Source organism: Cnephaeus nilssonii (assembly GCF_951640355.1).
Source record: "Cnephaeus nilssonii genome assembly, chromosome: 2".
Taxonomy (NCBI): Eukaryota; Metazoa; Chordata; class Mammalia; order Chiroptera; family Vespertilionidae; genus Cnephaeus; species Cnephaeus nilssonii.
In genome coordinates this window covers 111,854,428-112,142,785 of record NC_137073.1, presented here as the reverse complement: position 1 = coordinate 112,142,785, position 288,358 = coordinate 111,854,428, and the positions used below count along the sequence as shown (strand labels likewise).

Genomic DNA, 288,358 nt, shown 5'->3' with positions numbered 1-288,358 from the left:
CATTTAAAAGCTCAAAGCGTCTTTCTATGCCATGCATAAATTTGCCCTGAGCCCCTTCAAATTTGGCATAAATGCCACCTTCTCAGTGAAGTCTTTCTTGAACTTTCTAGATGAAATGGCACCTCTCTACCTCATCTACCAGCTTGGGAACTCTCTACCCTCCCTCCCTGTTTTATGTTCCTCCCTAAACTTATGATCTTCTGCCCTTGTACATGTTTTCCATACTCATTTGCTCGCTGTCTGTCTCCTTCCCCAGGAGAATGTGAGCTCCCTGAGGTCAGGAGTATTTTGAATTGTTCTCTGAGGTATTCCCAGCACCTGTAGGGGTGCTTGGCATATTGTAGTTACTCAGTAAGTATTAGTTGAATTTATGAATTATTTTTTATTTGTCTCATTAGCTCGTATGGGTTTGGGTATAATCTTTGACTTTCAAATGGACACAGCTTTATGATGTTTATGAAACAAGGTGTTGGGTAACCTCAGTGTGCTAAGTCTAAGCAAATTCCAAGCATTCGGAGAATATGCACTAAAAACAAGACTGACGATTGTAGACAGGTTTTTGGAGCATGACCTCGTAAGGTACGGAAAGTAGGTAAACTTGATCTCTAAGCTGTTTTTTTGGAAAAATATTTCCAGTGCCTCCCTCCCTCATTTTAGTTGCCCACATCCCCTTATTTGTAAAAACCACTTTATTTACTTTCTTTCAAATGCCCCATTTTCTAGCACATTCCAGTCCTCCAACCTGCTCTACCTCTTGTCTAGCTGGTCTTAGTCTTGGCCCTTTTTGTTCTTCTTTTCTTATAGATAGAGCTAGAAAGTCTCTTCCTCCTGCCCCCACAGTCTGGGCAGATGGGCAGCCATCATGACCTCACCCCCTTAGTAAACTCGGGAGGACTTATTTAAGAGCTGGAGTGACACCATGACCCTTAGAACCACTTCAGTGGGGAAGAACACAGGCCAAAGCGAGGTTTTCCTTAGATTCTTACTCAGTTCAACGCGCAGGACAGGTTTGAACAGGAGAAAGCAATAGAGGAAGGTGATCTCAGTAGATTAGGGAGCCCCGCCCTGTCTAGAATCATCTTCTATTCCTAAATTTACTTCTAATCAAACAGAAATTTGATGACCCAAATGCAGCTGGACAGGAAGCTGAAGTCAATCCAGAAAGCAGCTCTGTGTACCTCCCTGGTTCTCGTAGCTGTCCCGTCAGCATGCATCTCTGTCCCGGGAGCAGGGCACACTGCACCTCAGCCGGGCATCCCGAGAGTGAGAGGAAGCCTGGAGACGAGGCGCCGCCCCTCACTCTGTGGGTCTCCAGTGCCGCCCATCCCCACGTGAGCTCCCTGTTGGAGATGTGGCTGAGGTGACGTGTCCGAGTTGTGATTTCCTTTCTCTGTGTCTTTTTAAGATTTCCTTTTCTGTAGAGAAGCTCTTGTCTTAACTTAGAGCAATTCTTTATTTGATATAAATTTCTGTTGCCACTATCAACGCTGACGCGTCTAATTAGTTCACTTGGCTGACTGAACCCTTTGAGGAAATCACTTTTTGAACGCAAGCAGCCACCTGAGATAACACGTGTTGTCTTCCTTCTACACCCAAACGCAAACAATTATGAGACCCTCTTGCTGTGTGGGAGGGGGCTGCCTCTTGTGATCATTAAATTACAGCTCCTGGATTGTGTTCCCTTCGGTTAATGTTCATCCTAATTCGATGGACTAAATCGGATGTGATGCAGAAAATTCCTGTTTCTACCTACAGATACGGTTTAGCAATTGCTCTGTGACACCATTCCTTTTCCTTCCTGAACGTTTGTGGCGGGCAATGCACGCAGTTCCCTTTCTTACTGGCACTGAGTTGCTCCATATGAAGCGACCCGAACGTTTGATCAAGATCAATCTTATGAAAACACAACTCAGGGAACCGGTGTGATGCCCCTGCTTCGCTGGGAAGAAACTGACATGTAAGGGTGGGTGGCCTTCCTTAACTGCACACGTCACGTTAAGGGCAGAGTCTAAGACACAAAGAGCTGGAGAAAATAGGAGGGGCCGGTTCTCTAGTCTCAGGGGCGCCGTCGATCTCTCCCAGGACAAGCATCCGGGCCACTGCTGACCCATCCATCCATCCACCGGGGCGTGTTGTTAAGTAGGTAACCCGTCTGCAGCCCTGCCCTCCGGAAAAGGAAGGGTTGGGTTTCAGTGTTTCCAATCGCGTCACGCACACGGCTTTTTGTCGGCAACGTGGGAGGAGAGCCTCACCGCACGGCTGAACAAACCAAATGAAAAATTGAGATGATGTCAGTTAAGTAAAGTTGTCAAGTAGTAATTGGATTTTATAATTTAGGAAATCTTTTAACTTAAAAAGAAGTGTATACTCATAAAAGAGCAAAATCCGTGTCTAAGGCAAAGGGATACATACTCTTGTATTTTTTTTTTTACTAGGAAATTGCTTTCAAAATTACTTGATATTGAGAAGCCAAATCTTAAGAGTGTTTTCCTGCCCATGTTAATCAATGTGAGCATTTCAAACTGGATGAAAACAAAATACTTTCATTTTGAGTTTTTAAAAATAAATAGTTTATTAAATTAGTTTTTAAATTCAATATAAAATATGTTCTATTTTAAAACTTCTCTTCAGACTTTTTTCCATTCTCCAGTTGGTCCTAGTTATTAGATCATGAATGGTACATACATGTCTATGTATCTATGTATGTGATGTATATATATTCAATATCATATGTTATATTTTTAAACGTAAGTTAATTTTACATTATCCGTATATACACATAAACATACATATGAGCATATACACATTGAGAAAGAGAGAGAGAGAGAGAGAGAGAGAGAGAGAGAGAGAGAGAGGAGAACCCTTATAGGACAATCTCAGAGGCTACAAAAATGAATCTCAGCACAGTGTCCAATGCTCTCAGATAAAACGTAAGTGAAGTCAGTTTCAAGCTGTAATTGCTACACAATCAGACTTTATTACTACAAAAATCATTAAAAAGTAATGTATATTACATTCAGAATATTTCCACTTTTCCTTGTTGAACATTTGGGTTCTTAAAGACTTCATTTGCTGACTCCATTTCATTTCATTTCATTCAACAGCAGGTGTCTGGCTCCCTACTACTTAGGCCAATCCCCGGTATACACTGAGCGGCCAGATGACGATGATCTCTGAAGGCATAACAATCTGGCCGCTCAGTGTATATCCTATATAATAAAAGGCTAATATGCAAATCGTCCCCTCGACCAGGAGTTCAACCAGCAGGCAGGCCGGCCAACCGCCCATGTCCCCTCCCCCTGGCCAGGCTGGCCGGACCCCACCCATGCACGAATTCATGCACCAGGCCTCTAATATATATACATATATACACTGAGTGGCCAGATTATTATGCGTTCAGAGATCATAATAATCTGGCCACTCAGTGTATCTTACAACTAGCAAACTCATGACAACACAAAAGCATAGTGTCTGCTTTTATCATACCTATTCTGCACACCACGCGCATGCGCACGCGCGCGCGCGCACACACATACACACACACACCCTTCCTCAGGCACGCTCGCTCCGCTTGCTTCTTCCTTCGCTTTGCCCCCTGGCCCTGTCGGTCTCCTGGGGCTCAGCCCCGTGGGACACTTCATCTCCTGGCGCCTCCTGCCATGTCCCCGGATCTGCCAGCCCGGGCCACGCCCCACTCTCTCCCGCAGCTCACCGAGCCAGTGGGGGACCTGGGGGCGGCACTGCCAGCCGAGCCTTCAAGCTGCCCCCACGCAGCTGGCTGCCCTGAGTCCACTCTCAGCCTCCATCGGACACCTCAGTGGGAGGATGGGCACCCCCGGAGCCGGGGCTCCACGCCCTGCACGCTGAGCCCTCAGCTGAGATACAGCAAGAAGACCAGGAACATGGACCCCGGCTCTCTGGTCGCCAGGCGAGGTGCCTGTAAAAGGCGGGGCACCCCTCTGTGAGGACTGCACGGCGGGAAACCTCCGGGCCACCTGGTCAGAGGCCCGGCCTGCCGCTGCGGGCGGCTGGGCTGTCACTCTCAGGCAGCTCTTTGAACATCGTCTTTTCAACGCAAACCTCAGCGCAGAGAGTTCACAGCGGCTCTCCTGAAACCCACAATCGCCCACAGTGTGCGCCAAGGGGACCCAGGTTCACGGGCGAATGCTGGGACCTTCATGAGCCATTGAATGAAACTGGGCTGCGTACTGAATGGCATTTTTTCCCCCAGAAAAAGGAGTGAGCTGTGCCTGGTTGGGATTTCCCTGCCACCATGGTGCACAGATGTCACTTGACTATGGGTTTCATGAAGGGACTGTGTTTGCTCTTCACCAATGGTGGTCACATCCACCTTGGAAGCACACCGAGGGGAATGCAAAGCCATCGCGTCACAGCTCGAAGGCGGAAAGCCGCGTCTGTGTTAAGAAGGACAGGCAGGCCAGGGGCCTTGGCAGCAAATACACCCCCTGGCGACCTCAGCACCGAAACGGACAAGGAGCCACCCAGCTGGCGTTTGTGCTTCTCACGGGAAACATCAGAAGTCACAAGCAGAAACGAAGCCCTAAGTGTCCTCGCAGTCCCAGCTCCTGCTCACTGTGTCTAGAGGCGTAAAGAAAGGAGGAGATGAACGGTCGGTGATGAGCTGATTATTGGGAACCTGCTCATCGCACCATCGGGGCGCTTTGCGGCCTGATGCAGCTCCCTGGGCTCTGCGCTGCGGGGTGGTGTCACGGTGCTGGTGTCGCTGGTCTCCGAGTCCCGGTCTGAAGCCTGGACATGTAACGCAGGAGCCTCTCAAAGGTCAGTGGTTACCCAAGGGCCTCAGAAAAGCAGAGCTTATGAACTTTATTTTGTTCCAAGTGTCCGGATAATTTAAGTTCTTCTAATTCTGTCAGCTAAGAGACAATTAGTGTAGCAGCTTATTACTATGGCCAGTCGGGTTCGCCATATGCAATAAGGGCAATTATTCACATACTAGAGGCCCGGTGCACGAAATTCATGCAAGAGTAGGCTTTCCTTCCCCAGCTGTTGGCACTGGCTTCCCTCTGGCACCCGGGACCCGGGCTTCCCTCGCAGCCCCAGCTGCATTCTGAAGGTCGTCTGGAAGGACATCTGGCCTAATTAGCATATTACACTTTTATTATTATAGATGAAATAAATATTTATCTCATTTAAAATTTGAAATATTTTTAAAAGAAAAGTTATTGAACCCAACATACGTCCTTTCAAAGCCCGTTTGTTCTTGGAAGTTGAACTACACGGTTTGGTTTGCAATGTCGCAGCGAGGCACTCGATAAAGACGATGCAATCACTAAGTTAAACATGCTTGCCAGTGCGCAGGCACTCTGGAAAATGGTGATGAAGGGGGAAATGCACGTATTTTAGTGGATATTTATCATCAATCTTACGAGGCCCTATGTCCACTGAGAGAATTCTATGAAACTGAACATTTTGCCTTCGGGCACACACACATTTTGAAAATTTTAAGTGTCATATATGGAGGACAAACACATTGATTTGGATCCGTGTTTGCAGTGAGACTAAACAGGACACTGAGGATGAAGGTAATTCACATGGAAACACTTTAGATTATAAATACCGTCTCCAGTTTTAAAACATGCATAACGCACTCTCCCTGGGACCCTCGGGGGTCGCCTTCCCTGGCCGACCCTTTCCTCACCTCCGTTCCCCTAATCACAGTGGCGCAGGGGGAGAGGAGAGAGCCGACCCCTCACTCCACCCCGCGAAGATAGCGCTCAAATAAAATGCAAACGACAGCAGGGTGATCGGGTGGGGAAACTCTCCCCGTGGTAAGAATGATGTGCTTAACAGGAGCCCTGGCTCCTGTCCCTCTCCGTGGGGGGACTGGCTGTGCGGGACGTGAACGGGAAGCACGGGGACAAGGACGGGAATAGGGCCGTGGGAGCTGGACGCTCAGAGCCAGCGCAGGACCTTGGTGTCTGCAGTCACGTGGGACTGACACAGAATTAAAGAGCGACGAGTTTGGTGGCGGAAACCGAAACGCTATCCTCAGGTACCTCCGTGCTACGCAGGGCAGGGCAAAGGTGGTTTACAGCTGTGAGCATGCAAACCACAGAGCTCATTCTTCTATTATTTACTAGTCATCGTATTATTTCCGTGCAAGCAACTGTCAGCCTACTTTTGCCCGCCCTGCATTGTTCATGGACTGCTTTGTGCTCTCTGGGTCTCAGTTTCCTTCCCGCTAAAATGGGCATATCCGCCCTGACCGGTTTGGCTCAGCGGATAGAGCATCGGCCTGCGGACTGAAGGGTCCCAGGTTCGATTCCGGTCAAGGGCATGTACCTTGGTTGCAGGCACATCCCCAGTGGGGAGTGTGCAGGAGGCAGCTAATTGATATTTCTCTCTCATTGATGTTTCTAACTCTCTATCCCTCTCCCTTTCTCTCTGTAAAAAAATCAATAAAATATATATTTTTAAAAATAAAATAAAATGGACATATTCGTCCCACACCCCCCCGCCCCCCCCATTCCCAGGGCCTTCGGAAGATCCACCGAGACGATGGCCCGAAGGCCTGTGAATGCCAGGGCCCTGCAGGACAGCGGTGCTCCTAGAGCCGATGCCGCTTACCGGCCTGCTTCCGGCCAGGCCTGGCACCAAATGGCACCGCACTGAGGACCTGGAGGGCAGCCGCTGGCAAACGTTAGGGCCAAGGCCTGCTTTCAGCGCCCCCCCCCCCCCTCGGCCATTCTCGCTGGTCACGGGCTCTGGGCCGCTCAGGGAGCCTCCCACCTTCTCCCAGGCCCCCCTGAGCCCTGAGCAGGGAGCCCCTGCGCGGGTCCTGGGCGGGCAGAGCCAGCCTCCCCTCTCCCCGGTCTTCCGAAGCTCTTTGCTTCCATCTGTGCTCTTTGTAAATTCCTTCAGCCTGGCCACCTGCAAGCCCCGCTCTGGCATCTCCGACGGAACAGCAGCATAAAAGAGGGAAGACGAGCTCTCTCCCGAAGGGGACGACCCAAGAGAGTCGGTCACCCACGCCTGTGGGAGTGACATGCAGGAGACACTGAGCCCCCGACTCCTGGTCACAGAGGAGTGAGCAGGGAAACAGCGCCAGCGTCCATCAGTGGGAAAGTAGAGGCCGCCCTGCCAGAGACTCCAGGCCAAGCAGAACCCTCTTCCTGGTCTCTGGAAGGAGCCCTCACTCGTCCCCCTGCAAGCCCCGAACGGGGGATGGTGCCCTGGCTCTGTGGCCAGGAGGGCGGGGAGGTGGGGGAGGTTATCCGGAGGCACTGAGGAGCGAGCCCACACGGGTCGCTGAGCAGACAAGAACACTTGTTCCCGTGGCGTACCATCCACGGTCTGCTTTGAGCGGGTAGGGTCAGATCCCGGCTCAGCCAAGCCATGGTTTCCCCACCTGCAGGCCCAGCGACACTGGTCAGCAGGGAGCGCCGCCCTCCGCTCACAAAACGCTGGCTCTGTTCTCTGAGTGATGGGCACAGGCCTTGCCACCTGACTTGAGTGCATGGATAGGCTCTCGGGGCTCCTGGGGCAGTCTGAGCATGAAAAGCTGAGGGAGGAAACCTATGCCTCCCCTGCCTGCCTGTGCAGGTACTAAACACTGCCTCCAGGTGAGTCAGACATTGAGAAGCTGGAGTTGACATTCATGTAACCGTTATCAGAGCAGCCTTCTTGTTGACCCCTTTTGAATGGTTGGAGCTGCTGCTTTGGACAAAGGCTTTCAAACATAGACTCCTTTCCCCCGATCCATTAACATTTTTTTAAACTTTATCTTGATTGTTGAAAGTATTAAAATGTGCACCCGTCTCCCCCCATTGACCCCCTCCACTCCCCTACCCAGGCCTTCACCACGTTATTGTCTGTGTCCGTGGGTTAGGAGAAACCCCAGAGCGTACGCTAGCTTGGACACTGCATTTTACAGCTGGAGAAACTGAGGCCCACTGAGACTTTGTGTCTGACTTCAAAAAGTTAACACTGGGGTCCAGCCAGGGGCCCACCTCTCCCGAGTTTCTTGATGCTCAGCTCCTCCTCTCCCGTCCAGAGTGACCCTATTTCTAGGCAACGAGTGGTGGCACAAAGCTCTCAGTAATGAATGCAGCTCTCGCGAATTCAGACACGACGGAGCAGGACCACGTTCCCATCGGCAATACTTATGAAACAACAACAAATATTGTTTTGAAGGTAGAGAGGGCTAGAAATGTTTCCATGTTAAAGTTTAGCTGCAAATAGAAATAATTTGACATTTATTTTAGGGGTGACCCAAGTTTTATTTCACTTCTGGAAAATGTAAGCTCTTGTCAAATTTCCCTGTGTTTAAAAGTCTTTCTTTGAGAATGGCTTTGGGAGTTCAAGGCTGACCTGCCAGTTACGTCCATCTTCCTTGACGCGTTCATCAATGTTGACGTCAAGAGGACCTAGGGCAGCAGCTTCAGCTGATCCCCAACTCAGAAGGTGGTTTCCTTCTTGACGATTGGTTACCCAAGGGGCATGGCATCATAGGGGGAAGGTTGAGAGGCAATGCTCTTGTTGCCTTGGTAAGCTAGTTAGGATCTGTGTTCCTAGAACCCCATTCCTTCTGGGAAAAGGGATAAAAAGTGGTCACTCCAATTTATTGTCTTTGCTCTTACAGAGGATGAGCAAAACGATCTCTTCCCCTTCTTCTAAGTCCCTTTGTAGGCAGCAGACCCTTCTCAAGAAGCAAGATGGAGAAGACCATTGCCAAGCAGCAGCCGCAGTGGAAATAAAAGCTTGGGGAAGGTAATCACATACTCACAGGCCAACTGAATAGAATATTCCCCAAATTAGATCGTAGGGATTCATTTACAGAGGGTTTCCCACACCCTCTCTTTCCTCCTTCCCTGCATTAAAACCTCATTTTCACCCGCACCACAATTTTTTGACTATGACATCTCTACTATTTTGGAAGTGACATATTATAATGCATTAGTGGAGTAAAACCAAAAAAATCAAATTAAGTTAAATTGAAAAGCAAACAATATTCATTTTTACACATTTTCTAGAACTGAAGAATACATTTATCTTACATCTTTATTCTAAAGGCTGTTTATATCACCGTTAACAATATTTGTGATATATGGCTTAGGAGAGATGAGTATGTTTTCTTTAATTGCAGCTTCATTTTTTCCTGTAAAGATGATTTTGATAAGTGATCTTCTTTGAAAGTTGGGAACCTAGGGGAAGATTAATCTAGCCCAGTAGAGGAACTAAAGTGGCAAAAATTGATTAAGGCATTAAAATATCTACAGTATGTCTAGAAAATATGAGCTGTCTCTAAATGGTCCCAGTAAATCACAAACCAAACCGAAGGAAGCAGTTAAGAAGAGCTTCCCCGAGTAATAGAAAAGTTTTCAGGGTAAAGTATTTTGAAAGTGTCATTTTATTTTTATACACTGGGCAATAAGAGAGAAATATTTATACAGCTATAGCCTACTCTTTTCTCTCTAGCACTTCAGGGAAGAAAAATATCCCTAATGTACAGATAATATTTCTAATATAGATAAGCAGGTAGATATTCCATATACATATATAAAAACACACAAATACATTTTATATTACCTGTGGCCAATTATGTGATGTGATGGAAGAAATCCTTCAAAATCCACTACCCACATAGGTTGCCTCAGGAACCCCCATCCTTCCTGAAACTGCCCTAACTCTCTATTTCTTTTCCAGGATTTAAAATATTTTCTAAAATGTCCGATTGAAGAGTAATGTTACTCTGGAAGGAAGATCAATTAAAAGACTTTTTATGGATAGGCAAAGCAATTAGGATCCCTTTTTCTACTTGCATATGAATATGCTAGAATTAGTTTGATCTGATGCAAGAAGTAAATGACATTTGGTTTTGGAGGTGGGAAAGGTTTGCAACACATTTTTCCCCGTTAGGCAAACAGGCCGTGTGTGACCTCACAACGGCAGTCAGGGAGAAAGCAGGAAAGTCTTCAAAGTAGGTCAAAGCTGCCTAAAAATAGAACAAAAATCAGGATTTTCTCACTCAAACTGGGCTCACAGTGGCTCCTTCAAATCTCTTGATGTAACTCTGGTCCCGAATGATCTTCTCACGTGTTTCTCCCAGAATCAATCCTGACTGTCCTAGCTCTCCTTACCTCCAATGTCCCCCTCTTCTCTTCCCCTCTGAGCAGATCAGCTCCTTTCCTTTCCAAAGGAGAGTGAACCCCTCCTTTGCCCAAGGTCCCCTTGTCCTTCCCAAGGTTACACCTGACCACTCGGAGAGACGGCCTGCGAGTTCTCACCTCGCTCTTCCTCTTGGTCTCATGGTGAACTCCTCCCTCTTTCTCCACTGCCCTCAATACCATACTTAGGAAAAAGCATTTTAGTTCTTCTCTTTCTATCATTTCCTTTTTCTCGCTTCCTGCTCAACTTCTAAAATAGCCATCCCTAATGCCTTCACCTGTACCCAATTTATCCATTCTCACTCTGAACCCTCCTTCTCTGCTAGCCCAAGAAAGCTAAACAACATCTTTGATCCTGAGTCAACCTTATTGAGTGTTTAATAGTTAGCCTTTGTGTGTGTGAACTTAATTCTCAGAGTGAATATGCTAGAACCCTCCCTCTCCATTAAGTTGAACATTGACACTCCCAAGTCTAAACATTTAACTGGAACAGTGAACGAGCGCAGAGGCTTCGTCAGGCTGTCGGGCAGGAAGTCTTCCTCTAATACTATGAGCAACCTGCTATTACAGTGCAAAGAACTCAAAGCTTCTCAGAGAAGCGGCCCACTGACCACCTCTCGACAAATCTGGGGGATCCCGACATGCCCGGATGCTCTGTTTCTGCGGTTGGGGTAGAAGACCGGTCATCCCATCTCTTGACACAGCTGCCAGCTGCCAAGAAGCCAGAAACACCACGGTAGAGTAAGCAGACCATCATTTCTTTTTTAAAAATATATTTTTACTAGAGGCCCGGGGCATGAAATTCGTGCACTCGGGGGGAGGGGTTGTTCCTCAGCCCAGCCTGCGCCCTCTCGCAATCCGGGAGCCCTCAGAGGATGTCCAACTGACGGCTTAGGCCCGCTCCCCAGGGACCTTAGCTCGCCAGTCGGACATCCTTAGCACAGCCACAGAGGTGGGAGAGGCTTCCGCCACCGCCACTGCTCTCGCCAGCTATGAGCCTGGCTTCTGGCTGATTGGCGCTTCCCCTGTGGGAGCACACTGAGCACCAGGGGGCAGCTCCTGCATTGAGTGTCTGCCCCCAGGTGGTCAGTGCATGTCATAGAAAGCAGTGGAGAGGCCTTAGCATATCATTAGCCTATTATACTTTGATTGGTTGAACAGACAACCGGATGACTGGACACTTAGCATATTAGGCTTTTATTATATAGGATTGATTTCAGAGAGGAAGAGAGAGATAGAAATATCAATGATGAGAGAGAATCATGGATCAACTGCCTCCTGCACACCCCCTACTGGGGATCGAGTCCACAATCTGGGCATGTGCCCTGACCTGGAATCCAACCATGACCTCCTGGTTCATAGATCAATACTCAACCACTGAGCCACACCAGCCAGGCCACACTGCTGTTGCAGTGAGACTCAGCAGAAAATGAATTTAATGTTTTTTTTAAGTGATGTATTTTTTTAGTGCATCATAGAAAACATTAGTGAGAAGCCCTGGGGTTCAAGATTGCTTGCCACAACCATGGAGATTTAGAGCCATCAGCATTTCCAAGAGGGCATATGGAAACACAGTTATTTTCTGGATGACCGAGTGACTTGTTCTGCACATCCATAGCCATAGGACCATCCCTATGCTTTACAGATGAAAGAATCACCCTGGCTGAAATCGGGGAGCCACACAATATATTTTTTTGTATATGCCAAGAAAAAACACACAAAACTGTTGCTTCCTGAACTATTTACATTTTCTTCTGAGTGATGGACACCTGTTCCTGCAGTCCCATTTACTCTGTCTCCCCAGGAATCATTTGTTAAAATAGAAAGAATATAGAAACTAATCAGTTAACAAAAAAGAAATTCTTCAGGTCCCAAACCTCATGCACCAGGGCTCACTGGATTCAGTACCAAGGCTCGTTACCAACCTTCTCGCTCCCGGGCAGCTCGGGGCTCAGTCTACCCCACTGAGAGTGGGCAGCGGCGTCAGGCGTGGCTCACCTGCTAGTCACACTGAGAAAATGCCAGAGAACAATGCAGGGTGTTACTTTCACCCTCATCAACCTTTGTTTCTCTTTCTAAATCTACAGATCAGCCCAAATATTGATCAAATTTCCATGTTATTAATGTCCCTGGAACACTTTCGTCATCATGTCAGCATTGTAATTAAAATGTCTATCAATTGATCTGGGTGAGGCCGCACATCCCTGGGACCGGGTGAGGCCACGTGCCCCCGGGTCTGGGTGAGGCCACGCGCCCCCGGGTCTGGGTGAGGCCGCGTGCCCCTGCGTCCAGGTGAGGCCACGCGCCCCTGGGTCCGGGTGAGGCCACGCGCCCCGGGGCCTGGGTGATGCTGGGTCCCGGGTCCGGGTGAGGCTGCACACCCCTGAGTCCAGGTGAGGCCGCGCCCCTGGGTCCGGGCGATACCAAACCAGAGGGAGTCGGACCTGCATTACCACCATTTGTCCACCATCCAGAGCTGAAAAGTCAGTGCCAACATGTACACATAAGGAACTGGTGGACATTGAAATTGGGTCTCAAAAGAACTGTTGGTCCAGAAAGAAAATCACTACAGACTGATTCATTTGCCTGTCAGCATAACTATTATTGCTCGTCTCACATTCGGTTCTTATAAGTATATTTCTAGTAACACATGATCTCACTCATCTAGGGGAAATGATGAACAACATAGACTGATGAACAAGAACAGACCCAGAAACAAGGAGGCATGGATCAGACTGTCGGGCCTCAGAGGGAGGGTAGGGGAGGATGGGGGTAGGGGGGAGAGATCAACCAAAGGACTTGTGTGCATGCATACGAGCCTAACCAATGGTTAAGGACAACAGGGGGGTGGGGGCATCCGTGGGGAGGGGTGTGGGATGGGAATGGGGGGGATGAGGACAAATATGTGACACCTTAATCAATAATGAAATTTAAAAAAATAAATAAATAAATAAAATGTCTATCAATTGGTTACCGGTCCAGGCCAAATTCTCTCAAATTATCTAATCAGAATGTTCTTTAGCCTCCTTATTCTTGAACTTTCTGTAAACAGCTTAACAACATACAAGTATATTTGAATGATTAGAGACAAATGTTCCTATCATAAAATATAAAAATAAATATTCTCCTCTGCTCTGATAATAGCATAGTGAAATAATTTTTATGGTCTAACTCCCATAACTCAGATTTTTCCTTAAGAAGTTCGTTCACTTATTGGGTATTTATAGTCAAAAAGACATTTTCAATATCGATGACGCCAAAGTCACACTGGCTGTTGCTTCTTCCTCTGTGTCTCTTTAATCACCAGCATCCTCATTGTCATCCTCTGACTTCAGTTCGTTTGTCAGGAGAGCCTGTTTGTCAAGAACACGAGGTTGTTTTTGGTTTTGTCAACACATCCAGTGTAACTCACTCACCAAGCTGATCTATTACTAATTCGATTAAAATAGCCAAAGCAGCTGTTTTTTTAAGACCAATTAAGAGCATATATCTCATTTAAATATTGCCAAATTTAAAATCTGTTGTGTGATCAATTACCTTGTCTAAGTATATTTCTTAACTATCTTAGTGCTGAACGATGGAGAATCTAAAGTCCTAATAGAATATTCTGTAAAAATAGAAGAGTCTTTTATAAACGTCATCATTTCCAACCCCCCCTCCCCCTAATGGTCCTCGTTTTTCATACGGGAGCACAGGGTGCTCGCTCTTCCTTGGTTACCTGAGGTCATTCCACGGGGGATGTGGGAGGAAGTAGCAAAAGCTCCTCTGGTGCCATACTGTGAGTCAGCTGCCTTTATAAATAACCTAATTATTTTATTATACTTAATGGTTTAGTCATTGTTTCCTGCTGTGGGTTCTAATTTACATATCTTGACTTTTTTTAAAGAAGTATTTTCTATATTTCACCTCAAAGAGCTTTTAGATGAAGGGATATAACTAAATCACATATAAATTCTCTCTCTGGCTTCTTAAATACGTTCCAAGCCAATTCTAAAAAGTTTAGAGTTCCTTGAAAATAACTAAATACCCGATTAAGTAGACATTTCTAGAGCCAACGGGGGGGAAAATGCGTTTGTTTCCATAGATAAATCCCTTGTCTGCAGAAGAGACAAGCTGTCCATTAGCGGATACAAAACAAAGTCAAGTGGTGAGTTCTGATTTGCTTGATTAAAAAATGCATTCATTATTCTAATAGCATGATAGTATCTAATCTGACATTGTCATTAGGGTTTTGTGTGTGTGTTAGTATTGCCGCACACTGCCAGGAAAGTGCGTTTTGTTGAGGAGGAGGAACTTGGAGAAGCGCACATTCTGAAAACCACGCTTCTGAGGAGCTTTCGGGGCCCAGAGCCAAGCTGCCCGGGGCTCGCAGGGACCGAGCCCCCTTTCTTTCAAACGTGGTTTGTTTATTTTCAGAGCAGGTGTTTCATTACCACGGGGGTCTCGATCCCACCTCATCAGAGACAAACAAATCATCTGTCAGTTCCTGGGGAAAGGTAACTGTGGCTTCCCCCTCGCTCTAAAAGACCATCTGGTAACTGAGGAGAGAATGTCAAACGGGAGGCCTCCCACTTCTGTCAGCAAATAGGGTCTCAGAGGCAGGCAGAGGGGTGACCTCACAGGAAGTCCTGCTGCTCTACTGGGTGTCCCTCTACCTTTGTCTCTGGGACGGCCCAGAAGTGCGCTGTCAATGTCGCCATCTGTAGGGCATATCATGTGTCATCAAAACAACTGTTGGCACTGGCCGTGGGAGACGGATACTGACCTGGTGGCGAGGCCTTCTCATCTGGTGCTTCTGAGTTCGGCTGGGCTGGCCAGCATCTCATCAGCCACGCTGAATGGCCCACCGGCTGCTTTGCTTCCCCCTCCCTTCCCCTCCCCTCCCCAGTCCCATTGCCCCAACCCCGCTCCCTGTGGCATGAGACCTTCGCTCTATTTCTGTAAGAAATCATTTGGGTTTGGCCTCTCTCACAGCCAAAGGCTCTCGCTTCCGGGAATCTCTGCAAACAGCTAATTTTATTAAAAAGACATTAGGACAACATGCATGGGGAAAACTTAAGGAAGTCACTGATGAATGTTTTTATGATGTTCCATTGATCAAACGTATCCATTGTGTTCCATTGATCAGCTGAACTTATCAATTGATAAGATGAAAGATGTCTCATTTCCACACCCAAAGGGGATCAAAGCAGCCGCCAGGTTCAGACGGCATCGTCTTCCTTTCGTTTAGGTATGAGGAAGCCCTCTGGGGAGAGGCATTGACGGTTCTTTGGTTGGTTGTTGTTGTTCTTGTTGTTGCTGCTGCTGCTCTGGCCACTCAGCTGCCTCCCCAGTAAACAATCCTCGCACAGAGGTTGGGAAAACGCAACAAAGCTCTGAGAGTGAACTTGCCCACTGCCAGCGAGGGGTGCCGGTTGGTGAGGACCAGAAGACACAAAGCCATTGTCCACTTTGCCCTGCCTCCAGCAGTATGTTTAGCTTCCCACATATCTTTTTCATGTGATTTTCCCCCCGATGAAAAATATATGCTGAGAAGAAGAATGTCTGCAATTAACGAAAAGAAAGGGGCAGACGCCAGCCGGAGCTCCGTTGGGGGGGCCGCCAGGCCGGGGCCTGTGTGGAGAGCCGCCCTCCGAAGCAGCCCGGCCTCTCCCTGGGATGCAGGTGCTGCTCCTCTGCCTCGCCAACCGAACCTCCCGAAAATAGCAACTTGCTGCTTAATTGATTTATTTGTAATGAATCTGGCTCGGGGTAGAGACTCTTTGAAGCTGATTGATTACTGCAACGAGCTCAGGGTTTCATACCACAACAAGCCTTTTTGTACTAATAAACGGCGGGACGATAAAGCGCTGGGCCTAGCGCTTCCCTTCGCATTAGAGCGAGGATTTGCAACTTAAGTATGTGAGGGACGTAGTTTATGCGCTCCCGAGCAGCAGACATAATGAACTATTGCTTTTAATGGCAGATTATCCCTGTTTCTATTTCCTGGAGTGAAGACCTCGCAAATTGATGTATCTGTCCTCTGAGGCTTTCCGAGAGGCATTATGGCATTTTAAAATATTAATATGAGAGTACATTTAGCTGAAAGGAGCGAGGCTAGGAGTCTCCGGTGGCTGCAAGGAGGGTCACTAGAGACTGCTTGTCTCTCAAGGCAAATGATTTATTCTAAGTGTGTCATTAAGATACACTTTTGGGGAATTTATGATGGTGCTTTCTCACCAAGTGATACCTTTTCCATAAAAATTTAAGTATTTTATGCTATTTTCCCTCCCTCTCATCCCTTAAAAACCTGGTCAGTGTCACGGGCGGAGTGTAAGTGCCACCTCCTTCCCTGCCGCTGCGGGCCGGGCTGGACGCTGATGAACGAGGACTGGATGTCACATCTCGTTAGGACTCTGCAGGGCGGAAGCCACCCTGGGAGATCTGGAAGGACAGGCGCTACTCCTCGATGGGGAAAGATGGGGGGCGGGGGGGCCACATACATCCAGATTCAATGCACGAGTGGATGATAGAGACGGGAGAATGCTAATGAAACATGTAGACGCCAAGGAAACGGGTGAGGACACTTCTGTGGTGGCCCCCTCTCAGACACTGTCCCTGTGCCCTGCAAGTGCCTTCAAGCACCAGGTGACTCGGTGCCGGCCGCTGCTCAGAGTTAGGAAACCAGCGGCATCTAAGCCTGGACGGCGACAGCAAGGCCCACTCCGCCCTGCTCCCCGTTGGTCGCTATTCCCGGGGCTCAGAGACGCCAGGCCGGACCCTCACTCGCTGTTTTGACAAGTGACCTCCGTCCCCGCAGGGAGGCGCTGGGGCTGCGGGCTCTGTCCTGCGGCCACTCCTCCAGTCATTTTGTCCCGTTACTAAGGGACGGCAGCAGGCACGAGGCCCTTCCTGTGTGTGCCCGTGAGGGGCTGCCCACAGGTACTGCTCACTGCCGCCCTCGATTTGACTCCGAAGTTGCTTCGACATAAAGACACCCCCGTCCCCCACACTGTCCTGTCCCCAGGCCTCGTGGCCGGAGAGGCCGGCTCGGACACAGCCTCTGGGGCGTTTGTCTTTGTGGGGTCATGGCCCTTAATATTCAAACTTCTCTGTCGAAATTCCCAATTTGACGGAGAGACTAGATCCTAAAGGAGAACTCTTTTTTATATACAGCAATGAAAACTCCAACTTACAAACCCCTGATCCCCCCGCCCCCGACAGAAAATAAACCTTTTAGTTAATTCACTTAGGTGAGAACTCCATTGTCAATTGCAATAAAGCTAGTATCACATCCCAGAAGTCAGTGTTAAATTCCTTACAAGTGACTCTGCGAGGTACCCTGTGAGGGGACGATCATTTCACACCAGAACCCTCCCCACCAGGGAACCAGCCACAGCTGCACAGTCCCCCCCCCCCACCCCCCCCACCCCCAATCAGCGATGGTCCCTAAAGTGCTCTGCCTGGGCCTCTGAGCCGCCTCCAAACGCCGTGTTCAGAAGAGAGCTGGGAAGCTCCTGAGTGGGGAGATGTGAGTGCCCTGAGCGCTCTGGACCTGGGTCCCAGCTCACCTACAGACTGATGCCAGAGCGCAGAATGGACGCCTGGAAGTGACAGCCTATCTCTTCCTCTGCCAGCTAGTGGCCTATGTAGACCCTCCTTATTGGCTACACACCATTCTCATCAAGAAAATACAAAAAAAAAAGAAAGAAAGAAATGATTGAGGGATCCAATTGTATTAAATGGCAATAACGTATACTTTATACAGAATTAGGCTTTTTATTATATCATAAAGTTGTATTTTTAAAAATAATATTATTAATTGTTAGCTTACTCTGGATAGAATATTCAAATGATTTATAATTAAAATGTTGGTGAAGGCTAATATAATATTAGGAAAACAAAGATTTCTATTTCACGTCTAACCAGGGCACCCAACCATCAGCATGGTTTGCAAAGAGCTGTCAGCGCCTACTTCGCTAACCAAATGTCATTGCTCTCTGTCTAGACCAGGTTCACCTAATACTTTATTGATAAAACGTTTTGTATTCGTATCTTAATTCTCGTGTAGGAACCTGTGAGGCTCCGCAGACATTACCTCATTCAAATGCTCACAGTGGTCTACGAGGTAGAGAGGTGACAAGCATCACAAATGTTAAGGATGGTAATGATAGCGGTACTTATTTTGTGGCCTTTTCCCCATGAAGCTCAGAGGGTTTCTGTTACCTATGCTGCTTTTCCTCACAAAACCACAATGATGCAGGTTAAAAGCAGGAATGAGGGACCCTGAAGGAGGTGCGATTTTCTGAATAATGCGCTGCTCCCTAAAAATGATGGGGAGTTAGGAGACGCCTGAAGCCCATGCAATGGACACGTCCAGGCCTTCGTTGCATTTATTTTGATCATAAATATCTTTATGCATATATCCTTCATCCTCTGCTGGGAGCAATAATGATGCTCGTCACAACCCCTCCGTGGCTGAGTGAGGCTGCGCGCTGGGTGCCTGTGATTCTCTCAGCTCAGCACGTGGCTGTCCTCAAGTCGGAAGCCTCGGGCTGAGCACCTGCGAGGCCTCCTCTCGGGTTTTGCCCTGGAGGAGTCACTGAGCCTCGGTTTCCTCATGCAAAAGTGTGGAAACCATATTTGCCTTAGTTCCTAGCAGGGTTGTTTGGGGGACCAAACAAGATGATATTTGGGAAAGCCAGCTGAGAAGTATAAAGCACCTTTCAAATGAAAGTTAGGTGTGTCGATGTGTTATTATCCAACACAAGAGCGTCCTGCTTCTCCTGGCAATGAACCTGTAACACATCTCACTTTTATCACTCATATATTGCAGGATAGGATGAATTGAACCGACTGGTCTAAAATAAATTATAAGCCGTTTAAAATATTTTATATTCAGATATAATAATAGTAACCTATTATAGGACCTCAATAGGATATGACAAGAATCAACTGATACAAGGCACAACAAAGAAATCTGTATTTTGTAATTGCAGTTATTATATCAGTAGTAACTGCATTAAATTATTTGATTTATATTTTTCCCCAAACACTGTAAACATTTTTCCCCAGTGGAAAAAGTCGTATCAAAACTTGTCTGGTTTTGTATTGCATCCCTAACATTAACTTTGTCAAAGTTCACTAATAAGAAGGGCAAAGTTCAGGGAATTTGGGGAGGATTTGCTTGAATATTGCTCACTACTCCTCATTATGACAGAATATTAAAGTAAGATCAGCAAAAAGTGATTTGTTAACATTAGTGTTCTTTTACTTACTTAGGCAACTCCGTGAGAACCTAATGTAAATCAATTGTAACAACAAATAATGTAAATAAAAGTAATTTTCCTAATTTATTTTGTTCAAAATTTTTAAAAAGTAACTAAGTGGCCTATTTTGAAGTGGGATGAAATGTTCCTTTCCTTACAGTCTTCCATGTTTTCCTAATAAGATTCACATCACAGCTGGAAATCGATGATTGTGGTTCTGTGTTTCACATCAGAGGTAGGCTCTGAGAAACAATACTATAACAGAGTTCACTCTCCCATTTTTCTTATTTTTGCTGTAAGTGCAATAAGCCTTAAACTTGGATTTTTAAATAAAATACAACAGATCACTGGGTTGATGAATCATCTAATCTATTTTCCCACAGTTTCTTTTTGCAAAAGAAATAGTCTCTTAAGGGGTCGTTTTATTGGCCTTATGTCTTTCAGTGCTGTATAGAATTACTCTTTGTAAAAACCTAATAAAATGTCTAAATGTAAACAGTATATGCTTATAAGAAACTCTAAAGTAGTTTAAAATTATAAAGTTTTAAAACATTGTATTTCCTGATTTACTTTCAATCACTTAGACATCACTGGTTGCTTAATCATAATATTTTTTAATGTTTCAATGAACAATTGCTCCATCATTGTATAATTTATTAAATTGTCTATTTTCCCTGATGTTGGCAGATATTCTATCTATTATTAATTAGCAGATTCTATAGGAGTGTTTTAGAAGAAGTAAAGTAGAAGAATATCAAACTGAATCAAAGTGATAGTGTTACAATTGCAAAAACGATGAAATTTTTTTATCTTGACTTTCACATTAGAACAGTAATTTTTTTCAATGATAGCATTTGTGGAAAATTAACCATAAATACAATTACAGTGTTCTTTATAATGATTATGTACCTACTAAGCCAAACGTTGCCTGCCTGACTCTTACTGGGGGATATAGAAATTTCTTTGTTTACATTTGAAACCTAAATCTATTGCCTGTTCTCTTGACCAAGAATCTACATGATTCATACCCCTTTTAGAGAGTCACCTAAAAGTAAAACAAAAAAAGCAATTATAGTCATTATTAGTAAATGGGTTCTCATGAAATATACCTGAACTTCCTGGAATTAAATTGTTAAACAAGGATGATTTAAGGTAATTCCCAATCAAATGAGACAAATGGTGGGCTCAACTGATGAATTTCTTACCAGACTACCACACCTAATGGCTATTCTGGGTGCAAATCGGAGAAGGAACATTGGAGTAGTTTTTCTCATACTGGACAGAGAACTCAGATAAAAAAGGGTTAGTAGTTTCGGTTTAGCTCTGAGCCAGTTAAATTAATGTTATCCGAAAAAGAATCCTAGCCAAGACATTCTGTCATCTTAACTTTAAAAAGAACACCAAAGACAAATGTCCAAGGGGACAAAAATACCTTCTTCATTCATAAGAAAGGGATGGGGGTGGGGCAAAGCATCCACAGATCAAAGTGGAGCTGACATCCAGAGCTTATTAATAAATCTTATAACTTTGTACAGGGAAATATTTCTTCACAAGGACTCCAGACACTAATTCAAGAATCATTACATGATAGATAAGGACCCTTGGAAGTACCAGGTGGCCAGAGAATAAATATAGAAGGAAGGGTGACAATCCCTAAGTAATGTATTCATGAGCTACTCTAAAATACCCCTGACAAGGAAATCTGATGTTACTAATTCTCCCGCATCTACCCTTAGGCAAGTTGGCTTGAGAGCAACTGGAACTAGGTCACTGTTTGCTATTTATTTTAACAAATGGGTAGGAGTGCATTAGCATAGGACTAAGGATAAATATTGATTTGAAAACCTAGAGCATACAATAAAACAGCAACCTCTCTAACCCTTTTAAAGAAATTCAGTCATAAATAAAGTTCCTATCCACTATATTTTTTTTTTTCAGGAAAACAATTGATACATAATTCATCCATAAAGCATCCTCATCATTGTCTTTACTGATTGCTACCCAAACGTCCAGTCATATGACATTACAGCATGCAGCTGGTACTGCCCCCCTCCCCCACCCTTCTGCACCATACACCACAACCCTGTGTTATTTATGACACAATCTATAAGGGCAACTTTTAATAGTTGCACAAGAACTGAGTACTAAAAGACAAAGATGACAAATGTTATATGATTCTCACCATGATAAAAATAAAATCAGTAACTGTGCTTTTGGAATCGGGAAAAAATAACAGGAGCTATTCCAGGTCATGTGGTGTTCATGCGTCTCCTATTTTCCTGTACAGGAAAAAATAATCAAGCTGAGAATACCCATGCTCCATAATTACCAGATCTTTTGATTCATCTTTATTTAAGTGAGTGAAAGAAATCACAATGTTTTCTGTGACCACGCTGGGCACACATATGTGTACTGAAGTGCCCGAGGCACTTTCTGTGATGCCCTACTATGCGCCAGACATTAAGCGAGGTGCGGGAGACTTAAGATGAATACGATTGCTGCTCTGGAGGCATTTACAGTCTTGTTGCTGAGCATGACACTTAAACAAATATTTACACGGATGCTGTGTGATAGAAACCTAGTTGCCCGTCTTGACTCATTTCTTTCTCTTATAAGCCATATCCAGTTCATCAGCAAATCCTGTTAGCTCCAACTTCAAAACGTATCCAGCCACTTCTTGCCACGTTTATTCCCCGCGTCTTAGTCCAAGTCACTGCCGAGTCTTACCTGGACTGTTGTCATGGTTTCTGTCTTCGGTAAGGGCACGTGCAATACCACAGTGTAGGACCCCAATGGCAGGACCACTCAATGCAGCCTGAGCCCATTGCTTTTCTGCATCCCACTTGAACTTGGCAGCTTTTCCTTTCACCCAAGAAATGGATTGGAGCTATATATATGTAATTTCAGAGAGGAAAGATGAGAGAGAGAGAGAGAGAGAGAGAGAGAGAGAGAGAGAGAGAGAGAGAAATATCAATGATGAGAGAGAATCATTGATCGGCTACCTCCTGCACATCCCCTACTGGGGATCAAGCCCACAACCCGGGCATGTGCCCCCGACCAGGAATCAAACCGTGACCTTCTGGTTCATAAATCAACACTCAACAACTGAGCCACACCGGCTGGGCTTGCTCACTGTTTTTTTCCCCAGAGCCAGCCATAATGCCTTGGGAACAATAGGTACTCAATAGATATTTATTGAATAAAAATGCAATTAATTAATTAACATCAAGACAATAGAATTTCAGATGACTATGTTTGTCTTCATATTTTTCAGAATTGTTTCAAGCTGTTACAATGATCAAACAAAAACTTCCATTAGCATTTTAAAATATACATGCACATAATGTATACATATATGTGCATATATATTTCAGTTCAGACAGTTTTGTCTTCCTTATCAAGAAGAAGTTATCTTGAAGCAGAGGAGAAGGCCAAAAGATCATTTACTGATGTCTTTAAACACGGAATGCCCAAGAAATGTTGTTTGAGAAGCCACATACAGTCATACTCAATATTCTTCCGATGATGCAAGGAGATAGTGAAAGTAGATGTGCAGAATCTGATGTTTCAGAGAATGTGTTCTATTTTATCACAGAAAATGACATCAGTTATCTTCCTTTGCACTCAGGAATTTATCTCGTCTGTATTAGTGCTTCATAATACTCCACCCTCTCCACACCCCCACCTCCCACACGTAATGTTGATGCTGTCCGTTTCTTAGGGTCAAAATTTTATTACCAGGGACATTTTAATCATTTATGGCTGCATGTTGTTCACAACGGGCCTTAATGTTCCCTATAAAGCAGGGCATGTTAATAAGATTGCATTTCTTGGGAATACACATCTCAATGGGAGCTTTGGGTTGAGAATTTTATGATACAGTTATTTACATAATAAAAAGTTTGAAATGAGGAACAATAGTCAAGCCAATATGAAGAGTGTCAGCAATTTACCATTTTGAAGGAGTTCTTTTATAACGATATAAAAATAGCTGGGGGGAAAAGCAGTTATAAGATTATAAATAATCTTAGTACTCTGACCAGAAATAGAAACTGAATCATCATGAAATAACTTCAAAAACATTTTTAAAAGATTTCCAACCTTCCAGTCTCCCTATAAAGAGATCATTGGGAAATTATCTCATACAAAAATGATTTGAGTGTCAGCCCAAACCACATTCTGCATTATTTAAGCAATTTTATTTTGCATTACACATGCCCTTCACAGCTTCTCTCAAACTGACCTCAGCCCTGGGCTACAGCTTCTCTGAAATGCCAGGTCACCTAACAAGTAATCATTATGCTCAGTGCAATGAAAAACATTTTTGGAAAACCTCGGTGTCTTCGTTGTCCTATTCCAGTAAAGATAAGAGAAATCTATCACTCACCCTTAATCATCACCTTGAATCTTTCATTCATTGCTTTAGTCAAATTCTCCTTGGAGAGAAAATGATGAGTCCAAATTAATCCAGTCAAAATGAAGCACAACAATACTTATGAAAAGTTGGCTCTAAACTGTCACTTTGCAAATACAGAGGGACAACTGGCATTCTTGTTTAGCCTCAGAAATCTCACATTTATCCTTCTTGATCCCAGGTGGGAAAAGAATCCTGCTGTCCCACAAGTGACTCAGTTCCCTGCTGGAATTGGGCTTGAGTGTCCGATGATAAAAGTATATTCCCCTGCAGTTGTTTCTCTCTCTCCAGCACCTTCCCCCCCCCCCCCCCATTTACAGTGATAAAGGAACCCAGTCTATTTGCTCAAAAAGATACAACAATATGAAATATCCGATTTCACCTTGTCTTGCTTTTTAAAATTTTTTAAATCAAATTTTGCTTTGCTAATTATTCTATAGTGACACTGTTCAGGATCCAAAATGCATTGACCACAAGAGTCCTGGGTTTTGCTGTGTTTGGTACGTTATTTCCCTCAGCACGCATGCTCTGGTCGCCTAGCCTATGCTTACATACTAGACATACGACGAAGAAGAAGACATTGCCCTACCCTTAAGAAGCTCAACATCCAGTAGTAGAAATCGTGGTGTGGACAAATCATTAAAACATCACCTCCCAGTGCCTAGACAGAAAGGAGAGGAGGCCTAAGGGAGGTACTTGTCCCAGCACAGGAGGGCAGCAAGAGGGTAACACACGAAGGTGTCCTGAGGGACGGGACACTTGAGCCAAGGCTGCTAAGATGCTTAAGAAACAGTGCTGTGTGGGGGCGCACCAGTAACACCAGCGCGTTAGACACTTCCAGTAATGTAAAGATGAGAATGGGCTTGGGGAGATTGGTCAGCTTAGAGAGCTGAGACAGAACTCTGACTTTGAGACTTGAATTGGAATCAATGAGGGGAAACTGGTTTCTTTAGGGTACACCATTTAGAGCAAAATTGTATAGAGAGATGACCTAATCAATCGAATATGTGGAGGGGAATCCTTCCAATGACAAGAAATCGCTACTCACCATAAATTAGTGACATTTCATATCAACCCAAAATTGTGCACTATTTGCAATGCCACCTTCAAAATACTTTCAAAGATCACTCAAACGAACTTTTTTTTTTTTTTAAACTTAGGGTGTAGCCATTTAAAGTCGGGCCTTGCTGACTGGAGTGAAACAGAGAAAGAGAAAATTGAGCAGAATATTAAAGTGTTTCTTCAGAGATGATCAGAGAACCAGGAGAGCGTGAGACAGGCTAGTCCACGGAGCGGGAGCCATCAGATGTCCGTCATGTGAAAGCGGGGCGGGTGAACCCTCAGGAATATGTCAGTGGGGCTCACCGTGGACTGTCGGGGATGGATCCGAACACCAGCAGGTCTTTCCATTTAGCAGTTAGCAACGCGGCAGTCCTCCCCGCGCTGTGGTGAGGTGTGCAACTGCTGACTGGATGGGAAAGCAGGTGACATCATCCGTCACCATGACAACAAGGGGATCATTTCCAGTCATTGTGCGTGTCGCCTGAGAATTCTTTCCATGCGGGAGAGTCATCTCAGGAAGAGACGCAAAGGAGAAGACCGAATAATTCACGCAATGTGTTGCTTATGTGGCTGCAACACAATGTTTTACATGGAGTTTTGTTTTTGTTCCCAGAATTTTAAAAATAATGTGCATAATTCCAAGTAACATTTTTAGTTAATAAAAATGAAATAAAACTTAGTGAATAATAAATCAGTACGAGAGCTCGGAGGTCTGACACACGAACATGACAAGAGCCTTTCTTCAGACATCCCAGAAGAAGCTTTTTACATTTTTAACATTTGATTCATGTGAAACAGAGGAGCAATGACTGCTTTCAGTGGCATTAAACAGAATAAAAGTACTGGGTTTTTGTGTGTTTTGTTTTAAATGGCTACATACCAATGAAATCAAATTTAAACAAATTGTCTCTCTTTCTCTCCTGTCCTCTGCCTTTCCACACAGGTAGCTGTGGCTGGCCGTGGCTGGAGCACGCAGACCAGGTTGGTGTGATTTTTAACGCCAGGCCTTTCCCTCCCTGGCAGTATTGTTCATCTTCTCCCCTTTGAGGAATTTCACCCTGGCCTCGGATTTCAGCGCCAATGCACCCCATAGCTGGTTTCAACATCACACCTGATAACTTCTTCACACCCGGGCCTTCCCTGCTCCACTGTTCCCCACCCTGAGCTTTGGCTCTGCGCTCCTCTGGCAGCCCGCAGGCCGGAAGCCACTCGTGACAGCCTAGGCTCACTGGCCGATGCTGGAGATGACACTGCAGTCTGAGAGTGACGCCCCGTCCCGCTGCCACGCCTGCCCCTTCGCACACCCGCTCACCGTTCTCGGGCCTCTAGACTCCGGCCTTGTCTCCAGACTCTTCCCTCCTCACCCCCCTTCCCTGTCACTGCTCAGCTTCTGCCTCTGGCTGGTTCATGTGCTCATCTGCCTGGCCTGCTGGTCATCGTCACCCACTTCTCCTCCTCTCTCCTCTCTCACTGGAGACAAGAATGCTGTACCATCTCCTCCTTCCCCTGCAGCTGCCCTGTCAGCCCCGTGTTCCATGAATCTAACCCTGTCCTCCCTGCGCTTGTTATCTCGCCTCCCAGTGACACTGGAGCAAGCCAGGAAACGGCCAGTTGGCTCCACTACAAATTTATAATGTCTGGTCTCAGTTGGCCCCTCAGGACGGCTTGGAAATCCTTTGATCCACAATGAAGTCTCCAAATTCTTTCAATCTTCCTCCATTTTCCTCAAACCCTTAAGGCAAATGTGATATTAAAAACCTCTTTCAGGCCTTTCCTACAATATCAACAGGATTCACCCACGCCCCACTCCCACCCCCACCCCCACTGGTGAGGCTCCCATCTTCTTGATTCCTGAGACTCCGTTTGGGTGTGGCATCCACTATTGGTTTTTGTGTCTGTGTTCCATAACCCCAGGCAAGAACAACTGCCACTCCCTCTCCATCCCAATGGGGCCGCAGCTTATCTGCCTCCGGTTTCATGCTCTGTACTAGGGAAAGTGGCCAGATACAAATAATCTATGACAGGCGTCCTCAAACTACGGCCCGTGGGCCACATGTGGGTGTTTTTGCCGTTTTGTTTTTTTTACTTCAAAATAAGATATGTGCAGTGTGCATAGGAATTTGTTCATAGTTTTTTTTAGACTATAGTCCGGCCCTCCAACGGTCTGAGGGACAGTGAACTGGCTCCCTGTTTAAAAAGTTTGAGGACCCCTGATGAGAACAGCTAAAAAGGTGTATGTTGGATCAGTCCCCTAAGGGAAGTAGGTGAGAGAGTGGAAGGGGTTGCCTTAAGAGTTTGGAATTTATAGGGAAGGAATTATAAAGGATAAAATTAGGATATGGAAAATATTTTAAAAGACTTATTAGATTTGTGCTGAGTTAGGAAAAGAATAACAAAAGGATAAATCCACTAATTGGAGACAAATGGAAAGCACAATTCCTATTGTGTCTCATTTACTCACTGATTCGCCAAACGAACATTAAGCCAGGCATTAGGTAGGCCTTGTGGCTACAAAAGAACGGCCTTGATCCTGTCCTCAGATGGCTCCTGCCCTCTGCCCAGGACATGGTCCTCGGACTGGAAAGCGGAGGGGGAAGCTTGGCAAGAGGCACAGACCAGCACAGCAGAGGAATCCGAAGAGAACCCTGAGTTCAAGCTCTCCACTTCAACCTCTCAACCTCAGCACGTTCTAGGGGTGAGCTGGCAGAAGTGAATGGCACATCCCACTTACTAAGTTCTAAAATCAAAGATGGCAGGAGGGATGCTGGAAGTGGCAGCACGCATGAGCGAGACTTCAGCGCTTTTGTTCTTCACTGTGAGCTAAGAGGAGCCCAGGGTGCTGCGCAATTGACCCCAAAGCTAAGACAAGCCCATATCATCTAAACAGAAAGCCAACGGTCTCATCCACGCTGACTTGTGCAGACCATCCAGCATCCTAGCGTATTGCAATCCATCAGCCTGGCCTCAAACAGGGAACAGAGACAGAGGGAAAGAAAGCTCAGCGGAGGCCAAAGACTGAACAATGGTGAGCGGAGGGGTGGAGAAGAACAGTAAGGAAAGGATGCAGGGAAATGGTCAAGAGAATAGAAGGAGACAAGGAGAGCTTCATATCCTTGCGGGGGGCGGGGAGAGTAGGAAAGTTTTAAGATGCCCCCTATGGGCAGACAAATGGTTAAAGGGTGGCCTTCCAGGCAGACTCCACCCCGGGCCATTCTGCCTTGTGAGGAGGAAATGGTACCCCTTCTTTGGGCGGACACATCCCTAACGACTGAAGGAGCTGGAGCTCAGCCTCCCATTGCACCCGCGCCAGGAGTCTTTGCAAGGGAGCACGCTGCACCCCTGCCTGCGTGTCGTCAACTCTTAGGGAGGGAAAGGGCACCAGGCGCTGGGTGACGTTTCTTCCCACCCATTTCCACGTACAACTGCTTCCATGTGTAAATCAGTCCAGGCCTCCCCTGACCCCTCATTTGCACCTCAAGGGGCAGGGGTGGGGGAGAATCATCTGATTGGTGAGTTTAGAAGAAAAATTAGACATGCGCAGCTCAGCTACTTGAAGATCATATCCATTTGCCTGCAGACAGTGTATACAGCTGGGCCATGAGCAATAGGGCACCAAATTCCAGGAAGAGATGGAAACCAATGCTCTTGTTCTACTCTGAGCTGGGCAGTATTCACTGCAGGCACGATGCCGTAAGGTAGACCTCTAGGACTCACTCACCTGGCATAATTGAGACTGACTAGAACCACCCCATTTCCCCCCTTTCCCCTCCCCCCTGCCCTTGGCAGTCACTATGCGTTTGACTATTTTAGATTCCTCATATAATTGGGAGCAGGAGTATTTGTTCTTCTGTGTCTGTCTTATTTCACTTAGCAAATATCCTCCAGGTCCATCCGTGTTGTTGAAAATGGCAGGATTTCCTTCTTTTCTTAAAGGCTGAATAATATTCCATCGTATGAAAATACCACATTTTCTTTATTCATTCATCCGCCAATGGACATTAGGCTGTTTCGGGTGTTGGCTATTGCACACTTTAAGTATATGCTTTAATTTTTGTAACCCTGTGCTGGCTTTTCATCATCTTTTATATTCAGTATTTCCTGACCCAAGTCTCTTCAATGACATTAAAGAGGTCACACTTACTTACAGAAATGGAGAAAAGCTCTTTGAAGATTTGTTCAGGGAAGAGAGAGCAATATGTCATCAGAACATTCGCCCCCCCCCCCCCACACACACACACACAGCGAGGTGCCCATGCCACACAGCGAGGTGGCCATGCCACACAGCGAGGTGGCCATGCCACACAGCGAGGTGCCCATGCCACACCTGCGGGATCGCTGCACTGTGTCTCCCGGGGCAGCGAGGCCTCTCCTGGGGGTCATGCTCCGCCATCACTGTGAGGTGGAAACGGACGGGTGCAGAGAGCAGCTGAGAACACTGGGTGAGGCACCTCCGGTTCTTCCTTGCAGGCAACCTCGGTCTTTAAACGTGACACTTACAAAGGTCATGTGACATGGAGCTATCTGGGACCATCTTAATTTCAAATATCTTATTGTGTTTCTGCACCTGAAGTTCAAATAGATATAGATATAGATTAGATATAGATTAAATACAGAGATACAGATATCGATATAGACAGGCACAGATATATAGACATAGATTATATGCAGGTATAGATTAGGTATAAGATGTATAGATAGAGATAGAGATAGAGATAGAGATAGAGATAGAGATAGAGATAGAGATAGAGATAGAGATAGACACAGATATGGATCATATGCAGAAGTAAGAGGAGTAAAGGAAGGGAAAAAGATTCCTCTCCTTTCTGCAGTTTAAGGCTATCTGGAGTAGGCCTGGAATCAGAGGGGGGAGATTATTATGTCCATTCTCTCTTACAGCTCATGGTATTAAGGTGGAACTTCTCCGTGACCCTTGAGGAACCACGAGCAGGAGAAATCTCTTATTTATACACAATGAGCGCGAATGGCTCGGCAGTATATACATAGTTTCATTTTGACAGCAGAATAGCCTTTCAAGAATTCTGAAATATAAATAAAAAATCAAATAAAATTGATAAAGCTCCCATTAAATAATGTGTTGCCCCTGACGGTCTGGTGACAAATGGCTGAGCCCACGTGGAATGGCCCATGACACGGCACGTGCGTCTATCAGTGAGGGTGATGCCTGCTCTCCCGAGGCGGCTGCCCCTGTCCCGCCTCTCCACCCTCCTGCGTCTGCAGGACCCCGCCCAGCACCCGGCTGGCGGGTGGGATGAGCAGGACCACATCCTACTTAGCGGGACGCTTCCTCTGGCGATTTTCTTCTCCGCGGCTGATGTGCGTGTCAAATAAACTGTCAGAGCTCTTTCTCGTCCCATAAATCCCAGCTGGTTTTGGCTCCCCGAAAGGAAGGTGGAATAGATTGGCTTTTACTAATACACTCAGATCATGAAAATGGAAGTATGGCTATAAAGCCCTTTTATACGCTCCTCATGTTGAAGGATGTCATCCATAATATGGGGTTCTGTTCTTCCCAAATGAGGCCTCTATGCGGGAAGAAAAAATAGGATTTAAAGTGGAGAGAAAGGGAGTGGGTATTAGAGCCGGCTAACACATCGCTACTTCTGATGATGAAACACCCAAAGGATACAATATACTGTAACTTTACATTGTCTTCGTTCATTCTATAATCAGGGCTCATTTATGAGGGACCTACTGTGTGCTCCGAGCTGTGGGATCAGTGGAAGGCAGAGCAAATCCTATTTAATAAAGAGGTAATATGCAAATTGACCATCACACTCTCACATCACAAGATGGCCATCCCATGTCGTCACAAGATGGCCACCCCCACGTTGTCACAAGATGGCCACCCCAAGATGGCCGCCCCACATCATCACAAGATGGCCTCCCCCATGTTATCACAAGATGGCCTCCCCCACGTCGCCACAAGATGGCCCGACGTAGTCACAAGATAGCTGCCACAAGATGGCTGCCCCCACATAGTCATAAGATAGCCGCCACAAGATGGCCACCCCCACGTCATCACAAGATGGCCGTCCCCACATTGTCACAAGATGGCCAGTGGGGAGGGGCAGTTGGGGGCGACCAGGCCTGCAGGGGAGGGCAGTTGGGGGCAATCAGGCTGGCAGGGGAGCAGTTAGGTGTCAATCATGCTGACAGGGGAGCGGTTAAGCATCTATCAGGCCGGCAGGGGAGCGGTTAGGGGGTTATCAGGCTGGCAGGCAGAAGCAGTTAGGGGCAATCAGGCAGGCAGGCAGGCAGGCGAGTTGTTAGGAGCCAGCAGTCCCAGAATGTGAGGGGGATGTCTGACTGCCGGTTTAGGCCCGATCCCGCAGGGCCTAAACCAGCAGTCAGACATCCCTCGAGGGGTCCCAGATTGGAGAGGGTGCAGGCTGGGCTGAGGGACACCTTTCCCAGTGCACGAATTTCATGCACTGGGACTCTAGTATTCTATAGGAGACAAGGCTTTTATAGGAAAAAATCAGCAAAATAGTCAAAGGCCACGTAGAAGCAAATGTAAGATGGGCATCACTAACCAAACACCTGAGCAATAATATCAACAAGCACCTGAAAAGGTGGTTCTGTGGCTGGGTTACTCAGGAAACCCAAGGGCACATAGAGTCCAGCACATGGGCTTGGGACTCTCTGCAGCATCGGCCTCCCATGGGAACTGGTGAGAAAGGAAGGGTCCAGACCCCACCCCAGAGCTCAGGAGCTAGGAACACTGGACTGGAGCCCTGCCAGCTGAACCCCCCCGCCCCCCCTCCCCCCCCCCCCCCCCCCCCCCCCGCCTTCCAGGTGAGCCCTGGCCGCTGAGGCTGAGAACCCTGCAGAGAAAAGCGTCCTGTGAGCCACACTCACTCACTATGGTGACGCACCAGCAGGTCCGCGTGTAGGACATGTCCATGAAATGGGGCCTTCACCCAGTTATTCCCCAAACAGCCCTTTGTACCCAAGGCCGGTCATCTCAATCCTCTGCCCTGGAGCATCGCTAGGAGGAAAAACAGACTCAGCACAGTTTTTGGTTTTTTTCCCAACCACGAGTCCTAACCTGAGGGGCGCTGTTTCCTGCTGCCCAGGATGCTAGTCAGTGATGGGCGGGGACGTATACCGAGCCCACTATAGCTTTCGGCTTCTCTGGGAAAGATTTCAAGTCAGCCCACAATGTGTTTACTAAATTCACATGGGCTGTTTCAAATGTTACATTTAAATCTTGTGGGCGTTGACCTAAAAGGGGAGTCTCTCTCTCTCTCAAACCCACCTGCACTACACTTGGATTTCCTCTCTCGGCCTCAGAATATTATTTAAAACTCAAATTTGCTTCCTTTGTGGAATTTAGAAGCTTTATGCATGCTGGAGTGTGTGTGTGTGTGTGTGTGTGTGTGTGTGTGTGTGTGTGTGTGTATGTGTGTTTAATAAAGTTAGGCTATTACAACTTTATCTTTGGATCTGGGGTTGTTTTCAATTTACCTGAGCCATTTGGCAATCTGTGCTATGAAATAACAAAGAGTTTCTTATTTCTTTTATCTGGGTTCTTTGGATGTCCTGACTGTGTGATCTACCTTAAATTTAGGCTTCGGGTTCTCAATCAGGTACAACTTTTGCTCCCTGGGGACATGTGGCCATGTCTGGAAACATTTTTAGTGAGGACAGATGGGGAGTAGGGGAGTGTGTGGCATGGCATCCGGTGGGTGGAGACCAGGATGCTGCTAACATCCACAGTACACTGGGCAGCTGTGTGGAGGACAAGACACTCTGAATCAAAGAGAAAGCTGGCCTGGCCTATGTGGCTCAGTGGTTGAGCGTCGACCTATGAACCAGGAGGTCATGATTCAATTACGGTCAGGGCACATGCCTGGGGTTGCAAGCTCGATCCCCAGTAGGGGGAGTGCAGGAAGCAGCTGATCAATGATTCTCTCTCATCATTGATGTTTCTATCTGTATCTCCCTCTCCCTTCCTCTCTGAAATCAATTTTTAAAATATTTTTTAAAAAGAGAGAGAGAAAGCTGAATGACCCAAAAAGCATGTAGTCGGGCTGAGCAATGTGAGCGCTATTGAGTTTTTAGGGGTTCCTTATGAGACCGATGTTGATTTTCCCCTGATAAAATGGAAATCCTTTCTCATTTTTGAAAAAAAAATGGACGGACAGACTCATTACTGGACACTGGAAAGAGTTGGCAGTAAAGATTCTGGTCATAGAGCCACAGGGTCACAAAGCAGTCAAATCATAATCTTAGAGCTCCTCTAATCCGTCACCCCCACTACCACCTCTCTGTCGATTGAGAGCAAAGGTGAACTGTCCACTTAGATTCACCTGACTGCCTGGTGATGGGGTCATTCTGTCTCTCCTTCACCTCAGTGCTCCTCTCCCTCCCTCCCCAATTTCTATCTTCTCGCCCTTCAAGCCTTGTTATTTCTCCTCTGCGTTGCCTCCTCTGTTGTCTCCTTTGCCATTTCTTTGCTCTCTCCTGTCTCTCCCCTTTGCCCACATTCCAACGTATTCTCCACCTTCTTCTCAACATCTACATGTCTTAACTTTTAGTACCACGCACTTTTGTAGGTGGGCAGACATCTTGACTGGGTAATGTACAAGAATCCATCCTTTGTGTAAAGTAACACACTTGTAATACTCAGAAATTAAGATTATTTCACTCTGGTTCTCATTTTGAAAACAGATTGCTCTCTTGCTCCACGTAGGCTTCAATCCTGGACTTGGAACACAGGGAAAGAAAGCAAAGCCCAATCCTATATAATAAAAGACTAATATGCAAATTGACCAAACAGCGGAACAACCAGTGGAACAACCAGTCGCTATGACATGCACTGACCACCAGGGGACAGATGCTAAACGCAGGCAAGCTGATGGTGCCAGGCCGGCCAAGGCGGGTGCTAGCAGAGGGGGGGCATGAGGGGGCGGTCGCCCCACAGATCAGCCCTGATCACCTGCCAGGCCTAGGGACCCTACCCATGCACGAATTTCGTGCACCGGGCCTCTAGTGTTAAAATAACCTTGGATTCCCAGTTAGGAAAAAGTCAGGAGGTAACTGAGCGCTTCTCTCTGTGCTCCACTCATTCTAATCCCCAGGCCAAGAAAAAAACAAAAACTTTTAGATCCAAAGGACGTTAGCTTTCTGCTTGTTATTTGCCGGTCACAGTGAAGAGGAAGTTTGGGCGAGCCAGGAACCTACTGGTAACTATCACTTGAATACTCAACCAAGCAACTGGCTTCCATTTATCTGCCTGTCTGATTCCTTGATTATCATTAGTCGCAGCTGCATTCCTACTGGTTTTTACCTTTCCTGCTCGCTGTGCTGCATGCACATTTAGGATTCTGCAAAGCCAAACCCTGGTAAAGATCAATAACCCTTTAAATACAATGATGCCATGTTTCATGACATGTGCTGTATCTGCACTGGGTTGTGTGTTTGGACGCCCTACATTTTCCATTTTCCATCGCTGCACACCCTGCTACTCACAAGGACACAGCTTCGTCGAACCCGCCACTGGCTTGTATTTGCTCGGATCATGAAGATTTAATAATTTAACAATCGGTCACTCGAGTTCTGTTGTGTCATCCAATAATTACGGAATTTATGTCGTACCAGTGGCAAAACCGCCTCTGAATTCTAAATTCCACTTGGTGTCCGTTAGCGAATGCTCACGGCTCCCCTGCCTCGCCGTGCTCGCCGTGATGAAAATGAACCCACCTCTGTCTTTCCGGAAAGAAAACCAAGGGATCCCTGGCCGAGCCACTCCTACGCGGTGCTTTCCCCGCGACGTGGGAGCCAACCGGAGCCCAGGCGGAAGCCCAGGCCTTTGAAGTGCGGTGCTAATTTGATTAAGACGCGGTTACATCCTGTGATGATGCACTCTGCCTTCCGCATTTTAAATGGAAAGTGCAGAGTGGGTTCCATTTGTGTGAAAAGCACAGCCCAGTACAGGAGCAGCCCTGAAAGCATCTGTCATGACAGGCCCGGCGCCACAGGCAACACGCAGAAGGTTACGGTTTGCAGGTTAATGATCATGAGCATTGTATGGAAATACACGTTTTTACAACAATTAAGATGTCAATAAACATACCGCTGAGGTTCATTCAGCTGCACTTCAAAATATTTATTCTACCAGAAATTTAAAGGTAATTCTATAGACACCCTAATATAATTGTCTAAATGATGTGTGTCTGTCTCCCTAGGTGTATATAAGCAGTCCATAAATTCGTGGGGAACAATTGCCCAAGTCAATCCTAAGATACTTATGGAGGCAAAGGGTCAGAGATTACATTTCTACAAAGAGGTTCATGTTTCATGCTTATTACTGAAAGGAAACTTGGGCATTTCCGGGTTTGCTAGGAATGAGAGAGTTACTTTTGTGTGGGTCGTATTAAGATTCAGGGGCTCAGGGGGAGCTGGTGAGAGGAAGAGAAAGCACTCAGACTTGTGCAAAGCTCTTCATTTTTCCTCAGCCCGATTTTCATCTCTCCAGCACGGGAAAGCGTTGTAACACTGCGTTCTCAATACACACCTAGCGAGGCTGCTGCTGATCTTACAGATGCATACACATGTATCTCGGTAATATGGCCAAAGTTGATGATTATCTTATACCCCCGTATTTGAAGACACATGCTTAACTAGTTTTCCATTTGGAACTTACATTGTTATGGTTTCCCTTCCATGTCACTTTTTACAGTGACTCATAGTGGTTTACAATAGCTTACAGTGGCTTAAAATGGCTTAATCTCTTTTAAGTACTTTCATTCAGACTTTTTTCGGCTCCCATGCCAACCACACTGGACCCTGCACCACATCTATTGAATAAACCCTGTGGCAGTTGGTTAAAATTCATGACCTCGCTCTCTACGGAGCCAGATAATCCTAAGAAGCCGAGGAAAGCAGCCAGCACTTCCACGAGATCTCTGCAGAGCTGCTATCCAGTAATCACTGTCTGTCCACTTGCATTTCTCACCTAGAACCATGCAGAAGAGAGGAAATCAACTGCCACCTTTTTCTTAAACATAAAAGTAGTTGCTGGTACTTAACCCTAAAAACAACTAGAAGAAAACTTTCTCCCAGTGAACTTTCATCTTATTTGTAGTCTGCAGTCATCCGCAAAGTCATTTACTTTGAAGTGGAAGCTGAATCTTTTGTACAGACTCCACTGTAGACTATTTGAGGTGGAAATACAGTAGCAGCGTGGTGCAGTGAAGTTTATGGGGTGTCATTAGGTTTCTATGTCCACATCTCTTATTAATCAGTTCTGTGGCTTTGGGGAAAGATCATTTTCCTAGACTTCAGACTCATCATTTTAATGGCTACCCATCAAAATGTATTTTTTTAATGTTTTTTAAATATTTGTGACAACAAGAAATATATTTTTCATGCTGGCTAAGAACAAGCAAACATACACACACACACACACACACACACACACACACACACACACACACCCATATGCAACTAAAGCAAGATTTTCACAAAACAGGACTTACTCTTACAAATTGCATTGACTGCTGGTATTGTTAAATTCTGGCTACAACCCATTGGAATTGCTCTCGGTGCCTGGCAAACATTGGCCTGATGATAGGTAAAGCACAGCCCTCGCCAGCCTCCTCTCAGTGGGTATGTGAGCGCGCTGTTGCTCACGGACCTGATAATATACAGTAAGTCCCCACTAAGCGTCTGAGAGAGGTTCTTGGAAACTGCGACTTTAAGAGAAATTACAAAGAATCAAACCAATTGGGCCACAGGCTAATTGATGTAAACAAGAGTTAAGTTTATATAGCATATTTCTGGTCACAAAAACATCACCAAACTTTTCAATAAAGACCCAAAACATTTCTAACACTAAAATAAATGTGAGCTATGCATACATTTAAGAATGATTAATAAAACTAAACAAGAATGATTTCCCCACCCCCTTATTCCAGTTCAGGTCTCAGGTGCCCGAGCCCCCCGCAAGATGCCTGGCGGGAACCCACCCTGGACAGGACGCCCTTTCACTGAACACACACAGTCTCTCCCGCTGGGACAATGTAGACACGCCCATCCCCCTACAGTGCACACCTTTGGGGTGTGAGAGAGGACCAGAGGACCTGGAGAAAACCCACGCAGACACGGGAGAACATGCAAACTCGACACAGACAGGGCCCTGTGAAGTCAACCTTTTATTCTCATCAACGTTGTGATGACATGAAGTTGAGCATTATTCGAGGACCTGCTCTACTTGCTCCCTTTGCCATGAATGACTTTGCATGTAGCAATTCTTTTGGTTTGGGATGGGTTTTCTATTCTTCCATTTAGAGTGTATGTCTTAGCATTACAACTTCTTGGTCAAGACTGCCAACCCTTGGTCTCTATTCAATTGTATCATTTCTTTATAGAGCTTTGGTGGGCTGTATTGTGGGTTTTAAAGAATATTCCTTTTAAAATGTCAAAGGAAAAGCTGTTACAGATATTGATGTCATGGAAAAAAAATATTTCACGTAATAATCCACAGATAAATAAATTACCTACCTGGGTACCCTAAAGATTTAGTATTTGGCAACCACAGATCAATCTGAGTCTAATTTCATCATCACATTCTTCCCCCAAGAAAGACCAAATATAGCATATTTGTTCCAACTATTGACAATTCATCCATTCCAACTGCCGAGATTTGGCACAAGATTAGCCTATTATTCGATCCCCCCTACGCTCCAGAAAAAAACATAACTAATACTCTCAGTAAAGTAGAAGAAAGGGAGAAACTTTGAGTGTTGATGTGAAAGTGCAGAGATGGTTAAAGCAAACAAATGCAGGCATGGACCAGTCAACCCACCTAATTCATAAAGACACAGCTCTGCAGTGTTATATGTTCTTGACCTTGTCCCATCTATTTTGTTTAGATATACTGGGTCTAATCGATTAAATATCTTCATGTTCTCCTATTTGCCACCTCCTCTGTAAAACATGAAATATTTTCATGGTACAGCACCTTGCACATAATAGGTGTTCAATGATCATTTGTTATTTAGATTTGATCTATCACCTGAATGTTTTCTCAAACACGAATGACTTCACTTTAGCTCTGGCCAGACCATTTCCAAAATTTTCCCTGAACTAGTGAAAATCACCTTTAGACTGTTTATGAGAGCTTATCAATTTTCTGGATAGTATGGTGTAAAGAGGGAAAAAATGGATTCAAATAAAAATATCTATCACTTAATATTTCTGCAATTTTCTGCCCCTGCTCAGGCCACTCAAGCCACAGCTGCATCCTTTAACCGTAGCTTAAGTCTGTGAGTCTCCTACTTCACTGTAAATTAGCATTATAATTAAATCAGGGTGAGAGCCACAGCTGACCTAGACTTTGCCTGCCTGGAAGGCTGCTCTGTGCTTTTAGATTGCTGCTATCTGGTAGAAATACTCTGCAAGCTACATGTGCACTTTGGATTTTCTATAGTCTCGCTTTTAAAATCTAAAAAGTTACAGTTGAAATTAATTTTAACACTATGTTATTTACTCTGATATACCCAGAATATTACGATATTAGCAGGTAGTCCATGTAAAATTATTGAGTATTTTATATTCTTTTTTATACTAAGCCTTCTAAATGCACAGTACACAGCTCAGAGTGGACTGGCCACATTCTGAATGCTCAGTAATCATGCGTCATTCATGCCCCTCATTCTGGACAGTGCAGCTCTAGACCATTCTTCCTGGTGACTTTGGGCGTGAACCAAGGCTAACCTCCTCAGTCAGAGGTGACAGTTCAAATGTTCGAAGTTTAAACGCCAACTTTCGGTTAGTTCTTGAAAGACAGTGCGCCCTTGTCAACGCTAGGAGATTATGTCCTCTCCCTCACACACTCACGTCCTTTCCAAATTCCCTATTGATTACTTCCCCGGCATTAAAGAGGCAGGAAGCAGGAAGATCCTTTCATGGATGTGGTTGCCATCTTGACTGGTGTGGTTAGCACTAAACCCATTAGCATTAATACTCCCCCATAAGAAGCTTTGGATAAGTAGCTTTAAAATTCTGGATGATCAACAAAGAAATGGATTTTCTTGGAGGAGGATGAAATTGTTAGAAGAGAAGGCAGGAAGGAGGCAGAGCCGCTGAGTCACAGTACACAAAATTGATCCTGAAAAAAATACAGGGATCCAACCAAGGCTAATTGGAATAGTTGCCAGGTTTGGGGAAGCCCTGCCCTCCTATTGGCCTCATTTTCTTCCTCCCACCCTCCCTGCCTCTCTTAGACAAACTCAGGGTGTGAGCAGCCCTCAGGGCTTGCTGGGCTGTGTCTGAGCCAGGGGTAGCCAATGTGTCCAAGGTAATACTAACCTCAATTCTTAGCAGTCACGGAAATCAGTATGGATCCCACAGAGCTTCTCAAACTTCAGTGTACACATGAGTCACCTGGGAACACTTGGTAAAATGCAGATTCTGATGCTGGAGGTTTGGGGTGGGCCAGGAGACTCAATCTCCCAGAGGTTGCCTGTGCTATGGCGTAGCAGTGGCTGAATCTCCTCAAGAAGATGACCAGTTACAAAAACGACCTTGAAATATTGAAACCCAGGAAAGGTTGAAAGGACAGCAGGATGGAGGGGGACAGGTTGATACGACTTATTGGGACGATTCAGGGCTTAACAAACTAGTGACACCAATCACAGAAAGGGACTCGGTGAGGAAGAGAGGTTTACTTGGCAGGAGAGCAAGATGAGCTCTGATTTGACTGTGCCAGATTGGAAGTGCCCTCTGAGAGAAAATACCCTGAAGACTTCCCAATGTGAGAGATCGCATGGGAGATATCAGGTAGTGGAGATAAAGGAATCGATGGCCTAAATAACTCCATGGGAATGATGTAGAAACGTGGACAGTAGGAATAATTACAAACATGAGACAGAGCCCTCAAATCCTGTGTCCTTGTCTTCTACTGAGAGGTAAATTAACCCTGCCCATTGATTTCTCTACCTTTCCAAAAACTAAACATTAACGGATCCGATGATCATTTGGGGTTGGCCTCCTAGACCCCAGGACTGGAACACCTGGCCAATGTGGGCCCACACTGTCCACCCTGAGGAGGACTTTTTTGCTGAACCTGGAGTTTCCAGGGGCCTCCATTTTGCAACTAAACTCTCAGCCTTGTCATTCCCATTTTTCAGCTTGTAAATGTCCATGGCACCTTAAACCAGATGCCAGCATTCAGCAGGGCATTTTGCTTTTTGGTGAACGTAGCCACCAGGGTTTGTCAGTGCCCCAACTGGTAGAATTATTTCTATATTCATTCCTGTTTTTCACTTGACAGATACAAGTGCTTTGGACTGACATTCGTCATTCCCTTTTCTCTTGTCTTTCCGAGGTGGACGGGAAGATCTGTAGCCCACGAACCATCTTCAGTGGCGAGACATGAGATTTGGTAGATGCCAGCATGTCACCAAACTATTTCTTCTAACACGTCTAGCTGTGTTACTTCCATGTATTTTTTAGTGTCCATTATAGCACTTTTCCATGAAGATGCACCAGCAATAACCCAGGTCAGACTCGGGAACTGCTCGCTGCAGAAGGGAAGTAAAATACTTCTTTCCAGCCAGTCTGCATTGGTGGTGCCATTAATACAGCCGTGTAGTCATGGGAGTAAAGAGTGCGTAATAGGGTCAGATAGTGGTTAACATTTCAAATCATCCTCATTTTCAGTCATTATTGGTCCTCACTGTATTGACACTGTGCCCAGCAGCACACCGTGTGCGGAGGAAATCAATGCCTCCTGTGTATTTCTATTTAGTTTTATGCCCTAAAGAATATCTACGAGGCAGAATCATTTGTCCTTCAAAGAAAATAAAAATAATCGAGAGAAGGGCGTGTATAAATATTGAAAAATACAGAAAATTAATGCCAGTGAAACATCGTTAAGTGTCTGATTGCGGCCGATACTGAATTTCCGCCAATGACATAAAATTGCAGAAATGACACGGAGCACTCTGGGAGACGCGCCCTGTTAATCAAGTCTGTCCACGCATCTTCGTGGCCGAGAGCTAACACGTAAGGACTGACCTACATTTTACTGGAAAGCATTTTAAAAGCATTAAGCGCATGCTGTTTACTTAGTTGGTGCAATAAATATAAACATGCTTTGAGTTCACAGTAAATCTAAAGTACAGACCTTAAATAATTCCAGCATTTTAAATCAAATTGATGAATCACTAAAATACATTAGAAGAAACCATTTCAGCAAATTTTTGGTGAAAAGGGTCTTTTAGTCAAATTCAGTTCCTCCATTTCTACCCACTGCATGTGTAATTCATGAGCCTTTAAACGGCACGCGGTTATAGATAGCCACTGACATGGGTACTTCCCCTTAGCAGGCCTGAATAATCGGCGCGCTCCGGGCTTTTTCAATGTGAAAGCAATCATCGCTTTGAATTCATCTTGTGATGTCATTGCCTCTGAGCACTGACATCATAAATTTGAAGTCTATGAAAGCTGGGAAGGAATGTTAGCGAGGTGTCTCATTTTAAAGACATAACAATTAAATGATGCACAGCAAGAAGTATGTCCCGACCCATCTATTAATGAAATGCTCTTTACCAGTGTGATGGATCGTCGCTGTTTTTGTATGTCTGCGCAGGCAGAGGTTTTCATGAAAACGTGTTGGGCTTTGTGCTCGGAGTCAGAAAGAGCAGTATTCGGATACACATGGTGAGGATGTGTGCACCAGTGTAACTGAATGGATGTGAACAAACGTGTGGATAGGAGGGGGCTGCATTTGCAAACCAGGGAAGGGACTGCAAAGACACAAAAGTATTGGTCTGATGCGGGGCCGAAAGCTAAGCTCTCCTCCTCACAGGCGGACAGGGGCGGCAGTCTTTAATTATCATGCTCCAGTGACTTGAACTGGCGACCATGGGCTGTTACCCTTTTGCTCTTGGAAATGCTGTGTGTGTGTGTGTGTGTGTGTGTGTGTGTGTGTGTGTGTGTAACTTAGAAGCTGAGTATTTTCCTAGATGGGAATTTTACCCGTTAAATAGGGCCACCCATGTAGTCAGTGAGGATTCCTTGAGCGAATCTGTTTATTTCTGCTTTTGAAGAAGGGCAATAACCCGCCATTTGGAAGAGCAATATAATGGTCCCGTTTCCATTATCATCCGAGGTGTTTGGAGGACACGGCGTGGCTTGCTGACTTCTGCCCAGCCCACACGGCCCGAGGCGGGCTGGCTGGTACAGTGTTCCCTCCCCGGTCCGGTCCCTGTTAGCCATGCGGGGCCACCAGCCTGGTCTTATCCATGTTTCTGTATTGTATGTGTCACAGGAACGGGTATTGAGGGCGTTGGGATGGCATTTCTAAAAGAGGTTAAAGATATTCTTGCACGATGAGATGGTGAATTTCTAGCATGTCCTGCTATCCCATATTCCGAACATTTTAAGCAAATTGGGCCAATTGGCAAAAGCATGTAAACAACTGACCCGAAATAGCCCCAGGATTACAGCGCTTCCTCTGGGAAACGCACGGCTGCTCTGGAGCTCGCCCCGCGCACAGGCCTCCAGCGCCGCGCCTGCTCCAGAGCTGGTTCCCATCGCATGCCAGCTCGGCGTGGAAAGAGAGTCTCCCATCATCCAGAACCTTGTTCTTCCCCCCACCCCCACTCAGGACACACTTGGATTTTTCAACTTTTTGACATAAAATGTAAAAGCTGGTGGAACGAAACTGTTTAAAAAATGAACTGAGAAAGTCAACTCCCTCCGGCTGAAACTCACCCTGGAATCCTGGCGCTTGGAAAGCAAACCTAAGCTGATTAGAAGGTGTATTTTAAAGTCTCATTAAGGACAGAATTTTATTCATCCTGATTCAGTAGAATCCTATTCAAAATTCTTCCATCATTCTCCCTGATAAAGGTCCAAATCTCTCTCTCTCTCTCTCCACTTTCAGTCCTACCACCCTTATCTCCCATCACACCCACCACCCTAACTGTACCATCCCCAGATCTCCCTGCCAGAGCCTCTTCTGCTGCACTTACAGCTGCGACCCTTTCTCCCATTTCCAGTTCATAGTCACACTCCGCACTCAGGCCCTGCAGTGAGCGCCCACACTTTCTCCGCATTTCCAGTTCATAGTCACACTCCGCACTCAGTGAGCGCCCACACTTTCTCCCATTTCCAGTTTATAGTCACACTCCGCACTCAGTGAGCGCCCACACTTTCTCCACATTTCCAGTTCATAGTCACACTCCGCACTCAGGCCCTGCAGTGAGCGCCCACACTTTCTCCACATTTCCAGTTTATAGTCACACTCCACACTCAGTGAGCGCCCACACTTTCTCCGCATTTCCAGTTTATAGTCACACTCCGCACTCAGTGAGCGCCCACACTTTCTCCCATTTCCAGTTTATAGTCACACTCCGCACTCAGTGAGCGCCCACACTTTCTCCCATTTCCAGTTTATAGTCACACTCCGCACTCAGTGAGCGCCCACACTTTCTCCCATTTCCAGTTCATTGTCACACTCCGCACTCAGGCCCTGCAGTGAGCGCCCACACTTTCTCCACATTTCCAGTTCATAGTCACACTCCGCACTCAGTGAGCGCCCTCACTTTCTCCACATTTCCAGTTCATAGTCACACTCCGCACTCAGTGAGCACCCACACTTTCTCCCATTTCCAGTTCATAGTCACACTCCGCACTCAGTGAGCACCCACACTTTCTCCCATTTCCAGTTTATAGTCACACTCCGCACTCAGTGAGCACCCACACTTTCTCCACATTTCCAGTTCATAGTCACACTCCGCACTCAGTGAGCACCCACACTTTCTCCACATTTCCAGTTTATAGTCACACTCCGCACTCAGGCTCTGCAGTGAGCGCCCACACTTTCTCCACATTTCCAGTTCATAGTCACACTCCGCACTCAGTGAGTGCCCACACTTTCTCCACATTTCCAGTTTATAGTCACACTCCGCACTCAGTGAGCGCCCACACTTTCTCCACATTTCCAGTTTATAGTCACACTCCGCACTCAGCCTTTGCAGTGAGCGCCTGCTGTATCCGCCCACGACTGGTCCCGGCCAGGGTGCCAGGCATCGGACTCTGGACAGGCACTGGCATCCACCACTGCTCAGTGCCAGCACAGACACGGGTCCCCGGTCCCCACGTGTGTGCCCGCAGCGGCTGCTCCGGTCCTGAGGTCCCCATGGCGTGGCCCCCGCTGTGCTCTCAGCTCAGCAAGGTCGGCTGGGGCCCAGCCTCCCGCACGCACCTGAGGCCAGGCCTCTGCAGAACCCTGCGTGTCCTGGTGCATAAATCTCCTCCCCTCACCTTCCCTGCAGTCTCCTCTGGGATTTCTGCTCTATGCCCTCCCTCCCACCCCATCGGCACTGAAGACCTCCTTCTACTTCCACCTCTTCTCTATGTTCTCGTCCTCCCTTCCTCAGGCCTGAATTTTCGCATGTCTCAGAATAACCTGGAACGTTTATTACAATCCAGTTTCTAGACCTCGCCCTTAGAATGCTGGATTTAGTCGTTGTGGGATGGACTCTGAGCTTCTAACCAGTTCCCAGATGATGCTGTGGTGGCTACAGCTCACTGGCTGCAAAGGGAGGGGCTGCATTAAGCCTGGAGGCAGCTGGGTCTGAAATTTGGAAACAACCTCCTCTCTAAGCAGTGAAGGAAACTACTTTCTGAAGCCTCCAAGACAGCTCTTGATATGAGAGCTAGAAATTAGGGATGACAGGGACAAAGAACTTTTTTGCAAAAGTCCAAAAGTACACTCTCCCTTCCAGCAAGGCAAAGGGCCACCTGTGGCCGGACAAGCGGTGGCGTTTGGGCAGAAAGGAGGGCAAGAGGCAGAGCCGGGGAGCAGACAAAGGCGCAGGCAGCGAGGCGGGGCCAGGACAGTGAGCACAGGCACAGCTTCCAAAACCTCCCTGTGAATGGGAGGCGCGGTGGGCTGTTCTCTCTCTGTTTGTGGGGGCGGCTTGAAGAGGGAGACTAGCACTCTTTACGGCAATGACTAGCAGGACGGGTTCAGGGCACAGAAGAGCTTTAAAACAGATCCTTTAAATGCCCTGGAACGAAGGGGCATGCAAAGCCCGGGGCGGGAAGGGCCCTGGGAAGAGAAGGACACCTCACCCAGGGACCCAAGGGCGGTGAGTGTGTGTTGAGCGAGGAGTTGAACAGGTGGGTGCAGAGCGGCACACAGGGGGTCGGAGGGCGTTAGGCACCCCAGGATCTTGCAGAGCCATTCTGGAGAATGAGGAGAGACTGGCCACAGAAGCGGGGTGCTGGAAGGTCCGGTGCCATTCGTAAAGATTTTAGGGGTTCCCGTGTCTTTCCAGCTTCTAGTTGGTCTCAGATCTCTTCCCAGGCTTTCTTTTGTTTTGGCCACAGCCCCCTGGCCTTCCTTCTCTCCAGCCCGGGGGCACAGTAGCTTCCTGTTTCTCTGTCTCTGAGGTCACTTGCAGCTTCAGGTGAGTGTTACTTCTTGGTCCTCAAACGCCACCTTGCATGCCCTTGTTTGAATACTCAGACTGGCTTCTATTCTTTGGCTGGACCCTCTCTCATCCGGCCCTAAGACCTTGGGTTGTGAGATCCTCCGATGTGTGTGGACAACTGAAATAGCCCCTGAGGTATTGCCAACAAGGAGTGATGGGGGGGCAAAGGGACAAGGGCCGTGATGAATGGCGAGACACTGATTGCAGCCATAGATCTTGCATTTCCGGTCCAATTCAGGAAGGCCATGCCAACACTGTGTAAAACAAGAAAAAGACCCCGGGCACCAGGAAACCACACGAAATAAATTCTCCTCTGTGCCTCAGTGACTTAGAAATCAGGTCTACGCGTTTTCTCAAAACCCTGCAGGGGTTGTAATTGCTTAATACAATCACTACCTGACTTACAGAATTATGTTTACACTGACCAGGCTCTGGAACTTCTGACAGCAAAGGTTTTTCTCTGAGCTAAACTCCCTAATATCCTAGGACTTGTGAGTGATAGGGGGGAGCAGAGCTCATTTTTTCTCTCTCAGACTTTCCGCGGAACTGCAAGGTTAGGTGATTTATTTCTATCTGCCGGCACAGCCCTGATGCAGAATCGAGCCCAGTGCTTTGTTTGCTCAGAGCGGCAGGACCGTCGGGGGTAATGGTGGGTGCAGAAGTTTAAATGACAGCTCGAAGCCTCCTCGCCATTTCTCTTGGCTCCTGGGCAGCCCTTCGTCAGTCCTGCTGTGTGTGTGTGTGTGTGTGTTTGTGTGTGTGTGTGTGTGTACACGACTCCAGTTTCTCGCGCCAGGATGTTGAGTAATAAGCGAGATAAAGTGGTGTGTGTGAGACATGATGAGACCAGCACAATCGGCTGGGTTGTAGAGTATGAAATCAGTTCACACCGATAACATACATATATGCGTGTATGTGCATAAATGATAGCATACATTTTGAGGGAGAAGAAAAACTCAAAAGGATCCAAGAAAAATTCTTCACAAGATTGTTTCCAATAATAACAATGGAAAAATAAAAATGTCACTAGGTACTTAATACTCAGGGTTTGTTTGTTTTTTTAAGCTTTTTAACCTGATAAATAATGTAAAGGACAGGTGGTGATTCTACCTTCGCTGTGTCAAAGAATTAATATTTGCTTAAGTGGTTTCTGCATTTTTTGGAGAATGATGTGGTTATTAGGTAGGAAAGCCTGTCCCTACACAAAACCATCTTCCATGGAGAAGGTGAACAGTTATGCAGATGGTCCTGAGTCTCTCCGCTGCTTTGAATGGTACTGTGTACAAACATAGGTCCCATTGGCCAAAATACCAGGGGGTTCTTTTTAAGAAAGCTTCTAAGACAGTGGACACGTTAAACAGATCGTTCTGTGTTTCTTAAACCAGAGACATTTTGACAGTCGAAGAGTCATTTGTGGGTTTTGTATTTATTTTCTCCCATAATTCATTTCTTTTTTCCAAGATATTTATTTTTCCCACAAAAGCCCTTAGCAAGTACACCATGGTGAACTTGCTCTTTCGTTGTTAAGGTTCTTTTCTCCCTGTTTAAGGGGTAACTCATCTGCAGTAAAAGTGTAGCCCAAGGTGTAAATCCTTGGAGGTTACTGGGGTTCAGAGAGAAGCAGATGCCCAGGGGGGCAACCAGGTCCAGCGAATGCAAATCCTATTCCTAACGCCCTTTCCTAGAACACGAAAATGGTTGGTTTCTGGCTAATGGTCACGACAGAAAGGAACATTTAACAAAATACTGACCCGTTCCTTGATTGACTGTGTAAAAGTCTAAATTTAGAAGCTAGGGGCTACAATCTGATAGAAATCATTAGCAAATGCGTGCATATTTGCGAATCACAAATATGTTTGAATTTCCAGGGTCATTCCCACCTCGCCAGGGAACAAGGCTGATGCTATGTTTTTTAGCTACTTTTGTACAGATAAAGAGCAGAGATGCTTTTTACCAGGAGTTGTGAATGTTCTAGATGAACTGCCCCTGAGATCCAGCCAGGCTGGCTGCTGGCATAGCTAGGCAGACCCACCCTCACACCGCTCTCACACCTCCCTTGTCTATGCTCTTAGTGAACAGGGTCCTCTCAGGAGGTGTTTGGTAATCCTTCAATAAGTGCGCAATCACCTGCTTGGTTTGACTGTAGCCAGGAGGCCATGGGCAAGAACTAGTAAGCGTCCATAATTGAAATCTAAAGCTACACAAACATGCCTGAATGTATTTCAGACAAGCAAACAAGACAGGAGAGAGAAACCCCCAGGAGCAAACGAGCGCTCCACTCGGCAGCTGAGCCTGGTTAGCTGTAGGAAGGGTGGGCGCCCTCCTTGACCATCCTTGGCCATCCCAGTTCCTCCCTCTCCACCAGCATGGAGAGCCTGTCCCACGGAGAAAGTCAGACTCTACTACAAACGGCCAGCGTGCATCCCTTGAGATCGACAGGCTCTCTGTTCATCACCCTCCGGCCTCCTGCCCCGCCCATCATAAACAAAAGCAAAGGGGTTTGTACATAAGAAGAGCTGACAGTTTCCTGGACACCAGAGAGAGGGAGGACAAGGTGCAGAGACCCGGAGGCACATCGTAAGAGCCTTTGGAAGTGAGACAGCCCATAGATGCCCGCGGCAGAGGTCCCTGCCCAGGTCTGAGCTGAGTCCTGACTAAACAGCAGGCTAGGTGGTGCCCCAGGGGCAACATAGAGGTCAGAGGCTCCAAAAGAAATGAACAACTGGTGCCATGGTCCACGATCAGCAACACACAGGAGAGCAATGGGGTGAGAGAAGGTGGGTTTCAGGAAAGGGCCCTGAGACCCTGAGAGAGGAGGCAACCATACCAGCCACCCAAAGACAGGCTTACCCATACACAGTGCTGGGCCCTCAGAAACATTCGGAGAGAGAACATAATGTCTTCTCCAATAGTGTTGGTGTTCCCAAACCCTACTTGGCTGCATCAGATATATTTCTTTATCGTCCTCAAAAGCCAAGTCCAGACACTGTTGTGTCCACTCATCAAATCTTTCACCACTTCAGCTGTAGAAGAACAAGAAGAAATGAAATCTCTAATGGACACTTCTCTAGGCTCAGACTGTAGAGAGAGCCAAGCACGACAGGACCGTATCGTCAAGTGTAAGCCAAGCTGACACTTAAATGACGTTCAACGTCTTCTCAGGAGACCCTGTAGTGTGGCTCAGAGGTACTAATCCCTTCAAGGATTTTCCTATCAAGATACTGTGTTTATGTGACACATTTTCATTTCCAAGGAAACTTACAAAAATGTATTCACAATACTCTATCAAAATCTGGGTTGTTATTGTTCACTATGTAGATCAAAAAAAAATTATAAGAAGTAAAATATTCAACTCAGGCTATAAAACAAATAAAACAGATTAGTATATGACAGTCAAACTACCCACTCTCTGCACTCTCTTAAACTTTTCTACTAAGATTTCTCTACCTTATCTTGCCAGGTATCTTCAGAAATGCTGGAAGAAATGTTTTCTCCAATCTTTTAAAGAAAAAAGAAGGGAGAAAGGGAAAGGAGATAGGGGAAGGAAAAGAAAGGGAAAAAAATAGAAGGAAGAAACTACTAAACATTAAAATTCCATTTTCCCCTTCAGCACTTTCTTATGGTTACTTAGATAAATCATTTAAATATTTGCCATTCATAAAACCCTGAGTTTCATTTCCTGAAAAGATAGTCCTGTTGGCAGCGACTCAGAAATTTTAAAAAGAGTAAATGGCCTTAATTTTTACAAAGAAAATGCAATTCCTCTTTTATTCCAGGGACAGTCACGGGGGGAGTAAGGGCGAAGCCTGAAGGCCCTTCAGAGGCGCAGGAGCTCTGACTGCACCCCGCTTCCACGGTAAGTGTCACCAGTTACACCTGGGAGAGTTTACCTGAGTGGCAGCTCACTAACAATGTTCTATAAACATGATACTAACAACTAATTTATATTCTGTAATTTCCTTTTTGTAAGTTTGGTACAGTGTCCAATTCTTTATTTGACTCTTTTATGATTTTGGAGTCTTTTACTTACTTTTTGTTTTGAACCTTTAAACCTTCCATAGGCTTTTGAAAAGAGCCTAGGCCAGGGGTTCCCCACCTTTTTGTGGCCATGCCCCCTCTCAGCATCTCTAACATCCTGATGCGCCGCCCCCCCCCCCATGACATATAATTCTTATTATTCAAAAAGTGAGCTCCTATTCACGTGGAGGAAGCCTAAACGGCCATGAACTTGGCCTAAACAAGCTTCCAGAGAGCATGGCATCCACGAAAGAGGAAATAAAAGAATGAAAGGACAGTGGAAGTACTGAGGACGAAATCACTAAGAAATTGTTAAATAATAATAATAATATGAAGTGATATTTAAAAAATAGCAAATAAAGTTTCAAAACATATAATAAAGAACCAAAATGCATGAATATGTCACCACATATATATATTATTATTATTATTATTATTATTATTATTATTATTTACTTATTTATTTATAGACTGTACATGAGGCCCCTAGAACCATAAGAAAGGTAAAAAATTCACTGTGAATAACTCATTCTCAAATTGCCCCCCTTAAACATCAAATTGTGCCCCTCATTGGGAACCACTGGCCTACGCTGTGCCTGATGGCTCTCTCATCCCTGGAACCATTGTAACAATGAACAAAACAGGAAGCCCCAGCCATACACGAAGAATTTGTCAGCAGGTTATGTGTTGTCATTTCAAGGCCCTTTTACCCTAAAATATATTTCCTGTTGGTCTGCCACCATTAGTCATTCTGCTATTGGTGAAGATGAAAATATTTCTCCACTTTACCAGCCTCCATGGGCGTAAATAGATAGTAAATAAATAAATACCTGTTACCGACACTGCATTAACAAATTACTCCAAATTTTAGAGATTTAAACAATTGTAAACATTTATTCTCCAGTCTTTAAGGGTCAGAATTTTAGGAACAGCTGCACTGGCTGGTTCTGGCTTGAGTTTCTCTGAGGTGACAATCAGCAAACACATCAGCCAAGGTCAAGGTCATCTGAAGGGTGACTGGGGCTGAAGAACTAACTCTCCTGCAAGGTGGCTCCCCACATGTCTGGTGAGTTTCACTGGTTGTTGGGGAGACCTCAGTTCCCTGCACATGGACCTCTTTTTTCACAGGCTCTTGAGTGCCCTCAGAACATGGCAGCTGGCTGCCCCAGATAAGATGATCCGAGAGAGAGCAAGGCAGGTGTGAAAAGTTTCTTAGGACTAATCTTGGGGGTTACATACAGCTACCTCCACCATATTCTATTTGTTAAAAGTGAGTCACTGAATGTAACCAACAGCCCACAGTCAAGGGGGGAGGGAAAATAGTCTCCACATTTCGAAGAAATGATTTATGTACCCATTTTTAACTACCACACAGAATATGTAAGAATTCCAAAAGCATTGTCCTTAATGAAGACAATGTTGAAACTCAGATAAAGAGAGCCTAAGAGTTATCATTTATTTCTATGAGCAAACACAAATCTGTCTGTAGGGCCAGAGATTCCATTTAGAAAAGAACCACTCATTCTTAAATATGCACATATATTTTTAAGAATGGAAAGTTTTCCTTTTAAAATAACCCTAAGCTCAATTCTTTGGTGACCTTGGAATTACATTATTTTTCAATAATTTATATTCATTGATCAGCCGAACAGTTTGACACTTTATTTATGGGCTACCGTGATGGATCACATCTGTTCCCAAAGTAAAGTAAACAACTTCTCGGTTTGGATAATTAGAGTAAAAGCCTATAGCATTTGATTATATTTTCTTTTATGCTACAGGAATATTTCAACTTTGAGGGTATATTTTTAGCTTTTGTTAATTAAAAAAATTAGACACAAACCTCGAGTAGATCATGATATATGTCTTTAAAAACCTAAAACATAGTTGATAATAATAATTATATGAATTGCTATATACATATGTGTTAATGTTTTTAACTTTTTCCTAAAAAGCAGCAAAGATTTCTTCCTAATTGGTGATTGCGACAATGTCATATATGTACTATTTGTCTGAGGTGTGTGCATTCATGCATGCGTGTGTGTATATGGAAAGAGTGTCTGCATTCATGCATGTGTGTGTGTGTGTGTATATGGAAACAGAGTTAGTTCTCACCATCCATGCTTTGGATGTCATGTGAAATTTAACCCACTGGCCTCTTGCAGTTGAACTTCCAGCAAAGTGGCTGCATCAGCAAAGCACTGACAAATGCAAGTGGAACTCACAGTGTCCAGAGTTATATACTATGCACACAATGGAGTGCTTTGCAAACACATATGAGTGTGACCTAGCTTCTATGAGAACCATAACTTGTTAGCCTCTCAGTTACAAAGAAAGGAACTCACCTCCTATGTTCTTTGGTTAGTAATCATTCCCACCATGTCCTAATACTAAGGGCCACTCCTACCTATACGAGCTCTCCGGCCCCTCTGAGATTATTTAAGTGTACATAACTTAAGGCCAAATATTTTCTTCCCAAATATAACACCGAAACATCTTAATGTCTGGAATTGAAAATCAAAACAGTTTAGTTGGCCCAGCCAGTGTGGCTCAGTGGTTGAGTGCTGACTATGAACTAGTAGGTCATGGTTTGATTCCTGGTCAGGGCACATGTTTGGGTTGCAGGCTCGATCCCCAGCATCGGGTGTGCAGGAGGGAGCCAGTCAATGATTCTCTATCATCATTGATGTTTCTATCTCTCTCTCCCTCTCTGAAATCAATAAAAAAATATATTTAAAAAAAACACAACAGTTTAGTTGTAGGAAATTTCTATGCTCCTATTTTGCTCCTTTTTCTTCTCCTTCTAATCCATCCTATCTAATAAAGAGGGAATATGCTAATTGACCCTCACACCATCGCAAAGATGGTGGCACCCACAGCCAATAAGGAGGGAATATGCTAATTGACTGCCCCACCCTCAAAGATGGCGGCACCCACAGCCAATAAGGAGGGGATATGCTAATTAGCTGCCATGCCCTCAAAGATGGTGGCGCCCACAGCCACAAGATGGTGGTGCCCAGTCCCCTCAGCCCTGCCAGGGTGGTAGGTGTGCTGCAAGGCCGGGCCTGCCCCCCAGGCGGGCCCAGCCATTCCATGCACCTGCTCTGGAGTCCCCCAGTCCCCTCAGCCCCCCAGCCACTCAGGGCTGGCCCAAGGCTCAGGTAACCAGGGCTGGCCGAAGCTTGTGCTGCCAGCAGAGGCAGCAGCAGAAGTGTGATGGAACGTCGCCTTCCCCTGATTGCCGGGTCACCTCCCACCCCTGAGGGCTCCCGGACTGTGAGAGGGGCAGGCTGGGCTGAGGGATGCCCCCCTCCAGTGCATGAATTTTCATGCACCAGACCTCTAGTATCCAATAAATGGCTTGACTGTGGGGGAAGCACTTGATTGAGCTTCATGAGCCAGAACTGGATACTTTTTGCCTCAAAAATGCTTGTGAAATCATCTGTTATCTCCATCTGCATTCTTGTGCCAAGTGCCTGCAAGGACTCTTGGATATCAAGTGCCAGATAATCTTTTGAAATGTTAATAATTAAGAGATTATATATTTATACACATATGCACGATTACATATATTATATACAAGGAGATAAGAAAAGATCTCCTCGTCTTTAACATTATTTTTCATCTAAATCTGTCATTCCATGCTTCTTAACTGATCCGACACATTAAGCTACATTTTTTTCTGACTCAGGCAATTGAGACCAATGAGCCCTGCTTCATGAAGTACTGGGAGAGAGAGAGAGACGATGCCAGGTGATCCGTAAGCCAGCGGGGACTGCCCCCTCAGACAGCAATAGTTAACCCTTACTTGCTAAGGGCTGTGCTCTTCAGATCACCATGCATGGATGCAGCTGTGAATGGACTGTTGAGTACACGGGAAAACTCGGGTGCAAAGGGCAGCCTGGAGGGCTCCCGTGTCCTTAAAACAGCTCCTGCAGCAGGACTTTGCCCCGTCCTGTTGCCCACCTCCTCCAAGCTCCGCCCCGTTCGATGGCAATGGCCTACGTGTCAGCCCGCCCCGCGGAACTTGCAGAGGAGGCTTTGAGAGCACAGACCGTCTGGTTCACTGCTGAGCCAGGGGAGCCGGCGGTGTACGTCCTGGCCCAAGTCCAAAGGCCTGAGAGCCAAGAGCACCGATGTCCCCACTCAGCAGAAGGCAGAGGCGCCTTCCCCCACCCGCTTGTTCTATGTAGGCCCCAGCAGGTTGAAGGACACCCACCTGCATTGGTGACGGTGATCTTATGTACTCTCTCTAGCCATTCCAAATGTTCATCTCTCCTAAAAAATATCCTCACAGACACACCCAGAAACCATGCTTTACCAGCTCCCTGGGTGTCCCTTAGGAAGTCCAGTGGACACATAAAATTCACCGTCATAGATGCTAACTCATTAGTTAATAAATAAATGTTGGAGCCTGAGGGGCAGTGCTGGACAAAGGGTGGTAACCATGGCGGGCGAAGGGAGAAGGGAAGAAAAAGGGAGAAAGCGTTGCAGGTCGCCAGCAGCGCCTTGGCCTCCCAGAATAGATGGAACCTCAGGGAAGGCTCTGGGAATTCGGTAGCACAGTATGGCCACGCTCACCCCGCAGGTTCCAGGGAAGAAGCCTTTGCCTCTTCCAGCTTCCGGTGGCTGCTGGCCGTCCTTGCTGTGCCTTGTCTTGTACAGTGACCCTGCCCCTCATCCGAGGTTTCACTTTCTGCGGTTTCTGTTACCTTCGGTCAGTGGTGGTCCAAAAATAGCAAATGGAAAATTCCAGGGGAAAAAAGGGGTAGCTATAAATCGTGTGCCATTCAGGGTAGCCTGATGAAATCTCCCGCTGTCTGCTTTGTCCCACCTGGGGCACGAACCATCCCTCTTCCAGCAGCTCCACCCCCTGCATATGCTGTGCACCCATTGGTCCCTTAGGAGCCAAACTGGTTACCAGAGCCACATGGTTCCACGGTGCTGGTGTCCAGGGCACCTTATTCTACTTAACAGTGTCTCGTTCACCTCCCTTCATCCATCATGGAGGCGTTGTGTCATCTCACAGCATCACAAGAAGAAGGGCCGGTCCAGTCCAGTAAGATGGTTTGAGAGAGAGGCCACATTCCTGTCACTTTTATTACAGTAGATTGTTATAATTGTCCTATTTTATTATTAGTTACTAGAGGCCTGGCGTGGGTACAGTCCCTAGGCCTGGCCTGCGATCAGGGCCATCTTCCCCGGCTGTCCGCAGCCAGCCCTGCCCCCCATCGCCACCCACCCCCAGTACCCCATTTACCATCGGGGGATTGTAGCCTGACAGCCAGGGGAAAGGACCGAGAGGTCAGCCGTTCCCACCCGCTCACCAGCCCCGCCCCCGCCACTGGTCACCCTGTGTGTGTGGGGTGACTGGAGGGGCGGGGGGCCTTGTCCTGGCATTGCCCGCATCCCCCCACCACCCATCCTGGGTTCCCCATTCACCATCGGGCAATGAGAGCCTGCCGGCTGGGAAAAGGGACTGAGAGGTGGTCAGAGCGCCTCATAGTGATTGGTCGAGCAGTCGTTCTGGTCATTCTGCCGTTAGGGTCAATTTGCATAACATCCTTATATTATATAGGATTGCTGTTAATCTTTTACTGTGCCTAATTTGTAAACTGAACTTTACCGTAGGGTGGGGCAAACATAGGTATGCAGTTGTGAGCTTGGAAAACAGTTTATTCTTATATTATTATTTATTTATTGTATTATTTTCCATACGAACAGCTGTAGTTCTACTTTTGCCCCCTCCTATATAAAGGAAACCCATAGTATATGTGGAGTTTGGCACTACCCTCAGTTTGAGGCATCCGCTGGGGGCTAGGAAGGTACCCCCACAAATAACGAGGCTCTACTGTATCTGCATTGCTCCAATCCCACCTGTCTCAGTGACTCTGGCTCCACGTCTCCCTCTTCTTATAAGGACACAAGTCATTGGATTTAGGGCCCATCCTAATCCAGCATGACCTCATCTTAACTCAACTATATCTGCAAAGGCCCTAATTCCAAATAAAGTCACTCACACGTTGCAGGTGGGCATAAATTTTGGGAAGGGACACTAATCAACCAATATAAAAACTAACCTATGCTTATTGGTTGGCCCTCACCATTTATAAGCTTCCCTTTGGTAGCCTATAATGCCTGTATCACCAGAAAGGTGGAATGATGCACATTCAAGGCAGATGTAGACCCGAGGGCAGGCAAATCTTAGAGAAATGGCCTTTTACTTTCTATCAAATTACACCAGCAGAGACTGATGGACAACTAAACCTGATTTAAAAATTTTAAATTCAAAATAATTCATATTTCTCCAAATAAATGGCTACAAATGTTCATGGGATTTGTGCTGTAGAAAAGCTACGTGGTTTAACTGGGGAACACGGCAGCCCACAGAGGCCAGGGTCAAGCCCACGCTCCGCCACTTACATTGGGCAACTGACTCTCCATGCCTTGGTTTCCTCATCTGTCTTGTGAGGATAATAACAGAATCTCCTATCATTGGTGTAGGATTTAATGACTTGATAAATATGAAGTGCTTAGAAAAATGTCTGACGAACAAACAGCACTCTCTATAAGTTAATAAAGCTTATTAGAGCCCTAGCCAGTTTGCCTCAGTGGATAGAGCGTCAGCCTGCGGACCAAAGGGTCCCAGGTTCGATTCTGGTCAAGGGCATGTACCTTGGTTGCAGGCTCCGCCCTGGCCCAGGCCCTGGTCAGGGCTCATGCAGGAGGCAACCAATTGATGTGTCTCTCTCACATCGATGTTTCTGTCTTTCCCTCTCTCTTCCACTCTCCCTAAAAATCAGTGGGAAAATATCCCCGGGTGAGGATTAACAACAACAACAAAAGATTATTAGGAAACTTCAGGGGGAAACATTCATATTGAGATCACCATCACGATGATTAATACCTGTGTGTTGCTAAGTTCTTTTATAACAAACATTTTCTTAAACGACAGTTTCCTTGCTAATCATTAATTTGGAGAAAAGAAGAATTCACCATTATTATAGCAACAGCTAAGCCCGGAGTGCAATTTTAGATTGAGATGGTTCAACTTTTTTGGTTTCTATGGAGATTATCTACTGAATAGTTTACTTACTGCCCGTAGCTGTCAACGCATGCTGTTTAATTTATAAAGCTGATCTAAACCTCTATGGGGGAAAAAGCCACCAATATTTCTCCAAACTTACTGGGATTTATTTTCAGTGTCAGACGAGACATAATATTTATTATGATTCACCTCAGCTTGATGACATTTCATTTTTCTTGTTGAAGAAGATGTTCCAGAAAAAATAAAAAAAGCTTCCCAGCCTCCTCAGTCTTCTGGTTGCCTCGGAACAGATGAGGGGTCTGCTCTTTTTCAGGGTTTCAATAGCAAGAAGTGTTTATGTTTCAAGACGACGCCCCCACCGAATATTTACAAAATTTGTTGCGAGGTGTTGAACAATAAATCTCAAGTTTGAAATCTACATCAAATATAAGAGAAAAACCCATTTTAAAAAAAGTGTAAAACAAAAAGTCAGAAGTAAAAGGGTAAATATTTTAGAGGCTTATTTAAATTCTTAAGTGTCTTTCTTATAAATAACACATAAAACTTATTTTATCAAATGTTCTGTAGTCTTGTCATTCAGAATGTAAGACACCGAGTTATCTCAGGGATGAGGGACACAAGGCTTAGATTATTGGAACTTTAAAGATATCAGAGGGTTTAACACATCAATAATGCGTATGAAAATTTACCGTTTTGAAAAATAAATCAGATCTTATATTTTGGGCTTTTATAGAGGAACTCAGACCTGAAAATATTTTTTTTTACAAATAGTAGAATGAAAAACCGTACTCTTCATTCTAACACCTAAATGAAGGTTTGAGACGGGCTTAGAAAATATCCACTGAATATTCTAAAACAGTGATATTGAGTCAAATTTTCAATGTTAAATTTGTTGTATAGTGATCATGTAGTATAGGCATCGTTCTCTCATTTTAAACTCACATTTCTGGTAAAACTATACCCTACACACACACACACACACACACACACACACACACACACACACACAGCAATTTAAATAACTTAGACTACTATTTACTAAGTATTTTGCATTCTTAAACGTTATGGCTCTCAGATTATTCCAGGACTTCCATTTCTTTTGAACCAGGAAAATTAGTAGCTTTGCAGCAAATGCTTGTTGACACAATAAACTGATTAGCAGTACAGACTCTCTTAATTGCCAAATAAATAATAAATGGATGGGAGTGAGTTGACATAAATGGAAACCTCATAAAAATTTCACGTTATGTCATGTTTCACATTTGCTAAAAAGAGGGAGCGACAGAGAGGGGGAGGTTGGGGAGGAAAAAAACCTGAAGACAAAGAGGAAGGCTTGAAGCACATCTGTATGGAGCCCATTAAATAGCGTTTTATCTGTTTTACTTTTGTTTGTTCCCGTAGAACAAAACAGTAGATAAAGAAGGTAGTTTATCTGTAGCACTGTCATCCCAAACCGGCCCGATAAGGTGCCCTCCAAAAACTCCATCTCCAGGGAAATGGTAGATTCCGAGGCTGAGCCCAGCCAGGCCCTTCGGTCTTGGCTCACCCCCAGCAGTCCCTGGGAGGGGCTAGTGAATGACCACGCCATTTCAGCAGCAACTTGTACATAATTCATCCCCTAAACAATAGAGCCTGAAAAATTACACCCGCACCCTACCTTCGCTGGGAAGGAGTAAGTGAGGCGCCTATTGTGGGTATTCAGAGTTGTTCTCTAATTAAACATATTTCTCTCGGAAATACATTTATCACTTTCTCTGCACTGTTTGCTCATGCATCAACTCACTCAAACTCGCCCTGCCAGGGTCAAATCAGAGCAAAAGCGAAACTTAAGCACCAGCGGGGCGTTCTGAAACCAGACCGGGAGGCCTGGGCTTGCGGGGAGCAGGGAGAATTGGATGAGGCGCCAGAAGGAGTCGGTTCTGGGTCTTGTGCCTGTTGTGTTTCCAAACAACCCACCCACCCTGTGTGGCTGCGAGTAGCTCTCTCGCCCTCTCTGCGTCTCCCCGCTCTAAAGCAGAGTGTGCCCGGGGGACGTGCCCGTGTGCATTAGCCGAGTGAAGGCACTGCTGGGCGGGGGAGCAGTGGCCATTTGCGGAGACCAGGAGGCATGCACGTGGCTAAGGAGAGAGCTGTGCCCACGGACCAGAACACTGGGCCCAAATGGCCTGTGTTAAAAACAAGGCAGGCAGGACTTCGGGCACCCTTGATCTGCCACGACTCAGGGCTTTTATTATTCAGATCCATCTTTCCGGAAAAGCCCATCGCCCCAGGATGAAAAGCCGGCTTCTCCAGTGTGAGCAGCCCTTTTTCTGGGCGCTGCGAGGGTGCGGACGCGGCTCCTACATGCTGAGCAGTGAATCACAGGCCCCGACGCAGCAGTGACCTCATCCGAGCATCCCGCAACCTGCTGGCAGCCAGGACGCCTATCAAAACTCGGATTTCTTTGCAGAAGAGCCTGTCATTTCTCTAGTAGCTACATTCTGAGTGAGTGTTTTCTCTTCCCTGAGTTATGGTGGCCTTGTTCTAAGCAATCCGCTAAGAACTCAAATATTTAAACAAGAAATGGGACACATGGCGCTCCGCCTGCCAGGCTGGGCTGATTGTGGGAACCCTGCAGCTAGCAGCCCCTGGAAAATTTCGAACTTACTCACCGATGTGTATTTTTGGTTTACAAGTGCATGGCCAATCATGCAAACCAAACAAGGGAACTTACGTGCAAGTGTCACTTAAATAAATATGTTCAAGCTTGCCGTCCCTAGAGCAGCTATGGACAAAACTGTACGAAGAAATAGAGAATTCCTCTCAGTCACGATGCCCCACAAATTCGGAGCAATGGAGCGGCTTTCTGCCTCCTGGGAAGAGCTGAAATAGTGAAGTTTTCATCACAGTCTCAATTGGAAACTTGTGTTTCTACTTAGCGTGTACACTTAATTAGACCAACAAAGACAGACGAATTCGAGGGTGTCCCGAAGCAACTTGTATTGTATGTTTTCCATCTTTTCCTCTTTGAAATCTTAGGTTCGAATTTATTTTTTTAATATATTTTTATTGATTTCAGAGAGGAAGAGAGAGGGAGAGAGAGAAACATCAATGATGAGAGAGATAATTATTATTTTTTTTTTTTACAGAGAGGAAGGGAGAGGGATAGAAAGCTAGAAACATCAATGAGAGAGAAACATCGATCAGCTGCCTCCTGCACACCCCCCACTGGGGATATGCCCGCAACCAAGGCACATGCCCTTGACCGGAATCAAACCTGGGACCCTTCAGTCCACAGGCCGACGCTCTATCCACTGAGCCAAACCGGTTCTGGCGAGAGAGAGAGAGAGAGAGAGAGAGAGAGAGAGAGAGAGAGAGAGAGAATTATTGATCGGCTGCCTCCTGCACGCCCCACACTGGGGATTGGGCCTGCAACCCAGGCATGTGCCCTGACCGGGAATCGAACCGTGACCTCCTGGTTCAGAGATCGATACCCAACCACTGAGCCACACGGGCCAGGCTTATGTTGAATTTACATAGTCTGCTAATAATGAGCTAGCCAGAGGAGCACCTATTTGAATGAATACACAATCCAAGTTAGTGGATCCAATTCCAATAATGGCGTTTTACTATATATTATTTTCCTTGAACAACTCCTGGAAATGGATTAGGTTGTCAATGTAAAGCATTTGAAGTCTGCTAAACCTTCTAAGAGGTGCTCAGGTGGTCCCTCATCGCCTCGCACTTCGGGGCCAGGGTTCTGGTGAAGGACAGAGTCCATCCACCTCGTCAGCTGGATGTCACGTGAGGAAGGGAGGACACAGGGCCACGCCAGGGGGACACAGGGCCACGCCAGGGGGACACAGGGCCACGCCAGGGGGACACAGGGCCACGCCAGAGGGACACAGGGCTCTGGGCCAACTCAGCACAGCTAAGGTGTGGGCGCTGCCTCCACGTCTACAAACCCGCTTCCAGAATGGCTGGGTGCTAATCTCACACCCTAGGGTCTCCAGGCTCCACAGAACATGACACCTGCACCACCTTCCCGACCCCGAATACCGAGACACCCCTCTGCCATCGGCCCGCCCCTCCAGCGGCCTCCTCGGGCCCCTTTGCGCCGGGTTTTCTCTGTTAAAGCTCATCCAGTGAAAGGAGCGAATGGGTCCCTGCCAGGAAGCACACCATGGCTCTGCTGGACGATGCAGGGAAGAGAGTGGAGGGATGCAGGCGCCACGCGTCCTGGTGAGAATAGGCGACGGTCAAGGGCAGGACCGGTCCGTGTCCCGAGGTTTGTACCACCCACTGAGAATGGTCAGATGACACACATCGTGGCAATTTCGATCCACAGCTCTGATTTCTTGCCCTCCCTGGGGGTGGGGTGGGTTGTGTTTATATGTGTACACACACCTGATTGACTGTGCGCAGTGTGTGCGTGCATGCGTGTGTATGTGTGCGTGTGCGTGTTGACCAAGAGCTGGTTGCACTGAAGTTTTTAGTCAGTTATTTTACATCATGTACATCTAACCTCACTCGACCTTCCCCTACCTGCTCAGTCTGAAGAAGCGGATGAACGTCGCTGAGGAATTCTCTTGCTTTTTCTATGCGTAGTGCTAGCCAATCGAGGAAGTGTAGAAAGAAAAGTGACGCCCATGTTAGGGCTAAAGGTCTGTGTCCTCCCCAAGTCCATAGGTTGAAACCCTCCATCCCCCCAACATGATGGTATCTGGAGGCCGGCCCTTTGCGATGCCCTCAGGCCCAGGGGTAGAGCCCCATGAATGGATGAGCAGGCTGCTGAGACCTGAGGGCGTCCTGTGAACCAGGAAGAAGACTCTCGCCAGACACCAGGTCTGTGGCCACCTTGACCTGGGACGGCCTAGCCCCTGGAACTATGAGAAGTCAGTGTTTCTCATTCCCGTCACCCAGGTTATGGAATTCTGTCACGGCAGGTGGAAGTGACTAAGACAGAGGTTACTTTTCCTCTCGCTCCGTGACCCGAGAAATCTTCAGTGCTCCCCCAGTCTCTTCCTATTTTATGAAGACATATTTCAGTAAAAAGTTCAATTCTGAAAAGACTGATGACTTCAATAAGAACTCCAAACTTCCCCAGCGGACCATTATTCCTGTGTCCATGTTTACGAATGCAGCTGTCTACTAGGGGTATATTAGAAAAGAAAACACCCCATTTTCTTCTCAAATGTGATAGTGATTACAGGAGTGATTTCAGCACCCAACATGAAGACAAAAGGCCAAATGATTCTTTATGCAATTACTTAATTTTAGCAAAGGACCTAAAAGAAAAGGCCAATTATGAAAATAATTCAGAAAACATTTATTAAAAAATTAAAATTTCAAGGGAACCTAACGATGTAATTCTGCCCTCCTCTAACCTATTCTACTCAAAAAGATAGCTTTGATAAGCAGCAAGTATGTCTATGTAAAGAAAGAGGAAATACTACAAAATGTGACAGACAAGGTGTAATTTAAAAAAAAAAAAAAAGGTAACTGAGAAATAATTGGGGGAGTTCCTAGCAAAAGAATCAAGGCCCCAAAGAAAAAGATTTTAAAAATGTATCTTAACCAAATACAACCTAAAGATTCCATGTGCTCGCTTGGGCAGCCCACATACTAACACTGGAACAACACAGAGGAGATTCCCCTGTAGTTTGTAGGATAAAAATACAGGCTGCATACATGGCATTATTTCCTCTCCACCCCAGAGATGCTTAGGCATCCCTGACAGACAGAAGGCAGATGGGAAAAGAAAGTTCTGGAAACCACCACTTCTGTTGCAAATGGGCAGAGCACCCTCAGGGCGGCTCCTGCCTCAGAAAGGAGACAGAGGAGACTTGGGAAGAAGTGGTGCGCAGGCCCGCGGAACCGACGGCCCATAGACCGTGATGGGGCCTTAAGGCCAGAAGTTCCCAAGCCTTTGCTGCTCACACCGCTCCTGGAGGCTCCGCGGTCTTTCTCATCATGCCTTGGGCCAGAAGACATACTTAATAGTCTATTTATTAAGTAGTTAGGTACAAACAACTTACATAGTCATGTCTTAACAAGGTAATAGTCACTTGAAAGGGTAATATACATGATTGAAAGACAATATATTTCATGTCACTCTTAACCACAAATACTAATTCATAGGAGGTATGTATGTAAGGGGCATATACAACATCTCAAATCTTGGAATCGGATTGCACACTGTTATCCTTATTTCTTCTTCCACATTGAGTTTCAATTCAAGCTACCTGCTTCTTGTTACAGCAAACTCTAAAATCTTAGCTTCACCAAAAAATGGTCTTACCTAAAGGAATGTAGCATGATCTAACGTGAAAACGGGGACCTGCTCATCCTTCCACTGTCTGACAGATGGTGAATAACACTAGGTTCCTCTCAAAAGCTTAAAATATTCCGTGGTGCCCAGAGAGCCAGGCAGTCAAACCCTGCTCCCCTCCTCTTTCTGGCAAGAGGGGGCAGCAGGGACGCCTGTCACCAGTGGCTGAGGGTGCCTGAGGGGGAGAAGCAGGGCCACATCCTGGGGGCAGGTGCACCCCACCAGAGCCGGGATGTTCTGAGCTCAGAAGAGGGGTTACGCACACACTCCTCTTTGCAGCGTAGCCTGAGTCTCCCCTGCAAGCCATCAAAGCAGCACATGTGCACACACAGAGGAAGAGCCAGCTCCAAGGGCAGGCACAGATCCAAAAACCAGCCAACGTCTCAGCAAAGCCAACCCTAAAGTCGGGAGAATCGTCATCTGTGGCACAAAGATTTCTAGAACAAACAGTCCTCAGATGTATACGTAAGCCGTTTCCACTGGAGATAAGAGAGGCCACCACGTCGCTAGAACGAGCGCCCGCTGTTACAGAAAAGAACCAAATCAAAAGCTTGGAACCTGATTGGCAACGTGGAGCCAGAGAGAGAGGGGAGCAGCGAGCAGGAAATTTGAGCTGAATAGTTTTCCCCAAAAATAGACTCCATAAACATGAGCGAGAACACGATTGAATGTTCGTGTGCAGCATGTCTCACACAAGGCGTGCCGCCGAGGAGGTGGTCAGAAAGGCCAGTCTGCTCCTCCTTCCTTAGAGCTTTAAACTACGTGCTCTAACTTGAGATCTCTCTCTCTCTCTCTCTCTCTCTCTCTCTCTCTCTCTCTCATACACACACACCACAGACCTTTAAACTAAAGAAGAAGTCATCGTTGCCCCCTGTAACATGAAGAAATAGAGAAAGAACAACTTCGCAGGGGTCACTGCAGTCACCCAGGAAATCTTAGAGACAGAGCCTGCTCCGGGTCTTCAGGTTGCTGCCTTGTGGCAGTTTTCATCCTTTTACTCACATGAAAGCATCTGCAAAAATTGCACTCAGGATGGAAGAAAAATAACAATAAAACTGAAGGGCTTCTTCCATTTGAAAACATTTAGGAGCGCCAATTGTCACCACAGTCCAGACGTAATTAACATAAACAAATCGCCCGGATGGGATGATATCCACATATTTAAGAAAGCTTCAATGTGAAACTGCAAAGTTTTTTTATCACAATTTGTAATTTCTTATGCAAATCCGCACGGAGTTGCAGGTCTGATGGGTTGCCAGCACAAGATGCCATCCATAAAATGTATGTCGAGATAACAGAGAGTTTTGCTTCAATTCTCAGCAATTAGAGAAAATGTGGTAAAATGAGAAAAAAAAGTTAAGGAAAAGAACAAGCATCAGCTATTAGAGGAAAAGAAGCGTGGAATATATCAGAAGAAATCATGACTCACTAATAAGGACGTATTTTTAAGAGGGCTGGGGAGTGTGTGAAGAGGGGGACATTAGGAGATATAATTTAGGCAGATGCTTAAAGGAACTTCTGTAAGAGCATTTTAAAAGAAAACAGCTTAGTTACCAGGGATGAATAGAGCATTGGCTTAGATTCTAGAAACCAGATATATCTGAATTCATTCCTAGTTGAAAACTCAACAATTCCACAAGTCTTTGATCTTCACGTTTTCTCCCAGCTCCACTTTTCAGAGAAATGGGGAGAGTAAGTAAAACCATGAGCAGCGACGTGAAAAATGAGGTCACCAAGAGATCGATGATGGATTGTACCTTATTGAACTGTGTTTAAATAATTTGCAAAAAGAGTTGCACAAAGTGAAAGCACCAATCTCTGCATTTATATTAAAACCCTGAGCATAAACAACTTTAAGGAATTGTATTTAGGGAAAAATAACTTCAAATATATTTATAAGAGGAAGAATTCTAAGCTCTTAGCTACAAGAGAAGAAGAGGAAACAGGTGTCAATGTACCCCATCCCTTAAAAGTTTCAGCCACGGGACTTCTATGCTAAAAATGGTGGTGACGAATATATTTTTCAGTCATTAAGTGCCAGACATTGTGCTAAATGTTTGACATGCTTCATCTGCTTTAACCCGCTCACAGCCTTAGAAATGGGAATTATACTTTCACAAAATGTAGGTGCGTTCCTCTCCGAGCTAGTGAAGGTAGTGTAGAAAATTCTAACATAAAATGTTAAACAACGAACCACGTTTATAATCAAGAGATGGAAATGTTTTCTTTGGGGACAGCTAAATGAATTTGGTAGCTCCTTTCAGTGAAGAAAGATAAGGATTGCTAAAATGAGGAACTACGATTATAAAATAAAATCTAGGTGCTCACAGAACAGCAGAATGGAGCATCTGAAGAATATTCAATTCAATGGAATTAAAACATAAAACATACATGACTGCGGTAGGTATCCAACCTCACGATTTCAATATTTGGGAGCGACCAAAACTATCATTAATTTCAAGAATCATTTGGATGAATTCATTTTTGATAAAAGGTGGGGACATTTGTGATTTTTTGATTTGTCCATTTAGACAATCATTCTTAGTCCCTTCTAAGCTCTGGGCACTGGGAGATAGTGTCACATTTGCCGTCTGTTGAAAGTTGGGCGGATGGTCAGAGATGCCATTGTCACCAGGAGGGTCTAACTGGTCATTGCCCCCCAAAGCCCATTGCTGATCCTCAGTCTCGCATACGAGGAATCATACGTCTTAGCAAACCACAGTGACAGAGTCGAATCACTTGACCAAAGTCATTATGACCAACACTAAAACCACAGTGCCCATTCTCACACACATACTTGCCCACGTAATACGAGACCTAAATGTTCACATTGTCCTAACTCAGTGGATATTACAGCCATCAATTATACTCAGAAAGCTGCTTAGTAAACATAGAATCATGATGAAGGGCGTTGGGCTGGACTCTCCTTGGCCTGACTGGTGACTGGAGGAGGACAAGTCATCATTTGTGTCTATGGCTCTGGTCGTCAGTCCTTCAAGGACGTTGCAGTCTCACCTTTGTCGGCTCAGAAGACTTTCTGCCTCTTGGGCCTTGTCTCGGGTCCATCACATCATGGTTTGTAGCTCGTTATTCGGAGGGTAATCACTTGTTGCCTATTCCAAATTCTATTTATTAACTCGCTTCTGCTCACGCGATAAAGACAACATCCTGGAAGACCAAGAGGGCTTCCTATCATTCCTAAGAATGAGACTACAGCCCGGGCCAGCTGCAGCGTTGCTCTGCCGGGGTTTGTATTTTCATCCTAGATATCCGGGCAACGTGCGTTCAGTGACAAAGACAACAGTCCAGGAAGCCACCTTGGGCCCGCGGAGCAGCTGTGCTCTGAAGCCAGGTTGCTGCCTCCAGGCTCCATCCTGTTTCCTCAGGAGCAGGTTGCCCTGGGCAGCTCAGAGCATGCCTTCCCCGCCTGAGGGCCCCTAGCTACAGCCCTGAGCGTGGTGTAAAGAGACACCACACCCAAGAATAGACCCCTTTACACGTGACAAAGCAAATGGTCAAAGCAAAAATTACACGTGACTCCACCATACATCTCATCACTAGCTATTTCCTTTCGTGAATTTCAAATTGCGTAGAATCTGCTATTGCTGAGGGACAGAGTTCCTATCGCCTGTGGAGATGCCAATTGTCTGACGGGTGGGTGACGCGTGGTGAAGTTTCCGTGGCATCTTCTTCAGAGGCAGACAAATGGTCACGGGGTCCAGTGTGCCATCAGATGGCCAAGGGGAGTGTTGCCATGGAAGCCTGAAATTGACACCCAAGCAAACACTTGGCATCATAATTTTAAGAGTCTTCGCATCTAAAATTCACCTTGTGTGGGGAAACTATGTAAACTAAAGGCCTCCTGTTGAGGAAGGCACCACCAGCACCTACCCTCATTTTAAAAATGAAGTCTCACTGTGTGCATTTTTAAGTGTGCAATAATCATCTACACACTCCATGTCACTCAGCCTCACTGACTCATCATTTCATCCAGTGAAGAGGTCAACCAGTAGGCCAGCAAGGCCCAATAAGAAAGCGGAGCGTATTCAAGGCCAGAACACAGGTAGGCATCCTCGGGCCAGGAGAACGGCAGTCACTACCTACTACCTGCAATCCAGGAGCGAAACGATGTGTGGCTGTGTGTCTGGGCTGGGCAAGAAGCATCTTGCAATGCCTGGAGGTAGCGGCGGGGAGACTTTAGGCACCACACCCCCTCTGCAAACTCTGGCATTTTTGTCTCTAAATCCTAGGGAGGCCAAGGGCTCTCTGAGTCAGTCCAGAGCCTGCAGGGGGCCCTTGTAGCGCCCCAAAGAGGGCGGACCCTCTGCCGGTGGGGGTTCCTCTCCGTGTCTGTCCTTTGCACCATGGGCTGTGGATTCACCCGGGTGAGCAGGTCCCGAGTCCTGGGCTAAGCGCACAGGGGCTGATTCGGTGACCAGTGACCTGTCACATCTGTGCACCTGGAGCGGCAAGTGACAAAGGAAGTGACAAACGCCCTCACGCTCCTTCCCGCGGACCGGCGGCGGCGAGCGCAGCGCACCCGCGGAGGAGACGGAGCGTGAAGCGGGGCGGACTGGTGCTGAGGTTTGTTGTGATTTTTAAACCTCGTTTATTAGAAATAAAAGCGCGTGTGCGCACGTGCGGGGCGGGGAGGGGGGACGGGGTCCCCCAGCGCGAAGGGGCTGCCGGCAGACAATGTGCGCGGGAGAGCGCGCTCCCCAACTCCCCGGCCCTGGACGCAGACCCGCCGCGCCGCGCCCCGCCCCGGCAGGCGGCCTCCGTCCGGACGCAGGCGACCCGGTCCCCCCGCCCCCCCAATCCCCCCCCCCCCCAGAGGACGCCGGCGACCGCGCTGGGACCTCCCGGACGCCCAGGTGAGCCTCCCTCCGGAGGGGACCGCCACGCGCAGCCTGAGACCACCTTCCAGAGAGAATCCCTCCGTGCGCCCCGGGCCGGGGGCCGGCTCCCCGGGAGGCACCCCGCGGGGAACCTGGGGACCCTCCCTCCCCCCTCCTCCACCTCCTCTCCCCCCCCCCCTCCCGTGACTGCAGCGGCAACAGGCTGAGCCATGGATGGAGCCACAGAGCAGGCAGCATCGCGGCTGCTCTTAACGCGGGGTTCGGGGTTCAGGGCATCCAGCGTCCCAGGGATGTGACCTCCCCAGCTCCCCCAGACTCTCTCCCAAAGGCGCGTCCTCGGGACTGTGGGGAAACAGAGGAAGCGACTCCGGACGGAGAAAAGAACCCCGAGCTTCCCTTTCGCTGCTCGAGCACCATCCCTGTCGCCCCAGAACCTGGGCCTGCGCCCGCCCTGGGGGTCCCTTCAGGTCCCCAGGCTCTGACTGCGGGGTTCTCTCAGGCACTGGCGTCACCCCGGCTGTGTCCCTGGTCCCTGCGGGCGCTCACTGCCATGCCTCCTGATGCTCTCACTGATGTTACATCTTCTCCCCTCCCTTCACCCCCCCCCCCCCAACTGGCTTTTATTTCCACGCAGCATCTTTGGGGGACAAGGAGGAGGAACCTCGGTATCCCTGATAATCAGATCACCTGACTCCCACCCTCGGCAACATTCCTGCCTCCTAACCCTCACACATGTGTGTGCCCCTGCCCCCCCCCCCCAAAAAAAAAGGCCCTGGCTCCCCGCTCCCTGCCTTGAGCCCACTCCGGACCCAGGCGGGCCTTTTGTGAAGGCAGCCTCAGGCCTACACACCCAGGTTCTGGTTCGGGTTTGGGTTGGGGTTCGGGAGGACTGGCTGCTTTTGTTGGGGGGCTTTGTGTGTGTTTTGTGCTTGTTTTTCTTTTACCCCGCAGTAAAGGAAAACGCTCCCTCCCTGTGTTAAGAAAACTTATTCTTCCCCTCACCCTCCGGACAGGAGTTCCAGTCCTGACACCTCACCCTCCTCCCTCGGCTCCTCCCCTCCCGGCGATTAGTGTCCTGACCAGGGTTTGTCCTTGATCTTCTCCCCGGACCGCCTGCCTGGCCGCCCCTCCTCCCGGTCCCGCTCCTTTAATTTGTCTTGTGTGTTAGCGCTGGGTCAGCGGGCCTTTTGTGCGGCGTCCTGGGCCTGAGCGCCAGCGGTGTGCTTCTTTTGTTATTCTCTCCCCGAACACTGCAGAAATGAAACGCACATGCAGCTCTGTCGCCTCCGATTTTCAGATGTTTTTCACACGATGGGCTGCCCCAGCCCGAGGAAAGTGCAAAGTGAAAACAGATGCATTAAAAAAAAAACGTTTTTGAAAGGGGACGATCCTGGGACAGGGCCTGAGCCCTCAACGGAAGATAAGTAATAAATACACTATCAGATTTATAACGTGCGCCGAGCAGCCTTGATTAGCACGCAGGTGAGCTTCGGTGAGATTTTTATCAGTTCCATGTGTCTGGAGGACAGGGAGAAATCAATGTGGGGAGAGGTCTATAAATCAGCATTCATGTCAAGACAAATCAAAATAATGCCTCTATTATTTCAATCAATAAACCATTTTTTATTCCCAACATCTGATATCCACAGTGCGGGTCCATCTGTTTGTGGGTGGAATTGGCAGCTTCGCCTTACACCCACACACCCCTTCCCAAGATGTGTCAATAAGATGAAAGATGGAAAAGGAGGAACCGGTGGGTCCTCCTCGCTCTCTGAGCCCCATTCTAACCCGCGCGCCCTAAGTCCGCAGGGGAGCTCTGCATACGAGTGTGCGGGACAGGGGCCGGGGGCCAGGGGTTGGTGCAGGCGCTGGTTGGTAAGACAAACTGAAAGCCACAGCCGACCAGGACCCGGGCTGAGGAGAGCCTGCCCGACTCCCGGCTCCAGACCCTCCCGGAGAGGATCCTACCGGGGTCCTGGGCTGGCCGGGTGCCACGGCAGGGCCCCCTTCCCCCAACTCCACTGAACACCAAAACCTCTGCCCGAAGCTACCAAGATCCCGGCAGCAGGTGTAAGGCGGGCTGGCTGCTGGCACTAATTGGGGAGGTGCTGGAGGAAGAGGGGAGGAGGGCAGGAGGGAGGGAGGGAGGGAGGTGCAGAGAGAGGCAGAGAGCCGGCTGGCCGGGCAGGCTTTGTTAGTTTCAGGCAGGTTTCAAGCCTTGTTTCTCAACACGTCTTGCTGTTTGGGCTTCCCAGGCCGCCGGCTAGATGGGCCCACAGTTTTTGATGGAGAGGAAACTAGAGAAGCAAAGCGATGATTCATTTATGACTCAGCATCGCCAGTGCCCCGCGTGTTGGGGTCACGATAGCTTCCCTGGTTGTTCTGTTTGTTTCCTAATTTGCACACCCAGAAACCACATCTCCGCCACCCCTTGTTGCCTGGCGTCCCTCCTTCCCTGGCGCATCCGTCTGGCGCGCACGCATCTCGCTGACCAGCCTTCCTTCCCATCGGAATGGGGAGAGGGAGACGAGAGGCCCTCCAGGCGGAGCCCCAAAGGGCGTGGGAGCTGAAGGGTCTTTGTTTGGATTCAACAGCTGTCCGCCCGCCACGCCCTCCCGTCTTCCGAGAGCAAAGCGCGTTCTCCGGGTTTCATTTGGGCAAAGGAGGAAAAAAACAAACAGTAAAAAAAAAAAATGGGTATTTTTACAAGCAGATTCCACGATCATTGGAAACTTTGAGACGTTCACGGTGAATCTCTCAGGCGAAAGATCACCCCAACAACTGTTTCCAAACAAACCCACGCGAATGGAAAAGGCCTGTCGGTCATCGGCTGCTGGCGTATCTTTCACCCCGAAAATCCTGGGGCTTTCTCCCCCCGCCGCCCCCCTTTTCTCCCCGCTCAGCCCCAGGGCGGCGAACGCGGAAGGGGCAGAGGAGGGGAGAAGGGACAACTTAGGGGAGGGGAACCCCAGAGCCAGGGATTTCAAGGAAAGCGAAGTCAGCCCGAAAGGGGGAGGGGGGCGGGGGCGCTCTCGGTTCCTGTCTCTCTCTGAAGCGCCTCTCCTGCGGGTCAGCGCGCTCACGCTGACCTCGCTCCTGCGATTGGGACGCGGTGCTTTCAGACAAAGGATGCGGGTCCTCTGGCTTTTCCTGGGTCTTGAGCCCCAGCCTCCCTGTACCTGCGTCCTCCTCCTGGCCACAGGCACCCACACACCTGGCTCCAGAGCCTCCCTCCCCACCCCCAGCTGGTGCGCTCTCCTGGGCCGCCTACTGTCCAGGCGGGATTCTAGTCCATGATCTGGCTGCCTGGAGGGCTCGCTCCGATTTCCAGTCTCCTCTGCTCCTGCTCGGGTCCTGGATTCACAAGTCCACGAGGACCCTAAGGCTTCTCTCGCAGCCGCAGGGATGGGCACCTTCTGGGACCTCCTCAGTCCCGCTCAGCCCTCAGGGTGCCCACAGCGGCTGGGAAACACTGCCGGGGCCCTGCCCCTCGGAGATTTTCTATTTCTGAACCAGCCAGAACTCACCAAGGACCCGAGATGCAATGAAAGAGCGGGTTTTCTTGGAGAAAAATCATGGGGATGAGCATGAATGTGGGGTGCTCTCTTCGCTGTAGGTTTTGAACGGGGACAGAGCCGGATACCCAGCCCAGATGACCCAGTGGCCTGCGGCGCCGGCAGCGGCCCCATGGAGCGCCCAGGCCCGGGGAGGGTTGGCCGCCTGCTTCGTCCTGCCCCAAGGCCCTGGGTGACTTTCGGGAACCCGGGTCCACATTTTCAGGCCCCCAAGGCGACTCCTTCAGCCCCCAGAGTTCACTGCGTACCTGGTTTTCTACCAAGAAAGACCAGGATCTGGAGCTGCGTGCAGAGCGGAGTCTGCAGGGCCACGGGAGCTGAGCTGCTGGAGGCGGCGCTGCGGGGAGCAGTCAGTCGGGAGAGCAATTCTCAGACGTGGACACCGAGGCCCTGCCGGCTCGCAGGCGGCCCTGACCCGCGGCCCAGGAGCTCACAGGCACCGGTTTTGAGAAGCAAACCTGGTCCCCAAACCCTGGCCGCCCTCCTTGGGAAAGTACAGAGAGAAAGCTGCTTTGTCAAATTCCAACACTTTTCCTGTAAGCAACTTGGGAAAGCTCAACTATAAACCCCTCCCCAAATTAAGGACTTTTAGAGGTTTTTAAAAGGAAGAAAGACAAAGGGGAGATTATCTATCATCTATCATCTATCATCTATCTATCTATCTATCTATCTATCTATCTATCTATCTATCATCTATCATATCTACATCCTCGAATTGCCCCCGGCAGCAATTTCTGGAAAAGGGGGAGGGATGTGGTTGGATGGAGTTCTACTTGCTCTTGCTTTTATTTTAATTTATTTTGGTTTTAAACATTTTTCTCTGGGTTTCTTTGTTATTTTGAAGTGCATCGGAAAGACTCGACTTGGGGCTCCACTCTGAATAAAGCTTTTTTTTTTTTTTGGTTGTTGTTTCAAAATTTCAAACTGACAGAAGCGTTGGGTCATCAGTTTCCCTTCGCCTGCCCTGGTTGTAAATAATGGCTTTGAGATTAGCTAATTAAGGGGCATTAATCACTGATAGAAAGGGAATAAATCAAACCTTGTTCTAAATCTCAAACTTGCCCGCATAGATGTGCAGGCTACTCTATCTGGAGCAGATAGGTGCTGTTTGAATTACTGTTCTTCAGAGTAAACCAACTCCACTCCGCTTTTAAAAAATGAATATTGTATTTATACAGCCCGGTGGCTCGGTGCAAGTCAGTCTCCCTCCCGTTCTCAGTCCATTTCATAAACAAAGTGTAGAGACGACAGCTAATATGGGTTAGAAGAGCCAAATCTCCGCTTTTGCCTCGCATTATGCTTACCTTGTGGGGGGAGGGGGAGCCAGAAAAAGAGGAATAAACCCTAAGCGGATACAGAGGGATGGAGTGAAATAGGTTTGTGTGAGGCTTGTTTTCTCATCAGAATACGGTGTGTGTGGAAAGTCGTCAATGCCTGAGTGCTTCAGGTCTCATTTTCTAGATTGCACTTCCCGGAGCGCTCTGCACGAGACATTAAAAAACATGGGGGTCTGGTTTGTGAAAAAGAAAAGCGAGCATTCAGTGTGCATGCATGCACGTGTGTGTATGTGTGTGCGTGAGTGTGTATGTGAGTGTGTGTGTGAGAGAGTGAAAATGAGTGTGTGAGTGTGTGTGAGTGTGAATGTGTGTGTTTGTGTGAGTGAATGTGTGTGAGGGTGTGTGTGTGTGAATGTGTGTGTGAGTGTAAGAGAGTGTGAATGTGTGTGTGTGAGTGTGAATGTGAGTATGTGAATGTGTGTGTGAGTGTGTGTGAGTGTGTATGTGTGAGACTGTGTGTGTATGTGTGTGTATGTGTGAGTGTGTGTGTGTGAGAGTGAAAATGAGTGTGTGAGTGTGTGTGTGAGTGAATGTGTGTGTGAATGTGTGTGAGGGTGTGTGTGTGAATGTGTGTGTGAGTGTAAGAGTGTGAGTGTGTGAGTGTGTGAATGTGAGTATGTGAATGTGTGTGTGTGACTGTGTGAGTGTGTGTGTGTGTGAGTGTGTGTGTGTGTGAGTGCGTGAATGTATGTGAATGTGTGTGTGTGTGTGACTGTGTGAGTGTGTGTGTGAGTGTGTGAGTGTGTGTGTGAGTGTGTGTGTGAGTGTGTGAGTGTGTGTGTGTGTGTGTGTGTGTGTGTGTAGCATCAGGTTGGTCTCTGCACCACAGTTTGTGCCCAGTGATGCTCAGAGCCCTGCACAGGACTTGGGATCATTTCAACGCCGACAACAGAGGCTTTAAATAAGTCCCCGCCATAAACAGCAAGCCGGTCCCGGGAGCAAGTAAAAATTTATTCCTTTCACGTAAAGCCCTCCGACCCGTAAACACGCAGCAGCTAACCCCGCGCCGGGCAGGGATCTGCAGGCTCCGCTCCGTGCGCGGGAGCGCGGTGTGCGCCCCGGCCTCCGCGCGGCCACCCCCACCCGAACCCCGCCGCCCGCGGTGGCAAGTCAAGGCTTGTGTGGAGGTTCCCCACCCTCCCCTCCTCCTTGGGGCGCCTCTCCTTTTAGCAGCAGCTCTCAGCCAAAGGTTCGGCTCAGGGTTCGTGCCTGGGAAATGTGCGCCCTGGAGCACCGAGGAGGGTCCTTGGGGTGCGCTCGGGTCGCCGCCCCCACCTGCCGGGAGAGCGCCCCACCCGGGTGTGCACCCCAAGAGCGGCGGGCGGAAGGAAAGGCCGTCTCACAGCCCGAGTGTCCCCACACAGCGGGGTCTGCCCCCACCGGGAAATCGGGTGCCAACCCCGGAGGCAACAGCCTTCCACGGGCTCAGCGCGCGCCCCCCTCCTTCCTGGGGGGCTGCGTTTTTACTTTGGCTTTTAGGTCAGTAACGCCCAGGTGCCGGCGCCCCGCTTCCCGGACAGCGCCGGAGGGCTGCGCGGAGCCCCGATGAAGGGGGTGGGGGGGGGGGGGTTGGGGGGGCCGGGATGGGACGTTTGCATGGAGCTTTGTCTTCCTGCTTCCCGGGCGCCGAGGGTCAGGACGCTAATTTCGCAAGATTGATGTGGAGACCGCTCCCCATTGCTCACCGAGATTTATGGGAACCGTGAACCGCGCGCCGTCCAAAGCCGTAAACCCTCGCACCCCGCCGCCTGAGCCCGACTTGGTCCCCACGGGCAGGGAGTCCCTCCCGGTACAAAGGGGGGAAGACGGGGGGGGGGGGGGGGAGTGTGGGGTCAGAAGCGCAGAAAAGTCAGCCGCGGGGGGCTGTGGTGCAAAGGCACACGGAGTGGGAGCCGGGCCTGGCCCTCTCCCGGCTTCCAGCCCCGGAGCGCCGGCTCTGGATGCTGCCCGCGGCTGGGGCTCCAGGGGCTCAGGGGCAAACCCGGAGCCCGAGCGCCCCCTGGTGCCAGCGGAGGGGAGGAGACGCGGGCAGGCGCGCCTGGTGGGGCTCATGGTCCCCTTAGGTCTCCAGGCGCCAGGAAAAGGCTCTCACCTGCGGCTCATGTTGTGATCACCTGGGGAGTTTAATGTAGTCCAACCTGAAACACACACACACGCATGTACACACGCACGCCCAGATCTACGTGCAGGGATTCTGATAGTGAGCAAGTTAATTGGCTGAACACTTAACTTTTACATATATTTATGTTTAATTATTTTACATTTACGAATTCTACTTAGAAAGCAGGCGCCCGTTGTTCTCCCGAGGCTGCGTGGGAGATGTTATTTTCAAAGATATTTTTTCAGATGATTGGGAAATGTTGCTCTGAAACTTAATGCCCGATCGTATCTTAAATAAATGAGGCATTGTGAAGACGAGACGCTTCTTTCCTTCCTTCACGTAGCAGAGTAAACATGTGCGATGAGCACTTCAGTAGTGGTGAGAATAAAGGTAATATAAAAACATCATTGATTTAGACAAATACATAAATAAATAAAGTAAAAAAGAAAGGGAAATTGAAAAAAAAAAGAAGTTAAGGGGGAAAGGGGGGGACCTATGCAATACTTTCAACAATAAAAATTAAATAAACAAACAAACAGAAAACATCATTGTGAGAAGGGCTAGAGAGTATGTCCCCGTGTCCACGCCGCAGCAAGCTGCTGTCTCGCTGTGGGACAGTCTGTGCATCAAGGTCTCAATTTCCTCTTCTGCGAATGGACTCATCCCATTGGATGACTTTAAGGCACTTTCTAGACTTAGTGGGTTTATAAATCTAAGCACGGCTAGAAAGCAGCACAGGATGAAAAGCTGCAGAACTGTGTCACTGCTTGTCCTATTCCTTCTCCTAAAGGACAATTATTACTGTAGAGCCAGATTTCTGAAATGTGATCTTTTCTGTAATCACCGCATAGCTAGAAATGCTTGCATGGGACCCAAAAAATCACACACACACACACACACACACACACACACATATTTGAAATATATGAAGAATATTTCACTAGCAACACACTAAAATAAAATAAGTGGCATACACCGCATCACCCCATTCCCCCAATCTAAACCCCAATGCTACAATTCAGGGATGGTGTCTTGGAACGTTTTGCAATGATCCCCGCAAATAAGTGGCTCTGAAGGCGGGAACAAAGAGCTGAGGTTCTAGCCTCCGGCCGGGTGGCGAGCAGAGAGTGGTGGGCGCCCTTGGCAGTCGCGCTACAGAAAATCTTCGAAACCTTTTCTGGATTTCAGTTCTTAAAAGTCAGATCAGTGTCACTGAGGGAGAAACTCCAGCAGGGGAGGCAGCCGATGATTAGTCATGGCAGAAGGATGTGCCGGGAGGAAGCAATTAGAGATAAAGTATCTCAAAACCCCCCGAAATTGTAAACAGCCCCAGAACGAGAGGTTTTCGCTTCATCCCAACACAATGCTGCATTTAGATGATCTATAACTGCATAGATATGCATATTGCGGAGATCTTTTAAGTATCAACCATATAAAATGCAGATATTTTTCATCGTAAGAGATATTTCTCAAGGTCACCATAAGCACAAACATTTCAAAGACACACCATGGAAACCACTCACACCCCATACGTCATCCGAGAGAATGACAGCAACGTCAGAACTGCTTCCCGGGCTTGTGAAATTTCCCGAGTAAATAAGTACCAGCTTGATCGAGGGCCTTGCTTTGAAGTCTTGCTGCTATTTAAGATTTTCACAATATCCTTGGCAGCTTGGGTTTTTTTTAATGTTATTTTTTATGGTTACTGAAAAAAAAAATCTCATCCGTGCCCGGTTGGTGTGGTTCAGTGGCTGAGCCTCAACCTATGAACCAGGAGGTCACGGTTCCAATCCTGGTCAGGTCACATGCCTGGGCTGCTCGATCCCGAGTAGGAGGCATGCAGGAGGCAGCTGATCAACGATTCTCTCTCATCATTGATGTTTCTACCCTCACTCACTCTCCCTTCCTCTCTCTGAAATCAATAAAAGCATTTTTTAAAAACCTCATCTGTAACGTTTAAGCAAAATAACAAGTGTCCATGAAGAATTTGTTTTCATTTTTCGGTAATTATATGATCATCTAAGAGACATGAAGAAGAGAATGTGAGGGTGTGTGTGTGGATGTGTATAGTCTTAGTGTTAGCAGCACGCACGTTTCCGAGTGACCGTCCACTCCCTCTGAGAACTGTGCCTCCAGCTATAGACTTGTTTCATGGCGGAACCCGCTCAGTTACCCCTATCGCCATCTACCTCCCCACCACTGACAGGGAAGGGCTGGCTCTTCTTTCCAAGAATTCAGAGGGAAATCCAAGCCTCACACTCAGGAACAGGAAATCAAATCGAGATGGAAGTCTTCATGGCTGGGACACAGGGCTGTGGCCACCTTCACGCCATCTGCTCAGCCCTGGTGTTAGCATCCGCCTCGGCCATGCCATGCGAATCCCCCGGAGATGTTGTTCCATCTGAAGGCAGAACCATGAGGAAGGTACAACATGGAGGCAGTTGGTGAGAGAGACGTTTTAGAGTCATCCTTCAAAATGCCTCACACCTTTGGGCATGTTCCTGAAGAGAGGAGAGACGTCAAGTTATGACTTGACTTGATTTCCATGAGGCAAGCATCTGGATACGTTGTCTTATTGCATCCTCACACAGCCTGGTGCATCCACTTTACACTCAAGAAACGGTGACTCAGGAGATTTCATAACTTGGACGTCACATAGGTCTTCAAGGGTGGCGATGGCATATGGAACCCAGTGGGTATGGTGACGTAGCCTAACCTCCCTCTACTGGGTGCCTTCTTTCTGTTACTTTAAATATCTTGGGAAACACTCGCCTCCATCCCTTAGTCCTCCGTCTGATTGGACACCAACTAAAACAGATAGCATTCCAGCGGAGATGTGAATAGGTCAGGTGTGTTCTTCCGCCGAAACCGGTCTTCTAGGGCCCTCGCTGATTTCCCTGGGAACCTCGAAGCTGGTCCTGATGCTGGCACAGCTCTGACGTCTGCTTGTCAGAAGATCCCCTGTGCTGGGACAGCCACAGGTTGTACTTCGCTTCCTTCCGAACTAACCTCCCTCTCCACCACACGAATGCATCCTTTTCTTTGTAGTATTTCCATCCTTCCTAATTTTTGGATCCTTCAAGAAGACCCCGCAGTTCTGTGCTTCCTATTTTTTTTCTCAGGCCATTATCACAGTCTCAAGGAGCCCACCTGTATCAAGTACTGCTTGAATGTTTTCTTTGCTCATATCCTTTCTGTGACGGATATAAATGTCCTTCCGTTAATATTTCTTCTGAGCCGACACACAAATCGCCTTCCAACTGGCATATTTCCACGCAGGCCTGAATGATAATTTTTATAATAAATATTGCATGTCATGTCTTATTACAAAAATCTCTCTGCCGCATAAATGTCCATTTTGTAAGAGGATTAGTTGGGCTTTGCTGTGGGATACTTGTGTTTTCAGTAAGCCTTTTTAATCCTTTCATTTAGTCGGAAGGTGATTGAAATGACAGAAAAGCATTTACTGATAAACTTGGTTATCAGGATCACCCTTCCCAACAGATTTCTTTTTCACATCATGTGCTTTGCTTACAAGTCAGAACGAAATCACCTGAGTGCCTTCTCTATCTGCAGCCATCCAAGTAAGTTTTCCACTCCTCCAAGTCAGTTTCTCTTACAGTAGCCTTTGCTGCCACCTGCTGTTTGACCTGCGTTTTTGACAGCAGTGCCTGCTGTCTATCCTCCATGTGCTTTCGCTAACCTAAGGGGTAGGTGCAAAGAAAAAAGCCGATTCATGCTCCACCTTACACATGGCCACACTTTGAGATGCTCTTTGAACCATTTAACACTTACGTCAGTTGGTTTTTCTTTGTCACACCCTCTCTTCCAAATTGAGAGGATAATTGTTATAGTAATAGTGATAAGAATAATATAGAATAAGTATCAAAGTGTAGAATTACAGTGTGATATTAAAGTGTGAGATTAAAAAGTATTGAATGTAATATAAACAGGTTGACAAACACCCCTGAGTGGACTGTATGTAGAAAATGGATAAAGTGATCTGCTCCCCATATGTAAAACCAGATATGCAAGGCTCTTGGGACCCGCTGATAAGACACACTGAAGATGCCTATCTAGGCACATAAAAAGAGGAAGCACCAGAGGAAGAATTATCACTATTACTATAACAATAATAACAACAGACCCCCTATTTCTTCTTTTCTTTCAAGCACATCAGACTGGTCAGGAAATTGGTCTTTAAAATTTCTTGAGTATCTACTTGAGTATCTAGAATTAGAATCTGGGCCCACCATTTGTAATTATAACACTCATTAATTAGTAGCATTTCTTTAAAAATATATATTTTTTTAAATTATTATTATTGATTTCAGAGAGGAAAGGAGAGAGAGATAGAAACATCAATGATGAGAGAGAATCATTGATTGCCTGCCTCCTGCACACCCCCTACTGGGGATCGAGCCTGCAATCCAGGCATGTGCCCTTGACCGGAATCCAACCTGGGACCCTTCAGCCCCCAGGCCAACTCTCCATCCACTGAGCCAAACTGGCCAGGGCAATTGGTAGCATTTCTTTTGTCCCCTGGACACCAAGCTGCCTTGGTACACCGGGCTCTCACCATTTCGACGACAGATGTTGGGATGCAGCCACGTTCATTCCTTGCTGCCTCTTGCTCCCTTTGTGTTGCTCTAATACTCAGTAGGCTTGGTTCTCTAACGGTGGAGTTACAAAACGGGTTGATAATAGAGACTGAACACACGGGGTCCCCAGCTCCTCTGTGCTGGTGCTAGCTGGTTACCTGTATGGAATCTCCTTTGTCTTGTCCCTCTGCCCAGCCCCCAGGAGTTCATTCAGCAGAGAGGTCTCTGCCCAGCGTTGTGGGAGCAACTGCTCGCATTTTCAGTGCGCCTCCTAGAGACGAATAAAGCATTGGAGACAGACGTCGGTCGCACAGGCGGGGTGACCCCTGCTTAGGACACTTCACACGTCTAACTAAAAAAGAAGGCACCGTGGCCCTGGGCTCAAAATGTAGAGAACGGTCTCTTGCGTTCTTCTTCGCTCGCCATCCGTCGTCGTCGTCGATTCTGGCTGCCATACAAAGTCCACCCCCGGCTGGTTTACAAACAGCAGGCATTTGTTTCTCACGGCTCTGGAGGCTGAAGTTCAAGATCAAGGCATCCCTGGTTCGGGGTCCCGTGAGGACCAGCTTCTGGGCTCAGACAGCGGCTGTCTTTTTGTTGTAACCTCACCAAGCAGAAGGGTCAATGGAGCGCTCTGAAATCCTTAATGAAGGGCACTAATCTCACCCCCAAGGACTCCACCCTCCTGACCTAATCACCCCCAAGGCCCACCTCTCATGCTCTCATGCCCGTGGGGGTGAGGACTTGGGTCTATCGCACCATCCTTTCTCATCGAACTCAGCAGCGGCGGGAACATAGCAGTCCCTTCTGAGAACGCTGTGGCCGATGCATTCTTGTATAAATGCTCACTTTCTCCATGGAAGAATCTTTTTTTCTCAGATGCCATATTCAAGCTCATGTGAGTCACCCAACTTACCGAAGCATTTCAAAACCACCCGGTATCTTTTTTTTTTTTTTTTTGATTGCTTAATTTTGTAACTTTATTTTTTCATTTTATTTTCTTTATTGATTAAGGTATCACATATTTGTCCTCATCCCCCCATTCCCATCCCAATCCCCTCCCCACACATGCCCCCAACCCCCTGTTGTCCATGACCACTGGTTAGGCTTATATGCATGCATACAAGTCCTTTGGCTGATCTCTCCCCCTTCCCCCCACCCTCCCCTACCTTCCCTCTGAGGTTTGACAGTCTGATCGATGCTTCCCTGTCTCCGGGTCTGTTTTTGTTCATCAGTTTATGTTGTTCATTATTTCCCCTAGATGAGTGAGATCATGTGATACTAGAAATACACTTATAAGAACCGAAAATGGATTCCTGCAACAGAGAGGAATTGACAGGACTGCTCCAGCCATGAAGACAGAAGAGAAACAGTCCAGAGATGGAAGACGCTGACAACGCCTTGCCATGCTAGCAGTCAGCAGCTGTGCATCGCTGCAGGTTGCCCAGGACCAAACCAGAGAGGGTCGGACCTGCATTGCCACCATTTGTCCACCATTCAGAACTGAAATACCATTGCTGACATGTACACATAAGGAACTGTTCAACATTGAAATTGGGACTCAAAAGAACTGTTGGCCCAGAAAGAAACACTACAGACTGATGCATTTGCCTGTCACCATAACCATTAGTGCTTGTCTCATTTTCGGTTCTTATAAGTGTATTTCTACCACCCGGTATCCTTAACTGTTTCCTGGGACCAGGCTTCCAGAACCCTGGAGGGCAGACATCCAGCGGAGAGAAGCCCCCCACAAAGGCCACCCCCTTCCCAGCTCACCTTTGGCGGAGGCACCTCTGTGCGGACACGGAAAAACGTTTCCAAAGCACAAGGTACAGTTCTCTCTCACGCAAAAAACTCGGGATCTGATTTGCCTTTGAATTACTGCAGCCTTTCAAGCAGTGGTTTTGGCAACGCTTGGGGGTGATAACAGTCAAAAAGCTGTGAAAATGATCGAGTGGCCCGGGCCTTTGAAGTGCCTATTAAAGACCTTAAACCAACTTTCTATTTCTCCCTGCGTTTTCTCCAAAATGTGTATGCGTGGAAGTTTTCCAAATTGCTTCTCCTCCGAGCGCAAGGACCATCGTTTTTGTGTGGGAGGCAGGAAATTTACGGCCCTCCAGGTTCCTGGCCTCCATGTGGTTTTCTTCAGAGCTCACCCAAGTTACTCCTTTTCATCTTCTGCTAACAAATTAACAGAGTTGGTTTCCTTGATTTCCTTTTTGATACATTATATTGTGAGGGCGAGCCCTCCTTCCCTATAAATCTCCCTGTGACGCCAAGTTCAACAACAGGCTTATGAGTCTAACTCAGGGAGTTGGGAAGGAAGGGAGAGTAACGTTTTAATCACTTACCTGATGCTAGGCACTGACCCTTCATTTCATGGAGATGGGCTCAGGGCAAGCATGTGCTCATCTGATAAACTTTGATTAAGAATAGACTAAGAACTGGGCATTTTTCTTTTCCTCTTTTTTTTTGTTTTGTTTTGTTTGTTTGTTAATCTTCACTCAAGGATATTTTTCCATGGATTTTTAGGGAGAGTAGAACAGAAAGGGAAAGACAGAGAGAAACATCGATGTGAGAGAAACACATCGATTGGTTGCTTCCTGCATGAGCCCCAACCGGGGCCTGGGCAGGGGAGGAGCCTGCAACCGGGTACATGCCCTTCACTGGAATGGAACCTGGGAGTCTTCAGTCTGCAGGCCAACGCTCTCACCACTGAGCCACACCGGCCAGGGCCTGGGCGTTATTCTTGGGGCTGAGCTCAAACCATCAATTTATTCATGGCCTAGTAGGAAACAGGTCCAGGTAAAAGGTAAATATCAATGCAATGTCCAATGCTTCTTGAGAGACCGTTCTAACAACGTGACTGAGAACGTGGGCCCTGGGAGGCAGGTGGCTGGGTCTGATCGGGCTCTGCCGCTCGCCAGCCCTGTCCCCTGGTGCAGTTACTCCCCCCTGTGCCTCGGTGTCCCCATCTGTGAAGAGGGACTGAGAAGAGTCTCTTCTTCGGGGAGTCGTTGTGAGAAGGAGAGGAGTTGATACACATCAGTGCTCACGCGAGGGCCCAGGTCTGAGCATTGAGATTCCAACCCAGATGCCAGGTGCTTGACTGGCATGCTCCCCTCTGCCTATGGCTCTCCTTATCCGTGTTCTTGGTTCCCTGTGTCCATGTCACCCTGTGAAATCACTTTTCCTCTTGTCAGCTCGCTTGTTCATCGCCTCTTTTGCTCCAGCAGAGGGTACGAACTGCCAGAGCAGACACCGCCGCGATTCTGGTCCCTGCGGCCTCTCCAGGGCCTCGTGTAGGATGCGGCGCATCATTTGTTCTGCTGGAATCTGGGAGCTGGTGAAGGAGCTCGGGAGGGGGACCCGGGGGTCTCCCCGGGAGGGCGTGGCAGAGATGGTTGACCTGAGCAGACTGTCCCTGGTCAGGCACAGGAGGGCAGGGCAGTTCCGGGGGACAAGTGTGGTGCCCAGGGAGGAGGGCATGGCACCCTCACTGTGCCCGTTTGGGATGCATTTTAATGCCCGTTTCCCGCGATGAGAGAAAGAAGTGGAAGGAGAGCTACAGAAACGTGCCCGGAGGCCTGAGTCAGGCTCAGGCCAGGATGCATCATCCCTGCCCTCACCTGCAAACACTGTGGCAGGGGGACTGGCAGCCGGAAATGGAACCTCGTGCCTGGAGTTGTTCTCAGGGACCTGATTCACACGGGGATGCTGTGAGGCTGGCCTGCGCTGCAGGATCAGGGCCCAGGCCGCCCCCCTCCAGGTGAAGGGGCGTCTCCTTTGGGTCCACCTCACCCTCTTCGTACTGTAACTCCAGAGCGGCACCTTTCTTATCTTCCCTTTCAACAAGCAAACATCGATTTCCCTGACTCCTGTGGCCGGACATGCTCGGTCCTGTTGGAATTGGTAAGTTCCTCAGACGCCCGCACGACGGGCGGTTTCTATGTTGGTGTGTGTGTTTGTCCACAACATATGGGCTCCTGAATGATCATCCTTTCATCCAGCACAAGTACACCCACTACAACCGAGTAGGGCGACGGTATGCACATAGTGATTCATATTCGGAAAAGTATGTCTACAAACAAAATCGCCAGGGTCCTGAAACCTGCTAATTGCCATCTCCTTGGCTATGCAAAATAGTAAATGCACATAATTACTGGTAATTTCGCGTGACAGTCATTAATCTTGTCACAGAATAAACACGCTGAAATGGGAAGCTAAAACAATAATTTCAAAGACAAAAGAGAAGAGTAATCACACATCAACGAGAACAGAAATATCAAAGAACAAAGAGCATTTCGCATCTCCCCGCTCCCCAGGGCGCCGTTTCGGGTTGTGATTTATTTTAGGGGCACCGCGCCCCAGATGCCTTCACTCCACCACAGCCACGTGTCCCATAATTCTTTACGATCTGCACGCCGGTCTTCTCTGTACCCATCCGGGCTTCTCCCAGGGAACCTGAACTACGTACTGTGGGACAGCGACCTCCACGCGTCAGGAACGCGGTAAGTTCTCACCACACGGAACGTCCTCTACCAGAAACTTCTCTGGGCGAGCGGGCCCTAGAGCCTCAGCTGCTTCCTGAGCGCCTGCCCTGCCTGGGTGCACGCGTGTTCTCCAGGTGGACACCACGCTGTCGGCACCTTTGCTGCCCCTGCATCTGCTGTGCTTGCCCCTCTCTCCCTCCATGTTCGGCACCAGGTGCTTAGACGCTGTGGTAGATGATGAAAAAAGTACACCGGGTCCTCACCCTTTGGAGCCTCCCTGTGTACCAAGGACCAACGCTAAACTAGAATTACACAAGCAAGCATGGGATTACAGATTGGGTAAGGGCAACGAAGGGAGAATCCAGGGTATAAGGGAGAATGAGCCTACGCTGGGGCGAAAGGATGCCGAGGTGGAAAGAGTGACATTTCATTTGAGGCCGAAGGAAAAACATTCCAAGCCGAGGGAAACGCACGGGTCTGGGCTCTGGGTCAGACAGATGTTGATGCTATGGAATGTCTGTTTATTCCAATAATGATGGGGAGTGAGGGTGGTCCCTAGTGAGGTGCCTGGAGTGTTCTACTCCAACCCATGTTTAAAGTCCCTCTTCAAGTGCCAACCCATTCTACATGGGTCTTCTGCCTTGTTTAAAACAATTCTAAATGCAAAAGACAGCCCTGGCTGGTGTGGCTCAGTGGATAGAGCGTCAGCCTGCGGACTGAAGAGTCCCTGGTTTGATTCCAGTCAAGGGCTCATGCCCGGGTTGCAGGCTCGATCCCCCATGGGGGGCGTGCAGGAGGCAGCCGATCAATGATTCTCTCTCACCATTGATGTTTCTAGCCCTCGCTCTCCCTCTCCCTTCCTCTCTGAAATCAATAAAAATGTATATATTTTTAAAAATTGTTTAAAAAGTGCAAAAGATGGCCTTTATATCAGTTCGCTGTTTTTGACCATTTGTAATTACTTCCATCAGTCTGCAGAGTGCATGTTCTGTGCGCACAAGCACCATGGCTTTAAATCTTCTGTGTCCCAGTCTGAGGTCTACCACGTGGTTGAACAAATTGGGTCTTGGATTGACTTTTTTGCTTACATTTGCTTATATTTGTGTGTTTTTTAATCATACTAGTTCAGAACTATCTCTGGAAATGAAATAAAAAATAAAGCCTAATGTGTGAAAAATAAATGTAGTTTCTATATATGAGCTGTGAAACTGTATCATATATATGAGAAAACTAAAAATATCACCATGGAATAGAAAATCATCTTAGAAACTGGGCCAAAGAAGCTAACTCATTTCCAAGTGATCTCAGCAAACAACAGGCCCAGGTTTGTTGAGAGGCCTCGTGAGGTTTAGTATCTCGATGGTATAAAACAGAGCTTACACGAGAGCTAAAGAACTGCAGTGGTGTGCATGATGACCAGCTAATGCCTCTATCTTATTTCCTGTAAGAACCATTGGAACAGTTGGGCAAAAGCAGAGATGTTTCTTGCCTCTGGCTAAAATAAACCATGGGAATCTAGAGCTACATCATTTTTACCTGTGTTTGATTTAAACTCTGCTCTTTCCCTTGATAAAATAACAATGAAATCTCTTCAAAATATAATAACTGTTCACATTCTGAAGATGCAGAGTAACAAGAAGGCGGTCAGGAAAGAGCACTCAGAGCTGAAAGTTCAGGGCCAAGCAAGCTGAACAACCTATGCATGTGCTGAATTCTTTCCTCAGAGGAGATAAATTCAGCCCCATCATCATTGTCATAGTAATACGACGCCATTCACTGAGCAACGACTGTGTGCAGCACCTTTTATGAAACCCTAGCGTGACCGTCAAGAAGCAACACACACTGGTTCTGCTGTCAAAGGACTGACAGTCCTCTCGGTTGAAACAATGAAGCCCTGCAGAGCACACTGCCAGGACAGGCCCTTTACAGAGAACGCAACGTGAATAGCGCCTCCCGAGTGTTGCAATGTGGTGACCCTGGCTGGGACACAGTCTGAAAAGAGAAAGACAACTACTACATCGCGTATGCTAAGAGCCAAGAAATGCTGCGGAGGTGCATGGCCCACAGTTGAAACTCAATAACCACCCAGTGACTGCGCTGTGAAGCTGAATTGTCAAAGAGACATGTCATCATGAGCTGGTGAGGAGAGGAGAGTCCTCGAGAAAAATAGACTTCTATATTCTTCGGCCAGGCGCCCTTCGACCAACAATGTTGCCCTGAGGTATGTGACTAAGACTTGGGTACGGGAGCCTGTTGGCCAGAAAGCTGGGTCTCTCTTTGAACTCCTACCCAGGAACACTTTCTGCTATCATGTCCCCTTCTTCCTGAACCTCTTCCTTGAAATGAAGCACTTCCCCTGGTGTGTGAATATGGGGAGTCATTGATCCCAGAGTGGAGGTCAGTGCAGAGACGTTGAAATCAGGACATCCGACAGCTGACAGTTGCTAGAAATGAGCAGTGTCTGCAGAATACCTGTTTCCCAACAGCCCACTCCAGTCCCCACACTGACACGGCTTGTACATGCGTGTCCTTCCCCACAAGGAGGACCCGGCCTTCTGGGAAAGCAGGACCCCCCAGCAGAAGCCAGGGAGCAGGGAGTGTTCTCTCTGCAGGTGCCACACAAGCAAAATCTTGACCTTCTTTTCCCTGGATCGCCCAGAAGAGCCTCCACATCCACCACCAGACCTTGCTCTGAGCAGCTGCTGGCTGATTTTCTTTCCATTTTCTCCCTGGGCAGGCTGAGCCGTGGCTGCCCGCCAGCCAGCCAGAGAGACCAGCTTGCTGGGCACACGTGTTCCTGTTTTGCTTTGCTTGCATAAAGGCAACGGGGCTGTAGGTGCACTTCAACCATCGCCTTCATGCCTTAGCTGCTTTGACCTAAGTATTTCCCAAACTACACTAGCATGAGTCACGTGAGCTCCACATCGATTCCTTTACTGAACTAAATAGATTTGTTTCTATAGAAGTCTTAATTTTTATCTAATGTGCCATGAAAAATCAAGTCTTTGTTTACAGATATATAATTTTTAATCCAGTATTTATACATCAACAGCTTGAACTGTGGTTACCGTGGTCCCAATCATAGTGCTTATAATCAAGTCTTTTCTCTCTTTCTGATATTCTCTTTCCTTCAGGAAAGACCCCCACTTGAGTCAAGTTCATTCCACGATCTCATATTCCAGATGCCTTGGCTGGTGGACGTGTCATGTGGTGTCAGAGCTGAGAAGAGGCGGGCTCATTAATCAGGCACCATGTGCTATTCCCGCCCCAGCAAGCAGACTCAGTCCTCTGCCTGGGGACCATGCAGTGGTCAGTCACCCAGCTGCTCTGTCCAGCCTCGTCATCTCCTGGTTCTCACAGATTCTAGCATTGTGGCCACCAAGACAAAAAGCAAGAGAAAGGGATCAAAGTCCTCAAAATCACGTGTCCTGAAAGAAACACTCATGTGACCAGGACTTTTCCTCTAATTGACTTGGTATTAAAGACTATTTCCATCCAATACGTGACAACCAAATGCATATGGTTATAGGAAATCAGAAGTTGAATGTTGCTGTTGTTGTGATTGTGGTTCTTGCCGTTTGCTTTGGTCTCCATTCTTAATGTATAGTAACCTTGCCTTTTTATCTTAAGGCCATTTCTCTAATCCTCCATAAACCCATTATTTGTTTAAACCTCATCCTTAGAAAACAGTGACTTCAGAAACAATCATTGTTGCTCTACTCATATGTTCAACATGGTTTTGTTTCTTTGTTTTGTTTTGGTTTTTTAAAATATATTTTTATTGATTTCAGAGAGGAAGGGAGAGGGAGAGAGAGATAGAAACATCAATGATGAGAGGGAATCATTGATCGGCTGCCTCCTGCACACCCCACACTGGGGGTCAAGCCTGCAACCTGGGCATGTGCCCTGACAGGGAATCGAACTGTGACCTCCTGGTTCATAGGTCGACACTCAACCACTGAGCCACGCCAGCTGGGCTCAACATGTTTTTTACTCTAAGGCTGATGTTGACTCAATAATTTTGCAGGAATTATTTATCAGTTTCCTGCCAATTGATTTATACAGTAACTGGAATCATCTGGTATTTGGTTACACTTATCAAATTGCAAAGAAATATAATATGACATCGCTCATTTTCATCATCTTCATTTTATTTACAAAATATTTGTTAAACACTTTGATGTGTGTGATAATGTCAGGAGTAATATTTGCAAACATCTTACTGAATTGAGCTGATGACAATCAATATTTATTACATAAGATAATGTGAAATAGTATTTTCTGTAAAAGAATGGTAATGTCTTTTGAAATAGGTTCCTATAAACACTTTGTTTTTGTAATCTCATCTTGATGAAAGGAAATTTTCAAGCTAAGTATTTGCTATATCTTTCTCCTTGATGATAAAATGATACCTACAAAGGTGGATTTCAAACAAAAATAGAATTTAATTTTTCATCACAACTTCTCAGTGGTGTGTTTAATTGTAATTGCAAATCATCATGAAAAGACTTGGAAAATCATTTTCCTACAAAGAAGAGTTAAATAAAATGAATGTCAGTTGAAACTAATTTATTCACAGCCAACCCCCTTGGTCTTTCCTTTACATCTCTTTCTCCTGGAATTCCAGCTCCATGTTCCAAAGGAGCTGGTGTGAGGATGAGATTTACCCTGAATCTGAAAATCTCTTCTTCTTTTCCTTTATTTCACAGAGTAAAAAAAAATAAATGACAGTCTCTTGAATTCATGCTACTGAGGGGATAGATGGCTCATTCTCTCGTCTGTGAACTTCTTCAGGACATAAGGAAGGTAGATAACTATTTTTGGTCACATTCCTGATAGTGACATGCCTTAGTAGTAAAGAACATCTCGGATCTTTCCTGAGGATAAGATTGGAGAGTTAACAAGATGGAGCTATCAAAAGGACAGTCAGTACCTGTGGGGCTGACAAATGTTCACACCAGGAGGATATGTATGTGGAATCAGGTAGCTGTAGTTTCTAAGTTTCATGACTTTATACAAGACTAGAGGCCTGGTGCATGGATTCGTGCACCAGTGGGGTCCCTTGGCCTAGCCTGCGGGGATGGGGCCAAAACTGGCTTTCCGGCATCCCCCAAGGGGTCCCAGATTGTGAGAGGGTGGTTCTCAGGTGACACACTCCAGAATCGGGCTCCTTCCTCTCTGGTTCCGGGTACGTCACCCGAGAACCGCAGCTGCCAAGTCACGGCAGCTCGGCAGCTCCTGCGTTGAGTATCTGCCCCCTGGTGGTCAGTGTGCGTCATAGCTACTGGTCTGGACTGTCTGTTCCCTGGTGGTCATTGCGCGTCATAGCTACCGGTCTAACGGTTGGACGGTTGCTTAGGCTTTTATATATATAGATTGGCCATTTTAGATGTTTCCTGAAACTGACTAAATTCACATTTGTAATTTGCTAACCTCTCTTTTAATGTCCCTCTCACCACAATTGATAACTTTGCTGTGGAATAGACAGTGTTGCATTTATTATATTGTTTCCTGTGCTTGGGCTTACGGGGAAGTATTTCCTAGTCTTTTCTGTATGAGGTGGACAGTGAGACCAAGCTCTGATCAATGGGACGTGAGTGGAGGTGACCCATGCCATGTCCTTTGGCAGAGACCAGGGACGGCACCTTTTGAGAAGGCAACGCAATAAGATGGAAGAAAGCTGGCTTCCTTTGCTAACACATGGACAAAAGGTGTCACCAGAGTCACAACATACATGGCAATCTTGTGTGTGAGAAACAAACCTTATTAAAACCATTGCGTTTTTAAGATTTATATATGTTACCATGGCATAGGATATTCTATCCTGCCTAACATATTTGCCTTCTATTTTAATTTTTCATTGTTGGATAAATTTGACATGTAACATTGTATAAATTTAAGGTGCATATCATGTTACTTTTATAGAGTGACGTATTGGGATATGGCGGCCTACTTGCCTTCTCTGTTTAACGTCCTTATCCATGAACTTATGTTTTTATTCATAAGCTTAATGATTCACCTCCCCCAAGAGGTATTTGAATTTCAATCAGATATTCCTAAGAAGCAAAATAGCATCAAGCCCTAAAAAATAATCTCTAATAGTAAAAAATTCAGTACTATCACCAAGAGAAGAGAAACTCATTTATGAACAGATAACTTCTGAGACCTTCTTCAGCAATATCATTGACTCCGGTATTATCTAGGCCAGTGGTTCTCAACCTTCCTAATGCCGCGACCCTTTAATACAGTTCCTCATGTTGTGGTGACCCCCAACCATAAAATTATTTTCGTTGCTACTTCATAACTGTAATTTTGCTACTGTTAATGAATCATAATGTAAATATCTGTGTTTTCCGATGGTCTTAGGCTCTACAGCAGTGGTTCTCAACCTGTGGGTCACGACATTAGAAAATAATTTTATAGTTGGGGGTCACCACAACATGAGGAACTGTATTAAAGGGTTGCGGCATTAGGAAGGTTGAGAACCACTGATCTAGGCTGTCGTTTAAAAGTCATATTCGTTCTCCAAGTTTCTATAGTTGCTTTCTCCTAGTCATCAGAGTGCTATTTTAGCAGGGACCAATAGAAAAAGAAAGAATACCTTTTTTTCTTGTCTAAACATTTTTGACAGTTGTAATTCTATCAAAAGAAAGGATTATAAAATGATTTATTCTAACAGGTGCATGCGCCAAATAACTTAGCTTCTTAAAATAGTTCACATTGAAATCATTCAGATAATAGGCATTGTGTGAGTTCAGTAATATGCTCAGAATCCTTTTGTGCTTCTTTCTGCAACATACTAGAAGCCTGGTGCATGAATCCATGCACCAGTGGGGTCCTACAGCCTGGCCTGTGGGATCGGGCCAAAACCGGCTCTCTGACATCCCCAAAGGGGTCCCAGATTGCAAGAGGGTGCAGGCCAGGCCAAGGGACCCACTGATGCACAATCAGGGACAGGGAAGGATGCGAGAGGTTGGCCAGCCAGGGAGTACCATGGGAGGGCTCCAGGTTGTGTCCAGGCTGTCTCACTCAGTCCTGATTGGCAGGACCCCAACAGCAAGCTAACCTACCAGTTGGAGCATCTGCCCCCCCGGGTGGTCAGTGCATGTCATAGTGAGTGGTTGAGTGGCCTTAGCATATCATTAGCATATTATGCTTTGATTGGTTGAATGGATGACTGGACACTTAGCATATTAGGCTTTTATTGTACAGGATAAGTTCTTACAAACAACATTTCAGACCTCTAGTCACAGTTTTTGAGTTGTTTTTCCCACAGCTCTATCTATGTCAGCTGCATCCACAAATTCTCAGGACTGTTTATTTTGTCCTCGGGGACTATGAGAAGCCTTGATTGTGAAAAGGTGACAGTTTGGGAAGACTGGGTAGGTTTGGCATCAGACCTTGGCTTAAATATCATTTCTGTCATTCACTAGCCATATAAGTTTCATGGAGTTAATCCAAAGAGTGTCAATTGCCTCATGTGCTAAAACAAGAAGGAAAAAATAGCCTGCCCAAAGGATTAGTAGATTTATTTATAGGTACTCCCTATGAAGCCACTAGCTCAGTGCCTGGTAAATAATAGGAATGCAAAATATAAGAATCCACTGGAGAATTATCTTTCACTGATATAGAATCAATGAGAGAAATCTCTACCTAAAAAAAAAAAAAAAAAAGTCTTCTTCTAAATGCATTATGCTACTGGGTTTTTCATTTAAGTCTGTGGCCCATCTTGAATTAACTCTTGAGTATGGGGTGAGATAGTAATCAAGGTATTTTTTACCCACACAAGTAAGGATGGTAATGATTTCAGTCTGGGCTTACCAGCTTGTGTCTCACTATTTGTGCTTTGATACTAGATACACGAAGGCATATTACATTGACTTCAGAGTATCCGAAGGTAATGTTAAAAGATTTCAACAATTTTTTTTCACCAAGTTTAATTGTATTAGGAAAGTCCCTTCTTGAAAATGTTGTAAAAGAACCACATTTAAGCAAAATTGACGTCAGTGATGGTTTCCATGGAATTTGCATCAAATCCCCGCCCCAGTTTTTGGTATTCTATGCCTAAGCTTTTAGAGCCTTCCTCTCAAACAAGTGCCTGGGCGCTCTGGTCCTGTGTGGTCAGCTATGCAGATTAGTTCTCCACAGGCAGCTCCTACTCCGGGTATTTCACCCAGTGTGTCCCTTTCTCTCCTGGCCAGGTGACAGCAAACTTAGCTGATAACAAACAGAAGCAAATATATTCATGTTCCTTAACTCACTTAGCTAAGTAACCTCTAGATAAAAGAATTATGTCTTCTGGACATGATGTCAACTCAAAAATGGGAATTTAAAGATAGAAATTTCAGACCCCGTGTAAGTTGACGGAAAGAAAATGTGGGACAGCTAGCTCTGTGATGGTCCTAAAAACCCTCTTTGGGGATGGGGAGCCCATTATTTGGCTTTGCCACAGCCTGGTCCCGATGTTGTAATATGGAATCACCTCTACTTCTGCCTCTACACTCACCACACAAGGGACTTATTCTTGATTTGATCAGAATGACACCAGTGTGATTATACGTTACATCATTTGCCATCACTTTTCTAAAGGCCACAGCCCTGCAAAGTGAAATAGCTGTTGCTTTGACTGAGTTTATAGAGCTTAAAGTGAATTCGAGGATTGTTCATTATCTCCTGATTGCTTATTATGTGGTGAATGCGAATAAATAAAAAGTCAATCTGGGTAATTTTGTACCTGTGCCAAAAAAGGAATTTCCAAGGTTCATCAACTTCAAAACGTTTGTGTGATGCTCACATTTATTGTCTTGATTTCACTACATTGCTCATAACCCCACAAAGAGTTCGTGCTGGTAAAAGTCACTGAAATCCACAATTCAATGCAAACGCAAATATTTCAGCATTTATTATCCCCTTTGCTAAATTTCCAATTCCATCTTTAATTTTAGTTCACAAATCCTATATAATAAGAGGCTAATATGCAAATCGACCAAATGGCAGAACGACCGGTTGCTATGACGCACACAGACCACCTGGGGGCAGACACTCAATGCAGGAGCTGCCCCCTGGTGGTCAGTGCACTCCCACAGGGGGAGCACTGCTCAGACAGAAGCCAGGCTCACAGCTGGTGAGCGCAGCGGCCGTGGCGGTGGCGGGAGCCTCTCCGGTCTCCGTGGCAGCACTAAAGATGTCCGACTGCTGATTTAGGCCCACTCCCAAGTCAGTTGGACATCCCCTGAGGGCTCCTAGACTGCGAGAGGGTGCAGGCTGAGCTGAGGGATCCCCCTCAACCCCCCAGTGCACAAATTTCATGCACCGGGCCTCTAGTGATTTTTACAATTGAGTGACATTTTTGCTGAGAACATTTTCTTTATAAGCCTAAACTTTTCAAATTCTTTCTTTCCATGTATATTTCCTATTGCATATTTATTGCTCAAAAGACGAATCTAGCAGCCATGTCTCCTCAGCAGCCTCCTTCTCATTATGGAAGATTCGCACGATGCATCCCTGGTTTCACTCTTTCTGCCTCAGACACTCCATCTTGGGTATTGCTTCCTGCAGTGTTCTGAGGAAATTTCTCATCAATCAAATTCTGCCACTGACCCTCTGCCTAATGCTCACATCAAGGGAAGAACAGGACAAGAATAGCTGCTGCGGTGTTCTCAGTCGTTTGAATAAAACCCACTCTGACCTTCAAGTAGCAGCATCCATCTCTGGCAACCCCCACGTTCCTTCCTGCCTCCTCCTCTGATTGTATTCTGCCCACAGACCTTACTCTACACCCCGGGAATGCCACTGCTCTTGAATTTTACCACGTTCTTGCCACCAAGAAGGAAACTGACCTAGAAGCTGATCCATATGAGAATGTACTTTGGGCATTGTTACCCCCCAAGGAAAGAGAGGTGCACATTGTAAACTCTACTCCATTTTAAGGGCGATCCTTTGGAGCGGGGACTCCTAACCTCAGCGCCGAGTGGTGGGAATTTCCACCGGGAGCTCTCTGTGGGGGAGATGGGTATGGACTGAGGTGCAGGGGGAGGGAGTTTTTTTGTTTGTTTGTTTGTTTGTTTTGTGTGTTGTTGTTTTTTGAGCAGCCCTGAGATCCCCAGACATTCCACCTGTACAAAAAGTCACATTTAATGTCCACCAATTATGAATGAACACGGCTAGAATGTCACTGACCTGTTATCATATGAATAAATAATACTATTGGCTATATTCATATTGATGATAATAATGGCAGCTTACACTTACAGACTGCTTACTATGTATCACACACTGTTCTGAATGCTTTTGACACATTTTTTTTCTTTTATCTTCATAGCACCTCTCTGAATCAGATAATGTAATTATCCCCTTTTTAAAAATAAGGAAACTGAGGTACAAGGTGGTTAAGTAATTTGCATAAGGTCACACAGATAATACTGGAAGTGTTTTATTTACTGTTAGTGTCTACTTTATAGCGGCCCCAGAAGTGGTACTTTCCAACCAAGATAGAGACAGAAATATAAAAGGTATTTTTATCAGCTAGAGTATGAGAGGACCAGGAATCTTTCTATTTACTTTATTACCGCACCCCAGTGCCAAAAATAATGTCTGGAACAGAATGGTGTTTAAAAATGGTTTTGAATGGCCTTTTTAATTCACCAACCTAGCCCCAGAATGTAGAACAAGGCTGACACATGGTAAGTGCCCAGTAAGTATTTTTGAATGAGTGAATATCTTAAAATACCTATTGCATTGCCTTGTACTTAGTAACAACTTGATAAATATTTGTTGAATTACTACATATTTTAAAATTTTTCAAAAATAACTTTTTATTTTAGTTAATTAAATGATAATTATTTTCCTTTAAAATTGTACGGAATTTAACAAAAATTATTCCAAGTTGTTATCCTCTCTATTATTTTGATTTGTCTCCAAAATTAGATAGATAGTATTTCTTTTTCTGAATCAACCAACACCTTTAGAATATATTAATGAAATTATAGCTAAAAATGGTTGCATTAAAATCACTTGGAGATAGCAATATTATCATGTGATATTAAAAGAATAAAAAAGCTGCTTCAGTTGAAAAAAAAACCTGGAGGTTCTAAAATAAGATAAATGGGCTTTCTACCTAAAGAATGTCCCTGAAATAACAGCTGTTTATTCAGTCACATGAACTTCACCATTTCTAGCCTTCTATTGGCTACGATGGTATTTCGGACATGAATTTACAGCAGCTGATTTAAAGATATTCAATGAGAAAAACTGAGATTAAATTAATAAAATAAGTAACATATGTTTTCTTCCTTAATTACAAATCCTACTTATCCTGAGTAGTGAGTGCCTCAGGACATTCACGTTCTACTTCCTTGTATTTCTTACTAAAGGAATCATAGAAATGAAATAAACATCGGCTGGCTTTGTTCTTCCCTGTGCAAAACAAGAAGGTACAGTCTATCCCATTGCTGAAATGCCTTTCCTGGGAACATATTGCTCTAAACATTTACCAAACCAATCCATTCACTCTGCTGACAGAAATTTATTTGGAGATGATATATAGACAAAATACGCGTGAATTGGAGAATTCGGTGCCATCGCCGGATTTGGTTTAATCCCAGTGTTCCCAGTGTCTCATTTAAAAGCTTTTCTGCAGGGAAAAGAGCAAAGAAACCAAAGCATCCCATAGTCTAGGGAGAGAGGTGTCTTTTGGTGTGTTTTATATGCAACACTACGAACAGCAATGACCTAGAAAGAGGGAGCCCGTGTTCTAAAGTGCAAATGAAGAAAGAGCAAAAGGAGCCAGGTGAATTTCCCAAGGCAGACATTGTTTCAATCACACAGTTAGTCCCAGGTCATTGTTTAAAAACCCAAAGAACAATATAGAATTATGCACAGAAAAAATTAAAATTCTCCTTCTCAACCCGCTTCCCCACCCCCACCCCCGCCATCCCCACCTCTCCCATTCAACTTCCTTCTCCAACCTAACAATTGTATAGTTGGTCCTACAGCCTTCTAGAACTTTTTCTATGTATATATTTCATTCATTTCTTTTAGGTGATTTTATGCTATCTTATATGAAAGCTATTCCCAAACAATTCTTAAGCCAAAAAAGAAAATGTGTTGGCAGAACTCAGAAACCAAGTCAGCCAAATAACTCAGAAACTTCCATATTCTACTCATCACTTTTCAAAAGAAGGCAGCAGTAAAATATGAGCAAGATTACCTGACAGCATTAAATTGTCAAAAAGAACATTACTTTTTTTTCTACATAAACAAAATTCATCAGTATCTCCATGCTGAAGAATTGCATTGAGCAAGTTAATGTCACAAGAATTCATGTTAAGTACTCACGACTAGAACCACCACAGAGAGTGTGGTGTGGCCACCCCATTAGGACCCCTGACAGCTGGGGACATGATGAGTCAAAAAAGACCTACTGTTGTCACTGGCCAAGTGAAATAGACGTTATTAGATACGTATATGATCTAATAAAGAGAAGGCATTTCAGGTCGTCGGTACTGATTTTCAAAGTCAGATTGGTCTTGCAGATTGATAATGGACTTAGTACACAAGAGGATACAGGGACGGGCCATCCCCAGCCGTGATTTCATTCAGCAACGACATTTCTCTCTCCTCCAAATCTGTGTGTCTGTCCCACGTCCCAGACTGTCTTTTAATGTAAGAAATGGCACAGTTGGTGGGCGTGGCAATTCCCCACTTGAAGGTTACAGACAGAACCTTCTCTCACTAACTGTGTTCTAACATCCCAGATTATGTGCAAATAAATCCAAGCTTCCTTGGACAACACTTCGAGCACCGTGATTGGGGCTTGGATTTCCAAGATCCAATCATTTCTCTTCCTTGAGCTTTTGCCACGAACCAGGCTCTTTTATGTAGCTGTAACCACAGTCCTAAAAGCTGAATACTGTCTTAAAGCCACTTTAGAAAGGGTGAGACTGAGTCTTCCAGAGGTTGAATAACTTGAAAGCAAAACAACAATTAAGCAGAAAAGCTGAGACTCAAGACCACATCTTTCTAGTTCCAAAGGCCATTCTTTTACTGGGCTATTTTCCCAATACGTTAGTATAACATTCTGCGTCCAAAATTTCTCAACAAACTATTTGTAGATATGTATTTGAATTAAATTATTTCTAGATGACTCATTTGGAACATTGTATAGACTCCTTAGGACAAGTTTTTAATTTTAAAAGTGGAACTTAATAACACTCCAGGAAACCGAAATTCTCCTCCACTTCCTCTTCCCATTAGTATTCCACAAACTTCCTGATGCTTTTATTCACCTGCTCGTCCATTAGATGTTGAGCTCCTGGTGAGTAGCAAGCTCATCTTTTGGAGCCTGAATAATTATCACAGACGCTTCCATGTTGTTCAGAAAGTGGCTGCTATTAAAGGTGCTGCCTTATTCATTGATGAACCCATGTCACAGAACAACTCTCCCAACAAACATTACGCTCCGAATGAGCTCCTGTATTGCCTTACTTACTGCAAACCACATCCTGCAGTCATTTGTAATTCAAATTAAAGCCAGGGCACAAAAAAAGGAAAAAGGAAATAATAGCTCTAAGACTTGGGAGACTATGATGTTGAGTACAAACTTTCTGATTTTCCGTAGAACAAATAGTCACACTAAGTAATAAAAGCCCAGCAATCATGGATGTCTTAGGGTTCGCTCCTTAGCGGGTCTTTCCCTTGGTATTAAAATCTTTCCTATTTTTAAATGAACAAGAAAAACAAAACAAAACAAAACCCAAAAAGGCTCATTGACCTTCTTTTTTCTCAAGCTCCATCCTCTTTTGCACAAACTTTCCAAAATGCTGCCTGGATTACATTCCTGCTCCCTCCCCACCCTCCTCACTCCCCCAGCTCACTGTCAGAGCTCCAGAATGCCAGGGCTTCTTCACACTCAGGTGATGGGGCTTCCCGGCCTTCCTTCACATTGAGGGCCATTGCCTCCTTCAAAATTCTCTTTTCAAAAGACCCTCTCCTTGGCTGCCTTGACACCTGTAGTGTCCTGGCTGAATTTCCGAGGGCCTGCGTTTCTGGTTTCTGAGAGCCTCTTGGAAACACTGGCTCGCAGGAGCTAAGCCCGGAGGAGCTGGTAGCTGCCCAGGCCTCAGCCCCCTTCCCCAGGCAGACTCTCTCCGGGCACACCACCCTGCAGCTTCAGCTCAGCGCCCGCGGCTCTACACCCGGTCTCTCCCCCTGTGGTCTCTAAGGCTTCTCTTTCATACTTCTCACATCTGTTCACCCCGCTGCACTACTCAACCCTGGACTGCGCCTTCTTTTTCCAAAGCCACAACGTTGCCTTCCCAACGGGTTTCCACTCTCCCCGCTGCCCTCTCCACGCCCAGCCTCCAAAATGCAGCCGGGGTCATCTTTCCAAAAAGCAAATCTGATCATGCCGGTCATCCCGCCCTCTTCTGCGTCCTCCACACACACATTACAACCCGCCTGAGGCCTCACTGCTCTCGGCCCAGAGATCGGCATTCCCGGCCCCCTTACCTGGCCAGGCGCCTCTCAGTCCCGAGCAGCTGCAGCCAGCACAGTGCTCCCAGTTCCCAGGGCTCCATGCCCTCCACGCCAGGCCTCTGCGCAGGACATCCCTTCAGCAGCAGCTCTCCTTGCCAGCATCCTCTGGTGACCTCTGACTCCTGGGAGTGTTTCTTGACCTCTGCTGTATGCACATTACCATCAACACAGAGGCTGGACCAGCACCAACTTATGGCCTCTGAGTTCAGGGCCAGGGCTCTGAGTGCAGGCCAGCTGGGAGACTACTCGGGGCTGAGACCCAGGTGATGCGCCTGCCGGTGCACGTGGGCGCACACTCCCAGTCCCAGCTCATCCCGGTTGCCGGTAGAATTCACTTCCTTGTGGTTGGGGGGTGAGGTGTTCCTTTTCTTGTTGTTGTTATTGTTGTTGCCTGTCATCAATAAAAGAATGGATAAACAAATCACGGCATGTCCATCCAGCTGAATACAGCTCAGCAATACAGGCAGGGAACTCTTAGGACCCACAGCGCGTGCAACTCGAACTAGTTATTCTGAGTGAAAAATAGCCAGACCCCTCCCCCCCAAAAAAATGCATGCACACTGTATGGTTCCATGCATATAAATGTATGTAAACAATTAGAAGACGCATTCTCTCGCAGCAGAAAGCAGGTGGCATGGGGAGGAGTTACAGAAAGGCACAAGGAAACAGGAGGGATGGATGGGTTTGTACCACTCGTAAGCTCTAACCTCGTGCAGTGTATTGTGTGTTGATTATACCGCGATGAAGGGCGGGGGAGGGGAGGAGAACAGTAATGGCCTCAGGTGTCTCTTATTGGCCTCAGGTACTTTGCTTGCTCTCACCTGACCGTGATGGGGCCCGGGACTTCGCCTGACTGCTTGCTGGGTCTCAGCCCCTGAGACATGGACTTGGAGACCCCCAGGGGCCAGATGACCGGCCTCTGTATGCCATCCCAACCAGGGCACTGAGAAGCATGGAGCCTGAAGACGACGGGGAGAACGGATGCAAACGTTTGGAACCCGTCCTGGTACTCCCATCTCTACCAAAGGGAGCCTCCGTGCCGGCCTCCAAACCAAATGACACTTGGACCAACATAAAGTGTGCCGGGAAACGTTCCGCGAGACCCAGGTCAATGTGTCACATCTACTACGGAGCGACCAATAAATCCATTTCACCTAGGCCTGTGGTCGGCAAACTGCGGCTCGCGAGCCACATGCGGCTCTTTGGCCCCTGGAGTGTGACTCTTCCACCAAATACCACGGCCTGGGCGAGTCTATTTTGAAGAAGTGGCGTTAGAAGAGGTTTAAGTTTAAAAAATTTGGCTCTCCAAAGAAATGTCAATTGTTGTACTGTGGATATTTGGCTCTGTTGGCTAATGAGTTTGCCGACCACTGACCTAAGCTAAGGCTTTTCCAAGTATGTGCCCGGTAGATTAATCTTAACTGGAGTCAAAGTTATATATGTTCCGAGACCCCTAAGAAGAGCAGAAATAGAAAGGTTAAAATGTCACTGCAGCACTGAACTTGAACCTCAGTGTAGTTGGTTCAAGTCCCTGCCCCTCACCTTGCTCCCCACGTTACAGGTAAAACAGCACCCACATTCTGGCACATCTCCATGGAGCTTCCCTCAGCTGCTCTCTCGGTAGAGACGCGTTCATGTAATTCCCTGGGGTGCATGGAAGAGTTCCCTAATCACTACAACTGGTTAATTCCTGTGGGAGCCAGACGGGGCCTCCACGCATCCCAGCTAGACATGTGCAACTTCCCTCCGAACCTGGAGGAAACGGACCTACCTCCAGGCAGAAACGCGGGTTTCTGTCCACGGCACGAATGAAAGCACTTGAACGCCACAGCGTGGACACAATTAGCTAATGACCCAGCTCGGTCATTATCGGAAATTAGGGAAGTGGGGAAGAAAGAGCGTGCTCCGTGCCAGGCCACGTTTTCCCCTGAAAGCATCGCCCTGCGGTGATGGGCACCCCATGCTCGGGCAAGGCCGCTGGGCCTGGTGGGGGAAGGACGCGTGGCCTCCAGCTGGAGGGGACCCGCAGCAGGGCGGGGGCTGCGGGGGAAGCAGGACCACAGCGGGCGAGGGGCAGCATGCATCCTGATGGAAAGGCACAGAGAACACACTCCCCGAGGTGCCTGCCCTGTGCTCCCGGTGGCTGTTCATTGTGGAGAGAGGAGCGGGGAGAGGACTGTGTCTGTCGCATATTCTGAAGCGGCAGGGAGGTGTGAGGAAGGCTATTTTGGGAGAATGAAGGTCTGGTACTAAATCTTAGAGCAGCCGCTGCCGGAAAGACTGCCACCTTCCCGATTTAGTCTGTGACCTAGAAAACGGCGGCGCGGAGCCCTGAGCATCCTGAGGCGGGAGCCACCACGCTCGGACTTTTTAATCAGGATAATGGATTCTGCACGAGTCAGAGATGCCAAAGGGGGGAAACAAAGAAGCATTAACCTATGAAATGGATGGAATCAAAGAAGGCGTGGGCGTTGCGGGCTGGGAGGACCTTTACAGGTGACACAGCACAGCTTCCTCGCATGCAAACAGGACCAGCAAAGGCTCAGGGGAGTCCGCGCCTGCTGAAGAGCACGTAGCAGCCCGCCCGGCCTGGCTCCGTGGCTGAGCGTCAACCCTCGAACCAGGAGGTCACAGTGCAATTCCCCGTCAGGGCACGTGCCCAGGTTGCGGGCTCGATCCCCCGTCGGGGACGTGCAGGAGGCAGCCGATGGATGTTTCTCTCTCTCCCTTTCTCTCCCTTCCTCTCTCTGAAATCAATAAAAAGGTTTTTTTAAAAAAGTACGTAACAGAAAACCGTTACAATCATGAGTTTCTACAAATGATTTAAAAGTTTGGAACACAGGAGACTGTCAATAAATATTTGCTGAGTGAGTAAATAAGTGCTTTAGCCTTTTCAAAGTCTGCATGTTAATTGAGATTTTAAAAATACATAATGCCGTTGATGGACTGATTTCCTAACAGTCATTGTAGGTCGTATGGCCAAGATCAGGGCCTCGGCGTCTAAGGGCAGCCCCGCCACCTCTACGATCACAGGAAAATGTGCCCCCAGCACAAGGTTGTTCGGATCCAGCCCCGCTGTGCTCTCCTCATCCAGCGCGTGGGCCAGGCCCAACTCGGCATCTCTGCCCTCAGCGGCCCGGCCTCTGCCCTCCATCCTCACCCTCATCTCAGTCGGACCAGTGAACGGAGAGAGGCCAGAGCAGAGCTCACAAAACTGGGGCCTCAAGGCGAGCACGTCAGGTCCACACGCACAGAATGCGAAGAGGAAGGAGTGGGAAGGCTTTGGAGCACGTGGATGGACGTGCACTTGCAAGTGGATTGAGGAGTCTGGTTTCCCAAACAGGGGGCCGGGGGAGCCAGAAAAACACGGATGGTGCATCTTAAAGTTCTTAACCTGCTGCCGGAATGGCCTGGGAGCTCGTGGCTAGGACTGCTAGGCCTATGTAGCATACAAGGAGCGACTTCGGTCACAGAAACTTCCTGTCTCAGTTCCGGGGCTGGACGTCTGAACGGAGACTGCGAGGGAAGATCTGCTCCGGCCACTCTCTCTGGCTTGTAGACGGCCGCCTCCCTCTCTCTTCACATCATCTTCTCCCCACATGTGTCTGTCTCTGTGACCAAGGTTCCCCTTTTCATATAAGGACACCAGACATATTGGGTTAGGGCCCTCCCTAATGACCTCATGTAAACGCGATTGTATCTGCAAAGACCTTATCTCCAAATAAGGTTGAATTCTGAGGTTCAGTGGGGAGCGGTACAGGGTGGTTCCAACCTCTCATTTTGTGGGGAACATGGTTCAATCCATAGCACATGGATTACATAAAAAGTAAGATTTTGGCCCTGACCAGTTTGGCTCAGTGGATAGAGCGTGGGCCTGCGGACTGAAGGGTCCCAGGTTCGATTCCGGTCAAGGGCATGTACCTTGGTTGCAGGCACACCCCCAGTAGGGAGTGTGCAAGAGGCAGCTGATCGATGTTTCTCTATCATCGATGTTTCTAACTCTCTATTCCTCTCTGTAAAAAATCAATAAAATATATATTTTTAAAATATTTTGTTTTTACTTTTTTCAGCTGAAAGGTACAAGTGAAATTGTCAAATAGTTAGGAGGTAGCATCTTTCCTTTTGGAACTAGAAATTATGTTGTGTTCGTGGGTTGAGTAGGGAGGTTGTGGCTCTGGAAACTTGCTCGTCTTGAACTTGGCATTGGCTTTGTGTTGGTACTCAAGAAAGTAGCTTCCTGTGGTCCATGACGACGAATCTTCAGACAGACAATGGCCAGAGAGTCTGGTGGTGTTTTAATTTTCTGCTTGTTTCACCAGAGCTTGGATTTACAAAATGGCTAAGAGCATCTTTCTTCTGCTGTTAATACTTACACTTTGCATGTAAATGAGAGCACTTATTTTTTTTGTAATGGTGAGAATCTTGATCTGAAAAAAAAAAAGTGTTTTCCAGCATTTTACGGAGTGACTAGAACTTGAGAAAGTTGTCACATTTATTTGTTAAAATACTTGTGGAGAGTTAAAAATAGGGTAGCACAGTGGTTAAGAGGATGGCTTTGGAGTTTAAACATCTGGCATTTGCTAATTGTATGCCCTTGAATAATTATCCACCTCACTATACCACAGTTTACTGCTCAATACATTTGTGATAATAATACTAACCTCATATGCATACTGTGAGAATTAAGTTATACATGCTCACAAAATTCTCATAATAAATGCCTGGCTCCTTATAAGCTCTTCTTATTGAATAAGGGATGAGTGTTGGGAAGCTAAATTACTATGTAAGTCTGAGCCTAGTATTATATTAATCAAAAACTACTTGACTCAAAACTTGTGATGATATGCAAAAGGAAAATAAGATCTAGATCCTTTTCACTTCACATTTCTTTTCTAATTAGAATAATTTGCTCAGTCAACACACACATCATTGTCACCTAGACAGTCCATGTGAAGCCAGTCAATGGTGTTCACTTTTCAAGTAAAACTTCTCGCCCTATCCTCTCCTTCTCTGACTGGTCATTTTTATCACAAGCATAGCCATGCAGAAATCCTATATTGCCAGAAATTAGTTTTAGACGTGATTTTGTCCAACAATTTTATTTTACTGATGAGAAGATTGATGTCCAGAAAGGTTAACAGGTTTTCTTAATGTTTTATATTTAGTTCACAACTACCTTTTGGATTCCAACCCAACAGTCACTGAAGGGCAGTAACTCTTCAAAATAATCCGTGTTAGTGCTATCTTGAGCTCCATGGTGCTGAACTTCCAAATGTTCCTACTTACTTTTCTGCTGAGGGAGGTTTCATTCAACTTAACAATTAGAAATTAATTACAGCAGTAATTCCTGCTAGCATTTAAAACGTCTTCATATAGCCAACGTTTATAAATAGCTACTTTGTGGGCACATAAAAAGATATAAATTATTCTAGTCAATTGAAATTTAAAATTAAACCATTCTAACCTTGATTTGTTTAAAAAGTAAAGACACTCCTACAATGACAGTATAGCAAAATAAAATTAAGTTGATGCTGCAGCCCTTGGCTAAATTTATCTAATTGATTGACATGACAAAGTCACTAAAAGATAAAGAGACAAGAATGATTTTTAAGGTAATTGGGTCTGGCCACATCACCTCCTCTTGGAGAAGCCAAACCCACAATGCCTTGCATTATTTGTTTGTTTCTTCACTGATCAAGAGATTAAAAAGGAACTGATATGATTTCTATTGACAAGATTTCTAGAAACTCACATCTCTGTGTTCCCAAGGGTTCTGAGGATGATAGCTGGAAGAACTCCTCAAATGATAAAAATGTACGTGGTGATGCCCATCGGTCTTCTTGGGGAGCAGAAGGAGGCAGGCGAGAAGAGCCCGGTTCTCGTCCAAGACGTGGAGCGGCTAGTCGGTGGCATTCAGACACTCCCCCAGTGTTAGCGTGCAGAGGCAGGCATCAGCAGAGAAGTCACGGGACCCGAGTGACAGGGCAGGAGAGTTGGAGGAAGGGCCTCCGTGGAGGGACAGTGAGGTGCCAAGGACTCCGGGGACGTGTCACAGCACTGACTCTGGGCTCACAGCTGTGGCTGGGCACATGGGCCATGGGTTAAGCGAAACAACAAATAAAGCTTTTCGTTGAATTAAGAGAAACAACCTGCATTTGTAAACAAGAGCTCGAACGGGGGCAGAGCTTCACCCACCTATTGGTTTTGCGTTGCGTTGAGGGTTGGCCACGTGTCACGTTTACCTGCAGCTGTTCCTGGTGAGTGTGCAGCAGCCCCCAGAGCAGCACACCAGGCATGGAGGCTGGAGGGAGCCAGTAGCAGCTCTGATTTGTGGCGAACTGATGTGATGGGTAGGGAGGCAGGAGCCCCAGGAAGTGCCTTTTCCAGGTGAGGGTGGTAAGAGCAATAGTGAGACCGAAAAATGCCAAATGAAATGGCGATGCCAGGTGAGAGAATAACATTGGGGAAGCGTGCAGGCACCCCAGAATCTAAGGTGATGCTTTAGGCATCACCCTGCTCCTATAAGGTCCCTTTATTTATTTTTAATATATTTTTATTGATTTCAAAGAGGAAGAGAGAGGCAGAGAGAGAAACATCAATGATGAGAGAGAATCCTTGATCGGCTGCCTCCTGCATGCCTCACACTGGGGATCGAGCCCGAAACCCAGGCATGTGCCCTGTCCAGGAATCAAACCTGGGACCCTTCAGTCCGCAGGCCGACGCTCTGTCCACTGAGCCAAACATGCTAGGGCTGTAAGGGACCTTTAAAAGAAAGAATTATATTAAGATTCATCAATGTCCTCAAGAGAAATAGAGCATTATTAGATTGTCCAAATATGTCTGAGAGAGACAACAGAATGATACACTGATGATAAGAGCATATTGATGAAGGCTTACGGCAAAGGCCACGGAAGAGAGACTACGTGGCCACTTTGGAAGAGAACACCTTTCCGTATGCAGACAGAGCCCCCACATAAGTTCCCTGCACCCCGCAGAGCAGAGGCTCTGTAACCATCGCACTAGAGAAGCAGGTTGGACTGCGCAAAGCTGCTTCTTAAAATGCTCCCCGGCGTAGGAAGATTGATGGCTAGTCTAGTTTCAGACAGAGGGCCATTATTCAGGAATGCATATTTGATGAAATGGAGATTAAATTGATAATAATTAGAGACCTGTACTGGTTTTATAACAAAGAAACAGATTTGAGGTTAGGCATATTCAAGTAGAAAATAAAATGGTGACCCATTACAGGAAGTTCTTTTTCTGGGGTTTTGTGCCTTTGGAGATGTTCAGCCAAACGTCCTAATTCAGGTGTAAACTCGTGCTTTTCTTAAAATACACTTTGCTCTAGCCAAACTGAAGGTTTTCTCCTGGGATTACAATGGCAACGGTAGTGGAAACAGTCCGTCCAACCATTCCCTCCCCAGGGCAAGTGCCCTCGTTATTGATGGGCCTGGCCTGCTGCAAGGGTCTTCCCGCCTCTGGAAGGCAGGGGGCTCCGTGGCTGGCACCTCTCACCACGCAGCCCAGCCGAGGGTCCCTGATCAGTGTGATGTGGAGAAGGAAAATGCTCCTACAGAACAGCCAGCCCTGCTTCTACCGGTGGGCGAGAGGGATCTGCTACTCGCCGGCTGCAGGTGGAGAGTCCTAGTGCCCAGCCAGGGAGGGGTTACTCAGCACCCAGGCAGTGTCACAGGGGATTATGCTGGAAAGGGCGGCCAGCTCTGGGCAGACGCGGCCCATGGGCGCAGTCACCTGTCAGCATCGCCCACTTCCTCCTCCATCCAGCCCCCTTTTTAAAGGAAGGACGTAGTGCACTTCTCACATCCACCCCAAAGCCTTTCTTCCCGGGATTTATCTTTTGAAACACCGCAATGTGTTTTCACTTCCTAAAGCTTGCCATGCTATCACCTCGTGTTTGGGATAAAAGCTCCAATTTATTATCATGGCCTAAGAGGCCTCACGGTCCAGCCTCTGATCGTCTGTGGCCCCTTACTCCCGAGTTTGGTCACTGGGCCCTGGCCAGACGGTTCCTCACGCTTATTCCGGGCTCCGTGAGCCTTCCCTCCTCACGGACAGCGCCCCCACCCGTTCCCACCTGGCTAAGGCTTACCTTTGCACCCGGTCTACACCCCTTCCCGGGAGGGTGTCTTTCACTTACAAGTTCAGAGTAGATTCTGCTAACGTGTCCCCTGGTACACTCTCCGTGGCACTTAGGAAAATGGGGTGACACAGCCATTTACTGCCTCACTCTGTGGTAGGCTTCATGACAGCAGGAGGAGTATCTTCTTGGTCACTACTGCACCCCAAAACTCAGCATAGTGCCCAGCATATAATCACATAATCAATGCTCAAAAGTAGTTGTTGAAGTTAGGGTGCCCACGTTCCCTACCAAGTCCCACAAGGACAGAAATCATGTCAATATCCAAACATCCTCTCCCACCTCAGAACCAAGCTCCCTGGACCCCGTGTCCAACAGCTGCCTGAGCCATGCCCTGTCCCGAGAGGAGAGGGGAGACCTAGGCCAGACCCCAGCTGCTGTGTCCATGCCTCCTCCCAGCACGTGGACTCCCTGCGAGAAATGGACGCAGGGGTGTTTTGCAATCATTTCACAGATGTGTTGAGTTGGTGCTTTTTGTATTGTTTCATTCTTCTTTTGGAAAGAACTCCAGATGTGAAAACACCCACGTTTTTGGTAGATTGTATGTGCGTGCACGCGTGTGTGTGTGTGTGTGTGTATGTGTCTATATGTGTGTATGTGTGAGTGTATATGTGTGTATATATGTGTGTGTTTGTGTGTATGTATGTGTGAGTGTATATGTGTGTATGTGTGTGTGTGAGTGTATGTGTGTGTGTGTGTGTGTGTGTGTGTGTGTGTGTGTATCATCACGCTGTTTGTTAGGTCAGGTCAGGTCAACCAACTCTGATTTCAACCAGAAAGCGGAGCTCATGCTAGCTGTATTCTGAGGATGCAAAGCTTGGGAATTTTCAAGAACGTTCCAATTTCTTTTGAATCACTGTGATAGCCTGAGACGCAGGGGGATGGTAGCCCTGTGGTCATTGTCATAGGTTCGTGTGTGACATACGTCCCTCCTGAAGTCTGCCATGGAGACAGCGCTCCTTCCGGGATAGACTCGCGGGCGAGTCCAATGGAGCTGGAAGAGGAAGCGTCACTCAAGGGCCACTCCCAAGGGGACAGTCCTGATGTCATACGTGTAGTCCTGGAGGATCCGCGCTCCTAGAAGGGATGTGGCGAGGGGAGACACAGCGGGGGCATGCTGTTTCCATTCTGCCAGTTTTGGCTCTGGCTTCTCTGGTCAAACTGCAGGAAGTCAAAGTGCTCTAGGCTCTGCGTCATAAACCTGGGCTTGCCGCCACTGGCCCGCGGTGACCTTGGGCAAGATGAGCATCAGGTGCCTCCCGCGTAGCATGGGCATAGCAATCAGATGGTGGGTAAGAAGGCGTACTCTGGGACCACAGTGCACCAAAGCTCATGATCCCTGACGGTCACTGGGACCCTCTGAGGGGCATCATGGTGGAGATGAGGGCATTGACGCTCAGAACAAATACCAAGTACCACCTCTCAGATGCAAACCCCCATCTTCTAGACTCCCACATCCACACCCTTACCCACGAGGCAATCCCGCCTCCTTCTCGCTCAATACGCTGTTTAAAAATATCCATTCTTCTCCCACAGGAAGAATGTTTATTTCCCACGATACTCAGCATTCCAGGTAGTCGCAATGGTAGAAATTCAGTCACATTTATGAATATTCCCAGGAGAGTGCCTGGTACCTTGTGGCATTCTACATTTTCCTTCCTTCTCCTCCTCCTTTCTCCAGCGCCCTCCCTCCCTCCATCTACTACCTTAATGCACCGAGTTCTTAAACTGTCCTCACATGTGTGTGTTTCTATAAAATACATGAGCGCTGTGGCTCCAGGCCAGAGAGTAATTCAGAACAATCGGAGAGCGCTCATTCTACAGCACAGGGTGTGACCGCTCAAGTCATTGCTGAGCCACATCCCTTCACCCAGGCTGCTGCGTTAACGCACACAGTTACCCCTGGGAAAGGAGTCCTCTAGGCTTTAGAGCACAATGGAGCTGTTCCCAAGCCCACTTTGCCTCTTCCAAGGTTCTCCCGAGGCTGGTGCTAAAATAGCCCCTCATTCCATGCAGGACAGCCTTCACACCATGTCCGATTCACTTCGTTTCTCCCCGGAAAATGTTTTGTTCTGTATCCTTGTGTCTCGACTTTTTTTTTTTTTTATCCTTCTGACTCCTCTGCCAAGCTCGAATTTATGATCCCAGAGCCTTGCAGACAGAGCCTCTTGGAGACGCAGCTGAATTCCTCCTCCTGCCTTTTTCGCGGCACCCCACACTCCTCCATCCCCCCCTCTGTGGGGGCTCTCCCGCCCCGGGCAGAGCCCGGGAAGGTCTCCATCCAGGGGTCCTGGAAGTCTTCAGCGAACACACACCAGAGTTGCAGCAGCCGCTGAATTCCGTCTTCCCGGTGCTCACCCGCTGACGTCTCCCAGAGGCGAGTTTATAATAGCTTCGGGTCCCGCGGAGAGAGGAGACTCACTTCAGCACGCAGCCTTTTTATGTATTCCAGACTAAAGGCCTACTGTTCTGGAATCTGCCTTAAGAAATGGCCCACTTGCACTTCAGCCTGGAAGAGCGATGAGAACAAATGTTGATTTATAACGAGATACATACAGACAATCAATTCTAAGCACAGGGGAAAACAAAGTAAGTGAATCAGCTGCCGCAAAACATTTTTTGCCCACACCACTGAGGAACAAGTGACAGACATTCACGGCGCCAGAGAAATACAGTCGCCGACCCAGAAGCAGCACACGGATCGTTGTGCTCAGACGCCTCGTCTGACAAATGAGCAGAGGTCCTGGGGTCACTGACATCGCCAAATGCTTCACGGGCCAGGGGCAGGTGAACACCTGTGAGTAGGCACCTGCGCCTCACGCCTCTGTTTACTGGGGGACCATCGTGACCACCGTGCTGGAGAGAGGAGGCCTTTTCTCTCGGAATTCGGATACCACAATACCTACATGTTCCCCTTCTCTATTCGAGGCAGACCTGTCTCAGCTCACCCCACCCAGAAGGCTGGCACAGGGGCGCCGGGCTCTGGCTTCCTGTGTGGGCTGGGCAGGCCAGTCACCTCTTCAAGGGAGGAAGGATTGGGAGTGAAATCCATCCCATTTATTGTAAACCATGAAAATGCAGTTGTGTGATCTGCCACTAAAATGAGGCTTTCAGACTTTACATTTAAATTGCTGAATCACTGGGTGCTTACATATTGCCTTATATATGGGTGTCCCCAAAAATGTATACACACACTTTACATAATTATAACGGCGGTGTTTATGAAAGTACATTTCCTTTTCAAAATTGAGCTGTATACATTTCGGGGGGAACACCCTGTGTTTTGTATTTTCTGTGATGGCACAGACCATGCATTAAACGTTTTAAAACTTCCGCGGCGATCTTTACGTTGCCTTATACACAGTAACATCTACTGGCTATTAAGTTAAACTGGGAGCAAGGCGCTGATGTTTTCATTGCAGCTTCTAGATTAAATTGAATCTCCCACTGCACGCTGAAGGACATGAACACCAGGCTAGGTGCTGTCCTTTATTTGCTAGACTCTAGCAGCTAGAGAGTCTATTGCAGATTTCGAATGATCTTCATAAAATACTAAACCTCCAGCTTTCTACTAAATCTAAAGCAGTTTAGGTAAAATAGAAGACGAAGGCAGACTCAGTCAGATGAGCTTTGCCTTTTCATTCTTCAGACTGTGTTTCCTTAGAACAGCGAGGGAGAAGCGCGGTGCAGGAATAAGGGGGTGGCATTGCAAAGCGTTTGGAGGTCACGCACAGGAAGGTCGTACATGCCAGGGCAGCAGATGGGCTGGGGGGAGGAGCGGACAGGGTGGAAGGGGAGGAGGGATGGAAGGAGAACCCAGGAGTAAGACATGAAGATAAAGCTAGAACAGGAAGGCAATAACTCGTACCCATTCTAAGTCCAAATGCTTATTCGCATGGGAAAGTCTTGCAGGAATTTTATTTTGTGTCAGATCAGCAGCTGAGGCCATATTTCTTTCTTCCAAAAATACACCCATCGGTTCACTCACAGATCTTCCAACCATGCAAGCGAATGGTCGGGCGGTTTCACTTACTCGTGTAGGGGTTTATGCTGAAGTTGACTTCAGGCAGATAAGTTAGAGGCACCAGGACTTAAGTCAGATTCTCCAGTGACTTATGATGAATTCCTCCCCGTTGTTTCCAGCGCAGGACCTTGCAAAGTGGGTTGTGCATTTGAGAACTAAAACGAATGGAACGTGTCTCTCAGTGGGGCATATGTTTGATGATGAAGATTAGTACATTATGACTACTCCAAACTAACTCAAGAATGGATGGTTACCAGATAAGTTCACAAAAATGGGTTGAATGTACCTTAGCGCTGAAATGGCAGAGAACTGCTATTTCACTAAAGAACTGGTCCAGGGAAACCAAGGAACTCCCAAAAGACCCCAAAACTAACAGAGTAGGAGACCATGGCTTTCACCGAGGGATGCCATTAAGGTCATTAATAATTGCAGGAAATGACTAACGGTTCACAGTTTCTATGAAATAGCAAACGGTATAGAACCTGAACTGCATGGTGTAGTGTATCTTTCAAGGGTTTTTATGCTCCAAGTGAAAAATGGAGCGCTCATCATGGGAGAGGAACATACACTCAGAAATGTCATCAATTTATAGAGAACTGCATTGGAAAACACATCTTGAAAGTGACACGGCTATGATTGATGAGAAAAATCTCAAATTCATTGCAAGCAGTTTTTCATTAAAGATGTTTAAACCTCATGATTTTGTTTTTAACAAAAGTGCTGCTGTTTTTTAAAAGGTCTCAGAGAGGAGGTGTTTAAACAGCAACTTTCCAAATTCCAGAGAAGTTGGATTCAAACACTATTTTATCTGAAATTGAAATCAGCATACAATGTCTTGTTTTTGCCTCATTCCATGGAGAACCTAAGATAGTAGTAGGATCCTGCATTTCTTGATGTTTTAAATTATAAACATTTGCAAATACTAAAGTTTTTCAAAGTACAATTAAAACTATATAATGGGAATGAGAAAGCAAAACCTTCTTCTGAAAATGGCAGCTTTAGCTTATTTGAAATGATTTTTCTTAGCACATATATGATGTTTATTGACAAGAAAATTGGGGGGTGGGGGGAATTCTTGGGGTGGAAGACAAGCCAGAGCAAAAAATAGAGGCGCTCTCTCTGCCTATGAGAATAATTTCTTCAGGACATATTTCATACTGTAAATGCATATTTCTAGGCCATGTCCTGGTATTGGTATAGTTACAATACAGAAGAACCCATTCTCCGGATTGTAAAACAAAGCGCTCAGGCGATGAGTCAAAATCTTGCACTGTAGCTCTGTCCCTTGTGAGTGAACTCCCACCTGCTCTTCCTCCTCTCTGTGCCGCATTAAGTAACTTCTCAGTGGAGAAAATATCCTGTCTCAGGATTTATTGAGTTGCGGAAAGGAAATCTGAGAGCCCTAAGCGATGGCTCAGTTGGTTGGAGCATTGTCTGGTACACCGAAAGGTTGCGGGTTCGACCCAAGGTCAGGGCTCGTACTGGAAGGCAACCGATCCATGTCTCTCTCTCTCTCTCTCTCTCTCTCTCTCTCTCTCTCTCTCTCTCTCCCCCCTCCCTCCCTCCCTTCCACTTTCTCTAAAAATCAATGGGAAAAAATATCCTCTAATGAGAATTAACAACAACAACAACAAAAACTCCAATGGAGACAAGAAAGTTTCCTGACAGGTTCCTGGATTTTCTCATGTTCTATCAGATGAAGGTAAAATTGCTTCTCTGAAGCCCTGGCCCCATTAAAGAGAGTCCCCAAGGTCTGGTGTGAGATCTGGTTGGAGAGTGTTTTCCTATGTCAAACAGCACGGACCCCAGGAGAACAGAGGAAAATTCCCACTGCAGCCTCCTCCATCAGGGCCTGTGCACAGCGCCCATCTCAAATTCCTTCTAGATCATCTCGGCTCAGAAAGCATAGAACCAAACCACAGCCACGTCGTCTCGGTCGAGGTGGGCACACTGTCCAATGCGGGAGGCACTGCTCTTCCCCAAGTCCAGGGCCAAGGGCCTGAGGACGCATCTAGTCCCGCGGATTCCAAACATTTTGAGTGCAAAATCTCTTTTTTATCAAGTGACGTCTTTCCCCAGACTCTCTCTGTTAGATAGATGGTCTGGAAGTGGCTCTGTCTTGGTTGAAAAGGGAAGGAGAAGTCTACACCCCAGTCTCCCCATTTCCCATCAGGACCCTCGTCACAAGTCACACCCGGAAGCCCTGTGGAAGGACTTGAAGAGAGCGTCTCCTCTTTCATCTTACAGGCAAGGAGTGTCCACTTTCTGTCCTGCTCTCAGATTCCTTGCACTTCTCGGTTTCCTAGGACAGGCAAGCTTTCTATAATCCCAACAGGCAATTGCTGTGAGCGCTCTATTTCAGCCGGGGAGAAACTGGACTCTGACAGGGCACTGTGGTTTGCTGCAGCGTGTGATCATTTTTATGGGCTCCCCGCCAGGCATGTGAAACTCAATCATCAGCCTTAGTGTGACGTAGGAGGCTGTCAGAGAGGCCCTGTAGACTCTGAATGCTAACCCTTCTACCATTCGCTCTCTGCAAAAATGGGTGCCTCCTGAGCCACTTGTCACCATTCTCTTAATGGTTCCTTCTCCTGCTCCCCCATCCCAACTGTCAAAGCCGTGCACGGACACGTGCCCACATGGCAGCCTGGGGAGATGTCTGCAGGGCGACGGGTCATGAACAACTCAGGCCAGGAATGCCAGACTCATCCCTACACACACACACACACACACACACACACACACACACATCACATACACATATATACATACACATACAAACACACACATACATATACACACATATATACACACATACACACACAAACACATACACACAGACATACACAGGCATACACACACACACACACACACACACACACACACACACACACCAGACTTAGCCTCAAGAAGCTTTTGTTTTGTGTGAGGGATGCTTTCCAATAGTTCCCTTGGTTCAGAATACAACCACAATGCATTTTTAAATCAGAAATATATATATACTAGAGGCCCAGTGCATGATTGAATCATGCACGTGTAGGGTCCCCTACACGCTTTCGCTTTTCACGGTGGAGCTGGGTGCCTGTCCACTCGTGCACCAGGCCTTTCAGAAGCCTCCGGCTCGGCAGAGGCTTCTGAAAGGCCTGGTGCCGGAGCAGACAGGCACCCAGGTCCCCCACTTTTGTTTTTTTGTTTTTGTATTTGTTTTTGCTGTGAAAGAGCTCATTTATTGGGGTGGTGGACTCAGTGGATCCAAAGTGGAGAGCTGGTGAAGGGATCGGTGGCTTCCAGTTTCAAGCGCTGGTTCTCAGTCCTGCGGCACCTGTTTACGGATCGCTTCGGCGAGGCTGGGCCAGGTCAGGGCCGCACGCACTTTGGCATCCGGGCCAGGGATGCTCTCCAGGCCCCACAGGGTGAAGCGGCTGAAACTGGCGGAGGCACGAATAAAGCGGTCGAAGTCCCGCTCCAGCGCCTCCGGGGGTTCCACCAGCTCCTGCTCGTCCTTGTCGGACCCTGCTGAAAAGTCCTGCTTCCCCACCGACTGCTCTTCCATCACCATCACGTATCCCAGCAGGCCAGGCGGCACCGCCACCTCCTCGCCCCTCAGACTGCGGCCCCGAAATGACACTTGGAGTCCATCGGGACCCTGACGGATGGCCGGGGTGAAAAAGCGCCCCACAGGGGCGGCCGGTTAACCCGGACTTCACAGGGCAGGAGGTGCAGCGTGTGCGCAGAGTGACGGGCGTAGGTGGATGCGGTGCTTCTCCATGTCTTCCTCGTCGCTGCTCTCCATCCTCTGCCGGGTTTCCGTGGCTCGCTGACTGAGGCCAGAGCTCGCTCCCCCACTTTTGATGATCCGCGGCCGCTGAGGGGGTCTCCCCTGCTGTTGAGAGGCGCAGGGGGTGGGACCCCCTCAGCGGCCCGGATCTGGCCGTTGAGAGGCACAGGGGGTGGGAGTCCCGCCCCCTGTGCCTCTGAACAGCAGCGTAGCCCCGCTCAGTGGCAGCGGATCCGTGCCTCTCAATGGCCGGATAGGCCACCCTGAGTCCCGCCCCCCAGCCTCCGCCGCCCAATCGTGGGCGTAGCAGAGTGATGGTAATTTACATGGTACGCTATTATTAGATAGGATGTGTGTGTGTGTGTATACATATATACACATATATGTATGTATATGTATGTGTATATACAGTATATACACTGAGTGGCCAGATTATTATGTGTTCAGAGATCATAATAATCTGGCCACTCAGTGTGTGTGTGTGTGTATATATATATATACATATATGTATGTATATGTATGTGTATATACAGTATATACACTGAGTGGCCAGATTATTATGTGTTCAGAGATCATAATAATCTGGCCACTCAGTGTGTGTGTGTGTGTGTGTGTGTGTACATATATATGACATGCCACTGTATTAGAAATGCAACTTGTACATCTCTAGGTAAGAAAAAAATTAACTGTATATAACCATACACATTTCTCAACCTTTCTTTTTAAATGCACTGCAAATAATAAATTTTAAATATACTACAAAGAATATCTTGTTGTGGGAAATAAAAGAAAGACAGAAGGAAAGAGTAAGAGAAAGAAACCAAGAAAGAAAAGTAGGAGTGGGGAAAACTGCATAGATAGAAACTTCTTTAAATGCAAGCATTTCCTTCACTTCTACCCTCTGTCTTGGCAAGACCCGCACCAGCCATAAGAAAGTGAGTGCTTCTACAGTTGGAGGTTTATGAGCTACATCTTCATGATAACTTTTGAGGCCTCGAGCCTTCAGTGTCTGTTTCCACGATTTGAATGTTACTGCGACAGGTACAACATCGGCGTCTGCAGAACCTGACAGAAACACCAGCAGTGGAAGAAGGCAAGTGCGTGCAGAATAGAAGGTCCCCATACGAGGCCAGGGTCAGGCGAGCAGTGACACACAGCAGAATCCCGCTGGCATTTCGGGATTAGCGTAATGTGGAAAAACAGTGAGGCAAGCAGGGAAAAAAGAGGTTGGGTAAATGCGTCCTAGAGAAATACTAGCCTGGAAAATGTACATTACCCTTTTCATGTTCCTACACCGGAAATGCCTCGTGCGGTTTTACTGGAAACACTCGTGCGCATGTTTTAATGGGGGGCACTGGTCTGCCAGGTGAACAGCCCATCGGGGACCGAAGAAGAAGGCAGCAGCCACGGAGCTGAGGTGACCTCAGTGGAAGCTGCCACAGCACAGAGGTGAGAACGCGCTGCTCTGTCTCGGCTGCTCACTGAGCCCTGCAGAGGACCGCCCTCTCCCGGGGAGCCTGGAGCAAGGTCACCAGAGGGGCCTTCGAGCCTCAGAACTTGTCTTCGGATCCCAGCTCCGTGGTCCTAGCCCCGGTGGCCTTGGGCGAGCCTGGGAGCCGCCTCGTCACCTCTGGGAGCTGTGATGCTGGCCCAGGAGCAGAGATGAGGCCCAGGACGCGAGTCTTTTCTGAGATGCCCATCGCCATCTGGCGTCCTCTGGTTTGCACACACAGTCCCAGATTCCTATAGAACTCCGGCAGGGTCTCGGCCAAGGCATCGCGCATGAAACACTAGCTCTCCCCCTTCAGCTTTGCTCCAGAGAGGACTGACGGACGTCCTCTGACGACACACGGAGGCGCGACTGAGACCTGCTGTGGGCCCGTCTCTCTGTGCTTGCTGGTCTGCCTCCGCTTATACATTGCTTGGCCCTCCCTTGGCTGCTCAGGGCTCTTGTCTTTGCTAAACACTTCTTACCGCCTCTCCGCCCTCGAGGTCTGGGTGTGTGAGTGTGTGTCTGGGCCAGCACCTGCAATCTTTTTTATTTCCCAGGTATCCCGCATGAAGTTGCCATTTTGTCATGTAACTCTTTACATACATTTCTGCTCCCAGCTTGCTAATAACTCTTGGGCTTTGCTACCCATTTCTCTTGTGAACACGCACGTCAGTGCCCTGAGCTCCTCGCCCAGCCACAGACCTCCGTCCGCACCAGCATCGCCCGCTGGGCACGGAGTGCTCTTGCAGGCCCTAAGGCAATCCTGCCTGGCTTCCTGGCAGCAGCGGCCTCTGTGGAAAGCACGCCCGGGAAACGGGCCTGCAGTGCTGGTGCTTTCTGGCTTCGTGGGTGTAAGCATCCCTCCCAGCTCCGAGGGGCCAGCCCCGTCTTTCCATCTCACACTCCCCGCTACCTGGGCCTGCGGATAAAATAACGCTGAAATGTACAAAGTGCTGGAACGTTTGAGTTATTTTTAATCCACGTTGGGTTGTGAAGCCATAAAAATGCAGGCAGCGATGAGGCAACTCTCCATAAAACGGTGTTTTACTGCCTTGGCCCCAGCCTATGGGAGCCTTGATCTGAAACGACCGACTATGCCTGCAGCTCCCGGGAACCAACAAGCACACCGAGGTCACCCCCTCGGGGACAATCCCCCTTCTTACTGAGCAAAACAATAAAAACACAGCTCAGGACATCGCGCCAATGTGCCCCATGGCTTAAGGCAACGTCCAACCTCAGATCTGTAACAAGGGAGGCATTTCTTATGTCTTAGAACAGTGGTCGGCAAACTCATTAGTCAACAGAGCGGCAAACCGTGGCTCACGAGGCGCAGTTTGCCGACCACTGGCTTAAGGTGTGGAAAAAAGAGCGAGAAAACACTGGGGAGCTACTACTGCCATCATGTGTGTGTTCTCTAACACGGTGAGCGTGAGACATTTCAGACAACGACCGCTCCATCCCACCCGGCACCGCAGGAAAACAAACCAAACCCGGCGGCAGCCCTGCCCGCCAGCGTAGACCCCCCCCCCCCGCCCCCGTCCCTCTGGGGGAGTCAGCGGGGGTTAGAGGCGTCATGCAGGAGCAGTTGCCAGAGCGCCTACCTCCCGCTCCCGTCCCGGCCTCTAAGGAGTCCCCACCTGCGACAGCAGGAGGCCGATGGCAGCCAGACCCCCACCTCCCTCCAGGATGAGCGGAGACCCACCTCCATCCGGGATGGGCGGAGACCCACCTCCATCCAGGATGAGCGGAGACCCACCTCCTTCCGGGATGGGCGGAGACCCACCTCCATCGGGATGAGCGGAGACCCACCTCCATCCGGGATGAGCGGAGACCCACCTCCTTCCGGGATGGGCGGAGACCCACCTCCATCGGGATGAGCGGAGACCCACCTCCATCCGGGATGAGTGGAGACCCACCTCCTTCCAGCATAAGCGGAGACCCACCTCCATCCGGGATGAGCGGAGACCCACCTCCATCCGGGATGAGCGGAGACCCACCTCCTTCCAGCATAAGCGGAAACCCACCTCCATCCGGGATGAGCGGAGACCCACCTCCTTCCAGCATAAGCGGAGACCCACCCCCATGCAGGATGAGCGGAGACCCACCTCCATCCGGGATGAGCGGAGACCCACCTCCATCCGGGATGAGCGGAGACCCACCTCCTTCCGGGATGGGCGGAGACCCACCTCCATCGGGATGAGTGGAGACCCACCTCCTTCCAGCATAAGCGGAGACCCACCTCCATCCGGGATGAGCGGAGACCCACCTCCTTCCGGGATGGGCGGAGACCCACCTCCATCGGGATGAGCGGAGACCCACCTCCATCGGGATGAGCGGAGACCCACCTCCATCGGGATGAGCGGAGACCCACCTCCATCCGGGATGAGCGGAGACCCACCTCCTTCCGGGATGGGCGGAGACCCACCTCCATCGGGATGAGCGGAGACCCACCTCCATCCGGGATGAGTGGAGACCCACCTCCTTCCAGCATAAGCGGAGACCCACCTCCATCCGGGATGAGCGGAGACCCACCTCCTTCCGGGATGGGCGGAGACCCACCTCCATCGGGATGAGCGGAGACCCACCTCCATCCGGGATGAGTGGAGACCCACCTCCTTCCAGCATAAGCGGAGACCCACCTCCATCCGGGATGAGCGGAGACCCACCTCCATCCGGGATGAGCGGAGACCCACCTCCTTCCAGCATAAGCGGAAACCCACCTCCATCCGGGATGAGCGGAGACCCACCTCCTTCCAGCATAAGCGGAGACCCACCCCCATGCAGGATGAGCGGAGACCCACCTCCATCCGGGATGAGCGGAGACCCACCTCCATCCAGGATGAGTGGAGACCCACCTGCCCAGGTGCCGCCGAAGCTGCGAGGGGAACCTGGCCTTGAGCCCGCCTGCCGGCAGGGAGAGGACAGGCCAACATGTTCTGTGGATCCTCAAGGGCCCGGGACCTGCAGCCGCTTAAACCACAGCACACCCTCAAGGACAAGGTCGCCGCTGTTGCTCCCTGATGCTGGCGTAGCTCCTGAAGACGCTTTCTTCCCTGTGGGGGTTAGGGAGGCCCCGTGGAGAAGTTAGGAGTGGCCGGGAATCAGGAACCAGCTGCAGATCTCAGCCTGCAGGCTCCTGGTAAGTGTGAAATGCTGGGAGTGGGCAGCTGAGGAAGAGCCGCTGAGCAAACCCCGGGGAAAGGGCGCTGAAAGGATTCGGGAACGTGCCAGTGGCGTGGAGCATGTTTGTGGGGACAGCGAGGGGATGGCCGAGGTCTGTGTCTGAGCAGAATCGTGTATGACAGGGAACCAGCACATGTCAGGGCCCAGGGGGCGCGGTGACCTGCCCACAGGAGCGGGCACAGCCACCTGAGTCAGGCTTTGGATGTCTGCGGCACTGACCTCCCATGTCCACGTCGTGTGGGCCCTCGTGTGGTTCCCCTTGCTCCACCCAGGCCCCCATCATCCTCGCCGTCCTTGTTGGCCCAGGGATGTGTTCCGACTGGGCCTACAGGGGGCTCTTCAACACAGGACCAAATTCCCTGATGGCCCGGAGGAGGGACTCCGTGGAGGCCCAACTGGGAAGGCCAGTCCTCATTCATTCATTCACTTCTGTGCGGGTAACCAGCTCCCCCACTGAGGTATGTGGGAGACCTACCGGGCCAAGGCTCACAAGACGGGGTGATAACTCCAGGGCCCCAGCCACAGGCAGAGACATCAACATCAGCCCACAGCTAAGTGAGTGAGTGAGCCCCCAGACGTGTATCGGGTGCTGGCTGAGTAAAGACGTGGGACTGACCCAATGATAGTCCATAGGATTTTTCTTGGCTGCATAGCCACCTTTTTTCTAACTAACTTTCCTATTCTCTTAACACTCAATGAGCCGGTCCATTCAGATTGTTGATTCGATTGCTGCTTATTGAGTACCTGCTATATGCTGACCTTTGCAGAAATCCAAAGTATCAATAATCCCTCCCCGGCCCGCAGGCTCTACAAAACGTTAGGGAGACGGGACCGTCCTCAGGAGGCACTCCCAGCAGGTGGGCCTGGGAGGAGGCCCGGAGCCGGACCGGCCCTTAGAGCTGGATGGAGCTCAGGGCGGGGAGACGGGAGAAGGGGCATTAGGAAGGGGAGGCCGTTGGGGACCTCAGGAGCGTGAAGGCTCTCGGGTAAGCTGAAGGAGGTGAGAAGAGGAGGAGGGCTGGACTCAGGGTGTGGAAGGGAGACGGTGGGAGATGAGGTTGGGTGGATGAATCCCGGGACAAACCAGGCTGAGGCATCGGTGCCCAGCCCTGCTGTGCCAGCCCCATTCTGCACTTTCGGAGGAAACCAAGTGCTCAGGAATGAACGACAGGTTTTCTTTGGCAGCTGAGCCCACCGGCAGGCTCTGTGTGAAGAGAGGCCAGCTCGCAGCCTGGGCTGGATACTGAGCTCGCCGTGGGCCGTGTTCCCTGCCGGCCCTGTCGCCGCCGCAGCTGGCTGGCTTTGACCCCGGCCCTGTGCGGGCTGAGCGTGTCCCGGGGACACGGGGACACCGTGGTGACCTGGACTCCCAGACTGTGCTCTGCCGCTCACCTTCTGTGCGGGTCCGAAGAGGATGGCAGCTTGTCAACGGTGTCACCACCCAGCAGGGGCCACCTTCCCCCTCTCACCTCCCGGCTGACCTCTCTGAAACGTGTCCACACGTCTGGTCCGGCTTGGCGGACGGTTCTGGAAGGGGGTGTGGGTAAGAGTGAGGTGGCCATCAAGCCGAGGAAACGCTGATTTCTGCAGATCAATACAAAGAGAAACAGCGGGCAAACAAACATGCATTTTTCAACCTGAAAAGCTTGACGCCTTGAAATAACAGCCCAGAGCTACAGGGAAAAACCAAGTGAGCATTTAAAGGGACGTGAACGTTGTTTATCCAAAGCAGCCTGGGAGAGAAGTGGCTGAGAAATAAATCTGTCTGCGTGTTCTTGGGTGCAGCGGGCGCCCAGCCTATGCAGGAGGCCCCCTCTCGTCCCCCTTTCCTCTGCTCTGACCTGGGCCCTCCCCTCTGGGCTGCGGGAGGAATCAAAGGCCGAGTGCGGGCTGCCCTCTGGGGCCGCCTCCAGCAGCCCTGCCAGGTCGGGAAGGCGCCCCCATCCCCCCATCGTGTAAGAGGACTTGGGCTGCTGGCGACCCTCCCAGCCCTTTCTTCTTTTGCTTCAGAGAAAAGGTGATCACGGGGACACCCAGAGGAATAAAGCAGCTTCTCCCGCTCTGTCAAACGACATGTCTGTCAGTATCCTGGGCATTTCCTAACTGAAGCTGAAGCTGAAAGGGGAGGTTGGAGGTGGGGGGTGGGGGGTGGGAGGTGGGAGGAGGAGGAGGAGGAGGAGGAGGAGGAGGAGGAGGAGGCAGAGGAGGAAATAGAGGAGGAGGAAGAGGAGGAGGAGGAGGAGGAGGAGGAGGAGGAGGAGGCAGAGGAGGAAATGGAGGAGGAGGAAGAGGAGGAAGAGGAGGAGGAGGAAGAGGAGGAGGAGGAGGAGGGGGAGGAGGGGGAGGAGGGGGAGAAGGGGGAGGAGGGGGAGGAAGAGCCCAGGACTGCAGGCCACACAGCTCCAGGGGAAAGGAGAGTCTAAGGCTACCCCAGCCAACAACCACAGCAACGCTGACCAGGCCAGGCAAAGCCTGAGAAACAGGGTGAGCAATGTGTGGTGGAGGAAGCTGTAAGTTCAAGAGAAAACAGGAAACCATAGAGGACAACCAGGATTCCAGGGAGAAGTTCAATGTTTCCCTCTTTCCCAGAGGGATTCTAGCTGCCATTGGCACAAAGGTCACCATTTGCTGCAGTGAATTTGCAAAACAAGGTCTAGATATATTCCCCTCAGTCTACAGTTCAGTGCCCTCGGGGCGAAGGGCAGGAATCCCTTAAGGAAGTGTCACTAGCATATAATACTGCTCCTCCTGCAAAATTTTCAAACTGTGTTTCTTGGCTTTGTTTGTTTTTGTTCATCCTCACCCGAGGATAGTCTTCCATTGATTTTTAGAGAGAGTGGGAGGGAGGCGGAGAGACAGTGAGAGAGAGAAATTTTAATTGGCTGCCTTCCATACCCGCCCCAACCAGGGCCAGGGATCAAGCCTGCAACCGAGGTACATGCCCTTGACCAGAATCAAACCCGGGACCCTTCAGTCCGCAGGCCGATGCTCTACCCATTGAGTCAAACCAGCCAGGGCTCCAACTGTATTTCTTTATTTATTCACTCAAAAGTATTGGCTGCTAACTTACTCAGGGTGGCGGTGAATATGAAAAACAACAACACAAAAACAAGAGAAGCACAGCTTTCTGTGTTTGTTTATGGGGAGGAGCTTCCGGTCTAGAGGAGGCACGGAGGCAAGGGGGTGCTGTGACCTACAGCAGACGGTGGTGCCCAAGCTCACGGCTGGGAGATGGCGCGTGCGACGGGAAATAGAAGTTCTAGGAAGTGACTCTGTAACATGTGAATGCAGATGGGAACGTGCTCAGTTTCTTCACAGAGGACCCGCATGCCATGCTAGGATGTGTGGGCCACCGAGTGAGGAGAAACCACAGGGCCTTTGGAGGGAGACGCTGCCAGGTCTTCAAGGCCCCGTGCACCACCCTATTGCCTGCCTGCGATCGCAACTGCCTCTGCCTGTGCTCCCCTCGACTGTAGACTCTTCCAGGGCAAGATCCACTTCCTGAAGGCGACCCCTGAGCATGCAGAGACACCTGCCCCAGAAACCGGCGCATACCATGGGCTAAAACAAAGAGTGTTCTGAAGAGATAAAGGACAACATCCCAGCAGTCCACAGCAGCAGAGATACTTTGGAGACTTTCCCCCCGCCCCCCAACATTTTATTGGTGACAAAAGAGCTTAAAACAAATTGCCCCCAAATCGGAAGTGACATTGCCTTGGTACAGATGCTCCTTGATTTGGAAAACTCAGGAGTAACTGCTGCTCCAGGGTGAGCGAAAGCCCACAGCACAGAGGGAGGTAGGGCACTCCAAGGCAGGCACCGGGCAGGGGGAGGCCCACGGGATCACAGCAGAAGCCTGTCCAAGCACAATGCCTCTAGGTGGCCTCCCAAAGGCCCTACAGCAGTGGTTCTCAACCTTCCTAATGCCGCGACCCTTTAATACAGCTCCTCATGTTGTGGTGACCCTCAACCATAAAATTATTTTCGTTGCTACTTCATAACTGTTATTTTGCTACAGTTCATTTGTTAACGAATTCATTTGTTAATGAATCGTAATGTAAATATCTGTGTTTTCCGATGATCTTAGGCTCTCCAGCAGCAGTTCTCAACCTGTGGGTCGCAACCACTAGCAGGGTCACCTAAGACCATCAGAAAACACAGATATTTACATTATGATTCATATCAGTAGCAAAATTATAGTTATGACGTAGCAACGAAAATAATTTTATGGTTGGGGGTCACCACAACATGAGGAACTGTATTAAAGGGTCGCGGCATTAGGAAGGTTGAGAACCACTGCCCTACAGCAAGGGGATAAGAGATTTGACAGTTCTTGAAGATGGAGCGGACGTCGTGGGTAAGAGAGACGGTTTTCCACCTGGTGGCTCTGGGAATGGAGGGGACTGGAGCAGAGATAAGACAGCCAGTAGGCCATCGGCACTGCTAGTCCCGTGGCAAAGGCCCGGGCCCTCCTCCAAACCCTCGTTCTTGGAGTTATGCACGCTGAAGGTTTTCCTGATCCCTGTTAACAGATGCCAATCAGACAACAGTTTAAACCAGCCGGTACACAGAGAGGGACAAAAGTGGGTTCACCATTGTTCGTATGGAAAATAATGCAGTAATTAATAAATAACCGTACAAGAATAAACTTTGTTTCGTGTACCCACAACTGTAGGCCTACTTGTGCCTCGCCTTGTATTTATGAAATTTAATGTTTTACACATTTTAAAAACGTCTTTATATTGAAAAGTGAATCATGCATTTTTCAAATGTGTTTTCAATGTCTACATGCAGCTTCGTATCTTCCTCGCCTCGTGTCCAATGTATGACCCGTCTCCTTCACCCGCAACAAATTAAGGAAACTCCCATCATGAGGATGGAAAGTGATGAATCTATTATTCATTAAATTGTTATGTAGCTAAATGGCAACTCTGCCCCGTTATGTCCCCCAGGTCATCCTGGTTCGGTAACAGATGTAGAGAAGGTATGGAAGAGTGGGAGAGAGACCTCGGTCACTTTCAGACCGAAGTAGTTTGACTCTGTCATCTTTTTCAATTATACTAATAGAAATTTAAAATGCTATTAACACATTAAAGTCATGAAATTAAGCATAACATTATCAAAGAGGGATTATTGGTGTGGTAGGTAGAGTGTAATGTTCAGGAATGCATTAAAATGCATTCATCAGCATCATTATCATCATCACCATGGGCTCCAGCTCCATCACCTGCAGAAAAGGTGGGAACCCTTAGATCTTGGTATCATCTACCCTGTCACCCTTGAAGTTTATATTTTCATCTTCCCATTATTCATCTTGACTTTGGATCACGCAATACCTGGATGGGAAGGTCATTTTTTACACAAAAGAGCACCAAAAAAAGTGGTAACTAAGTCAGTGCTACAGGAGAAGGACAAAGTACTGCAGGAATCTGGAGCAGAAAAACATGGTTTATGGCCGGGTGCTCCAGAACATATTCATGTACTTGAGGGTACATGAGCTTAGCCTTGAATTATGGATAGATTTGTGATAGGCAGGCACTCAAGGAAAAAGATTCTGAGGCATAAATTGAAGAAAGCTCTGCTGCTCCTCCACTGCTATATATCAGAACCACAACACTGACTATGCTGTAAGCCTACTACTGTGAAGAAATATGGATCCCAGAAGTTAACCAGGAAATACATAAAGAATAGAAATGTTCCCAACTACACAGCCGCAAAAAGTAAGTTAGACGTCACAGACTAGTTAGTACGTGCAGTGAAATTCGGGTCCGTTACAATTTATGCCATGCTAGAAGGATGCAGGCTCTCAAGAGGTAATTTATTTCCCCATTGACTTGTAATTATAGGTGTACTTAGTTCCATCGCTGATTTATTTTTATTGGTAATGAATATTAGTACTTTAGCTTAAAGTATCATCTGCCATGTATGTCAAGTAGTTAATGCAAATGAACTCTTAAATATGCTGAGGAAGCTCATTATTTAAGGTAATTATTTAGCAAAGCAATGATCCTTTGGTTATGCAAATTACTGACATTAAATTATAAATGGGTAAGTATCCAGTTTTATGTTTCATTCTGGGCCCTCAAAATGACCTTTCCACCCAGGGATTGCTTGATCCAAAGTCAAGATGAATAATGGCAAGATGAAAATATAAACTTCAAGGGTGACAGGGTCGATGATACCAAGATCTAAGGGTTCCTGTATTTTCTGCAGGTGATGGAGCTGGAGCTGGAGCTGGAGCCCACGGTGATGATGATGATGATGATGATGATGATGATGATGATGGCTTTGGCTTGTTATATACCCCCTGCTGGACCCTTGTTTAGATTGATTGTCACTTTATTTCAAGACCACCTTCATCAGATAGACATTTATGGTTTACATATTTGTGTATTTACTAAGCACCAAACATTTATCAGGTACCGGAAGTCACCTGTGTCTGGCGGCTTGGAGGAGGGGTGATGAGGGAAAGCAGGCAAGTCAATCAGCCTTCTCATTGTCTGCACCTTGCGGTAGAGACAGTGTTGCCAGCCACTGCCTTCAGTCAGTCCTCGCGCCCCTGCATACCAACAGGAACAGAAGAACCTTGATTGATCTCCAAGAAAAGCCCAGAGGGAAGTCACTCTCATTGTACCAGGTTACCCTCTCATACACACTGGGTCTGCTTTCCTCATTTACTGCTTCGTCCTAAACCCTGTCTCCTCCACCTACTTCTTTCCTCAGGTCCCCATCCAGTCCCGCGTAACCTCGTCAGAATGACAAAAACCATTCTCTACCATTTCTTGCTTCTGCCAGTCTTGGAAATCCTCCTGAACAGAGCTGTCAGCATGTTCCCAGCCCCACTGTCACGTCACTCACCGAAGGCTGACAACCCCCATGGCCAAGCACAGTAAGTGCAGACTTAGCTCCTTGCAGGCTCTAAAATAAAACCACGCCAGCCTTGCAATGGTAGCTACTCAGTCCCCATCAGACCTGTCTCTTCATTGACTCTCCCACCAGCCTGCTGTCATTCTTGTATTTGCTGTGTGTGCTGCCACGCTGGGATTTTAGCGATAATAAACACGGCTTATTCGACAGGACAGAGATGAGACTCAGAGACCCTGACCTAGTGACCCTGACCCCCTTGGCAAGCCACTTAACTTATCATCTGTAAGAGACAAAGATATCCGCTAACACATTTCATAAAGTTATTTTGTCAGGAAAATGAGACAATCTACAGAAAGTACTTTCTAAATCAGGCGTCCTCAAACTACGGCCCGCGGGCCACATGCAGATGTTTTTTGCCATTTTGTTTTTTTACTTCAAAATAAGATATGTGCAGTGTGCATAGGAATTTGTTCATAGTTTGTTTTTTTTTAAACTATAGTCCGGCCCTAGAACGGTCTGAGGGACAGTGAACTGGCCCCTGTTTAAAAAGTTTGAGGACCCCTGTATTATGATGTGCTACACAAAGCAAATCCTATCTAATCAAAATCTTATCATACCTGAAATTCAAGAAGGCATCATTTTTAAACAATGTATTTGGCACCTTTGAAATTTCCGTTCTTCTTGGGTGAAGTTACAGGTCACTACTATTTGAGGTAATTAAACAGAGGAACCTGGAATTGGAGAGCAGACACAGAGGCCAAATGAATATTCCACAAATTCTCAGGGACTCTCGGCGTGGGCTTCCCACAAAACCAGCCTCTCTCTGCAGCTTTAGGTTAACCTGGGGCCTGGGCCCACACTCCCACCAGCACATTCCCTTGAGGAGGAACGGAGCCGTGTCCCAGGAGTGACAGGTGTAGACGTCAGTGAGGCTGAGCCACAAAGTCAAAAAGCTGTCATAAAAAATTTGGTCGAGGAATCAAAAACTAAAACTTCAAAAAATTAAGTGCATCATGTCCAGGGCGAAGGCAGATGGACAAGTGAATCGTTGGGACTTTGTTGCGAAAGGATTATGCAAAGTGGTGTCAATAGAAATGCATTTGTTTTCTTTTCCCAAAGAGATGGAAAGCTCCTTAAAGCCAAGGCAAAAGATGAATAATCTCTATGTAAGGAATAGGGTCCTTAGACTGACTAGACCTTTAACAAGCATTTGTGGAGTAACTGAAATCAAGTCTCACAAATAGGCATTTGCTACCTCTGGTTTCCTAGCTGGAAATGTAACAGAAGTAAAACATTATTTTATTTATGAGAATAAACTTAGCTCCCCATAAACATTCACTATTAATGTGTTCAGAGAGCTATATTTATTTATGGACCAAAGTCTTATTCAGTTAGTGAGATGTATTAAAAAATCATTCCCCGATTATTAACCAAGTCAGAAACGCTTAGGAAATGCAGGCGGGTTCCTTTGAAATGCTCCTTTTGGTATCATGCCAAGGCGTTTGTACACAGAGCACACAGACACAATACAAAAATCTTTCTTTTCGATCCTGTATTTCTTGACATAATCTGAAATTAAAGTGGTACTCACACGATCAATAAATCTATAGCAACTATTTGGAGAAAACTGGCAAAAATATATTTTTCTTTTATTCCCTCTTATTTTAAAGGTATTTTATAAGCAAACAGGGCAACCTCATTTTTAGAGTTTGTCGAGAACGTCAAGTATCTGGTCCCCAGAAGCAAGATTCATCCTGAGGAGGCTCTAAGCCTGCGCGAGTTTCCAAAGTAGTGCCCACATATACCGTGCGTGTTAAACAAATTCAGATTTATTGAAAGTAAACATTTACATAGGCTACAATGTTAGGACTATTACAAAGCTGGATAAAAGAGGCTTGGTAGCAATAGAAAGCAAGTGCAATAAAAAGTGAATAGAGAAAATATTTGGCCTTAGTGATCTCTTGGCAGTATTTACATTATGTACATATTGTTAAATATTTATAATAACTCTAAGGCACCAAAGGCTACAGAGCAGGTTGCAATACTATTTGTGCACAAAATTCAAGAAGTTTATTGTAAAGAAAGGCTATATAGTTAAAGAAACACAGGCATATCTTTGTGTTTACAGAAAGGAGTGGCTGCATATTTTAAAATCTCAAGTGATACATTAAATATTGGGCAGATTGAAGAAATTATTTTTAGAACATTAAATTATGTGGCCTATGTAAATAAGCGCTATTTTTTTTACTGACCCGCTGGTAAATGTGTAATGGAATCTATTCTTCAACACAGCTTCTTCACACTCGTGGGTATGTTTTGTCTAAAAACTACTTGAAATTCTTTTGACCTACAAAAAATGTATCCTAATATACCATGTTTACAAAATCCCCAAGAAAAATTAACTGGGTCATAATGTACATCAAATTGACATATAATGGACAAAAATTTAGCAGGCATTCAATGCCAAAAATACTCGAATGTTTCGTCTGCCATTCTGGCATAGGAATTGGGTATTTTAATCCTTCCACTATTTAGGGTGGGCAAATTTGTGGGTTTGGGTGAATGGACATAAAATTGGCCCATGTAGAAAACCAATCTTAAAGAGAACTAATTATTTTCAAATGTTGCAGCTTTAAATCCCTTCTCATAACTCATTGGGTGTTAACTATGTCATTCATCACCAGTGACTGAAATAGCTGTATTACTGTGCTGTCAAGGGGCAATCAACAATATCTCTGTCTAGTATGGTCTTGACTATTGAATAGTTTGATGGCTTCTGTTTGTAAAACTCCTTTTCTTTCTTATACTGGAAACTCAATTTACCTTGACAAAGAGTCTATCATTTGTCTTGAGGTAGTGTTATGATGAAGAATTCCGCGAGACAATAGAATAACATCGTAATATTTTAAAAATGTGCTTCAGGTGCCACCATGAAAGCCATCCATTTGGACGGTAAACAGTCCTCAGTTGAGTGACCCGTTAGAGAAAATCACTGCCTGATGAAGTCACCCAGACTTAACAAGGATGACAGCTTTTCGCCTTAAAACTTCCCGAAAGCCCACGCCCTAATGAAGTTGTGGTATTGTGGTATCAAGTCCTGCTAAGGTTCTTTCAATGACAATAGACTTGCATAGGAAAGGTTTCCTGTCTTTTAAGCAAAGGGGAGCCCAATGGAGGATTTCTTTTCTAAGCGCTTCCATGAGAAATATTCAGAGCATTAACAACAGCTTGGGTTGGTTTCTTACATCACATAGTATTTGACAGTAAGCCCTTAAGCTTACTATCTTATTATTGAAATTTTGTACTCCTATTCAAAATTTTAAATTTAAAAACCACCTTCAAGGCCAACATCTGAGATTTGCTGAGCAACGAAAATACAAACCATTTCAACGTAATGCAATCTAAGGCACCACTAGAGTACCTTACCATAGTGCGTTCTATAGTAATAATATATTATTGCTTTTTCTCTTCTCCAATGTTCAACTATTTTATTTTTTAATACAGTGAATGATAAAAGAAGACAAATTATTCATAGTGAAATGTTTACAAAATCAGTAATGGCAGAAAAAAAATAGAACGAATAAATGAGGTTCTTATTCCCTTACTCCGAGAACGAAAATAAATGACTGCCTTTGCTCAGTGGGTTCATATTAAGAAGTAATGGCTACACAATTAATCAACTATTACAAAGCAGCAGTGAACAGACTTCAAATAATCATAAAAATACAATACAATATCACGTTTGGAATCATCAAGTCAATGGATAGTATCTTAATGGAGTGACTGAATCAAGGCAAGACAACAACAATGTTCAAACATCCACCTTGTAAGGACCTGCGTGGACCTTGGAAGCATGGTGTTCATTTACTCATGGTATTTATTAAAATTAGATTCTTTAGAAATCAAGGTAGGCATCAGTATCCTGTAGCATACTGACACCAACATTTCAATGAAAAGACAGGCTCCACTTAGAAAATTTGCTTACAAAGGATCTGACAATTTTGGGGGGAAAAAAGAACTTAAAATGTGTCATTCTGCCTGCCAATAGCATTCCATTCCATTATCATTAGAAGTCACCCCATTTTGTCATCATAAAAGGTGCCTATTGTCTATAATATCATTAGCCATTAAAAAGGATCCAATACTTTCCTTGCTCTGAGAGGTGAACCTGCTTTCATTCTTAACTTGGCACAAGAGTCTACGATGCTAAGCTTTTCCTCCCCTCCCTAGTCTCCCAGTCCTTGAAGCTACGCTGGCACGTCAGATTCTAAGGCTACACACCTTCCAGGCCACTCCGCTGTGCAGTAAGCCCTTACTGGGTTAGGTCAGTGGCCTGCAATCATGCGTGGAGGCTCTGTAGAGTTTGGGGAGGTGCCCAGTGGTCCTAGTGGCCAAACAGTGGGGCTCCAGGATCTCGATTTCCAAATCCTGCTATTACATCTTCATATTTATGTCAGATATAAAATGTCCCATCAAAGTAATTCAGGGAAAAAAATAATCTTGTTGCTTAAAAACATCCTTTAAAACACAGTCCAAGGGACTTGGAAGACTTAAGCAAGGATTCCTCTGGCGCTCCCCAAGTCCTCCAGCATCTGCTCACGGGACTAAACAAGATGCCGCCCCTGGGCCCTCGAAGGCCAACATGATCCCTCAGGCTCACTCTGGGTTCAACACAGATCAAGGTCTTAAGCGGATGGGGTCACAAGGATTAATCTCCCAGCCACTTCAGGTCTCTGTTGGCAGAAATCAATTAGTTACAATAGAAGAAAACAAAAGATCCCTACACACTTCCACGGCACCCCGGAACGCTGTGGAGGGCCTCTTCTTTCTCATCTTCTATGCCCAAGGAAATAAACACACAAGTTGTAACGTTGGACTTGCAAATGACTACACGCGATTATTTTTTTTCTAAGTCAATTAGAATCAGATCTGAGCCTTGATTCAGGGTTTGAATAGAGTGGCAGACACGATCATTAAACTGCTCTCGTGAATGGCCTATTCCCAAGACATCGTGTGGGAAAGTGAGACACTGGCAATGACAACTTGTAACGACTGAGAACAATATTAGGACCCAAAGGAACAAGACATGCTGTTGGCAATCACATGACCAGGGACAGGAGGACGGGCGCTGGTGTTGTTGTTCCCTATAAACTGATTTTGTGTTCTTTTAATATAAAAGAAACTTCAAAGTTTATCTTCTTTCTCAATATGAAAAAAAAAATATGCAGAGGCATTAGATGAAAAAATATAAAAATGCTGGTGTGGTCTAAATAAATTTTAAAAATGTTCCATTGTAGGAAATAAAAAATAGATACTGTCTGTTATAATTCTGAGACCTTTTGTTGAATACATGTGATCATTTCCGTGGAGATTTAGTCCGCCAGAGGTGGCTAGATTTCCAAATTCAGACTTCTACATAATATTATTAACGAGTTGAATTTTAACCGAAGAAAACATTCTTTAAACAAATAGAGAAATTGTTAGCAAATACTGTCAGTGAATGAATAATGGTAAATTTGGCTCATATCTTGGTTTCTGTCCAGATTTACTGCTTACTGAATATTATTTCTTGTCACTGAATGAGCGTAGAATTGTGGAGCTACGCCACCTGTTGCCACCATACACATGTGCACAGTCACACATTCTGATGCATGAGTCTATAGATATGTATATTACAAACTTTTGGGCAAAGCATTGCATCTAAGACTAATTGTTTTCATATAAGGAAAAATAACAGGAGAATAGGAAACATCCCTCCTCAAAATAGTTGAATGTTCATACCACTAAGTATATATATACATATATATAGCACGTCAGAATGTGCAAACATCATTTTACTTATTGCAAAGTATCTTAGAGATTTAGACTTCATTATAAAACGTTCTCAATGCGATTTTGGTAACCTAAAGTGTCGGTATATAATACCAAACTTCCAATTAAAGAGTTTAATATAAAAATATCAGCACAAAACTGCTTTTTCAATCTGTTTATTGTGTGAGCAACCCAAACTTCAGTTTAAGTGCTGTTGTAAGTTTATTACTAGATTCCATAACCCTACAATTGGTAAATTTCATACCGTTTTAGGTATTTAATGAGATACTTAGAAATACTAAGAAAAAAATCAGTATTCAAAGGATTAATTTTGTTTATAATAACAATAAATTATTTCATCTTCTTCTTCAGTTCAAAACCCAGCTTTGAACCCGAGGAAGGCTTTCAGACCCCGTGAGCGAGACGGCGGTCCTTCAACCGGTAGCCGTCTGGTTGCCGATGACGCGCAGGATCTCCTTGTGGATGCCCCCTTCTTGCGTGTTGATATTGGCATCGCCCACCTGGCCGTCTTCATAGCTGCGGCACAAAGCAGAGACATGGCACGTGAACAAGGGGCAGCGCCCCAGGCACTCAGAGAGCACCTCCGACAGCTCAGAAAGGCCGCTTGCTGCCGAGACGGTAGCCCGGGGAAGCGACAGCGCAAGACAGCGACTTCTCTGCTGCATTCCGATCGCGCCTGTGCACCGCGCAGAGGAGCTGGCGCTACCCCACACCCGGTTATGCCTGGCCCTCGCCCTCGCCCTCGCCCTCGCCCTTCCTTCCTGGGAAAGTTTAACTTCCAATCCCCCACAAAGCCCGCCGGAGCTGCAGGGAGCGCTCTGAGCAGACAGGCCACAGCGGTTCATGAAGTCTGGGTCAAGTTCATGCTCCTTAGACCCTGGCTGCTCCCGCTGCGCTCACTTCCTCTCCAGCGACTCGAAGAAAGCGCCTCGCTTGCGGCCATGCCTCTCCCAGCCCACCTCGGCTTACTACCCCGGCGACCAGCGAGGCCTTCCCCTGACCACGGGCGGCTCCACGGGTCTGAGATAACGTGTCATGGATGCGGGTCTGAGATAACGTGTCATGGATGCGGGTCTGAGATAACGTGTCATGGATGCGGGTCTGAGATAACGTGTCATGGATGCGGGTCTGAGATAACGTCTCATGGATGCGGGTCTGAGATAACATCTCATGGATGCGGGTCTGAGATAACATCTCATGGATGCGGGTCTGAGATAACATCTCATGGATGCGGGTCTGAGATAACATCTTATGGATGTGGGTCTGTGATAACATCTCATGGATGCGGGTCTCAGATAACGTCTCATTGATGCGGGTCTCAGATAACGTTTTCATGGATGCGGGTCTCAGATAACATCTCATGGATGCGGGTCTGAGATAACGTCTCATGGATGCGGGTCTGAGATAACGTTCTCACTGATGTGCTCCTTTCCGTGAGAAGGTGTGTGTGTGTGTAGCCAAGCCACCGCAGTGACAACGCAAGCTGAAAGACAGCAATTATCAAGTCCTTTAGAAAGACATAATTACATCCTAGATGACAATTCATCTCCTCACATAAACTTACTTGGGCAATAAAAATTTCCCAAGAATGAATTTTTAAACATCCATGATAACATTCAGAGCAGAACAGGCAATGAATTAATTTCACTTCGTGGGAATGACTTCAAGACGGAAGCTTAGAGAAGCAGTAAGTGCTCCCAAACAGATATAACCAGGCAAGCCCGGGCTCGGAGAGTCATGTCTCTCCCTCGCCACACACGAATCCTGCCGAGAGAGCCAACACAGGGAAACGAAGCCGATGGCACAGCAATGGGAACCCAGGGCCCCTAACCCACCGCTCCAGCGCCCGGGGGACCCATCGGTGTCAGGCTCAAACTCCCACGCACTGACTCAAGGGTGCCTCCATCACTGCTATTCTTACCACACAAGGGTGTGCACACACGCACATGTAGGACTGTACATATACATGTAAATGCAGGACCCTCCATGCTGGAATACTACTGCAAGGGAAAGAATGGCGCACGTGGTACACAGCCAGTTATAAATACGTCCTCAGACCCAGCAGTGCGCCCCCTGTGAGGAACCAGAGACTGTGTAAAGTGAGAGGCTTTAGCGGTGTCGAGATCTAGTCAGGAGCTTTGTGGAAGAATAGGTAAAGATGCATATTTTACTGGGCAGAACGTTTGTCATCCTGGTTTTTGAGTAAATCCTGGCTCCCCATTGGCTGAGGGTCAGCGAAGCAGCCGTCAATCTGAGCCGAGGCTGGGGAGGTGACCTGCCCACCGGAGACGAGACGGTGCGGTTTGACCGAGCCAGCCTGGCCAGCGCCGCCAGGAGGCAGACGATGGAAAACAACAGAGAATGACGGAAAGGGAACAAACCAGCTATCAGGAAGCCACGGTCCTCTGAGAGAAGTGGGAAGAGAGGAAGGTCTGAGAACTGTTTTGGTCCTTCTTCTTCTTTCTTTTTAATATGTTTTTATTGGTTTTTAGAGAGAGGGAAAGGAGAGGAAAGTTCAGACATGTGATGACTGGTGGCACTAGGGCACTGACTTCAAGGGAGAGAGACAGAAACATCCATGGGAGAGAAATGCCAGCACTGATTGGCTGTCTCATGCACGCCCCCTACTGGGGATCGAGCCTGCAGCCTGGGCATGTGCCCTGACTGGGAATCAAACGTGACCTCCTGGTTCATAGGCCCACACTCAACCACTGAGCCAGGCCGACCAGGATGTTTTGGTCCTTGATGGCTTCCCAATTTCAAATACCAGCCCATTTGCATCTCTACTGTGAATTTCCTCATATGCACGCATGTTTGTTCTCGCTCCGTGGTATTTTGGGTATAGTCAACACACCTACTGTGTCCTCTCTACTTTGGACACAGTGTTGAAAAAGGTAGCCAGTCTCCACACGACCATCTGCACTCCCTCTAGAGGAAAGCTGACCTTTGGTTAAGATTTGTCTGTAATACAAAACAGTTCCTTTTCCCAACACCCACTGTAGTCGCTTGCCTAACCCTACACCTCTACTGACAGGCACCGACACCGGCTGCCCGTGGCCGCCTCGTTGATGGAGTCAGGAGATTTTATCTGCTATAAACGCTCCAGTCTGCAGCATGTGACGTTACTCTTTTTGTTTGTATTTTTAATTTTACTTTTCAGGTGACTTCAATATTATTTTCTATTGGTTTCAGGTGTGCAGCGTAGGGTTAGTCCAGTGGTCGGCAAACCGCGGCTCGCGAGCCACATGCGGCTCTTTGGCCCCTTGAGTGTGGCTCTTCCACAAAATACCACGGCCTGGCGAGTCTATTTTGAAGAAGTGGCGTTAGAAGAAGTTTAAGTTTAAAAAATTTGGCTCTCAAAAGGAATTTTAATCGTTGTACTGTTGATATTTGGCTCTGTGGACTAATGAGTTTGCTGACCACTGGGTTAGACAGGCATGTACTTTACAAAGTGACCCCCCCCCCCCCATATTTCCAGTGCCCGCCTGGCCCCATACACAGTGATTCTGACAGACGGGCTGTATTCCTGGTGCTGCACTTCCATCCCCGGAGAGCACAGGGGGAGGGAGAGCGAGAGCGAGAGCGAGAGCGAGGCTGAGATGGAAAGTGTTAAGAAAAAGGCCCATTTCCCCACTGCCAATGAAGCCTGAAGGACGCGCATCAGCTCAAGAGTAAACTGGCCCAAAGCAGTCAGTGTCTGAAACTCTGGAGCAGACCTGAGACTAAGGCGAAACCGACTGCCCCGCCGTGGTGGGCCGGCAGCGCGCAGACACGTGGCCATGGTGGCACAGGGCACCGCCTCGGCAGACGCGCACTCGGTGGCTCTTCGTTCGCGCTGCAGACAGATGCTGGGTTGTTCATGGGAAGCTCCTTCAAGGCCAGAAAGCAACAGGGTTTTAAAAAGAAACAGAACAAGATCTCAACAGGGAAAGGAGACACTGACCGGGGTTTTATGAAGAAGGAAAAATGTAAGTCCCTAAAAGGAAACAAAAGTGGCGTGTGTTCCCAGGAGTATAAAAAGATTACGAAAATTTTAATTGGAAAATCAACCAACTTGCTTCAAAAGCTATGGGAGAGAAAATAAGGCGACAGAGGGAACGTGGCTGTTGGGAACTCCCTGGGGGATGTGAGGAAATCTCAAGGATGGGGACTTTGGAATGTTCTGACAACCGTTATTGTCGATCCGGGGTCGCAGCTCTGTAGCAAGCCTAAGGCTGGCACAGGTAACTCGCCTCTGTCTCCCTAAATCTGGAACCCAGAAGCAAGAGCCCTGTTTTCCACCAGCAGCAGAAGGACACTCACTGTGGACGGACTGATGTCGCGCTCTCACCCAAGTCCCCACAAGAAACCCGATGTGTCCACCCTCTCCATTAAGTTACCACATCGGTCTTTGCTCATGACACCCATTCACTAGCATTCGGTGTTTCTGCACAAGACAACAGGAGAGGCCCAAGTAGGAACATAATTTGCATTTTACTAGGGGAGATAATGGAGTTATGCAAATGACTTTAGGACAAGGAGCCGGGGAGGTGCAAAGACAGGGCAAGCAAAATTAGGGGTGAAGACCAGTGCCTCGCCTGAGGGGGGCATCTGGAAAGGCCTATGGGGACGCCCGATGTAGAGGCCCCCTGGGAAGGCACACGGGCATTCCTTAATTATTGTCAGCTGAACCCAGTGGCATCGGCAAAGCCACGCCCTGGGAACACGCCTTGCCAAAAGGGCAAGGGTGTTGTCAGCTTGACCTTCATTTCAGCCCGTGGTGTGGGGAAGTGGTTTTGATATCTAAATCCAGCCTAGCACCAGGAATGCTCAGGGCCTACTCAAGAATGCAAATAATCTTCTTTTGTCTTGACCTTTTGGTGAAACTTCCTGGTATTTGGGCTATAAAATAAACTCACTGGATTGGCTCTGGGTCACTGTCCCTGTCTCTCCATCAGAAGAGGATGGTGGTCCCACCCGGTCCCAGCTTTTTCCTTCTATCTCTATGTCTTGTCTCTTTCTTTTATTTCTCAATCCCCAGCCACCCCTACTCAGGAACTGGACCTGCTCTCTAGCTGTGCTGGATGCGGAAAGAGAGAAATACCTACACCCATGTGGTCAAGACTTTGGAGACTAGCTGAAGGCAGGGCTGGTGGAGAAGGCCAATCACCTGGACTGACTGAGAGTGGACAGAGTCGTGGGAAGAACTCGAAGCTGTTGGACAGTAATTCTACTCCATCGGTCGTCTGTAGGGTAACTGAAGTGAGTCAGTGGGCTCCATGTTGCAGAAGGCCACGTTTGCTAAAAATTGGCAGCCTGCAAGGAATCATCGAAAGTCTGCTTTCGGAAAAGTAATCTATAATAATAAAAGCGTAATATGCTAATTAGGCCAGACAGCCAAACAACCTTCCGGACGCCCTTCCCGACGCCCTTCTGGATGAAGCTGGGGGCTGCGAGGGCCTCTAGTGTGATATGAACAGCATAATCTTATGTATATGCATAGAAATGTAGGCTACACACCAGAAGAATAACTGTGAGTGGGATGTTATGGGTGATTCTCTCCTCTTCTGCTTACTGTTGGCTTGGTTTCTGTACATTAAACAGGTATCTTAGGTGTGATAACGGTAATGTTTAATAAACCCGGCCTTGTACAAAACAGATTGGGAGCAGGGAGGAAATCCGAGCGCGGAGAATAACTGGTATTCCTCGGTGTGCTCCGGGGAGAGAATGGCATATCCATGGAAACCAAGGTACTGACGGGAGGAAACGGAAAAGATGAACTTGGGAGCGATGGCCACAGTGAGCAAATGCACAGACACGGAAGCCACAGCTCAGGTCCCAAGGCTCTGACCCGTGAAATCACTGCACAGATTGGGGAGCAGAGACAGCGGTCAGGGGGTTCAGCAATTATGGGCTCCACTTTGTACATGCTGAGTTTAAGGTGTTCGCAGACTTTCTGAGGGGGGATACTCAGCAAGCAGTTACAATGCGGGCATTTCATCCACTCCTCCACCTGCCAAGCACTGTGTGAGGCACACACACCAGGCCGACCTCCGGCAGTACAGAGGCATGAAGAAGACCACACGTCTAAGAAGAACCCACAGAGAACCGTGCCCAGGGCACTCCACAGTGACCGGAAGTGGCAGCAGCAGGGAGTGAGGGAAGCTTCCGGAAGGGGGCACGGCAGGCACTAGGATCTCAAGGAGGAGTGGGGACCAGCCCTGGCAGGTGGTGCTCTCCCGTGCTCCGACGGGAGGGGCCTGGAGCAAGGATCTTCTATCAGTGACAACAGTCAGATGGTCAAGAGAGAACAAGGAACAAGTGGAATGAGTGCCTTCCAGCAGAGACCTGCCTTGGGCTCACTTCGTCCTCACAGTAATCTCCAGGGGGAGGCTGCACACACACGGAGGCTGCACACACACGGAGGCTGCACACACACACACACACACACAGGCTGCACACACACACACGGAGGCTGCACACACACGGAGGCTGCACACACACACACACAGGCTGCACACACACACACGGAGGCTGCACACACACGGAGGCTGCACACACACACAGGCTGCACACACACACACACAGGCTGCACACACACACACGGAGGCTGCACACACACACAGGCTGTGCACACACACACGGAGGCTGCACACACACACACACACAGGCTGCACACACACACACGGAGGCTGCACACACACACACGGAGGCTGCACACACACACACACACACAGGCTGCACACACACACGGAGGCTGCACACACACACAGGCTGCACACACACACGGAGGCTGCACACACACACACACAGGCTGCACACACACACACGGAGACTGCGCACACACACACACACACACACACACACACACACACGGAGGCTGCAGGCCACACAGCACCGCCTCTCCCTGCAGCCTTCCCCGGAGACTGAGCCCTGTGACTCTGTCCACATGCTCCCTTGCCCTCTAGTTCGTAGGGTCTGACCACGGCACAGACACGGGCAGGAGGGGGAGTCCCTTAGTTCCAGCCCCACAGGGGCACCCTGGCTGCCTTCGTCCCTCCACCAAAGGCCACGGCCCCTGTCAAAGCTGCTGAGGCCTCTGGCGCCAGGGCCTGCTGCCCGCTTCCCGTCCTTGTCCCTGGACCTAGGGATGCATAACCGTCTGGTGACTCCTCTGGACGCACGGTGCCCCCGAACCCAGCACCTGAAGGAATCCGCTTGCAGGTGACAGACATGGTCTCACGTCTCAGGACCTGGCTCCTGCGGGAAGCCGGGCTGACAACGTGTGTTCCGCTGAGTACCTGAGGCGCTGCACTATACCTCCCGACAAAGCTCGAGGGGCCTGTGGCCGCTGTCACCCGCTAAGGACTGTGGCCTGGCACACATCGTCTGATCAGAAGCGGGCGCTTCCATAGTTCTCACTCCGCCTCGCCATCAACGAGGACATCTACAGACAGGCTATGTCTCGGGATGTGTAATCGATGAGTAACAGGCGTCACATGCACATGGGCTCCATAGCTACGTAACATGTGAAACTGCACTGTAAGAGACCCATCTCATGTCGCCTGCAGGAAAGCAGCGGCTCATGCCACCGGGTGCCAGCCTGCCGATGGGCGCGGAAGGCGTGCCACGCACCGGGCTGTGCTCCTGACGCTCTCGGTGCACCATTCTGACCGGCTTCTGAGGAGCAAGCCCGTGCCCCTTCCCAGCTGCCTTCTCAACGGCCACAGACACGTCCACAAGGCATGCTCTACCGTCCCGAGTCCTCTCTGGACCTGGACGGACCGGGGACGAGGAGAACGCGAGGGGGGGTGACAGTCAGCAGCTCAACCTCGCTCACTGTCTATTCGGGGTGAAAAAGAACGCCTCTGTATGTCAGCACAGCCCTTAGGAAAAACAACACCACCATGCCCCACGTGCCAACCTGTATTCCATGGAAGGTAAGCCAGCTTTTCATCATTTCCATTCCACCTTCTAATATTTGTCAATATATAAAAATAAAGAATGCATATGTCCGTATATGTGCCTGTATATATCTACACATGGCATCTGTGTATATGTGTATATATAGCCACATATACATACACACATGTATATACGCATACACATACATAAACACAGATAGATGGTTCAAAAGACGATATTTTTCTTCAATTCTCCCAAGTTAATAGCATTTAATATCAGTTTTCTTGCAGCTTATTAAAGTAAAACGAAAATACGAAGTTGATAGAAATGACGTGTGTTACACACTGGCAGCGGGAGCAGTCACTGCGGCCTCCCTCCCCGACGGAGGACAGTGACACAGGTGTGAGCCGTGACACTTACACGAAGAAGAACCGGGTGCAGACATGCTCGGTGTTCGGGACGACCCATATCTCCCCATGTCTGTGCAGGTCCGGCGAGGTGATCACTGTGGGCAGAAAGTCCCATTAAAGAAGGATTTAATCCAAGGCACCACATCCCGCCCCTCAGAAACCTAAACGCAAAAGTACATGCACAATTAACACCTGAAAGACAACTGACAATGTTACCATATTTTCCGGCGTATAAGACAACTTTTTAACCCAGGAAAATCTTCTATACGCCCAGTCGTCTTATACGCCGGAAAATACGGTAACAGTGTCAGTGACCGAGACATGTAAACAAGAGCTCCGAGATGCCGTTCAACACGACTGGCGTGACACAGGTGGGACGTGGCCGGGGCGCCTTCTGCAGGGCGCAGGTCCGGGCCGCCTCGGCTGTGCAGGCAGCGGCCAGGGTCCCAGAGAACCAGCACGGGGCCCAAACCCACAAAACCGCTCACGGCGGCGACCAAAGCTCCCAGCACAAGGGTGAATTCTCACCCAACGTCAGATTTTCAGTCAAGAACAGGGAAAAGTATATGAGCTTGCACACTGCCTGCAGTCACTCTTCTGTCCCAAGTTCAGAGCAGAAAGACAAGTTCAGTACAGGAACGGGAAGGCCCAGCGGATTAGCTTCTCCGTGCTCGGTCCATCTTTACCACGTTTCATAATATCACGCATTCAAAGGCCAACTAAAGGAGACGGGGGCACCCTCACAGGAGATGGGCAGTACTGGCCCAGGAGGCGGTAACCGCCATTCTGAGGCCTGCCGGGAGTAAAACAGCCCCGTCCGGATTCTGGCCAGCCCTGCTCCTTAGCTTTGACCTTTCCGACCTCTATGGTAGCCGTGTTCCCTCTGTGCCCTTAGACACGGCCCTGAGGAATAATGCTTTTGCTGCTCAGTTACGAGCATTCTGTTAATGCACTCCAATTCCTAAATACAGATACGACAGAGTGAATGCTATGAGGCTTGCAAGGACTACAACTTACCTTCACATAAGGCTATGCACTTTAGGTTACGGCTTTGCAGGAATTGGGATTGCTGTCCTTTTTTCTGTGCCTAAATTCCAAAAGAATTTAAAAATTAGAGTGAAAATGGGGCAGTCACTAAACTTGGTCATAATTAAAAAACAATAGTCACTAAGAAAGCTCCCAATTTTTTTTAAAAGGCCTCTCTAGACTAGCAGCAATGTCCTAGAACGCTTCCGAACAGCAGCTATATTTGCTATATCATTTAATACTGTACATAATCATTGTTAAAGCACTCTCCAAGTAAGTGAACAAAAAAATGCTAAATTACACTTCAATAGCCTCACAGCAGAGAATTCAAACTTATTTCTACTGGAAGCTGGAATCTCTACTCCCTGGGAATAAAATTAAAGGAGCATGAGCCTCTCAAACATTAAACTCAGTTTTTCCCAGTCACCTAACTATGCAGAACCCATGTTTATGGCATCACTCAGACACAGGGGTGTCAGATTTGCCTCGTATGGAAAATCGGGGGGGTTGTTTTTAGATATTACATTAGCTCTACTCTTTTAAAAAAAAAATTAGAGTCACATCATTCATCAGATGGATTTTAATTTGTCCAGAATGCTTGTTTTCTTTGAAACAAGGGTTTTGGCCTGAGTGGCAAGTCTCAGTGGTTGAGTGTCAACCTATGAACTGAAAGGTCATGGGTTCAATTTATAGTCAGGGCATATGCTCAGATTGAGGGCTTGATCCCCAGTGGGGGTGTACAGGAGGCAGCCAGTCAATGATTCTTTCTTGTCATTGATGTTTCTATCTCCCTCTCCCTTCCTCTCGCAAATCAATCTATATATATAAAACCCTAAGTGACTGGCCAGTAGCTATGATGCTCAATGACCACCAGGGGGCAGATGCTCAATGCACAGGCATGGAAACATGGAACAGACTGATGAATCTGAGAGGGAAAGGGGGGCGGGCAGGAAGAGATTAACCAAAGATCTTATATGCTACTAGAGGCCTGGTGCATGGATTCGTGCACCCGTGGGGTCCCTCGGCCTGACCTGCAGGGACTGGGCCAAAACCAGCTTCCTGACATCCCCCGAGCGGTCCCGGATTGCGAGAGGGTGCAGGCCAGGCTGAGGGACCCCATGGGTGCATGAATCCAGGCACCAGGCCTCTAGTAAAATTCTATTTTAAATAAAAGAAACAAGGGCTCTGTGTTTGCTCTCCTCTTTGCCTAGACGTTTCCTCCCACAGCCAAAAGCACATGCACGCCCCCTCCCCCTTCTCCCCCCCCCCCCCACAGACCTGTGGTCAAATAGACCTCAGCGCATCCCCCTGACCACCGCTGGCCATGCATCCTAGCTCCATCTCCCACACCTCACATTCGACAGCCCCTCCCCCGACTTTTCTCTGCAGTATTTACCATCTGCAGGCTGTCCACCTCAATGTATAGCTAGCTTACTTCTCTCCGCTCAGCAGAGCAGAGGCTGTGTCTATTTTTAATCCTCATTGTAGCCTAATGCCTTGGAGAGCCTCCAGCATCGCTGGAGGAGCTCGATACACACTTGCTGAGTATTTATTGAATAAAGGCATTTTGGTTATTACATTTCAGGGTGAGTTTCATTCCCTTGTGAGTAATGACCACTTAAAATAATTCTGCAGACTTAGAGAGCCCAAGCATTTCTGGGAACCCTGCCGGCTAACAGGGGGGGCGGGGTGTCCACTCATCGGGCGCGGCCAGGCAGGGTGCTAGACACCTGTGATGCGTTGCTGCTTTTACTGCTGGATGCCGGCTCATCCTTGGCGGACACCTTCTGCTTCTTGTTCATCCCTGAAAACATCAGCAAGACAATCATTTAGGAGCAACCCTGTACCACACAGCTCAAAACGCACTCCGTCTACACGGCCAAGTTCCACTGTAGCAAAGGTTTGGTTACGTGAGGCCGCTGGCGGGGACAGCGGCCCATGGGAGGAGCCGCCGCTGTGTCCCAGGGTGGGGGGTCAGGGGGTTCAGAGGTCCTGGTGGAGGTAGGAGGCAGACAGGTGCATGTTTTTCTTTGCATTAGAACAGGAACAGGAAATTCTCTTGCATACATTTGTGACAATAAGAAAATTTTTAAAATTTGGTTTTAAAGGCATTTAGACCGGTTCTTTCATTCTTACCATCTGGATAGTAGAAGGAGACGATAAGGGGTTGGAAATGTGAACAATATAAAAAATAGGTATAGCCCTGGCTGGTGTGGCTCAGTGTATAGAACATCGGGCTGGGGGACTGAAAGGTCCCGGGTTTGATCACTGGTCAGGGCACATGCCCGGCTGGCGGGCTCGATCCCCAGGAGGGGGCATGCAGGAGGCAGCCGATCAGTGGTTCTCTCCCATCATTGGTGTTTCTAGCTCTCTCTCCCTCTCCCTTCCTCTCTGAAATCAATAAGAAATATGTTTAAAAAGGAAAAGGCAACCCAAGGAAAAGATATATATATTTATACTACATATGTCCCATTCCATGAAGAATTTACTACTTCTCCTAATAAAGAAGAACTATGTGAGTCCTTTTGTCTATGACACCCAAAGTCTCAGCTTTGACTGCTGACTGTGAAACACTTCGGACATAACGGAAGGGGACTCCCGTCTGTGGCAGCTAGAGCTCATTTGAAACGTCATCCACTGCTCTACGCGAGGATGCGTGGTCGCGGGTGGTGGCTGCTGTTTCAGAAGCTTCGGGAGGAGGGCAAAGCCGTGGGCCAACTCCCACCGGGGCGGCTGCAACCCTCCGCAGGAGACTGTCTGCTCTCTACCCACACCCACACCCGCCCCCCTGCCCCCGCCGACGCCCAGCCCTCAAACCAGCGAGGAAGCCACTGCATCTCACCGTCGTGGTACTCACATTTTTCCTGATCAAAGACACCAAGAATTTGCTGACAGCTCTGGACCCCCTACCCAGACAAAGGAGCATCCTCACAGATTTTACATCCATTTGTACCCCCCGGTCCTTTCTCTGAGCCCCTCCAAGGGGCCTACACACCAGTTTAAGAAGCAGAAAATCCACGTCTTAGATGATTTGCTGTGTTTTTCTTATCTATAATGAGGCTGTTTTTATGTAAAGTGGCCTCACATTAGTTTTGATTGTGTCCTGCTTTAATAAGATGTAGAGTCGGGTTTCTGCTGATTTTAATTATTTCCTCCTCCGTGGAACTAGGTCATTGTATTGCCCATGCTACCTTAGCCTTCCTAATATTACTTATTTTCGTAGCTATTTTGGCACATTGTGCTTTCAAACTGCTGCAACAATATTTCTCAACCCAGGTGCGTCCCTGCCATGTGGCTTTGCCTCCGTGTCCGAATTCCCAACCCGGAGCACAGAGGGCCTGGGATGCTCTGACCAACAGCGCAGGCAGGAGGTGACGCCACCCGGCTGCGGAGGGCCCGCCTGGTGCTCCCAGGACAGGTGCTCTGCCCAAGGTGAACGCAAACCACTGAGCACCGCCTGCTGCCACTGAAAAGGCAGGAGCCAGGGCGAGGTAATGAGACCGGAGGCCTGGCCCACGCTCACCTGGCAACCACACCCTCCACATACCCTTTCCCCAAGGGGATCTTACCATCCAGGCACCCAGGACGCACTCCTGGGGCTGGTTAATGTAATCATATAAATACACACACACACACGAACACACATGCACACACGCACACATGAACGCACACAACACACACACATGCACATACACACGAATACAGAAGCAAAACCAACTATATGTGCAGGCATCCTACATAATAAAATGGTAATATGTAAATTACCATCACTCCGCTACGCCCACGATTGGGCCAGCAGGAGGCGCAGGGGGCGGGACTCAGGGTGGCCGGGGTAGCTGATTGGGCCAGCAGGACGCTGAGCTCGCAGCGCCAGTGGCTCAGCGTCTGTGCCATGGCTGCGCCGGAGGCTTTCGGAAGGCCTGGTGCACCGGCAGACAGCCAGCCAGCTCCCCCGCAATCAAAAGCCAAAGCGGGGGAGCTGGCCGGCTGTCTGCTCCGGCACAAGGCCTTTCGAAAGCCTCCGCCGCGCAGGAGGCTTTCCGAAGGCCTGGTGCACCGGCGGACAGCCAGCCCGCTGGTGCACCAGGTGCATGATTAAATCATGCACTGGGCCTCTAGTATGAACATAAGACGGGAAACACATCGAACACAGGTTGTAGAACAGGAGGAGAAAATTTCATTTGTTACTAATGACTTTATATTTAAACAGAATAAAACGTTGTTTTTGAAAATGACACTGGTCATTTAAAAATATTCCCAAAAAAAATTAAAAGAAAAAGAAGAAATTACTCCAAATGCCACCGTGTGAGGGGAGTCGTTGCTAACAATCTGCTGGCCCTTCCTTCCGTATTTTGAAATGACCACACTCCTCACAGCACGTGCTTTCAATCGGTTCTAAGACAGTCTCCCCCTCCCCCCAATTTCATCAAAATATTACCAACAAGTTGCCAACGAGTAGGAAGATTTTAAGGGCGTTTTTTTCTAACTCTACAATTTTCATACTGTTTAAAACTTCTCTACGGGATATGTAATAATCCAAAGAAGTTGGCATGCTATGGAATTATACTCAGGGATTGTGAAGTGATATGTATGACTACTTTTCAGTATTTAATTGTGGACAGAATACATATAGAAACAACTGATCCTAAATTAAAATTGATTTTGAAATTGACAAAACATATATAGCTTCTTGGACACGTAAGGGGATTCTTATGCATTCATCTTGAAATGTGCGCTTTGTTTTGCTTATGACATGGATGAAAAAAAAAAGCAATACAAATACGTCAAATCAACTTCAGTCACCTGTTAGAAAATCACGCCTGGCGTATACAACAATAAAGAAACACAAACCTGATCCGTGTTGAGGGCAGACGTGACATACAAGCTCACCTGAGTAACCAAATGATATGCTTGACATTGGACTTAGGTAGATCCCGCTGCCGTACATGGCGCCGTGGAGCTGCGGGGAGAGGGGGGGAGAAAGCGAGGGTTTCCAATGTTAATATTTTACAAAAGGGGGCCAGCGATCTCAGGGGGGAGCTGGCTGTGAGGAAGTGACAAAGCGCTTACTGCGAGGTCTAATGTGAAAACAGCAACACTGAGGTCCTTGTCCTTAACGTTCAAGGTCAGTGACACGTGGAAAGGGCCAGTCAGCCAGAGGAAACACCCCTTCCCACGGCAGCGGCAGAGGCCGCTTCCTGCGAGCACGTCGTGGGCTTTTGTGCTGGAGTCTACAATTCTGAGCACGATCCGGGCTGACACAGTGAGGATCTGGATACGAACCCACTTGCTCGTGAACCCGAAGGGCCCACTCAGATGAGCACTGCACACGGGGCTCCCACGTTCAGCCTGCACGCTTTCCAGTCGCCGAGTTTCACTCGCTGCAACGCTACCCTGGCCGGAGAGACGCCTCCGCACGAGGACATTCTCTCTCAGCGTCGGTACGTTCTCGGCCTTTGTACCCTCTTCGGTACGAACTGAATCTGTGAGCGTTACTGCAACTGGGTCATCTCAGCTGATCAGCGCGTGGGGTCCAGCGTGTGGGGTGCAGCGTGTGGGATCCAGTGTGTGGGGTCCAGCACATGAGGTCCAGCATGTGGGACCGGTGCTGGGGCGAGCCCCTCATTTCCTGAGCGCCCACATCCCCAGGCGGAAAGGGCCGTGGCCAGCGGGATGCTGGGCTGCAGGCCTGTGCCATGTGCTGCCACTCCAGTGCTGCCTGAGCTGGGCAGCAGGCCGAGACCACGCCAGCCCCCGTTTCTTCCCTCGTTCACCCCGAAGCAGCACTCAAAACACGTGTGTTCCACGGACAGAGGATGCCCGGAGGCTCTTCCTGGGGCGGGAGAGCTGTTTCTACCCACGTTCAAAGTGGTCTTCTCATGGGCGAGCCAACCTGTCCTGCTTCCGTTCCTCTGTGCGGACTACTTACGCCTCCTACAAATCCCATCGACTTAAAACATATCCAGATATTTTCTCTCTTTCCAAGTGAAACTTAAGCCCAGGGTTGCTCACCCAGCTCCAACCCTGAGGAATAAGGAGGGCGCACTCGGGGAGGCTCAGAGACTCACCTGCAGCCTCGTGTTAGATGCCACGACCAGGCCGTTCCTCAGGATCGAGTGCCAGTTCTCAATGTGGGAGCCGCTGGAATGGGGGGGGGGGCATAACCAGAAATCAATGATCTTTTAAAAACAATAAAAAACACAGTCACGGCGCCTCCTGAAAGCAGTGAGTTCCCAGGCTGAGTGTTATGTAGCTGGCTGCTCAGCCTTCAGAGTTAGCGTAGCCGGCTCCGCAGAGGCGCCCTCCCACCCAGGGCGGCAGGACCCCCCTTTACCCCCCACCAGCACTCACTGAAACGCGAAGGTGCTGCCGAAGAGCTTCTTGGCGGCTCTGAAGTTGGATTCTTTGGCTGGTGGGCTGCTGAGAAGCAGGAACTGGTGCGGAGTGTGCATGAACTTCAATTGCTGCCGGTGAAAGGGAGGACAAACGGGAACAGGCTCAATGCAACGTGTGATCGGGCTGCTGACAATTTCAAAGTTTACCGGTTTCAGAACTAGCTCGCTTCAAACCATCATGAATTTAGATTAATCACATTAACAAAGCCATTCGTTAAGAAACACAAAAACCCAACCCTGTATAAATATACGTCACGGAACTGCCGGTATGAAGGACAAGTCTTTAGGCCAGTGGTCTGCAAACTCATTAGTCAACAGAGCCAAATATCAACAGTACAACGATTGAAATTCCTTTGGAGAGCCAAATTTTTTAAACTTAAACTTCTTCTAACGCCACTTCTTCAAAATAGACTCGCCCAGGCCGTGGTATTTTGTGGAAGAGCCACACTCAAGGGGCCAAAGAGCCGCATGTGGCTCGCGAGCCGCAGTTTGCCGACCACGGCTTTAGGCGAATAGAAAATGGACCGGAGACCAACATGTCACCTATATTTAGATCTGCCTTCCTAAATACATTCCTTCTTAAGAATTTTAGTATTGAATTCCCTAAGTGTCGCTATTCAACTGGGGAAACAGTCTTGAGAGTTTGCTAGGCAAAAAAGAAAAGTTAGTTCAAGAGGTTTAAATAGCAAAAATGACCATCATCATGCTGTGTTTGCATATGTTTATAAAATTGGAAATTGCCTACATTCCAATATTGTTTCCTGCTTTGTTCAAAGAAAAGGTAAAGCAGAACCTTCGGGATAAGTTGCCTGACCACACTGTCTAGTGGCCGCCTTGCACCGAGGAATCCTCTCACACAGGAGTGCAAGAGAGGGAGAGCGAGAGTCCGGGAACCGCTGCTCTCGGGGGACGATGGGAGCCGAAAGCGGAGTCTATTAGCTTGTTCGCTCTTTTGTAAGCGGACTGGGCAGATCAGAGAGGTCCCCGGAGGCAGGATCTGCTCCGAGACAGAGAAGCAGAGCTGCGCCAGCGGGAGGCCGACAATGAGAACAGACACATGGCCTCTTTCTGGCCAGGCCCTCGATGGCAGTCTCCCTACCGCCTTTGGAATAACCATCTCACGCTGACTCTGCTCTGTTTAAAAATCCAGGGAGTCAGCCTGCCCCGGAACGTGGCATCTGGGAAAAGCTGGAAGGTGGTGCAGTATGGCAGCTTCACCCCGAAGCCCTGGCCTTGACCTGAGTCTAGTTTAATTCCCTGGCGAGGCTGCCACCCACCCACAGGGCCGTCCGCCCCGCCGTGCGCTCCTCCCGGGCCTGGGCACGTGTGAAAAAGCAACTTACCCTGTTGACTGGCAGTTTCACAATATGGGACCTATTACTTGAGATAACCCTGAAATTAATTAAAATAATCCGTCAGTCAAAAACATTGGCCAAATATATTTAAAGTCTTTATTCCTGAGTTGGCAAGGGATTGAAATGTACTTTTACTGTGACATAAAGTAAACTGAGTAATAATTTTATTTAATTGCACCATTTTGCTTTGCTTCCTGAAACAATTTGAAGAGCTTATATAACAAAATGGTATTTTAATCTGGGAAATAATACTTTGGTCATTATTTCTTCTATAAAGCTTAAGAAATAATTTTTAATAATCACAATCTCAAAAATTGACAAAATGAACACCCCTGAATATACTTTCAAATAACAATAATCTGAATATTACAAAGATCAGAAGTTGATCCATCCATCTGCTTCCTTTGCACCTCCCAACATTACCTAATTAAAAATGAGTTTTAATGAAGACCTTTTTTTTTTAAGTACCTGAGAATCCCTTTAGGCTGACATATACAATGGTTTACATACAAACTGTTATTCAGCATTAGACCCTGAAACTGAGAAAGTTAAATTCAGGTATCTGAAAGAATTGTTTCATGTACACAAAATAATAAGCAGGGGAAAAGGCAAAACATTTTGGTAATATTTTTTAACCTTGAAAGAAGATTGACAAGCTGTAGGAAAGGATCGCAAATAATCAGGCTGACTTCAGGGGGAAAAGAGATGAGGCAGCTGAGATCTGTATGTGAATATGACTAAAGCGAGAATTTTAAAAATGAAAACTATGCGTTATTTTACTGAACTCAGGATTTTAAAATATATTTTTATTGATTTCAGAGAGGAAGGCAGAGAGAGAGAGAGAGAGAGAGAGAGAGAGAGAGAGAGAGAGAGAGAGAAATCAATGAGGAGAGAGAATCATGGATCGGCTGCCTCCTGCACGCTCCCTACTGCGGATGGAGCCTGCAACCCGGGCATGTGCCCTGACTGGGAATCGAACCCGGGACCTCCCGGTTCATGGGTGGATGCTCAACCACTGAGCCACACCGGCCAGGCTGAACTCAGGATTTTAATAACAGATCATAAAACATTCAAAGAAGGGAGATTTCTAAACCTAATCTTTGTCCCCGTCTTATCAGACTAAGCTCAATGTGTCCTGTAAAATTCTGGCTAAGGGAAAGTGAAGCAATCAGAACCCCGGGGTATCCAGGGTCCTTTGCCTTCTCCCATTTTTCCATATTCTGTGAAAACTTTCTGGCTGGAGCACGGAGTAAACACTATTCGCACCCACCTCTCGGAGTCTGCGTTTGCATTACTGCATGGTAACTGTGGGGAAAGCCGCAGTCTGAGTTTCCCGAGATCTCGAACAGACACGTAGTACATGCACCCTTCCCCGGATGGTGAGTCGATACTATGGTCTTCATTGTAAAAATGAGAAACCAGCGGGCAAATGATCTGAATGGCATTGTGCAAGGTGGGTCGTCCACCCGCCTCCCCTCGTAGCCTGGCCTCCTTCCAGGGGCCCTGACCAGGCTCCTCCCCTGCTGCCCGCAAAGGAGGCGCTCGTCACAGGTGCGCGGTCCTTGTAGGGGAGCACATTGTACCCGCACACACTCAGACGTGTGGTCCCCAGTGAGGGAGTTTCACCACGTAGTCCCCAGTTAGCTAGAAAGTTAAATAAACCGAAAACCGTTCCAGCACGTCATCCAGTTCACTGCATTTTTTTACACTGCACACACTCTGCTGTCAACGTGGCTGTGCGTGCACTCGGCCAGACAGCCCGCTCCTCCCTCAGTGATGTGCGAGGTCTAACGACAGCGTGTCGGGGAGACTCATGGGGGCAGCCACAGCCTCGGAGGCCTGCGGAACGGAGCCCTGAAGGTTCTGTAACACAGGCTTCCCCGCCCTCCCCCCCCCCCCCCCCCCCCGCAGCCCCGAGCAGGTAGAAAAAGGGCGGTTTTCAGGAAGAGAATGAAAATGTGATACCATTGCAGCAGCGGGTGCGCCAGGGGGTCCTGCTTGTCCATCTGCTTCTTGATCTCCAGATACGGGGCCTGAAAAAGCCATTGCACGTCTTGAGCGTCCTTCATCACTCCCTTTCCTTTCCTTTGCGCAAAAGGAAACTCAGGTTGAACAGGCAGGTATGCTTCCATCCAGCGACGCTTGGAAGGTTGCGGGTGACATGGCAACGGCAACCATCACCCAAGGCACTCCCCTCCCCCCGCACTTACCCGCACATCCTGCTGAGACCTGAGCCTGGCTTCCCTGCACCCGGCCAGGTCCCTAAGGGTGACCCCAGGCCCTGCTGAGCCTTCGCTCAAGGCCACCCAAGGCTGCCACTCCACGAACGCCGTGTTGTACCACCCCACCCGGCCTAACTTTTCAGTAATTCTCCGCTTACCCTTCCTAAGTCCCCTAGCCCCGTAGTCCTATCTCTGTTTCCCCATAACCCTGGTCCCGGCCTGTCCTCTGTTAAAGTGTCAGCCCTCTGTCCCCTGGAGGTGAGCTGGCTCCTACCGCAGGCCTCCAGTGACATCTGTCCTGCTCCTTGAAGTCCCTCCCGGGCCGGTTCTCTGGGACAGTGACAGTTTTTTGCTAAAAACATGGAAGCAGAACTTGCCAATAGCCACGACTCTAGCTCAGATGTGAAGTAGCGACTTAGGTGTAGATCTTTGCATGAAAAAAAAAAAAAAAAAAAGCAAGATGTACCTAAGAAGAGCCCTTCTCTTAGGAGCATTTAACGGCATTTACCTGTCCCAGAACGAAGGGCGATCTGTCTGTGACACTGTAGGTCTACACAGAGGACAGTCCATGCTAGGAAATAGGCCAGTGTAACAGGATGTTTATGTGGAAAGGTTTGAAGACTGTGACCACGAAACCTGACAGTACCCCGATGAGGTGCCCGCCGAGAGAGGGTGCAGTTATGTTCACCGTCTTGACGGTGCAGGAGTGGAGGCATCAGACGATGAAGCGACTGCCCAAGGTCACGGGCCACATCACTGATGAGCAAGTTCTGCAAAGCGGGCCTCGGACTGGACCTCCTGGGCTGACTCAGCTGTCTCCACTGCTTCCACTGACACAGAATAAAGGACGCCGCTCCTGCCAGAGCTGACCCACAGCTGACCCACAGCTGACCTACAGCTGACCTACAGCTGACCTACAGCTGACCTAACAGCTAACCCACAGCTGACCCAGAGCTGACCCAGAGCTGACCCACAGCTGACCCACAGCTGACCCAGAGCTGACGCACAGCTGACCCAGAGCTGACCCAGAGCTGACCTACAGCTGACCCAGAGCTGACCTACAGCTGACCCACAGCTGACCTACAGCTGACCCACAGCTGACCCACAGCTGACCCACAGCTGACCCACAGCTGACCCACAGCTGACCCACAGCTAACCCACAGCTGACCCACAGCTGACCTACAGCTGACCCACAGCTGACCCACAGCTGACCCACAGCTGACCCACAGCTGACGCACAGCTGACCCACAGCTGACCCACAGCTGACCTACAGCTGACCTACAGCTGACCCACAGCTGACCCAGAGGTGACCCACAGCTGACCCACAGCTGACCCACAGCTGACCCACAGCTGACCCAGAGGTGACCTACAGCTGACCCACAGCTGACCCACAGCTGACCTACAGCTGACCCACAGCTGACCTACAGCTGACCCACAGCTGACCCAGAGCCAGGGGCGCGGGTATTTTTATATCTAAGAATGACCTGGGTCCGGGGTGGAGTATAAATATCCCGCACAGAGTCCCTGGTGACCAGAACTGCTACTTAGCTTTGGGTGGCATACTGCAATAGGTCCTCTTTCCCCGGGGTGGAAATGCATTCTATTTAACTTTCCTTGTACAGATATACTTGTCAGAAGAGAACCCACGTAATACAGAAAGGCGGGGGCAGGGAGAAGCAGCTGCCGGGTGCCGAACAAGCAGGTGGCGCGCCGTGGGAGTTCAAGGCTCTAGTTTGCCGACGCCCGGCATGGGCTGTTGGTGAATGGACGGAGGCACGTTTGGCTGCATGAATAAATAACTCTCCAGAGAACCCATAATCCAAGTTGCATTTTGAAGCACGTGTTCAGAGAGTACAGGCGATGGCGGGGGGGGGGGGGGGGGGGGCGGGGGGACGGAGTGGAGCAAAGCCCGTCTCCTCCCAGCCCTGGACTCCCTCCTGGAGAGAGGAAGTGGCCCAGGGAGCAATGCTCATCAGCCCACGGGCGTCTCTGGGTGTGCCAGCCTTGAACCTGAACCCATCACGTGTGTGGCTGTCCATCTGAGGTGATTCATCTCTGTTTAAAATGCTGGGTTTGAAACCTCTCTCCCAATCCTGGTCCGGGGACCGGGCGCACAGTCACGGGCATGCACTTTTCCCAGCGCCGGACACGTCAGCCTCTCACCCCGAGCCCCGGGCCTTGCTCACCAACCTTCCCACCAAAGCCTCTCTCCTGAAGGCCCAAATCAGCGCTCAGACCCACGGGGGTCTGCTGTCTCCCAGAGCTGTTTGGAGATTCCGTATCATGTCTAAAATACTTACGTGCAATTTAAATTTGGTAAAATATTTGTTGTTAACATCGACATGATGTTTTGAAATTATTCCCACCAATTAAAATTAACCGTCTAGGGCAGTGGTCGGCAAACTGCGGCTAGCGAGCCACACGCGGCTCTTTGGCCCCTTGAGTGTGGCTCTTCCACAAAATACCACGGCCTGGGTGAGTCTATTTTGAAGAAGTGGCGTTAGAAGAAGTTTAAGTTTAAAAAATTTGGCTCTCAAAAGAAATTTCAATCGTTGTACTGTTGATATTTGGCTCTGCTGACTGATGAGTTTGCCGACCACTGGTCTAGGGAGAGGGTGCCAGACTTAGCCCCTGAGATCCCGCCACGCCTCCACGCACTCCAACAGAGGCAGCACGCAACGCACGGGTGTGATTTAACTACAACACCACTTTAATGCTTTTATGATTTTAGTTATATTCCCATGTAACGGAAAAGTCTGTGTTGCACTGCGTGGCCGGCACGCTCAGACTTTTCAAATAAGATTTCACACCCGCAGAGCGGCACTGCCCACGCCCACAGGCGGCATACTTACCTGTGTCATTTCTCTGATAGACGTTATGCTGTCCAGTGCTTTCATCACTCGATCATAATTCTTCTTCTGTGGGAATGGAAGAAAAAAACAGTATTTTTGCAAGTCTGCACGTTACTGGAGAAACATACGATTTCTGAACATGAATTCTCCATAATGACCGTGTTGTGCGCCTAAAGGGAAGACTAAGAAGGTGGTCCAAGGACGCAGGATTTATAACCGAGTTGAGAGGGAAGGAAAGAAGAAAGCAACGCCAGGCCCCATGAAGCACATGAAACCGTGCCCAGCCCACAGGGGAGAAGCTGTAAATACGAAAAAGATACCGGGTTCCTGATTCTGCCTTTCAACTCTAAAAATTAAGGTCCGATGAATACATTAAGCATAGAATCCTTCTAGAATACAAAAACCCACTTGGAGTTTCACAATTTCATTTTGCTTTCATTTCCATTTGATTGGAAGATTGTTACCCAAAGGAGATGACTGACAGGTGTGTAAACACCACCATCCACTCCACTGATCATTCATCTGTGAGCATAATGCAAGTGTGTAATGCACGCTGCTTATGAGGACAGAAAATTTCCCCCCGGAATTTTTATATGGTCCTTGTTTCTAGAAAAATGCTTTCAATATGAATAGTAAGAGAAATTAAGGCAATTTTAGCTGTCATGCAATTTGAAATTTTTATTTCAGGAGGGTTCTGCCTCATATCCGTTAATATGTATAAAAGAGTTTTCTCAAGAAATGCCAGCAGTCGACAATATGAAATGAATTATCACTAACCTTCAGGTAACCGAGGTCATGGGGAGGGCAAGGGACTACACCGAGAACATAACAGGAAAGGGGACACTTGTCCTTTTTATACACGATTCTCATAAGGAGTTATATAAGTTAGAATCTCAAAAACGATGTAATGACATTAAAACAATCCTACTGACCATTATCACTGTTAACCAATGTTTGAGCAATATTTATTACAGCTATTCACCGGCCTTCCACGCGCATTTGGGATGTGTAAAGATCGAAATGTGGGAGAATTCAATGGGTTTCGTTCCATGAAGACGAAGCTCTGGAAGTGAAGTGAAGGGTGAAAGGACAGGGAAGCAGCAGGACATGGGAAAGACGGCAGCAAATCCCGTCAGCAGGAAAAGGATCGGAGTTCCGAGGCGGATAGAGTCCGTGCGCTCACGGGCCTGCTCGGGGAGGTGGCCATTTAGACAGAAAAGGAAAGCATAGGAGCCTACATTCTCAGCTGCTGAGGGAAGCGTGTGAGCAGTTGGGGGAGGGGGGGGAAGGGGCTACTCACCCTGGGGTTGAAGGCCAGCATCTGAGGGTCGTTGGGATCGACCACAGAAGGGTATGGCTCGAAAATGACAACTTTCCTGGGAGACTCCAGCGCAGACCTGCACATGGACACCAGCAGGTCCACCACCTTCAAACACACACAGAAGACGGTCACCACCCGCCCAGCCTGACCAAGCGCCGGGCCTGTTGCACCCCCTCACGGTAGCCGGTCAGGGAAAATTCAGGATTGCTATCGGCCCCTCAAATCCGCCTGTGAGACTAGACCAGTGGTTGGCAAACTGCGGCTCGCGAGCCACATGCGGCTCTTTGGCCCCTTGAGTTTTTAGCCAAGGCCAGCGTAGGAGGACCCTAATTAAGTTAATAACAATGTACCTACCTATATAGTTTAAGTTTAAAAAATGTGGCTCTCAAAAGAAATTTCCATCGTTGTACTGTTGATATTTGGCTCTGTGGACTAATGAGTTTGCCGACCACTGGCCTAGACCAAATTCAACCACAGCTGACCATTAATTTAAAGGAATACCTGTTGCTCCCAATTACTCACATCCTAATGCCCCCTTCAACAAGTATTAAGTATACTTATATAACTTTAAGTTGTGGATAATCTGCCACTCTATTCCTTGCCACTAGTGTATGTTGTTAAAATATTATAGGACTGCATAGTATGTTTTTGTATAGGGATGGCCTAGCCTCCCTTAATTAATTTTTCTTTTTCTATGACTTTCCCTTCTAGATTTATTAGTAATTTAGTTATGCTCCATAAATGAATAAAAATAAGAAGCCGATTGAAATTCTGATGGAATTGTGGGAAGTAATACATTTAGGCATCTTCATAGTTCATTTTTCCTCCCAGAAATAGGGACGGCTTCTCTACCTCCGAATGGTCTTTCTATCTGTTTTTCCATTTTTCTTCCTCTGCCATAAACCCTGGGACTGTGAAACCAAATGCTCTCTCTTTCTGACATGCTCTGCCCGTTCCCTTCTCGTCGAGTTTGAAAAATCAATAGCGTCCATTTCATGGCGCTACAAGCCCACAGGTAAGTTCCATGTAACGCCCGTGCCGGCTCCCATGTCAACGTCACCCCGTGGGGAAGGACCACACCGCGTCCCACACACCAGGAACAGGGCTGGCGCCTCCCTCGGCAGCTGCGAAAAGACAATCACGCTCGGGACAGACGGCAGCGTCTGTTGATGCCTAACGTGTGTCAGCGGTCGGTTTGCCTTCACAGTCAGCCATCAGAAATGTGGCCCAGAATAGCAGGGTGCAGATGACTAGTGAATGAGAACCAAGTTTTCAAGTCCAAGTCGGGAGTGACCGGTGTCCCCGGCCGGTACCTGAGCCCCCGTGGCGATCTCATCGGCCGCCTCGTTCATCACGCCCAGCGTCTGGAAGGCAAACACGCACAGCTCGCGCTCGCACACGGTGGGCTGCAAGGGAAGGAGGAGCAGTCACAACCTTCCGGCCCACCTCCGACTCCTAGAGGGATGGTGTCTCATTTAACACTGGGGAAGGGAAAGTCTTAGAATGCTGGAGAGAAAGGAGTCGCATCGCTTTACTTCATAAAAACATCTGTAGGGGAGTCACAATTGGTAAGTAACCATGGACTGATCTAGTCACAGACGGGATTAGGAAATCCGTGTCAGCAAGGCGTGGGCACCTGCACTGGGAAGGCTTGAGCAATAAACAAAAATATCCTTCAATTGAAAAGCCCATCTCTCCTGCTTCATACGCACTCGCACATCCTATCTACCATATTTTCTGGCGTATAAGAAGACTGGATGTATAGAAGATTTTCCTGGGTTAAAAAGTCGTCTTATACGCCAGAAAATACGGTAATAAAAGAGTAATATGCAAATTGACTGTCACTCCAACACACAAGATGGCTGGCAGGGGAGGGCAGTTAGGGGTGACCGGGCCTGCAGGGGAGTGCAGTTGGGAGCAACCAGGCTGGCAGGGGAGTGCAGTTGGGGCAACCAGGCTGGCAAGGGTTTCTGGCTGATGTTCCCAGGGGTGACTGGGCCAGCAGGGGAGGGAAGTTAGGGTGACCAGGCTGGCATGGGAGGGAAGTTAGGGGTGACGAGGTTAGCAGGGGAGGTCATTTGGGGGTGACCAGGCCTGCATGGGAGGACAGTTAGGGGCAGTTGAGAGCTACCAGGCTGGCAAGGGAGGGCAGTTAGGGGTGACAGAGCCAGCAGGGGAGGGCAGTTGGGAGCAATCAAGCCTGCAGGGGAGGACAGTTAAGGGCAACCAGGTTGGCAGGGGAGGGCAGTTAGGGGCAATCGGGCCGGCAGGGGAATAGCTAGGTGTCGATCAGGTTGGCAGGGGAGTGGTTAGGGGGTGATCAGGCTGGCAGGCAGAAGCAGTTAGGGGCAATCAGGCAGGCAGGCGAGCAGTTGCGATCAGGCCTAAACGGGCAGTCGAACATCCCTCGAGGGGTCCTAGGTTGGAGAGGGTGTAGGCTGGGCTGAAGGACCCCCCCCCCCCCGCACAAATTTCGTGCACCGGGCCTCTAGTAAGTTATAAAAAGAAGTAGACCCCTAAGATGGGGATGTACTAACAAGCACGGTGCACCCCACATCTGTGTAAAAGGAGTAAGAAGGAGAAGGCCACCTTCTCCTAAGTCAATGTCTTTGGAAGCAGCATGACTCTGCTCACTTGCTCCCCAGCTCTTGAATGTTTGGTTTTGTCGCAAAGATTTTCCACTTCCATAACCTCCCGAAGTCACAGCCCCGAGACATGCATTGTGCCATTGCTCTGAGGAGCTCTCATCCCTCAGATCGGACACAGCGTCGCTGTGTGATTTATCTTTCCTCCCGAGTCACAGCGCATTAGGCAGCCGATGAGGCCGAACGCGAGGCCATCCCCGTCGCCACTCGCTCGGCAGAAACGCATCTGTTAGTGCCGCTGCCCCTCTGCCGCGCATCTCAGGGGCCACTGGCCTCCGCTCATGGCGGGAAGGCCGCCCCATTCAGAACATCCTTTCTGCTCGGATTGGGCTCCTGTGATGGCTTTGTGGACAGGGAGCGTGACCAGTCACTAAGGTTCTGGCTGAATTTCCCCTAAAGTCTTAGGGCCTAAGAGATTTTTTTTTTAAATGATATATTTCCTTTGTCAGTCTTCAATGTGCAGTTTGATTCCATTTCAGAAACATTGATTTTAGAGAGAAAAAGTATGGGAGGGGGAGAGGAAGAGGGAGAGGGAGAGGGAGAGAGGGAGAAGGAGGGAGAGAGAGAGAGAGAGAGAGAGAGAGAGAGAGAGAGAGAGAGAGAGTTTGTTGTTCCACTTACTTATACATCCATTGGCTGATTCTTGTATGTGCCCTGACCTGGGATCAAACCCACAAACCCTGGCGTATCAGGATGGTGCTCTAACCAACGGAGCTACCCGGCCAGGGCTTAATATTACCTACCTTAGTGTTATGTTATTACAGTGCCTTCAAGCAATAAGGTCCCATAATCTAAACTGTCAACCTAGGGCCCGGGCCTCTCACCACTCTACATCACATTTGCAACTTCATTCTTGACTCACCGCTAAAATCTTTCTTGCTAGAAAAGCAACTAGAAGCACAGAACCCACAGCCTTCAATTCTCTGCATTTCTGGCTTTAGCAGCCATGCTGTGGGTTCTTCTCCCGTTCTGGAGGACAGACACATTCGGGGCGGGAGGGATTTACTGGACCTTGAGAGAGACAGGAATGCCACAGGGACCAAGACGCCTCCACAGTAAGACAGGATCAGGCGTGGGACCTCTCACCACCCGGTCATCCCGCTGTCTCAGACAACTAGCTTCTGAGTAGAGTTGAATTTCTACTCAATTTGGATGTAAAAAGCAATCACATTTGTGAACTACAAGACTCTTGGCATAATTTTTACTTAGTTTAGCCGGTATCTCAGACCTTGAAGTCTTAACTTTCGGACGTGGGGCAACAGGGAAGGTACAGAATGTGCTTTTTCATCCATTTTTCAAGTATTAAAGTCAGACCTCACACAAGAAGACCTGGCTGTCTCCTCTCGGGCGGTGAAATGGGACACACCCAGGTCTATCCCCAGGCGCCGTGTCTTAAAATTTTTCGTGGGAACGCCTTAACATAGGGCCACATTGTCACTGGCTATTAATTTCCCCCTGAAGGTAAGAACTTCGGGGACGAACTTTGTCTAAGGCCCACAATAAGGTTGGCTACACAAGAATATAGCGTCTTGGGTTTCTCAGCCGACTCGGCCTTAGCAGGACGGGACCTTCTTCTCAAGTGGAGAGCATGGACTCCCAGGGCGGATGGTCCCCTTAGAGCAGGTGATGGGGCGCGGGCACGTGGCCAGAGCCATGAGCGAGGTCAGTGCTCCCCGCAGGTGCTGCTGAGGGAACGGGAAGGACTCCAGTTGGTTCCACAACGTCAAGAACCAATGATCTGGTTTGGGTTTGGTTTTCTGATCAAGATCCAAACTTCGATGCCAATCTGGACAGTCGGGCATCTCTGAACAATCTTCCTGTTGTTAATGTGGGTTTAGAGCAGAAGTGCTACGTGGCTGAGTGCAAACCCAGGAGTGGTTTTTGTGAACTTCGTAAACGAGAGAGAAAACTGGAGCATTCTGGTGTTTCTAAGTAAGAGGTCTAGTTCCCCATCCAGTAGAAAGTGTGACCTGCTGGCCCAGACCTGAGCAAGGGGCCAGAACAGCACACGTAGATTACACTTTTAGGAATTTTGGAAAATAAGAGACTTTTGTCATATAATAAAAACAGGTTTGGAGAAAAGAGAAAATATGTAAGAAACAGGATAAATTTTGAAATAGAAATATCTAACAAATGTGACATTAGATCTATGAAAACCCAAGAATTTTATCTAATTTGTTGAATCTCCGATTGGGTTATAACTTGTTCTTGTATCTCTGGGATTTATTAGTTTGTAACATGTCATATGGGTTGAATACGTGGTCAATGAGTCAGTTTATTAATACTCCATAAGGAATTAGATTTTTACAAATTTCCATTAAAATTATAGTAAAACCACTGCAATAGATGTAATAACAATAGAGAAAATGAGTGAGCCTGAGTCAGGTGAAATTTCTAACAGAATCAAATGGCAGAGTTCTTCCTCTTTCATTCTCTTCTTCTGAAAATGAAATGTTTGGGGGTTTTTTGTTTGTTTTTTTTTTAATATATTTTTATTCATTTCAGAGAGGCAGGGAAAGGGAGAGAGAGAGAGAGAAACATCAATGATGAGAGAGAATCACTGATTGGCTGCCTCCTGCACGCCCCACACTGGGGATCGAACCTGCAACCCAGGCAATGTGCCCTGACTAGGAATCAAACCATGACCTCCTGGTTTCTAGGTCGATGCTCAACCACTGAGCCACACCGGCCGGGCACAAACATGAGATTTTTTTTAATTTTCATTTCGTGATCTGATTTCACATGTCACTTACCTTACTACTTAAGAAACCAAAGTAATTTTTCTGATTTCCTTAGATACCAGTCTGAACTACAGCAACATAAGACCAAGTGATAACTAGCTATGCTGGTGAAGATGTGGAGAGACTGGAACCATCATGCTCTGTTGGCAGGAATATGAAATGGTCAAAAATATTTGGTAGTTCCTCAAAAAATTAAACTGAGTTAACGTATGTCCCAATAATTCCATTAACCGATGATAGATAAACAAATGTCAAACATCCATATACTACATTATCTATATATTTAAAAGCCTAAGCGACTGGTAAGACCCAACGACTGGAATGACCGGAACGACCGGTCAACCAGTTACTATGATGCGCACTGACCACCAGGGGGCAGACGCTCAATGCAGGAGCTTCCCCCTGGTGATCAGTGCACTCCCACAGCCAACCTCCTGCAGCCCCTCCCCCAGGCCGGCCTCCCATGGCCCCTCCCCCCAGCCAGCCCAGCCCCGATGGGCCCTGATCACTGGCCAGGCCAAGGGACCCCACCTGTAAATGAATTCGTGCACCGGGCCTCTAGTCCCACCATAAAAGTAATAAAGTACAGGTACAAGCTACGTGGGTGAACCTTGAAAACATTACACTAAGTTAGAGAAGCCCCAAACAAAAGGCCACATAATGCAAGGTTCCATTGACATGAAAAACCCAGAACAGGCAAATTCTCGGAGACAGAAAACAGACGAGTGGTTGGCAGGGGGGGAAAGGAGGGGAGGGGAAACTGGGAGTGACCACTGAGCTACAGGGTTCCTTTATGGGTGGTGGGAATGTTCTGGAATGAGAGAGTGGTAATGGTTGTCCAACAGTGTGAATACTAGTATACTAAACACCAGTGAACTGTACACATTAACATAGTGAATCACATGTTATTCATTTCTTACCAAATTTAACCTCAATAAAAGAATTATAAACAAAGCTTGAAATTGGATAGTTCTCCCCAAAATGCACATCGATTCTCATTTCTACACTCCCTCCATCACCCCCTGAATGTGTCAGTGAGCTGCATTTTTTGAAATTTTATTGATTTTCTGCATGCTCCTATATACCTCTTCTAACTGCAATCAAGACCACCCTCTCCTCTCTATAGTCAGCATCTTCAATTCTGTGGCTTTGAAGCAACACTGTTTACAAGTTCTGTCTCCATATCCACCTCCATGTGCCTGACAGGCGACCTCTGAGAGACACACCGATACACGGGTGGGAAGAGAGGCGAAGGCACGGGCAGGAAATGCAATGAAATATGGTCCTGACATAACACGACGTGCTCTGACATGGATTCCTTCGGACACAGGGACGCCTTGGTCAAAATTATACCCCTTTCCCTGTTAAATAACCTACTCAGCAAGGAGTGTTTCCCGTCAGTGCAGTTTTCCACGATTTCGTTTCCTGCCTCCCCCTGTCCCTCCCGTTCCCACTCCGCCCTGGCCCCGGACACTGACCCTGAGCATGGGGCCGTTCAGGAAGACGTGGCGCTCGTCGCACACCACGCAGTGCTCGTTCAGCACGGGGATCCGCTGCTCCGCGAACTCGATCGTCTGCGGGGAGCCACGGAGAGGGAATGAGGGGGGCTGCCAGGGACGTGACGCCCACGGACAGCCGAAGCCGCTCTCCAGCGGGGGGGTGCGTGGCTCCTACCTGCACGAGGAAGCCGCGGTCTCGGATGGGAACGCATTTGGCACCATTTGGCTGTAAAAAGCAAAGGAGAAGAACACATCAACGTTTTAGAAGGGGGAGATAGATGTGCAAATCCTCGCCTTTTACTCGGTGCAGCCGTGAACGGAAGCAGATGTGACCTTTCTAAGAGCACCTGTCGCAGGAGCCGAGCCGCTGGTCCGACACGGAGATGGCGGAGTCCCTGTATGACAGGACACGTTCTGCCACGAACCTTGGTCTGAACTAAGTGAATATGCCTCCTTCCTGGTCTTCCGGTAAAAACGATGGGCGTCTTTACATCATTACACACACTGATGTCCTCTGTTACTCAGGCTCAAATGCCCCCGCCTCCTCACTGAGAGTATTTCCATCTTATTTTACCATCAGATTGTAAAATTCTACAGTTCAGACAGGCACTGAGAAGCGGACAGCACTGACCTATTACATTACCCTTCGGCTTCGCCATACAGGAGGCCACCCGACACCCTCTTGGACAGGATGCCTGAGGTTCTCTCTCCTAGCTGCAACTATGAGTTCCGATCTATGGAACTCTGACATTACGTCCCAAATGCCCTCGTCAGTTTTTGGTAAGAAATGGGCTTTAAGGGATGTCTACATAAAATTACCAATATGTTCCAACACATTTTCTTAACACAAACATCATCTTGTGGTAAAACGTACAGTTTAATTTTAGAAATAAATCTATACAAGAAGCACACCTTTCTAAAAACAAATCTCTTCTCGCTGCTGTTTCCGCTATGGCTAGGTGTTTCCACGTGAACAGCTGAGAGCTGAATACAGCTGTCCCAACACACACGCACTCCCCACAAGCAAACAAAACACTGATGGTAGCCACTATTTTAAGCAAATGAAATACATACGATATAGGTCTGTCTCTTTGCCTGAAACTCACTATAAGGCAGATCCCTCCAGAGGTAAATGTTGTGTAAGACTGACTCCCAGTAAACACCACCCAGAGTTAACTTTTAATATATTCATCTCCCCCGACTCCTGTGCCCTCCCCCCCCCCCAATAAAGCAGCTTCAGGATTAAGTGACCTCGGTTTACAGACACAAGAGCAGCTTCGGGTGAGGCAAGAGCTACGGCCACGAATGCCGCTCCTCGGACCAGCGATGGTGCTGGTGGCCCAGCTTTCCTCTCGGACATGACAGAAAGGACATCGCTCTGAAGGTCATTACTAGCTGAGCCTTGTCCTCCGCCACTTCGGTGAGAAAACTAGAGCTCAGCTCCGCCCACTTCACAAAACATCCCACTTCCAGCCTGGGTAGGAGGATGCTCTGGGAGCCCCACGGACAGGACACCCGACAGGCCCTCAGAAGTCTGGGTCAGAAATGGGCTTGAAGGGATGTCTACCTCAAACTACCAGTCTGTGCCAATACATCTTCTCAAGGCAAACAGAACCAACACGAACATCCCAGCACCAGGTGCAAGGGCCCGGTGTGCACAGCAACACTGACAAACCCAGGGGTTTTAAACAACAGCAGGATCGCGCCTCTCTCCTCTCCCAGCTCCCTGCCAACGCCCAGAGCCCTCCCTGCCGCCCCGATTAACCTTGACCTAGGCTGAGAGGTACGCACAGCGGGCTGGGAGGAGGGCGTGAGGATGCCCATGAGCCCTGAGGTGAGGGAGAGCCGCCGGCCCTCGCTGGGCTCCGGGCAGGGCTCGGTCCGGGCGGCCTTGGGGGCGCCGGCGGGGGCCTTGCCGAGCAGCCGGGGGGCCTTGAGGCCGTACAGCTCCTCCACGCGGAGGCTGCTGGGGTAGGACCTGCCGAGCAGCCGCTGGGCCTTCGGGCCGTGCTCGCAGCGCGGGTCCCCCGAGCAGGAGCGAGTCAAGAGCTTGTGGGGCTTGAGGGGGGCGCAGTCCTCCGGCTTGGGGGCGGCGGGGCAGGGCCGGGCCAGCAGTTTGTGCGACTTGAGGGTGCTCACGGCCTGCTCGGCCCGGGGGTCGCTGGACAGGGAGCGGCCGAAGGGCCGGTGCGCCTTGGGGGCGCCGTCCTCGGCCTTGGGGGCGCCGGCGCAAGTCCTCCGCAGCAGCTTGTGCGTCTTGGAGATCCCGTCCTGCTCGGCCTTCAGCTTGGCCTTGCTCTTCCCGCAGCCGGGGGGAGGGTAGCTGGGCGACCTTCAAAATGGAACCGCAGTGAGTGCGGGGCCCACCGGGCGATCTGACCCCGGAGGACCCTGGCCAGGCCCCGTCAGCTCAGCTGCACGACACACCCCACCTTATGTGCACACCACACAGCCCCCCACACCACACAGCCCCCCCCCCCCCCAAGCCACAGCTGACACCAGGAGCGTGTGGAAGGACCACAGGAACTGGGATGTATTTTCCCTGAAAAGCAAAAACAGGTTACCAGGACGTCCCTCTCCTACTCATCCCCCAGTCCCGGACGGAGCTAACGCGGGCAGAGGGAACTGTGATTACAAAGCAACGGATGCAATTTGAGTCCCTGTGAGAAAACAAACTCGGACGGGTATCTATGGGTCTGGTCCATTCTCGGAAGTGTCAAGAGGGAGAACAGAAAGGATGCTGGGAGCTGAGGGCCAGTGGAGCCAGCCGGCCCTTCGCCCGGGCAGGGCGCGGTACCCACCTGCGCAGGGTAGAAAACAAATGCAGGGGGGACTTCACCTTCCGCTCCGACAGCTTCTTGCCGTGCAGGCAGCTGGGCTTGTCTTTGCTTTGCTTCCACTGCTGCGTGACGAAGGTCTGCATGATCCTGTCAAACAAAGGGAGTCCGTCAGCACGGGCCGAGGCCCCCGACGGCGAGACCTGGGCATTCGTTCTGCAGAGAATCATTTGCCAAAGGGAAAGAGACGCGCAGTAGTGACTGGGGAGATGCCACGTTAGAGTCACACAGGATGTTTTGTATGTAGAAAGCAGCATCCAGAAATGTTTATGACTTTATGAATTATTATTAACTAGAGGCCCGGTGCATGAAAATTCATGCACTGGAGGAGGGGGGTCCCTCAGCCAGGCCTGCCCCCTCTCACAGTCCGGGAGCCCTCAGGGGAGGGAGGCGACCCGGCGATCAGGGTAAGGCGACGCCCCCATCACACCTCTGCTGCTGCCACTGCCAGCAGCATGGGCAGCTGGGCAGCCACCATCCGTGGCTTGCCTGCACCTCGGGCCGGCCCTGGGTGGCTGGGGGCTGGGGGGACTGGGGGACTCTGGATGTAGGTGCATGGCAAGGCTGAGCCCGACTGAGGACGGGCCTGGCCTTGCTGCGCACCTGCCGCCCCGGTGGGGCTGAGGGGACTGGGCACCGCCATCTTGTGGCTGTGGGCGCCGCCATCCTCGAGGGTATAACAGCCAATTAGCATATTCCCTCCTTATTGGCTGTGGGCGCCACCATCCTTGAGGGCATAACAGCCAATTAGCATATTCCCTCCTTATTGGCTGTGGGCGCCGCCATCTTTGAGGGTATAACAGTCAATTAGCATATTCCCTCCTTATTGGCTGTGGGTGCCGTCATCTTTGTGACGGCATGAGGGTTAATTAGCATATTCCCTCTTTATTAGATAGGATAAATTACTGTGATATAATTAAAGAATATAAGTGACAGAAGAACTGATAAAAGGAGGAGGATACTTAGAGATTTATAAAGACTACTAGAGGCCCGGTGCACGAGATCGTGCACAGGTGGGGTTCCTCGGCCTGGCTGGCTATCGGGGCTGATCAGGGCTAAGGGAGGTTGGCCAGCCAGTGGGAGGGACCACAGCAGGTTGGCCAGCCCTGGAAGGTTGGCTGTGGGAGTGCACTGACCACCAGGGGACAGCTCCTGCATTGAGCGTCTGCCCCCAGGTGGTCAATGTGCATCATAGCAACCCATCGACTGGTCGTTCTCGTCATTCGGTTCTAACAGTCGGATTGCGAGAGGGCGCAGGCCTGGTTGAGGAAATCTGAATCATTTTGTTGTTGCCAGGAAGCAGTTTGAAAAATCTTTTGTTAATAGTTACAATTATATTTATTCAGGTACAAGCAACATCAATTTCTTTTTACTTGATTTGCTCACGTAGTTTTCTTTATGGGAAGTAAAAAACGAAACCGTCGGGTCCTAAGCAATGAACCACGCCGGGTGAAACGGACTCCGGGAGGAATCTGAAATCAGCCCCTTGCACCTTCAGCACAGCTCACTTCACCTGTGAGCATGAGGGTTTCTTTAAAAACTCGAGTGACTATCACGAGGCGGGCGTTTGGTAGCCGATCTCAGCGTGTTTGAATCGGGCGCTCCTGCCCTGCCCCGCGGGAAAGGACTGCGCGCCGCGGGGGGCGTGGGCAGCACTGTTTCTGAGAAGGGGCCCGAGCGGCACCCTCTCTGCGCCCACCTCCCAGGGGGCAATGGGCCCTGCAGGGCTGACATTTACGCAGAAGGAACGTTGACAGGGAAACGTTACGTGCACAACAACTGGACACTTGGACTGCCTTTCAGGGCCACTCGGCCTTGCTCATCGTTCAGGTGGTTCGCAGGGACTGGCAGCACAGACGGCTGTGCAACGGGAAGTGGTGCCCCTGCTCGTTTATGATCGACAACACACTAGGAAGTGAACTATGACCCTCCAACAGAGATGTGTTCTCCTCAGTCCTCAGGACACCCGCACAAAGTGGCTATCACTGCCCGTGGCCACAGATAAGCTGAGGAACAACGTCTGCTGGTGAGCCTGGGTCAGGAGATGGCAGAGGGACCGTCCTGCATCATCAAACACGCACTGACATACGTGAGCGGATGATGCTCAGAAAGACAGGTGTGGCTCTTGGCACTAAGCCAATACCAATTTCCCACCATCCTTCAGCGCTTACCCAACTAACTCAGCTCCCCGGAACGGACAGCTCTCGGCCCCACGGCCCCACCCTGGCCTGCCAGGTAGCTGAGGTCCGCAGAGGCTGCCGCGTACGGGAGGAAGTGTTTGGGGTCTTTTCAGCTGTAGAGGTCGCGAGAAAAGAAGGTGTAAACCCGTGGCCAATGGTGCATAATTCCAATTCGTAGTAAATTCACCTTGGAGCTCAGGACAAGGGAAGATTTTCATTTTACACTTCATTTTGAAGGTTTTTTTATTCCAAGATCGCAACAAGATTTAAACCAAAGAACTTACATACTTATATGTATTGCCCATGGACACAGAAAATAGTGTGGTGAAGGCCTGGGTGAGGGGCGATGAGGGCTGGGCGGAGGAGGGCAAAAGGAAGGGATAGGGGACATCGGTAATGTTGTCAAAAATAAAAAATAAATAAATAAATGCAATAGCATTATTAGTCATCTGGGAGCAGCAGGAGGAGCCAGCGGTCCTAGCATCCTGCTCTGCCAACCTGATGCCCACTCAGCCCAGGCATCGCGGGGAGCTCCTCCCCCAGGCGCCACGTGGGAGAGCGCTTACTGAACACAAGGGGGCAACGATGAGCAGAGGAGAACTCGGCCCCCTGAACAGACATGGAGTTCTCATTCGCGGAAAACTCACTTTTTCAGCTGGTGTCCCAATCCGAATCGCTCTTTGGTGGAAATCTGAAAGACATCGACAGTGGGCACTGAAAAGAAAAAAACCAGTCACCACGTGAAGGGGAAAGTCCACCAGCCAGGAAACAGGGAAGTAAGATGTAAATCTGTGTGTGCGTGTGCATGTAAGAAATGCTAGATACATACATGTGTATACATTACAAAACATGTAATAGACACACATTTAGAAATAGGGTACACAGTGCTATCCATCTCTTTGATGCTTTCTATACAGACATCTTGAAGATCATCTTTGATCATTATGCTATATACTAAGGCATAATATGTGTATATATAAAAATGTGCAATGTGTATAATAATGAAGAATGATCTTCAAAAAAAACACATTAATTGTAAACAGCAATGTGTAGGACAGTAAACACTATTCTTTCAGTGGAAGAGAGAGGTACATACACCTTTTTATTATATCCTCACCCAAGAATATGTTTTTATTAATTTTTAGAGAGAGGGGAAAGGAGATAGAGATAAATAGAAAGAGAGAGAGAAAGAGAGAGAGAGAGAGATCAATGTGAAAGAGAAACATCAGTCGGTTTCCTCTTGTAAGCACCCCAACGGGATTGAACCCACACCCGAGGTATGCGCCCTGACCAGGAATTGAACCGGCCACCCTTTTTGGTGTATGGATGATGCACCAACCAACTGAGCCACCTGCCAGGGCTAGCCATACACCTTTTTCTGGAATAAAATAACGGAGCATGAGAGTAAGGCTCAGGCGACTTCTGTTCCCTGCAGGCCCTGTCATGGGTTTCATATTTCTACCAGATACACGCATTTCTGTCCGTTCATAACTGTGTGTATGAAATTAATAACCTCTCAGAAAGGTCACCCACCACCCATCATTCAATGGTTTTAAAGAGTATTCCACAGATAACACCCATAAAGCATTTTCATATTTCAAAAAAGGTGAGAGGTATTCAATTTTTCCTTGTCTCTTATAATTTTGGTTGGGGAGGGCTGCTTACGATACGTGGAAATTATTCTAATACCTTGATCGTGTAAACACAGAGGCACCAAAAGTAGAATGATTTGCACAGAAAAACATTTTCAAGTTAGTTGTTTACCTCTTTAAAGTAAAAGCTTCCCTGTCCCTAAGGTCAGAAACCAGACGTATATTCTAGCAATTCTGGAAAAAATATACTATAGCATTATAGAAATCACAACACTGGCGTCTTTTCAAAGTGTATTTCCCTATGCACAATGGAAATGACCTTGGATTTCCAGACGGACACGTCTTCGGTTCTTATCATTCCTGTTCACTCCCAGACATGGCATCAGACGAGTTCACACAGGTCTTATTCACACATTCCCGGAGCCGGGGGTACACGCTTTTCAAAAGGAACTCTAAACTAGGCCAGCCTACACCGTGGATCAGCCCTACCTTTCCTGCAAGTTAATTGTCCTATCAATGCTGAAACCCTCAAAGACACAGTACGAAACAGCCAAGAGATCCTTGCTCACTCTTTTCCTTTTCTGCAAATAATCCAAGTCAGAAAGTGAAATGGAACCTGGCTGTTTTTCTGGAATGATAAGCTCTGTGTTCCGCTTTAGTGTCATTGCCTCTTGCTGATGTCATGTATTTCACATTAATGCCCGTTTACGTCGTATTTCCCCTCAGGGAGAAAGCCCTCCGGGGAGACATCCTGGTCCCGGGGCAATGCAAGGCCACCGCCTGCACCCGCCTCGCCCTGGCCGTTAGAGAACCAGAGCGCGGGCAAAGGAGCAGAAGCCCGAAATAACGCCACCCCGAGGGAGATGCTTCCAGAATTTTCCTACAAATAGAACAAATGGAACCATCTTCAGGGGCCCTGACCCCAAACGCCCCGTTCTCTGAAAGAGGAGGAAGCTAAGGAGGACCACAGGGAACACATCTCCGAAGAAGGGGCAGGTGGAGGGCGGAGCCATGTGCCCAGGGCAGTGCCCCCAAGGGCTAGCTGGCAGGCTGCCTCCCAAAGCAGATGCTGACCCCGTGACCCCCATCTAGGTCAAGTCAGACCCTGAGTGGAGACTTGGGGGTAAGGAGTTTACTATGGCCTTGCTCCCAGGAGAAACCAATAGGGGAGGGGGGAGGGGGAAGGGGAGAGGGGAGAGGAGGGAGGGGGGAGGGGGGAGGAGGGGAGGGGGAGGAAGGCAGGAAGAGGATCAAGTCCCAGCTTCAGCCTGGCCTGTGGGTAACGCTGGAGCATAAACCACACCACGCAGTTCTCCAGCCTGAGGCGAGGACACTGGGCCCAGGCACCCCACATCCATCACACCAAAGGGGCGGGGCACCGGTGGGATCCGGGAGAGACAAAATGGCTCTGTGTCTGATGGGGAAGCCCAGGTGAGCCGGCAGCAGTGAAGCCTGAAGACGCTAGGGAGGGCAGGTGCAGGGAGGTAGGGTGCAGCACCAACAGAGAGAGTCACAGCCCCCCTCCACTGTGAGAGCTGAGCCCCCCTACACTGGCAGAACTCAGAGCCCCCCCCTCCACTGACAGAGCTCAGAGCCCCCCCTCCACTGACAGAGCTCAGAGGCCCTCCCCTCCACTGACAGAGCTCAGAGCCCCCCCCTCCACTGACAGAGCTCAGAGCTCGGGGACCCACAGGACAGGGAGTGTGGACTCTCTCTTCCATCTTCTTAATGGAAGAAATTAGGCCCAAATCACACTAATTTCTGAAAGAAGTGCATTTCAACACCTGCTTCCACACTGAGCAAAGCAAAACGCATTCTCCGGGAATAAAATAATCAATCTTGGAGGATTCGTGATTTATGTTCCCAACAAAATTCAGAATAATGTTGCATAGATAAAATGAATGCGATTAGTGGGAAAGAGGAAACAGGACTGGTAAAGATGGGAGTCAAATTAAAAACAGAAGGGGACATTCAATCAAAGGCTGAATCCTGAGAACATTCACTTAATGAAATAAAGTTATACATGCTCGGGGTGAAGGATGAGGCACTAAGACAGAGGACAAAAGCGTGGAAGGCAGAGGCGTCAGATGCCATCTACGCTCATCAGGGTGAGCAGATACCGGAGGAATAACCATACTTCATCAAAGTTGTTTGGGTGATTTAAGACTTAAGTCTATCAATTTGAAAACCATATGAAAGAGAAAAAAATAGCCCTAACCGGTTTGGCTCAGTGGATAGAGCGTCGGCCTGTGGACTGAAAGGTCCAATTCCGGTCAAGGGCATGTACCTTGGTTGCTGGCACATCCCCATTAAGAGGTGTGCAGGAGGCAGCTGATCCATGTTTCTAACTCTCTATCCCTCTCCCTTCCTCTCTGTAAAAAATCAACAAAAATACATTTTAAAAATAAAAAAGAGGAAAAATAGTCCAATAAGTACATGTAACAAATACAAACAGAACCAACATAGTTTTCTTACAAAGAAACAAAATTAAAACACTTTCAAATATAAACTAGCATTTTTTTTCCAGGGCATTTTTGCTTCTTGGGGGAACTATCAGGAGCCCATAAGTTTATCCTTGGTCACAAAACAAAGGGTCTTGTTCACAAAACAAAGGGTCATTCTCGGATATGAAAAGACCAAGCATAACCCTCATGCTCCTTTGGTTGACAAACCATTAAATATGGAAGTCAATTAACAGAGATGAGAACATTGAATGATGGAGGAGTTCTAATGCTAAGTACGTGACACTGAACGGTAAAACCACCTAAACATGAATTGACACATAATCGTTAAAATATTTCTAAAACCATGCAATCATGACAAGTCTTTGAAGAGATAAAGTGAATGGAAATCTCTGCCTAGAATCGAAGATCATATTTAAAAATGAGCAGCGGCGGTAAGATTCCATAAAGGCATGCCACGTTCTCGTCTCAGCGTGGAGTTGGGGGAACAGGTGAACTGACCCAGTTTTGTCTCTAGCCCTGCTAACTCAGAAACAAACACGCTCTGACCCGCTAACTCAGAAACAAACACGCTCTGACCCGCTAACTCAGAAACAAACACGCTCTGACCCGCTAACTCAGAAACAAACACGCTCTGACCCGCTAACTCAGAAACAAACACGCTCTGACCCGCTAACTCAGAAACAAACACGCTCTGACCCGCTAACTCAGAAACAAACAAACACGCTCTGACCCGCTAACTCAGAAACAAACAAACACGCTCTGACCCGCTAACTCAGAAACAAACAAACACGCTCTGACCCGCTAACTCAGAAACACGCTCTGCCAAGGGCTTCTTTCCCTCTCGCCGCCATCAGAGTGAAATTAAGTGGCGCATTTCAATCGTTACAGAAAGCAGAACACACAGCGACAGGCGGGAGTGCTGCACCGATGCTACAAATCATCCCGTTTTCGAAGATTTAATGACTGCGGGAGAGTCTGGGGACAGCATTACGATGCATAACTACTTATCAGCTCAATGCCGACCTTATGCAAGTCATCCATGCATGTACAGAAAACAAACTATTTACCATTTTCTCAGTGTAGCAGGATTATGAGTAATTATTTTTCTTCTTTATTACATTTATATAAATTTGAAATAAACAAAAAGAAAAAAACATTTGTCTTTGCCTAACATTAAGTCATATAACTGACTCTGAGACTCGTATTGAGGAGTGATTATTTAAGTAGAATACATCAGACAAATATGGAAAGGAGGTGACCAGCCCGGCCGGTGTGGCTCGGTGATTGAATGGAAGCCTATGAACCAGGAGGTCACGGTTCGATTCCCGGTCAGGGCACAGGCCCGGGTTTGCAGGCTCGATCCCCAAGTGGGGGGCGTGCAGGAGGCAGCCGATCAAGGATTCTCTCTCATCACTGATGTTTCTCTCTCTCCCCTTCTCCCTGCCTCTCTGAAATCAACAAAGATTTTTTTTTAAAGCAAAGAGGGGACTGAGGGAGCATTTTCAGGATGAGAGCCGCTCCTGCGCACTTCCTACGCTGGACGGGACGGCTTTCTTTCTTACGTGAAGAGGAACAGGTGGAAGGAGGTCCTGGCCGTGCCTGAGGGACACGGTGCAGAGGCCACAGCGGAGCCTGCTGGGCAGGTGAGGGGCGGCAGCAACCTGGACAGGCGCCACCGCCGCCCTGGCCCTGGTTCTGGGAGGCTCTTCCACCGACGAACAGAGAACAGAGGAAGGTCCACCGGCCTTCTGCCAGGGTCTCTTGGGTCACTTGCGTTGGACCCGCTTTCAGGCTACAGGAAGCCCGAACCCCAGGAAGAAGCATGCTCAAGGCAGACACTCCGGTCGAGAGCCCCCGCTGAGCTCCGCGGTGACCCCTGCGTCCATGGCTCCGTGTCGGAAAGGCCAGCGTCCTGGGCATCCAACCTAGGGGAGCCCTGAATGAATGACACAGGCCTCACCCACCATCTACCTGACTGCGAACCACGGGGACTCCACGCGAGAGCCGCCCCGATGGACCCTAAAGAATGGCGAGAGGTGAGTTGTTTTAAGCCACTACGTTTTTGGAGTGGTTTGTTAGGCAGCAGCGGAGAACTGGAGCCATGTGAACAGACCCAGCGGTGTGTCTGTGTGTCTGTGCGTCTGTGTGTCTGTGTGTCTGTGTGTCTGTGTGTCTGTGTGTCTGTGCAGGTGCGCCTAGGTTAGCAGGCAGGAAAAGAGGAATTTAACCCAGTAAGTCTCGCAAAGATTTATATAAGATCCTTGGTCGTAAACAGCTGTCAGCTGAGATACAGCAAAGTCATCGGTTAAGGGAGCCACAATACAAAAACTATGATGATGATCTCCATTTTCAAAACCAGAAATATGTTACACTGAGGCTCAGTTCACCAGGATTCAGAGGTGAGAGAAACATACATTAAAATTAAATCTCAGGATCTACAGACAGAATTTGAGCTTCTACTATACGCAAAGTTCTCTTTTAGGTATTAATGTGCTTATTTCACAGACTCTTGTCAACTTCTGAAATCTATACAAGAAAATGGCACATGTTTCTCTTTCTAGTAGTCATATTGGCAGTAAACCATCTTTGTCAGGATGCATGTGTACTTAAATATCATTATCAAGATAGCTGCAGTTACTCTCAGAATTACCAAATGCACGGTCATCTTGCTTAATGCACAATGCACAACTAAATACTCAAAATAATAGAGAAATAAAGTCAACCTGGGCCATTTAAATACTGTGTAAGTGAGCAGTGTAGCCGGACAATTATAGGTTCTGTTCGAATCACTTCCCAAGCCACAGCAATCTCCTCCTGTGCAAATAAATATATTTTAAAGATGAATTAGTCATCTTGTAGAGCCTTGACGTATTTTCCCAATTAAAAAATATTTTTAACTAATTTTGAAGAAATGCATAAATCATTAAGGCCTACAAATTATCGCAAAACCTACAGTTTATGAAAAGAAAACCAAAGTACTTTTAATTTTTGCCTTTTCGCATGAAAATAAAAATGAAAACTTAAGAAATACTGAAGCACTGAACTAAGAGACTGCAAATTTCAGAGTATATTTAAAAACCAACACAAATATATATGTATTTTATACACACACACACACACACACACACACACACACACACACATATATATATATAATCTGTTTCTTCAACCAGTCGTAGCATTTTTTCATAAGTCATTCTGAAAAAGTCAATACATTACTAATAGCATTATAACAAAAATTAGATTTCCTCCAATAGAAATAAGCGTTTTTTAAAGGTAGCCATCACATTGCATGAATTGATACTTACATCAAGAAAGCTGACATCGACATGTAGATCAATATCTACGTCATCAATGGCTCCGTACTCCCTGGAAGCAAAGATTAACGTCAATATTTTCAATTTCCTTAAAAGACGGTGTGTCCTAGGCTATTTTAAATTAAAAATGTAATCATGAGCTCTCGTCCCTGATGTCCAGAGAGCTCGGAAATGCCTGTGGACCTGAATTACCAGACTCCGTGTGGCTGGACTGCCTCTCCTAGGACCGACTGGAACCATCTAGACAACGTCCCACCTTTGGCCACCGGCACGTGTACATGTCAACCCCAGAGCTGTTTGGTCCCCAGTTTCGAACGCCCCTGTTCTCTGGAGCAAGTTACAGCCTTCTCAGCTGGCTTGTCTCGCTCACTGTGCTCCCTACGGATGCAGAGCTACTTCTAGAGGCTGGAAGGAGTTTCTGACAGGAAGGGGGGCGGGAAGAGTTTACTTCCCCAATAACGTGTCTAGGAATTTTCCTTCCATGTTAGACACCAGTGTCTGCCATGTAACGGTCCCTGTTTTCACAGGCAGCTCTGAAAGTCTGACACATCAAAATTAAAACAAGTAACAGGTATGTTCCACACTAAGACGTTATGAAGACCAACTTTTTCCAGCCCAGGGAGAGACACAAACCAGCGTATTTTTTTAAGTTAACAATGAGTATACCATGAAAACAATGGTTTTTAGATTCTCCATATACTAGTATCCTAATCTCTATTTTTTTATGTTTCTATAAAATTCTGGGTACAAATGCTATACCCAGCCAACTGTGAAGAGAGCAGAAGTGAGAGATGGTAATGGCCAATACTTAGTGAGCACTTGGTGCCAGAGCTGCTCTGAGGATTTCACACACACCTGATCACGTGCACTAATTCACAGATGCACTAACCGAGGCCCCAGGTGATGAAGTCAGCCAGCCCCCCTCACTCCGTACGGAGCTGGGATTTGAACACATTTGTCCTATTTATTTATTTATTTATGCAGGTGCTTAATCAGTTCAATAGTCAATGAACTGCCTTTTGTGTTGGAAACCAGGTCGGACATTAAGGGAGGATCTCATTAGGGCCTCACCATAGCCTTCCCACAAGCACACCATTACCACCCTCATTTGCAAATGAGACCACTGAGGTTTAGGGAGGTACATGTTGCCAAAGGGCAGGTAAGAAGTCAGTGGAGACCTTCTAAATTCACACTTAGATGCATCTGTGCCTAACCCCTGGACACAGACAATAGTGTGGTGAAGGCCTGGTAGGGGTGGGAGCGAGGTGGAGGGGACCAAGAGGGAAAAGGGGGGACACCTCTAATACAATAAACTTTTTAAAAAATCAGTGGGAATGCCAGGCACTGAGTTCATGACCAACCTCAGCACTGCTGAGCACAACATCTGGTACTCAGTTAAGTACTTGATGAAAATGCCTGTAGAAAGCGCCTGGGAAGGCACATGGGCATTCTTCCTTAATGACTGTCAGCTGAACCCAAGGCAACAGGCAAAGCCACGTCTTGGTTACACATCTTACCAAAAAGGCAGATGTGTTCTCAGCATTGACTCTTATCTTTGCCCAGATGTCGGTGTCTGGGAGTGGGTTTTGATATGTAAATCCAGTCAAGCACCAGGAATGCTCGGGCCTACTCAAGAATGCAAATAATCTCCTTTGTCTTGACTTTTGGTGAAACTTCCTGGTATTGGGGGGTATAAATTAAACATGCTGCATCGGCTTTGGGTCACTGTCTCTCCAGCAGAAGAGGGCAGCAGTCCACCCGGTCTCAGCTTTTTCCTTCTATCTCTGTGTCTCTTTCTTTCTTTTATTTCTCAATCCCCAGCCGCCTCTACTCGAAGAACCGGATCATCTCTCTTTCCGTGCTGGACGCGGAAAAGAGAGACCCCGCCATAAATGCCAATGTATCACAGGTATATTCGAGTAATGTTAATACAGTACAAAACTGTGGCACTTCTACAGGATTCAGAGAAAGCATTTTTAATGACTAAGTGGTTCATGTAATTCAATGATTAAAAGAATCCAGGCAGTCTTTTTGATGTCTAGGACAAACTGCAGCATTTCAAATATAATAACTTAGCCTCTCCGCTTCCTACATTCTCCCCTTAAAAATATATGCAAACACTGAGCACGTTTTCATTATTTAAAAAATTGTCCTTTTCATTCTTTCCTAGTAATACTTTTAAAGGTTAAAAGAAAGGCTAAAAATTATTCACGCAGCAATTTTTTTAAATAGCATGGGTCACAACATCCGTGTTTTTCAGAGCAAGAATCTTTATAACCTTATGCAAATTTAGATATAAAAACATGCCAATTGAGTTATGCAATTATATGGAGACGAAGACAAGAATAAGGTGCAAGTGCACGAATCATTTCTTCTGTGGCTCTTGTTCTAGATTCAGGAAAGGCCAGGTAGGAACTGTTCTAGGCCTTCAGGCCACACAGACTCGCTGTCACATATTCCTCCTGCTGTCTGGGTGGTTTTCCCCCCACAACCCTTTAAAAAAGCGCATACCATTTGTAGCTCAGGGCTGTTAGGCAGGGCCCACAGCCAGTGGCCATCATGTTCTGACCCTGACCTGCGGCACGTTATTTGTAAACATAAGAAGTGAATATGCACAGTGAGGCGTGAGAGAGAAAGCGCCAGGCAATGTGATGAGGGACACAGACTGCTGACGACATTCGAGACCCTCCTACGGGTGAGCGAGCCGAGACTACGACCACCCCCCAGATTACAGCGTGTGCAAACTTTCACCTAGAAAACGCATGTGACAGCAGAAATTCGGGGGGAAATGAATCAAGTTTTTTTTTTATAAGTACACTAGAGGCCCACTGCACAAAATTGGTGCATGGGTGGGGTCCCTAGGCCTGGCTGGGGATCAGAGCCAGTCAGGTTCACCGCCTCCCTGCCTCCTCCCCTCTTCATCTCTCCCCCTCCTCCTTCCCTCGCTGCCCACGTCCACCACCACCCACCCCTGGTTTCCCGTCCCAGCCTGGGGCCCGGCCCTGACTGGGTGATCAGGACCTGCCAGCCCAGGGGAGGGACTGGGAGGTTGGCCGGAAGGCCCCCTTGGTGATTGTGGCCTGTGGACTGGAGGCAGCTCCTGCATTGAGCGTCTGCCCCCTGGTGGTCAGTGCGCGTCATTCTGGTCATTCCAGTCGTTTGGTTGTAACGGTCGCATGGGCTTTTATATATACACTAGAGGCCCGGTGCATGAAATTCGTGCACGGGGGCGGGGTGTCCCTCAGCCCAGTCTGCACTTCCTCCAATCTGGGACCCCTCTCACAATCCAGGACTGCTGGCTCCCAACTGCTCGCCTGCCTGCCTTTCTGATTGCCCCTAACTGCTTCTGTCTGCCAGTCTGATCACCTCCTAACCACTCCCCTGCCAGCCTGATTGATGCCTAACTGCTCCCCTGCCAGCCTGTTTGCCCCTAACTACCCTCCCCTGCAGGCCTGGTCCCCCCGAACTGCTCTCCCCTGCAGGCCTGGGTCCCCCCCAACTGCCCTTCCCTGCAGGCCCGGTCACCCTCAACTTCCCTCCTCTGCCGACCTAGTCACCCCTAACTGCCCTCCCCTGCAGGCTTGATCGCCCCCAACTGCCCTCCCTTGCAGGCCTGGTTCCTCCCAACTGCCCTCCCCTGCTGGCCTGATCTCCCACAACTGCCCTTCCTTGCATACCTGGTCCCTCCCAACTGCCCTCCCCTGCTGGCCATCTTGTGGCGGCCATCTTGTGTCCACATGGGGTCAGCCATCTTTGACCACATGGGGGCAGCCATCTTGTGTGTTGGAGTGATGGTCAATTTGCATATTACTCTTTTATTAGATAGGATAGATGCCTATACAGTAAATTCACACTGAAAAACATGAAATGTCCTCATTTTGTAGCATGACTCCAGGTGAGGCCTATGCAGGCTAGTCATGGGTTAATCATGTTCGCACGGACCTACACCCGTCCCACAGGAGCTTGAGTCAGAGCTGTCACCCGTGCTCACGAGGATGCTTCCGCACAACCAGCTCTGCTCCGGGACACAGCTGGGTGGCGCGGAAAGAACCGACTCTCACAAATGCATCCTCAGCCGCTTTTTCTGTCTCCCCCTCACCCTTTCCCAACGGGTCTGCCTCCGTGGAGGCGGCTGTCTCTTACAGAGGACTCAGATGTGGTTAGCTGCCCACCTCATTAGATGTCGCATTAAAAAAAAAAAAAAAGACACCAAATAGCCTATTATGCATATTGAGGTACTTCTGCTCTTCAAACTCCATTAAGTTCTTATAAACCTCAATTAAGTGAAAGAACAGCTCATTAGAACAGCCTGTGTTCAATAGAGTTAGAACCTCGCAAGGAAGATGAGGTCCAGACCTGATGCCTAACCCCCCCCCCCCGTGTCCAGCCCTCAGTGTCTGAGCCTAGACCAGTGGTCGGCACACTCATTAGTCAACAGAGCCAAATATCAACAGTACGATTGAAATTTCTTTTGAGAGCCAAATTTTTTAAACTTAAACTTCTTTTAACTCCACTTCTTCAAAATAGACTCGCCCAGGCCGTGGTATTTTGTGGAAGAGCCACACTCAAGGGGCCAAAGAGCCGCATGTGGCTCGCGAGTGCAGTTTGCCGACCACAGGCCTAGATAGTACATTCCTTCTCATTTGAGCAAATCACACTCGTCCTGCTGAGAGTCACCTTCATGTCATCAGGCCTCTGGGAGGCTGTTTATTCTGGAATCGTCCTCTGGATGGAGCTGGAGAGAATCTAGAGAAAATCTAGAGCAGGTGCGAACATGGCCTGCATTCATGGAGATTTGAATTGGATCAAAACGGGTAAGTGACATAAGCAAGGGGGGAAAATAAGAACAACCATTTATGACTTCATTTAAATAAAGTTCCAAATATCTATATAATTTCAACAGTTGATAAAGTATCCATAATTTCATCAATAATGGGAAATAATAGAGATTATCATAGGTGTTTCATAAATGCTTGCTGAAAGAAAACACAATCCTATCTAATAAAAGAGTAATATGCAAATTGACCATCACTCCAACACACAAGATGGATGCCCCCGTGTGGACACAAGATGGCCACCACAAGATGGCCAACATGGGAGGGCAGTTGGGAGGGACCAGGCCTGCAGGGGAGGGCAGTTAGGGGTGACCAGGCTGGCAGAGGAGGGAAGTTGGGGGCGACTGAGCCTGCAGGGAAGGGCATTTGGGGGGGGACCCAGGCCTGCAGGGGAGACCAGTTGGGGGGACCAGGACTGCAGGGGAGGGCAGTTAGGGGTGACCAGGACTGCAGAGGAGGGCAGTTAGGGGAAAACAGGCTGGCAGGGGAGCAGTTAGACATCAATCAGGCTGGCAGGGGAGTGGTTAGGGGATGATCAGGCTGGCAGGCAGAAGTGGTTAGGGGCAATCAGGAAGGCAGGCAGGTGAGCAGTTGGGAGCCAGCAGTCCCGGTAGGATCGGGCCTAAACGGGCAGTCGGACATCCCTCAAGGGGTCCCAGATTGGAGAGCGTGCAGGCTGAGCTGAGGGACACCCCCCCCTCTGTGCACGAATTTCGTGCATCGGACCTCTAGTGTCATATATATGTGACAGTATAAGTGAGGTGTAGGCAGCATGGAAATAAGGTGTTTTTAAAAGTTCTGACCTCTAAAAGCAGTCAACATAGGCTCAGGTAGCTCTCCAACAAGACCACGTGCTTCAAGGGAAGAAGCTAAAGTCCGTGCTGTCTCGGATGGTTAATCATATCCCACTGGCTTTTTCGTTTTAGTGGGGGAGGGGGTTACATTGCTGCAATTAGAGTTTTAAGCTTTCAAGCAAAGTTCAACTGAAGTTAAAAAGTTAGTCATTGTTTTGGACTAGCTGCTGATAGTTCTTACTGCCTCCTTCACTTACTCACTCTGAAACACTCACAGAATAGCCCTGCCCGGAGCCACAGGAGGGACCGGCAGTGAAAAGATCGCAGCTAATTTGCTAAAACCTGGAAAACTGTAAAGATGTGCTTTTCCCACATGATCACTCTCCCTCCGTTACAGCTGCCTAGACCTCGGGAGGCGGGAGGGAGGGGCTGGGTGCACAACCCCAGCTCCTCGCGGCTGCAGGAGGTCTGGGTTTCAGGCAAAGCGTTCGGAATTAGGCATCGACTGCAGCTGCTGCACTTCCCAATGGAAAGCGCTTGTTCGGTCTCAAAATCCGGCTGTGTCCAGCGAAGAGACCGGAACCGGGGCACGGAGGCGGCCACTGAGAACCACCCCGAACCCACAGAACCCACCCAGAACCCACTCACGTCTGAGTCTCAGACAGGCCCATGCTGCACTAGCCACCAGGATGCAAGCAGGATTGAAATCCAACCAAAATAAAGCAAACACCAGAAGAGGGGAGGGTGGGGGGGAGGGGGAGAGATCAACCAGAGGACTTGTATGCATGCATATAAGCCTAACCAATGGGCACAGACAACAGGGGGGTGAGGGCATGAGAAGGGGGGATGGCGGGTAATGGGGGGATGAGGACACATATGTAATATCTTAATCAATAAAGGAATTAAAAAAAAAAAACACCTTACAGGCGGGAGCAGGACAGGGAGTGAGGGCAGAGCCCAGTGGGACGGGAGTGCCAGAGGCTCAGGCAGAGCCGCGCTGGCCGGGGCCCCGTGAAGACCGCGGTGGGGCTGAGCGGGCCGCGGCCTCGATAAGAAAAGAAGAAAACGGCCGTGCCGACGCCCGGAGCCAAGGGGAAGAAGCGCCCGTGCGCGGCTGGACCGACTCCCGTTTGGGCGGGAAAGGCCGGGGGGGCCTGGAGCCCGTGGGCCTGGGAGACGGCCCTTCGGGCAGAGACCCGGATCCTGCAGCCGTCGAGCTGGCTCGTGGGAGGGAACCCCAGGGTGTACAGGGGGGTTTCTTACATTGAGGAGAGAAAAGAGAGGTCAAGAGGAGGGTGGGCTCTTCTGAGTGATTAAAACGAACAAAAACCGTCTAGAAATGTATCACCAAAGAATATGCTAAGTGACCGCAGAGTAAAATGCATGCCATTCAGATACACACTGTGCACGTTTAGGAGGGTTTTCCCTTCCTGTTTTTGAGGGGCCAGGCAGCAGCGTTCAGGGCGCCCTGGTTACCCGTGGGCATGCATGATCTCCTTGTATTGCTCGCATGAACGTGTGATGACAACAGCACGGGCCTCGCTGGCCCAATCTGTCATCGGAGCTGATGGACACGACTTAAGACATGTTTTAGCAGCACGAGCTCTCCGAACTAACTAGCTTTAATGCCGTCAGTGTCATCTTAAACTACGTACAGAAAACACACAACCCATACAGCGATGCAGAGCCATCCTGTGTAAGCAGGAACACACTGGAATCTCCCCAACATTTTCCAATACCCTTGAGCCCAGGAAAATTCCCACTGAAATCACTCCCACAGAGGCCCCCACGCCTTACCGAACGATGTCCCTCCTACTCCCCACGCGCGGCTTTACCTGAGAGAAACGGCGTGCGGCCCGTAGAGCTCCCGGACCGCCGACAGGTCGGCCTCGAGCTGCGGGTGCTTGCGCAGCTCCCCGTCGTAGCTCACCTGCGGGAGGGGGTCAGAGGGATGCGGGTGAGGACGCCATCCACAGCCGGCCCGAGCCGGCCGCCCCTGGGGCAAGTCTGGAGGTGCCCTCCCTCTGTCACCCCCGTTCACAAATACAGATAATCCGGCAGTACACCCTCCAACATGCTCAGGCTCACATCCGTCTAGTAGAATTGACTGTGCTCGAAAGTCAAATTGGACTACTCTGATGTGAAGAAAATGCACATGTTAAAGGGACTGAAAGAAGTGTCTGGCAGGTGATCGGAAAAGCTTCTAGACTGAATTTCTAGACTGGAGAAAAGCGTGCACGTCCCCTCGGCAAGGAGCTGTGTGACCCATGTGGGCCCTGGAGGGGTGAGGTTGCCCACGTCAGTGCCGTCCGGTCACAGAGTCGCTCTGCTGGGAAGGCTGGCCTGGGGACAGAATGCTGCTTCCTCTGTGTCCTATCCCCATTGCCTGGCAGGTGCTAGTAGACCAACTCCTGAGTGTTCGTTCTGAATGAACAAGCTGACCTGCACCCTTCCATGTAATAACAACACTGGCTTTCAAGCGTCTTTTTAACACGTTACCTTCTCACTATTCTGTCCAAGTTCCGAAGCCTAGTGATCGAGAAGCTGACAGAAACAGAACAAGCCACCTTCTACAGCCATGTCCTAAACCTGATCGCCCGTGAAAATTCTGACATTCTCCTGGAACAGAATGAAGGCTTTTATATATGCGCCTACGTGGCTATGCCATTTCCATGTCCATAAATTATGACCTTTCTTCCTGACAAGTTTTCAACAAGCACTTGGCATCCGTGTAAGAGAGAAAGGAAGACAGAGATGCCAATACTGGGAGTGCTCAGTCATCAGGGCCCATCGGTTTTTATAAAGGCTAACCCTCTTCTACTTCAGACTACCAGCTCTTTGTTAGAGCTGTCTTCATCTCAAAATACGGACCGAGCACCGTGTGCTTAAGAACTGTAAGTCCAAAGCATAAGGAAGTGCTGTGTGTAGAGTCACCATCATGAAGCAAGACAGTGTCAATGTCAATGAACGATGACAGTCAAAGAACCGCAAGAGCCACCTTAGCTTCTGAAAAGTGTAGGACAGGAGAACGCGATGAGCTGTACGGATGCCCTCGGCAGCCACAGACCCTGAGGCCACGTGGGCCTCCCAGACCACGGCACAGACGTCCACCAGCTCACAGGAGGAACTGCTGCTTGGGGAGCGGGTGCTGGAGGACCCCGTGCGCTTACCTGTCCTCCATAATAAAACTCTTCAGAGTCATTATCCCCTTCCGAGTCTTCTTCCACGGTACTATTTTGTCTGGACTCCTTAAAATAATAGAGCAAGAAGACAATTTCAGTGGTCACACGAGTTTGCCTCCTGAAAAGAAAGTAGCCAGCGGCCGCAACAGGTGGGTCTCTGCGTGTCCCCTGGATTTTACGGGAGAACATGCTTGGTGCGCATGAGCCAAGTACACGACAGACAGAAGGAGGCGGTGTGGGGAGTTCATTAAGCTCCACGCACATGTTCTTCTAAAGTTCTCCTCTGCTTCTCCTGATTTGTACAGTGTAATGTTTTATGTCTATATAAGAAACCACATATAAGCAATTACAACTCTGAATTTGTTCTGATGAAACAGCTGACAGGCTCATGCTGATTCAATTTTTTAAATTTTGTTTTTCAATTACCGTTTGCATTCAATATTATTTTGTATTGCTTTCATTTGCACTGATTCAATTTTTTTTATTAAAAAGGTTCTCAGCATTATTATCGCAGATGGTCCTCTCTCCCACTGCCAACTCCACACAATGGCATGAAAGAAAAGACGCTTGAATCCAATAATTAAAAAATCAAATTATGAAAATAAATATGAATCACATTATTTAAAAAAAAAACTTTCAGAATACAGAAACTGCTTTCAATTTCAGACTCAAAAGGACATTTAATTAAATTCGCTTGAACTTGAAGGTTGAGTTTCTAATTAACTAAACCACATCCGTAATGCGTCTAAAGTACACACAATGGAAATCCATTGGAATGAACTCATGGTTACCAATAGTTACTATATCCCTGTTCCCAGCTCTGTTAAAATAATAAGAAGGAAGGTGGCCTCCTTCAGACATGAGAGTCTATTAACCCAATGTTTTATAACCATCCCTAAATCTCCAGGCCAAATTTCAAACTCTTCAGGGAAACAAAAGCCTGGGCGCGAGAATCTGGGCTTGATGAAATGCTACGGCTGGGGTCAGCCCCAGTATTGCGAACGCCGTGGTGCTCGGCGTGGATGGGGACCAACAGGATGAACCCCACAACTTGAAAGGCGTCGTACTGAGTGCATCGTTTCAAAAGCCAAGAACCGACGACTCCGTTGCACTCAGGTTGTTTGTTTAACGCCCGGTATTTATAGCTTCAGGCGACCTTTTCGAAGGGGAGGAGAGGGGAGCTTGCTGTCCGCTGTGGTTGACCCTGGCTGGGGGTAACCGGAAGCCTAGCCCCTCACTCTCTGCCACCTCAGCTGAAGGGTCACGTTCACCAGCGACACCACGTGCAGCTGTTGGAGGAGGGTGAGTCCTCGTCTAGTCTGTCGCTGGTGGGAGTGGAATTCGTGCCGTATCCCAAGAAAAAGAATGTTTTGAGACTCATACAGGAGAACGAGTGATTGCTATTTGCATGGAATTAAACCCCTGAGGTTCCTAAGTCCCATTTCCCCGTTGTCCCGCCATAAAAGAAGTTCATTTTAGGCCATTGCCCTTCCCACACAATAAGTCCCGAAGACACAGGGTTTGAGTTTCATTCACCATTTGCAATCTTAACCTAAATAACAATGATGATGTTGACTGCAAATACACAGCAAATTTAAAATAGATTTTATGTTTTAAAATAAATACAAAATATAATTTACATACCTCCCCATTTTCCTTCTGTAATTTGGATTTTATGGATAAGCAACAGTTAATGTCATTTGTTTTTCTTAATTCTGAAAGTTATAAATTAAAAAATCATTTTAGTTTTTAGTATACTATTAACACACATTCGTAAGTTTCAACATAAAAATACCTCTTAGGTGATTCCTTTGCAAGAAAATTAAGGAAGATTCTGAAATTATATTATGTTGGGGAGTTACATAATATACAAGCTATTCTGATTTTTCATTGCTCATAAAAATATGGTCAAACTAGAATGCCACTATACAGACTCCTTCAGCTCTCAATATATATATCATGTGATCTACAATGCCTCGAGTATGCTTGTCAAATAAATACTCAGTTTGTCTAGCAGTGTCATTACACATAAAAACATTTTTCAAAAGAACAAATCCTACCTAATGAAATGGTAATATGTAAATTACCATCACTCCGCTACGCCCATGATTGGGCCAGAGGGAGGCACAGGGGGCGGGACTCAGGGTTGGCCGGGGTAGCCCATTGGGCCAGCAGGACGCTGAGCTCGCATCGCCAGTGGCGGCGCGAGCTCAGCATCTGCGCCTTGGCTGTGCTGTGGAACAGAAGGGGCCTCTGAGGCAGCGAGCTCAGGTCCCGCTGGGGACCATCAAAAGCGGGGGAGCTGGGTGCCTGTCTGCTCAGGCACCAGGCCAAGCCGGAGGCTTCTGAAAGGCCTGGTGCACCAGCAGACAGGCACCCAGCTCCACCGTGGTCGAAAGCGAAAGTGTGTAGGGGACCCTACACGTGCATGATTCAATCATGCACTGGGCCTCTAGTATCAACATAATACCTTTAAATAAGACTTTTTAAAGTACTATTAATGTATGCACTTAAACAACTGTCAAAAAAACAAACTAAAGCACTTGAGATAGAAAATTTGGATGGAGAACCAGATTTCTAAATGCTAAAGGTTTATTATCTGTTATATGGGCTAAAGGAAACCAAAACACAAAGCTACCTAATAACCAAATAAATATTAACCTAAGACAAAAAAAAATAGTGTATTCCTATTACCTGTTGCTAGTCGATGAAAAATTACTGGAATTGGCTCTGTAGTAACTAATACATCTTCATCATTTTCTGAACTTGACACATATGTATTATCTGCAAAGAAGTATAGACAATTAAAGGCATAGTAACTTGAAAAAAATACATCCTTTATAAAAATATAAAGTTATATCCATATCACCTCTAACACTCACGAAGCACACACTGTTGTTCTAGTAAGTCACAAAATAATGAAGTAAATTGCCACCATATGTGTAAACTCATTGTGAATGGCTCCTCCTCCTAGGGAAATACGGCCTTTGGGACAGATACTGTCCACATACATCTAAAATGGCCCATCTGTGGCAAGGAATCATTTGGATACAACAGGTTGCCCCAATTCACTGAGCAGGGGCCTTCCTGGTGTCTCTCTCTATGCAGGAAGCAGAGCGGAGGGAGGAAGCTCACCAGGACCCCAGGTGCCCCCAAAAGACTCCATATCAAGTCACTAAGGCGTCTGAGCTAAAGCTTCTGTTGTCAATCATATCCCCCGTGTCACTCTAACATACGTGTTGTTTCTTTTTCTAATTTTTATTTTTCAATGATGGTTAATTTTCATATTACTTTGTATTGGCTTCAGGTGTACAGCACAGTGGTTAGACAATCAATCATATGCTTTTCAAAAATAAGATATGTTCTTGAATTGATACGAAGTCTCCCAGTTCTTCTTCCACAAATTAACTTCATCTAAATAATACAGCACAAGTCAAATGCACAGGACACTTCATTACTCCACAGGTTCTCTGTTTCTTATGCGTCTTTTGTTTCCTCTGGGAAAATATTTTTTTATAAATTTAGGACTTTTCCCTGATAAATCCTGATCTTCAAGTACATGCTAATACAACAGAACAGAGCTGTTTATCCTACTTTGCTCACTGATGATCACAGGACATAAGTGAGACAGCTGTTTAACAAACACTTTATCAATTCAGTAATAATGGCCCCATCCTACACTGAATAATGTATAAAATATGTGACTTATAAATATAAAAATAGAGGTACAGAATATCCCTTACACACAACAAACAGAAGCCTGTATTAATGTTTGCGAGGGGAATGACTATTCAGATGACTGTCTAGATACACAATCAAAGCTCTCCAGCCAAGTTTTCATAATATTGTGTCAGTGCAGCGAGAACATGATTTTTAGCTGACAGATATCTAAGTCATCACTTTATTTCCAAAGAAACGTCTGTGCTGTTTTCAGACCCTGAGCAGTGAGGAAAGAGAGTCACGCGTGCGCACGGCCCAGCCACACGGGCTTAGCAGACACAGGCTGTCATGGGTGTTCTGAGAGGAGAGAGGCCACGTGCACGCGTGAGGATTAGATTGGAAACCAAGAAGGTTTGCCTCGTTACTTCGATTTGTTTTCATTACAAATTTTGCCTTATTTCATTTTCACGCAGCATCATGTGAGAGTTTCCTGTTTCACAAGTGGGACCACAGATTAAGAAACAGATGTGGCACAAATTGGTTTTTTCTCGTCATTCGTGGAGACCGCTTCTCTGGAGTCTCTTCTGCCCAGAATCCTGGGCTTTCGGGAAAGGATGCAAAAAGCCCTCCATTCAAGCCAGTTTCTAAATTTCTTAAACCCTCGTGAAGAGACCAACTGATTCAAAGCTACCTGCCTCTGGAGAGACTTAGTTCTTCCCTGGGCACAGCGCACTCCTTGAAGCAAACCCGTGGAGAAAAGGAGAATGAGAAGGACGCATTAAGCCAACAGAAGGAGCCGCTGAGCAGCGACCAGGGGAGACACAGAGCAAGCCGAGAGGTGGGCACAGCCACCTGCAGTATCTCAGAGTCGCGGAGGGAGGAAGGTTTGCCTAGCAGTGGTCGGAAAACTGCGGCTCGCGAGCCACATGCAGCTCTTTGGCCCCTTGAGCGTGGCTCTTCCACAAAATACCACGGCCTGGGCGAGTCTATTTTGAAGAAGTGGCATAAGAAGAAGTTTAAGTTTAAAAAATTAGGCTCTCAAAAGAAATTTCAATCATTGTACTGTTGATATTTGGCTCTGTTGACGAATGAGTTTGCCGAAAACTGGCCTAAAGCATCAAAAGACAAGTAAATCACAACCATCTGTTTCAGAAAACGGGGACATGAAGGATGGAACGGCTTATGTAAAGTGTTGTCACTGGAGGGCAGTCAGATTTGACCCAAGAAAATACAGTTTGGCCCTGGCCGGTGTGGCTCAGTTGGTTGAGCCATGTCCCGTGCACTGAACGGTGGCTGGTTAATACCCACTTTTTGGGTTGGGTACCCAGAATAGGTGTGTGGGAAGCAACCAATTGATGTTTCTCTCACATCCATGTTTCCCTCTCTCTTTCTCTCTCTGTCTCTCATTCCCTCCCTCTCCCTCTCCCTTCTTCTCTTGCTAAAATCAATACAGACACTTTTTTAAAAAAGAAAAGAAAGAGAACGCAGTTTAATGAACACACATCGCATCATGCTGAAAGACAGGGTGACGTATTAAAGATATCGTTTTCTAAGAGATTTTCACCAGTTTGTTTTTGGGGTAGTATTGAGGCACTGAAACTTTTGATTTCTGTTTTTGACTTAATTTATGCCAATCAACCATGTGTCCAGGTTCCATGACAATATATATGAAATCACCTTTAAATAGGCCAAACCACAACGCTATGCCCAAGTCAGAAACAGACAGAGCCCTCAAACCCAGACCTTGCTTCCGTCCACCTGTCCATCCTGTCGCCAGGGCCGCGGAGGCCAGACAACATGGTGGAGAGGCTGTGAGGAGCGGAGCCCATGTGTCCTCCTGCGGCTGTTTGAATATGATCTCTAAGTCCTCCTCACACTATGTGACATCTGTCACACTGTCATCATCACATTCAGACGTGGGAAGGTGGGACATAAAAGGGTGAGGGATCGCTCAAGGTGACAGAATGAGCCAGGGATGGATGAGAATGTTTCCAACTCAAACCCCTTCACTGGAATTCTCCCACGTGACTCAAGAGCTGAAGCTGTTTTATCTTCAAACTGTTGTTGAGGACTGTGAGGTTGTGGAATGTGTGCGTGAGGCTCTGGAATGGGTACGTGTTGTTGAGGACTGTGAGGCTCTGGAACGTGTGCGTGAGGCTCTGGAACGTGTGCGTGAGGCTCTGGAACGTGTGCGTGAGGCTCTGGAACGTGTGCGTGTTGTTGAGGACTGTGAGGCTCTGGAACGTGTGCGTGAGGCTCTGGAACGTGTGCGTGTTGTTGAGGACTGTGAGGTTCTGGAACATGTGCGTGAGGCTCTGGAACGTGTGCATGTTGAGGACTGTGAGGTTCTGGAACATGTGCGTGAGGCTCTGGAACGTGTGCGTAAGGTCCTGGAACGTGTGCATGTTGAGGACTGTGAGGCTCTGGAACATGTACGCAGGACGACACATGAGCTGAGGATCTACAGATCCTTGTTAAAGGCTGCTGAGAGTAGGACCATTTTCTCTTCCCTCCCCCACAGACCATGTGAGCATGACCGAGATGTATGTGGACGAGTGGGAGCTATGGAAAAGGATCACTTAAATGATTGCTTTTATTTTATTTCAACTGCAGCCTCATTAGGCCAAGACATTCCATCATTCATCCCTATGCGATTTAAGAGAAATAATTCTAAATGAAATTACACGGTTGTTATAATATGGATATTTCCCCTGAATTCAAGATGTAATATTCAGGTCAACCCCCAAGCCAAACAATTATTATCCCTATTTTATTTTATTTTATTTTATTTTTATTTTATTTTTTTTAGCTTGATCAAAACCCAAGTTTCTTAATGAGGTGTAACTGCTATAACAAAATTTGATTTGTGTGTGATAGGCCAGTGTATTTTGATGCAAACAAGATAATGCTGGACAATGTATTGTCCCTCTTTTAAAGATGAGGAAACCAAGGCTCAAAGAAATTAACTTGCTCAAATTATGTAAGTAATTAAAATATTAATACTACAGTTAGTAGGGGTGAAACTGACTGAATCCAAAAGCAATGCTTTATTTTTTTAGTAGCAAATATTGTCCCTCAACGATTGCAATTTCCTGTAGAACATACAAAAGGGACGAAAGAATCCGTAAGCCTAGAGGGAGGGGGTGATGAGAGTCTGCAGTTCTGCTATAGCAAACCTATCACCTGTGACTTACATTTACCTTCTAAATACAAGCTACAATGCAGACTCCATCAAGAAGGACAGTGAACCAGAAGGCTGCTCTATTTCTTCCCTGTATCTTGAAGAGCCAGCATAGCATTTAGTATTCCACTCATTTACATGCTATTATGTACACCTAAGACTCAATAAAGACCCTCCTCAATGTTCATTTTCTCTAAAGCAAACTATGAAAGGAGTTTCAATACATGGCACAGGTCACTTAATATACTAATATTATAAAATGACAAATCTGTTCCTAAAAAATACACAGGATAGCATAATCCTGAATTTAAAGGATTCTGCTGACACATTTCCACAGGGCAAAGAAAAGTCCCTATTTTTAAACTTAGATGATGAGCTAATCATTGAACCATATGACCCAGGAAAGGGGGAGGAGGGAAATTAGTGGGGGGAGCCTGAGGGAAATTAGCAGAAGAACTGGTCAAAGGGGAAAAAAGACAAGAATAAACATAAAACAAGAGAAAGGAGAAATAAATGCAGAGATGAGGGAGACTTTATATGTATAGACTGCATGCTAAAAATCTTGCTAAAAAACCTGGACATTTCACCAACACAGTAGGCTTTCAAGAACACATGTTAAAAAATGACGAAGAAACAGAAAAACAGAACAGATCCATGATCAATCATGGCAGAAAAATAAGACAACTGCCCTAGAACCATCCTTCAAAGGATACCAGGCTCAGAAAGATTTTCTTGCAAGTTCTAGCAAATACCAAAAAAAAGTTAATTCCTTTATCAATTTGAAGTCTTTAATAACAAAGTACATGACAAAATGCACATAATTCTTATAGATCCATATTAAGATATCTGCTAATATAACTTGTCATCTGGTTATTCAAAGAAGAAAGCATATAGGATATCTCAATAAATGCCAAACAAGAAGTTGATAAAAATTTAATACTAAAAAAAAAGAAGTGTGGTGAGGAAAGGAATACTTCCTTCTCTGAAAGAAAGCAATTGCAAGCACGCTCCCTAATTCGGAGAGGAGGGACAAAGCTGCCAACATTCACATCTATTATTTAACATTATTCTGGATGTCCTAGCCAGAGCAGAAGGAGAAAAAATACAGGTCTGGGTAGTGGAAAGGAAAAGCAAATATATAAGTTTTAAATAATGTTATCTATCTGAGAAATTAAGCACATTAACTCTACTCTTAATGCAAATAAATGTAGATTAAAATTTAATGATTGGGAAAATATTACCATACTGATATGCATTTTAAAGGAAGCTCCATGGAAATACGACGACTAATTCTCCAATACTGATGGGAATCAGAGCTTAATTATAGACTTGGTTTTACCACCAAACAGCACGTCCTTGGGAAATACTATTGAACTTCACTCAGCACATTTCTTCAAGTATAAAATATCCTGACAGTTCTGTCTCTACAAAGACTGACATTTCAAGTCAATTCCATTATGTGTATGAAAATACTTGACATACAGTGTACTGGCTGCGTGAGCCAATTCAACCCCCCCCCCGCCCCCCCCCCCCCCCCCCCCCCGAGAATACACTGATTCCTCCTCCCATTCGTGGGCTTTATGTATAGAGTTTTTCTTTTTATGAATGAAATTATATTGGAAATTCACTACAAACTGCCCCAAGAAAGGAATTCAATTTTTTAAAAGCACAAATGAAAACCAATGCTTTATTTTTCAATTTCAATTTTTCTATATTGTAGTTCCAATATCGTGTTTCCAATATTTTATATTGGGGTTCCATTTGGCGAGAAAAAGAGAAATACCGCTTGGCCACAAGAGGGAGCTGAACATTTGGTTCCCGTGATTTATGGGAGGCATCTTCCACCACATTTCCTGGGCCACAGAAGACTTCACTGCCTCCAGGTTGGGGCTGGATGGTGGCATCATTTCTATCCCTTGCAGTAAAGTCCTGCACCGCTCACGGCTGCCTCCGGTGAGAAGCACAGTAATTATAAAATTTACCACAAGCCGTGGGGTTTTTAGTTTCCTAACATGCTTAGCAAACATTTAGCATCAAAAACATTCTATATCATTATACATAAGGGCTGATAGCAAAATCATCTTCGAAAAAAATATTTTTTCTTTATAAATATATCTTCTCTTGGTTCTTCCACTAAAATCTTCCCAGAATACTTTTTATACTGCTATTTAAAAACGGGCTTATCTTTAGTAATAAGTAACTCCCCTTGTAAAAATTGTACAATAGATAAAATACTATGCTCAAAACACGGAGATCATACCAAACAAAAGGTAATACATAAAGTATCTCCTGTTCTCAGAAAGGAGTTTAAGATTTACAAAATTTAAAAGGTGACTCTGGTCTTACAAGATTAAAATTCAAAATGCATAATGCAAACCGCCACAGAAAAACACACAGCTTCAATGCTAAGGAAATAAGTTTTACAACATCCTCATACACAAAACAAACTATTATTTTTTAAACACTCAAAGTATATATAACCGAAGTTACTTATATCAATCTGGTCATTTTACACTGAAAAGTGTGATCCCAATCACACAAAGTCTGTGAATAAAATGGCTAGGTTTGGAAAGGAACTGGAATTTTGTTTCCAATTTATGACCCTGACAGATCACACCAGTGACGTTGTTAAGCATCTGATTGTACTCAGTAAGAATACTGGAGTGAAACGGATCTTCACAGGGTGGGGCAAAAGTAGGTGTACAGTTGTGAGTATGTGAAACACAGAGTTTATGCTTGTATCCTTACTTACCGCACTATTTTCCATACTCACAACTGTATGCCCACTTTTGCCCCACCCTGTGTACGTGAAACACGGGCAGTTAAAATTGGCTGTTCTTTGCACTAGATTCTTGCATGACGCCCTTTTCACGGGGGTAAACGAACCCAGTCATGTGATCCACACCAAGTCAACAGCGCTTGCTTCGGCTCCTGTTCGAGACAACAGTCTGGGTGTCATTCGTGAGAAGCGTCTTGTTGACATCTCCACGTGACCATGAGTGAGTGTGAGCGCCTGCGTGGCGGGCTCTGCTGAGAGGACAGGGAGTCTAGAGAACTGCTGACCACGAGGAAGACGCTCGTTTGCTTTCTAGAAAGGGGGTCTGCGGGGTTCTTACAACCTGTGTCCGGGCACGAGCATGTGTGGGCCTGGCCACGCGTGTCCGGACACAGCGAGGGCAGCCGTGCCTGCGGAAGAGCCTCCTGCAGGGCACCCACGGGCGCTGGATTACAGGGTCCAAACCCCAGTTCCTCCTCTCACTCCCAGGCCATCGTTCATCTGCAAAATGGGGAGACTGTGGGAACCATGGCACAGGAGAGCTGTGAGAGCTGTTGATGTGTCTACTCAGAGAGATGGGGAAAGGTTTATTACTTTTAGCTGCTACCACTATTTTAGCTGTTGCCTTGTTACCTGTTATTTTTACATTGTGAAAAGTCAAATGATGTTCCCAAACCAACAACTAAACCAGGTTTCAAGATGTTTATTTTCATTGCAAGGAGGCAAATACTGAGGCTGACGCTATCGGGGGCCCAGGACCCTGCTTCCCACGGGGAAACGATCTGGACTCCGGACGCAATCCCAGGTCAGGACATGCGCCTCACAGGCATCAGCAGACTTCTGTGTCTCTCAGCCGCCCCTGCCAACGCTCCCCCCCCCCCCCCAAATACAGTGATAGACAGTTTGCGTCTGCAGAAGAAAGAAATACGCAACAGGAACCATGACGTAAGTATTTGTGATAAAAGTTAAAAGAAGAAAATCATACCTGGGTAATCTTCAGATACGTGCACTGAATAGGATACACTGTCAAAACAGAAGGAAAGAGAAACAAGGTCAAGTTACTGCTATGGAGGAAATGCTTTTACAAAACAAAAACCGACCCACGCACCCACTCATTTACATAGATAACAAGTCTATACGACGCCAGGCAAACCAGACCAGAAATCCCCACATCAAATCGCTCGGTTCATCAAGAAGCATTTCTTAAAAAAAAAAAAAAAAAAAAAAAAGAAGCATTTCTTGGTAACTGGGGATGAGTCAAACATGTGTGAAGGCCAAACAAGACTTAAGTAGAAAAACATCAGGAAATGACTCTGAATGATTGCTTCAGTGGAAACAAAGACTATGAAACAGGATGACTATGGCAGACAAAGCAAAGACAGTACCTTTAAAAAAAAAAATTTATTTTAAAACAGGTTCACATGAAGTTGCAGATAGTGCCGGGAGGTCCCGTGTACCTTCCGCCCAGTCCCCCACGGATCACACCTGCGTACCCGCAGGACAACATCCCACGCAGGAGACAGGCTACAGCGCTGCGTCGCTTTAGCCCGGCTGCGTCCCGTGCCCGCCACCGCCCATCGAGACGCAGACTCTCCCCAGAGATCCCCCCTCCGCTCACTGCAGTCCCCTCACCACCAAGCCTTCCAGCCGAGGCTCCGTCCCTGTGACTCTGTGATTTCAAGGATTTCCTGTAAACAGAACCACGGAGTATGAAGCACGACAGTATTTGAAGATTTGGGTTTTTTTGAAAAAATTACTGAGACTGGCAATATTTAGGGTACACTAAAGAACGATGGAATGAGGAGGCCACTGTTGCAGTAAAACATGAGCGCTATCCGGGGAGGTCTGTAGGGGAAGGCGGAGGCCACACCAAAAGGCAGACATCCCCCCCGCCGCCCCCCCAGGCCCAGCGCAGGGAGTCACGGCCCGAATCCCACGCCAAGAACCACAGGAGAACGTGACGGTGTCCCTGCGGCTGCCCGGCTGCCCATGGGAGTCCTTTCCCCGATTCCGCCCCCCACGCAGGGGCTGGCTGTGCAGAGCGAAGTCACTGACCCACGCAGCCCCACGCGGCCTGAGGGGCGGAGCCGGGCCTGCCAGGCTGCACCGGGCGCCCCGGCGAGTCGGTGCCCCGCAGCCCACTTCTCAACCACCAGCGGCTGCCGTCCTTCTCATCCAAGGCCGTGCCTCCCTCCGTGCAGCCTCACCGCGTGCCCACGTCCCCTCAACCAGGGCGCCGGCGGGGTGGGCGCCAAGGCCGCGGGGCCGGGGGCCAGCGCCGGCCTCACTCTGGGCGGCCCGGGGAAGTGGTCTCCGCCCAACCGCTTTCCAGTGAGACGGGGGATCCAGACCGGCCTCCCGGGCCTGCTGCGAGGATTTAATGGCCTGACAGGTGCCGGGCCGCAGGACGACGCCAGGCACACGGACGCAGGTGCCGGGCACACGGGCGCAGGTGCCGGGCACACGGGCGCAGGTGCCGGACACACGGGCGCAGGTGCCGAGTCCTCGACGGTTCCCAGGACCCGCGTGCAAATGTGCAGGAGAGGTTTGGCGTGAACGAGGCCTCTCCGGGGAACCCAGTGTGCCCAGGATCACAATGTCCAGGTCACATTATCACAGGCCACAGCCCACCTCATTCATGGCTGTACCCGCGGGCCACGAGGAGGCACTTCCCGCGCAGGATCCACTCACTTCCCACGCGCAGCACAGCAGCAGCAGCCCCGGGAAGGACCCCGCAGCCCCCGCACAGGGAAACCAGCGGGGTTTCATCCGCGGCCGGCTCTGGGGAGCGATGCTGCGTGGTTCCAGTGGGAATGGACGTGGCAGGGCGCGGACTGACACGGCGGGGCAGAAGCGGAGCAGAATGCCTGTGGTGGCTGAAGGCGCACAAGCCTCCCCGGGCACGATGCTGTGAGGACGTCTCAGCTCTGTGCGTCCTCTTGCAAGACGACAGCTCAGACCGGAGGATGATGGACCCAGGCCACGTGGGCTTCCTGGAACAGAACCCCGCCCCCCAGCACTCAGCATCCCCTGCCCCTCCTGGTCCCACAGCGGAAGAGACTGCGGGCGCCCACCTCCACGCCAGCTCCTGCGTCTCCTGCGGAAGGGGGTCTGGGGCAGGCGGGACGCTCACATCTGCTGTTTCACCGCCATGCGCTCCCCGGACTGCATCATCCCTTCGTGAGCACTTTCACCGTCCACATCTCCTCTAAGTGGCCAGGTCAGCGAACTACAGGGCCCTCCTCCTTCACTGCTATTAGCCACCGAGCATTCCGTCCTCCACACAGAGGGAGCGAGTTCCAGGGCCCACGGCGGACACGAGGTCTCAACACCAGCTACTCACAGCTCGGCTCACTGGCCCCAGCTCCCACCCCTCGTGGATCTTTGCTTTTTCTTCTCAATTGTTTTCTCAGACCCTCACACCTTTCCAACACCACAGACCCTGCCCTCGCGCTGTGTGCATTCGGGTCAAGTAGGTGATCACACGGTTACTCCCCCAGGCACCCGCCCACGTCTTGCTCCCACCCACCCACCTCCAGGCCCACACTTCTCTCCGGGCACCAGAGAAGGGAATGCCTGTCCCTTCGTGTAAGACTAACCCATCTGCGTGACTTAGGGGCCCCAGAAACCCACGCTGCATGTGGGACCTCGCTCTAGTAATTTAATCTAATGGTTCCAAATTTGAAACTCATCGGAAATTTGTAAGCAAGGAAGTCCAAAAAGATGAACCACACTGATCTTAATGGCAGCACAATTTAAAATCAAAAAGTGTCCAAACAGCCAGAGTGCCAATAATACAATTACAGAAACTGTTATACACACGCAATGTAACCGCAGGGAGGCGTGAGAAAGGAAGGGTGTGAGATACTATGCAATGAAAGGGATAGGGGTTTCTGATACATTGAGGCACATACAAAAATGTGGACAGCTGTAGCATGTTTTCATTAAAAGTGTGTACATACGTGTCTACTACCAATCTCTATTGGTAGAAACCTGACTTAAAAAACAATGGCTAATTTTAACACTTGTTATCCCTTCATTATTGGATGAGGGGTATCTTGAGTCTTTGTGTCTCTGTCCTATTTCCATCTTTAGGAGAAGTGTGTATTGTGTAAAAAGAATAAAAGCCAGCAACATCGTCTCCCTTCGCCTTGCAGCCTTTTCTCACGATGGCCTTCCTCTTCCTCCCTGGGAAAGGCGGGTTTGTGCGGAGGGTCTATCCGCTGTCACTGCCCCTGCCGGAAGGTGCGCCGGCCGGTCTGGCTTCCCCCCGGCACTCAGCTAAGCTCTGCTTCTCCCGTCACCGCCGGACTGTCTGTCCTTCCTCACACGGGTTCTCGGACGCAGTTAATAAAAACGAAGACTTCGTGAAACCCGACCTCCTTGGTTCCTGACCTCCCCCCGGGGTCCCCCTGCTTCTGGGGGTGCTCTCTTTCCTCTCTTGACTTGGGTAAGTCACATGTCATGTCTCCATTCCAGTGCTGCTCAGCCGCGGCCTGCTCCACACAAGTACCGCAACTCCGTCCGTGAGTCTGCTACCAACCACGAGCCTCGGAAACCCCCCATCTCCGATCCAAGCAGGCAGCTGCTTCTGTTCTTCCGCATTTTCAATCGGACACTCTCCAAGCAAAACACACCCGCACTTAGAACACAGAGCTCACTGCCTTCTTCACATCCACACTCAGCTCACATCACACACACCGAGATTGCGGGTAACAGCAGCAGCGGCGGTTGGGAACGCTAGGCCTGCGGACCCCGTGACCACTCACTCACTTCAGGGCTCAAGCCCTCGCCACCTGCTGGGCAGGGACATGGGCTCTCGCAGTGTGGAGGGATCTGGGAACGAGCATTCCCATGGAAAAGCACCTCACGTGGTTCTGAGGAAAGCCAGGCCTGGACCTCGTTTCCAAAAAACACAGCTGCTGACTCTGCAGAATGAAACCCTGAGTCCTTAGGGCGTCCTCCAAGGTTCTTCGTGATCGGACCCCCAACCCCGACAGACAGACACCGCAGACCGAGCGTCCAGCCGACGCAGCTCACTCTTTCCCGCACGGAGGAAGTGGAGCCGGCGGGTTGGATCTGGAATCGGGCTCCGCATCAGCGCCTGTGTGCCGGCCAGGTGACCCCCGCTCTGCCTCGGGGCCCTCCCCTGCAGCACCTGCCCTCGGGGCCGCCATGAGGAATGGGCACGCTAACACGTGTACCCCTAGAAAAGCCTTAGGAGAAAGAATACATCGAGTACCCGATAAACACCAGCTGCTCCGTGAGTAACTTCCCGTCATTCTCATTACCCCGCACACAGACGGCTTTCCTGCATGCGTGCCCTCCGCCCTCAGGACTCCAGCTCGGGGGCGGGGGGGCGGGGTACCCTCGGAACCTTCTCCGACAACCCAGCAGACTTGGCTGTCCCCCCCCCATGTCCCACTCACCTGGACATTAACTGTCCTCCGGACTGAAGGTGCAGGCCAAACACTGCCATCCTCAAATGCCCAGGGGTCCAACACGGCCACGTACCACTCAGGAAATCATTTCGGAACAAATCGTAACTTTTCCCCAAATTACCCAAGGGCATACCACGACGGTCCTTGAACACCGACTGCGCAGACAAGTGTTCAAAAAGGTGATAAAAATCAGCAAACGCTGGTACCCAAGAGCTCACCCTGTAGGAGCACCCCCCTTGCCTTCCCTTCACGGCCTGTTGGGGAGGAAGGAAGGGTGGGCTCTGAATGCCTGAGCCAGAGGTATTCTCGGATTTCTATTTCCTATTCTACTCAATGAGGGTGATACTGGCATTATTACCAATCCTGACGGGATGAGATGAAATTTAATCACATGAAATTCAATAGAGGGGAAGAACATGGAGAAGCTCCAAAAAATAAAATAAAGTAAAATAAATTGCCCAGCTGGCATGGCTCAGTGGTTGAGTGTCAACCTATGACCCAGGAGGTCATGGTTTGATTACCTGTCAGGGCACATGCCTGAGTTGTGGGCACAATCCCCAGTGTGGGGTGTGCAGGAGGCAGCCGATCCATGATTCTCTCTCATCACTGATGTTTCTATCTCTCTCTCCCTCTCTCTTCCTCTCTGAAATCAATAAAAAAATATTTTTTTAAAAAATGGAAGCACCATTTTCAATACAAAGGAGTAGAAATGTTAGCATTTCAAACTGATTAGCAGTTTACTAGTTGACTTGTCAGGAGAGCTCTCCATATGAAGGTCTTTATTAACATCCTCCTATCTTAAAAGTATAAAGGAAGGTCAGTTCTCTAGACAGAAGAGGGCAGTGGTGTAGAACATGTTTGAGGCAACGTCCTATATTCCATGCAAGGAACACGCATGTCTTATCCACGGTCTCTAACGTCCACTGTGCCCATGCACCCCCTTCCTTAGTCATCGCGAAGACAGGACCCTCCACAGGAGACACGCATCCTTCCTCCACGAGATACTTCCGCTCCCCCTTACGAAGGAGGAGGGTGAAGACGCCAGCCCGTTACACTCCACGTGTCTCAACGATACATACGCTCCTCTTTTCAAAGCTTGCTGGGATCACCCTTAGAGCTACGCTTTCCACAAGTGAAGTCACAGGATCGAAAGGGATGGGATTCTTTTGTTTGAATTTTCGGGAAGTGGCCAAGTCAGCATGTCCTGTGCTTAAACGTTATATTGCAGGTCCCATGCTTGGATTTTCCAGCAAACTCTTCCCAACAGGGATGAACTTGAATGGCCTACGCCCACCGTGACCAGAAACCTAGATGCATGCTCTCTTTGTGGTATGAATACATCACGTGGTCTGAGCACCATCTTCCTCTGTCCCGCCTTGGCCGGGAGCACGCGCCAACAGCATATTTAAATGAGTCAAGTTCTGCTTCTTTCTCCTCCTTTAGTCATAACCAAGAAGAGAAGGCGGTCACGTGCAATCCCAACGAGATGCGAGTAGGGATGGAGAGGGCCAAGCCACCCACACTACATTCATCATTTAAAATATTATTTCCACATCTCTTCCTCGAGACCTTACTGCCGGGACTTCTCTGCTCTGCACAGTTTGCAACGATAACTCACCCAACACTGTTCTGACAAATAGTCGCTAAAATGCAGATGCCTCTGCCTCCTGCTTTACACTGAAGCTCGAGTTGTAAATGGAGTCAAAAGCGTTTACAGCTGCTGCAGAAGACTCACGCAGCACACCACGGCTGAAAAGCTAAACGTGATGGAATGATGTATAACCGCGGCGAGGGTCTGTTGGGGCAAGAAAACACTTTTTAAGGAATCACTATAAATATTCACAGATAACTGCAATAGGTACTAAGCTATTACCTCAGCAACTTTCGCAAATATTTAAGGTGCATAAAAGCAGTTCCTCCCAAAATAATCTCTTGTGAAATGCCAAGCACGAGTATGTGTGTGTGTGTGTGTGTGTAAGTTAAATTTATTGTGGCAACATTGGTTAATAACATTATGTAAATTTTAGGTGTCCATCAAGCGTAATTCTTAAAGCCGCCGAAGACCCTAGGATCCAACCGGGCTGCATGTCTGGTGCCTCCAGCACTGTCCTGCGCTCTCTGAGCCAACCAAACAAAAAGGCCCCTTCCCGCTCCTCAGCACCGTGTGCCCCGGCTGGAATTCTCTCTCCCCCGCTCCCACTCCTTTCTGTCCTGTTAACTCAAATCACACATCACCTCCCAGGAAAAAGCTTCCTGATCGCCCTTCCCAGACTTGGAGACACCTGACTATAGAGCAGTGACACTGTTGGTAATTATACACATTAATATTTGCTTCCCTACCAATCCTCTATAATAAAAGGGTAATATGCAAATTGACCCTAACAGCGGAATGACCAGGAACAACTGGTCGCTATGACGTGCACTGACCACCAGGGGGCAGATGCTTAACGCAGGGGGAGTGCCGCTCAGTAAGAAGCCAGGCTGATGGCTGTAAGCGTAGCAGCGGTGGTGGGAGCCTCTCCCACCCCTAGGGCTCCAGGGCTGCCAGAGGGATGTCTGACTGCCAGCTTAGGCCCAATCTCCCAGGGAGCAAGCCTAAGCCAGCAGGTGGACATCCCCCAAGGGGTCCAGACTGTGAGAGGGTGCAGGCCAGGCTGAGGGACCCCCCTGAGTGCATGAATTTTCGTTCACTAGGCCTCTAGTCTATTATAAGATTAGAAGGCACCTCTGCCATCTTCACCACAGTATCCCAGCAGCTACCATGTAACTAGCGCATGGTAGGAAGACTGGAATTATTTGTGGAATGAATGTTTATTTAAAATGTACAAATCTGCCCTAGCCGGTTTGACTCAATGGATAGAGCGTTGGCCTGTGGACTTAAGGGTCCTGGGTTCAATTCCAGTCAAGGGCACATGCCCAGGTTGTGGGCTGGATGCCCAGTGGGAGGCATGCCAAGGAAGCAACCAATCAATGATTCTCTCTCATCATTGATGTTTTTATCTCTCTCTCCCTCCCCCTTCCTCTCTGAAATCAATAAAAAATATGTTTAAAAAATATAAATAAATAAATAAATAAATAAATAAATAAATAAATAAAACGTATAAATCCTGTTATCTTCCAACTCGGAATAATCTCCCTCACAAAGTTCCTTAGCAAAGATGATGTGGGTTACAACCTGAAGAATGAAGAGCATGGACATTGGAATACGAGGCCTTTACAAGCGTGTGAACCGGAGAAAATGGGATCGGCTAACTCCTTCTGCTTATTTGTTTAGTGACACAGCTGCTACTTCCTGGCATTGTCAACAGGATTAAAGGGAAGGTGATATGTGGGAGAAAGAGCTGTGTAATGGCAGGAGATGATCAATGAAAATGATTGCTCAACTCCCTCCCCTCCCCCCAAAATTCAAATGTCCCAGGCCTCCTTGGTCCCCTCGGTGCCTTCCCTCCCTGCCCCCGGGTCTGCAGGAGACCCCTTCTCCCAGGCAGGGGCTGGGGGGATGGGCAACCCGACAAGCCCATCAGAACAGCAATCCCTTTCCCGTGGCAGAAGGGAGAAGTCAACACCGACCCGGGCCTGTGGGCCTCCGTGGCTGGAGAAGGGTGGTCTGCGCAGGGGAAAGCTTGGGACTCCTACTTAATGGTTTGGGGAGGGGCACTCCCTTCTCCTGCTGTGAGGGAGGGAGCACACAGGCCCAGGTGCTCTCCAGCCTTCTAACCCCCCCTCCTCCCCTCCTTTCCCCCCCCCCACCCCCCCAGCCCACTCCCAGGTAAACAGAGACAGGCAGACAAACCCAACCCAAACCTCCTCCGTGAGCCTCTCCTTGCGGGAACAAGGACCTTTCCTCTCCCTCGCTAGGCAGCATGAACTATTCCTGTTTCTCACAACCGAGGTCATCCTTATTTGTCCACAGACCTATCAAGCTGCTTGCGGTACTCGAGTGTAAACATCTATAAGCCATTTAACTTTAAAAACTAACAGCTATCTAGCCTTGATTTAGTCTCATAATGTTTGCCTAATTATCTCAAAGCAGAGAATATACTAGTGATGATTTATTTAGGTTTGTCAGCAATATTCATAAATGTTATGAAACGTATGACCTAAAAACAAAGATAACAAACTAGATACTACACAGCAAAAGCCGCCCCGCCCCCGGTCTGATCATTTTTCTGTTTGCCAAAGAGAAGGTCGTGTTTTTAAGGTGCAACACTTTTTCCTCCTTGTGATTCAATGGTGTCGTAGCCCTTCCTAGGCACCTGAGTCATTATTTTGTCTCTACTGTGTGGACATGAACTTGGGCTTGGGAAGCTGTGCCCTGTCCCCCACTCTCCAGGTTTCTTTCTGGGCCACAGCCTCCTGGGCGGCGAGCGACTAAGCCGGAGAGGGGTGACACGTTTGGCCTACCCCAGGGTACCTCTGAGCGCTGGCTAACATCATTAGCCTGACTCTTCAGTGAGGTTTTGAAAAAATGACTCGTCCTCAACAGATCCTTGTGAAAGGTATAATTATGTGAAAACAAAGGTACTGTTGCTTACATCTGACATATTTTGATCACAAAGTTCATCAATTCCCATTCAATTAGCAAATGCAATTCATTCTTAAGCCAGTGAACACGTAACTGAAAGACAGCCTTGCAGCCCTGCAGGTGGCTTCACCAGGGGGAAGGTGGCGGTTTAACAAAAGCAGCTACAATCCCAATTCCAGGCCTGGCTATGTGTCTGACGCGGACACCAACGCGCCCCTTTCCCCTGGGCATGCAGACGGCTCTGGCTCCGTCGAGGCCCGCTCTGCTGGCGTCAGCGCCAATGAAACAAGAATTCCGTAAGACTGAATTCACCGAGGAGACGCTTTTAGGCGCAGCAATGTGCATAGATGTTGCTGTTCTAATGTTGTTTTCTAACGGACATATGAGGAAGACTCATCTTTCTCCTTTTTTTTCGGCTACATTTTCAATTTGGCAGACACTGCTTTTATAAGCTAAAACGAACTGTTTTAAAAGAACGCCTAAATCTCACTGTCCCTCCAGAATTCAGAAACTTCTGATGTGTCCTTACTTTCCACGCCATATCGTTATTTTCTTTTTTAAAAAATATGTTTTATTGATTTTTTTACAGAGAGGAAGGGAGAAGGATAGAGAGCCAGAAACATCGATGAGAGAGAAACATCGATCAGCCGCCTCCTGCACACTCCCCAGAGGGGATGTGCCCGCAACCAAAGTACATGCCCTTGACCGGAATCGAACCTGGGACCTTTCAGTCCGCAGGCTGACGCTGTATCCACTGAGCCAAGCTGGTTAGGGCCATATCGTTATTTTCACAGGTTCAGTACGAATCAACCCCACCCCCTTTTTTTGGCCAGGATATTACTGGGCACATCAATTGTTTAACCTAAGTTATGCCCCAAATGGCATATTTGAAAGTGATTTTCGTTTCATCAGAAATGACGAGCAACTATTGAGGGACAAGGACTGACTTGACATGTGTTACTGGCGCCTACAAATCTCTTCTCTCAAGAAAACTGGCCTGGTACCCGGCCAACAGGTTCCCAGTCCCCAAGGGTGAGCAAGGTCCCTTTGTGGAAGGACCCTGAGCAAATGTTGGGAGCTCCACAGACAGAAACTCACCGCATGACATGGTTCCCGAGAGTGAAATCTGTTGGAGACAGTTTCTTGGTTTTTTTCTAGCCTCAGAGAAGCAAGTAAGAGGCTTTTGGAAGTCCAATGCAAGATTTCTTATGAATATTTCTGGAGAGAAGTTAATTCTGTCACCTCGATAGCTCATGGTTCTAGATTTGCAAACTCAAGGAGGCTTCTATGGCCATTGAATACTCTCACGGCAGCTTCTCCTGGTGAAATTACTTATGATCACAGGAGGAAGACTATAAGGAAACGCTGTCAAGAACATGAAAATGGGCAAAAGAGATGCTAGCCATTTCCACTGGAATGCTGGGCCTGCACAGCAGACCCTCCAGTGACTCGCAATTCTAAAGGAGCCTCTGGTTGCCTGGCAGCGTGGCTCAGTGGTTGAGCATCAACCTATGAACCAGGAAGTCACGGTTAAATCCCTGGTCAGGGCACATGCCCAGGTTGTGGGCTCCATCCCCAGTGTGGAGCATGCAGGAGGCAGCTGATCAATGATTCTCTCTCATCATTGATGTTTCTAACTCTCTCAAATCAATTTAAAAACTAAAATAAAAAAATAAAAGGGCTTCTGGTTGTCTCAGTGATTACTCTTTAGGGATAAAAGCTAAAGTTGCAAAGAACTGATCATAATGTAAATGATTCCTGTTCATGGCATTACAAATTATTTTTTTTCTAGTCACGAATACACTGAGTGTCCAGATTATTATGATCTCTGAACGCATAATAATCTGGCCACTCAGTGTATATCCTATATAATAAAAGGCTAATATGCAAATTGTCCCCTCAACCAGGAGTTCGACCAGCAGGCAGGTCGGCCAACCGCCCATGTCCAGGCTGGCCAGACCCCACCCATGCACAAATTCATGCACTGGGCCTCTAAAATAAATAAATACACACACACACACACACACACACACACACACACACACACACACACTGAGTGGCCAGATTATTATGCGTTCAGAGATCATAATAATCTGGACACTCAGTGTATGTATCTCAGTAAGTTAAATGCCGGTACCTCCAATTCTCATTTGAAATTTGAACTCTCTGTAGTATGCAAATATAAGCCAAGCAACGCTGGAAATGATAAATAAATGCCTCCTTATTTAAGATTAATCTAGTCCCCAAGCTGATTAAGTCAGCTTTATAAACACAGTAGAATTTGCTGAAAATACTTTTGGTTTGTTGAAACATTAGAGGTAACTAAAAAGTTCACAAGGAGAGATTGTTTAATAAATAATAGTGCATGTATGACAAGCATCCTGCAGTCACTAAAGGATACATGCTATGCCCTGTAGTCTCATGATGCTGTGACCCTGTTTCTGTTAAAAGTTTACATGTATATGTATTTATTACAATATGGATTTATAGTTGTATTGGGGCCTTTGAGGGGGAGAAGGGGAGAAGGGTATGCTCTTTGGGGGAAGGTTTCTTGGATCATTGATTATTGTTACTGCTAATGATATTTACTCCTATTTTTTTCTGGAATAAACGTCATTGATAGTAATCAAGTGCATAGGGGAAAAGGATGAGAATTAACTTGAAAATGCTTCCAATAGGAGTCTATTCATTAATGAAACAGGGGACTCCTCTGCCTCCGAGCTGGACCTCCACATCCTTCAGGAGCCAGTTCTCATCCTCACTTTCTCAAGTCCTCCCTTCCTCTCAGCTTCTGGCACGCTCCGTCCAGCCGGGCCCAGGCCAGGCGCCGGCCCCTTACAACCACTCTCACAGGGCCCTATACCAGTGATGGGCAACCTTTTGAGCTTGGTGTGTCACTCTTCGCCAAAAAACTGAGCATAACTCGGGTAGTGTGTCACTTTGAGGAAAAAACTAATTCCAAGACTCTAGTCGCAAATGTTTCATCCTCAGGAGCAGCAAATGTTTCATCCTCGGCATGCGGCCGCGTGTCATCAGAAATGGCTATGCGTGTCAGTGCTGACACGCATGTCATATGTTCGCCATCACTGCCCTATACGAACCTCCGAAACGTCCCAGTCCTAACTGGGGTGAATATCAGAGCCCTCTTCCCTCTCCCACTACATCTAATTTCTCTGTGTATCCCAGCCACCGGATGTCCTCGATGCTTAAGACACATGCACGCTGTCCCCTAAGAGGGGGCTCAACATACATGCGCAGCTCCTGGTCAGGTACACTGGATGGTGCCTGCATGTGGGAGAATAAGAAGTATTCACGTCCCATCAAAGATAAACAACCTGATCCAATGAGCGTGACTCTATCTAGAAGTCAGATTTTAGAAGAGATAACACTCATGGAACACATGTTCTACACGTGTAATATTTCAAGGGGTAGAATTGGGCCCATAGTGTGTCTGCATGAACCGGTCATCGAAAGGGAATTTATGTGTCATGCTGTGAAATGAGACCACCGGAGTCACACGGCCTGTGTTTACACATCGCACGCAGAGGGTTCGAGTACGTTCATCTGTCATTCAGCACACTCCCAATCATGAAAATCTCACGTGTGATATCTGCTGCGCTCATGATAAAAGCTGAACAACAGCAAAGGGCACGTGACGTTCCTGAAATTTCAATATCTGCAGGCCACACGAGTGTGTTTCAATAAATCACGGGGTCCTCTGTCCCAGGAGCCACGCAAATGCGGCGGGAATCCCATTACAGACCAGCGGAGAGAAGCACAGCAGCCGCCTGTGAAATGCGCCCCTCACGGCAAACCCTGTCCAGGGTGGCTTTCTAGTGGACGATGCCCCAGTGACAGCAGTGGGACCCAGGCGCTGGGTTGCGGTTTGTCTAACTGGCTCTGCAGGCATCATCTTGCTATTGTTTGGACTTAAGGGGGGCATCAATACCCCAGTTCCTCAGCTCCCCTTCCTAGGCAATGCGTGTCCAACAATAAGCTGTGCGTTAACACCCTTGGTTTGGGCACAAAGGATTCACTGAAGAAAATGGGGAAACTCCACGTCCACGGGAAGGCCCTTCTGTTTCTAAGACTAGAGAAACCTCTGAGCTCCGAATTCAGCCCAGGGAGAAAGCTCTCAGGGTGCAGCATGCAGAGAACGGAGGGGAGGGGGCGGTGAGAGCAGGTCAGCTGTCCCTGTTCAGTCAATCGGATATAGGAAATGTGCACTAGCAATCTGGGGACAGTCGCAATCGGTGGAGAGTCATATAGTTCTAAGGACATGAAGTAGGAAAGAAAGCAAATTTTACGTGATAGTCAATACATTACTGACCAATGGACTTGCTTAAGATGATCGTGTAATTTTCAGCAAGCGGCTGGCCGGCGCGCTGCTGTTGTCATGTAGGGCTGACCGTGTGTGGCTACCATCACTCTCCTCGCGCAGTGACAGCCCAAAGCACGTGGAGACCGGACCCTCTACTTGTCCCCCAGCACAAAGGCCTCTTCTCCTCCCCGCTCCCCCACCTGCTTTCCCTTTCTTAAAGGAGCCAGAGAAGGAAAAGGATGGCATTTCCTTCATAAGATTCCTCAACCTCCATCTCTACCCTCAAGAGACCCTTCATAGAGTACTAGGAATTTCACATATACCAAGTGAAAAAGATAAATATCCATATGGGATCTTAAATAAAACCTCCAGGAAAGGGAAGATAGAGTTCGACATGAAAGGCCTTTATACTAGTATCACTCTTATCTTGTATTTTGATTGATTGATTGATTGATTGACTGATTGATTTCAAGAGCGAGAGAGAAACATCCATTTGTTGTTTCACTTATTTATGCATTCATTAGTTGTATGTGCCAGGATGGGGGCTCAAACCCACCACTTTGGTGTATTGGAACAACGCTCTAACCAACTGCCCTACCCGGCCAGGGCTATGTTTTTATATTTAATACTAGAAGCCCGGTGCACGAATTTGTGCACTAGTGTGGTAGGGCAGGGCAGGGCTATGTTTTTATATTTAATACTAGAAGCCCGGTGCACAAATACGTGCACTAGTGGGGTCCCTCGGCCTGGCCTGCGGGATCAGGCCAAAACTGGCTCTTCGACATCCCCCAAGGGGTTCTGGATTGCGAGAGGGTGCAGGCCAGGCCGAGGAACCCCATCGGTGCACAATTGGGGCCGGGAAGGGATGCAGGAGGTTGTCCAGCCGGGGAGGGACTGCGGGAGGGCTCCAGGGTGTGTCTGGCCTGTCTCACTCAGTCCCGATCAGCCGGACCCCAGCAGCAAGCTAACCTATCAGTTGGAGTGTCTGCCCCCTGGTGGTCAGTGCACGTCATAGCGAGCGGTTGAGCAGCCTTAGCATATCATTAGCATATTCTGCTTTGATTGGCTGAATGGATGACCGGACACTTAGCATATTAGGCTTTTATTATATAGGATAATTTTATCATAGCTCCCTCAAGATTTCTGATGCTTCCCACATTATTTTTCATAACATGCATGTCACTTAAGCTGATCTTCCTCATTAGTAAAGCTATCAGTTACTGTGCAGAGTGTGAGAACAGTAAGGAGAGGTGCCACGTGGGACACAGCGATGGAGGAAGGCCTTAGTGAGTAATACCTGCGATACACCAGAAACTGCTGACCACTGCGGACTTAAGGAAAAGATGGACAAGTGTGAGATCCAGGTCAGCAGGGGATCCGACTTGGTAGGAAAACGGGCAATCATACTGAATGTTAACATGAACCTCACACAGTAAGAGACTGAAAATGGCAATGAAGACATCAGATTCTACCATAGACGTTGACAAAAATGCCTCTAAATTTTTAGGTGTAACAAACCGTGTGACTGAGAATCAGTTCTTAATGAGCCATTTTCTAAATTATTTAACAGCCACTATTTCTGTCTCTGGATATAGTTTAATTGAAATCAAGACATAAATACTGTTATTGCAGCTTAATACAATCTTTCAACAACTGACTTCTTATAAAATAAGAATATTAAGTAAAAGTCAGTCAATCAGGATATCAATAAAAAGCTTTAAAAGAAACTATTTCAAAAATTTTTAAATATAAAGTTCTTCTAAGCAAGAGAAAATACTTTTCGATAGTTATTGGTACTAGCGATTTCAATTTTCGGTTCTTTTATAAAAGTCTATTGGAGGTGCCCTGGCCAGGTCGCTCAGTTGATTAGAGCCGTGGTCGGCAAACTGCGGCTCGCGAGCCACATGCGGCTCTTTTGCCCCTTGAGTGTGGCTCTTCCACAAAATACCACGGCCTGGGTGAGTCTATTTTGAAGAAGGGGTGTTAGAAGAAGTTTAAGTTTAAAAAATTGGGCTCTCAAAAGAAATTTCAATCGTTTGTACTGTTGATACTTGGCTCTGCTGACTAATGAGTTTGCCGACCACTGGGGTAGCGTTGTCCTGATACACCAAGGCCAGGGCACACACAAGAGCCTACCAAGGGTGCATACGTCAGTGGAACAACAAATCGGTGTTCGTGTTTCTCTCTCCCTCCCTCCTCCCTTCCTCCTCTCTCTGTCAAAATAAAATTTAAAAAGGCAATTGGACCCGAGAGTTCCATGCACACCATCTGTTACGCCAGAAACAAGTGTTTGATCAACTTGGAACCGGCCGCCTGTGACCACAGACAGAAAGCAAAAAGCACTGTGACGTGAACATGATTCCGTTTCACTCCTATAGCAGTTACCAAAAGGAGATACAATCCTGCAGCGTCTAAACGGTGGGTCATTTGCATGTCATTAAAAAATATATATATTTTTTTTACTATTTTGCTTTCAAAGCCAAGTTACTCAGCAAAATGTTTCCAAACCAGTCCATTTCTTAGCTTTTATGCAAATATCATTCTGCATAGCAACAATTTCTATTCGTAATTTCTTTTAACCATGCTTAACAAGTCTGTGCAAAACGCTGTTTGCATCCATAGCTAACAGAAGATCGGTTTTGAAATTTAGAGGCTCTGTGCACGAATTTCTAGGGATAAGTACTCTCATTTGTTTCCTGTCTGTTAACATCCTCTCCCATAATGTATGTAGTTTATTTTTCCAGAATCTAATTCCAACTTTTCTCAGGAGCAAGCACCAGATTACTGTCTACTTATTGCACTGTATTTCCACTGAGAACAATAAGAAGTAAAAAACCATTATTCTTATGCTTATATGCTAACCCTTCAGGAAAACGGATGATAAAGATCATCCTCGCTTATCTGAATCCCCAGGGGGTACATGTGCTTTGAAATTCAGGGTTTTTCATATTTTAGGAAGGTGCCAGGGTGCGTATTTCACGCCTTACCCTACAGACCAACGACACAGCTGCCGAGAGACGCGTGAGTACTGTCCCCGCTACCAATAACCCCTGTCACTTCCTGTCCATTTGCCACTAAATATGGGCCAGATTTATTTAAAAAATTGTTTACATTTTCAGAGCTTTTTAGAGTCATAAATTCTGGGAAAGGAACTGCATATAATCTACATATTTCAACTTTTCCTGTCTGGAAGTACGGCTCATGAGGTCATGCTCTGTCATTAAGCAAATACAGAACTGATTATAGCAAGAAACGAACGTGTAAGTACCTAAGCCTGGAGCCCTATCCCTACGCTTTCCCAGTAACTGTACCCACAAAGGCCATGAGCACATCGGAAGGGGATAATGAACATTTCCCCTCGCAGGAAGATTAGGACAACTGACCTTCATACTGGGAAGAACAAGAAGTTGTCTGGAGAACCTGTACTCGGGGTTCAGCAAGTCCCCCCCCCCCCCCCCCCCCCGCCTTCCTCCGCTTACAGATAACTAAGAAGGCTCCGGGCTTGCCCGGCCCCGAGCCCGCGAGCCAGCCCCTCGGGCACAGCACGTGCTGCGGCTCCTGCTGCCCGTCCCCATCGACGCCGGGGAGCTGCCGGAGGAGGTGCACCTTCTTTGGGGCAGGAGACAAGAGAGAAATCAGTTGAGAAAAGAAATTCAAAACGGAGAGACCTGCTCTGATTTCCCCCTCTGAAGGCCCGCCGGAGAATAAAAGGCTTTGGAAACGGAGGGGGAATTAATGAACACAGTAAACAGGACCTTGATTTCATGGTGTTCGAGTGAAAACGAAGTCATTAACCGCCGAAGCACACGCTCATCTTACTGATGGAGAAACTGCATTTCCAGGATTTGAGTTCCTCGTGGGGTCAGCGGTGAGCGAGGCTCTGGCGTTTTCCTCCGTCGCTGGCTTCTGGTGAGTGCACGCTGAGCCGGCTGAGGCTAGAAACTTCTGATTCCTCTGTGACAAGATCTAATCTTCCTCCTCAAGATGTTTCTAAACACAGAGTCGGCAGAGGCGGCCACCACCACCCTCCCCCCCACACCCGGGTGCCCTGCCCGCAGGGACTTGTCTCCCAATTAAATGCCCAGTCCGTGCCGTGGTTCATGTTATATTTCACCTGCGATCATTACTCACAAAAGAACTTCATATTCTAAAAGCTCAACGTTGTCCTCAAAGGAAATCACTTAAAAGATAACAAAATATCTCGCTGATTTCTGGCAGGGAATCGATATTTTATCAGCGCAAGTGCCAGGTAATAATCACGCAGAGGTGCAATACTGTCACGTCAACTTCTCTCAGGAAGTAAAAACAGGCTTGGCATTTGTAACACCACAGAGACGAACCAAAGAGAAAAGTTATAAAACTAACAACATCCAGTTGAAATTCTGCTACCCCCTGCATGGATGACTCTACGTTTTATGTTTTGTAGACATCTATTTATTAATTTTAGAAGAGGAAATATACCCAGGTGCTTGCTCTAATGGTAGCGGCCAAGCAAAAACAGGTCCTAATACCTTAGTTAATAATTGCCATGTGCGTTCACTTTAGGAAAGCACGTGAGGTGTCTGTCTGACTACACTTGCATTCTCAAATGCATGTAGCTCTTTCCTTGGCCCACATCACATTCTAAAGTAAACTCTGCCGGGTCCGGGGCCTTGAAGAACAGACCGGAGAGGCTTCAGGGCCAGGCTTCGGAGTCCTCAGGAGTACCTGTCCCCCTCGTCCAGCCCATGGGTCTCTCCTGTTTAAAGTTGCAAGGTGACAAGGATACTGAGGCTGTCACCAGTGTCAAGGAGTCTGACTTTATCGGTAAGAAAAGGAAGGAAAATCATCTGAGACAACTGATCCGGAACAGATTGATGGAAGGGGAGACACTCATACCCAACCACAAAGAAGTCACTCAAAAAGAGTTCACTTTCTGAACTGAAAAGAGAAATAAATTCATTCCCATAACACTCAGAAGACTATACCAGGTGTACCCGTTAATAATGCGGGTGTTTTTCAATAGATGGAGTTACACACATGTTGGTATATATGCAATTTGATATGTATGCTATTTGGTTGTATTGACAGCAAGCTTCAAAACTTCATATTTCAAATTTGCTGAAGGTGTTAACATCATAGATATCTTTACGCTTAAAAATGTCGAATTTCGTGCCAAAAAAAAGAGCATTTGCAGGAAGTTTTAATTCATTACTTTATTTTGAAGAAAAAGTTATCATATACTTCGGGAAGCTTATGGTGAACATGCTCCATCTCAAGATACTTGTGAACACTGGTTTAAAGGTTTTAAAAGTGATGACTTTGATGTGAAAGACAAAGAACATCCAGATCAACCAAAAAAGTTTGAAGACCAACAATTACAAGCATTATTGGATGAAGATGCGTGTCAAACTCAAAAACAACTTGCAGAAAGATTAAACGTTGCTCAGCAAACAATTTCCGATCGTTTACAAGCAATGGGAAAGAATTTAAAGGAAGGAAAATGGGTGCCACATCAACTGAACAAAAGACAAATGGAAAACCGAAAAGTCATCAGTAAAATGCTGCTTCAACGGCACAAAAGAAAGTCTTTTTTGCATCGAATGTGACTGGTGATGAAAAGTGGATTTATTTTGAGAATCCCAAATGCACAAAATCATGGGTTGATCCAGGTCAACCGTCAACATCAACTGCAAGGCCAAATCGCTTCAGAAAAAAGACAATGCTCTGCATTTGGTGGGATCAGGAAGGTGTGGTGTATTATGAGCTTCTCAAACCAGGTGAAACCGTTAATACTGACGCTACTGACAATAAATAATCAATTTGAACCATGCTTTGATTGTGAAATGACCAGAATGTGCCAGAAGACACGGCAAAGTAATTTTGCTTCATGATGACACACCATCACACACTTCAATACCAGTTAAAGACACGTTAAAAGATCTTGCCTGGGAAGTATTAACCCACCCGCCGTATTCACCAGACCTTGCTCCTTCAGATGACCACTTGTTCCGATTGATGGCACACACACTTTCTGAGCAGCATTTCAAAAGGTACGAAGTGGACAACTGGGTCTCTAAATGGTTTGCCTCATCACAAGAAAAGTTCTATTGGGACGGTATCCACAAATTACCTGAAAGATGGGGAAATGTGTAGCTAGCGATGGGCATTACTTTGAATAAAGCACTTTTGATGTTTCTCTTGAAATTATAGTGTTTTCTTTGATTACAAAATCCACATTATTAACCGGTACACCTGGTAGTCATAAAAATGGGCCATCTATCTGGCCTCTTACTTTATAGGTAAGGAAACTAAGACCCTGAGAAGTCTATTGATTTTCTCTTCGCTACACAGCACTTAGTCCACAACTTAATTCTTGTTTGGTGCAGATGCCTTTCATTAAATCTGATCATTTTCACAATTATTTCATTGAATTTGTGTGGCACACTTATTAACATGTATATGCAGTAGAACACTAGTTCTTGATCCAACTCAGCAATCAATAATGTGAAGAAAAAATTGTTTTTCCTCTGTATATTGTTTCCTTAGCAAAGCAATTTATGCGAATAGAGACACGTCTAATTCTATTTAGCATCGGTTCTGCAAATCAATATTAGTAAACAAAGGACGGCTCCTGTCATGGCCAGGTAACTGTTGAAACTGTTTTGACTTAGTCCCAGCTGCCAAAGCAATGACGGCAAAAACCTGTCTAATTTCATTCTTTAAATGAATGGGGTTTCCCTCCAGAAGAGGAGCGATTTTCAGCCACTACACCTTTGTATGCGCACCACGAGACGGGGCCTAAACTGCCACACACTTTAGTGCATTTATGAGAGAGGGGATGGTGGACATCCGGTCAGTCTGAATGAAAAGGAGCCATTGGTTACCTTGTTCTACGTCAACGAAGATCTTTGACTTGTCTCATCGCCTTACGAAATATCTTTCAAAGTTAGCACACAGGTATCTCCAATATGAAAGCATATGGGAAAATTCTAAAGAATTTAATTTAATTTAATTCTAAAGCCTTCATTTACTTGCACCGCGAAAAACGGCACGGAGCTAATGGATGCTGACAATGCTCATGCCGGCCAGCTCCCGCCCAAGACCTTTCTGCTCAAATGTGCCCATCCTAGCCCATCCCCACGGCCAACACGACCGAGGAGGCAGCCAAACGGTCCTCCAGGAGGTCAGTTTGATTTCCACATGAAATTTCATTTTTAGTGATATCAAAATCATGCAACATTTCATTAAACTTTGTTGGAGGAGACATCCACTCACAAATATTTAAGTTCCTTTACATTACAGTATCTCAAATATTGAAATATTAGCTTCACGCTCTCTTTTGGAAGCATTTCTATATCAGACATCCTTGGAATAGGAAAAGCAACCGATTCTGGGAGGGACTATATGAAAGTCTCATAGGGGTGCCCTGCTCCCCCACCCCCAAATAAGAAAAAACTAGTCTGTGCAGTCAAGACCTGAGGAAGCTGTAGGACCTCAATTTTGTAAGTGAGACTCCTATAGAAGCAAAAGCCCGCTCGGCCGGTGTTGCTCAGTGGTTGAGCATCAACCTATGAACCAGGAGGTCACAGTTTGATTACCGGTCAGTCCTGTACATGCCCAGATTTCAGGCTTAATCTTCAGTAGGGGGCAGCCGATCAATGATTCTCTCTCATCACTGATGTTTCTAACTCTCTCTGTCTCTCTCTCTTTCTCTCTGAAATCAATAAAAAAATATATTTTTTAAAAAGGCCCAACATAAAAACAGTTTGATCAATAGCAAAGGAGAAGCGAGCTAGCCATCAGTTAAATTAGACTCAGAATACTAGGCAGGAAAAAGAACGAGAACGTCAGCTCTGAAGATGGCATGCAAATATCAAAATGACAAGTTTCTCAGGACTCAAAACGTTACCATCAAAAAATCACTTATGAGTTGATTCATAGATAATCCCACATTGCTCCTTAAGTCACTCTCACAGCAGCCTCTGGTCACCGGCACACACCCGGATGCCCAGAGCTGCAATGCCCATGACGCCTTTCCCTGCAGGCTGCCAGTTAACGGAGGAAACAAGACGACGGCTTAGGAACATTCATGAGGATTGAAAGGAAAATTAGGCCTTCATTTACTTGCACCTCAAAAAACGGCACGGAGCTAATGGATGCTGACAATGCTCCCGCCGGCCAGCTCCCGCCCAAGACCTTTCTGCTCGAATGTGCCCCGTCCTAGCCCATCCCCACGGCAAACACGACCGAGGAGGCAGCCAAACGGTCCTCCGGTTCCAACCGAAAATACTGCCGGGAAAGCAGCACGCGGCTTCAGAAATACGACAGACACTCAGCCGGAGAGACTTGGCCTTCGCACTCAGAGGGAGAGGAGTCAGAACATGAACTCCGTGATCAGCTCTCACCAGTCACTCACAGTCCAGCCCCACATTCCCCCACGCGGGGAGTGATCAGCTCTCACCAGTCACTCACAGTCCAGCCCCACATCCCCCCACGCGGGGAGTGATCAGCTCTCACCAGTCACTCACAGTCCAGCCCCACATCCCCCCACGCGGGGAGTGATCAGCTCTCACCAGTCACTCACAGTCCAGCCCCACATCCCCCCACGCGGGGAGTGATCAGCTCTCACCAGTCACTCACAGTCCAGCCCCACATCCCCCACGCGGGGAGTGGATGGCGCCGAGTGGAACAGACAGGGCCCTGCGCTCCGGGCCAGTCCAGACCAGGGAAGGAACGCACATGACGGTATCGCCCGAGGAAGGAGCACGGCCGTCACGAGAAGGGAAGGAGGACCCCAGGGTGCGGACCTGGAGGCAGAGCTGTGGGAAAACCACACTCAAAGCAAACTGTGGTTTCTGAAAAGAGGCGGGAAATCCTGGCACTGGCGCTGGAGTAGATGCTCAGCCCCGAGCAGCTCGGGCTGGAGGGCCAGACCAACCTGGGCAGTGCCGTTCTGAACACCAACACCGGCAGGAAAGAACACAGATTACACTTTAGAAAAACTGGCTAAGACCTAACAGCACTCCTGCTGCTCCAACTTCACTCAACGGAGAGGGCCTGTTTCAGCCGCAGAGTCGTGCAAACAGCTGGCAGTGTCTGCCATGGCAACAATAAGCAGTAAATCCATAAATCTCCCTAAGTAACATATATATGTTACTTAGCCCACCAATTCTGCCCTAATTAACAGCCATTATTAGCAGTAAACACGTGAAATTAGGTTTGAATTTTGCAGATACGCCCTGATTAAACATGTGTTCATGGTCGGGCGTAATAGTTAGCCAAAACTTTCCCAGATTAGAGTGATGATCAAGTCTAAGATTTTCACTTGAACCTCTGCTTAAGTATCTTGTTAAAGTGTAAAGCAGTAAACAGTTCACCAATCGTTTTTTCTTACTTTAGGTATTAGCATTAACCTCTAGCTAACACACACGCATCAGGTAAAATGGTTTGTGAAAAACAACTAACTTCATCTAACAGGTATTCAACTACTTCTCTCAACAAAAAGAGTTCAGACATTAAAACTACAATAATAATAATATTAAATAAGAGTATCAATTTTTAGCATGTATTGCTTTTACCAATAATTTATAAAATAATAACATAAGTACTATATTCTCCATTAATAAAACAATAAATTATAGATAGATGGGGAGAAGAGGGAAGAGTTATCTAACATTTCACCTTCTATCGTGAGCAGTCTTGTCTGATGGACACAGTGTGATTCTCATTCATCTACACGTCCATTTGTCAATCTCAATTCATGGAGCTGCAAATTCATTTCTGAATCAGTGAACTGTTTTTTTCAATATAGGATAACCAAAGTGATTTTCCCCTTTGCTGTGCTGGCGCACGCACGCGCACACACACACACTGTGTCAATTAAGAGGAAATAAAGTGACACACCTGATTAGCTATAATTTGTCTTAAATGAATCTGCTGAAAAGTTGGCAATTTGCATGCTTACCAAGGTGGGTAAAAGCAAAGAATCAATTTCCACGCGTGCAGTGTAATTTCACCGAGCCATGTGTTTGTTTGTTCATCCCCAAAGCAGAAAGGAAAGGCATGTAATGCGAACAGGCGACCGCGCTCTCAGAATGTCTACAGCTGCTCCCGAGGCATGCTGCAGGCACGTCACCGCACAGATGGGCGCCGGCCCAAAGAGAACAATTCCTTCTGGAGGATTCCAAACCCTCCCCTTCCCATCTAAAAGGGAAACCAAGCCGCTCATACATTTTAGAAAATATTTCAATGTTTCTAGGACTTAAAACTTTGAGAAGAGACTATTGAAGAATCTCCCTCACGTCTTAAAAGAAGATTTTTAAAACATCTAATAAGGAATAGAATTTGTTCGGGGAAATCTAAAACTATTCCTCACTCATGTAGGTTTTTCTTGTGTCTCCTTTATTTTTCTAATTCACTGTTCTCTTTTGCTATTTTCCTACTCAAAGCTTACTCTTACCCGGTTATAGGATTACTATCACCGAGGGTCAGGGTACCACCTGCTACGCCTGAATCATAAACTCAATGGATCACATGATCACCGAGCGCTGAAGGGCTCCCCAACTTTTCATATTATAGATGTGAATGAGCCAGGAAGGAAGGAAGAAAGAGCTCTATTTGACGTCCTATAGTAAGAAAGTGATAGGATTAGCACAGGAATCTAGTCTTCATGCAAACCCAGGCTACCTGAATTAAATTCAGTACTAACCTGCCAACAGCCAACTACCTCTTCTTTCAGAAAAGGCCCTGGCCTTTGCTACCCAAACACTTAATCATATTACTATGATAGCTGTCATCGTCATCGTCATCATCATCCCCAGCGCCTTGAGAAGGCAGCCATTTGATGGAGAAAGTGGGAACAGTCTATTCCTAGTGGAGAAAACACCGAATTAAATACTTGGGCACAAGGAGAAATCTAGTCGCTTCCCACTGCTTCCTAAGACAGGAAAGATAGGACTTCGAAGTAAGATGTTAAAATAAATACAACTTACTAAAATAACCATCTGAGAAACAAATGGTATTTTTAAAAAATTATTAGCCATTAAAGGCATCTGAAAGTTGATTCTCCTGGGAAAGGAATTTTTAGCTTATTACCAATACTTGCCTGTAAAGGAAAAGCTATTACCGTATTAAAAATACACTTTAATATTCGTCCCACGCAAACGCTGAGCGAGAATTAACAACTTATCTCTCATCAGTCAATGGCTTCCAACGGCTTCGGATAGCTGCTGACGGGCCACGCCGCACTGCAGCTCGCCCAGCGGGCCGGCCACGGGACAGAGCCACGACCGGCTCCCGGCCCCAGACGGCCCGGCACGGCGAGCTGCCAGGCCTCCTGGTGCCGGACTCCCACGTCCCCGTGAGGACCACGCTCACGGCACTTTGCAGGGTCAGGAGGAGCCGGGTGACAGGCCACAGAACCTGCTCCGAGCACACCCACACCCACGCTGGAAGGTGCCGGCCCCGACCTCTGAGCCAGATGCTGTGCCGCGTGCACCAGCTCCCAGCTCCGCACACAGCACAGCCGAGTCCACGGTCAGAGAAATCTGAGAAGCACATGCTTTTGGTATCAACTCTTTTTGTTTTTTATTCTTTTTTTTAATGTTGATTTCAGAGAGGAAGGGAGAGGGAGAGAGAGATAGAAACATCAATGATGAGAGAGAACCACTCATCAGCTGCCTCCTGCAAGCCCCCTACTGGGGATCGAGCCTGCAACCCTGGCATGTGCCCTGACCAGGAATCAAACCAAGACCTCCTGGTTCCTGGGTCAACACCCAACCACTGAGCCGCACGGGCCCGGCCGCCCACGGGTGTTTACATGGCACGCTTTCCGGAGCAGAGGCCCCGCGGCTGCCACCTGCTAACAGCAGCTCTGCTGGGCGGATCTCTCTCCGAGCAGGGAGGCCGCTGCTGAAAAGCCCCTCACGGGGGAGAGGGGGCTGGAGGGTGGGACCCCCCCTCGCAAGCACTTCTTACAGAATCCCTACGGGGAGGGGAGAAACGCACTCCCACCTCATGCGCTCACTTTGATCAGGTCCCTAGATGGTTCTCTCCAGAGGAGCGGACAGGAGAGGGGCGCCCAGGGCAGGACGCAGGGCTCCGATCGATCGATCCCTGCGGGAAGCGCACTCACGGGGCTCGGGCTGAGGGCCGGAGCCGGGACACACTGGGCTCTGCTCCCGGAGCCCTGGACCCAGAGCCGGCCACCCTCTCAGTCTCCGAGCCCCGTGAGGAGGGGACGGAGGACCAGAGGTGATCCCAGGAGCGAGGTCCACAGGGAAAGGCAGGCCGCGTGGTGTCAGCGGGCGGATGGCGTGGCCAATGCTGCTCCGTGACCCCAGTGTTTATTGGCACTTTTTCCTATAGAAACCGGACGCTTAGCTTGGAGCTCAGTGGCCCTAAATCCAGACTCTTTCCCGGCCTCCCCTGCACCCGGGAGTTAGGATCTGGTCACAGCTGGTCGCTGCAGCACAAAGACAGCTGGGGACCGACCCGAGAGGAGGCGGGCACGGGTCCTTGGGCGATCCTTCCTCCCCGCCCCCCCCCCTTCCGGAGGCGGGACAGGGATGGCGCCCGGCCGGCCGGGGGAAGGGGTGGGCTGCAAGGGCCTGGGTCCCTGAGCCCAGCAGCCAGGCGGGCCCGAAAGGCAGAGCGAGTCACCAACCAACCAGCCTTCAAGCCAAGGTGCTCACGGCCCCGGCGAGCTGCAGCCGATCTGCGAGGGGAAGACCCTGGAGCCCGAAGGGCTGAGACCGCACAGGGGGGAGAAGGCCCGAAACACACCACGTGCCCTGACACCCGGTCCCGGTCCCGCTGCGGCCCACTGCTGCCTCCCGACAGGGACACGGGCAACGTCCCCTAGCTGGAAGCCGCGCCAAGCACCCCCCGGAGCCAGAGGGGCGACTTCCTGAGCATCTGTCTTTTGGAAGGTTCTCCGTTAATGCTTATGTTCTAGCTCCGTGGTCGGCAAACTGCGGCTCGCGAGCCACATGCGGCTCTTTGGCCCCTTGAGTGTGGCTCTTCCACAAAATACCACGACCTGGACGAGTCTATTTTGAAGAAGTGTTGTTAGAAGAAGTTTAAGTTTAAAAAATTTGGCTCTCAAAAGGAACTCCAATCGTTGTACTGTTGATATTTGGCTCTGTGGACTAATGAGTTTGCTGACCACTGCTCTAGCTGATGGGATTCCTAACTAGAATAGAAGCACATCAAATGTTTTCAAAGATGGTCGCCTGAAGAGTTCATGGTTTTGAGCAGTGACACCTGAGAGCACACGATGGGGTAGGCCTCCTCAGAGTTCAACCCCTTGCGGGAGCCCCATCCAGGCTGCGCGGGCTCCCCTGACGGAATCGCTCTGAAGAGGGACGACAAGCTTCGCTCCCGAGGGACCGTCTTTCTCCGAGGACGCTGGGAAATTCTCTCATGATTTCCCTTTTGAGCTTTTAAACTACTTAACCTCTGAGATGGATGAAGGACACAGATTTTAATACGATTCTTCTTAAAACCCACAACAAAGGACTAAAATGCTGACAATATTCTCGGCCGAAATCCCTGGTGGCACATGTCGAGAGAACATATATACAGGCTTTCTCCATGGTTTTAGAAGCAGTTCTTGCTTATTCCACAATAAGTTTATAATTTTTATAAAGAGACATTATACAAGATTCCTTCTTTGAGAGAAAGCAGTTATCAAAATCAATGTACCTGTGTATTGCTTTCAAAATTTGGTATGCAGAAATATCAACATTCCTATATGGTCAAATTCCTAGCTTTTAATATGAATTTCAATTGGTCACAACTGTGTAATTCCTTGATGATTATACTCTCAATTTTTTTTTACAATGATTGGTAGATAAGTTAGATTTCTTAATTCTTATTTTTATTATACACTGAGTGGCCACATTATTATGATCTCTGAACGCATAATAATCTGGCCACTCAGTGTGTATATATACATTAGAGGCCTGGTGCATGAATTCATGCATTGGTGGGGTCCGGCCAGTTGGGTCAGGTGGAGGGGACATGGGCAGTTGGCCGGCCTGCCTGGTTGTCAAACTCCTGATCGAGGGGACAATTTGCATATTAGCCTTTTATTATATAGGATATATACTGAGTGTCCAGATTACTATGCGTTCAGAGATCGTAATAATCTGGCCACTTAGTGTATGTACTTAGTACAGTATTTGTTTCTCATGTAACACAGCTGCTCACAACTGTAACGCAATCTGAGCAACACTGCACACTGTACACCTCAGATGGAAACCATTAAGTGCTGAATTAATTTCTTTTAAAATTCCATTTGGGGAGGCATACAGTTATCAACACCCACTCAGGTGCTGTTGATTTTAAGACAATAATGCTCAAGGAGGATAAACATAATGCAAATTTGAATTTGTAATTTATTTCAATGCTATTTCAACCACTAATTTACCCTCTATGTTTATTCATTCACACAAAAGAATAGCATATCATTAATAATGAAAATCAGAGCAAAACGCTAGGCCTCAGTTAGATATTGCAGTATTTTTAAAGTTTAATAAAAAAAAAAAAGATAAAAAGCTGTTAATTGATAAATAGCTTACTCAATGCTAGTATAATTTTAATTTTGAAACTGAATACTGACATTTAAAAAATGAAGCAAATCATACACCTTTAGAAATATTTAAGAATGTAGTCCTTTGCTTACAAATTTTCCCTTTTTTTTTTTGGCTAATACAGGTGACATGCTTCTTAAATAATCTCTCTTTTCACTTTGTGTCTATAAAGATAAAATTGCCCTCAATATTCCTAAATTCTTTCTTTTCCAAATAAGGCCATAGCCGTATGGTAAGAAGCCACTGAGTCAGAGGTTTGATAGGAGTAGCAAAAATCATACGCAGAAGATGTACCCAATCCCCTGTTAGGTAAGAAACCAGCGTGCAGGACAGGACCCAGCCCTGCAGGAGAGGGAACACTCTTCTCTTCTCTTTTCTGTTTCTTTTTTTAAACTTATTTTTTATTTGTTTTGTTTGTTTTTTTCCGTATGTCTAGAGGTAGAGTTCTGGATCACAGTTTTGTAGGTAAGACGCAGTGGTTCACGTCTGCGCTGCTTTACTGGCTATCGGACTCTTAAGTTTGCTTCTCGGTCTGAGGTTAACAGAAGGGGCAAGGAGCCGGTGACTTCCTGGCCCTTGTTCTGCATGTGTCACGGGGACTGTTCCTGGACACTTCCAGCACTTTCTCGGCCAGTGAAGGCAGCTGATCTTGCCTGGCACTGATCCCGTTTTTTAAAAGCTTCAGAGCAGGGAAGTCGAAGTCTGCTCTCCCCGCGGCAGGAGGAGGAGGAGAAGTCTCGTGTTTGTACCACTCGGCGTGCAAGTCATACATGAAGCCACTCCCTCCAGACATCACTTCCTGCTTAAGAATCCCAGCAGCACCGACCCAGCGTACTAACCTAAGTTGACTGTTTCTAGCTCATATTTGCCGTAAATAATATTGCAAATGGGTATAACCTAAAAATCCTACTCAACTGGTAATGTAGCTAAGTTTCTTGTGTTGGAGTAAGACTCCACAGACTTTATTCATATAGTCACTCCATATGGAGTATCCAAACCTGGGATCCTGTGGGTTTCCGATCTTACTTCAATGCCAATAAAATGATCAGAAAAGTAATATTATGAAAGTTATAATAAAAATTGTAATAAACGTGCATACTACTCAGTGCTAAACTACAGTATGCCTTATACCTCATAAAACGTACCTGAATGCAGAGGTAATTCAAAACAGAATGAAACAGTTGTAAATAAAACTCCAAGCCAAGTAATGTTCCTTCCAGTTAACTGGAAACATCTCGTGATTTGTAGTAGGGTTGGGTCATTATGATGAGCCAATCTGATTACAGATACCTACTAGTAAATTCTTTTTTAATTGATTTTATCCGTTCCTTTTTGCTGAGGAGCTATTTATTTATGTTAGGCCCAGATCCTTTTAGCAATATTTCCTTCACAACCGCTGGTAATAATGTATCCACGCTGATAATCATGTTAAAATTAACACGACACTGCTGACACATAACATAGAACCAAAATGATTTCCCTCACATTTAATTTTAAAACCCTGTCCCTTCGTTAAGGATTCGACAGAATGGGTCCTTAGGGAGGCCGAGCAACCTTCAGCTCAGCACCTCAGAGAGACAATTCGTCCCAATTTTAGTAAGCATGTCTTAGCATCTTTAAGAATTATCACAATGTCAGCTTTTGGGACAGTAAGGTAAGTCCAGAAAGTGAACACGTTTTGCTGGTATTTAAATGGAAATATATTTGGTCATAAGCGTCCCACAAATCTGTTTCTCATGGCGATGCCTCCATTTACATCGGAGCAGAGATGCGTCTGTCTGAGCAGAAGAGCTGGGTCTCGGCTCCTGGAGGTGATTCACTCCGGGACCAGGTGACCCTCAGGCCTCCCCGGCTCGCACCGGCGAGCTCTCGGAAAGGAATTCCTTCCAGCCAAGTTCTGGAAAGAATTGCTCATCCGATAAAGCGTGATAAATTCAAGCTCCGTGCTGCAATGCCAGCGTCACTCACTCAGATCTACTCCGCGAGTGGACGTGGAAGAGGAGATGGACTCGGAGGGAGAAAGCTGGGAACAGAAACCTTGAAGGTCTAAGGGAGTGTCCATCTATGAAGAAGACGAGGGAAGTCTGAGTTACTGTACGTTACTGTACGGGAGGACCAGAGGCAGCTCCGAGCACATCCGTCCCCTCAAGACCTAACAGTGTCCCCCCCCCCCCCCCCCCGGAAGGAGCACCTGCTGCTACAGTTAAAGGTAAATACGCTATGTGTTACCATTTAAACACCAGGTTTTTCAAAACACTCCCTTAATTAGTATTTATTTGCTCCCCGCGTTAATATTGTCTGTGATGCCATCTGAATAATTGCTTGAAGATGAACATTTTAAAATGTTGATTAGTCTTTTCCTTGGTCTTTTCCTTGTTGAGTAGCCAGCGTTGTTCCTCTTTACTCGGGGTGTTTCACCCCCACAGAAGGTCTGTGAGAAGATCAGGACCCTGACGTACCCTCCCCCCAGGAATGCTCGGTCCTGTCCTGCCCGCTCCCAACATGCAAGCAGGAGGGAGACCTCGGACAATTCACAAGGAATAAGTGAATTCATGGAAATTCACCTTTAAGAAGATGACCTGTGTCCACTGGAAGGCCTGGTAGGCGGGGGGAGATCACCCGGAGTGAAGAGCCGCGGGCGCTCACCAAGGCCACGCGTGGCTCTCCGCTGTGGCTGTCGGCGGGGCCGACGCTGTGTCTGCAGCCTTCCGAGGGCTCCGGGCTGCGAGAGGAAGCAGGCCGGGCTGAGGGTCACCCCCAGGGCACGAATCTCGTACACGGGGCCTCTAGTATTAACATCAAATCAACATGAAGTTGAATAGACTCTGAAACGTTCCTGTTTACGCCCAGCAGGCGTGGCTCAGTGGCTGAGCGTTGACCTGTGAACCAGGAGGTCATGGCTTGATTCTTGGTCGGGGCACATGCCCAGGTTGCGGGCTCAATCCCCCATGTGGGGTGTGCAGGAGGCAGGCGATCCCTGATTCTCTCTCATCGCTGATATCTCTCTCTCTCTCTCCCTCTCCCTTCCTCTCTGACATCAATAAAAATACACATTTTTTAAATGGTCCTGTTTATTCTGTTTGACATCAGCAGCGCAGCATCGAACACGAGCAACGTGAACACCTCCCGCTGCTGTCTGACCCCGGGACAGGCCGGCGTGTACATACTCCCCGCGGAGAGACGGCGGCCCGTCCCTCCGTGCAGGGGTTGTGTTGTCTGTTGTAATAAAATGTCAAATACCTGCTTCTAAAGCGGTGGCTCTGGGGGGCTCCCCCACCTGGCGCTCCATCACCGAAGGGCAGGGTGCACTGGTCTCACCTTTCGGACAGAGGCCACTTAGTTCCTGCCAGTCCCCTTGGTAATCCGCTTCAGACATCCTGAGTAACGTGAAGATGATGAGTTATTCTTCGAACTGATCGAGAAGAAAGCGTCCTGTCCCACAAGCATGTGTCAGATGGCACAGCGGTGAGCCCCTTTGGGAGCAGGGAAGCAGTTTGAGGGAAGAACCCTTTAGATGGCTGCTTCTCCGAAGGTTCACCTTCGCCACGGCAATGCCGGACCCGTAACCTGCCCCCCCCCCCTGCTGGGAGCACGGGCTGACCGGGCTAACCAGCCCCGGAGGAGGAGATGGAGGAGGTGGCCGGCAGTGACGTGTGTCACTGGGATGCTGCCGGCTGACGGTGATGAAGCCCAAACGGAACCGACCTCAGGGCCCGGATGACCTCGTTACGGAGAAGCGCACGCGATGCCACACACAGGGCATGGTCCCAGGAACGTACACCGGAACCCTAAGGACCTCGCCGACCGACGTCACCCCAACGCTTCAATCTAAAAAGAAGCAGGAAGAGTACCGAGACGTATGCTGGACAACGGGGTGGGCGAACGCCATGGCTCCCCGGCTCACCGACATGCAGGCCACCGCCTTCCGTCTGTCCTGTCCCTCAGTTCGGGCCTTCCCCTGTGGGCTCACTGCCGGTGGCGGACAGCGGGACGGCGGCCCCGCATCGCTGGCCCCGGTGACAACATCTGGAGCAGAAGAGCCCCGTGTGTCTCCATCTCGAGAGCCTGGGCGGCGTCCCGAAGCCCAGCAGCAGGCTCCTCCCTCACATCTGAGGTCAGAGGCCAGAGGTCAGAGGCCAGAGGCGGGCCCCACAGGCAGCGCTGGGTCCGGGGGGCGGGCGGGGGGAGCTGGGCCAGAGGGACATGGAAGAGGATGGACTAAACTGACTGGCTTTGACCCCTGGAGAGAGGACACTCGTGTCCACCAAGGGGTCCCCTGAGCAGTGGTGTTCCCTCCGCATGAAAAGGGTCGGAAGGAAGCCTGATGGACGATGATGTCTGAAACCAGGGAGACGGGTTGTCCAAGAGTCAGCGCTCCCACAGGCCCCACTGCCCACCCCTGCTGGGCTCGGTCAGGGAGGAAGGTGCCGGACTAGACGGCTATGCTCGGCAGAGCAGGAGTCAAAGGCCAGCGTGTGGCCGGCCGGTGTGGCTCAGCGGCGGCACTTTGACCCAGGAACCAAGAGGTTGCCAGTTCGATTCCAGGTCAGGGCACAGGGTCAGGGCACATGCCAGGGTTGCAGGCTCCATCCCCAATAGGGGGCGTGCAGGGGGCAGCCGATGGATGACATTCCTCGTTCATCGATGTTTCTATCTCTATCCCTCTCCCTTCCTCTCTCTCTAAAAACCAATGAAAACTATTTTTTTTAATGCCATGGTACAGATGGCCAGTAACAGCACACAATTCACTTTAAAAGGTGGCTAGACGCTGAGGCTAGGAAAGGGTTCAAATGAACATGAGTGTGCACACCCCATACATATGAGTGTGCACCCCCCATACATATGAGTGTGCATCCCCCCGTACATATGCGTATGCACCCCCCCCGCACACATATGTGTATGTATACAAATCCTATCTAATAAAAGGGTAATATGCAAATTAACCATCACTCCATCACAAAGATGGCAGCACCCATAGCCACAAGATGGCGGCGCCCAGTCCTCTCAGCCCGCTGGAGTCCTTCAGTCTCGGAGGGGGGGGGGGCGGCTGCTGAGAGCGGGCAGCGTGAGCGTTCTGTGCCCAGCCACGGATGGGCCTGTGGCCAGGCTGGGGCATGGATGGGCCTCTAGGCCGCGGAGAGCCTCTGGGGAGCGGGCGCAGAACAGCCAGGCCCTGCAGAGAGCTACTGGCACATGGATTCGTGCGCAGGGCTACTAGTAAATATATAATAATATAGAGGCAGGTGTGTTATGTCATTCAAACCACACCCACTTAGACACAATAATTTTAAATCAAATATACAGGATGCAGACATGGAAACACATAATGTTCTTTTTAAAAAGCCAAGCACGGAGCTGCATTGCTACATCTGTCACATGTGAATACTGCCGCTCTGAAAAAGGAGAATGAAATCCAAGAAAATCCACACCGGGGAGGAGCGTGTGCATACACACACACACACACACACACACACACACACACACACGCTATGTCTCACCTTCCTCTATGAAGTTCCTACCAGAACAAAGGCGTAAACCAGGAATGAGCATTAGCAAACCTCTATGAGGTCCCGGTACCACTGGGAGTTGAATTCATTCTAATCCCTGGTTCTACCACAGACAGATTTCCCTTCGAAAAGCATATAAATCAGGAGCGGTGAGTGCTTCTCTATTATTATTGCTGATGAAGGCCAAGGCACAGCAACCACTGCCTATAGATCACCCCACAACAGAGACGAAGGGCAGAAGAAGACAGAATCAAGCCCCGGTCGCTGGCATTCCCGAACCCCTCCCTGACTACGGCAGGCTGAACCAGACACACAACGGGCCGCCTTCGGGAAAGGAGCAGAATCGTGCAGGGAGGAGTGAGCGGGTGCAGGTGCTCATTCTGTCTCCTTTCAATAACGGAGCAACAACTGCAACTCGTATCAAGGAAGTCCTTTCCCCCGGGATTTGGGCCATGGAAGGTAGTCCTGGCTGATTATACATGTGTGTTCGTTAATATGGAGTGTGAGCATAGTTCTCTTCCTAAAGAACTATGCTCACACTACATACAAACAACAGTTTACACTGTGGCGTGGCTGACAAGTGTCTGATTTACTAAATCAATAAATGCTCTTATAAATGTGTCTGAAAATAGTTTATATCAGTTTATAAAGAACATACTGATTTAGTGAACTACATAAATATATGCAAATCTAACACTTAGACAAGACTACCCAATAAAAAAAAGTAGCAATATAGATGGTTGTGTAAATTATGAAACGCCCGAAAAGTGATTTCATAAGCAAGATGTATGTGTACCGGCATTTGAAAACTGCAGAAGTCTATCACTCTATGCTACCGGCATCACAATGGACTAGTGAAATATGAATTAGGAAGTGCTCGGATTAACCACGTTTTATTTAAGTAAAAGTGCCCTGAAAGCATAAGGTATTTGGCATAATGAAAACTGGTGGTTCTTTGTTTTCTTATTATCGGTAACAATGCTGTTACTGCTTCCACTTACTGTGGGTGCAGCCGCAAGCTCTGAGTTAAACCTTTGTGCTTGTGTGTGAATACTGTAGCAAGCTATTATTCCTATGTGCACATGGGAGGGATTAAGAAACTACAAGATCCTGAAGAGCCTGGATCCAAACTGAAGATTTTAGACTCAAAACCCTGATCTTAGCCCCTAACGTTATTGCTATGCAGGCTTGTTCCCGACATTAACCACCACAGGTTTACAATCTGAAGGCCCGGGTTTAATCAAGTGGGACAGGAAGAGGATTCAGTGATTTTTAATTGATACCAGACATGAGAATTTTTGCATCCCATAAAGATTTTTTAAATCATTTTTAGATATTTAAAACCCAATAAAATATAAGCAAAAGAATGAGACCACAGAAATAAAGTCCCAAACTTTCAATACTTTAAAAATCCTCCAACTCACACACAGTAGATACAAATTAAAATAACAATGGGATATGATTTAATACCATAATTACTGGTAAGAATGTTGGAGATGGTAATTTTCAACATTTCTGCCTAGAATATAATGATACAACTAATTTAGAAAGCATTATTGAGCATGAGCTTATCTTAACCCAATAATTCCACTTTTAAAGTATACCCGAGATCACCTATTTCAAGTATATAGAGACCTACAAAGATGCCCAATAAAATTAGTACCTATACTATCTTGAAATAATCATAATAATGAAATGTGTTAATTTCACAACAAAATTGATATAAGTTAATCCAATGATTTAAAGTAGACATATACTAGGCTTTATGAGAGAGATATATTCTAATATGCTACACTCAAAATATGTGTTTAAGCTGAACAATACAGGGTCTTCATTTTGAATATAAAATTATTCAGCCCTAGCCAATTTGGCTCAGTGGACAGAGCATCGGCCTGGGGACTGAAGGGTCCTGGGTTCAATTCCAGTCAAGGGCACATCCTCGGGTTGCGGGCTCGATCCCCAGTGTGGGACGTGTAGGAGACAGCCAATGAATGATTCTGTCTCATCATTGGTGTGTCTATCTCTCTCCCTCTCCCTTCCTCTCTGAAATCAATAAAAATATGTTTTTCAAAAAATTACTCATTTATGATTGTTCTTCAAATACCATCCTCCTTCAGCACTTTGAAACACATCCAGTATTATTAAATACCTAGAGGCCCGATGCACGAAAATTTGTGCAAGAGCAGGCCTTCCTTACCCTGGCTGCCAGCACCGGCTTCCCTCTGGCACCCGGGACCCGGGCTTCCCTCCTCCAGACGCCCACAGGCACCCGGGACCCCAGCCAGCTTCCCTCGGGCCCCGGCTTTTGTCAGGAAGGACGTCCGGATGTCCAGAAGGTCATTTGGCTGTCCAGTCTAATTACTATATTACCCTTTTATTATTATAGATTATTTTATATATATGCAACAAAGACATGACAATGTGACTAACAATCAAAAATTTATGTTTTATTAAAATAACAGGGGTCTTGAATTAAAAGATTTTAAATCTATAAACTAAATATCAGCATGTTAAAGGTTAAAAATATTTTTCTAACCCAAATGTCAAACAAGTATATCCTAAAGATTTAAAATTCAACCCATCTTAAAAATTTAAGCATTTAAAAAAAATAATTGTCTCACCTAAACTCATACCACCTTCCTCCTGACCCTTTTTTACAGTGAACTTCTCTCTTTAACAACCTCAGAAATTTTCTAGATTTCTAAAGAGCCAATCTTATTAAACAGTCACTTCAAAAAATGATTACTCGAACTGTAAACATAATTACATAATTAGAAGGTCTTACACATTAAATGCCACTTATAAAAAGTATGGTGAGGAAAGTAAATTAATATTTATAAAAAGAATTCCAATAAAAAAGCATATTCTTTTTGTTAGAAGAATGAAAGGCTCTATCCCCAGGTAACCAAACTCACTACGCTTTGAACTTTCATTAAAGTTCAATCCCCACCCCACCCATCCAATCAACGTCAAATACTGCCAATTCTGCCATTAAATATCTCTTCAGTTCCTCTACGCATGCCCATCTCTTAACAGTCTCCTGGCATTGAAGATAATTCTATAAAAAGCTTTCCACTTCATCATTCTACTAAGAAAAATGCGGGTGAGAAGGAGACGACAACAGGCTGCCAAATCCTCCATGGGTGTTAGGTTAACTGAACTCCAAAGGTTAAAAACTGTGTAACTTACACGTATGTCGGTCATTCACAACAGATCACATTTAAAGGTAGAATGAGGGCATTCGAACCATGTTAAGACTTAAAACGTAAACTCATTAGTAAAAAATTCTCCGAGGCACAATCTGGGAGATTTCCATTGTCTCATAGATCAGTTCCTGCATCATCAGAAGTATTTGAGCGAGCATCAGATGGAGGATTGTCTAGTAACTACTTCAGGGATGAGCGTGAGGATCCCTGCGTGTAATGATTATCCAGGGAGAAAGGTTCCTGCCAGATTTTAAAAAAAGACCTGGAAGTCCATGGTACAGTCGCTGAATGAGCATCACTACATTACCTTAATACTGCATTCGGAGGGGAGCCATCACTTCAGGAAATGAAGCCCTGACCCAAATACGAAATTAAGCAGAAGCAAGTCAGGAGACTACACACACAGTTAGGAGGAGAGAAAAACCAAACACAGATTCCCCTTCTTATCAATTTAAATACTTGCCTTAAACCATTGTTTAGCAAATTGAGGCCACATTATGTTTATCTCTTTGAAATTGATCGAATTAAGTCTCCAAGTTCACTGCATTACGGAAGAAGCAAAATGAAAATGCGTGCTTGGAGACCGCAGGCTCCACGGACAGAAGGGTTTATGTGCAAACGTATCTCCGTGCCTCCCATCGGGGAATGAAGTTATCTACAGAACCATCAGGAGTCAGCTGGAACGCGGCATCTCAGCAGCAGCTCTATCCTCTCAGAATGCTAATGAGAAAACCGTAGCAAGACAAGTGCTTTTTGGCAGCACAGTGGCAAGAGAAGAAAAACGCCAGCGTTCTCCTTTTTCCTGGAGGCTGACTCTGGTACGGCAGGAAGAGAAAGTCATGGTTTAAGGCCACTCTTTCCTTGACTGTAAACCAGCAACAGCATCTGAAAGCTTCAGTTTTCTCACCCCGTGCCCACGGTTGGAGCTTGAGAAATGGCGGCGTCTTTAGTCTGGTTTCATTCACTGGTTCTCCATGAGGACAGGTGCCATGGGCAGGCCACGCTGCGCCTTTGGCGTGTTGATGAGACTCTGCCTTCTCCAGTGGGGACGTTCTCCGATCAAGGATGCATCAGCCAGAGAAAGACAATGCCAGGTCTTGGGTGCGTCCAACTCCTGTCCTGCCCCAGCAGCGTGCCACTGCGCAGAATGGGGCCCACGGCCCAGCTCAGCTCATGGCCCGGGCAGAGCCCCCGAGTCTGGATCCCACTCGACAGGTGCTGCCGGGCCCGATGGCAGTCTGAGATGGAACGCCGGGCCCACTGATCCCCGTCACCCTGGCGATGGACGCGGCACCACAACCAATGCGGGGCCCACAACCCTCTCCAGGACCCCTCGGGGGGAACCTCGGGCGGTGATGTCGTCATGGAGACGGGGGGGGGTCAAACCTCCCCCTCTGACCCGACCGCCTCGGCATACGGACCTGCTCTCGCGCCGACGGGGACACCGAGGCGCCACCGAGTGAGGCGAGAGGCACAGGCACTGGCACAGGGTCTGGAGCAGCCGCTGGGACTGTTTCCTCCGAGGGTTCCAGTTCCCCAAGGCCGTGCTCCTCAGGGAAGGGACTCGGCCAGGCAGGAGCCCCGGGGCCCACAGCCCACACCCCTGCCCTGTTCCAGCGACGTGGGCCCCCCCCATGCCCCCTGCCCTGTTCCAGCGATGTGGGCCCCCCTCCATGCCCCCTGCCCTGTTCCAGCGACGTGGGCCCCCCCCATGCCCCCTGCCCTGTTCCAGCGATGTGGGCCCCCCTCCATGCCCCCTGCCCTGTTCCAGCGATGTGGGCCCCCCTCCATGCCCCCTTCCCTGTTCCAGCGACGTGCCCCCCCCCCCCCCCCCGTCTCCTAGCCACTGGCCAATCGCCTCCCACACGCACCCCACCTGCCGCCAGCGTGTCCCGGGCGAGCACACGGTCAGCGCGGGTCAGACAGACACTGCCCAGCCGCACACGGTCCTGTCCTAGGACAGATGTCCCCCAACTCCGATGAGACACACAGGCCGTGACAGCAGCGTCCTCACTTCCGGAACAGAGAGATGGGAAATCCTGTGCACTGTGGTTCCGGAAAGGTGGGTAACCTTTTCTAAGAAGTTTCTGTTCCTGTGGAACTAAGGAGAGTCCTGCTCCGTTCCCCGGCGGTGGGGGGGGGGGGGGGGGGGTATGTCTTGAATGGACTCACCTGGGACATTTTTACAGTAAGTTACTCGTCTGCAGCTAAAGATCGTCTTGGCGAGCAGGTGTGACATCACAGGCGTCTCCTGACCCCTTTCCGCCCCTGGGCTGCCCAGGAACTCCTGCCCAGGGCTCCTCCCCCTTTCATTCCCCCAAGGACTTCCCCTCCATCAGAGAGGGTGAGGCCGACCCTCCAGGCCAGGACACTGGGTGCTCTTTGCTGGGAGAAGGCCTCTGCTCTCGGTCCTGCTGCCCCTGGTGCGTGGGGGCAGGAACCCCACCTCCGCTGGGACTCTGCTGCACAGCAGACGACCGTCACTTCATCACAGGGTAAGAGGGAAGAACCCGCTGGGAGGTGAGGGTTTCCCTGAGGGTGCAGGTGACCCTGGAAACAGCGGGGGAAGCTTGTGGTTACTATGGACACCGAAGGGCAGGGTCCTGTCAGCCATCAGCTTCCCGGCCGCCTGTGGCCGCTCCGCTCGAGGGCGGATGTCCCCCATTTGGCACTGGGAGGGTTTCTCATCCACATCTCCACTTGGATCTCAAAGCACCAGCTCTTCCTTCTGTGTCAGGGGCCCGAGTGAGAAACAGGCGCTGAGCACCATGTGCGCCCGGCGCTGTGCTGGGCCCTGGGCCATGGGGACCCGCGGACACGGCAGCCAAGGCCCCGGGGGCCGTCATGGTCCACGGAGGACACTGAACTCTCACTGTGGTCCCGCGTGTACCCGGGCAAAGCCGCAGCAGCAGGACTACCGGGAGCCTCCAACAGGGGGGTGTCCCTGAGTGAGAGAGGGAGGAGGGAGGTGAGGAGCCTCCAATAGGGGGGTGTCCCCGGGTGAGAGAGGGAGGAGGGAGGTGAGGAGCCTCCAACAGGGGGGTGTCCCCGGGTGAGAGAGGGAGGAGGGAGGTGAGGAGCCTCCAACAGGGGGGTGTCCCCGGGTGAGAGAGGGAGGAGGGAGGTGAGGAGCCTCCAACAGGGGGGTGTCCCCAGGTGAGAGAGGGAGGAGGGAGGTGAGGAGCCTCCAACAGGGGGGTGTCCCCGGGTGAGAGAGGGAGGAGGGAGGCGCGGGCCCCGAGACGCCACGGTGGCCCGCAGGACACACGGAGAAGAAGGGGGAGCAGGGCCACTGGTCCGCCCGCGATGCTTCCCGGTTAGGAAGCCGGTTACAGTAAACAGGAGCGTGTAAGCCATTTGCTGAAATGCATGACGGATGGCAAATGAGAACATTACTCATGCCGACGCCAGGCATGTCCAAACCCGCAGAATATTCGTCAGCGTTCACTTGGGCCAAAACGGACAGATGCGGAGGAGCAGGCTCTCCGGTGCTCCGGAGGCCGCTCTGCAGTTTCCTGTCTGCGTCTGGAGTTAGGGGGCAGGCCAGGGGGACTGCCTGGAGGCGGGGAGGAGCCAGGCGGGACCGGATCGCAGGGGAGTTAAGATTGCGTGCTCTCTGGAGGGCGGTTATGCCTCCGAGGGGCACTGCTTCTGGCATCTCAAAGGGGCGTCAGCCTCGTCAGCCTCGATGCACAGGAACCAGGGCAGGGCTGGCTTAAAGAACTCTCACCAACGCGGGTACAGGCCAGGGCGGACTGCCCACCATGGCCTGCCCCGTCAGGAATGTGTGATGACAGCACCTTTTTCATCCGCCCTTACTGAAGATCATATAGCTTCAAGTAGCCACCCACCTCTTTCCATCATCACCAAGAAAATGACACAGGTAACCTGGGCCTTTTCTTTTCTCTGGAATCAGTAAGGCTTCTTAACTTACTGGAATCTTGACTGAAGTACCGGTTTTCTGCTTTCAAAGACTGTTGGCCAGGGTATCAAAAGAGAGAGGATTTCCAGGTAAAATTCTGGCATCCTCTTCAATCCCTTTCCAAAAAACCTAGACTTTTTGACGCAGACGGATATAAACATCATGTGTTCAGACCTGCTCTGACATTCCCGAGGGACGGCCTCCTGGCAAGCTGGCTCTCACGTCCTCAAGGAGAAGCGCACCCGTGGCAAGAGAATCAGCCCAGCCCTGACCGGTTTGGCTCGGTGGATGGAGCGTCGGCCTGCGGACTGAAGGGTCCCAGGTTCGATTCGGGTCAGGGGCATGTAATTGGTTGCGGGCACATCCCCAGTAGGGGGTGTGCAGGAGGCAGCTGATCGATGTTTCTCTTACATCAATGTTTCTAACTCTCTCTCCCTCTCCCTTCCTCTCTGTAAAAAAATCAATAAAATATTTTTTTAAAAAAAGAGAGAGAGAGAGAGAATCAGCCCAAGGCACGGAGGTCAGAGGGCTGGCTCCTGGGGCCAGCGCTAAATGCGCAACAGCCTGAGACGTCCAGGGCAGCGGTCGATTAGAAAAGGGGCAGGAGATCGGGCCAAGCAGAGAGAGACATACCGGGCAGGCGTGTGGACGCCTGGAGAGCGATTCAGGGGGAAAAAACACAAAACAAAACGAAGAGTGATGTGAGGAGTCAAGGGGGAAAGACTTCAGGAAAAGATACAGAAGGTGATGACGTGGTGAGTGAGGGCTGAGGGCAGGCCTCAGCGGCTACCACGTAAATGAGAGATAACGTCATCACAGGGAGAAGGGAATAGCTGAGGACTGCCGAGACGGCTACCCCGCTTTTCGGTAACAGAATCACGGCTGCCTTACGGTTCTCATCTTTTCAAGGGGAAGATTATAGGCTGATTATCCAAGAACCGTGCGCATGTTCCACACACATTAACATATGGTGCCATGGGAGCCCTCATTTAATTCAAAATTTGGGACAAACTTTCAGTTACTCAAGTTTAAACTAATCTTAGAATAAAACCTTCTGGCTTTCGCCCAGGTAATGCCTAAAAGAACTTTTACTTCATTTCTTTCTTTTTTTTAATTTCCGGAAGGCAGCCCAAACCATCCAGAGTGACTATGAACCATGGAAGACAGAACAACCACAGAGGAGCTGAGCTGCCGTCTGACTACTTTGTCTCTTTGAAATCAACTCGAGGCAACTGCTTTTCTTCTCCTCATTGAAAACAAAGTCTCCCGTCTCCGCTGTCTAAGCATTACGTCATGCCCTCCGAGTGCCGGGGCACGGATTTCATGGCAGGGGCCATAATTTCCATAATTCCGGACACTGAAGAGCATGTGTTTCTTTCACCTAAATCATGTCTGTGTTCAAAAACAAACAGTACATTCGAATTAAAATATATCAAAACCATGCCACGGTGGGGAACGCGTCTGCATTCCCCCAAGTGGACGTGTTTGGATTTATGATCCCCACGGCAACGCCAAATCAGGGCAACAGCGCTCAGTGCACCGGCGTGGACGCCGCCTGCCCCACAGTCCGGGGCCGCCTGCCCCCGGAGTGACCGTCCCGCAGCCGCCGGGTCAGCCCTCAATCAAAAGAACCTGTGACTCGGGAAAAGGTTCCGAAATGACCCGTCACTGAACTGCACGGCGAAGCGAGGATCCAGAAACTAGAGAGGAGGACGCGGAACCCGAACCAAATGAGGAAGGGACCACGTGTGTGTTTTAAAAGCCCCGAGAAAAGGGCTTACAGTAGAAAACGATTTGCTCTTTCCTTGGCAACGGGCATCATTAATCAACAAGTGCACACGATGAGCGCACGCTGTTAGTGCAGGTTACAGAACCACCGGCTCGCCTTTATGAAGTGAGCTGGTAAATACTCAACCCGCCGCCCGGGTCAGCCGGTGCTGAGTGAGCAGGGACCTGTACGAGGTGGTCTCTGACTCATCGGCTAAGCGCCGGAGCCTGCGGGAGGCCCTGGTCACACCTCACGCCCGGGCCTACCTGACGTTCAGCCTTAGCGTCAGGGTGCTGGGCACAGTTCTCACTCCATTTATACACATGGGAGCGTATTAATACATAGACCAGACAGAGCCGAGGACACGTGGTCCCCATTTCAGACTCACAGTTACAAACCAAGGCTCCTGAAGCCCCCCTAAGAAATGCCTCAAGGACACACATTTATACACTCAGGACGGAAGCCTCCACAGGAAACGGGGTTCCAAGAGCCTCTGAGGGGGGGTTGATCAAATCCAGGAGAGAGAACTAAACACGAAACATATTCAAGCTCATTATTAATTAAATGAGAGGCCCGGTGCACGAAATTCGTGAACGGGTAGGGTCCCTAGGCCTGGCCGGAGATCAGGGCTAATCTCTGGGGTGACCGGCAGGGCAATCAGGGGACCCCACTGGCACCCACCTTGGTCAGCCTGGCACTGCCCACTCACCAGCCAGCCCCGACCCCTGATCGCCCTGCTGCAGCCGCCGGTCACCTCCCTCGGCAGGGCGACTGGTGGGGCGATCAGGGAGCGGGGGGCCCTGCTGGCACCCGCCTTGGCTGGCCTGGGGCCTGCGGGCTGGGGGCAGCTCCTGCGTTGAGTGTCTGCCCCCTGGTGGTCAGTGCACATCATAGTGACTGGTCATTCCACCAGTCGTTCTGCCGTTGGGTCGATTTGCATATTAGGCTCTTATTATATAGGATACATGCACATTGAAGCCGTGGCAGGTTCCGCTCGGTGGGTGTGGGACTGGCGAGCGTCAAATTCTACCGTCCTGCACGAGCCCAGTCAGGAGAGGCTGCACGGGTGAACACCAGGGTCACTACTGCAGGGCGATTCCACACAGAGAGGCTCGGAATTCCCCCTCCAAGGATGTATTCTGGGTCGAGCGCAGGAGAGCGCAATTACAAGAAGCCTTGCTCACTGCCACACGCTGAAAGCGACAGCAAGGCGTCCCCAGCAGCCGCTTCGGACATAAAGCGAGGTGCATGGGGGCTGTAGGCATTTATCGCTGCTGTGAAGGGAGAAGGGCTGCTTGCGAAACACCGTTTAGGAAGTTACGACAGTCCTCCCTTAGACCACACAAAGCATTAGAGAGAGAAGTCACAGGTTCACTGTCCACACAGCCCTCCTTTAGACCCCACAAAGTCTGAGAGAGAGAAGTCACAGGTTCACTGTCCACACACAGGTTCACTGTCCACACAGTCCTCCTTTAGACCCCACAAAGCATTAGAGAGAGAAGTCACAGGTTCACTGTCCACACACAGGTTCACTGTCCACACAGTCCTCCCTTAGACCCCACAAAACATGAGAGAGAGAGAGGTGTGCACTGTCCACACACCGTCTCTAGGTGACGAAATGAAAAGCAGTTTTTCTTCTTCATACCCTTCTGCATGACCAGGGTTTGGGAATACGCAGGCATAACTCTGAACGCAGGGGCCATGTGATGGGGATATAACCAGCCACAGAGTCTAGAATCCAGAAACGCTTACACATCACGTTTTCCATTTGTACAGGGCAGCTCGCTGTATTTCAACATGTCAGGCCTCCTCTATTATCTACGCGGGCCTGGTTACAGAAACAAATGCAGTGTTCTGTAAATAAATACAAGTTTGGAATTCCGTAACGCTATCCTCGACTCCGCACACGTCCGGTGTAAAGGCAGTTGATGTCTATCCTCAGGCCGGTCCCGCCCTCCTGAGAAAACCAGCACGGCCGGCGGCGCCAGGCGGACCATTGCCCAGCCGCTCCCGAGCTCAGCCGAGCCGCCGTGCTGGCTACTGCAGCCCCGCCCGCCCCCGTTGCGCCCGGCGGCAGCGCTAAGCGGCCGAAGGAAGGGTGAGCAAACGCCAGGCGGTAACCGCTACTGCCCGTCCCTACTCAGCTTCACTGTGACATTCAGAAATCAGTGGGGCAGCCTAGGATCAATTGTAATAAATAACCAAAGGCAAGGGGAAAGGGCGTTTAAAATACTCCTTTTATCTAAAAAATGTATCTTTACTGTTGCAAGCGTGACAGAAGATGCGCCCTCTCATTCCCCCCGGGACCTCCTCCACCCCGCACCCTGCCACTTACCATCACCTGAGAAGCTGGCTGGGGATCTGCCAAGGGCGCTCTGGTTTGGTGATCACCTTGGAAAGCTCTGTGTTTCACTTACACGAAGGCTCCCCAAGGACTGTGCCCAGCACCCTCAGAATAAAAATGCTGGGAGTCCCTGGGCCGGCCCCTCAGAGACACAGAGGAGAACAACAGAGAGTCCCGCTTCAAAGGGGTTCAAGTCCAGGCGTGGCTTGGGAATGTTATATTTGCACAGGCCTAGAAAAAGGCCTGAAAGTGTGTATGTGTGTGTATGTATATATATATATATATATATATATATATATATATATAATCAAACTGTTAACAGTGGTTACATCGAAGGTGCCGGCTCTGTCGTAGGGCCTTTCACTTTTTATCTGCATACTTATATAATTTGAATTTTTGCAACAGATGTGTTTTAGTAACTAAAAATGAAACCATTGATTTTTAAATTATTTCCAGGAGAACACGGGGCAGACAGGTTTAAAGCCTATAAAGTTTGGCAAACACTGTATTAAATAATAAAAGCTATCTTTATTGAGAAAAGAAAAAAAAAAAGTCCAGGCGTGAATACAGGAGGAAAACCAGTGATGACAAGCCACTGTTCTACGGGTTATAAACAGGTAAGCGCAGGTGACAGGACAGCACAGAGCAAGCACCGCTAAAGCCAGGTGAGGGCGGCCCGGTGTGACGACGGAAGCTGAAAAGATAATAAATGTAGTCAATGGACAGAGAGATGAAGGGTATTAATTTGTACCATGGGGTGGGAGTAAGGAAGAGCAATGTTGGGGACAAAGAGAATTTCCCACCCATAGGCCTGTCTAATTAGGTTCCAGTAACATTACTCCTTCATTCAAAAACTTTGATTATCTACTTTAACCCGGGCACTGTGCTCAGTGAAACACACACACACACACACACACACACACACACACACACGCCTGTTCCTGCTCTGCAGGCCCCTAAGACAGAGTCATAAACAGGGAATTAGAATGACTACACACACACTACCTACTGGGGCTATGGTAGCACCTGGGAGATACTGACAACCTGATCTTGAAGGTTTCAGGGAAAACGTCTTGGAGGAAATGACCTCTAAACCGAAATCACAACCAAGAGGAGTAAACTATGCAAAACAAAATAAGCATCGAAAACACATGCAGGGGTGGGGACCGTGGGTTTTGGCGGAGGGAGAGAGGCGTGCTGACCGGCAGGACGGGTTCAGGTCTGCTCTGCGGCAGGGGGACCAGAAAGGGCTGCAGGAGGCGGCGGTGATGGGGTCAGACTCACCCTGCCAGCGGTGATCGCGCTGGCTGGGAGCAGGGAAAGGAAGCCGGGCTGGAGGGAGAGGAACTGGGAAAGGCTTTGGAATACCCCGGGGCATAAAGGTCGCTGGTGATCGGAAGGAAGAGGGAGTGGGACAGATACTAAGGAGTTAAAAGTCACCAAGAACTCGGTGATTAGATCTCAGCAGGGCGTGTGGGAGACAAGGGCATGTTGGGGGCCGCCCACGTGTTTCACATGGGGAACTCCGGTGAGCAGGGCAGTCACCCGATGGCACGGGACTGGGGGTGTGGGGGTGGGGGCGGAGAGAAGTCCCATTTTTGACATATTTCATCTGAAGATCCTTAAAATGTCCAAGTGGCGATGCCCAGTAGGCAGGTGGGTCTGCGGAACACGGATCTGGGCGGAAACACACGAGGGGCAGGCACTCGGGAGGCCGGGGCCAAGGCCAGCGGCCCGTCACGCAGGCCCGGGAGGCGTGTGCAGCTGCCACGGGCCGCGCTCAGGGCCCGGACAGTGAGAGCGTCGCCGCAGCCCTGGAGGTGACACCGGGTCGCTGGGCAGCTGTGGGGAGAGCTGAGGGTGTGCAGGGAAGGAGGCAGCTCAGCCGTCAGGGAACCTGGCCTGGGAGGAAGGGGTGCGGGTGCGAGAGGAGGGAGACAGGGAGCTTGTGTCTGGAGGAGCGCTTGCTTTTTAAGTCGGAAGGGAGCGAGTGAGGAGAAGGGGAGCATGAGGGGCATACACCGCAGGAGGTCTAGGTCTCTGGATTTCCAGAGACCCTGGTACAAGGGGGGTGCTGGCGAGGGGATGGATCCGTCCCCCAAAGCCTCGCCGAGTGCTCAGAAATGGGGGCATTTTCCGGGTCAGAGGAAAACGCAGCAGGGTAGCAGCGCCGGCAGGATCCCCTGTGCTGCCCGTGGCGTCACCGTGACCACCACACAGGTCTGTGTTTCTAATGTGAGCCCACGCCACACGGGAGGAAGTGCTGTGGTCATTTCCAGGCTCAGCTACGCAAAGCCTGTGTAGGACTCTCCGCTTTCTGTCCTGCCCTGAAGTGGAGACGAGCAGGTTCATGTCCAGGTAATGCAAGAAGGAGGCTCCCGCCCTGGCTGGTGTGGCTCAGTGGATAGAGTGTCAGCCTGCAGAATGAAAGGTGCCAGTTTCGATTCCAGTCAAGGTCACATGCCCAGGTTGCAAGCTCAGTCCCCAGCGGGGGGCGTGCAGGAGGCAGCCAGTCAATGATTCTCTCTCATCATTGACATTTCTATCTCTCTCTCCCTCTCCCTTCCTCTCTGAAATCTATAAAGAAATATTTAAAAGAAAAAAAGAAGGAAGCTCCTCAATCTGACTCCTCAGCTGACCACATGGAGCCCCCGCCAACAGCGATGGACACAGAGAGAAACGGGCCTTAGGAAAGCCAGGGGCTCGGGCTTCAGAGCTGCTTGGTTACCGCAGTGGAACAACCAGGTGTACTGGTTAATGATGCAGCTTTTGTGATCAAAGAAAACACGATAATTTCAAGAGAAACATCAAAAGTGCTTTATTCAAAGTAATATCCATCGCTAGCTACATATTTCCCCCATCTTTCAGGTAATTTGTGGATACCGTCCCAATAGAACTTTTCTTGTTTTGAGGCAAACCATTCAGAGACCCAATTTTCCACTTCTTCGTACGTTTTGAAGTGCTGCTCAGAAAGTGTGTGTGCCATCGATGGGAACAAGTGATCATCTGAAGGAGCAAGGTCTGGTGAATACGGTGGGTGGGTTAATACTTCCCAGGCAAGATCTTTTAACGTGTCTTTAACTGGTTTTGAAGTGTATGATGGTGTGTCATCATGAAGCAAAATTACGTTGCCATGTCTTCTGGCACATTCTGGTCATTTCACCATCAAAGCATGGTTCAAATTGATTATTTGTTGTCAGTAGCAATCAGTATTAATGGTTTCACCTGGTTTGAGAAGCTCATAATACACCACACCTTCCTGATCCCACCAAACGCAGAGCATTGTCTTCTTTCTGAAGCGATTTGGCCTTGCAGTTGAGGTTGATGGTTGACCTGGATCAATTCATGATTTTGTGCATTTGGGATTCTCAAAATAAGTCCACTTTTCATCGCCAGTCACAATTTGATGCAAAGAAGACTTCTTTCGTGCCATTGAAGCAACATTTTACTGATGACTTTTCGGTTTTCCATTCGTCTTTCATTCAGTTGATGTGGCACCCATTTTCCTTCCTTTAAAATCTTTCCCATTGCTTGTAAACAATCAGAAATTGTTTGCTGAGCAATGTTTAATCTTTCTGCAAGTTGTTTTTGAGTTTGACATGCATCTGCATCCAATAATGCTTATAATTGTTGGTCTTCAAACTTTTTCAGTTGACCTGGACGTTCTTTGTCTTTCACATCGAAATCATCACTTTTAAAGTGTTTAAACCTGCATTCACAAGTATCTTGAGATGGAGCATGTTCACCATAAGCTTCCCGAAGTATACAATAACTTTCAGCAGCACTTTTCTTCAAAATAATGAATTAAAACTTCCCACCAATGCTCTTTTTTTGGCACGAAATTCGAAATTTTTAAGCGTAAAGATATCTATGATGTTAACACTTTCAGAAAATTTGACATATGAAGTTTTAAAGCTTGGTGTCAATACAACAAAATAGCATACATATCAAATCGCATCTATATCAACATATGTGTAACTCCATTTAGTGAAAAATAAAATCCACATTATTAACCAGTACACCTGGTAGGCAGTACTCACTGAAGGTGGCCAACTTCAGGCTGGCCAAGAAAATCAAAGCTTGTGACGTCTGACAAGAAAGGACCAAGAAGCCAGGTTCAAGTTTCAACCCGCCCAGCCTTCTGCAAAATCACACCTCGGGTAGCTGAGGCCTAAAGACTCTCTTCCCCAGAAGGCTAGAGGGTCAAACAGCAGGGCAGGACCCCTTGGCGACAATGGAGCATCCCCCGAAGGACTCGACAGGAAAACTTCCTCAGATCTGCACAGCTCCCCCAACCCCGCCCATTCCTCTGTTGCAAACAGGAAGCAGCTCTGAACGGTGTGGTGTGTCCAAGATCAAGTGCACCAAACTGGTCATTTTCTTGCCCGAGTGCCCTGGGCCGCAGCTCAGCCGATAATACATCTTGATGATCTTAATTTTCTCAACTGACAAGGCTATATAATAACAGGAATACAAGATATGAAACCACTCTTCATCTATAGACGCTTTTCTCTCAGCAAAGAATTTAAATGCTACTTGAACACTTGAAGAGTTGACCTAGAATTAGCTTCTCGGCATTATGCAAATATGGAAAAGTTCCATAATTAGATTTAGGTAGACATGAATGAGAATTACTTGATGTTTAATTCCTATCACTATTGGTTTAAAGTATTAATACATACTCCATGTCACATAGTGGGTTTGAAACCCATGTCAACCATCCAAGTTCAGATGAGCCGTAGCGTGTTATCCAAAGGCATAGCATATGCCCATAGTGCATCCACCATCTGCACTGGCGTGGGTGCTTCACGTGACACACTCCCACCTATTTCCTCATGACTCTGCCTCCTGGGAAGCCCCGTGCGATGCCTGCTCGCCAGGGATCTTGAGGTTCATGGCAAAGCCCGGAGATGGGTTACAGAAGCGGGCCCTGGGCACACTCACGCCAAGGAGTGTGTTTCCCGTGTGTCCCAGAGGCTGCGGGCCAGGCGAGGCCTCCTCACACAGCCCCATCTATGTGTGTGCGGAAGGTGAGCCCAGCTGAACCCTGCATTTTCCAAGGCCAAACGGAGAAACACACCAGGAAACAGAGATGAAAACACTCTCTGGTGGACTTCGTGGCTGCACACCAACATGTGCCCCCTCTTTCCCAGAAACATCCCTCTCTGGTGTCTTCCTCGGGAAGCGGATGCGGGGACAGCTCATTGTGCCCCAACTCTAGCGATGGGACAGAGAATTTAGGCCTGAAAGGGTCAGCTCCTGAGTCAGCTGTTCTGCCAGGACATGGAAGAGGACAGCACTGGGGGGTGGAGGGTGCAGCCGCCTCGCACTCCCAGGAGGAAGCCGGCTGGCTGACGTGGAAGGCACGCGACGGCTTCTGGAAAGAAACCACGTCCTCGAAGCCATGGCCAATCTACCACTGAACGTGGACTTAGATAAACTAGCAAACCCGCGCCGAGTTACGCCCATCTGAGCCGGCTGCTCCATCGTTAGCAAAGGCAGGCATCCTGGCCTCAGATGTCAAGACACAGCCCTTGTGTGGCTGGTTCTCCAGCCCAGGGGTTGCAAGCTGAACATTCCAGAAACCCTGGCTGGCTTATCCCCGTCCTCTAACCAACTACAAGTAGCAATACTAAACCCAATGCTGGGGCAGTGATTAGGAACATCATGAACCCTGCTTTTCTGGAAAAGGAACTGACTAGTCTAGAGCCGTGGTCGGCAAACCGCGGCTCGCGAGCCTCATGCGGCTCTTTGGCCCCTTGAGTGTGGCTCTTCCACCAAATACCACGGCCTGGGCGAGTCTATTTTGAAGAAGTGGCGTTAGAAGAAGTTTAAGTTTAAAAAATGTGGCTCTCAAGAGAAATTTCAATCGTTGTGCTGTTGATATCTGGCTCTGTGGACTAATGAGTTTGCCGACCACTGGTCTAGAGCAACTGTCAGAAGGGGGACCACAGAAGCAGCGGAGATGTGACATGACCTGGCCTTCACCAGACAGAAATGCAGCGGAACACAGGCCCCCTGGTTGCCCGGCAGGCACCCCACCTGCCAAGACCTCCTCCCACCCCCGCTTCCGGGGAGGGAACAGGAGGCAGGAAAAGAAATACACGCCGGGGGGGGGGGGGGGGCACCAAAGGAGGCCCTCTGGTGAGAGCGTCTTTACAAGTCCCTGCTCTCAACACGACGGCCGAGGGAGCCCTGGCCATCACTCCCGACGCTGGGTCCACACTGTCAGGTCAGCCCTACAGTGCTGCCCCCGGCTCTCCTGGGCCCGCGCCGTCCAGCAGAGGCGGGCGCTGCTGCTCTCTCAAGACCACACTCAGGCACCTTACTTCGATGCTCTGACGGAAGTTGGAAAGAAAGGGGACATATAAATACATGTAAGTACCGCGCGCTAACCGACTGCGCCACTGGAGCTCCCAAATACATAGAAAACTTTGGTTTTCCTGATTGTTATTCTCAACCCAGCATTCTCCCAGCCTGTACTGTCCATGGTAGTCCAACACACTTACGTCTTTATGGATGTTTAACCAAGACTACATGCCTATGGTGACTCTTGTCTCCTACACCCGCCCACGACATCCACATCTCTCTTTCGTATGTGGCAGTGACGAAGGCTGCTGATTCAGGCACTAGTATTGGCCTTTTCCAAAAAAAAAAAAAAAAAAAAAAAAACAACAACATACAAACCCAAGTTGAGAAATAATCAAGATGAGAAACTCTCCTTTCTATACTAATTTAGGGAGTCGAGGCGTGATTTCCTTTCAAAGCCGAAGGACAGACTCAGGCACGCGCTGGAATTCATCTGCTTTCTCCTGCTCAGACTGAAGTAAAAGGTGGGCACTGTCAGGCTGCCCATCAGGGCTGTGCACCCGTCACTCGGTGGACTTGGAGAACCAACCAGCCCACAGTCACCGAAGCCGGGAAACGTCCAGCAGCCCCTTTGGAACACGGTGCGTGTGTTTCTGCTAAAACGGCCTTTCCATGCGCATTGGAAATGTCTAAGTGCGTGTCGTTGGTAATTAACATGTTTTAATCCACACTGTGGAGTAATGTCTGCTTTTTTAATGCTAACTAAGGAATATAACTATTAGAGACATCCTTTTTTAAATTTTCTCTTTGGTAGTATTCCACAAATAACTGTATAAGGTTAACATTACTCTCAATGTACCATCTAAGATAAGGCATTTTAATGGAAAAAGTAATGTGTAGGGAGTTTATCTTGGTTGCTATTACAATTTGTGTGGTTTGCTAAGTAAGAATATCGCACTGATTATGATATAGGAAAACAAAGTTATGTTGTGTCCCTTTTACAGTAGAAGGTAGAGAGTACTTTTAAATGTAGGGAGGAAAAACGAATTTACAAAGTAAAAATACATATCAGTGATGTTAGTCAAAGATCAACTCCCGCTGAGATTAGCAATGTTACCTGCCTGCACCGTAACTCATATTACAATGGGAAATTAAAAAATAAGGTTTGAGCAAATAACATAATGAGGCCACCAGTCACCCTCCTCATTCCTCTCTGTATTCCCAATAAGGACACCGGGTCTAGTGTCTTCATTCTAATTGGTACCCAACAAATATTTGTGAAATGAATGAGTAAGAAATGAATGACAAAAGATGATAAAACAGATCCTTCATCTCCTGAGAATTCAATGCCCTGCTTGCTTTTAAATTTAATTAATCCTCAACGTCCTTGTAAGATAGCCAAAGGGGAAATGTGTTTGCATTACATCTGAAAATTGATGGACTCTGTGAGAGGGACAAACATTTTCCGCAAGTAAATGGAGCACGAAGACTGCAGCGAGGGCCAAGGCTTTCAGACCGTGTCTATGTGAGCCCCCCACGCCTTCAGCCAGGACCCCTCCTCCTCCGCCTCGTCAGGGTCTGTCCCTGGGATTGGGTTTGGCCACTAATTTGTGCTCCGGACCATCCCACTGCTCTTTAAATTCCCTTCCAGTCCCTCTCCCCCTAACCCACCACGTCTTGTCCGGTTGAAGCCCTCTACCTTGCCTGCCCCGAACACACGCACACGTCTCAGACCACCGGCTCCAGTATGAGCTCAGGGAGGAAGGAAGCGTCACACGGGTGTATGAGAGATCACGGGAGAGCAGGCGGCTAACACTTGAAAAGAGCATCGTTGCCCCGTGTTCAGCTCTGCGGATGCACAGCTAAGCAATTATGCAACTCCACCCCGGCTCCACGGCTCAGGAGGACGCTCTTTATGAATCGGAAGTCTGACACAACATTTGTGTGACCTGATTCTGAACGTTTAAAATAGTAGAAGGCCTCTGGGCTTCACTTTATATGGGAAAGATTAGAGAGACACCAGCCAGCACAGGTTCTCTCTGTGCTCCGGGCCACTGGCCACTGTTTTTAACTGAAATCATCCGACATTTAAAATGCCAGACAGCAACAAGGTCGGGACCACACTACGCAGCACTCCGTACTTCCTCTCCAGGAGGTAGAATGAAAGTGAATACATGAACTGAAGATGTTACGTGTCTATAAGTAAACCAGATGACTTCATTCAAATTTAGTAAAGCAAAGTGTTTGCTTTCGTGTTCTTGGTGGAAAACCTTGCAGTTCATATTCAAACCCAATGAACAATGTACAAGCAAAGGAAGTGGCCTCAGATGGCAGCCACCTCCCTCCCTCCTTCGACACACTGAGTTATGCTCAGCTCAGATCTCGGGGAAGAAGATGTACTGATCGTGGGGAAAACAAGTTTCTAATGGCATCGCCTTGATCGAACAGCAAAAGTCCAACCATCCACACGCTGCCATCTGCCAGTATGACTAATGGGTACCACATGCCGCATTCATACTGCTCGTAGCCAAAGCTCCAAGTCAGAGGATATGGAATAATAACCATAAAATCAAGCACAGAAGGAAACAAAACACACAAAATAGGTTTAAACCATAAAAAACATCGCCCCAGCCAGTTTTTCTCAGTGGTTAAGAGCGTCAGCCCTTGGACTGAAGGGTCTCGGGTTCGATTCCCGTCAAGGGCATGTACCTCGGCTGCAGGCTCGATCCCTGGCCGCAGTTGGGGTGCGTGCGGGAGACAACCAACGGCTGTGTCTCTCTTACATTGATGTTTCTCTCTCCCTCCCTTCCACTCTCTCTAAAAATCAATGAAAAAATATACTCGGGTGAGGATTTAAAAAAATAAAAATTAAAAATGCCACCAGGCCACGTCTTCAGGTTCCCTGGGGACCCAGAACAAAGTCTGTACCATGTTAATCAGGATCCCAACACGCGTGGTTATCTGGCCTCCAGTGACATCAAATTGGAAAAGGAGGATGGGTGTGGGGAGACAGACGGAAAGCGGGGTTCGGGGTTAGAAGGGTCCGCCACGGTCCCAGCTAGCACTGGACTAGATCCCCCCGAGTGATCACACTGAACACGTGGCTTGTCACTCCGTCCTCCACGCAGCCGCTCAGAGGACGCCAGATGGAAAGAAACTCGGCTCCGATTCCTGAGTCCCTGCTGCAACCTCAAAGCAAGGACTTTATTTTGGATCAACTGCTCACAGTTACTCGCAACTGCAACTGAATTGTACCGGGCGCTTTACACACCACGCGGGGCTGGAAGAATAGAGTCGGCCAATCTGCTGCCCCGGGCCTCAGGGGCGTGCCCGCACCTCCCCTAACTGCTCCCCATCGCTTGGATCTCACTGTAAGGAAACGGGCCCTAAAAGACGCTCACAGTGACCCCACGTCCAGGAAGACCCCACAGACCGCCAAGAGTGAAGGAACTGGAGTCAGAGCCAAACTCAACCTTAAGACCAAAACGCCTGACAGATATTGGGAGAAACACGTCTCCGCTGCTCAGCAGTGGTTTACTGACACCATTTTTTAAAAATAAAGCAAGATATTCAAAGTATTATTTAAATTTTTAAAGTAATATTTTCTAATGGGATCAAATATATTTATGATTCTTATATCCATGGTCACACGTTCTTTTTAGTTGCAACTCAAATTCCCTTATGTCTTATTATTAGGGAAGTTATCTCTGTAAATAAAATTTTAACCATTTGCAACATTTCGAATGCACCAAAAACAATGCTTGCTTGCTTGTCCGGATGGCAACTCCTGGCTTCTATGAAAGCCAGGCCTGCCCGCGGTCCTGGCAATGTGTCCAGGGCTGACGCGCCTGTGCCGGGTACATCGCGATTTTACTTTCTTGTTGCATCTGACTGTGTAGTTCCGTCCTCTGACCACAGGCTCCCGGCATGGCTGGGAGACTAGTCCTTAAAAGGGGGAGGCCTGAGCCACTGGCGTGTGGAAGGCGTGTAGCAGGGAAACACCTTTCTGGGTCAGTGACGTTCTTCTTTGCCGAGTGTAACTGGTATCTCCTCAAAATAACCAACTTCCCCACGTTAACTGTGATGGGAGTTTCCCTATCAAACACACAGACCTGTGAACATGAGATATAATTGCAGACAGACAGACTCACTCAGAGGCAGACACACAGACACAGTGAGGGGAGGAGCAGTGGGAACACAGTTTACGGATGACCCCCCCCGCCCCCACACACACACACACACACACTCACTCAGCTCTCCTGGGTCCCACACCAGGAGCGCCGTGGGAGGAGGGGGCTGGAGGAGGAGGAGGAGGAGGAGGGTGAGAGGCGGAGGAAGAGGAGGAGGAAGAGGAGGAGGAGGAGGAGGAGGAGGAGGAGGAGGAAGAGGAGGAGGAGGGTGAGAGGAGGAGGAAGAGGAGGAGGAGGAGGAGGAGGAGGAGGAGGGTGAGAGGCGGAAGGGGAGGAAGCTGGGGAAATGCTGGCACAGGGCGCCGACCGGCTAGGAAGGCCCCTGAAGAGGCAGCCTGGTGACAAAGGTCCCCAATGCCCTTCCCACAGAATCTGAAAAGCGCCCCTTTATTATGCCGCTTACAATCAACTTAAATGATCACCCCGACACTTTAATCAAAAATGTGAATGCCGAGGCGCCCCAGGTTCTCCAGGTGCATGCCCTGTCCCAGACGCCTTTCCTCCCAAAGGCTTCGCCACGGCCGGACGCGGCGTCACTGAGAAGCGGCCCAGCACACGCCGAGGCCAGGCTCCCCGGGAGGGCAGTCACAGCAGGACCTGGAGGTGACCCGTCTGTCCCTGGGCGTGGCTCCGGGCAGCTCACACCCCACGGAGCCGTGCGGGAAACCGGGCTCAGCTCTGGAATTTTCTCAATAATAAAACTCATGTTTTTTTACTCATGTCTCCAAAATATACAGCAGTCCCCTTTTGTCCATAGTTTTGTTACCAGTGGTCCATCGTGGGCCGAAAACATTAAACGGAAAATCCTAGAAATAAGCAGTTCAGCAGCTTTCCATGCGCGCTGGGCAGAGCGGCGTGAGGAAGTGGCGTAGTGTCCTCCCCGTCCAGCAGGGCCCTGAGCCCCTTTGCCCGCCGCCTCCCCCCACCCCCGTCCTCACCCCCACCCATCGGTCACTCAGGAGCCAAGTCCGTGATCAGGCCAGCTGCCCTGTACCTCGGCTCTGCGCTCACGTGACCCTCATTTTACTTAAGAGCAGCCCCAAAGCTCAGGAGGTGTGATCTTGGCAAGTCAGACCCGCCCCGAGGACCCAGAAAGCGCTGCCGTAAGAGAAAGGTGACTGAGTTCTCCCCTTAACGGGGAAGGACAGGAACCTGGATGCTGGGTTGCTAAGTTCTGGGTGAGAACACGTCTTCTCCCGGGAACTGCGACGGAGGAGGAAGCCGGTGCTGCTGGCTGTGGCGCCTTAGAAACGCGGCACAGGACTCTGCGGCCCCTGGGGCTCCTGGACGGCGGCCCCCGCAGATGGGGAGCCACTGCTGTCCATCAGGGTGAACCTCCGAGCCACTCACAGGGGGGCGCGGGGACATTACCCCACTGGTGAGGGCAGAGGGAGGATGGAGCCTCCAAAGAGCATTTCACGCATCTGCGTGTCCCCCTTCCCCCGCCCCCCCCCCCCCCCCCGCCCCGTCACTCACCATGGAGCGGCCGCCTGCCTGTGGGGTAGAGCTATGACGCAGCCCTGAAATAAACGGTTTTTCCTCCAACCGAGAGGGCTGCTGTGTCAGATGACAAGAGAACAGTTGGGGACCTGCCAGGTGCACCCGCATGGGTAAAGGCCTCCCCGGCCGGGCAGGCTGACGATGGGGGGGCCGGCCAGGAGATGGGCGCTCATAGTGGCCCCGAAACACGCTGGAGCTGAATCCAGAGAAAGTGCGTTTTCACTATCACCCCATTCCGTTTCAGGGAGAGAAGAGCAAGCCCTGGCCAGCGTGGCTCAGCGGGTTGAGCGTCATCCCAGGCACCAAAAGGTCACCGGTTCGATTCCCGGGTGGCTTTCGGGTGATGTTTCTCTCTCACATCAATGTTCCTCCCTCCCTCTCCTTTCCTCTCTCTAAAATCAATTAGGGGAAAAATTTTTTTTTAATAAGAGAAAAAATACAAGGGTAAGCAAATAAGAAATATAGACCAAAACCTATCATTTTTCAAATTTAAAGAGAAATAAGAATCCTAACTGCTCCCAAGTCACAGGGGAAGAGGGGGCCCAGGACCGGGGAGGTGCTGCAGCGTCGCGGGGGGGGGGGGGGGGGGGCCGGGAGCTGGCCCTGAGCGCCCGGCTGAGCCTGGAGAAGCTCTGGGCGGAGCAGGCCCGGCTTCCGCTTGGACTCGGTGGCACCGGAAAGGCAGGACAGCAGGCACCGTGTGAGCGCCATCGCTTTTCCCCATTTCCACCTCCGTGTCCATTTAATACAGTTTTTACGAGAAGCTGTTCCTCAACGAGAGCGCATCTTTTCAAACGGAGAAAAGGTGCATCTCCGATCCATCAGGGCGGTGGCCTGTGCACATGGAAGAGGCTGCTTTCCCTCCTCCCCGCTCGCTCACGGGCCCAGGCTCCAGGAGTGAGACCGGGCCGGGCCGGGGGGCACGGACCCCAAGCCCTGCCTGCGGTCGGGCGGTGCGGGCCGGCCACGGCGGCGGGTGCAGGGCCGGGTCAGCTCGGGCCTCGGCTGCTCAGACCCGCACCCTCCCCAGAAAGGCCCGCGTCCGGACCGGCCCTCGGCCAGTTCCTGGGAAACAGGCTCCGAGCCCCGGGGACGCGCTGCCTGACCCGGTGATCTGCGTGCCCGGTCCCGGCCGGGCGGCACCGGTTTGCTAAGAGCGTTAACGCCAACAACTGGGCTGTAGGGTGAACGTCTGATCGGCTCTGCGAGGCCAGAGCCTGAGCAGCCGAGTGCACTGTCCAAGGGGCAGCACACGCCTGTGACTGTCCCCTAATCGCACCCTGGACACGAAGGCTCACGGAGCTTCCCCGGCTGGCAACTTCACGTGCTGTCACACGTCACGGCTGGGGAAGTGCGTGCGTCCGTGTGATGCTACTGACAGGACGCCCGGAAGCTGGTGCCCGGTTCCCCTGGACTTGGCCCGAGGACTCTTGGCCTTGGGCTGATTTTCGTCCGTGATCTTCTGTCATCATAAAACATCAGAGACGACAGCATTCTCCGGGTCCTGTGGCTCCTTCTAGAGAACCATCGAGCCTAGAGCGGTCTTCAGGACCCCTTCCAAGCAGATCACCTAATCCAGTCCTGCGAGCCCTGCGGTATCATCGCTGCCATTTCACAGATGGTAAAACCAAGGCCCGGGGAGGTTACACTATGTGACCCATTCGACTGGCTGGTTGAAAGGAATCCACGTCAATCCATCCACTCTGCTATGCCATGCAGCAATGCTATGGGTTGTGAATAATTTCTAAAAAATAATCTTACTGCTTAATCAACATTTGCAATATGTCCTTTGGAAAATATAAAATGCAATTTCATTCATAAGCCCTGGAAAATATTTAGACTATAATTAATCTGTAAAGACAGCCCAACTTCTGGGCATTAAGAATGTTATGTATCTCGGCGGTGGTTCTAAAAGCTGTGCTGTGGTGTCAGACGTTTTTAAGATTATAGACTGTCCCTTGCCTACTGACTCCTCTCCGCCTTAAAAAAATTCTTCCAGGGTAACTCAATTCTCAATGCTTCCCCCCATCTTTGAGAACAGTATATATGGGCGCGCGCGCGCGCGTGCGATAGAAAGAAAGAAATAAGGCATTAGTTTCTTAATGTCTGCATATATCATTTAAAATGTAATCTTTGTATGTTTCGGAGGGGCTTAAAATTTATTGTCATTTCAATTTTTGCAGGTTTATGTATGTAAATATGTGAGCAAGAGAGAAATTTCTCCAATGTTTATGTTTAAGCTCAGTATTCAGCCACAGAAATATCTGAGGGTACCAACTCCTATTGGTTTTATTTGAAAAGTGCAATGACATTAAACTTTCTGTTTCTGTAATAGGCATAGACTTTTTGTAATAGTTCTTAGTATTTCTGGAAATATAAAATAGTTACTTTTTAGTGTCGTTTTATAATCTACATTTGAATAAAACTAATAGATTTCTTATTTAAGATTGCGATTTTCTTCTAAGGAATTAGCTACATTTTAAAACCATGATGTAAGTTACTAAGGTACCTCAGTTGCAGGTTCGATCCCTGGCCCGGCCGGGGCACATGTGGGAGGCAATCAATCCATGTGTCTCTCTCACATTGATGTTTCTCTCTCTCCCTCACTCCCTCCCTCACTTCCACTCTCTCTAAAGATCCATGGGAAAAAATATCCTCAGGTAAGGACTTAAAAAATAAATTTAAAAAACTCCTTCAGTAAATTTCTCATTTGGTCGCTGGGAGGAGAATGATTTCACAAAATGGATTTTCTAAATGCACTTTATCAAAGAAACAAAACGTTTAGAGAAAGCCCAGGTTTCCCTCACCGTGAACTTCTCCAGGAGCATCTCCCATCACAGCTCCCCGGGTCCGAGGGACAGAATCTTCGAGGACACGGCGACCACACGGAATCATGATCTGTCGCTCACACTCCTCTGTGAGGCCGTGTGGGAATCGTGTGCCGGGGGGATGGGCTAACTTCGGGGCTTTGCTGAGGAAGCATGGCTGAGAGGCCTTATCATAAACGGACGCAGCACGACAGGAGAGAGCGAGGCCCGGGGAACGCACGCTCCTGGGAGAAGTCAGCGGCTCGAGACGCCAAATGCCTGTGACTGGAGCTTCTCTCCCTACAAAGCACGTCCTGGGCGAATTACTGAAAATAGGTTCTTCAGGCCTCACTGTGAGTCGGCAATCTCCGCTGCTATCGCAGCGGACTGTTGACTCAGAAACTATTCCAATGAGTAAGACTCGGAGTTTGCCAAAGCGTTTTCCACAAAACAGCTCTCTCGAGATGTTCCAGGCCTGTCATCAAATAAGTGAACCCGAGTCCTTCTCTCACTCTCGGATATTCACGCTGATACAGAAAGGGCTGGAAAAGCCAGCCCTGATCATTGTTTAACTAAGACTTCCCTGGACATAGTTGATCACGTACCTACCATCTAATTCAGGGGTCCTCAAACTACGGCCCGCGGGCCACATGCGGCCCTCTGAGGACATTTATCCGGCCTGCTGGGTGTTTTTGCCGCCGCTGCCTGTCCTGCTTAGCAGCCGACTTAGCAGTGTGCATAGGAATTTGTTCATAGTTTGTTTGTTTTTTAACTATAGTCCGGCCCTCCAACGGTCTGAGGGACAGTGATCTGGCCCCCTGTTTAAAAAGTTTGAGGACCCCTGATCTAATTAAACCGTTTGGGGAATGCTATCCCATAATGCAGGAAAAATAGTCCTGCCACTTAATACTAAGAAACATCCACTGTATTTTAGGCATCCTCTCTTTTATCCTATATAATAAAGATGTAATATGCAAATTGACCATCACTCCAACACACAATATGGCTGCCCCCATGTGGTCAAAGATGGCTGCCCCCATGTGGACACAAGATGGCCACCACAAAATGGCCAGCAGGGGAGGGCAGTTGTGGGTGATTCGGCCAGCAAGAGAGGGCAGTTGGGGTAACCAGGCTGGCAGGAGAGGGCAGTTGGGGGCGATGAGGCCTGCAGGAGAGGGCAGTTGGGGGGGACCCAGGTCTGCTGGGGAAGGCAGTTGGGGGGGACCAGGCCTGCAGGGGAGGGCAGTTGGGGGTGACAAGGCCAGCAGGGGAGGGCAGTTGGGGTGACCAGGCTGGTAGAGGAGGGAAGTTAGGGGTGACCAGGTCTACAGGGAAGTGCAGTTGCGGGGGACCCAGGCCTGCAGGGGAGAGCAGTTGGGGGGGACCAGGCCTGCAGTGGAGGGCAGTTAGGGGTGACCAGGCCTGCAGGGGAGGGCAGGTAGGGGTGACCAGGCCTGCAGGGGAGGGCAGTTAGGGGTGACCAGGCCTGCAGGGGAGGGCAGTTAGGGCAAACAGGCTGGCAGGGGAGCAGTTAGGCATCAATCAGGCTGGCAGGGGAGTGGTTAGGGTGTGATCAGGCTGGCAGGCAGAATCAGTTAGGGGCAATCAGGAAGGCAGGCAGGCAAGCAGTTGGGAGCCAGCAGTCCTGGATTGTGAGAGGGGTCCCAGATTGGAGAGGATACAGGCTGGGCTGAGGGACACAACCCCCGTGCATGAATTTCATGCACCGGGCCTCTAGTTGTTTTAATATTTTTATTGATTTCAGAGAGGGAGAGAGAGAGAGAGAAGCATCAATGATGAAAGAGAGTCATCGATCCGCTGGCCCCTGCACACCCTACACTGGGGATCGAGCCTGCAACCCAGGCATGTGCCCTGACCGGGAATCAAACTGTGACTTCCTGGTTCATATGTCCACGCTCAACCACTGAGCCACGCCAGCCAGGCCTTATTCTCTCTCTTACACAGATCTGTTAGGAATCGTATTTTTGTCTGTTGTTTTCCAGTTGTGTCTGAACTTTTCTTCTTCTTGGCTGTGGACGCCTGACACATGGATAGTAGCTATACTGGTCTCAGGAATTCAGTAGCTGTATGGGTCTGGAATTCAGATACTAAAACCTGCTCCACGTGAATCCTGGGTAACAATCTATACTTGTTTTTGAATCAAATAACTACAGCACTTCCGAGGTGGCTGAAGACCCGACGCCTCTCAGGCCACGCGGAGGCAACTGACATTGCCCCATGGCAGACAGAACCCGCCCTGGGGGCCGTCAGTCAGCAGCGAGCGAACTCCTTTCTGTCCACGGAAAATTGATCTGACCGCACAAAGGTTGAAGCGAGTCTCCCTCTTAAATTTAACACTGACTGATTCGTCACCCTCCATTAAGTACTCCAAGAAGGTGTGGGCCAAAAACTAGGATGTCAATGGCATGAAAATCAACGAACCTGCAGATTTACTGTTCTTCTATAACAGACTGGGGATGCTCTATTTATAAGCTCACCCCACCCTCCTCCCGCCCCCTCCTCAGATTTCACTGCCTTCTCACCCTCACCTTGTCCTCTTCATCCTCTCCCTTTATCCACTCCTGGAGCATAAACCCGTGATATATTTTCAGAGATGCCACTCTCGACCAAAGGCAAGTTTAAATGAACTGGTCTTTGTGATAATAAACCCGTGATCTTGATATTCAAAACCAAGTGCATTGGCCGACATAGATGTTACCAATCAATGAACCTTGAACAGCTGTGTGTGCTTACGGCACTAAATTACACACACCATTGTTGAGTGCAGAGAGGAGGAGGTCAATGAGCAAAGAGTAGTAAGCTGGTGCTTGGAAGCTTGAAAAACATAAATGAGGGGTGGGAAGGTGGCTCCCGACAGCCAAGAGGAGGGTTTAAATTTGATGTGGAGAAAACTGTGGCTGCACTTGAAGGCTCCCGGGCAGATAAGTGCGGTGATTAATCCATGCGTACAGAGTTCAGGAACAAACACACCGATGGTAGAGAAGCTGTTCATCAAGAACTGAAAGACGCTGCGTTACAAAGGGACTGACCTACGTCACGTGGCGAACTGGGGAGGGACGGAGATGCCAGGGATGACTTCCGCAAGAGCCGGCAGGGCTCTGAAAGGGGCGGGAGAGCTGGGACCCGAAACCCGAGCCCGTGATCCCGTACCTGGCTCAGGTGACGTGACCTTAACGAGGGAAAGGCAGGGGAGAGACGCTGCCTTTAAAGAGAAAGCGATGGTGGCTGTGATGGGGCCGACCGCACTGTCTGGCATTTCAGGGAGATGACTGAACAGAGATCCTAAATTAGGTCGCAATAAAATCGAACGACAAGCATTATCAACAAAACGCCCTGCTTCTCAGTCTTTCCTGGGGTGCATGGAAGAGGGAGTTTCAGAAACTTAGAGGATAAATAAGAGGAAGATGAGCTGGCAGCAACTTGACTAAAATGTCATACGAAGTCCGTGGCAGCTCCCCTAAAGCAAGATTTATCTCCGGCACAGGCTGGCCCAAAGCAAAGCGGTGCCGAGAATCACAAAACGCCTTTAGGACTGAGGGCATGTCTGTGTGTTTTCCTTTTTGACGCTGCAGAGAGAAAGGACGGGGAATTTCAACAGATAGGCCCGATATTTGCACAAGGGTGGCATAGCCAACGTCCAGCGTTTCCGGCTGCCGGTGCCACCCTGGGCTCAGGCCTCTGCCTGACCACCGCAGGCTTCCAGTCCTGCCCTGGCGCCCATCAGCCCCTCCCATCCCAAACAGCCCCAGCTACTCCAGTCCAGCCTCTGCCCCTTAACCTTACAGGGCAACCACTCCTCCCTAGTAAGGGCGAGTTATTTACATCACCCACGCCTCCGTCCCTGTCGCTACGAGATGGACAACAGCTGACAAAATACCTACTCCGTCTTTCTGCAAACACAGGACGTCAAGTAGGCAAAGGAGACAGCAGAGGGTAAGCCCAATAAACACGACGGGAGCGGTCTCTTCACCCGGGAAATAAACGGGGTTTAAATGTGCTGTCCATACAGAAGCCTCCGGGCCAGGCAGGAGGCAGCCCATCCGTGATTCCCTCCCATCATTGCTGTTTCTCTCCCCCTCTCCCTTCCTCCCTGGAAGTAATAAAAACATATTTTAAAAAACACAGAAGCCTCCATAAAGCTAGACTTGTGCTACATGTGGTGGTTATTTTTGGCCAGTGGTTTTAAAACTCGTTTAACAGGGAAACGTTTTTCCCAAAAAAAAAAAAAAAAAGTTTTATGCGGAACAGGAAAGAGGCAGCGCAGCCGTGCTGGGGAAAGGGGTGCGAAGCCCGACTCCCTCCTCCAGCGGCCCCCACGCAGCCACGGGCACCCCGCTTTCCGGGCAGGTCCCCCGGCTCCGACGGACGCGCTTTGTTATGAAGTCATTATTCTGGAGAATAACTGATGTGACAAAATTATAAGGAGCAGGTCCCCACTGCCAAGAGGAACAGGCTACTTTTTAATTCCTGAATGATCGTTCTTTCCATCCTGAAAGCGTAAGGGTACTTGATGGCTGCCAGGGAGCGGCCTCCTTCCAGATTTCCGGAACGAGCGTGCGCTCCTTCCACCGCGGGAGCCCACGACCGACCGCCCTCCCCCCCCCCCGCCCCCCGCGCGGGGATCTCTCCCACGAAAGTCAAAAGGGAACACGTGCACTGTGGCAACCAAGGACGTTCCCTCCCTGGCCCCCCAGGAGCAATAACTTACACGCTGGGGAGCCCAGGTGGATTAGCCCTCCCCCAAAAAATGTGTTTCATCACCGGAGTGCCGATGTTTTAAACCTGAGTCCGAACTCTCCACTGTGCCACAGTCCCCGTAACTCCCCCTGACCCTAAACAAGGGCCCGTGGCCCAGAGAACAGGGCTGGTGAGGGCTGGGCGACCTGTCACTGAGGCCCGCCCCCCGGGGCTGTGGCAGGGGCTCAGCATCCCCACCCCGGGCCGTGGCGCTCAGGCAGCGGCCTCTCCCCTGCCAGAGCCCTCCTAGCAGTCATCGGGGAACCCATTCCGCCTCTGGGCACCGGGAGGGGACACGGGGCTCGCCAGGGAGGGGCTGGGGAGCTGCACGGCCCAGGATGGGCCCCCCTCCCCCACTCAGAGGCTCCCCCAGACGGCTCTCCGGGAGCAGGGGCTGACAAGGCCGGGGACAGCATCTCAGAAACCCCGGCACGGGAGCCGGGAGAGGCTGCTCCGGGGAATTGGGCTCCGGGAAGGTCTGGGTGGTGCAGGCTGCCCAGGCCTGAGACGGGGAGGGGGGCGGGCGCAGGACGTGGGTGGCTGTTCCAGGCGGCGCAGGCAGAGGCCCGGAGGGGAGGTGGCAAACCTCAGTCTGCACGTCCGAAATGTGAGGGATGGAGAGCAGTACACTCGTTGTGTCCGGTCGATGGTCCCAAACATCTGGTGGACCGAAGCTCCTACAACAAGGGCCGTGCCTCCAAGAGGCCAGGCTGCCCCGACCCCCGGCAGGCTGTCTTCTCCCACCGCCCGGGGGAGCCCTGCAGCAATGCCGCTGTCTAAGGATCAGTCATGGCTCATATAAACGTGAGATGTCGTATGCAGAGCCCCACCCCTGGGCTGGGAAAACTCCCCATTTAATAGGCATTTCTTCATTCCCGTGGCCTGTCTGACAAAGAGCGCTGGGTATAGCCTCGGGTGTAAAGCAGCGAGGGCCCAAAGGAAAGAACACCGTCTTTGGACACATCCATCGCCCACGCACACAGACAGATCAAAATTCTGAAAGAATAGACTCTAATACATTAATAGAAGGTGGAGAAATCATCTTCTTGGTTTCTCTAGTTTCCTAAATCTTTTCACAGTAGCAACTACTATTGGTGTGTTTACCAAACCCCCGTGCTGACCAGGCCCTCCGCAGGGGCGGGCCGGGCCCGGGGTCCCCTTGTCCTCCTGTCTGTGTGCGGCACTGGCCCAGAGACCCAGCCAGACGTCCCAGCCCCTCGGCAGCTGTCACCGCCCACTGGATCCCTTTGATTTCTTCCTTCACTTACGGCACGTCTGACCGCAAGTGACAAGAAGGGCCAGAATCCCTAACTGTGGTCTTCGTGCCCATCACAAGGGACCCAGAACGAGGCAGGAGATCCCAGCAGGATGGAGTCCAGGGAAGAACAACTTTTGCGTAAACTCACAAAGTGTGTGCCGCTCCGGGCCCTGGTCTGTGGTCCTGGCACAGCCCTGAAATCGGGAGGCAGCCCCAGGTGGGAGCCTGTGGCAGCCCTGACCCCTGGCGGCTGTGGGGTTCCTCCAAGGGGAGACCAGGAATCAGAGGGGCTACAGGGCCATGGCTAAAAGGGGTTAGCCTTGCCGAGCACATACAAGTTCTCAGGCAGATGGAGACGGCATCAACAATCCAGTTCATCACATTCAACACTTCCTTTCTCATTGCTTCTCCCTCAAAAGACCCTAAAGTAACCCTCACGTACTCTCACTCAGGTAACCCTCGGCCTAGTTTTTGGATGTTCAAGTGCTCCATGCTCTGAGCCTGAGGACACGCGTGTACAGAAAGGAGCACGGGTCTCAGGCGGGACAGAACAGGTATACAAGGCAGCTCCGTCATGTAACGCAGTCCATCTGAGCGTGTTTCGTAAACTCGCCAAGCCTCAGTCTGCACACCCCAAGGTGAGAAGAATAACACATGAGACTTCCGATTAAGGAAACGTCCATGAACTCGGTCTTCCAGCTGACCGTCTGCCCCCGCCCACATCCTCACCTACAGTCATAGAGTAACAAACATTAGCAGGCACCATGTCGCTCGGCTGACCTCCAAATGCAAGGCCAATGTACCAGGCCACCAGCCAGGCCTGACACAGTCACCTCCTGGCATTTTCTCTTAACCCACAGAAACACGCAAAAAAAAAAAAGCACATGTGAAAAAAATGCTCAATGTTACTTATTTTGAGTGGGAACATGGAATATCAACCCTCTCCTTTAGAACGAAGTAGAACTCATGCTGGGAGAGTGTCAGAAAGGAAATGGTGTTTTAAGTTTTGTCTACATGTAACTTGAATTGAAAATTCTTCTTGAATGTGTCCTCAATGTTTTAGATGACATGATGGTTACATATAATTAAAGATAATCATGTCCTATCTCTCCATAAAATTCCTTTAATGGTGAAGTAAGTTTAATTTACCCAAAATGACTTCATTAATTGAATGTTTTAGGTTGATAAGCACATTAAATCAAAAGAGAGCAAGGTTATTTCCCTTTTGAAAGCTCCATTGACACGTTGCAATGAGAAATACATGATAAGTACCAGGTTCTAATGTAGTTAGAACAACATATTTTTTATACTTTTATTTTCGGGGGTGAGGAGGAGAAACAAGGTCTTCTCTGCTCCTAGCCACGAACCCCCAAAGGGACTGGCCTGAAAGGGGTTCCTGCGACTCCACCAGAACCACCTGGGACGGAGGCCTGCTCTGCAGAACAAGCTGTGAGAAGACTAAGCAACCAGGCCACAGGCCTTGCACCTGAGCAGCACACGCCCCGGTATTTAAACCAGGGGCACAAGCAAACACTGTGCCCGCTGAGATTACACAGCCAGGAATCCCCTCTTCCTTCCAGAGCAGCCGTGGCCCCGGCTCCTACGAGTGAGAATGAGGCTATCTCCAGGAGTCAATTATCCACCCGGCCCCGCCTGGCTCCCGGAGGTGCTCAGCGTCTCCACCCGTCTCCTGGACACCGGGGCTGTAATTTGCTGATAAAGACTCTTTCTGCAGTACCTACTCACAGGTGCTTTTTTGTTTGTTTTTTTAAATATATTTTTATTGATTTCAGAGAGGGAGAGCGAGAGAGAGACAGAAACATCAATGATGAAAGAGAATCATTGATTCTCCTGCACGCCCCCCCACTGGGGATCGAGCCTGCAACCCGGGCATGTGCCCTTGACTGGGAATCGAACCCGGGACCCTTGAGTCCACAGGTCGACGCTCTATCCACTGAGCCAAACCAGCTAGGGCTACTCACAGGTCTTAAAGAGATTAAGTGGACAGTACATCCTCCTCTTATTGTACAGATGAGTAAACTGAGGTCAAAAGAACTGAGGCATCTAATTGAAAATAATAAAGTGAATACTGTCAACAATAAAAATTATATTATAAATAATAATAGTAATAATAATAATAAAGCTAGTGCGTTGAAAAGCTTACCCGGGGCTTACCCAACAGACCGCTCGAGCTGGTAGGACCTGCTCGCCTGGGGGTGTTTTCAGTGCCGGGCACACAGGCCATCTCGGGCCACTGCCCTGCACAGACGCCGTGTTTTACTCAGTGTGGACTGAAGGAGACCCTCAGGACTTGAGGAGGCTCGGATGTCCGTTAACATTTTTTTATCAACGAAGTAGCTTTTTAATTAAGGCAGATACATTGTGTTTTTAGACAATGCCATTGCACACTTAACAGACTACAGTAGCGTGTAAACATAGTGTGTATGTACTGGAAAACCAAAATATTCATGTAATTCGCTTTATTGCGATATTCGCTTTATTTTTGGTGATTTGGAGCCAAACCCACAATATCTCAGAGGTATGCCTGTATTTTAACTGTTAAAACAATCCAGGAAGCCCTAGCTCAGTGGAGAGAGCATCGGCCTGTGGACTGAGGGATCCCGGGTTCCATTCTGGTCAAGGGCATATGCCCGGGTTTTGGGCTAGATCCCCAGTGGGGGGCATGCAGGAGGCAGCCAATCAATGATTCTCCCTCATCATTGTTGTGTTTCTCTCTCCCTCTCCCTTGCTCTCTGAAATCAATAAAAACATATTTTTTAAAAATATCCAGGAAGATATTAGTCACACACCAACGTCCTCTGGATAGTAAATGTAGGAGCAGTGTTAATTTAGTTGAATCTTCTCTCATTTATTCTTTTCAGTCACAATTACAAAGATGAAGGTAAATTAAGATGCACTATGATTTTATTCTCTCCCAATATTATATGTTATATTTTCAACTAGTAAATCGAACCAATACTTGGGCTGCTGAACACAATACAATATACAGATGTTGCATTATAGAAGTGTACACCTGAAATCTGTATAATTTTATTAACCAATGTCACCTCAATAAATTCAATTTAAAAATGGGGGGGAAAGACCCCAAAAAATACAATAAAAAGACAAAACACAATCCTGAGGCTTAGAGGAACTGCCTGTGGGTGACCCGATCACTGTTTGAACTGAAGCTTCTCTGAGATGCAGACTGCAGCACAGACCCCAAGCATCTTAAAGGCTCACGTTCATTCCCAGCCTTCAAAAACCCCCTGTACAGAAGAGAGCCTCTTTCCCAATGGATGCGTTCATAAATGTTTCCATTAGCTAAGAGACACTCTGGAACGCGATCAGAGGCTATTGAGTGTCAAGTCCTCGGAGCAAGGCGAGATCTCGGACAGCTTTCCTCGGTGGCCGGGGCTCCATGAGCCACTGTGACCCCAAGGGGCTGGCCACCGGGAGAAAACCCAACTTCACACGCGAAGACAGCGGCCTGTCCTCCTAACCCCACCTCCTGCATGCACAGCTGGGTGCTGACGGCTTTCACACCGTTAACCACTGAGGGTTCCTACAGGCATTTGCCCTTCTTCCCCCGCAAGAAAGAAGCGATGCTACGCTCCAGCTACACGTGACTTCCAAATGCCTTCCTCCGAGCAAGTGTGGAAACCAGACCAGCACTCCTGAACACACACACACACACACACACACACACACACACACAGGAGAGCATGGAGAGCGGGCAGACGGCGTGTGGATGCCAACGGTAGACAACACGGAAACATGGAGCTGCAAGCCACTCGCCAGGAAAATCACGGCCTGGGACCCAGGGACTGGGTGCCATCTCCCGTCTGTGACCCACTCCGCCTCCCACCCAGGACCCCAGGTCTGCACACCCAAACACCCCCGCTCCTGCCATCACCCCCAACACCCCAGCTGCTGCCATCACCCCCAACACCCCAGCTCCTGCCATCACCCCAACACCCCAGCTCCTGCCATCACCCCCAAACACCCCAGCTGCTGCCGTCACCCCCAACACCCCAGCTCCTGCCATCACCCCCAAACACCCCAGCTCCTGCCATCACCCCCAACACCCCAGCTCCTGCCATCACCCCCAACACCCCAGCTGCTGCCATCACCCCCAAACACCCCAGCTCCTGCCATCACCCCCAACACCCCAGCTGCTGCCATCACCCCCAACACCCCAGCTGCTGCCATCACCCCCAACACCCCAGCTCCTGCCATCACCCCCAACACCCCAGCTGCTGCCATCACCCCCAACACCCCAGCTGCTGCCATCACCCCCAACACCCCAGCTCCTGCCATCACCCCCAAACACCCCAGCTCCTGCCATCACCCCCAACACCCCAGCTGCTGCCATCACCCCCAACACCCCAGCTGCTGCCATCACCCCCAACACCCCAGCTCCTGCCATCACCCCCAACACCCCAGCTGCTGCCATCACCCCCAACACCCCAGCTGCTGCCATCACCCCCAACACCCCAGCTCCTGCCATCACCCCCAAACACCCCAGCTGCTGCCGGAGGGAGAGCCGCCTGAACGGGCGGGCGCCAGGGCTCCGCTGCGGCCTGGCCTCCAACGCGGCATCACATGCCCACCCCCCCTTTGCCCTGTAAACCCAGCACCCGGACTTGGGATGTGGTTAAAGGGCAACAAGAGAAAGAGAGAAAAAATCCCGAACACGGACCAGCGAGAACAAAGGAAACACGGGCGTGTGGACAGGAAATGAAGCCACTCAGACACAAGTACCTTTTGGGGCCGCCGAGGTACGTGAAGGTGAAGGTGGAGTCCGCGTACCTGAAATCTGAACACAAAGTCCCGTCAGGAGCTGCCGGGGGAGGGGGATGGGGATGGGGATGGGGATGGGGGCTGTCCCCGGTCGGGGGTGGGGTCCCCGGCGGTGGAACCAGAGGCCCGACCCCCCAGCCCCCGGGAGGCGAGGCCGGTCAGCCGCGGGGACCCCCTGGGCGCGGGAGGGATGCCGGGCCGGCGCCGGGGGAGCCCCCACCCCCCGCAACAAGTGCCGGTGCCATGGCAACGGCGGGCATCGGGAATCGCCGGGTCCGGGCAGCCGGAAGCGCCCTCGCCGACCTCGGGGCTGCCCGAGCCAAAGGCGATCCCTCCCCGGAGGGAGCGGGAGGGACGCGGGGCGGCCGCCGGGAGGACGCGGGGCACCCGGGCCCCTCTCCGCAGGCCCCCCGCCCCCCGGACCGCGCACCGCCGGGCGGAGCTGCGGAGCCCCCGGTCGCCGGCCTCGGTTCCCGGCTGCTCAGCCCGCTCGGTCGGTCGCGGCTGCCGCTGAAACCCCGAGCAGCTCGGACAATCGGGGCGCGCACGGGGGGACCCACAATACAGCGAGGGCCCCCGCCCCCGGCCCGAGCCCCGGGTCCTGCCCCAAAGCTGCGGGCTGCCCTGACCTGGGGGGGGGCAGGGGGCGGCCGGCACCCCCTCCCCCGCGGGCTCCCGCTCCCGCCGCAGCAGCTGTTGCCAAACGAACCCCGAATCGGGGGCGCGCGCCGCGGTCGGCACGGGCAGGGGACGGGGGCAGGGGCGCGGGGGGCAGGGGCGCGGGGGGCGGGCGCGGTGGGGGGGGGGGGGGCCGGGCAGCTCACCCGCGAACAGGCAGTCCTTGTCGGCCCGGGACCGCTGGATGACCACGTCGATGTCCTTCTGGATGCGCTCCTGCCGTGAACACATCCCCATGGAGCCGCCCGGAGAAGCCGCGCGCCCGCCCCGCCCTCGCCGCTCCAGCCGCGGAGCCGCTCGGCTCAAAAGGAAACCGCTGGCCGCGGCGGGGGACGGAGGCGCAGCGGCTGCCGGGGCGCTCCGGGCGCGGGCGGGGGGAGGGGGCCGGCGCTCATGCCCAGATGTGGCCGCCCAGCCGCGCCGCCGCCGCCGGAGCCGCGTCCGCCCTCCCGCCCCGGACGCCGATGACACCGGCCTCGCTCGCGCTCCCCTCCCCCGCCCGGAGCGGGGGCCGCGGGGGCCGGAGAGCGAGCAGCCGGGGCGGCGGGGCGCCGGCCAGGGGCGCACCCCGCTCCGCCTCCCGCGCGCACGCCCCCCCGCGGCCCGCACGCCGCCTGCACCGCCGCGCACACTCGCGCCCGCGGGCCGCCGTGGGGCCGAGGCCGCTGCAGCGCCGCCCGCCGCAGACCCTGCCGCGCCCGCCGCCTCCCCGGCACCGGGCACCGGGCTCAGCGGGGATGTGGGTAGTGAAGGCGCCCTGGGGCTCCCAGCCCCCCCCCCGCCCCCCACTTTTATGAATTCCACTCCACTTTCAGAAGGAATTATGAGTCAGATGGAAAACCCACAGCGGAGTGGCCGGGAGGGGGGGTGAGGAATAAAGGAAAATCCTTTAAAATAGGAAAGAAAGAAATAAAAGGAACAAGTCTCTCCTTGTGCCACATCAGGCGGGATGGAAAAAGCCTGGAGCCACTCCAGACGCGCATCGTCCTAGGCCCTTACTGCCTGGGTCTCTCTCTCCCAGATGGAAATATTGGGGTGCCCTTAGGAGACGAAGGCCCCGCTGAGGGACTCCCTCCGAAGCATTTCTGTCCATAAAAACGTGGCTGACTCAACTGCCTGGGCCAGGGGCTCCCTACAGGGGGGCCTCGGCTTGGCGTGTTTAAAGGCCACCCTGTGCCAGCCCAAGGGAGGGCTCCTCCACGCCTCCTCCGGCTCAGAAAGGAGCCCCCGGGGCTGGTGCGGGGGGGGGGGGGGGGGGGGGAGGGGTCTGCCTCCGTGTTGCCAGAGGCCTAGCACAGGCCCAGGGCACCTCCCCTTTGACCCATTGGCCCCTCTGGGCAGCCCCGGTCTCCTCCGGTTCTGCATTCCCAGGGCCTGGTGCAGGGTCGGGAGCACAGGAGGGAACCCAGATGCTGGCTGGGTGCAGGAACGGCCATGCCTGGCAGCCTCTGGTCTGTATAGGCACCCCCGTTTCCATCAGCTTCCTTATGGGCACCCCCGTTTCCATCAGCTTCCTTATGGGCACCCCCGTTTCCATCAGCTTCCTTAAGGGCGGGCTAGCAGGTGCAGGCCCTCCCTGGGTCCGGCTCAGATTCTGACAGTGGCAGCATGATGTTCAGGGGAATTAGGAACAACTGTCGCCCCTGACGGATTGGCAAGATTCTAGGGAGACACAGGCCATGCGAGACGACGCGCTCCATTTCCTCCACCTCGCAGAAAGGGCGACGCGACATTCCGGGCGGCACAGCCCTGAAGGCAGCGCCCTGAGCGGGGACTGCACCGCAGGGGGGGCCGCAGCACCTGGGCGCAGGCTCTGACCTGGGACCGCCACTGGGCCGCACAGCAGCTCTCTCAGCCTCTCCTGCAGAGCTTCCGGCCCAGGGCGGGGCAGGGGCAAGGCCTCCCCCTCCAGCCTGTGCTCTAACTTCCCCAAAAAGCTTTAAACCCGCCAAGCCACGAGGGTCTGTCTTCCAGCCGCCTCCCCACCAAGCCTGCGTTCTCCAAGCAGAACCCTTCCCACAGGTGACTCTGGGCTCCTTGAAAGCGACCGGGTTTCCTGTGGTCTGGGCGCCTCCATCACGGAGGCCTCCTTGTGATTCGTGCTGCATTTGATTTTTCCCCCGAGCTTCACAGGCTGTCCTGCTTTTGTGCAACAAAGCCAGCCTCCCTCTGTGTGTGCCCTTCAGGTGTGATGTATTTAAGTATTTTTAAATGTTAAGGGATAAGATTTTTTAAAAAAATGAAAACCAAGCTTTCCCTCTAGTACACGTTTCTGCAAGATAAGCTTCTCCAATAGAAACTACACCGGGTTCTCGTGCTCCATGCTGGGCCCTGACGGCTTGATTCTCTCCAATTCCGCCCAGACCCAGGGTCCCTCTGACCGGTCACATCTCAGGCTCTTGGTTAAGCGTTTAGATTATCTGTGCTCTTGTGAAAGACTACGGGCACCTTTGAGATGAGGAGGTTACGTCCTTGCCTCAATAGTTATGGGTGTGCATGCGCGTGTGTGTGTGCGCATGCACACACACACACACACACACACACACACAGGGACACAGACAGTAGGTGTTAGGCCCTGGATACGGTTGGTGAAGCAATAAAGCCCATCACTCCCAGTGAGAGAGCCCTGTGGTATGTATGAGGACAGCTGATCTGTGTGCAGGACAGCTGAGCCCAGTCCAAAGGCCACCAGTTTAGAAAACATGACCCCAAGCCAACGGGGAGAACTCGTTAGAGGACAACTGCGAATTCCTCACCTGCGCTGACAGAGCCTCTGCGGACGGATGGAAAGGGACTGGAAATGTGGCTGAAGCTCGGGTGGGGGTTAACCCACACACCCCCGCACTGCGCAGAGCTGACACCGCCTCAGTGCCCTCCCTATGGCCACTCATTTCACGTGTCCGTCGCCCCGTAGGCTAGCTGCTCTGATTCCTCACAGTGTACACAAGCGGGAACTCAGGCCCAGAGGGATTCCTGAACTCCTCTCGGGTCTTTCCTCGCTCGGAACCTCTCAGCAGTGGAACGGAACGTGAAGGAAAGTAACTGTCCTGAAGTCTCAGCGGGGAGGAAAGTGGCCGGCCAAGCAGCAGGCCCGGAGCGAAGGCGGGAAGAAGGAGACAGGCCCCAGGGGCCCACCCGGGCCCTCTCCCGGCCTCTCCGAGCGGCAGGCATGGCTCCCCTTTCCTGGGCCGGCCTGCTGGCCCAGACAAGTCCCCGGGGATGAAGAAAAGGGATGGGAAGCAGGAAGCAGGGTTAGCAAAGGGAACGGCCCCCTTTCCCAGACGCCCGGGGAGCGATGAGTAGCAAAGGCCCAGGGGAGGGCCCAGCAGCCTCCGTGGGCTGTGGAGACATCACGTGACAGCTGGCCTCTCTGACAGCTTCTGAGTGAAAGGGAGAGGGCGGCTGGCATGGAAGAGGTCACCCAGGGTGAGGAAGTGGGGTTTTAGTGAGCGGGACGGGAAGCCATTGGGAGGAAGGGGATCCCAGAGTGCTTTTCCATCCTCAGGTGAACAGAACTTCTTCTTGCAATGCTTCTGACAGAAAGGAGCCCGTACCACCCGGAACGCCTGCTAAGCCCAGCGGCTTCTTTAAACAGCGTGAACTTGAGCAACCCCCTCTTCGCTGAGCCGCTGGAACTTCTGCTTCCTGAGGAACGAGTCCTGCAGGAGGTCCTGACCTCCCCGGATGGGTCCAGCAGCCAAGGTGTGAGCAAACCAGAGTCAACCCGAATGAACTCGGCAAAATGGAGGAGAATTTCAGGTGGTTTGATGTGAAATGTGTTCCGATTTGGTCCTAACCGAGGGTCCGACGGGGCAGCACAGTGGCTGTGGGGAGATTTCACGGCCTTTCCTGGCCTCACTGAGCTCCACTGAGATGAAAGCCACGGCGTGAAACCTGAGCGGCTCTGTCTCCCGGCCAGGCCCTCGTTCATCCAGGCCCAGTGTCTCTCCTTACACTCTAATCCCATCCCTCCTCACCCCAGTTGGAGTAGATGCCTGCCTTCCCATGCAATCACACATCCCTCTCGGTTTGTTCTCACAGTAATTCTACTTTGTTTTGAATAGCTCTGGTTTCCTTTCTTTTTAAAAGTGCATAAATACTGCAAGAATGTATTCTCTGGGAAAACTGTTTAAAACATACATGAGTACAGAGAGCAAAATGTCCAGCCATCCTCATCCCTAATCCACTCCTCACCCCAAAGGTAACTAGCATTTATAGTTAGGAGAGAATTCTTTCATTCTTGCATTCATATATTCACGCAAATGTACTTACTGGGTGTCCCAAAAATGTATGCACACAGTTCGAATAATTATAAAGGCAGTGTTTATTAAAATACTAGAGGCCCGGTGCACAAATTCGTGCACCTGTGGGGTCCCTTGGCCTGGCCTGCAGGGATCGGGCCGATACTGGTTCTCCAACATCTCCTGAGAGGTCTCAGATTGTGAGAGGGTGGTTCTCGGGTGATGCACCCCGGAATCAGGCTCCCTCCTCTCTGGTTCTGGGTGTGTCACCCGAGAACTACAGCTGGCAAGTCACCACAGCTCAGCAGCTCCTGCGTTGAGTGTCTGACCCCTGGTGGTCAGTGCGTGTCATAGCTACCGGTCGGCCAGTAGCTTAGGCTTTTATATATATAGATATGTCATTTTTTAAATTGTGCTATCAGCTGCCAACGTGTGTATACATTTTTTGGAGACACCCTCTATGTTCATAGATTTACACACACACACAGATCAGAAGGAACCACATAATACATGTTGTTTTGCAACTTGATTTTTTTTCATTGTCTTGGAGAACTTTCTATGGCAATGCAAAGACATCTAGCTCAGACCTTTTAGCCACGGAGGAGAATTTTACTGAATAGATAAACCATCACATATTTTAAGTATATCTCTATAGTCATGATGGGATTTTCAAATGCTTTGTGATTCAAGCACTTTGCAACAAACGCACATCTTTCTGCACAGTTCCAGCAGTCTCTTTGGGGTGGACTGTTCAGGGGTGGGGTAACTGGATCTCCAGGGGCTGGGAATTCAAAAATGTGACAGGTACAAGCAAACTGCTCTCAAAACGACCTCATCCTTTCCTACTCCGCCAAGCGTTTTTCAGAGAACCCACTTCTCTGCAACATTCCTACCAATGGATACCACCGGCCTTGAAATCTTTTGGTAATAAGTTGGATACAAAAAAAATATATTCATCTTATTTCTTTCCCTGATTATTACTGAGGTTGGGCATTTTTTCAAGTGTTTATTGGCAATTTGTATAGTCTTTTGAGTATTCGAGTATGAGTATAATTGCCTGCCATATCCTCTCTCTATTTTCCTATTGGGTTTTTCTGGCTTTCTATGAAATATTCAGAAAAAGATCTTTATATATTCTGGAGAGCAGTCCATTTTCTATTATAGATACTTTTCACTTACATAGAAGTTTAAGATTTTTCGTTATTAAAGATAATGAAAACAAAAAATGTTAACTCCTTGAGACCAAATATTACCCTCTTCAAACAACCCTTCCTGGTTTCCCATCTCACCAATATCCGCTCTACCATGAACTCCTCATTTCTAGACTGTGAGTTCCTTGAAGGCAGGAACTGATTTTCCTCCTCGTGGTAACCACCAGGAGCTTACAGTAGACACTGTTTTAATAGGACGCACAGAAGTTAAGTGGACAGTTATGGGACTGCCGTAAAGTCTGATGGCCGCTACTGCTGTGGTTTAAACTCCCTGACATTCAGGCTGCCCGGTTACTTGCTCTTTGCTTCCACTGGCCCTAAACAGCCGTTGGCGCGGTGACGAGTACACTGGGGTACTCAGTAAAGACACATTGATGGGTTGATTTCACTTTGTGATGACCTTGTACATTTTATGCTTTATTCACAAAAGAGAAGCATGTCCCCAAAAGTGTTTCATGGGATAAAAATTAAACAATGAGATTTCCCCCAGAAGTTTCCAGATTTAAGTCAATTTGGGGAAACGTGGATTAAATCAAGTTAAAGAGGTTCTCTCTCATTAATTTGAGCCTGTACCATGCCTAACTAAGAGGAACATGTGGCATTTCCAGAACGTTCCATATGACTGAACATTTGGAGTTTTTGTTTATTGACGGATTTTTTTTATTTTTTATTTTTTTATTTTTTGCAAGTGAATTGTGTTCTTTGTAACTTCAATTATATATATTTTTTTTAATTTGGGTAAAAACTTCCAAGAGAGATTATTTTTCTTCTTTTTAATATCAATGATGAAACAATTTTAACACTCATCCTAAGAAAAGGCCTGTGATGACTGGGCTTTCAAGTAAGACAGGATCAAATTCTGACTCTCCAACATAGCACTTGAGCAGGTACATTGTTATTACATGAGATCTGTTTCCTCACCTGGAGAGTGGGGAGAGCAATGGCCCCCATCCCTTAACAGCTGAAGAAGAAGATTACGTGAGATGAACACATGCCAAGAGAAATATAGGACTTGCTTAGTAAGAATTAATTATTGAGGAGCCACGGAAAGACAATCCTCTTCCTCACCCCTATATACAATTGACTGGTTCTCCCTTTATTTCCCCAACTAATCAGTAGGTCTCTGTCCGGTCATCTGGATTCGTACGTTACAGGTAAGTTACACGGCTCTGCACAGGGACTTCCTCTCGTATTTGCACGCTCCCTGGTTGGGTGCCACGAAGCACCACGTAGGAAGCCGCATGGATCTGACTTGGGGGGAGGCGCTGGAGGGACCACGGAACAGGTGCTCCCACGGCGCGTATCTTGTCATCCAGTCTTGCTCCTGAGCTCACGTCCAGGCCGCCATGTATGTCAGGAAACACTGGCTGTCCGAGAGACCCTAACTCGCACCAGCAAAGGCAACATGTGACGTGTTGGCTCAGAACCAGGGAGGAGGCTTGGGTGGCTGAGCCGACCAGGCAAGGGCTGGAGGAACCAGGAGCTCAGGGCACCGAATTGGGGACTCAACCCAAATTTTCTCTCTTCCCGTTTCCACTTCTTCTTGGCATCTTTCATACTTCAACTAGCAGGAGAAATGGGCCTCCGGTAGCCTCCACCGGATAGCGTTCCGGCTCAATGAACCCAGTGGCCGAGGGTAGCTACTTTCCCAGCCACTCGACGCTAGTCCCAGGATAAAGACAGCACGACCAGCAGCCCTCCTCCGGGCCAGGGTCTGCCTGGTGGGCCACCCCGGCTGCCGAGCGGGTGCAGGGCTGTGACCGGCTCGGCCCAGGTGGCGTCCCCACTCCACGTCAGGGCAGCTGGTGGGGAAGAGGAAGGAAAGTCTCTTGCTGGTCTCCTACGCTCTGGTTGAAAAGCCACAACCCCAGCTCACCGCGTTTCTCTGCAACGCACCTGGGATACTCCTCCATCTTTTGAGGGGGCGAATGCTGTCAAGAAATGGATCCTTTTATTCGTCACATTTTGCATTCCTTCTTGTTTTTTGGTGTGTTTTTTTTAATATATTTTATTGATTTTTTACAGAGAGGAAGAGAGAGGGATAGAGAGTTAGAAACATCGATGAGAGAGAAACATCGATCAGCTGCCTCCTGCACACCTCCTACTGGGGATGTGCCCGCAACCAAGGCACATGCCCTTGACCGGAATTGAACCTGGGACCCTTGAGTCCGTAGGCTGACGCTCTATCCACTGAGCCACACCGGATTCGGCTCCTTCTCGTTTTCGTTTCACGGTGAATAGTCATAGTGGCAGCTGGCTTGCCTGTCCAGGCCCCTCCTCTGGGCTCACCCAGCAACAGCACGCAACACACACACACACTGTCTGTCTGTCCTTCCTCGGAGGCTGAGCCGCAGGCTCGAGGCCTGAGTGATCGGCTCAGTCACTGGGAGATTCGGAAAGAGAAAGCCCAGGACACGGCTGGCTCATGACCTGCTGGTGCTCACCAGTCGCCCTGCATGACGAGCGTGGCAGAGGAGACAACAGTCACCCTCCACGAGTGCTTGCGTCCTAGGAGCTGCTGCCTGTCCTAGCAAACCCGTCTCAGCCACGGCTTGGCCCGGAACGCGGCCAGGCCCAACCTAAGCTCCGGCCCGTCAGGACCAGCAGTGGCCACGTGGCAGCACCACCCGGAATCCGTGCCATCGCTCATCTAGGCGTCATCGAGCCCACTCCTCCCGCCCCCCGCGCGCCAGCCCACGGGAGTGCTGACGTTAGCAGGCTTCCAACAAGACGCTTGCCAACTCTAGCCGCATCTTCTCTCTTCTGTCTAGGTTATTTGAGGTGTGGGCCTGTCTAATAGCAGAGAGAGAGAGAGAGAGAGAGAGAGAGAGAGAGAGAGAGAGAGAGCAGGTGATTTGAGAGAGAGAGGGAGAGACAGAGGAGGAGGAGGAAGGAGGAGGAGGAAGGACAAAGGGAGGAAGACAGGAAGAAAGGAGTGTTCCGTCCAGCGTTGTCGCGATGGCAGCATCGGCTGAAATGCGGAGCTGCACCGAGCGCTGCTCCCGAAGCCACGGGGTCGTTTTCCACTCGGGTTTTGCTTCTGTGAAGGTGAAGGCGCTCGGGGAGAGGCTCTCGCCGGCTTCCGGGCAGCACAGCAGGGAGACCACCTTCCTTTCCTGCGTTCCGACCCCTAGGAGCTGCCCCAGACTCAGTGCCCGGGGCCGGAGTCTCTCTTCTCTTGGGGTGTCTCCCCGCTCCCCGCCCGGTGCAGGGAATGCTTTGTGTTGCAAACCATCACTCTACCTGTTTCAGCTTCATATAGTTTGGGAGTAAAACGTGTAACAGGACCAGGAAATGGGATTAATAGTGCTGCCACGTGTTACCGCCATGGGCAAGGGGTTACAGAACAACTTAGTGCGGGTAAACTCCGTACGATCGTCTTCTTCTCCCACCTTCTAGAAGTGAATCATCCATGAAAAGGTTGTCAGAGGGCAACGTCTGACAAGTCAAAGTGTAAGTACCAGTGGCGTGGACAATAGGCAGTGACTTCAAGAATTAACAGAGCCAACTCATGATGCTCGGGGTGTGCCTTGGAAATTCCTCCTGCTGCCAGCCTGCGTGGGGAGCCCGCCGCCTGTTCCCCCTGGATGTGCGACTTCGGCCTCTTGCCGAGCGGAGTCCACACTGCGGCCCCTGCCTTTGGACTTGTCCACTGACTTGCTTTGGCCAATCAGTCGCTCATCGGTACGATCAAGCAGAAGCTTGAAATGCGCTAGTGTGGCTGGACTTGGTCTTACGCACTTGAACCATCACCATGAGAGGAAATAACCTGGGCAACATGCTGGTTCCGGAGGATGAGAGACACGTAGGGCAGACCCCGTTTCAACCTGCAACTAGGAGCCAAGCCCAGTGTGGCCCAGACTAGATCAGGCACAGGCACCTGAATAAGAATAAAAGATCGCTGGTTTAAGCCATGGAGTCTGGAGGGAATTTGTTACTCGGCACTACCGTGGTCTCTGGTGACTGATACAAACAGTAAAGACAATAGAAATCAACAAAAATGATGCACACGGCTCACCAGGCCATTGCTGGTACAAACTAGAGAACTATGAGCTCCTTGACAAGAACACCTGTACAACCACCAGCAGCTTTATCCCTACAAAGACACCTTCACGCCTTCATGGTGGTCCCAGTGTGTCAGGCTCAGCCCCCGCCTTCTAAGCTGGACGGACATCCCGAAATTAAACTTGCTGTAAAGTTGAATTATTTACCTCTGAATGGTTAGGTGAGGTGGTGTGCCTGGAATCCACAGCACAGTGTTGAGAGTGTTTATCTCTGGGCTGGGGTGGTCTTATGGACATTTTAATTTCTTTCTCCTTATTTTAAATTTTCAATAATAACGTGGATTATTGGCATAATTTTAAAAGCAGTTCAGTTTATTTTTAGAAGGACAAATTTAGCCTGATTTTTCAAATGACAGATTTTTAAAGTGGTCATCTGTTTCCCGTGGGAATTTCAGAACAGCAATAAAGAAGGAAAAGCTAACATGGCTGCCCTTCGGTAGTCTGGCATTTATTTTACTGTGACTGTCTTTCTCAACTCCAACAGACTTTTTAACGCGCTTCTGTAAGACCCTGTTTCCAGGGTGGGGGTTCGTATTGTTCCCGGGGTGTCTGCGGGAGGCTCTGGAACAGGCTCTGTCTTCCCAGGACTTCCTCTTCCCTGTCAACTCCCCCCCAAACCCCAGCCCTTTCACCTGCTGGCACTTCGGGGATGGCATCACCTCCCCTCTGGGCACTGGCAGGGGTCACGTGATCTCAGGCACAAAGCACGGAGGCGGAGTGTGCATGAGTCACAGGGGGAAGTTCAGCGAGCATCGCCCTGTGGTTAGTGGTTAGTGGTTAGGCAAGAGTCTGCTTACACAAGTGACGGCTGCATCAGCCCCTTTGGGGTCAGCATGCTGGGCCCCAACAGCACCCCTCATTCCTGAGACTCTTTAGCAGGATCTCTCTCTCTCTCTTCCTCTCTCTCTCTCTTACACTTCTTTCCATTTTCCTTATCTTCCCTTCTCTCTTTTCCATTTGAACGCAAGTATTTGGGATTTGGTTTTGATTCTGATTTTAATAAGTGGGGGGTCGGGGTTCTGCTCCGCCGCAAACTGCCTGGTTAGGGCTAGAGAGCATCCTCGCCCTCTCCCTGAGGCTCAGGGCCTTAGAACCAAAGCCAGGAAAACAGTTCTCTGCTTTGTATGTCACATCCCTGAGCGTTTTCACATCCCTGAGCGTTTTCACATCCCTGAGCGTTTTCACATCCCTGAGCAGAGGCAACAGGCCCCCAGAGGTCTCAACAGCTCCTGAAAGGGCTGGTGGGAAGGAGACAGAAAAGGGAAAATAAATGAGGGACAGGGAGGCACGGGGGTATGTTTCTACACTAGTTTTTACAAGACAGCATTCCGCTTCCTTCTTGCAGGAAGGCCTACCTTTCCCTCCCCGGCTGCTGCTTCCTCAGCTGGAGGGGCCGGGCGCGGCTGGAATGGGCTTTGGTGGGAACAGGAAGGCAGCCGGCTCCGGCACCCCCACAGCACCTGGCCCCCCGCACCCGCCTCTCCGCGGGACTCGGGGCTCTCCTGCCCAGGCCCTCCCTCTCAGCTCGCTGGTGGGAAGCGCGCTCACTGGCCTCTCGGCCCCTCGGAAGCAGCCCCTCTGTGTCCGGTGCCTCGCTGAGAGCCCGTCTGCCCTGTCTGGCCCAACATGCCATGTCCTGAGGAGACCCCGCAAGGCTTCCCTGCAGCATCTGAATGCCCCCGGACTCCCAGCCCCCAGCCTCCCCCTTCCCTAGCGCGCTCAGAGTCACGTGGCTCAACCTCCATCTCCACGCCCAGTTGCTCTGACTTGTTCTGTCTTTTTGTTATTATTGTTATTATTGATTTCAGAGAGGGAGAGAGAGGGAGAAAGAGACAGAATCATCACTGATGAGAGAGAATCATCCATCCACTGCCTCCTGCATGCCCCCCACTGGGGATCTGAGGCCCCTACCCGGGCACGTGCCCTGACCGGAATCAAACTGTGACCTCCTGGTTCATAGGTCGACACTCAACCACTGAGCAAACCGGCCAGGTGTGTTCTGTCTTTTTACATCAGGCAACTTCTACTGTTACTTAATGATGTATGGCAGTGGAGTCGAGCACTTTGAGGAGGAGTATCGTCCGATGTCCTCCCCATCATCCAACTGGGATTCTCAGCGTGGATTTTAGTGTAGAACAGTGGTCGGCAAACTCATTAGTCAACAGAGCCAAATATCAACAGTACAACAATTGAAATTTCTTTTGAGAGCCAAATTTTTTAAACTTAAACTTCTTCTAATGCCACTTCTTCAAAATAGACTCACCCAGGCTGTGGTATTTTGTGGAAGAGCCACACTCAAGGGGCCAAAGAGCCGCATGTGGCTCGCGAGCCACAGTTTGCCGACCACGGGTGTAGGATATTAGTGTAGGCTCATGCTTATCTCACATACCTCTTTCCATTTCACACATTTCTTTCTCAGCACCAATTTTTAAGAAATAATCTGGGGTTTTTTCCTGAATATTATTTGCCTGTCATGGGCTACCTCATACACCATCTGAAAGCATGATCAAAATAACCCTATTTGTGAATACTTTTATTTGGGCTTGTTTGTTTAATGAAGGAGACGTTAACAGAAAAGTCTCTAAGTGTCAAGAAACTGCCAAGGAAAATGTTTCCTGAGCTGAACTTATCCAGAGTTCTCCATTGAAGCATAAAATATTTTATAAAGAAACTAGAGGCCTGGTGCATGAAAATTCATGCACTGGAGGGGGGGGCCCTCAGCCCACTCTGCCCCCTCTCACAGTCCGGGAGCCCTCAGGGGCAGGAGGCGACCCAGCGATCAGGGGAAGGCAATGCCCCCATCACACCTCTGCTGCTGCCACTGCCGGCAGCACAAGCCTCGGCCGGTTACCTGGTTACCTGAGCCTCGGGCAGCTCTGGGCAGCCGCCATCCAAGGCTTGCCTGCACCTCAAGCCAGCCCTCGGCAGCTGGGGGGCTGAGGCCAAGTCCAGCTGCACCATGCGCCTGCTGCTACCCGCCCCCCCACCCCCCGCTGGACTGAAAGGACTTGGAGACTCCAGTGGGGCTGAGGGACTGGGCGCTGCCATCTTGTGGCTGTGGGCACCACCATCTTTGAGGGTGTGGCAGTCAATTAGCATATCCCCTCCTTACTGGCTGTGGGTGCCGCCATCTTTTGCGAGGGTGTGACAGTCAATTAGCATATTCCCTCTTTATTAGATAGGATGTGCTAGCCCAGCCATTCCTAAGAACCAGGAGGTCACAGTTCAATTCCTGGTCAGAGCACATGCCCAGGTTATAGGCTCCATCCCCAGTGTAGGATATGCAGGAGGCAGCCAATCAATGATTCTCTCTCATCATTGATGTTTCTCTCCCTCTCCCTCTCTCTCTCTCTCTCTCTCTCTCTCTCTCTCTCTCTCTCTCTCCCACTCCCTTCCTCTCTGAAATCAATAAAAAATATATTAAAAAAAAAAAAAGAAATGTGCTAACCAAATAACAGCTAACCAAGGTACCTTAGCCCAGCTCTGTATGCTGGTGTGGATATCACGGACTTGGGAAGAGATGGTTTCTGGAATGCAATGACTGAAAGAGAAGCCCCTGTATCGTGCATATATGCAGATGCTGAAGCAGGAGGAGCAAGATTAGCACAAAGGAGAGGTTCCGCCCTTGGGGTGGTGACGCCACAGCGATTTCTTTGCAGCAAAGGCCCTTCCAACATCAAGTGCAAAGATCCATGTGCTCAGTGAGGCCGCGTGGCCTGAGCTTTGAAGAGCGTGGAACTAATTCCCAGGAAGCTTGTACAGAGTCCATTTACCGCATCCCAACAATCACATTTGCAGGGACCTCTGTGAGTTAAATCTCTCTGTATTCATCTGGTAATATCTTTAATCCTGTCTTTTTAGAAAGTCAATTTGAGACATTTTTTAAAAAATGGGTAAGACACGGGTATAAACGTTGAAAAAATTAACTGGCAAGGCAAAGTAAAACCCATTCACTCATTCAGTCCGTCAGTTGTGTATGAACAAACATGATTTGCTTCAATACGAATACAGCCTCTTGGGGGTTAAGCGGACAATTCTTTTATCAATATTCCTCAGTCTTTCCTAAGTAAGTCTCTAGTTTACCTTCCCAAGGAAACTCCAGGTTCCCAGAGGAAAGGTCTATAAGTCCTACTTCTTTTGACGCCTTTATAATCTTGGTGACCATGCACTATTAGATGGATGCTTATAACTATCACAGAAACATAAATCTTTCAGAAAACATTTTCCATCACGTTCTCATTTCCGGGCCTATGCTATGCTCTGGGGGACGCAGAGAGTAATACGCTGCCGGCCGTGCAGCAGGCTCCTTGGAGGGAGAGTGAAAATCTGTGCGCTGGAAAGGCTGCAGACACTGCGATATAAATCTCACAGGAAAGAGCTATTTGTAGAGGCAATGTTCTCAGGCCCAGGCTCGAGTCACTGAGATTCAATTCTGGCCTCAGCACTGGCTTCTTTCGGGACTCTGGGAAAATTACTTCAGCTCCTTAAACCCCCGTTTCCTCGTCCTTAAAATAGAAATGATAAATAGTCCTTATCTCACAGGATTGGTATGAGAGTTAAAAGGGATTAGGCATTGATTAAATTTCCCCAGTGCTCTGCATTGCCAATGTTAGTCTTTGCTCAAGAATCAAATGGGGAGACAGCAATTTATCTCTGAAGAAAATTTCCCATTGGTGGTCTACAAGGAGGTCTGAAAAATTCCATGCCTAGAAGTATGAAAGGCTAAGAGCAAACTTTTTTTTTTACGTACAATTTTTTAAAAATCTTTCTAAATAGCAAGGAGTTCTACAATCATCGTCAACAGATAAACAAATTGAAAAAAAATTATTAGATTCATATGCAGCAGATAGAGAGGTCATTCTTAAACTTACAAATTATCAAGAAAACAGTGAAGAACCCAATATAAAAAGGGTAGATGTCATGGACAGCATTACATAGAAAAAGAGAAAGAGAAACGAATTAGCAAGGAATAGGTGAAAAGATGCTCAATCTCATTGATAGCTCACGGCATTGGACTCCCATTTTTCAACTAATATAACGGCAACACTTCCATTTATAAAACCTCGTCTTGTTGGCAGCTGGAGAACAGGGCTTTGCTCGAGCACCCTTAAGGAACGTGCACAGTAATTAAATCTTTTGGTGAACCATTTAGTGGCCTCTGTGGAAACCAGCAGTGTCTATTCTCTTTGACAGGGAAAACCCGGGGATACGTTTGTAAAAGTCAGGGCAGGGATGTTCGCTGCCGTGTGGCTTGCTGTTGGCGAGGGCGAATTGGAAACAAGGTAGATGCCCAGGAGCAGGGGACTGGCCGGATAAACAACAGCACATCTGTGCAATGCGCTGGGCAGGAACTCAAGGCCTGGGCTAGAGATATTGCTGTTCTGAAAAGAGTTTTAACACACATTCGTAAGTGATAACATCACGGCTCATGAAAAAAAATAGTACATATACTAGCACGGTACACGGCTATGTTTCTTTTCAATTTAAAATTTTCCCATCATCATTTATCCCCTCTATGCCCTGTCGCCCTCCACCTATCCCCTCCACCTACACTGCTTTTTCAAAAAGGGAATCTATAATAATAAAAGCGTGATATGCTAATTAGACCAGACATCCTTCCGGAAGAAGCTGGGGCTGCCCGGATCCCGGGTGCCAGAGGGAAGCCGGTGCAGGCAGCCGGGGGAAGGAAGGCCTACTCTTGCATGAATTTCGTGCATCGGGCCTCTGGTGTAACACATAAAAAGGTGAACATGAAATTGTTAACAGTGCTTTCCTCTGGGTAATAAAACTATAGGTAGGGGAAAAGAAGATACTTATTTTTCATTTTAAACCCAATGAGTTATTCAAATTGAATGCCATGGAATTCATTGTTTTCATAATCCTATCTAATAAAAGGGTAATATGCAAATTAACCATCACTGCTACACCCACAAGTCACACCCACCAGCCAATCAGGAGCAAGTATGCAAATTAACCCAACCAAGATGGCTGCGGCCACGGGGCGAGCAGGAGGCTTGGGTTTCCCCGGGTAATGGAGGAAGCCAAGCTTTCCACACAACCTGGCTGGCCTAGGCCTCCACTCAAGGCTACAAAGTTTCAATTATAGAAGATAAATAAATCCCAGATACCAGGGCCTCTGCTTGGGTCGCCAGGGAGTGTGGCCAGCCTGCAAACCACCACAGGCCCCTCGCCCAGGCCGCCCCATGCCCCAAGGGAACCCCACCCTGATCCGGGACACCCTTCAGGGCAAACCAGCTGGCCCCCACCCCTGTACCAGGCCTCTATCCTATCTAATAAAAGAGTAATATGCAAATTGACTGTCACTCCAACACACAAGATGGCTGCCCCCATGTGGTCAAATATGGCTGCCCTCATGTGGACAAAGATGGCTGCCACAAGATGGCCAGAAGGGGAGGGCAGTTAGGGGTGACCAGGCCTGCAGGGGAAGGCAGTTAGGGGTGACCAAGCCTGCAGGGGAGGGCAGTTAGGGGCAAACAGGCTGGCAGGGGAATAGTGAGGCATCAATCAGGCTGGCAGGGGAGTGGTTAGGGGGTGATCAGGCTGGCAGACAGAAGTGGTTAGGGTCAATCAGGAAGGCAGGCAGGCAAGCAGTTGGGAGCCAGCAGTCCTGTATTGTGAGAGGGATGTCCGACTGCCCGTTTACTGGGATCAGGTGTAAACGGGCAGTCGGACATCCCTCAAGGGGTCCCAGATTGGAGAGGGTGCAGGCTGGGCTAAGTGACACCCCCTCCCCCATGCATGAATTTCGTGCACTGGGCCTCTAGTAAAATTAATAATTAAATAAACACTGGCACACATTTTAAGTACTTGGGATATAAATTAAACATTAACACAATATACCTCTAAAGGGTTAGCAATGACTGTGCTGAGATTGGACTACAGGACCCTCATCTGCCACAGCGTTTAGCCAACCTGTACCATCAGCATCGGTTCTTTCTGAGAACATTTACAGCTGCCTCGTCTAGGCTTTCAGGAGTCCTTTGGTATTTTATTTGGTTCCTTTCCTGCCGGGATTAGCAGTTTCAGGCCTCACCTCAGACTGCTTACTCTCCTTTCTGGCCGGTGAAATGCGTCCTCTTAAAAATAATTACCTTTTTTTGGTGCCTTTTGGAGGGTTTTTGCACTCAGTCTGGTTCTTCCCGCCTGGTTAGCCTTTTCCTCTCAGAAGGGCTGGCCCTGACAGGCCGCTTTCTCCAAAGCCCGCCTCTCTCTGTGGCTGTTTGCTTTTTGGCTCATAATCAAAAAGGGAATCTCCGGTTTGTTTTGTCCTAGAGAGGAACTCCGTGAAGGCGAATAGGAGATGCATTGAAGATATAAACCCTGCACAAACCCCAACATGGAGGCTGTCACGCAAAGACACTGGCGCAGTTGGTGTGGCCATCCCTCCCTCACGCCCAGCAATCTTCCTTGTGAGTGGCTCTGCCTTTCGTTCTGTAGACGGGATGCCCCTCAGCACCGGGCACTGCTGTGAGCAACTCCACTCCGCACCCTGAGTGGCGGGGCTTCGCCCCCAGGCGAGGCTTCTTGGGGGGACTGCAGGATGAGGTCCCTGGGATCGCGGCTTGGGGTGGGGGGTCGCGCTGGCCCTCCGGGGAGCGAATGCGTCTTTAATTATTGACAGGTTCACACAGACCCTGGCAGGTCTGAGAACACCAGCTCGGCAGCTAACTGACAGTAGCATGAGACGGTCCTGCTCGGGGAAATCCGTGGAAGCTGGTGCCCACGGGAGGGCGTCTCTGCAGCGCCCGCGTCTCCCGCCGCTGCCCGGCTGATGCTGGGCACCAGGGACCGCAGGCCAGGCCACCCTGGAATGGAGGCCTCTGACATTTCTGCATGGAGCTGAGAACCAGATGCATCTGGAATATACTGGGACATCTCCTAGCTGAGAGCCAAAGCGGCTGAAGGGAAACCACCCCCTCATTTTAAAGTAGAGTTTAAATTATGAAAATATAACAGCTCCATCATGTAAAGTAGTTAGGTGCACACACTACAGATGGAAATAAAGGCAGAAGGCTTTCTTTTCACTCCTGCGTCCATTTTTCCTTCAGTCTCTAAGGGAAATAGCTTAGCGTGAAGGCCTCCAAACAATATGTGGTGGTGTGTATGTATGTGTGTGTATGTGTGTATACATGTGTATGTATGCATGTGTGTATGTGTATGTGTACGTGTGCATGCATGTGTGTGCATATATGTTTGTATACATGTGTGTGTTTGTATTTGTATATATGTATATGTGTGTGTATCTGTGAGTGCATGTGTGTATGTTTGCATGTGTATATGCATATGTTAAATATTTATATATAACATATATACTGGTATCATATAAAATATACAGTACATGCATGTATACACAAACAAATGAAATTTCCTAAACATATGGGTCTGAAAATGGCTCAAAATAAATTCGGACTGGGACATCCAGGCACATGTGAGATTCAAAGGCAACCTCCTTTTGTCAGGTCAATAAAACTTGGGGCCTCCCGGCTCTGCTCCCCTGACTTCTGTTCTAGAGGAACCCCAACGGCAGAGGAAACGGGATGGAAATGCACGTGGGGCACTGGAAGTGCATGGAGCGGCTCCCACCCACACGCTCCGAACGGGGCAATGACCTCCGCGGCCACGGCAGGTTTGAGTGGGAGGACCCCGTGCCAGGTCCTGGTTATGGTCATTGGTGCGGGAAGGAGCTGATCAAACCCGCTGATCAAATAAGAAGAAAGCACAGCTTTTTCATTCACTGCCACGGAGGAAAACGGAGCCCTCCTGGGGTAGAGCGGGCATTCGGGAGGACAGAGCATTTGCATTGTGTGGTCGCTAGCCTCTGGGCTCTTGACTGGCATCTACATTCCCCTCTTTACAGGGGCCAGTTTGAGTTATGCTTTTGTGTTGCTTGCAGCCGACATCATGGGAATATATTAGTGCTAAAATGTTCTATCAGAATTAATCTGTGCTGGTATCTGCCAAAGTGTTTAGGGGAATGCTTGTGTGCTAACTTCTTGGTAAGTGGAACAGTCCATGTTTAAATTCATTTGGAAAATACTGAGGTTAATGCCTTATACTTTTAGCGATTTGCAAAGCACAGAAAATATTAAACACTTCAAGAAGTAAAAATTATGATTATGCCCATAGTTTTTTGTTTTTATAAACTATATGTTTCTTTTTTCATGTAATATCTATTTGTAATATCTATTGCAAACCTGTAAAAAAGCCACTTCCTAGAATTGAAAAATACGGTTCCAGATTTTTGGTATAGTTTTATGTTCCACTTTTCCCACGAGGTTAGGATCAGCATTTTTAGTCAGGACATTGGGACCCAAACACCCCAGTCTCTAGAATGTGAGTTTATTACTTTTTTTTTTTTTTTTTTAGTCTAAACGTATTTTCTATTGAATCAAAAACATGAGGTCTACCTAGGTATAGTTTTAAGAACAACCAGGCTTAAGATACGTGTGGTCTTTATCTCAATTCCACTTGTTGGATTTTGTTCATTCTACCTGATGTGACATTGATTATATCTTAACTTAAAAAGACAAATGTTTGCCGAGCCAGTTCCGTTCAAATGTCTGGATTTTTTTTAAGTATAAGCCACAGAAACCTCACATGTCTGACTTTCACCGTAAAGAAATGTATCACAGAAACACCGGGGTGCTTGAGGAATTGTTGACAAGGTTGGCAGGCGCACCAGACACAAAGCTAAGTGCCAGGAACACGCCCCAAACAAAGCGGCGGAGTCTGCAGAGGAAACCACCCGCCCACCAAGCTCCCCCCTCCCCCCCCCCCCCCACCCCGCAGCCGTAGCCCCACCTGCTGCTCCACCCGGGCCAGCTGCAGCCACCGCCGCCCGCACCACAGACGCTCAGCAGCTGCTGCCCTGCCTCCACCAGACACAGAGACGCTCTTTTCCTCTCTGTGAGTGTCTAAGCCCAAGTCCCGCCAGGCGAGCAGATGGGCAGAACGGAGATCACACGCTTGGGCCCTAGCTGCAAAGGAGGCTGCGAAAGCCAGCGATGGCCTTCCAGCTTCTCCAGCAAGAGGGGTGTCTTGCTCCCATGACACTGACGGGCGGGCGACTTCCTCAAACTCGGAACAAACTTCACGTGATGACACATGTCCTTGCCCTGGCTGGCTCGGGATCGGCGCACACTTTCACTTCTCCAGGAAAACACCAAAGCCCTCACTCCCCGCCAACAGGATGCAGCTGCTTCTCCAGGTGAACACTCACCCGCACTCTTCCACAGGAGCCTCCCAACCATCTCCCCCGTCCCCGCGCCCTCGCCGCGGCCAGAACTCCAGGGGATGCCCACTCCTCCCTGAGTCCATCACCGTATTATCTTGATATTTCGCCATGTAGGGCTTCACAATTAAGTTAATTCCCCCAATACATCCCACATGAAAAAGAGGGAGGAATGGAGAGGAGAGGAGAGGAGAGGAGAGGAGAGGAGAGGAGAGGAGAGGAGAGGAGAGGAGAGGAGAGGAGAGGAGAGGAGAGGAGAGGAGAGGAGAGGAGAGGAGAGGAGAGGAGAGGAGAGGGAAACACAGTTAAGATATATAAGGACATACAAGACGATGCAAGGAAGAAGATGCAGGTGGAAGCCAAGGCCCTGGTTTGGGCCCAGGTGCCCTCAGATAACACACTGCTCGTCACCGTTCCACAGTGAAGGAGCTCAGACCCTCACTCCTGGCGGGAATGTCCTTCCTCGTCTATGAGCATATGCTGTCTGTGGTCATCCTAAACTTATTTTACTTAGAAAATGAATAGACTTTATTTTTTAGAGCAGCTTTAGGTTTACAGAAAAACTGTGTAGAAAGTACAGAGTTCCCACACATTCCCTTTTTGTCCCCCACCCTTCCACCCCTGCTCAGGTTGTAGGGAGCAGCTATAGGGTTAAGCCTCGGACTGACCTGTTGGCAAAGCCACAAACAAGTCCCAGCTGAGAGGGCACAGTCCTCTTAGCATAATTAAGCTTGACCTTATGACCCCCCCTAGATCCTTCCTGGGTAGCTAATGGGCTGTGGGAGGGGCAGCAAGTGCTGCCAAAACAAATGAAACTCACAAGAACATTGTAACTATGGTGACCACGACCTTGTTTACCTCTGGCTATAAAATAAGGGCTCAGCTTGCCGTCTGGATCTTTCTCTGTGGCCTCAGCCAGGCACAGGAGATCCAGCTAGACCCAGCTTATTCTCTTTGTCTGTCTTTTCTTCAATCCTTTACTGCCTTCCCTCAGGCTCGCCGAACCCTTGGCTGTGCTGGCACGGCACACAGGTTCCCCCATTTTAAGCATCTTGCATTGGTGTGGGACACCTGTTAAAACTGATTACCTAAACCTGGCTCGATATTATTAACTGAAGTCTGTATTTACATCAGGGTTCGCTCTTGGTGACGGGCAGATCTATGGATTTGGCCAAATGCTTCCTGTCCTGCCTCTACCGTTGCAGAGTCCCGAGAACAGCTTCATCGGCCTAAACTTCCCCTGCCCCTCGCCTATTCCCTCCCTCAGGTCCTGGCAGCCACTGATGTGTCACTGTCTCCGTAGTTCCCAGAAGGTCATGTAGCTGAAATACTACAGGACACAGCTTTTCCAGGCTGGCTTCTTTCATGTAGTAAAATGCATTTGTTCCCTTGTTTCCTCCAAGTCTTTTGTGGCTTCATAAGTCTGTTTTTTTTAATCACTGAATAACATCCCATTGTGTGGATGTACCACTGTTTATTTACCCATCCACCTACTGAAAGGTATCTTGGTTGCTTCCAAGTTTTGTTAATTAGTCTTCATTAATTTTTACCAGAGTACTTGACAGAATTAGTAGCCATCCAAGGGAATACCCTGGGTTCTTCCCACTTTTCTCAGAAATTGCAACTTTAATTCCCCTCTGGAGTCAAGGTTCAGTACCCAGCCAACAAAGGGCCCACCTCTTCATTTTTTTATTGTTTCTCCGGGGGCAGGAGAAGCCCGAAAAGGCCACATGCCATGGAATAGTGCTGTGGCTCTCCCCTGGGGTGCGCGTTCAGCAGAGCTGAGGGCTCAGAGACAGGAGACAAACATTGGGAAAGGATCAGTAGTGGTCACGGTGAGAGGTGTCCCTCTGGCATCAATAACCCCAGTCAGAGATCCCTGTGTGTGCGCTGTGGGGGACACATACACGCTCACACCTGGTCAGTGGTTCAGAACGCACACCACCCCTCCAGCATGAACCTTGCAGGCCGTTGACTCTAAGTTGGCACTGAGCCGAGATGTGAATAAAACAGTCGCCATTCTGTAATGAGTTATTTTGGGGTGATAGAGTAAATGGTAAGACAGGCAAATCCAGTGATATTACTCTTTTGTTATAAAGTGAATTCCGTGCATGCAAACAATACAGAATCTGATACCATGGCAACATCGAAGGCGTTCACTATGCCCGCGGAGAGCGGTGCTCAGAGAAGCATGGCGCTGAGAGAGACAGTGCAATCCCTGAGTAACCTCTGTTCCCATTATCAACCCCCCTGATGCCATGGGGAGAGGAGTTCCCGTGTGACCAACAAGCCTGCCCACAGGGGAGCAGCTTCTCCACACAAAATATATGATGGGGTGCTCAGTCTTGGTCCCCATTGCCTGCGTGTTGGGCAGCGAACAGTCCTGCAGATGAACTGACTTTGGGGAGGGGTGTGGCATGTGGTTGAGCCTGTGCATCCTCTCGCCTGCCACCACCAAGGTTGCTTGTTCTCTAGGTTGTCTCTCCCCTTTCCACATGATTGATAATCATATAGATAGATGATAGATAGATAGATAGATAGATAGATAGATAGATAGATAGAGATAGAGATAGATAGATATATAGATATTATTGATTTTTTTTACAGAGAAGAAGGGAGAGGGATAGAGAGTTAGAAACATCGATGAGAGAGAAACATTGATCAGCTGCCTCCTGCACACTCCCTACTGGGAATGTGCCCACAACCAAGGTACATGCCCTTGACTGGAATCAAATCCGGGACCCTTCAGTCCGCAGACCGACGCTCTATCCACTGAGCCAAACCGGCTAGGGCAATTGATAATCTTCTTGACAGGAGTTTGCTGAACATTCACATTAAGCACAAACGTTCTCATCCTCTGGCCCATTCTCAGGGCTTCAACCACCTATTTCTTCCCCAAAATTCATTGCTATCCATCCTCCAGTCTTGTTCCTTCTAAGCCCCTAATCATTTAGCCAAATCATGAGTCACCACACTTAAATCAATGATAGTTCTCCTTGCAGGAATAGTGCACGACCAAGAGTATAGCCTGAGATTCTTTAAGACTGCACTCGAGTGGCTGCAATGCCTAAGCAACCTCCTTTTGGATGGTGTTGACAGCGACTTCTATAAATCAGGCTCAATGTTTGTCTCATTGATCATCTGGCGCTAGGGAGCTTACCGTGAGGACTGGGGAGGAGCAGCAGTGCCGAGTGAGCCCACGCAGCTTACTGGATCTTCAGGATCCATTTTGACTCAAGTCCACAGATATATTATTTCTACCTGCTGGTGGAGTAGACTAGTTAATTGAGTGGCATTTATTTCATCATAAGCAGTTCATGTGGTCACGTTTGTGCCATTGATAGGACTTCATTCTCTACAATGGCCCAGAATCGAATCAAGAGTTGTTTCTTTAAAGAAGAAGAAGAAGAAGAAGAAGAAGAAGAAGAAGAAGAAGAAGAAGAAGAAGAAGAAGAAGAAGAAGAAGAAGAAGAAGAATTATTTGCCCTAAATTCTGTGAACTTTGGAGGGGTACCCTAGACCATCAGTGTAAAGAAAATACTTTACTTATACTTATAATAAAGTATGTTAGAAGAGTACATGATGTAAACAAAGGCAACCATAGGACATGAAATCATGGGAATGTCAACAGGAAAACTCAGAATGGAAATTAACATAGTGCAATGATAAAGGAAGAAAAGATAGGCTACTCAGAATGAAGCTAACATAACAAGAATGAACTACTGAAAAATAAAGGCAAAGTTATACATTATAATCGGTAATTATTTATCTCACATTATCTCAGTTGGTTGTGCTCACTTATGAGCAATACAAAATCTTACTAACATAGCAATATTTGACTTTTACTTAACAAGAAGTCTTAAGGTAGTTAGTTCCAGGGTTGGTCTGGTGGCTCAGTGGCATCGTAAAAATCTAGTTTCTTTCCACCCTTTAACTCTGTCTTCTTTAG

The 288,358-nt window shown here is 48.6% G+C and overlaps 1 protein-coding gene and 1 pseudogene across 2 annotated transcripts; both read right to left on the bottom strand.

Annotated features, from left to right (window-relative positions):
* Positions 1 to 113,578: 113,578 nt before the first annotated feature.
* LOC307116502 (ribonuclease H2 subunit C-like) lies at positions 113,579 to 114,200 on the bottom strand (annotated as a pseudogene). Its single transcript has one exon. The product of its transcript is annotated as a ribonuclease H2 subunit C-like (transcript).
* Positions 114,201 to 127,587: 13,387 nt separating this feature from the next.
* Positions 127,588 to 265,082, bottom strand: PARP8 (poly(ADP-ribose) polymerase family member 8). Its single transcript, XM_079782226.1, has 26 exons — positions 264,788 to 265,082; positions 263,925 to 263,979; positions 193,714 to 193,751; positions 185,806 to 185,895; positions 184,756 to 184,826; positions 183,100 to 183,177; positions 181,765 to 181,859; positions 174,292 to 174,352; positions 173,707 to 173,797; positions 167,574 to 167,640; positions 164,711 to 164,836; positions 163,701 to 164,241; positions 162,085 to 162,135; positions 161,889 to 161,984; positions 156,338 to 156,430; positions 155,004 to 155,129; positions 153,704 to 153,769; positions 150,595 to 150,662; positions 148,618 to 148,666; positions 147,231 to 147,343; positions 146,948 to 147,020; positions 145,770 to 145,839; positions 142,610 to 142,683; positions 140,871 to 140,940; positions 139,864 to 139,948; positions 127,588 to 132,075 (listed from the first exon to the last, which is right to left on the bottom strand). Exons 1-26 carry the CDS (start codon positions 264,876 to 264,878, stop codon positions 131,973 to 131,975), a joined length of 2,541 nt encoding a protein of 846 aa, XP_079638352.1. The 5' UTR covers positions 264,879 to 265,082; the 3' UTR covers positions 127,588 to 131,972.
* Between the last annotated feature and the right edge of the window lie 23,276 nt (positions 265,083 to 288,358).

Coding starts and splice junctions, on each gene's coding strand:
- PARP8 (XM_079782226.1), bottom strand. CDS start 264,878: ATGGGGATGTGTTCACGGCAGGAGCGCATCCAGAAGGACATCGACGTG. Junction 173,798..174,291: donor TCGATGTCAGCTTTCTTGAT/GTAAGTATCAAT, acceptor TTATTTGCACAG/GAGGAGATTGCTGTGGCTTG. Junction 164,242..164,710: donor TTGTTTTCTACCCTGCGCAG/GTGGGTACCGCG, acceptor TCCATTTTGAAG/GTCGCCCAGCTACCCTCCCC.